General features: G+C 38.4%; 15 protein-coding genes and 3 long non-coding RNA genes across 33 annotated transcripts; 11 read left to right on the top strand and 7 right to left on the bottom strand.

The window, feature by feature from the left end:
• The first annotated feature begins 2,211 nt into the window (after positions 1-2,211).
• Positions 2,212-4,493, top strand: mrps16 (mitochondrial ribosomal protein S16). The gene is made up of 3 exons (XM_055027089.1): positions 2,212-2,552; positions 3,053-3,319; positions 3,996-4,493. Exons 1-3 carry the CDS (start codon positions 2,540-2,542, stop codon positions 4,121-4,123), a joined length of 408 nt encoding a protein of 135 aa, XP_054883064.1. The 5' UTR covers positions 2,212-2,539; the 3' UTR covers positions 4,124-4,493.
• Positions 4,494-10,744: 6,251 nt separating this feature from the next.
• errfi1a (ERBB receptor feedback inhibitor 1a) lies at positions 10,745-17,762 on the bottom strand. Its single transcript, XM_055027372.1, has 4 exons — positions 17,558-17,762; positions 14,152-14,357; positions 13,952-14,028; positions 10,745-13,841 (listed from the first exon to the last, which is right to left on the bottom strand). Exons 2-4 carry the CDS (start codon positions 14,304-14,306, stop codon positions 12,787-12,789), a joined length of 1,287 nt encoding a protein of 428 aa, XP_054883347.1. The 5' UTR covers positions 14,307-14,357; positions 17,558-17,762; the 3' UTR covers positions 10,745-12,786.
• Positions 17,763-52,671: 34,909 nt separating this feature from the next.
• LOC129352488 (taste receptor type 1 member 3) lies at positions 52,672-60,412 on the top strand. Its single transcript, XM_055021513.1, has 8 exons — positions 52,672-52,883; positions 52,988-53,288; positions 54,213-54,569; positions 55,901-56,317; positions 56,419-56,625; positions 56,716-56,836; positions 58,291-58,661; positions 59,116-60,412. The coding sequence occupies exons 1-8, from the start codon at positions 52,678-52,680 to the stop codon at positions 59,716-59,718; spliced, it is 2,583 nt and encodes an 860-aa protein (XP_054877488.1). The 5' UTR covers positions 52,672-52,677; the 3' UTR covers positions 59,719-60,412.
• Positions 60,413-60,988: 576 nt separating this feature from the next.
• On the top strand, positions 60,989-67,770 carry odad1 (outer dynein arm docking complex subunit 1). Of its 3 annotated transcripts, none has more exons than XM_055027579.1 (15): positions 60,989-61,123; positions 61,851-61,932; positions 62,037-62,139; positions 62,242-62,422; positions 62,523-62,651; positions 62,766-62,879; positions 63,008-63,075; positions 63,152-63,330; positions 64,626-64,760; positions 65,665-65,747; positions 65,926-66,094; positions 66,431-66,594; positions 66,668-66,768; positions 66,852-66,942; positions 67,060-67,770. In XM_055027579.1, the coding sequence occupies exons 2-15, from the start codon at positions 61,866-61,868 to the stop codon at positions 67,105-67,107; spliced, it is 1,632 nt and encodes a 543-aa protein (XP_054883554.1). In that variant the 5' UTR covers positions 60,989-61,123; positions 61,851-61,865; the 3' UTR covers positions 67,108-67,770. The 3 variants fall into 3 exon arrangements, with proteins under 3 accessions (XP_054883554.1, XP_054883553.1, XP_054883552.1); XM_055027578.1 differs by having other exon boundaries at positions 60,990-61,123; positions 61,854-61,932; positions 65,923-66,094; XM_055027577.1 differs by having other exon boundaries at positions 60,991-61,123; positions 65,923-66,094.
• A 12,364-nt stretch (positions 67,771-80,134) lies between these two features.
• On the top strand, positions 80,135-82,642 carry si:ch211-222l21.1 (prothymosin alpha-A). Its single transcript, XM_055027666.1, has 5 exons — positions 80,135-80,338; positions 80,900-80,980; positions 81,346-81,409; positions 81,594-81,667; positions 81,762-82,642. Exons 1-5 carry the CDS (start codon positions 80,288-80,290, stop codon positions 81,831-81,833), a joined length of 342 nt encoding a protein of 113 aa, XP_054883641.1. The 5' UTR covers positions 80,135-80,287; the 3' UTR covers positions 81,834-82,642.
• A 1,672-nt stretch (positions 82,643-84,314) lies between these two features.
• slc45a1 (solute carrier family 45 member 1) lies at positions 84,315-94,367 on the bottom strand. Of its 3 annotated transcripts, XM_055027388.1 has the most exons (10): positions 94,119-94,366; positions 93,125-93,565; positions 92,935-93,027; positions 92,020-92,244; positions 89,964-90,850; positions 89,722-89,875; positions 89,464-89,640; positions 89,147-89,352; positions 87,834-88,059; positions 84,315-84,964 (listed from the first exon to the last, which is right to left on the bottom strand). In XM_055027388.1, exons 2-10 carry the CDS (start codon positions 93,543-93,545, stop codon positions 84,936-84,938), a joined length of 2,418 nt encoding a protein of 805 aa, XP_054883363.1. In that variant the 5' UTR covers positions 93,546-93,565; positions 94,119-94,366; the 3' UTR covers positions 84,315-84,935. The 3 variants fall into 3 exon arrangements, with proteins under 3 accessions (XP_054883363.1, XP_054883361.1, XP_054883362.1); XM_055027386.1 differs by having other exon boundaries at positions 84,315-88,059; positions 94,119-94,367; XM_055027387.1 differs by having other exon boundaries at positions 84,315-88,059; positions 93,125-93,532; positions 94,119-94,367.
• Positions 94,368-97,169: 2,802 nt separating this feature from the next.
• On the top strand, positions 97,170-103,401 carry prxl2b (peroxiredoxin like 2B). Its single transcript, XM_055026971.1, has 7 exons — positions 97,170-97,346; positions 97,627-97,831; positions 98,113-98,164; positions 98,565-98,628; positions 98,776-98,851; positions 100,332-100,450; positions 102,945-103,401. Exons 1-7 carry the CDS (start codon positions 97,284-97,286, stop codon positions 102,969-102,971), a joined length of 606 nt encoding a protein of 201 aa, XP_054882946.1. The 5' UTR covers positions 97,170-97,283; the 3' UTR covers positions 102,972-103,401.
• A 961-nt stretch (positions 103,402-104,362) lies between these two features.
• mmel1 (membrane metallo-endopeptidase-like 1) lies at positions 104,363-124,683 on the bottom strand. The gene is made up of 24 exons (XM_055026970.1): positions 124,518-124,683; positions 120,318-120,494; positions 120,028-120,072; positions 119,115-119,174; positions 118,814-118,975; positions 118,654-118,734; positions 118,037-118,132; positions 117,400-117,518; positions 116,554-116,619; positions 116,293-116,427; positions 115,635-115,724; positions 114,842-114,978; positions 114,660-114,753; positions 114,452-114,580; positions 112,305-112,403; positions 112,142-112,225; positions 111,964-112,067; positions 111,590-111,648; positions 110,818-110,937; positions 110,549-110,682; positions 110,384-110,449; positions 110,162-110,257; positions 109,526-109,602; positions 104,363-108,277 (listed from the first exon to the last, which is right to left on the bottom strand). The coding sequence occupies exons 2-24, from the start codon at positions 120,472-120,474 to the stop codon at positions 108,178-108,180; spliced, it is 2,310 nt and encodes a 769-aa protein (XP_054882945.1). The 5' UTR covers positions 120,475-120,494; positions 124,518-124,683; the 3' UTR covers positions 104,363-108,177.
• Positions 124,684-135,629: 10,946 nt separating this feature from the next.
• LOC129358350 (uncharacterized) lies at positions 135,630-136,681 on the top strand. The gene is made up of 3 exons (XR_008605799.1): positions 135,630-135,729; positions 135,809-135,868; positions 136,436-136,681. It is a non-coding gene; the product is annotated as an uncharacterized LOC129358350 (long non-coding RNA).
• A 1,698-nt stretch (positions 136,682-138,379) lies between these two features.
• miip (migration and invasion inhibitory protein) lies at positions 138,380-146,473 on the top strand. 2 transcript variants are annotated; one of them, XM_055027233.1, is made up of 10 exons: positions 138,380-138,453; positions 138,545-138,728; positions 139,310-139,497; positions 140,893-141,001; positions 142,116-142,227; positions 142,323-142,399; positions 142,492-142,618; positions 143,923-144,019; positions 144,677-144,796; positions 146,139-146,473. In XM_055027233.1, exons 2-10 carry the CDS (start codon positions 138,656-138,658, stop codon positions 146,262-146,264), a joined length of 1,029 nt encoding a protein of 342 aa, XP_054883208.1. In that variant the 5' UTR covers positions 138,380-138,453; positions 138,545-138,655; the 3' UTR covers positions 146,265-146,473. The 2 variants fall into 2 exon arrangements, with proteins under 2 accessions (XP_054883208.1, XP_054883207.1); XM_055027232.1 differs by having other exon boundaries at positions 138,391-138,728.
• Positions 146,474-146,640: 167 nt separating this feature from the next.
• Positions 146,641-159,239, top strand: tnfrsf1b (tumor necrosis factor receptor superfamily, member 1B). Of its 2 annotated transcripts, XM_055027231.1 has the most exons (9): positions 146,641-149,637; positions 150,183-150,354; positions 152,548-152,653; positions 155,642-155,767; positions 155,862-156,020; positions 156,153-156,344; positions 156,447-156,536; positions 156,675-156,733; positions 158,492-159,239. In XM_055027231.1, the coding sequence occupies exons 2-9, from the start codon at positions 150,304-150,306 to the stop codon at positions 158,996-158,998; spliced, it is 1,290 nt and encodes a 429-aa protein (XP_054883206.1). In that variant the 5' UTR covers positions 146,641-149,637; positions 150,183-150,303; the 3' UTR covers positions 158,999-159,239. The 2 variants fall into 2 exon arrangements, with proteins under 2 accessions (XP_054883206.1, XP_054883205.1); XM_055027230.1 differs by having other exon boundaries at positions 146,641-150,354.
• Positions 159,240-160,712: 1,473 nt separating this feature from the next.
• On the top strand, positions 160,713-201,604 carry trim62.1 (tripartite motif containing 62, tandem duplicate 1). The gene is made up of 6 exons (XM_055027317.1): positions 160,713-160,793; positions 162,422-162,970; positions 188,338-188,433; positions 191,635-191,891; positions 194,358-194,473; positions 198,248-201,604. Exons 2-6 carry the CDS (start codon positions 162,563-162,565, stop codon positions 198,796-198,798), a joined length of 1,428 nt encoding a protein of 475 aa, XP_054883292.1. The 5' UTR covers positions 160,713-160,793; positions 162,422-162,562; the 3' UTR covers positions 198,799-201,604.
• A 7,580-nt stretch (positions 201,605-209,184) lies between these two features.
• LOC129352987 (uncharacterized) lies at positions 209,185-226,591 on the bottom strand. 7 transcript variants are annotated; one of them, XR_008604967.1, is made up of 3 exons: positions 214,960-215,536; positions 210,388-213,116; positions 209,185-209,510 (listed from the first exon to the last, which is right to left on the bottom strand). XR_008604967.1 is itself a non-coding variant. In XM_055022208.1 (3 exons), exons 2-3 carry the CDS (start codon positions 215,105-215,107, stop codon positions 212,146-212,148), a joined length of 1,119 nt encoding a protein of 372 aa, XP_054878183.1. In that variant the 5' UTR covers positions 215,108-215,245; positions 226,386-226,591; the 3' UTR covers positions 210,313-212,145. The 7 variants fall into 7 exon arrangements, 6 of the variants coding, with proteins under 6 accessions (XP_054878183.1, XP_054878202.1, XP_054878208.1 ...); XM_055022208.1 differs by lacking the exon at positions 209,185-209,510 and adding an exon at positions 226,386-226,591 and having other exon boundaries at positions 210,313-213,116; positions 214,960-215,245; XM_055022227.1 differs by lacking the exon at positions 209,185-209,510 and adding an exon at positions 226,386-226,591 and having other exon boundaries at positions 210,313-213,116; positions 214,960-215,109.
• Positions 219,998-240,890, top strand: znf362a (zinc finger protein 362a). Of its 2 annotated transcripts, none has more exons than XM_055022194.1 (9): positions 219,998-220,222; positions 225,273-225,336; positions 227,804-228,011; positions 228,994-229,119; positions 230,431-230,758; positions 233,117-233,341; positions 234,092-234,170; positions 235,619-235,777; positions 237,771-240,890. In XM_055022194.1, the coding sequence occupies exons 2-9, from the start codon at positions 225,274-225,276 to the stop codon at positions 237,888-237,890; spliced, it is 1,308 nt and encodes a 435-aa protein (XP_054878169.1). In that variant the 5' UTR covers positions 219,998-220,222; position 225,273; the 3' UTR covers positions 237,891-240,890. The 2 variants fall into 2 exon arrangements, with proteins under 2 accessions (XP_054878169.1, XP_054878161.1); XM_055022186.1 differs by having other exon boundaries at positions 227,771-228,011.
• Positions 240,891-241,882: 992 nt separating this feature from the next.
• LOC129353057 (uncharacterized) lies at positions 241,883-244,655 on the bottom strand. The gene is made up of 3 exons (XR_008604974.1): positions 243,461-244,655; positions 242,282-242,345; positions 241,883-242,153 (listed from the first exon to the last, which is right to left on the bottom strand). It is a non-coding gene; the product is annotated as an uncharacterized LOC129353057 (long non-coding RNA).
• Positions 243,014-262,693, top strand: LOC129353024 (alpha-1,3-galactosyltransferase 2-like). Of its 3 annotated transcripts, XM_055022241.1 has the most exons (7): positions 249,928-250,007; positions 250,403-250,471; positions 253,858-253,934; positions 254,263-254,352; positions 259,367-259,462; positions 260,065-260,202; positions 261,534-262,693. In XM_055022241.1, coding segments are annotated over exons 3-7 (1,011 nt in total). In that variant the 5' UTR covers positions 249,928-250,007; positions 250,403-250,471; positions 253,858-253,932; the 3' UTR covers positions 262,219-262,693. The 3 variants fall into 3 exon arrangements, with proteins under 3 accessions (XP_054878219.1, XP_054878216.1, XP_054878225.1); XM_055022244.1 differs by lacking the exons at positions 249,928-250,007; positions 250,403-250,471 and adding an exon at positions 243,014-243,089; XM_055022250.1 differs by lacking the exon at positions 254,263-254,352.
• Positions 262,694-263,067: 374 nt separating this feature from the next.
• Positions 263,068-276,776, bottom strand: si:dkey-264d12.5 (coiled-coil domain-containing protein 30). Its single transcript, XM_055022258.1, has 19 exons — positions 276,747-276,776; positions 275,417-275,590; positions 275,220-275,340; positions 274,699-274,898; positions 273,701-273,796; positions 271,732-271,897; positions 271,054-271,125; positions 270,331-270,446; positions 269,068-269,175; positions 268,609-268,710; positions 268,371-268,472; positions 267,405-267,503; positions 267,198-267,332; positions 266,949-267,061; positions 266,511-266,652; positions 265,485-265,621; positions 265,061-265,178; positions 264,473-264,534; positions 263,068-263,316 (listed from the first exon to the last, which is right to left on the bottom strand). Exons 1-19 carry the CDS (start codon positions 276,759-276,761, stop codon positions 263,109-263,111), a joined length of 2,286 nt encoding a protein of 761 aa, XP_054878233.1. The 5' UTR covers positions 276,762-276,776; the 3' UTR covers positions 263,068-263,108.
• Positions 276,777-280,752: 3,976 nt separating this feature from the next.
• LOC129358368 (uncharacterized) lies at positions 280,753-282,069 on the bottom strand. The gene is made up of 4 exons (XR_008605800.1): positions 281,575-282,069; positions 281,297-281,457; positions 281,074-281,193; positions 280,753-280,981 (listed from the first exon to the last, which is right to left on the bottom strand). It is a non-coding gene; the product is annotated as an uncharacterized LOC129358368 (long non-coding RNA).
• Between the last annotated feature and the right edge of the window lie 4,383 nt (positions 282,070-286,452).

Here is a 286,452-nt window from a genome sequence, read left to right as displayed (position 1 = left end):
TTTCAATTGAAATAAGCACATTCATATAATCTGGTACTATACAGACAAAACTGCTGTCATTTGGTCGATATATATTTTTTAGCACACAACTCTCATTTTGATGGTTCTATTTCCAGCTTAGATGACCAAAAAATATATATATATCTTGCCGGACGAATTTGGCCGGAAATTATTGATGAACAAACAGCATCAAAAAGACCAAGTAGGCCAGCCGAATGGTGAAGTATGAATTCGCTCTGAGGAGATCTTACTAACTCAAGCGGAGGAGAGCTGAAGAGGACAAATGAAGGTACAGTTTGAGGAATAATGGCGCTGCAAAACAACAGCGTGCAGTGTGACTATGAGGCGAGTGTGTCAGGTTTTAACTCATCAGCCCATCAGGAAAATGCCCGGTAGTCCTGTTTGCTAGTACACCCCTGCTCAAGAACCAGGGCTGCAAAACACTGATTCAGACCTCTAGTTCATTTCTAAAAGGATGTAAAAAGTCATCTTTTTATTTCCTATGCAGCTTATATCTAATTAATTCCCCAGCATCTTCTAATCTTCCTGAACAACTTGAACAAATGATGTTTCATGCAGTTTCATCCTCATTCACTCCTAATTTCTACAGCTCAAAGTTAAATTTACCTTCTTGTTTGTCTCCATCAAATAAGTACATTAAAAGCACGAAGCCGCATTGTTCCTTTTGTCTGCTTGAAACGATTCAGAACTCATTTCTGGCCTCGTGCACAAAGAGTCACTCTGGGACATGAGGATATTTTCAGAATTACAAACAAGGGCCCATCTCTTTTGTGTGACCTCTCCTCACAGAAAACCATGTGTTTGTCACACACACTGGAAAACAAGCTTTACACAACAGGAGTGTGAAATCACCATGTTCCAAGACTGGGAGTGGTGGCGGGGTGGTTGGGCTCTCAGCGGACTAAAAGAAAAAAATAATCTGTGCTCTCGGACAACATGAGGCACAAACAAAGGCTCCTGAATTAATGAGCAGACTCAGGTAACTTTGTTCTCATCTCTCCTGGAGTTGGCATTTCAAGCTCAATGTACTGTTCAGCTACAGACACGACAAACTGTTATGTAACAATAAAATGATGTGACTTTATTCGAATGCATTTGTTCCTTAGACGCTATTGTTATTAGAAATATAATTTAAACTAAGCAGTAATTATTCTTAAACGGAAAAACCTTGATGTCTCTAAATGAAGTTATAACAGCAACAATAACATCATTGGTAATTTTGATATTAATAAAATGAGTATATCACATTATTTGTGACAGGATATAGCTAAAAGCTATTGAGTTTACATATATTTGATATTCTAACTATATTTTTTGCTAATTGTAGAAGTTTGTCATCAGTAATATGTTTGGTTTTGTACTTTAAGGACACTGCATTACAAACAAAACACATATAAATTAAGTAAATATTCCTTTTATCACAGAAAAAAAACTATTTCAACACAAAAGAGAAATTATTTTGCATTCTATGCAAAGTATTAACTTGATTTCCAACTGAAATAACCCTTGTTTATAAAATACATCGTTTGGTATACAAATGGGTCAAATTAGATTGATTCAGATTATCAAGCAAAAGATAGAAATTCTTTTTTTGTCAAGATGTTTATGTTATAGACTGGTGCATACATAATCCAAAATGAATTGAAAAATAGTCTATAATATAATTGATTGCTTAAATTTTATTTGCTATATATAAATTTAGCATTAATCTTCTGTAAAATTAGCAAAAACGATGTATCCAGATTTTACAATAGCTTACAAAATTATGTTTGTAACAAATAACTTTCAATTTACCTATTCCTGGGGAAAATCATCAAATGTCCGCCCCATATAGTAAGGTGACCATTTTAATAATATTGTAGTAGGTTTTTGTTATTATAAAAAATCTGTCCTATTTTTTAAATTTTTGTTTCAGTTATTAGAATTTCCACTTCCAAAATTCATAATTCTCCTGTAAATATATATTTATTTTGTTTTTTTTCTTTAACTAAATTTGAAAAAACAACAACAACAACAACAACAACAACATATAAATATCACAGAGAAACGTGAAGTTGGATTTTTCCGCTAGAAAAATGAGCAGCGACGTTACAAAATCTTGAATTTCTACATCAATCTACAAAGTTGTAGCGTTCAGTGGTCAACGGTCCCATGGCGCCATCTGGCGTCCAGCAGCGGGAACAACGACGCTGCTGCGTAACATCCGGCTAAAACATGGCTGCGCCCTGACAAATGTCACACTCTCTCGCTAGACAGAGAACATTTTGGTAATATTCGCAGGCAGATCAACAGTGGAGCGAAACATCGAAAGCAGAAGGCCGTGACGATCATCTGTACGTCATTCTCCGTCCTCAGAGGTTTTCTCGTTTCTTTAGCTTAGCTTCAAAATAGCTTAGCATCGACTGGACCGCGGTTTGGCTATTTACTGTGCTATGAATGACATTTGCACAGTTTAGCGCAGGAAACTACAGTTGTCTCAACATTTAAGCCTGTATTAATTTCTTCAGGGTGTTGCATCATGGTGCATTTATGTGAGTATAACATTTAATTTCCTTTTTTTATCTAGAAGACAGTTATTAAGGTAAATATTGTCTTTATTTTGACCTTTGCTAGTTTTTCATCATTATATTTGCATAATTTTTGATAAAGTGTGTACTACATGTCACCTTACAGCTTTAGTCAGTAAGTTGGTAATCTCCTTATTAAATACATTCCTAAAATAACTCTGGAAATTCATTATTAACATAAGAAACTAACATCCAGTAGGTCAGAAAAAGCTTGTTTTTTATCATCTTGTTGGAGGATATTTGTCATCAGAAGTTGTGCATTATTTAATTTACACTGATCCAAATACATTTTCTACACAAAATGATTTTTAAATAGAATCTAATCTGTAATTTGTTTGTATGAAAGTTAATGTTTATCAGTGGAAGTTCGCCATATGTCACTGATGCAATAAGTTCATTTGAGAAGAAGAAGAAGAAGCATGTTTTCCTCTGATGGTCCTTTTTGTCCTGATGTCCTCATGCAGCGTCCCTCCTTTTGAAGAACTACCACGGCGGCTACGTCGTCATCCGGTTCGCCCTCTCAGGCCACAAACAAGCCAACCGACCCTTTTATCGCATCGTGGCGGCTTACAACAAGAGGTCAAGGGATGGTAAATACATCGAGCAGCTGGGCAGCTTCGACCCGCTTCCTAACATTTACAACGAGAAGCTCGTCAGTTTCAACTTCGACCGGCTCAAGTACTGGATAGGCTGCGGTGCGCACCTGTCCAAACCGGTGGCCAAACTTCTAGGTGTGTGCTCACTTTCTTTGTTGAGTCCAGGAGGACCTTAAATAATTTTTATCAGCACCTGCACCTTAGAAACCTCTGTGAAGTTCTTTACTCTAGTTTCTGCTGTTTGAAGTTTTTTTTTTATTTCTGTAAAATATTTACCTCTCAAATATTTATGTGCATGCAACATTACCTGAAGCACCTTGATAATGTACTTTGATTCAAAGGTTTGTTGAAGGTCAGGGGAGAAACAAAACAAATCAGTTAATAAAACTAACTACTGTATTTTCATGACTAAAAATCATATTTTTCATACTTTGGCTGGTTGTGCAACTTAGAAGTGTTTTTTGTTCCCCCTCATGACACATATTTTTGACGTGTTGAATGTTAATTTATACTGACAGACATGAACCAAGGATGAGGGTTTCTTGGTGTTACGGCAAAGTACAAATGTACTCCATACTTTAGTGATTTTTATTTGTAAAATAAAGTAAAGCAATGCATAATTTTAATTTCGCTACTTTGAGGTTGATTCTAATTTATGACGCACGCCTAAAACACTTTGTGGTTTTATCTGGAACATGAGTAAATCCATAGAAAGTTTAGTAGCCTTAATATTTTTGCAAGGCACTGTGAATGAGCCAGGCCGTACCTGCTTCCAAAGTTTAAAAACAACTTTTCTTTCTTACATCCACAGGGTTGTCTGGGTTTCTTCCCCTCCATCCCATGACGATCACAGAGGCAGAGCGTCGAAGAGCTAAAGCGAAGCTGGCAGAAACAGCAACAGAGGACCCTGAGCAGGAGGAGAAACAGGCTGACGTGTGATCGGATCAATCAGAAGCTGCTGTTACTTTGGAAGAAAACTTACAAATACAAGTTTTTCTCTTTCTTGGTGGACTGCTCAAAGCAACTGATCTAACGTCTTGAAGAACAAACTTTTTCAAAAATGTGAACAACTCATAATGTTGGAAAATCTCAACAACTTTGAGTTGATCGTGGATTGACAAAGGCTGTATCTTATTTTTTTTATTATTAAAAAAATGTGTCATAACTGCAAGGCTATGCATGTTTTTATTAAAAACTTTTTCCCCCTTTTGAAATCCACTCAAAACCCTTTTGTCTCATATTATGTCTTTTTGGTTTGTACTTTGGAGCCCTGTCAAAGAAATAAAAGTGCAAGGAGTTTGTGTATGTATATGGGGGTTGATGGCAAACACAAAAATCATTTTAACTAAATCACTACATTTTTTAAAGAATAAAAACTCCATCCTTCACTATTTTTCTGAGAGTTGAGACAACATTGAACTACATTGAGATCACTGACAGAAGTGGCTGCTGAAGTCAGTTTACAGTCACAGTAAAACGTTAATTCACCTGCTATGAACTTTAAATGTTTACATAAAAGGTTTAACTTAAATTGCTTCTGGCAAAGACTAAATAAATGGGTAGAAGGTAAATTTTGCCTCCTACTGAGCAGAAACCTAATTCATTACAATGTATTCATTTAAAAATGAAGAACAAAGCCAAAACTTGGAAACAACATAAAGAAAATTGAACAGCATGCTTTTATAGCTTGCAGAGCTACTTCAAATAAGACAGTTTAAACTGGGTGTTTTCTTTTTTTAGTTTATTGGTTTTCTCTAAATAAAGTGATATTATTGCAATGTTGAAGATTTTATCTTATAAAGGTAAGAAGTAGTTGTCTATGTGAGCAGGGATAAGACATTAAACAATGTTCCATTATAAAATAAACCAATATCTTTCCTAAAGGACTTTTTACATTCTTCATCGGTGATAAAATGTGTCTTGTTTTATAATTCATAAATTTATGAGGAGGTTTTTAAAGATTGACTTCAGTTAAACCTGATAAGCCTCCTTGAAACTTACTGTTCAACCAACTAAAATTAACCCAACGCTTTACCAGGAACCAGTTCGTCATAAGAGCAGAAGCTACTGATAAACTGGCAGAACTGGGAGTTGATCGGCGACTGTCAGGTTTAGGAATCTCAGTATATTCATAATTTCATGACTTCCTTTAGAACATGTGTGACAAAAGTCCCCTTAAGTCTCCATAATTAAGTTACAGCTTTAATAGTTGAAATAACGGTCATTGTCGAATATTATGACAATAATGACTCAGCTTAGAGAGAAAGCGAGACTTTCTGCTGCGACATTTCAGCAGTGATTTTCTGAACAGCAAACAGGGACGTGGACGACCTCAATCAAAAGACCATCTTCACCTGGTCACAGCTCGTTTCTTTTTGTTAAAATTTATATAATTTGTTACACTAACTGTGATCATGTTCAATAACCTAATAACTGATATGTTGAGTAAAATATTATTTCAATAAAACTCATAAAATCAGTGGCACACAAATCATTTGTTTCTTTCTATCTACAGAGGCCCTGAAATGCCAAAATACAAATTGAGGTTCCTCTCCATTTAGTGACTCATACATACAGATTTGCAGGCATGTTGCTCTCCACACCTTGCGGAGAAATGATAGTACCCAACAAAGTAACCAGAAATCCTGATCTTTTCAGAAAATAGCAAACGTCACATCTGGCTCTGTCTCAGTTGACCTCTTTTCCAATTTGTGACCCTAGTTTGTACTAATGTAGCCATTTCATCCCATCCTCCTTTCGTTTTGTACCCATTTCCTTCGTTCAGCTGCTATATGACATTGATTTTAGTGTAGTCAAGTATTTTCAGGAATGGTGGAGTTAGACGGTTGTAAAATACTCAAACAATTTAATTAAAAAGTTTGGATCCCACGCTTTTCTATTTGGTTCAGATTCTTGTTTTGACCAGTTGACAGATATGTTAGATTATAGACTGTGATGAAAGCACTGTAACTTCTCAATGATCTTTTGCTATTCAACGTTATTTATTGGGTCCTCACAGAGAACTCATAAGAACTCAATACTTTTAAAAGAATGAAAGTGTGAAGGGTTGAAATGGCCAGAACTCAAATGTCAATATGTCCATGATGATGCAGCATTGCAAAAAAAAAAAAATTTCATCTTGCACCTTGTAGATTTTCATCCATGCATTCTTTCATATGTTATCCAATGTGATACCAGCTGGATCCCTGGTGACAACTCTGAAATCTTGAGTCTGCTATCAAAGATGACATTAAAATCAAAGTGGAAGTTTCTGTGGACATTCTAGTCAAATTCTATAGGAAGGATCCCCCTTTAGAAAAATCCAGCAAGCAAAAGAACCTCAACATTTGCATGTAAATGGGATTGGACCCATCTGCCCCCAAGTTGCAGCTGAAATGGAGAGTGAGAAAATGAGCATAATCCCCTCAAGAGTGAATGTGTAACAGAATATATAACTACATGGTCGCAAACAAGCCTAGGTGCTAGAGCACGAGCAGCAGGGGCATGTTAAAAAAAAAAAAATTTTGCACAGATGTACACACATACACATGCATACTAATAAGAGACCCAGAATGGAAGAAGATTGTACACTATTCTCTTTATCGTACACAAAAAACTGTACATGTTGTATATTATCAGAGTGTAAGGAAAGCCTGCGACAGACTGGCGACCTGTCCAGAGTGAACCCCGCCTCTCGACTGGAACATCAGCAACATTTAATTACAGTAAAAAATATGCTTGATAAAAGATTAATACTTTGTGTTGTACTTTTCATACTTAGAATACTTTAAAAATGTTTGTATCTTTTGTGAATCGATAATTTTTTGTTAGTTTTTTTTGCCGCAGGGAAAAAAAAATGTGTTGCCATTTTTGTATTGTGGACTAGGGGTGTACAAAATCACCGCTAGGGTCACAAATGGCCCCCAGTCCACTCTTTGGACACAACTGTATATACTCCAGGCCTGGTGCCCTGAGCAAAGTGGCCTGGGAAAAATTAGTCCAAATGTTAATTTGAGCCTACATGTATAATACATGTGATCCTCACCACTTGTTTAGTCTTATGTTTTACATTATTTGCTTTAAATTGTTCCTCGGAGTACCTTTCTTTAAACCTCCAGCAAAACGAGAATGCGTTGATGTGTTGCGGGATGAATACACGCTAAAAGAATGAAGCTATAAGCAGTTACTGACAGTGACATCAGCTGCCACGGTTCACAACTGAATGAATAGTTTTGAGTTCACTGCAGAAAACCTCAGTTCCAAAACTAGAGAGCCTGCCCCCTTCCTGAACCCGTTGCTGGCAGTCGGTTCAACAAGAGAGGAGCCTGATAAGTAAATCCTTTGCTCCCATTCTTCTTTCAGATAATCTCTAATCCAGAGGTAAGCCTGAAGTCTGTGAGCCCAATGCTCAAATTGAAGGTTATGGAGCTGTTGGGTCTTTAAGATATGACAGGTTTGAGTTTGACAGGTGATCTGAGATCACTTTTGCTGGAGTCTTATAAAGAGTGAGAATGAACAGTTTTTAAATGATGATTTAGATAATTAGACACAGATTTAATCCAATATTCCCTGCTCAATGCTTGAGCCAAGGGACATAATCTGTTCAAAAATATTTCTGGTTTAGTAGCACTGGAGGTGAAGCTACTGCCATCCAGATAAATGTAATGAAAGCATTTTATTAACCTATCCAGTATCCAGTAGAAATGTGTCCTCTTCTTTTGGAAAAGATCTTAAAGGAAAGACCTGCTTTTTGCGCTGAACATGTGTTTTTACTGTTTTAAGATCTGGGGTGGATGTATTTGCATTTATATTTTAAATCCACAAAAAATTTCTCTGGAGTTCCCTAATGGACTTTACTGTCTTCTGTCACTAGATGGCAGAGATGTGTTTTACTGAGACGATTGTGGAAAATGAATACAGGGAGACATTTAGAGTCACTGACAACATTTATTTGATTTTCAGTTGGATTCAATGTAAAGCAGTGATATGAAAGTGCTCCGAGTTTGAAGCAACAATCAGTCGGACTGTGCTCTTGTAAATCTGAACTAAAATAGTTTCTGCTTCCTGATGTCAGAAAAACTATTTTGCAATTTAGCTAGTTACACTCTACCTCAGTTATGTTTATGTTCTTTTTTCTTGTTTTTTTTTTATTTTTTTATTTTTTTTGGGGGGGGGGGTTGTATTGTTTGTTTGTTTACAGACTTATATTTGTTTTTCTTGTTTTTTTATTATTTGTATTTTAAGACCAACCTGTCAGTGGGACTAGATATGGAAATTAACCCCTGGACAATAATCTCACGTTTTTGCATGCAAATTTTCTAAATCATCTATTGTCCTTTAAAAATAAATAAATAAACTAAACTGAAGCAGAAATGTATCCAGGAAAGACCCATTCAAGCCTGACCAGAGTTCTGGTTTATATCAACATTAAATGAGCTTTGTCTCCATCTAGTGTCCAAACACTGCAAACATATTGACTAATTTATTTACCTTCAGTTTATATGTCTTTTTTCATATGGCGCCCTGACTTGAACACATTTTAACCACCATGTTGGTGGTGTTGGGTTAAATATTCAACAATCTGTCTCCCTCCCACTGCAAATGATAAGACAGATACAAGCAAACATAAGAAGTAATCATTTGGATTTCTGAGTTATGCACATGGTAGGTAAGTTAAAAGAAGGAAGACTCTGCTTTCTTCTTTTTGCTGTGGGAATTTATATATATACATATATGTATATATATATATATATATAATTTTTTTTTTTTGCAGTAACTCAGTTGGAAAAGTGAAATGTGTGCTACACATTTATAATAAACAGTTTTAGTCTTAAATTCAATACATTTTAATGGCTTTTAGTTACTTCATCCATATATCCTCTTATATTTGTAGTCAGTTAGAGTCACTTCTATGTCCAGCCATCATTGGGAAAGGAGCGGGTTAAATCCTGGACTGGTCACCTGTTTATGCAGGCAGCACAGAGACACACACTGATTTACACTGTGATTTATTGGCTGTTTTAGTCTGGCTGGATAACCTTTTGTCCATCATCCATTTGGATTCGGAAAGAGCTGAGGGAGAATCCATAGAGAATCCACTTTGCAGAGTCCATCCCAGGGTTTGAATCCAGTCAACTTAGAGCTATGAAGAAACCCTAAATTGGTTTTTCAAAAAATCAGAATGACTAAAAAAAATCAGAAATATTTTATCCAAATGGTCCTTATTGAACACGTTAGCTACGAAGAACTGAATCCAAACATATTCATGTAAAGTTGTGTGAAAGAAAAAAGTGTGGTGCACTCAAAAAATGGATGCCACACACAAACATGGACTGCAGTTGTTGCAATTTTCATGATAAGCCACTCCTGAACTGGAGACAATGTCAGGAGTGTCTTATCTGGGCTGAGCAGAACGAGGGTTGGTGTAAGCCATAAGAATCGAAAAATTATTATAAACGCTGGAAATAAATGAATCTTTGTTCAAGAAATCTATATGTTTTAGATTTTTAACTGAATAAATGAAATTAATTAATTTTAAATCTTTAAAATTGTTAGATCCAACTTAAGGTAATTATCTTTTTTAACACAGAAGCATGCCTTTCTCCAGACAGCCAGCAGAGGGAGTGTAACAATAACTGAATCTGTAACTGGAATCATCATAATAGTTTTCATCCAAAGAACAAGCTCCACAAGTCAAACAATTAGCAAGAACTTTGAGGTCAGAATAAAAATCTTCAGCTCTAAATAAATTCACTCACAGGAATTTAATTACTCTGGAAACAGCTTAGTAAGGAAAGACAGGAAGTTATGACCAATTTTGGAGCATAAAATAAGGAAACAGAAAGAGGACAGAAATAGACTGACATGCTGAATGATGTACTCTTAGAAATATCCCGTTGACGAAGTTATAAAAATATCTGCAAAAAAATAAACCCGACTTAAAAAACCACTTCCTTCTTACTATAAATGATGCCACTTTGTGTATTCAGATGCTTGTCACAAACCTTGCTTGTTTATTTCCAGTTCAGCAGATGTTTAAAACAAGCAATCTGCCTTTCTCTTGCCTGAGTGAAAGAAGTGGAAAGTTTTGTACCTGAGCAGATCTAGCTGCCACCATTTGTTGCAAAAATAAATAAATTAAAAAAAAACACCTAATCTAGAGAATCTCAAGTTATTGTGCCTGTCTGCAAGGTTTAACTGAGTGTAACAAAACAACAGTTGATCTGCAGCTTATTTAGGGGATATTTGACTTTGCTCTACGTGTTTGCCAACTGGACTCAACGGAAGAGTATAAAATAAAAATAATTACTGTTAAAGTGTATATTTAAAAACAACTGTGTGCTAAGTTGGCTGACAGGGAACAGGAGGGCAGTCATGCAAGGAGGAAATTGCTTTTTAACCAGGAAGAGGAAGATTTTACACCTGTCGCTCTTCTTTCTCTGGATGGAAGCCAGTGACAATAAAGCGCAGCATGAGGGCGTGTGGGTGATAAAACAGGCCAAACAGCTGAAAGGAACTGAGTTCACGCTGACAGATTCAAGAAACAAGGCTGAAGCAAGCTCATAAATAAGTCATTTTATTTTGGCTTTCTTTTAAAAGTCTCAGCTATTCATAATAACAAATGGAATTGTTAAATACTGTACAAAGCATACTGAACTCTCTCAGTGCATTTTGTTTCAACCACAGCAGAGAAGTTATTTCTTGATACACTAGTCTTCATTTAGTTTCATTAATTTTCATAAGACATACAAATACCTTAAGATTAAATAGTGTGTGATGTAAACATTTCAAACATTTAGGTCAAAAAGCAACATTGTTGGATGGTGAGGAAGAGGAGCATAGAGGGCGTAGACTTCAATGACCGACTGACCTCAAAGGTTATGTTTCCCAAAAACTGAACACCGTGTTTGATACCGAAGGAGTTACTTCAATACATGTGCTACAATTTTCACAACATCCGGGTACTTGGTGAATAATCTACAACAATAAAACTCTTACGTTCTTCCTGGCTGCCAGCAGCCAAAGTCTTTCAGGCCACACCCACTGCAATCACGTAAAGCGAGGAATGCGTGTGCAGAACAGGAAAGTCGGTGTCAGGCAGGCAGGAGGCTGAATCCTGCACCATCGCTGTATCAACTGGTTGGACTGACATCCCTTATCGCAAATCTGCCTGATTTCAAATCTATTTATGAATATTAGGTCAAAAGTCAGGTCACATATTGAGCTTGGGGCCTAATCTTTAATGTTTTAAAACCGTTTTGGACAATTTAATGGAAACATTGATTGAGTTGAAAAATGTCGTAATACTTTTCTCAGAATGTGACCAAAAGTAACGCTGAGCTCAGTTTGACTTGGAAGCCAGATTTAGAGAATTACGTGTTGAGTGGATTCAAAAGGTCGCAAAAGCTTGTGGGATTGAACAATATAACTAATAATATATTCCTTTCCTTTTTAAACAAACGCTAAAATGAACATGTTCATAAAAATATGTATGTATGCCAGTGGTTTAATACAACACACACTATCAGAAGTGCTAATAAATAGCTTATAACCACACTTTCCAATATGTGTTACATGTGCGACAGCCATTTTGGATATTGGTTTGAGGCATTTCTGTTCCCTTTCTGACTGACTTCTTGGAAAGTCCAACTTTTGAGCACAGACAAGATTTAACTATTGCTTCCTCTGACAGTTTGAGGAAACTTCAGTAAAGATGCGTGAACACGATTACTTACACAGACCTGGACGCAGGCTGGAAATAAATGAATGTGTGCATAAAAAAAAGAAACCGCACACAGTAACAGGTTGTGTTGACAATTCTCTACGTGTTGCAGAAAGTCCACCACTAAACGATTATGAATCACACGCACAAACACAAATACTCTCTCAACAGACAACTTCTCCATATAAGCTGCACCAAAGATTCCTTTGGAAACAAGCATAGCTACCAGAAACAACGTGGGGAAAACACAGAACGAGTTAAACTTGAACTCCATCACGTCAATGTTGGGATAAAACATCACACTGATATCTAGAATCCTTCATTTCATTAAAAAGTTCACTGGCATGGGGTTTAGACTTCATATATTAAGTGTTACATGGTTTACATTTACTGACCTTTTGTTCCTCGTCAGATACAAAAGCAGCATCACAAAAAGTCCCATGTGCATTACAAAGAAAAATAAAATATCCCCACCATTCCAGACACAAAACACTGAGCACACAGGATGCAAGGCCCGCTCGCCCCTCTTGACTGTACCACATCGTCAATGACAACTAAAAAATAAAAAAAAGAACAGTACAGTAATGAATGTCATGAAATAAAATCATATCAAAAATAAGCTCTACAAAGTTGAATGTTGATCACAACCCTTAGTCTGACGAAGCATCTTAGTTGTGATAGCTGTTCAACATTACCAGTAACTGTATACAGTGCACACATACCCTGTGAGTTAAAAAATACGTGGGGGTATTAAGAAAAAAAACTGTAAAAAGCAGCAGTTTGACTGTTAGCGTCTGGTTTCACTATTTTGTCGAGTGTTTTTTTTTTTTTTTCCCTTTGCTGATGTACAGTCCTTCTCCTTCCACTAGAACCTCTCAAACTAAACTAGATCTACTTTCCTCTTGGTGTGGCAGTCACAGGACGAATCTCCAAATGAAGGCCGCTGAGGCAGAATGTAGTAATGCGTGCTGCTGTCGCCTTTCACGATGATGGGATCGGTGCATGTGGAGCCCTCACTGTTCTGTCTATGAAAACTCCGACAGCTAACATACTTGGGGTCTGGTGCAAAGCTCTGAGTTGGGGGCATGACTCCGTTTTGATACGTGGGGAGGCTCTTTGGACTTGGGGTGCGGGAGATGCTTCTGGGAAAATGGTCCCTTGGGGGCAACTTGGGTGGTTTATCATCATCGCTGTAAGCCCCTGAGGAGACCTCTGCTGACCAGCGGCGCGATTCTGTCGTCTTGACCATGCGAGGAGGAATTGGGGGTGGTACCTCTGGTTTGTCTGAGCCATTGGTGTAACGTTTTGGACAGAGGCGCAAAAATGAAGGTTTGTGTAAAGAGCCCGCAGGGCCGGAGTGAGAACGTCGTAGCTTCCTTTGAGCTTTGTCCTGCGGTCGCGGACAGGCCACATGCTCTGGGGGTTCCTGTCGCTGCTGTTCATGCTGCTGTCGCACTTCCTGCTGATGATATGCGTGATGGTTATGGTGCTGGTGTTGGTGCTGGTGTTGGTGCTGGGGTTGGGGTTGGGGTTGGGGTTGGGAGTGCTGCTGGGTATGTGGCCCTAAAGGGCCATCGTAGTAAGCATAGTTTATCTCCCCAACATTTCTGAAGCTCCTTCTGTGGGAGAGTCCACATCGAAAAGGAGACGATTTGGAAGACTGGTCATCATTGGAGACAAGGCGGCAGCTTTCATCTGTACTGGTGAAAGATTCCACCTCATGATCCATAGCCTGCTCAGTGGAGATGTCTGTTTGTGGTGGGATGGGGGGCAGGGGCTTTGAACATCTAACTGGCGTTGCAGGTGGACTGTTCTCATTGACAGAAAGCCTCTGCATGTCATCTGCAGGACTCGGGGTGGATGGCTCCATGGCGTGGGACAGGGACAGATGGGAGGGTTTCTTCTGGGCTGAACTCTTGGGACTGTATTTCTGCTCTGTTGATGAAAACAACAGCACAATAATCACTGCATCGGTGAAACAAGGTCTTAAGAATGGTTACAGCTCCATCTTTCAAAAAAAAAAAATAATAATCCAACACACTTACTCTCGTGGCTTTGAGGCGGCGCTTTCTGCTGACCTCGGTAGTTCGTTTCTATTTGGCTTTCCATTGCAAAGTAGATACTGTAAATTAAAACAATATATTTTAGATTTCAGAACCTCAAATCACACAAGCATAATTTATTTTTCGTTTACGACACTTCAAAAATGAACCTGAACTGCTTCTCATCAACATGTCACACTTACTGGTGTATGGGTTCCTGGTGGCAGCTCCAGGACGGTTTGGATCCAGCCATGCTGTGACAGTAGCTGCCCCGGAGGAAGGGGTTTTCTGTGAGAAGAGAGATCTCCTGGGCAGTCAGGCCCACTGTGGACATGCTCCAGGCACAGTCGGATCGCATCAAAGTGAGGAAACACTCAGATCACCCGGCCGGCTGCCCCTGCTTCTCCGTCTGAAAAAAACACACACAAAAGACAGACTTGAGGAGGATGAAGACTGAAAGCAAAAGAAGACAGAGAGAAAACCCCAACACAAAACGTCAAGCAGTTCATGACTGACGCGATCCTTCACTAGGAAATATTCTCCTCTTTGTTGCTTAACTGGCGCAATTTTAATATTGTTCTGATTTTTTAAAAGAATAAACTTGGAAATTTTTATCTCGGGTGAGATCAAGATACAAATGAAACAGGTTTTATGTCTGATCTGCATGTTTCACAGAGTCTTAGTGCAAACACAGGAGTCAGAGCCAACTTTCAATTTTCTTTTCTGCACCTAACAATGGTTCTAGTTTATTTTAAAGCTCGACTGTGCCACACTCCAGTGCCGCAATCCTGCTCCTCCTGAATAGGAAACTATAAGGGGCTCCTCCTGTTACCGCAGATAGACTGGATGTTGCAAGAACTCCGATGTCAAGTGACCTGAATTCTTGTGTCACGTCAAGTATGTGTCAGGCCTGAGTAAACAATGAATACAATATTCAGAGGGGTGGAAACCTCGCAGCGTATTGATATTTCTGGGGTCAGCCGTGAGCGCTGGGAGCAAAATTTGATCTGGCTTTTGTGTGACACTGAATTTACATTTACATGTGTCACTGTCTAAGCAGAGCTGTGCTTGGAAACTGCTGGGGAGAGTTTGTAGTTTGTTGTAAAAATCTGGCAAGCCGTCACAGATAAATCCCAGATCAAGACATACGTAGACAGTTTTCTTCCATTTTTCACAAGAACAGCAGAACCTCCTGTGCTCCAGATGAACTTTCAGGTTGTATGAGGTCCTGAGCAGAATCTGAGTTGGGACTATCAGAACCAAGCCGAGTTTAAATTTGTTTTGGATGTTGGAGCTTGAGAGGGTTCTTGTTTAAATCATTTTAGATCTGCCAACCAGCAGCGATGCAGGACAATAATGTTGCATTTCTCTACATTTTATTTGTTTGCCTGCGTATTAATTTGAACAGTCAGAGCTTAACTATGGTGACACCTGCTTAACGGGATAATAACTACAAGAAAACCAAATAGTTTACACCTACAACTTGTAGAGAAGTTTTCTATGCCTGGCAGCCATATTGGATTGTTACAATTTTGACTTTAAGGAGGATTCTGGTTGAATTTTCCACAGGAATCGCAAATAGTTTGTCCACAAATAACCATGAATACACAAGAAAGCCAGATAGTTTTCTTGTGTATTCTTGTGTATAATTTGTTTATGTCCCTCCTAACTGCTACAATGAGCATGCAACCTCAACCTGGACAAAAGAAGCAGATATACTTCCTATATAATTATGGTGTTTTCTGCAGTATAACTATGATGCATTAAAACTCAGCTAGAAAAATGACTTGACCAAGTTGACTCGAGTTGGAGAACCAGTAAAATTTGTCAGTTATAGCTGTGCTGCTTACTATTAGCATTTCCAGCTAATAACACTGTAATTCTGTAACACTAAATAAATATGTTCACTAGTAGAAATTGTACCAAACTGATTTTATGGCATGCAAACTGTCTAAAGTGCTACTAAATAGTTAATAGCTGCAACTTTAATCAGATGTAAAAAGCAGATATGGAAGTTGACTCTTTGTTTATTTGTTTAAGGAACAGAGAGGCAACACTACATCCACTGGAGCTCTGAATTGTCAGTTTTGATTGGATTAGTTCTGATCAATGGTGAATAGGTAAAATAGAGAAACATTATAGCTTATTTAAGTTCCGAGTTCATTGAATTTGTGGTTGTGTTTATTTGTATTTGTTTTGATGATGTAAAACAAAGTGAAATTGGCCAAATTCAAACAAAACCAGAACTGGGTGTCTGCCAGAAGAACCCTGGTCCATGCATCTGCATGCAGGTGACCCCAGCTCACAAACACGCAGCAGAAAACGATTTCATTTGCACCATTTATGGCTCTGTTAGCATACTTTCAAGCTGTAAAGACTTTGCCAAGTTTGAAGGTTTTTAGAAGGCTTGTCTTTCCGGAAGCAGTTGCAAGGTTTGCCTGTGCTGCAGGCCTGCGCTGTGATGGCTTCTGGTCTCCTGGGCCATGTATTTATGTGCTGACCTGACAGCTGCTGAGAAACAAAGCTCTAAAACAACAGGAAGCACGAGACAAGCCAAACTGCCCAACAAGGTCTGCAGGAGCCCCAGCCGCCCCGCACCCCAACCCCCCGTCCCTCCTCTTCTCCCACCTCCTCATGTCCTGGGCTGCCGATTCGGTTCGGCGGAGACGGGAAGCAACATGATCCTCGATAATGAAGCCCCTGAGGCTTGCGCTTCCTCTTGCAACAGGTGCAAAGACAGTCCATTCTGGCAGCAAACCACAGGCGCATTTACAGGCAACAGGATTAAACAAATGATGTAGGCCATCCTGTCTCCTCAAGACAAATTCTTTAGGTCAATTAATTCTGACCTTCTGGCCAGACAGTGAGGGCTTTCCATGCTGGTAGAGTTGGACAAACTTCTGCTGAACGGGATAATAATAATAATAATAATAATAATAATAATAATAATAATAATAATAATAATAATAATAATAAATTGACACTGTGGTGCATTGGTTTGTTTCCCTGTGGTTTTAAAAGTTGCAGTCAGAGCTTGAAAGCAGCGGTTCACACCCCGCTCATGACTCCCCTGCAGCAGTTTCCGAGCAACCATACCCGCTCTACCTGTGCTGCAAGCAAACAGCGCGCACACCCCCTCACTTTACCGGATTGAGATAATAATGGTTAAAAGCCCTGGAGCAGCCAGGTGACTCACGCCACAACAGAGGACAGATATTTGGCAAGCACTGTGATGATACACAATGGATGATTTCCTCTTCATCTGTAGGTGGGACGGACAGATGTCAGGAGTTGATATTGCAGCCCCTGCATTTTGAACGCGCAATTTGCGCAAAACTGCTCTGATCATTCACCCGTTTTTCTAATTGCTGTACGTGTTTATGAATCTGCTGAGAATCTCCAGCTCATCTGTCAGAACTGCAATCAGAACTGGATCAGATTATTTATTTTATTAAAAATGTAATGAAAGAAAATAGATGGAAAAGAAAAATAAAGCAGACATTAGTAATAATAATAAAAGATGTGTGATCTGAAGTTGCACCGAGTGTGCCATAAGCAAAAAAAAAAAAAAAAAAAAAAAAAAATGTCAATATCACATTATGGACTCACCTAAATAACTCCTCTGCTCTCCCCCGCTGCCTGGCCCACCAGCAGTCCTGTTGTCCTTATAAATAACGATCCGCTGCTTTTCTCGGGGTTTTGCTTGAATTTGTAAAGACTTCAGATTTCTAATGCATTAAGAACAAGACGCCTGCAAGTTGGCGGCGCTCCGACTACACTGTGACACTTCTAGATCCCTCCAGTGTTGTATTGAGAAATGTTTTATAAGCGCCACACCACACAGACACGCAGGCTCCGCCTCTGTCCTCTCTTAAAGGCGCAGTCCCTCTTTTCAACCAGAATTATCTGGCTACACGTCACTTGCATATTGATTGAAGAATCGCCCTTGAACCTTTAGGTGTGCACTTAGATATTCAGTCAGCGCACAATAAATGAGGCGCAGTCAGTTAGGATGTAATTCCTTGGAAGTGTGCTGTACCTGCATGCAATAAGCAGAGAGACTGTATCTCAAAGCTGTTGCATGCTCAAACTGTGCCTGTTGAAGCTGCTCACCGGAAGGTAGGTTCAAAAACATATCGGATGAAAAACGTCTAACTTGAAAACAGTCTCATTTTAATACAAATGATGAATTCCCTTTGTGCTTGCAAGTCTGATTTCGACTCCAGCGGGAAGAGTTTGAAGTTTTTAAAAGGAAAACATATACATTATCTGCTTGAATTGCTGTTAGTAGTTTGCGCAGAAAAAATGAGCAGGTATAATAATAATAATAATAATAATAATCATAATTACTTCTGCTCTGGTCACAAACAATCACACTAAACCATTGCATCTTAACAGAATACTTTTGAGTCGGTTGCTCCCAGATCTGAGTTTGTGACAAATGATAGCAACAAGGTGTGACTGCAAGAAGTCCCTAATGCAAGTGTGACCCTAAATTCCTCATGCAACGTCTGGGCAGTGCTGATTAGACCTCTCAAACCTTCTTGTGTACAAGCTCCGGCTTGTACACAAGGCTGCAGAGGCAGCAGTACAGGTCCGCTGGCAGACAGTTGTGATAATGGGGATTGCTCCAGGCAAGATAACACAGAATGCAGGCAGAAAGAAACACCTTCATCTGCACAAAACATTTCTGACAGCCTAACTGAGCTAAGCACTTCTTTTTCTCCTTCTCTTTCTGTATTTTCTTTCAGCCAGACCTGTTTTTCACTCGTCAGACATGATGACCTCTGAACACAGCTGAACAGAGAGACTTTAGTCTCATTAATTTAAAATGTGCACAATTATAAATCTCCTGTCTGTCCCACCTAGCATTTCCTGCCACTTAGCCCTGCTAGACCATAAGTGGTGTGGTATTAACTCTGTAATCTAACTGGGCTAAACAAACCCAACACTGACATACGCACTAAGCAAACACAGTGACACAATGGCTACAAACAAGTGGAATCAATAGAGGCAGAAAAGCAGAGGTGTGTTTGTGCAGAAAGAGAAAGAACAGACTGTTTCTCTTCCCAAGTTTGGGAATCCTTTGCAGCTTGCTTCCCCTGCTTCCAAACCCAAAAAGGCTTATCACTGCGTGTTTGGACCTCGCACGGACCAGACGCTCACTAATCCCCTTTTATAATTTCAGCCACATTTTTCGAATTCCTCCGGACAAGTTGTGACCAACGAAGTGAAAAGAGGTGGAACCTGCAGTGTATCTGAGCAGCAGTGACAGGATTCAGTTTGGCTGGTTGGGTCGGAGAAAGATAAAAACATGGATGGTTAATGTAACAAAGCTGTGAGACTGTTTTATATTTTGAATTACTCAATGAATCTCCAAGTGAGCTGGTTTCCATGTGCCGCCAAAAACATAAATAGGCTTCATGTCCAAGCGATCTCTCCTCCCTTCGCTTCCCCCGCCCCCTCCCGGCCTGTGAACCACACTGTGATGTCACTGCTCACAGGAAGTGCCTTTTAAAGGTAGTCATTAGAGGAAAAAAACTAAGTCAGGGAGTGAGATAAGCCAGAGGCAGTCCCGCTGAGAGGTTGAGATGGCAGATCTTGTGTCAGAGAGGATATACCCTTCTCAGAAAAAACATTGTCTGCCTTTTCTTTGGTTTCTTTGCTTCGTGATTCATAATTGGGCTTTGTCAGACGAGCTCTTCTCAAATAAGTAACACCTTTGGCTCATTTCCTGTCAGCTGGTGTGAAAATACAAAGAAAGTGCCCTTCATGGGTCACATTCCAGTGTATGCAAGGCTATGAAACTGTATTTCTGTCTTTAAGCTTATCTCTCTCTCTCTCCCTCACCAGCAACAGAAGAGTGGAGGTCAGTCACACATAGGACACAAAAAAAAAACATAGTATTTTTGTAAATTATTTATTCTCTGTGGAGAGCAGACCATTGATCTTCTCTGCTTGCTGAGGTAATCAGATTACGTGTATATTCAGTCTGCTTCCAAAGTTCACCCTGATATTCACACAACAGCAAAAGGTTTGGTGTTACAGTGAGGTGACGCACTGCACTGTAAATCCTGCTGAAGTTCACTTGATGGAGCAGAAGTGAGGGCAAAAAGCTATTCCCAGATCCTCTGGGAATAGCTTTGAATATTCCCAGATTAATCTGGGAATATTAATCTGGGAATAGATTAAATTAGCATATTTTTAAGCAAATTATGCTGCAGGGTTTTGCACAGTTTGCATTTGTCTGCACACTTATCAATGCCTCACAGTTACGTAACAACAATTATGGTGGTGAAGATTTTTTTCCAGCTAAGCTTGATTGAAGAAGAACGTTTTGTTTCCCCTTTTGTCTGCCTATCTGTCATTTGAATCTTTGCACAAAATGCTTGATGAGTCTCTACAGCAGGGGTGTCAAACACAATGAGTGCTTCTTGAAATTGAACAACATTGAAGATCTTTACATAATGATGTAATTTGCGGATGTAAAAACGGCTTTGATTTTATTGATAAAATGAATTTCAAGCACACAACTGTCCTTCAGAGCGTAGAGAGCTCGTAAAAACCTCCACGGTCTTCCTTATTGCCGCTCTGACAAAGCTCCAAAACAACTTTGCAAGTTGTGTTTTCATTTGAATATTTAAGATATATGTCACAAAAAAGTCTTTCCCCAAATAAGAAGAGAAATAACCTGGAGGATCCTGAACCACACATAGTTCAGAATGGTAAACTGAAGTTATAAGGTTTGGTCATTTAATGTCTTCCTGTTGTAAAGATATTGTTGTAAAGATATTCACACAATCCGTTGAGATGTGCTCCATTTCTACTAAAGAGCAAGGACAAAGTTCCTGGAAATCAAAGCTGCCATCATGATCCAAATTTGGGAAATAAAAACATTTACCTTACATTTTGTGTCCCACAAATAGTATGTAAATATTGCTATGAACAGATAAAAAAACAGATTGATCTACTTGTACATAATTCAGAGATACAACTTCCAAGGTAAATATAAGACCCTGTTTTTTGTTCCATGTTCAAAAGCAAATAACACGCTTTTCAAAATATTAAAATGCACATACTTTTATTCTTTAAGGTGCATGAAAGCTGCACCTTAAAGCTGACATATTAGCCTGACATAACACATTTTGATTTAGGCAGCCTTGTGTAATAAGGAGCACTCAGATATTTTAGAAAAACCGAACAAGCTTCAGAAAGACATGGAAAAACCCAAGACACTACAGGCGAACCCGACTAAAAGGCAGAAACTCAGTTGTCTGACTTACAGCATTGCAAAGGTAGGAGTCGCTTTTTTCAGGATTTACACATCCTGGGCAGAGATCATCTAGCCAGATAGCTACAGAAGGCATCTATGTAAAACATGAAAAACCACCCCTCAACAGAGGAAGAGGCCTCAGGTATCACCTCTCGAACACCTTCAATGTGTATGGAGTCTCACGACTTTCCCCTCCGGGCAATTTCACAACCATTCACATTTTGAAACATGTGACCAAAACACCTCACATGTCAGGAGGTAAACAACGCAGCTGACACAACCAAAGCGGCCCATGCTGTTGGCAGGTAAACGAGTGACAAACACGTCACGTCCTGATGATCCTTGCTGGAGTTCCTGGACTTGCAACATCCAGATAGAAATTAAATTGAATTTTGTTCCAAGTTTGTAAGAGCCTAGAATGAACCAGTTATCTTCTATCCTGTTATTTTCATGCAGACTCATTTAAAATGTGTATATTTTTATTTTGGATTTAAAGGTTTATCTATACATTCTCCTAAAAGAGTGACACAAGAAGTCCTAACTTCTTACTGGTGGGAATGAGCTGGGAATCCAGTTTGTGCAGCTGTGAGCACTAAATTTCAAAATGACACACATTGCACTCCTCAAGCCCCGGATTTTCTTTTTTCAGCCTCTCTTATTCTGGTAGACACACACTTGGCTCCGGTCATGGAAACAAAATATAAAACCCTAGGCAACAGTGTGTCATTTCTCACCACCATATGTAAATAAGGCCGTATTAAAGCACTTCCACATCATAACAATGCCAAACTGCTAAAGTCCCACTGGCTGCTTCAGTCATTAATCACTTCCTGTGTCGACTTCTGGGAAGTCGTGGGATTTTAGAGAAAATCTGATCACGCACAGGTATTTCCTTTTACTGTTTTTCTCTTGAAGAGCTATGTAATCAATAGCAGCAACACAGAGTCACTGTTGCATCACTCCTCAGCATTGTTACGCTGAGCAGTTCAAGTGCAGCCAGGAGTCTGCTGTCAGTAATGGGAGGAGCAAGCCCATCCACCCCCTTACGATGACAGGGTTTGTTTAGTCTCCAGGACTCCAGGATCACTTCAGGCGGAGAGCAGGGGAGTCATTGCTGAGCTCATCCCACGTCTGATCCTGAGTCAGATTGAGTAGAACAGGCTCTAATAATTATAAGTACAGCTTCTAAAAGACTCCCATTAAAAAAGAGAGAAGGAACATACTTCTTTGATTACTTACACCGTCACGCAGAGTCCCTCACGCAGACGCGCTCATAAACGTTGTATTTGTGCCTGGCTTTTTGGATGAAGCTGTGAAAACGACAGCTGCAGAGGGTGTCATGCAGCTTGGGTTTTCTCTCCAGCTGCAAAAGGAGATGGTGAACGTTTCCAAATACTGTATGTTCCCACAACAGTTATTTAAAGTTTAAGCCAGGGTTTAAAATGGTTGAAACAAACCCCAACGTTATCATATTTTAGCTATAAAAAGTTTTGATTAACTGTGGCCCAGATCAATAATTCTTGAGCGTTTTTGAGGGTTTTTATTATTTTAAATTTGTTCCTGTTTTCAATTAGTCTCCAATGTTTCATGCAGGATTAACTGTAGATGTCCCATCATGGGGTTTTTAGATACCTGATGTCAGAGTTTCTGACTAAACTCCAAAATATTTGTTTGTACTTTTTTTTTTGCTATTTCCTCCTTTAGTTTTTAGCTGACCAAAACAACTGCTGGAATTGACATCATCTCCTGATTTGCAGCTGTTTTTGCTTTTTTTTCTAAAACCTTTCAAACTTTAAAGTTGTTCCACATTCACATATTACCTTTTAAAGTTCACAGTGGTTATGGGGGAGGTAACTGCCTCCCATTAGGGAGTTAAAGGCATTTTTTTATTTCAGGCCCCCATTCATTGAGGTCTGAAAAACAATCTGTGTCCAGTTTGTAAAATTAGCAGCAGTCCTTGCAAAACTGCATCAAACTCAGCATGCATGGTCCACTTTAAAACATCAAACAGGTCTTGGACATGTCCCACTGTACAAGCATGACAATAGAAGATGCCTGAATGCTCGACTTCTTGCTGCTGTAGAATTTCTTCAGATAAATCCGACTCCTTCCCCCACGCAACAACAAATGCACACCATGTTTACGATGTTAATCCACTTTTAATTAGAGTCAGATGCTGAAAAGAGGAAGAGGAGGATGAGGAAAAAGGGATGAGTGTGGAAGTACTCGTGTCTGGTTAGTGAATGTTCAAAGCTGCAGCAGCGACGCTGTGCGAGTTTACCAGAAAATGTCTACTCAGTTTTAGTTTGTGGGTTTTAGTCAGGTCATTGGAGAGGTAAATCTGCGGTCAGTGCATCAGTCACACTGGATGACCACGGACCAACTTTTTCATTATACTGCCAGATTAGTCTGGATGGCATTTTAACCATAATAACTAAAACAATCTGTTGATTGTCTTTGTCTGCTATTAAAATTTGTTTGATCTGAAACTTCTGAAAAACAGAAGAACTTTTCAAGACACTGGATTCACTTCCTTGTTTCAATCACTTCAAGATGTTTTAAGATGTTTTCCTTATCTGACAGAGAAACACACACTTTGAAAGAGTTTATTGAGAGACTCGGACTAGCAGTCAATTACACTGATTTATTTTAGACAGAGAAAATGCAGGAGAATCTGTCACAGCTTTGCACACGTGGGTTAAATATGCAATCTGGATGTGGAGGAGTGAATGTCTCCTGCAAGTGGTGAGCAAGGTCTCCAAGCTCTTTTTGACAGAGGAGGAGCCGATGACAACTCCCACTGCTCACTGAGAAGAGCAACAGTAAAATACCCTTTCGTGTCAGTCTAAAAAATGTTCACTAACTGCAGAAAAAGTCTCAAAGTTTGTCATCAGTAGCATTTTGGACAAGTTCCTGAAGAGCTTTGACTGCTAAATATGGTAATGAAAACAGAAAAATCTAGGAAATGGATTTTTACACCCATGTTTATCACATTTACCTGGCTTTAAAAATCATCACCGACTTTGATGTGCTCTCCTCAAAAACCTGTACTATTATTCACTCAAACATTTTTGCTAACCTGACAAATCTGGAGTTTTTTTCTAGCAAGTTTTATGAATGAAAATGAAAGAAAACAGCAACTAGATTACAACCAAAATATATTAAAAGTTTAACCAACTTTCTATTTTTGTTAAGACAACTTCAGCTCCAGCCCTGCTGTGCATCAGAGTTTTCCAACATTTGCAAATATGTTTTCTGAGACTGTATTAGCTGCTGCAGCTTCCTGTGTCATGTGATCTGCTCTGCACTTGAAATGAGGTTAAAACTCAGCACTCATCACCTCTGTATAAACAAGTGTAACTTGAACTCAAAGTTTTTTAAAAATTAATATTATAGAATTATTACTGTAACAAAGAATCGGATTTGGTTATTTTCTAAGTTATTTGCTAGGTTTTGACTGAAAACTGGTTTCGCCACTGAACTTAGCCGTCCTTCGCACCTGAATGACTACAGAAAAATATTTCCAAGTCAGTGACTGTGTTTGATTTCTATTGTCTTATCTTTTATGCATCAGCTGTTAATAAGGAGTCTTTGCGCTGAATTGATCCTGAAGAGGAGAACTAGATTCAATGCTTTGAATGGGAGAGGAAGGAAGATTTTAATGTTTGTAGGTGGGAAACAGAAGAATCCTTGAATCCTCAAGGATTCAAGTGAAAGCTGTTACTCACCAAAACTTTGATCGACCTCCTGAAACTGAAGCCCTATTAACCAAGACGACTTTGAAACATTTTCCTGCTCCGATAGGAAAATGTTGGTAAATGAGGGATGACTCAGTACTTTGGCCCAGCCGTTTTCATATCAGTTTTCTGCTCTTGTTTGATCATAAATGGTCTCAGTAAAATAATACGTTACATATATCCTTCAGTGTAAAGTAAGTATTGTCTTTCAAACACCACACAGGTGTTTCTGGCATTAAGCTGTCAGGTTTTCAAGGTTTCCGGTGTTGCTGGTGTTAGTCTGTGGAGACGAGGAACCAGGCTCCTCTGAAAGTAGCAATCTATTAATCTTAGGTAACATCTGATCAGTGGGAGACGTTTCTTTTTCCCAGATTTCCTGGTTAGGCTTCACTCCTGGGAGGCATTGAGCCTGTGGTGCAACACAGAGCCCACTTCTCCTGTGATAAAGATTTCAGATGTTCTCCACCAAGGAGATCATTATGTTTGCCATCAAAAGGAAAAGAGAGAGTTGATGATGGAGGAGATATAAATCAAAAGCTGCAGGGTCAAGAAGGGATTGCTCTCTTGGCACACGAAGAGGACAGAAAACACATGCGCAAGGACAGATGCAATCCACAGATGAGGTGAAGCCAGTGAGCCGAACAGGTCCTGTTTTCCCATTTTTATGAGTCTCTGAGTGTGCCTGATGACAGACTGACTCACTTTGGGGCAGAGTATGTGCTTTGTCAGAGCTTCTTTTTGTTCCATTCATCAATGGGTTTTAGGGCGCCTGATTAAATCAAGCAGCCGGGTTGATCCGCCCCTGTGCTGCAGGCTCATTAATTCCTCACAGCACCAGTTCTCTGGGTGACTGCTCGCACAAACTTCTTAATTAGCTGCTTCAGGAGAATAGAGCTGAGGTCCAGCGCCTGTTTTCCATCTCCTGCAAACAGGTTGGCTGTGCAGATGCATATGTAAGGGGTAAAATGTGCTGCTCCAGGGGGAGAACCTTGCGTGGGTTGGAATGCACAGGTTCATCCAATTGTAAGGGTGTAATAATGGCCTTGAGGCTGCATGTTGAAAAGCTAGCAGGATGAATAACTAGACTTCCATCTGCACTGTGGTTTAATACCATTTGTTCCTTTAAATGCAAAGTCACAGCATGACCTGATACTAGCAAGCTACACAGTTTGAGAGGCTTTTTATCATCCTCATTAGCAGACAAAGTATTTTTCTACGCGATGCTGTGTTTTGATGTGTGGGTTACAGTTTCCATTCTCACTCTTTCAGGGAATGAGGCGACTGATCCTTTATCTGTACATACAGATAGATGTAAAAATAGATGTAAATACATATACAGTTTGACTGTGTTCACCAGCACAGGGATAATATTTAGCTGTTGTAGCCTCGTAGTGCGGATTTTTTCATAATTATGTACTTCACAGTCAAACATTAGAGGTTGGATAAAATCAGGTCGAGCAAGCAATCACTTCTCAACAGACAGGGATCCAAAGCATAGAACAAGGAGATGATTTCTCCCAGGTTAATGTAATTAAGTTAAATCATGGTCTGTAAGAAAATGTCACAAGATTTCCTGATTAAATAAAGTCTGTTTGTCTCCTGTAATATTTAAAACTTACTTAAAATGATGTATCTTTAGATTATAGCTAAGATGTAGAAAGTAAGGATGCATTCGAGGAACCAGATTCTGGTATGTATATTTAGCACAGAGTGGAAAGAACATTAAACACCAACTTGAATATAAGAACTGTAATTATCCAGGAGCCAGCAGATTATTCTTAACTCAAGGAAAATAATGAGCCACCCCTCCTCTGCTCTCTATTTTTAAATCATGTAACATGTGAAGCTAAGCCATAAGAAATAACAAATACGTTAAAAAGAGGAATCATAAGGAAGTAAACATCTGTCTGTCTTCTGTAACCTTAAGAGACAGTGTCCTCCGTGCAGCGCCGTTGTCCCCGGCAGGAAGTAAATCAGCCAAGGAGCCGCCAGAGACCAAACACAGCGCGGACCTCTGGAGCCTGAAGGCGTGTGGGAGGTGTACGCTAAACTCACGGGCCACAGTCTGCTTGTTACTTCCTGGTCAAGTAAGAAAACAGACACTTTGCTCAACAAACAGATGTGCGCCCTAACTCACACTCACTCATCCGTACTTATTTGGTGGTTTAACTGAAGCATTTTTGTATTTTAACGAACCACCTTTCACAGGACTGAGCTTAAGTTACCGTCTCAGTTGTCACAGATATTTATTTACTCAAGCTTGCAACATTATTTTTGCCTTTTGGAGCCTTTTCAAAGCCAAAAACGTGTCATTTTGCACATATTCACCATATATCACACTTACACGTGGGGTTTTTCCACCTTAAACAGACTTTGTTGAAGAACTTCTATGACACAAGCAGAAATATAGATCTTGCATAGATTTGTATACTTCTTGAGCTTTTCATGTTTTCATGTCACAGCCACACATTCACGCATATTTTTGTTGAGATTTAACTTTGCAGAACAACAGAAATGGAAGAAGAAATTGGAGAAATCAAGTTTCAAGTTTTCCATAAGTAGTGTAGAGGTAAGAAGATGCTCTGGTCAGATTAAACTAATTTTTATATTCATCCACAGTTTTGGGACGTTTACCAACACTGAACCTGGTTCTGAATAACCTGTCTCCAGAGTAAAGTAAAGAGGTGGTAACATGATGCCATGGGCAGACTTCTTTCAGCAGTGACAAAGAGACTATTGAATAAAGTTTAATGTTATGACAGGAGGACAAAATGTGAAAACTGCTCAAAGTTACAAATATTTTTGTGTGAGTTGAAGAGACTTGAACGTCGGCCTGAATTAAAGTCTGACATGTAATTTTCCATGAGGATGGATTTTGAAGCAACACTATCATGGGGTTTAAAAGTTTGCTTTTTAGTTACTAAACAAACAGTGAGGAGGCAAAATAATACACCTGACTTACCTGAACACAAAGATTTAAAGTGCAAAAAAAAATCTTGAGCTCCTGCATCTGCCTCTGGAGAGACATAAATATTTCTGCCTTTTATTTGTGGGCAACAACAGCTGGTCATCTAATTGTCGATTGTATTTTCTTTTACAAGGATAAGCTTGCTTATTTTTACTGGGAAAATACGGTTTTGTTCATTTCACAAATCTGGATAGTCTGACGATTTTCTCCATCTAATTAAATCTTATGCAAAGTTAGAGGTGGAAAGGTTCCTGACACCATAAGCATTGATGAATGATTGTATTTTTCTGTAAGCCATTGAAGCAGATTTTGCATTTGTGATGATTGTGCAATATCACAGGCTCTTATTGTTCCTGTTAGACAATGTGCTGTTGTATGGCGACTGTTTGTATTTATCCCACATAGCTGCAGCTTTTGGAGCTCACAAAGTGTTCCCACCATAAAAACCCTCTAATTAGGTTTATGCTCATTAAAATGCTAAATTCAAGACCGTCTGAAATGCAACAACAACAAAAACAACCCCAAACCAATCCTCAATAAGTCTTTTCAATCCGAGTCTTTTCAGGTTAAGAACCGAGCAACTAATGAGGGCCTACAATGCGCAGAGATTGCTGGATTAATTTGATATCTCAGGATGTTTTTGCATGAAAGGCACTGCAGTGATTTTCAGCTATTTGCAGCTGTGCAAAGTATTTACTGTTTGCACAAGAGAGGGAAGCTAAAATCTTCCCAGCACAGAACTACTGTAGTGGATGCATACCAAACTCAGGCTAGATAAGATTGTGAGTCATTGAAAGAGGTCCAAAACACCCGGCTCTTCCTCGCCTGCACCAATAGCTCCTTTCTGGGATATCTCGACTTGGCCTCCTATCAACACAGGAAGCACCCAGCAAAGAGAGACAAGAACAGCGCCGCTTCCACCAGCTTCTGCCTGTGCTGGGAAAATCACCAACTAGAAAGTGGATTATGCATCTTGAAAATGGAAATAGGTTAAGTTTGTGAGACTCAGCGTTCACACGAAGGCTCAGTATGTCCGTGTGCACATGTGATAGTGGCTGGATGCAGAGGAGCAGGTAAATAATGTCTGAGGACAAAGAGCAGAGCTCCAAGCGGTGGGAGGACTTCATGTAGGAGTGTCAGCATGTTGTTGGCACCCGCGGTGAGAAGAAGCAGATGTGACACGGGATGTGTTTTCTCAGTCTCTACTGCATGTTCCTCAGATCCACAAAGAGCAAAAATAGTTCCACTAACAGCAAAAACCAAAAATGGACAACCTATAGTACCTTGCAACAGTATTAATAAATTTTCTGTCACAATTTGTCATCTCATAACACAAACTAATAAGTTATAAAGTGGAGGAAAAATTATACGTTAAAGTTTTTACATCTAAAAAGTGTTGCAAGCATTCAATTTCTTTTAATCTGATATTCCTTCAGAAGTTTCAGAGGATTATTAGAGGACATTAATGAACCAGTCATCATGAAGACCACTGAATAGCAGACATGTCAGGGATATTAATGAAGAGGTTTAGATTGTAAAGCTATATTCCACATTTCACAGAGCTCTGTTCAATCGATAACCCAAAAAGCAGCAAAACGTAACACACAACAGCACACTCCACCTAATCGGGCCCACAGTAACTCTATAGAGGCTGCAGAGATCAGACGGGTGATCTCTGCAGCCCCACAAGAAAACCAGTCACAAGTCCCATATCTTTACTTTACCAAAAAGTGGCAAAGAAAAACACATCTTAAAGTTTCCCGCCGCTGGAGGAGGGGGCACAGGAAATGTGGCAACTTCCCAACAGAACATTAATTAGTCCTGCACTCCTTTTGCATGTCCTTTTGTGGAAGAATGGTATGCAGCTTGCCACAGGACATAGTGGAAGAAGGTCTGGGCAAATGAGATCAAATCTGAATATTTTGGAATCAATGCAAAATGGTTGTTGTGATAGAGAAACTAACAAAGTGCATTATCCTAAACTAACTCTCCCAGTAACATCATCACGCTTTTGGGATGCTTTTCTTCAGCAGGGAAAAGGAAAATCTAAGGGTTGAAAGTAAAACAGATTAATACTGGAATAAATGTGAGAAACTGGAAAACACTTGAGACTAGGATGGACTGCAGCAGCCCTGAACATGCAGCCAGAACTGCAATCGAGTCAAAGCAGATTCATGTATGGGATCGGCCTAGTCAAAGTTCAGACATGAAAGCCAGCGAGAAGTTTTGGCATCTCTTGAAAATTTCTGTTCACAAACTCTCTAAATCCAATCTGACTTACAATCAGTTTGTCAAGTTATCTTGGAGAGTAGCAAAAAGCAGCCGAGCACTTTTACACGCCACACTTTTCAGATTTAGTTTTGCTACAAAGCAAAACAAAACATTAAAACCAAGTCAATTTTTTTCAATTTATTATTGATTAAATTGTGTTTGTATTACTCAGGAAATCCTGATGCAGTGCCCTGTTGCTTGGTGTTTGTGGTTTTAGCCTGACAACATGTGGGAAGCTTCAAGGGGTGCAAACACTTTAGCACAGAACAGAACCTGCATAAACGTGAGCGCACCATGCTGCTCAGCGGCCTTTCAGTTTGCACGGCTCCATCTGACGTAATGCACATCTCTCATGTGACGCAGCCTTAGTTCAGCAAACAGAGACTGTCATGTTGTTCCAAGGCTGGTGATGTATTAGTAACATTTATGCTTGCAGTTAAAATTATGGTCAGGATTTGAAATGAATCTTTCAGTGACTTCACATTCATTTTCATCCCAAATATTATGGCTGATTCACGGGAGGGAGTTGGACAGGAAGCGAGTGCGAGGGATTTGGAGCTGGATGGGTCAGGGAGTAGTCACAGGAGGGAAGCCGCCCACTCGCGCCGCAGCCTGAGTCATGCGGTTTGGTTGGCACATGGCAGGGAGTCGAGGACATCTCTCTGGGACTCCTCCACAATCTGCTGGCTGACCCCGGATCTGGCCGGAGCCGTCGAGCTGGGAGCGCCCAAAGTTTTGACAGCAGCTCTCACGAATGCAGTCACGGTGACTGTAAGCTCATAGAAAAACATGCAACAGTCTCAATCATAACATACTGTACAACCCTGCAGAGAGAACACTGTGAAACCTCAGCTGTAAGACAAACATCAAGCAGGTTATTGTGAATGTCACTCTTACAACATCAATTACAGTCACGGGAAAAAGACAAAGCTTTGTAGAACCACCTGCAGAACTTGAACTAGTCATTTCTTGTTGCCTCTGTCAGATTTTCCACATTTGGACTAAGCTGGTTAAAAGCGTTGAATCGTTTTTTTGGGTTTTTGAAGTTTTCAAGAATCATTTAAACCAGATTAAGGTCTGACCTTTACTAAGTGTTTTTATTTTCAAGCCTTCGCTGTATGTTTTCATGTGTGTCCTCAGACTCTCAAAAATATGACGCACATTGATGAATTTTTCTCACATATAAATATAAATGTTTTAATTTGGATTACTTGTCCTCTGATATCTCAGAAGAGATTAATATTACTGGATGAAAAACAAGAATTTCTGATCCACCAAAATCACCTAAAAACATGTTTTTACTCTTCCTGTTTCAGAAAAATAAAATTAAAAGTTTCGTCATCACAGTTACTTAACTGAGACAGTAATATGAGGAAAACCTATTGCATCAGTTTTGTATGGCATGTCCTTGTTAATCTTCTTCTCTTAATCTTCCAATCTCAAACTGAAGCAAGGGATTGGATGAAACAACAAAGACCATAAAAAAAACTTCTTCTCACAAGCAAAAAGGAGAAACATTGTCCTTGTGGAGGAAAATCAGTTTCTTAGAGACTTTACAGTTTCTTTGCAGTAACTCAGGCAGGTGTGTTCATCTGTAGCATGTGATGTTGTTTTTAAGCACCTTCTTTTCCTGTTTTCCTCTCTCAGTGTGCCTGTCAGATCAGCCAGTGTACGTTCTGTCTCTCCGTGGGTCGTATTTCCAAGCTGATAAAACCCTCCCATGGAAGCTCAGATAAGAACTGCTGATTACGACGGGTAGAAAAGAGAGTGTGCACACTAAAACCGGCTCAGCGCCCAGGTGATGTGCACACACAACTTCCCTTCTCCATGACACTCATGCTTTAAATGTACATAAGGCTTATATCTAAAATGAATAAAGCTCTGAAGGCATTTGGTACAGTAGATTCCTTTATTTTTCACAGCGAAACAGTTAAACGGTGACAAAATATAAAAATGTTCCTGGAGTGCACCACATAAGCTGGTTACTCAACTGGCAGGAGAAATACTGTGTGTCACTACTGCATCAAATAGCAACCAAGACACTAATGAAACAAATAGGCTAAGGCTCTAAATTGCACATAAAATGAAAATACTGCAGCACTGCCATCGTAAAACCATCATGCATCATCGCTCTGCCGTGCCACAGTCACCAAAAAGCCTGGGAAAAGTTAAACATCTCAGTGCCAGCTCACTCTAGATAAATCACCTCTTAGATGGAAAAACATCACACTCAGCTATAGTGTTTTTTTTTTTTAAATACGAGGCTTGTTGGGATAATACTGCGGCAAGCCCGCGTGTTTACATAACTTGCACATTGTGGTAAACATGGATCAAGTAAAAAAAAGTCTGACAACTTTTAAACTCCCACCACCCACACTGTCTCACAAAGGCAGGATGCGGTTGAAAAACACAACTGGAAACGGGTTGCAGGTCCGTCTTCTCTTCCCACCAGCTCCATTCCGTGCGGCTGACTGGTTCCAGTCTAGCGTTTCGTACACATACAAAACCCACACATTGTTTGTTTTACTGGTTGCCCGGGTGATCGTGGCATCTCTCAATGCTTGACCTGAATAGATGCTATGGGGGCAGAGCCGGGCAAAGCTTAATGTGCCTTACCTCTGGAGATTAGAAGGGATTAGAAATATCGCTGCCTTGTAGAGTAGAAATTTGCTCTGGCAAATAAAGTATGTGGGGTGTTTTTGATCTACTGTGCCAGCTGTGCAAAGACGAGCCGTCGGCTGCGTTAGTCCCATAATTAGGGTCAAAATTAGGGTGAAGGTTGGAGAGGGAACTCTACCAAACCGGATCATCCCGAGTCGGACGGAAAAGGCCCCGGAGCTGAATGCTGTTTGTTCCTGGATCAGCAGGGTGTTTCTTTCCAACTCTGTTAACTATACGACAGGCAGAGGGACACATTACTGCCTTTTGATTGTTTTACAACTTGTTGGCACCAGACGGTCTGCCTCAGGTATGACCTCTGTGTGTGCGCCTAGCACGATTTAAATGGCTCAAAGACAAACTACAGTGGTCTGAAGAGACAGCCAGGTGCTTTATGAGCAAATGTGGAAAGGGCATAAAGCAAAAAGAAAAAAAAAACAGCTTAACAGAAGGCCTTCAAACAAGGATGAATAGAAACGTTCAACAAATTAAAATGTTTGAAAGAGTGGCTCCTGCAGAGGAGTCAACCACCTGTCAGATAATCGTGGAGCAACGCTGAGGGTTTGTCATCTGGGACTGGTTAGACCTGATCTGTCAGATGTATCTCTGTCCTCTTGTTGAGCACAGAGGGTGGAGTTTACCCCTGGCCTGTCGAAACAGAAGGAGTTTAAAAAAGGATTGAACATCTCCCTTTTATTTTTGTCCAAACATCAAAATTAAAAGAGGTGATTTACTTTGAATTCCATAATGACACCTTAAATAATCTCTCTGGTGTGTTGGTTAGTTTCTCTGGAAGTGGTAGTGTTTTCATTCTCAGATGATAAAGGCTTAAAGAACAGTTTGTGAAAAGTGCAATTTGTGGTGTTGTGGTAAACCTTATCCTCACCACCTTCAATGCTTCACTTGGAACCTGCATGCACTCTCTGCAGGAAGAGGGAAAAAAAAGTCAACATGTTGCGCAAAGACTTGGCACTAAGTTTGCAGCGTGTGCCAAATCATTTAAGTAAGTGTTTGCAAAAGGTTTCCTCAATGCCAAAACAGTTATGTTTTACTTAATTAGACATGCAAGCTCAGAGCTATATGTTAAATGTTTCAACTTAAAATGTTTTAGAAATATCAACATGTTTGACAAATTGATCTTGGCCTTTTCTGCAAACGGATTTATTGGCCAACTCAAAACGTCAAACAGGAAAGTCTGGATTTATGACAGCTAAAAAAAAAAAAAAAAAAAAAGAGTTGCTGCGAGGTTAACTTGGTGTTACACAGAATGAAACATACACTGGTCCTGAACCAACACCACCCAAAACATTTCCTCCATCATTTCATCCATCATGATGTTCCGTCTAACCTCTGGACCCAAATGCATGGTTCTGTCTAACCTCTGGACCCGAGTGCATGTGTTTCCATCACCTGTGCGAATCCTGCAGACTGAGTGCGTGTGTCATATGGCCGCAGTTTACAAACAGTCTGTCTCCCGTTACCGGACACTGGAGCTATTCTGGCCTCCTCTTCTGTTGCACGCCATCCGGGTGTCCGGTCTCATTGTGGAAGTCTGCAAGCCAAGGTCAAGAGGTCACATTCCTCCAGCTCTTTGGCATCCTGCCTCAGGGTTCAAGTAGTGTGGAAGGGGGTATGTTTGTGTGTAGTTAGTGTGTGCAATGAGTTGTTTGCTTTTCATGCCACAAACTGCATTCATCTATTGGAACTATTGTTGCTTAGCTTTGCACCAACTGGAAGCAGGTTGCAGTTCAGGCCGAACATGGAAGGATAAGCAAACAATTAAAAGCTGTGGTTGGCTGCAGCTGCAATGAGAATCTGCTGTTTGCTTAGGGGTGATCCTGAAGAATCAGTTGCATTTTCAATCTGGCTGACTTAGTCCCTGTGTGTTTGATACCTGAAGATACCTTTAGAGGAAGAGGCAGTCAATATCTGCAGCGAGAAACTCGTCTTTAACAAGTGCTTAAAAAGTATATTGCAGAGCAAAACTTGCACATTTCTTCACTCCTGTCCTCAAACCTTTGGAACATCCCCTACTTGTTCTAATCTTAAAACTGAGGGGGACGAAAGCTCAGGCGATCTAGAGATAAAACTGTTTCCTGCTCTTATCTTCTTGTTATGTCAGCATCTGCATCATCTAATCTCAGGGCTACAAAGGAAGAAACATACAACAGATTTCAGAAAAATGGGAGTCCAATCTTTTCTCTGCAATCAGGGATGGTTGTACAAGCACATTGTCAGTGTGTAACATCACTCTGATTGCTGCTCACAGATCCGGCTTCTGGTTGGAAAACTCACTGCTTTTTGTGGAAATCTAAGCTGTCAAAGCACAAGTGAGGGTGTGGAGGTGGTGTGGAGCCGTGTTTCAAAAAGCCTGACTTACAAATAACAATTCATCATGCATTTTTGTGATGTGGACCCCAGGAAGAATAGTCTCTGTTATGCTATATCTTTAAATAAACAAAACATAAACAATGAGTTCAATGTTTTTAGTTAGAAATGCTGTAACTAACAACCAACATATGTGGATCAGGTTTTCCTACTCATCTTAGAGGATTTGTAAAGTATCTTTCTGCTTTTCAAATTCAAATAATCGAGTTCATTAAGTCACAAACGCAACAATCTGTCCATCCTGAAGTCTGTCTGTGTAGATTTGTAGCAGGAAATAAACTGAATGAGAATCCTTACGCGCTCTTGGCAAGCTCCAATAAAAGACTCCAACTTTTCCTTTGACGCCTGCTCATGCTTTACTACTCACCTTAAAACATTCTGCCCTACAAAACTGTCATCTGGTTCAGCTGACAAATAGATTTTTGTCTAATCTTATGATCAGCATCTCCGATGAGTCACAGGAAGTCATCTTAAAGTAACAGTGCATTTTCTCAGCTGCTGGTTGTCGGTGGAATCAAATGAAAACATTTACATAAAAACATTTATGCGCTCCCTCTCCTCTTACAGCGACGGCAACAACAAAGTAAAAGATCCCATTTCAAGGTCACTTTAAAAAAATAAATTGTGTTTGCGTTTGCTTTTATGAAGGTGCTCTTGTTGGATGCATGGTTAGTTATTTTAAAATCAGAAACTTGACATATTAAACATGCAGTGTGCATAACCCGGGGAGGAAAAAAGAAAAAAACAATGTTGGTTTTCTGTTGGCAGCTAAACATCATAATGCCAAAGCAAATTGTTCAACGAAGAAAAAAACACATCAAACATCCCCAGGGAAGGTGCTGTTATGGTTTTGGCTTGTTTTGCTGCATCTGGACCTTGAAGGCTTGATATCTCTTGAGTAATGTTTTCAATCTGTTGCACTTGTTCACAGAAAAATGTCAGAAGGATACATGTGACAGTTCTTCACCAGTTGTTTCTTCGACTTCGTAATGTGATGAGTTATCACAAAAATATTTGAATAAAACACAGTTTAGTTGTTTTGTAACCAAATGTAAAAACTTCTTGATTCTCAAGAGGTATTGATACTCTGCATTGAAAATGTAAGTCTAAAGTTAGAAATATGCTTTTTGCTCTTTCTTTGCACATTTTCTGAACAGTCTATAAATTTTACTGAAAATCGCAAGACGTAACTGGCACCCAGAGCCAGTATTTTCCCTGCAGTTCCTGGAGTTCTGTTTCCTGATATTCCAAGAGTCCTGCCGGAAATCCGGCATGAGGCAACATGCCGAGCCCCCCTCTGCAGCCCGGACACGGTCGCAGTGTGTGGATAAGTTCACAGAGGGAACAAGGCCACGGCTGACAGACAGACTGAACCAGCGCCACATTCCAATGGAGTCAACCAACCACTTCACCCTCAACACACGCACCCCACAATACATGCACACATCACCTCAATAGTCTCTTTATCTCCTAATCAAACAGACACTCAGGGCCCTGTGCAGGTACATCAGTTTTAGATTAACCGGTTCACCCTGAACAACATGGCCGTAACTCGTGTGGTTTCACCACAACAGCTTGATGCTTATATGTAAGCGGTGTGTCCTTTTGAATTTTCCGATAAAGTCAGCTCACTCTCCTGCTTCTTCACCTAAGGGAGAGCGAAAAATAAGGGAGACTTCCCACATGCAGATGGAGTTTATGTCTCCATATGCCCTCACATCACAAACAATCAGCAGCTGGGAGAAAATGCAAAATGTGCATCCTTTATTTTGGATGGAAATGTTTCCCATTACAGTGATATCAGAATATTTCATTAGTTTAGATTATCAAGTTGTGCACTTCTTTTCCAGACGTGCACTCATATTTCATCGCAACCACAGAAGAAGATCTTTAATTTTTTTGCCAATTCAATTTAGTATTTAATAAATGTTTCAAAACAGAAAGAGAGTCAATTTACATGAATCCATGTGAAAATGGAAAGCTGATTCCCTCTAGTCAATGTCTTTAAATCCGTTCCTCATTCTGAGCATGCATGTGGCAACACTGGACAGAAAAATCTCCCTCTTCAGCTCACTCTGAAAGAAACTTCTGGTAGAACCAGAGTTAGTGTGAACTGGGATGCACCAGGCCTGACTGGGCGTAGATAAGACTTGAGCCTGCTACAGAAGGTCAAAGTTCATAGAGCTGGACCCCAGAATATTGATGGGAAGTTAAGTGGAAGGAAAATGCTGCAAAAACGTAGAGGGATCAATAGAGATTACGGAAGGTTTAAGATGATTGTGAACTAAAGATTTACAAGGAGTGGAGTGCAGCTGGTGTCAGCCGCCACACAGACTCATCCTGTCTCATTGCTTGTGAATCCTGTCTGTACCAGACACAACCTTAGATCACGAAGGACTAGACCACTGACTGGTCCAGAGCCAGTTAGTTTATTGGTCTACAATAAAGTATTGTTCTATAATGTGTTGAAACTTGATTTTTCTTTACTTTAGTGGCAGCTCTATTCTACCTTACAGCTGTGATCTATAACACCAGATAAAACTTGAGTAGTTTGTTTTTATATCCTTCATATGGCAGAGAAAACACTTATTCGTATAATAAATAAAGCAATTGCCTGAGCATATATAGAGAAATCTGTGGTGAAATTAAATATGTAACGTAAGTTGCTGTCAATCCCCCACTTCTTTCTTTTTCGTCTTTCAGCATCCAGTGCAGGGCTGCTGAGCAGTAAAGGTGTGTAATTACGTCTGCGTGAGTCAGATTCAGGTGTTTTGCAATTGAAGGGCAGCCGAAAGAACACCACCACCCCCTTCTACCAGGTTTGCTCTGTTTATAGATGTGAGACATCTTTACACGCAAGCCTGCTGTCAGTCACACAGGGTGTCAATCATCACACCTCAGCAAGTCAGAGGGCCTGCTGCTGGACCTCCACATCCAGACAGATTTAGACCAGATCTGACTAAACTAGCTGCCAGCACAGGTAGAGTTTGCACTTAGTATAAGTGATGGATAAGAGTCACTGATCAAAGTTAAATTAAGGTCCATAACTTAGAGACAAGGAGCTAAATCTGGGTCTTTAGATAAGATATGCAACTACAGAAGACATTAAAATTTTTCCTGAAGGTATACCTGATATTTTCCCCAGTTTGACCAGAGTCTACCTTTGAATCTGAGCGCCAGCTTGTCATCGGTACAGCTGTTGCAAATGCACGATAATGGTGATGACTGGTATTGTCACTTGCCTGAAGTAATACAATGCAGACTTTCCTGTAAGGTCACCAGAGTGACGCAAACCCAGCATCTCCGGAGTACAAACTGACTCATCTATCCAAATAAAGTACAATACAATTTGCCCTCTGAATGCATTAAGAAACCTTTGCAGCTTTCCAAGCGCCTTTTGTCTAAGAAGAGTAGAAGTAAGCATGATACAACATTTTCCTCAACAGTGCCATGCCTAATATCACAGATTTTCACCTGAGTGCACCTCTGAAAACATTTATGAACGGCCTTTGCATGAGCTCATTTTTGATTATTATTTGTATTACGTGAGAGCAATAATATGTTGGACTAGTACCATCTTTAGATTTTTTTCTGCTTTGTCATGCTGCAGCCAATAAGTTCAAAGCATTTAATTGGGACTTCATGTCATGTGCAGTGGATTTGGGGTTCACAGATTCATTTATTCACATCGTTTTATGTGAAATGTAACTACAAATTGTTCACAGAAAAGTTATCTGAAATATTAGAAGGAAAATGCAACTTGGGAAACTGAAATAGACCGACGCAATTCAAGTTGACGTTATCGTCTGGTGAATCGAGTGGAGATATTTATGTTTCCTGGCACCGAATGGCTGCACCCTAAACAGTGCAGATGAGAAAGACTGTGGACATGAGTCTCTGCAGTATTGCTAACACGGTATCCAATGTGCATATTAAGGTATATTTGGTGTTCATACCACAAAAATAAGCAGTTTTTTTTGTGTTTTTTGAGGGGGCCACACACCAAGAATAAGGTGTTACATCAGAGGAGACTAAAACTGAACTCTTTTGCCTACAAGCAGTGCTATGTGTGGAAAAACCAACATTGCACATCATTCTAAACATACCATCCCCATGGCAACCGTGGGTGGTGGCAGCATCATGCTATGGGAAGATTGTTAAAAGATGTTAAGACTTGAGACTGAGGTGGAGTTTCAGCTTCCAGCAAGAGAAGAAGCCTAAATTTAGATCGACATTGAAATTATTTAACTAACCATATCTGCATTTGTTAGAACTGACTTTGTCTGTGTTTAAGGCATAAAAGCGTGTTTTGTTTTTTTCGTTTCTTTCTTTTGCTTATGCATTTGAATCACTATATATAGCAAGCAGATCCTAACAGGAAATATTTAGTGAATGAAAGGATAAAAATAAATAATTACATATTTATTCCGAGATTGAAGGGTTTTTTTCAGAGGACTGTTTTATTTTGTAAAGATTAAAAAGTCATAAATGTTACAAAAGCCTTTTACCTTTTGGGAATATTTAAATCAGAATGCTATTCTAATATCTCTGTGAAATATTAGCAAACTCTGATCTGAAGGCAAGACTCCCAGGGGGGCAAAATCAGGTGTGGTTTCCCTGTTGAAGGCCCCCGGTGAAGAGAAGCGATGTGTCACAGTTTGATTCATATTTAAGGTATTTTCAATTTCTCCGGCTATCACTCATCCAGTTTCTCTACCTGGAGGCCGCAGGAGAGGTGGAGCCTTTTGATGAGTGATGTGTTACACAACATCATGCCAGGTTGGCAGATAATCACAGGGTCAGCACTGAACACCATGACTGCGCGCGAACCAGCTGACTGCCGTACCGGCGCACAGTAACCGAGTTAGGTAACCAGTTAACCTAACTTGAACCATTTTGAACTGAACAAAAATAACTTGAATTTAACATTGTTACATTTTTAACATCCCATCTCGTATTAGTCCTTTGTATCCTGGCAGTTTAATGAGACCACTTACTGTCATGGCACTTTTTGGGAGTGAAAGGAAATCAGAGCAAATACAGCAAATCTATGCATTCATTTTGCTCTTCAGTCTCTTCCACTGCAGATGAAACAAGCTGACGTTAAAGCTTATGGTGAATCTTTGAATGCACCCAGATAAGTTGTGTTTTTTGGCTTGACACAAGACCGAACCTCAACTTTCAAACTAAAGCAATCAATCCCAGCTGAAGACCTCACCCTGTCTTCTCAGTTTTATGTTTGCAGATGTGATGAACTAAAGGTAAAAAACTGGATTTTTATTAAGTGTAAGACCAGTTTTAAGACAAATAATAGTTGTTTTCTTCATCCTAAGCAGACGGTATACACTGTCTGAACTAAAAGTGTTGGAGAAAGATTTATCCTTTGAGAAAATCTGTATCAACTCGAAGTGGCTGGATTGATCCAAACATATCGGTAAGATTGATGACAAGTCTGTGTCTGTATCTGATCAATACTGGAAAGGCGAGATCAACACTTCAATTTTACATTCCCTCTTGAAATTGTATTTCATTTTTGTATTGTGTTTACCAAACTCTGCCTCAAAGAAGATTTTGTTTTGATTTGCTCTCAAATTATGTTCGTTTATTTAGGAAAAATGCACAGATATTAGTTTTTGTTATTCTATTGTTTCAGTTCGATTATGTTTATGTGTCATTTGTCAGACAACTATAAACTTTGTCCAAACTGAGATTTTAACAAAAAGGAATCCACAGGAACATGTTGACTTATCGAACAACTTAAATAATAAAAGTATGGAGATCGTATTGGTGTTGGAAAGACTGACCATGTTTTTACCTGGTATCAGATGCCGTCATTATTCAGTTTACCTGTCAGGATGCTGATTTCAGGGGTTTTTTAGGTTTTTAGATTTTTTTTTAATGAAGGCCAAAAAATGTTGTGTTGTTGTTATTCAACCCTGCCCATCTTCTGTAGTCGTGCCATACTCTGCATTTTTAGATGATGGATTGAAGAGTAAATGCTTTGGATATTGTTTTGTCGCTGCTTTTAAAATCTCCACAACTTTCTCTCTCTGTTCTCCTTTGTCTTCCTGGTGCCGTTTGTTGTCCAATAAACCCGCAGGGTCTTCACAGAACAGCTGGCTCTACAATGAGTATACATTACACATGTTTACTCTGGTCAGGTGACCTCTGAAAGCAATAGGTTACAATGGATTTTATTTCAGGGCATCAGATTTCTCTAAAGCACATGTGTCAAACTCAAACCAAATCTGGTTTTTATGTGGCCCTTTAGACTCCAGATGACATCAATAAGTTTGTCAAATTTTTCACAAATTCTCAAAATTTACATAAAGTTCTCACAAAGTCAGCATAGCCACACATTTTCTTTTATTTACAGCAGGTTTTCCACAAAATTGACCAAAAATATTGAGTTTAATTGACTGCAGCCTCAGCCTTACTTGATGTCAAGTTATAGTTGGTAACCAACAGGGGAAGTTATAAAAACATCATACGTTAGCACAAATAATTGAAAGATTTCTGATGGGTATTCCTAAATTAGCACCCCAAAATCTGTGATTCTGATTGTAAAAACCACAAAAACAATCAAAATCCTGGAAGAACTGATCAGTGTGAAAAAATGTTCAATATTATTTCACTTTAAGAAACACTTATTGAATGCAGAAACAAACATCTGTTCATTGATGCTTTACCAGCTTAATGGGTTTTATCAATACACCATGGCCCACAATGAAAATGAGTTTGACACTTCGGCGCTAAAGGGTGGAGTGTCAAATCTTCTTTAAAATTCTTTTTCAAAAAGTTTTGAAAACATGCATGGTGTTGTGTGGATCTCTCACATGAAACCTCAACCTGGTGTTTGTGGTTGTCATGTGACAAAATGTGAAATCTTAAAGCCTCTGCTTCCCAGCACTCACATTTTCACTTGATTGTTCCGATGTCGACAGGATTTATCAAGCAGAAACAAAAGCACACACTCACCCACCTATTGAAAAAATGCTTTAAACTCTGTCTCATCATGCGATGAGGGTTGTGAAAGGACTATAACAGGAAGCAGTCGGGTTTACTGAAATGACTGCTGGCGTGCTGACCTGTACGGAGGAGGGACAAACACCCAACGGGTCAGACCCAGGCAGCTGGTATGTTTCTAAAAACAGGCTGCTTGCTTCCCCCCTCTCCCACCGCGGCGCCCCCTTCTCTGTTCTTCAGAGCAGATGCTGATCTCTGTCTGTCTTCAGAAGGAAGCAATTACTGAGTCAGAACGCAAGACACACCTCTTTTTAATAAAACCACATTAATGCATCTGCTGACTGACAGACTCGGTTTGTGACTCATGCCTTGGATGTGAGTGCTGGGTGACAGGGTTCAGCTTGAGACGCGGCAGACTAAATTAGAGGCCTTCCAACAAGCAGAGTCAGGACCGTACTTGAAGCGCCAGACATCTCGAGCTTTCACTCCCCTCCCGTTTATCTCCTCATGATCAGTCTGACTCCCCTCCACTCGAGTGCTGGAGCCTCTAGTTGGTCTTCAGATTTTCTACCAGCTGTTCCTTCTCTCTGCAGCTTTTTTCTTTCATCTGTGTGACCCGTGTCCTCTGTCCCATGTCGGATGCGTCTGTTACATAAGTTTGGCCGGGTAAAATTCCACGCTGCTCCAAATGCGGTGACAACAATTTCTTACTGTTCTGATTCAGCCGCCCACTCATGGGATGTTTTCCCAGCTGCTCACTAAAAGGCTACCTCACTTCAAATGAGGCCTGAACCAAGAGGAAGCTGTACCTTTAAGAGAGCTCAGAAAACACTGTGTTATTGTTGAGAGAGGTTCTGGCTGCTGATCTGGAGCATCTCCTGAAAGTAGTCGCAAGCTGTCAACGCTCTGGCCGCTGCTCTAATAAAAGGAGCACTTTTATTTTTGGAGAAAAAAGCAGACTCTTGGCTGAACATGCGCATACTAAACCTCTGAGGCCGTGCAGGATATGTCAGAAACAATGTTGTTTTTTTATTGTTATTTTCTCTTCAGCGCGCTGACATCTGTTCAGGAGTCAATCCTACTATTTGTCATGTGCTTAAAATATTTAAATACAGTGGTTTTAAGTCTCCATAATGTTTTAAATTGATGAGGGGGTTCTGACAGGAGAACATCTGCTTTTGGAGAGCAGATTTTCTCAAAATTCAGCCACAGAAAGCTAAAAATACAGTTGGTGCAGCTTGAGCCAAACTCATGAATAAGCAAAGAAACAGATAGAAATGTATCAGCAGTTACAAATACCTAAACACATTTAAATGGCAAAAACAGAAATATGAAGCCACGCTGCTTTTTATCTAGATGTGTACGTTAATTTATCTAAAAACATATCAGGTGAGTCTGAACGTAAAGAAATGAAGAGCATTTTATGAAGCTGCGTTTGATGCAACCTGGTTGAGTGTATCTGGTTTAAGGGTCTAAAATAAATTAATCTACTGCACTATTTTCAGTCTTTCGATAATACTTGTGTGATATTTGGTTGTTTCATTCCAGACTTTCATCATCTCACCATCGTGAGATGAAAGTCCACTTATCTATTTACAGTCTCTGGATGCGGTGAAGTAATTCGTGGCTGAATAAATTATAAAATCGGTGCAACTCTCCTGCAAAGTGAGCAGCTCAAAGCGTTCACCATGATGTAAATCTTTGCCTCAATAAAGAATCAATACATATTGATTATGGCCGTGGCGTCTAAGGTCATTCTCAAATTTCCTTATTGAACGCGCCTGAATAAAATGATGGTTTATTAGCAGAACTCAGTTGAACTTTATGAAGCGCTGAGAAGATAAATTTAGCCAGGTCATTGTGAAAGAGGTCTTGCTCTTGTTATCTTCTGTGAAATGAAGACTAAAAGATCTGTAACTTATTATTTGAAAAACTTTATAACAAAAGTAAGAGTCAGAATTTACAAATCCATACACAACTTCAGGTCAATAGGATAAATGTGATTATTCTGACCCACTTTTTCACATTTATGCAAAACTGTTGCTCACAGCTTTTATTGGCTGTGTAGGAAATGTTTCACTTTGCTTGCTGCTGCAGGTTTAGCCCACAGCAATAAGGTAAATCAAGTCATAGATTCTAGATGACTTGTCTGATGAGTCACACGATGAAGAGTGACAGATGAGAGGTTAGCTTTGAGATGTAACGTGACACCACTCAGGGCATGTACACGCTCTAGAAGACACATGCCTCGCTGCACGCACAGTCCAACAAGACAAGCATGAAGTTAGAATAAATATTGTTTTGGTTTTCATTCAAGATCAGATTCACCTAAAAAAAAAAGCTTAACAAAACCTGAGCACAATTTTTATATATAAACTACTAATTTAACAACATGAAAAAGATTTTTACTAAACCAAAATGCTGATAATTGATGTGAGAAGCAGGTAAACTTTGTCTAACAGCCCAACATTTGGTATCAAAATACATTTCATTTGCATTTGAGAGCCTTTAAAAATGAAAATTAATCATTTACTCAGTGGCTGATGCAATACCACAACACTGCCAGTCTATGCAACATATTTGTTTAGACACTTAAATAAGAGTCCTGAAAACTAATGGTTGCCAAAGCGATTTTCAGGATGTCACTGTTGGTGGTGAAACTTCAATGAATTATCTCAATGTAAGCTCCAGAAATAAATCAGAGTTTAAAGAGATTGTTGCAGGCCTAATTTTGGTTCACTTGCACTTAAGTTGCAATAAAATACAAAAATCATGTTAAAATTAGATAAAAAAACATACTTAAAAAATTGACTGCCTTGTCACTTTGCCCCTCTTTGAGCAGTTTAATGCCGTTTGTATTTTCCAAGCAGAAATGTTTGGGATTATAAGACTCGGATGATGTGCCACACTGCCACCACAGGCAGCAGACGGGATTTCACAGCACAACCACATGGCTAGTACTGCAAGAAACATTTGTCTTTATCCTTACCTTTACAACTACGTTAACTATTATGATGATACAATGGCTTCAATCTGAAGTTGGCAAAATGGACTCAGCTCTTTGGCTAAGGAACATTTGCTTATTCTCCCAGGACAGCATTTGTGAGGTCAGACTGATGACCTGGTTTCTCCTATCAGGGTTCTTTGATAATCAGTCAAGTTTTTCCACACCAAACTCAACCGTCCGAGGTTAATGTTGGAGCCGGAAGAAGTCATTCCCAGACTGTTTCCCCACGTCACTGGGATCATGAAATTATCCAAAATGCATGAAGAGCAGCAGCATGAAGAGCCATTTTCAGAATTTCAGTATTTCAATAGCAAACCCACAACATAACACAACCCCCATCAAACTTTACACTTGGCACCAGTGTGAAACCTGGACTTGACCTTCAGATAACCAGACGGTGAAGTGGGATTATTCTCTCCAGAGATTGTAATGGCAGTGTGATTAACACCACCTAGATCCAACACTTTGAATTGTACGTTGTGATGCTTGGATGCAGCTTCTAGCCATTGCTATGAAGGTTTTTATTTACTATTGCTGATCTGATCTGAAGTCCATGTAAAGCTTTGAGGTTTGTAGCGACTGACTGCAGAAATTTGGTAACTTCTGCATACCGATATGTTTGTGGTCTACCACTTTGTGGCTGAGTTGGTTTTCTTTCCAGTTGCTCTTACTTGGTCATAATACATTTTGGTCACCAATAAAAAGGAACTTATGCAAAAATGACGTCTTTATATTCTTCCTAAATTTTTATAAAACTGTGTAGAAGTTGTCTGGCCATAAATCGATCACTTAAAATTGTGTTTCAGCACATTTGGTAACATAATGTAGGATAAAACATCCATAAACTCTTGGTGTTACCACTTATATGATCAGCTTCCAAACTATTACATGGCAGCTTCTTGCAAGTCAAATTTAAATATCCATCCCAGCTTCGTCTATTATTCCGTCATTTAACTTTTTTTGTCAAACCCTTTTTTTGGCATCGTGTTTGTTACTCTTGTGTCTATGAAAGGTTTCCATCTTTATTAAAAATCATTAGATGTAATGTACACCACACTGTGTCATGCGAAGACACTAGGAAGCAGGAAGAAAAAACAGTCAGTGTGATACAATATGTGTCGGTTTCTAATGGGACTCTGAAGCTTAATACTTTGTTTCACTTCAATAGTCGCTGTTCCTTGATTTTGAGCTGCTGTCCTGTGCAGATCTGCTAGGGGTTGTACAACACAAGGTCACACAAACTCGCCCTGAGTTCATTTGTCCTTAAATGTCACCAGCGTTTGCACAGCAGGGACAACACTGTTCATTTGCACAGTGATAAATAACTGAATCAATCACTGAGGTGATGTCAGAGTTCAAGGCCTTTGGTCATTCTTTGACTAGCTCCTCTTGGATTATTTTTCTCTGCAGTTCTTCCATCTGCAAGTTACTTTTCTGTCATAAAAGAATATAATTGTCCAGGAGAGTGCGTACGACTTTTCTCCTGTTTGTCCAGATTATTCATCAGGCTCATGAAGGTTTCACTGCTTCATCCCCACAGGCTGCCCTGAGTCAGTCAAGCTGTGCACCCAAGCCCATTCTGCCCTCACTGGAGGGCGATTTAATAGAGAGAGCAAACACTGTTTCTAAGAATAGGGTTAATTTGTACATGATTTGGGTTCAGTTTTAGTAACAAAGTAATATTGATGGGGAATTGCTCCAACTAGACATAAACATATGTAGAATGGTTTCATAATGGTGAGAAAAAGGCAAATATGTGTGGTTAATTAACTGCACGTAAAATTATATTAACGAGCTACGCTACATTCAACATATCTCTGCACATGTGGATGCATGGACAAGCAGGAGTTGCGACACACTTTGAAGCTGCAGATGCACAAAGGCGCACATGTCAGACATGAAGAAGAACAAGTTTTTCTGCTGAAATGGGGTGAGGATGAATGCTTTATTTAACTCTTCAAAGTGAGGTAAGAATTATCCCTCCAGACTGCAGTTGAAGTTTGTAAACAAAAACTGCTTCAATCCTAATTGTGTCACAATTCCTACATGGAATCTCAGCACTCCGACATTCTCTCCACAAAATCGCTGAGCCGATCGGAGCAGATGCTCCAGTAGCTTCATTTAGTATTTTGCTGCTTGGCGGGCTAAAGAAACTTGCTGGCTGCCTGGATGTCCTCACTCTGCACTGAGTGGCTGGCTAATAATTTGTCAGCCCCTGTGGGGTATGAGGGCAGCATGTCAACAACGGGCCCAGTGTTCCTTGGGCCAGCTATGAAGATTCGAGTGATCCAGCGACTCTCCAGTCGATGCTGGAGGGGTGTGTGTTGGGGGGCTGGGTGAGGAAGGATATGAGGGAGAGTGGGTGGTATTCCTGGGACTGTCTCAGTAAGGAAGTGTTGCTCTTGCTGTGAAGCAACCAACTTAGAGACCAGTAAATTAAAATGGGCACAAAGGTATAAGAGCATGCAAATGTGCACAACTGTCCATTTATCACATGAGAATAGTCGTTTTGATTGTTCCCTCGAAGCAAACCATGCCCGAGCTTTTTCGCCATGATTCATGTTGTGCAACAGTGTTCCCTCCTTTGCAGGTGATGTGGCTTTACCCCTGGAAAACTACAGGAAAACACAGGAAGCAGGATGCCAGGCAAACAGGACAAAACATGCAGTTATTCATTGTTTTTGACAGTTGAATGACACAGTTATATCAGTTCTCATGCAGGGTGACTCCCAAGAACTGTAACCAATGTACCTGCTGCCCACACAGCTGCAGAGGAACAGCTTCCTTACCAGGCCATATTCAACAACACGCTGCTTATCATTTACTCCCCTCAGGCCCACATTATTAATCTGCATGTGCAAATAAAGAGACAGATTAGAGCAGCTCTACTAACAATGCAAAGAGTTTTGATGTTGTGACTCAAGCTGATAAAGTGCACGCATCTGGCATCTAGTGGTCAAACAGGGTAATTGTTTGTAGTTACAGTTTTAATGGACTTTACGTTGCAAAAATGCAAACAGTTGTATTTCCCTTCCAACAAATGATCAGAACAAATTTCCTCCAGCAAAACATCAGTGATAGTTTTTTTTTTTTTTTGCTGGTATGTACAGCACCTTGCAAAAGTATCCATACCCCTTGAACAACCTTTTTTCAAATTACAGCTCTTGGCTTTTTCTCTGATTGATGTTCTCCTCTGGGTCTTCGTTCATGTCTTTGCTCATTTTAATTTGTGCTCTGCATTTTCAAAGAATGGACTGAACAGAGCTGTGTGAGTTGTTCAAACGTTGCAATGGAGCTTAATAATCTGACGCTACTTTAAACTTGTCCACAGTTTTATCCCCGACCTGTCTGCTGTGTTACTTCATCAATATCAATGCTGTTTGTTCACTGAAACTGACTAACAAACCTCCAAAATGGAATGAAAGAAGTGTTAAATCTTTGCTAATAAGGTGGATTCTAAAGGCATTTGATTGAACTGGATATAATTCAGGGGTTGCTATTTGTACACATGCATAATAATTATTTCCAATTCACAATTATATACTTTATTGTGCTGATATGTGGTGCAAAATGTCAATATAACAACCTTGAGCATGCGGTTCAAGCACACAAGATGTGGAAAAGTTGAAGTTGCAGAAATACTGCATTAAATTAACGTTGAAGAAACTCATGGAAAATCTGTTAAACTATTGTGACACACATGATCAATGAGAGTTTACCGTGACTGTACAACACAAAAAGGTACAAGGTGAGGCCATGCTTCAGAGGCAAAGCAGTTCAAGCATAAACAAGATTTTAATCTAAATCCACCATCTGCGCACAACAACAGAGGTTCTGTGCCCACACTAATCGCATACACCAGATCAAGGAAGGAGCATGTGAGCATTTTTCCAAAGTTTCAGCAAATAAAGAGATCCCAACCATTCACTAAGAAGATCAAACTTCAAACATCAGCTCAAGGCACAAGAATGAGGTGTAGGCAGGAAAAACGGAGAGGCGGCACAAGAAGAAAAACACTGGATTTCATCACCAGTCGTCTTACGTCAAGATGACTAACTAGATAGGCAATAGAATACCTCCCTTTATATTCAAGAACAAACCCTTCCTGTAACTGACATGCCTTCAAATCAGGCCAGTTTGTAAGATTACATAAAAAACTGTCATGCCAGCAGAAAGAAGTTATGAATGGAGCCTGCAGGAGTGCGTCTAAAAAGTTTGCAGTTGAGATGCAGAGCTGAAACGTTTCAGGAGCGTTCCTTTCTCTTCTGTTGCCAGTTGTTTCTATTTAGCAATTATCATGTTGTTGAGGAAGATCTCTCAGCGATTACTTTGCATTGTGGGTTTTTTCCACAATTTCCAAATCAAATGAGTGCCGCGCATTCACTTTGTGATTCAGAGGAATTCTATCAGGCATGTGAGGCCGAGAGGAGACCACTCCCGGAGCTGATTATGTTTAGGATTTTGCATAAAAGTGAAGCTACAAAGGATCAATAATGACAACAACCCACTTCTTTCTTAGACTTCAATGCACTTAACATGTTTCCATTTTCCCTTTGTCTTTAAATTTCTTCCTCAGGAAGCGTTGCATATGAATGGTTCTACACAACATCCTCACTTCCTGACTTTCATGCTTTCTTTAGGTTTTACGTTTTAGATCACAATTAAGTACTTAGAGTGTCATCGGAAACAATTATTATTGCCAATCAAATAGATATTTTTGAAGTTTCTGTAAAAATTACATTGTTAGATTGATGTTTTAAGACCAGAGAAGTCCACTTATATCTTTCTTGGCATCTGACATTCTTTATAAAAATGGGAAATAATGCTTCACAGCTCATGTCCTCATTTGTAAAATCAATAAATAATTACAATAATTATTTTTTTTAAAATAATAGACATTATCAAATTAAATTAGTGGGTTCTCATATTATTATAATATAATTCATTAGTAAGCATTACTAGTCTGCTTACCACTGAATTTATATTACAACTTCGGGTAATTAAGGCTTCAAATCAAATGAACTCACTAAAATATAATCAGCAAAAGAAGATTTCGTAGAAAAAATTATATTTTTACTATTTGTAGGTAGGAGAAGTTTACATCAAATGAAGATTGAAGTAAAATTCGGAACTCAATAATAATTGCGATTTAACCTAAGTGTTGAAATAATGGATGTTTTAAATAATTTGGGAAACATTTTTATTACACAAGCTTGTATTTCCACGGTTTTTTCCACTTCTAATCTGGTGTGCAAAATATTTGGTGCACTATTTTAAACAAACAGTTCAAACAGCTTTATGCAACGCTTGAGGATTTAAAGTAAACTATGAAACAGCTGTGTAGTTTTCTTTATTTGAACTCTGTCAGACACCGTGTCTAGTTTAAAACTTAATCAAACACTTATTTGCAAGTTCATATGTCCTCTGTAGGTTTATGCAAATATGTTGGAAGGAAATATCAATGGATGAACACTTCATGCAAAAGAACATGCAAAAACAACACTGTGGTAAATGCAGAAGTTGATACTAAACGTGTCAACATGTAATATAAGATCAAAACAACCTTGTTTTTTTAACATGTAAGTGTTTATTAGAAAATAAATACGTTGGTGGGTGGCAACATGAACAATTTGTGATCAATGTATTATGGTGATAATAACCATTACATGTAAATATTAGCCGACAGCGGATGAATCTTTGTTGTGAAAACAGCCTGGGGTGAGAAGGTTAAAGGAATCTACATCATGAGCGTCTCCTTACAGATAACTACCCCGATGTGTGAACCGCAGGCAAATGACAAGAAAATTCACCAGAAAGATGAGCTTCAACAGCTCACAGAACAGGCAAAGTTCGGGTTCCTCTGTCTTACCTTCATGATATGAAAACTGGTTTTTGTCTAAACTAGCAGTTTAGACGAAAGTTTTTATTGTCCTCCTAGAATTAAATCTCCACCAATTTAATTAAAATTCAAACGAGAATAAAAAGGTTAAAAAAAAAAACAAGTTAAAACAAAAACTGAAAGTAAAGCTTCAGTCTCACTGTCTGTTCAGAGCTGAGAAGTACAAAATGGTATTTTCCAGACATTGTAAAGCTTTTAAAGACACTTTTTTTAGTTTCTTTCTTAGCTCAAAGTGCTTCAAAGTGTGTTGTATCTGCTCCAGCATCACAAACACAACTGGCAGAGCCCGACCCCTGCCAATAGATGTTTGTAAGGAGGGAAAAGACTTTTATCTCGTATTTACATCGGCCCTTCATTTGATCTTTCACTGACAGGCAGATCTATGCAGGCTTAGTATACATGGTGTAATTGCTTTAGCATTTTTAGGGGAGTTTCTACAAAAGTTGTGTGTTGCAGCTTGTAGGAGTGAGTGTATGTTTTGTGTTCTTGGTTGGTTCTGCATTTTTGTACATTTCTGGGTTTTGTAATTTGAGTTACTGTTTCTCAAATTCTTGCGTCTCCATGATTCCAGTGTTTTCCGGTTGTTTACTGCGGTCTCCTTGAATAATCTTCTCAATCAGTCTCCCCTGGTTCTTATCAATCATCAGTTTCCTCTCCTCTGTACTGACTGCACTCCATTTCTTTTCGGATTTGCTTTCTGTCTCCCTACCTCCTGCCAGTGACAGGTCCTCTGCCGAGATACAAATGAATTTTTTTCTCAATATTAGTAAATTAAAAACCTGATGTGTGATGCATCATGTCAACATTTCTTAAATACTGTTGCCAGTGACATCAAAGGAAAAGAAAAGAAACAAATTCACTAGAAATCCTGAAGAAATGCAGAACACAACCCAAAAACCAACAGTAACTGCAGTCACATTCAATAAACTAGAACATGCATGGAACGATGCTCGTCTGTCAGATTTACAGTATCAAGACTTATAAGGAGGTATTAAACATACTTTTCATTAAACACACATTCTTTTTATGAAAACATTTCCATTGGCCGTGATTCTAATCTTCAATTTCATGTTTTCATTTGTTTGAAGCAGAAGATCACAGAAATGAAAACTTTGAGACATTGGTTTGTTTGTAATTAATCCATGTAATGTGTTTCACTCTGTGGATTGAGTTACTAAAATAAATGGACTTTTCAGTAATGCTCTGATTCATTGAATATGACTAAAATTCAGGCAGTCATGTGCTTTTAAACAAAACAATGAATAGTAAATTATTGCACTTGCATAATGTATTACTTGTAAAAGAACTTTACACTGAATTATTCTTTTACCTTTCATATAGTTCTATCTTTACTTTGATCTGACGTTCAAATAATTTTCTGTTTTGAAATATATTCATATGGTTTTCTTTTTCTTCTGTTTGTGTGGCACTCCCTTAACTCCACGTTCAATGGCTTCCTGGGAATTACTGGAGAATTTGCATGTAGCCACATTGCTTGACACGCTGACACATATGTGCTCTGGTTTCCCGTCTGTCGCTGCAGTCTGCAGCTCACCTCCATCATGGCTTCATTCTTGTATTTGCTGTGTGCTCTGTGCTGGACGTTCAGGTCGTGCTGCAGCGGCAGCTCGCCTGAGTGGTTCCAAAACATCACTGCAAACCTCTTCAGCTTCCCTGGAAATGTAACTCTTGGAGGACTTTTTCCAATTAACCAGCAATCGAACAGCAGCGGTCTTATTAGTGAGCCGAACAGCATCAAGTGTGAAAGGTAATGCAGTTATGAGAAATCATTGGGGGTTTTTTAGATTTTCTCTGTTAAATGAGACACAAGCACATGTTTAAACTCAACTTGACTCAGATTGTTTTCCACAGTTTGAATGAAGATGGACTTGGTCTCGCTCTAGTGATGAAATATGCCGTGGATGAAATCAACGGAAAACAGGATCTTCTGCCAGGCGTCAAATTAGGTTACAAAATGTACGACACCTGCAGACACGCCTCAGTCGTTGTGAAGCCCACTCTCTCCTTCCTCACTGAAAAAGCAAGCAAAGATCTTTCTGTAAAGTGTAATTACACCGACTATGAAACCAGCATATCAGCCGTCATCGGTCCATTTACCTCGGAAATGGTATCAGTGATCGGAAAACTTCTGGGTTTCTTTCTGATGCCTCAGGTTTGGAAATAAATTTGTCTTCCTTTAACTGGCTTTATGTTCTTGTTGAGGAAAACAGTATAAAACTTTAAAATATTTGTAATATTTGTATGTCATTAAAAGGATTCATTTGTTCTTTTTTACAAAATAATTGTACAATTCTTTAAATTTCAAAAGTAAAACAACAGAATAAGTCATGGTTCAAAATCAGGAGTTTCCTCTAGCAATACTTGCAAGATGATTAAGTGGCTCTTTGATGTTTGCACATCTAAATATTCTGGTTTATATCAACAAATTTGAAGGAAAAAAACACACCTGAAAACTTTATTAAGCCCACAGCATCTATATTTATATCTTCTACATTAAAACTCTTGTGTATAAACAAAACAGAAATTCCACTTTTGCAACTTGTTCATCTAAAAGTGAAAAAAGAGCTTCATCTTTCCAATGACAAATTTTCCGGTTCTGCTTAGTCCTGTAAGGGTTTCAGTCAGCAGACAAATGGCTGGAAGGGGTGAAGGCATGTATCAATGCATGCATGCATTCACTCGAACTAAAGGGTAATAATCTCAGGTGCAAATGATCTAAAGTGCATCTCTGTGGACTGAGGCTGGAATAACCAGAGAAAACTCTTATTAGATCCATAGTTGATTGAAATTCTTGATTAAAACGTTATGTTGGGACGAATGCTAAGTTTATTTCTGCATGCAAAACGATTTTGTTGCAAACTTATTGTCATGGTTCCATGGATGTTAACATCTGCCAAATTTGAACAAAGACAATTTATTTTGTCTGAAATTATCAAATTTAGAAAAGTATTTTTATTTAAGGTGCACAGTGTAAAATTTTACCATTACTTTTGTTTTAAGGTCACACAAACTACGCTGAATTAAAAGTCGTTTCTTTATTCAAGATTGTTTCATAATGTGACTCTTTTTGCCCCAGATTAGCTACGGTGCCACCAGTGACAAATTCAGCGATAATCTTCTCTACCCGTCATTCTTCCGCACGGTGCCCAGTGACAAATGGCAAGTGGACGCCATGGTTCAGCTTATGTCTGAGTTTAACTGGACCTGGGTCGCTGTGATAGGCACTGAGGAGGAGTATGGACAAAGTGGTGTGCAGCAGTTCTCCAAAGTAGCAGAGAATAAGTCTGTGTGTGTGGCCTATCAGGGCCTGATCCCGGTGTACACTGACCCGGGACCAGCAGTCCAAACCATCATCAACAACATCAAAGCAACAGAGGTCAAAGTGGTGATCGTGTTTGCCCTCCCAGACCAGGCTGCGTTCTTTTTTGAACAGGTCAGTGGAGAAATATGGAGTCCTGAAAGAGTGCCACAATGTAATAAACACAGAAATCTAGGATTTTATAGTTAAGCTGAGAAAAATACATTTAAAATGAATCAATAATTAAGTTGAATTATGTGTTAAAATCAGAAAGTGATCCACTGAATAAACTTTTTAATAATTGCTTTGGAACCAGATGATTGCACACACTGTATAAAAGTCATAACCATTTTTGTGCTGTCTGACATTAAATCTTTCCTGTTTTAGGTTTTCTGTGACTGTCAAAACAATTCAATTTGCTACCTGAGTAATGAGATGGGAAGTTTTCCAATAATTTTTTGTTTCACACAATGAAATAACTCCACCTTTAAATCATTTGATTGAGTCCAGATGATAATGTCTCGACTTAATAAGCTTGCATTGATGTGTTTTACTGCCTCCTTCTTTGGGAACATTGGATAATCAAAAGAAATCAGCTAAGGTATCTGGAAGAGAATGGCCGCCTTCCTCGAGTCTGGTTTATCCTCTGTTACAATTTCCAGATCCCAAATGTTCATATCTTAACACAAATTATATGCAAAATATGAAATGATTCAGCCATCAACAATGCATCAAAACACAGAAAAGAAGATTAAAATGTGGGCACAAACATTCTCCCAAATGGATAATGACCCTTACATTAGTTACAAACAAAATTGCCAGTTTGAAGTGGATAATACAACATCCTGATCTCAGTCCCATAGAAAATTTGTGAGCGCAGCTGAAAGGCTCTGTGTGTGAGCACAAGCTTGACTTAGTGACACCAGTTCTGTCAGAAGAAATGGACCAAACTTTCAGCAAACTGTTGTGAGAAACCTGTTGAAGAGAGTTAACCTGAGTCAAATGTTTTGAAAGGCAATTTTGCCAAATACTGAGACTGGCCAAATGATGTTTCTCTGGCATTCAGCAGATGAAAATTATTTTGGTAACTCTATCTGATCTAAATCAGGAAAGGTTTTTATTGATTTAATGTCATCCATAGTTTTAAAAATGTCTAAAAATCATATTTTACTTTTAGTAAGAATTAATTGTTTCATGGTTACAGTGGTCTATGTAACAATTTAAACAGCCATTGTGGTTTTTAAAATAGACAAATGTCTTATATGTTAACATTCACTTGAGGTCAGGTATTACTAAATATCACTAACCTCTAATGCTGTTGGATAAAACAAATATATCAACTGTTGAAGAAAAATTGTGTAATAATTGTAATAGAACTGAGTTTTGATTTAAAATTTGTCAATTAATTACACATTTTTAACACCTCTGCAGTATCGATTAAATTTATCTTGTCTCATTTATTCCAGGTCATCATGGAAAATTTAACAGGTGTGTGGATCGCCAGCTCAAGCTGGATAATCAATAATCGAGTCATTTCCATTCCCAAGATCAAAGACATTGGCACAATCATTGGCTTTGTTGACAAATTGGATAGTCTGGACTTATTGACCAACTACACAGAAGCACTCCTGAGAAAAATAAGTGAGAGAAGGAAAAATAATGCTGCTATGCAGCCAAAGTCTCATGATCCTGACAATCCATGCCCACAATGTTGGTACCTGTCACCAGCTAACATCACCTTGGTGAATAACTTTGTGGTGAAGAGACTGGGCTTCGCTGTGTATTCTGCCGTCTACAGCGTAGCGCAGGCGCTGCACACGTTGCTTGAGTGTGATTCAGATGGTTGTCAAACGGGACCAGACTCAAAAATATATCCCTGGAAGGTAACATTGGTTAAAAACCCTACAGCTGACTGAGCACTGCTAAAGATTAGCATGTTTTTAACAGAAGAATTACATTGTTTTTTTGTTGTTGTTTTTTGCAGCTGTTGGAGGTCCTGAGGAATACTTCTGTTAACATAAGTGGCACAATTTTAAAGTTCGATGAAAACGGTAACCCAAACGTCGGGTACAACTTGGTGGAGTGGGTCTGGAAGTCCTCAGACATTAATTTCAAAAATGTGGGAAATTATTATCAAAACAAATTGTTCATCAACACGTCTCGCTTTGAATGGCACACTGAGAACTCAACGGTACATTCAGTTACTTCTTTGAAATACTTAAGTCAACTTATATGAAAAAAAAGGTTTTTTTTACTTTTCTTCTCAACATAACTGTTTCAGGTTCCTCTGTCGACCTGCTCAGCGCAGTGTGCCGATGGCCAGGTTCGCAGAGTCAAAGGCTTTCATTCCTGCTGCTATGACTGCATTGACTGTTTGGCTGGCACTTACCAGGCACATAAAGGTAATGTGACCGGCCATGCTTCTGTCATGTAAATGAGTAGATGTACATTTTGAGTGATGGGAAATTGAATATGGACTTGGTCTCGCTTACCAACATTAAGCATGAAGGCTAATAAGCTTCATTAATCTATCAAAAATCTATCTGAAGGTAGATCTATTCTCCAACCCATAATATTAATTCAATAAATGTTCCATTCAGTAAAAGGAAATTCGCCAATTAAAACTGAGTGAAAAGAGTGAGTGAAAAGCTTTCATTGGTTGCACATCCAGAATTAAAAAAGTGTCTTTGAGTCGACAGCTGTGAGTCCTGTTATCAAATCTTAATTTTAATAGGAAAACAAGAGTGAGGAGGAATTTTAAGCATCTGAATCAACTTTGATTTGTCAGCTTCTCATGCCAGAACCAACAAAATCAAGCAGGAAAAAGAGACAGTGGGTCAAATGTGACTGTTCACTTTCTTTTTCCAAGCAACTTGTGTTTTTGCTCCAGGGTTCTTCCACCCTTGATGGCTCGTTTTCTCTTGATGGAATAGATAGTTGTGTTTCTTTTCTTGCTTTGTTTCTGTTGTTTCGGCTCAGTTTATTCAGTGGGGTTGTGGTTCCCCGCCTTGAACGCGGCTTTGAAGCTGGTTTATGATAAAAATTGAAAAGGGGTTCACATATTTACGTGGGGGTGCTGAGCATGGCAGCACTATGGATGAAAGACAACTTCATATAAAAATTAGATGAGTGTCTAAAATGAAGAACAATGGTGTATGACAGAAGGCATCTAGACTTCTCTTGTTTCACCCCTAAATAAAGATACTTCTTCAGTTCTGGACGAAGCTTTCTAAATAGCAATCAGAGTAATCACACATGCCTTGGGTTGTGTACCAAAGTAACTCAGATGGCATCTAGTTTGGGTCGTCAAGCAACAACAATCCAAACACTGAGCTGAATGGAGGGTAGGGTCAATGACTCATGTGTCACAATGGCCCCATGAGTGACCTTAATTAATGTAATTGGTCTGACTACTATATAGAAACCTTTTACTTCCAACCCATGTTTACTGGCGTCTCAGGACTCAGCAAAATTTGGGGAGGGAATCATCATGAGATGCTGGTTGTCCAATCAGAGGACAACTTTGAAAAACTTAGTCATGTCAGATTACACTACCAAAAAAGCATGGATTCTATTTTTTTTTTTTCATATTCCTTTGAGAAAGAGAAACTATCAATGTCAAAAATCTGTTATTGTAGATAAAATCATATTCTTAGACTGAAGGATCAATGTTTGGATTGTTGTTGCTTGATGAACCAAACTAGATGTCATGTGAATTACTTCGGTACAAAATTAGCAGAATTCCTTTACAGGTCAGTCCACCATCAGCAAAAACATTAACTTCTTTCTCTTTTATATAGTCACTATGACCTTCATCCATATTCAGACAATGATCAAGTTCTGTTTCTGTCTCTAGAGGACATCCAGTGCACCAAGTGTCCTGAACGTCAGTGGTCCAATGATCGCAGTACTAACTGCACACCCCCCATTTTTGAAATTTTGGGATGGGACTCCGACGATGCCCTGAAGATTATACTGGCGGTTCTTGTCCTGCTTATATGTCAGGTGTCTGTGGCCGTCATGTTCCTGATCCACCGAGGAACCCCACTGGTGAAGGCCTCAGGGGGAGTCCTGACCTTCCTGGCTCTGCTCAGCTTGATGGGAGGCTGTTTGAGTCTGTTTCTCTTCCTGGGGGAGCCTGGGGACATGGTGTGCCATCTTCAACTACCACTCATCACTATTTTCCAAACTGTAGCTCTCTCCATTATCTTGTCTATCTCACTGCAGGTGAGTACTTTCAGGTGCAATACTGCACCCGAGTGGCAATATCTAGAAACTGCATGAGCACAAGAAACGTGGTTCGCAAATACTGACATTCTTCTCTAGATTGCTGTATTTTGTTTGTTTTAAAAAATAATTAATAAGCCAAATAATAATTCAATATCTTCAGAAAATAACTAAGTAATAAATAGATTAATAATTTTCATACAGAAGATTAGTTGATTGTAATGCTGAAAGAATGATATTTCTACAATCCAGACATTTTATGGATGTTTGTTTAAAATAACATTGCAAGAGAATAACATAGCTAAAATATTTTTGTTTGCTTAATTTGGGAATACATGTCTCCTTACTGCTTTTGCAGTTGTTTCTATTTACCAGATTAAGTCAAGCAGTCACAAAGGGATAAACTTAAGAATGGCACCTTTTAATTATAATTCAAACTCTTCTTTTCAAACAGATATTCCTTGTGACTGAGTTCCCAAAGAAGGTCGCTCCCCACCTGCGTACGCTCCAAGGCCCTGGAAGCTGGCTGTTTGTCCTGATCTGCTGTTCTGTTCAGGCTGGAGTGTGTGGCTGGTTTGTTCAAGAAGAACCCTCTCTTACTGTGTATAAGAGCAATTTGGAGATCAATTTCATGAAGATCTTTTTGCCATGTCCTGTGTCTCCAGATAAACTTGCTGTCATGCAAGGCCTCAATGCTGCCATGGCCCTTGTGTCATTCATGTCCACCTTCATGGCAATTAAACCTCATCATCAATACAATCTTGCCAGGGATATCACCTTCTCCACTCTTATCTATTGTGTGATTTGGGTGATCTTTATCCCAGTCTATACAGGGTTGACAAAAAATATACTCACTGTGTCGAAGACTAAGTCTGTTGCCCATGTTTATTTCACTTTGGCAGGTAACTTAGGGCTGGTGGTTGCTTATTATTTTCCAAAATGCTACTTGCTGTTTAAGAATCCTGATTCCAACACTCCAGAGTACTTCCGTACTTTCTTAGAAGGCTTCCCACCAACACCGCCCCAGGAGGAGCCACAGTCACCACCAGCCAAATAAGCGATCAACCAACCAACCAGCCAGCCAACCATCCAGTCATCCAACCGAACACCCAACCAATCAACCAATCTACCCACCTACCGACTGAACTATATTACCCTGTTTATTTCACCTTAAATGTTGCCTGTGGGTTGAGCTGCAGAGTTCAGCATGTGAGTTACACTTGTGAAAAACTCCTCTTTCCTAAAGTCTAATGATGGAAGAAGTGCATGTGCTGACAATCTGAGTGCAGAGAAAGAAATTGGGTATGATTGTGCAACCAGCATTACAAACTGAGCTCTGCTAAACATTATCAGTGCTAATTTTCACAAAGGCTTCGCTTTTATTAAAGAGTGCCTCCAGAATTGCATGATAGAGAGGATGTAATTGCAGTCCTGACCTCAAACAAATAAGCTGAAAATAGAGATGACCTGAGAAGTTTTTGAAGTGGCCAACCCACAAACTCTGTTGTTCAGCCTACAAATATATTTTTCTTTCATATGTTAAAGGATTATAACAACACATTTCAACATTGTAACATATTTAGTTGAAAGGGATTTTGACATACACAAACTCAATTTTCCTTTCTTTCTGTGCTTTGTTTATAATGTATGAACTATACACATGCTCCTTTTTGTTGTTTTTTGTGCAATAGTTACATTATGTTAGTACTTCAAGATGATTTGGTAAGAAACTGTCCTGTTCAAATAATTTATTAAAACCATTTATGCAGATTCTCTAATAATTGAATTATAATCAAAAATCACTTTCTCCAAAAAAATAAAATAAAAAATAAAATAAAAAATCCTGTGTCCTTATTTCTAAATTTTGTGGATGAAGTTTAGTCTTTGAAATAAAAGCTAAAGGCTAACTGCTCACCACAGTTTTTGGACAAGTTCGCTTTCTTCAATAATATCAATAATAATAACAATAGTATTAGATCCACATAGCATAACAGGCCTGAATATACATCACCTACAAACTGCTCTGAAGAACATAAACTTCGGCCATTTTCATTTTGGAAAATTGTTCCACTTCAGTTTGATTGGATGGAGAAAGTTTAGATTGAGGTGAATCCATAAATGTATTTTATCTTCATCCACCACGAAGGGGAGCTAATCTTACAAAATACCACAAACCACGAACCGTTTGCTGTAATTACAGATTGTGTTCGCCCATTAAAAAGATAAAACATTAAGAAGTCAGTACAACTAATCTAACAAATCAGGAAGTTGACAGACGTTGGTAGCTGCGCCTGACAGTCGCAGCCCAGGGAGAAGTTAGCCCTTGTTGCATAGCAACAACCCGTAAACAGCAACCGTTACCTTGCGTTAACTCGTTAACGGCTGCTGCTTGTCTCAGGGGGAGTTTGTAAGTTTTTGTTGGTTGTTGTTTTTAACTTTACTTACGACCCTCAGCTGTTAAGGTAAGTTTTATTTCGCTTATCTATTGTAACACTCACTGTAACATGATTTTTATATGGTGTACAACAGCTACCATTTGGTGTCTGTTGCTCTTGCGCCGTTAGCACAGCTAACCGCAAATATCGTCGAAAGAGGCTAATGGCTGAACCGTTGTAAGGTTACATGTCAAATGTGAAACAGCTTGGATATTTGGTATGCATTAAAATTAAAATTCTCGTTCTTTTTTTTTATAGTCTTTAATAGGCAGTTCAATCACATTTTAATGCTGCAATGAGCCTAATGCATGGCAAAACAAGTATATTTAGCCAAATGGCTTGTCTAGCTTTCACTAACAGGTTAATGGGCATTTTTCAAAGATATACATTTCCAGTCAGAAGTTCATATGCTCTCATTATTTCCTTATATCATATAATTTGGTCAGTTCACTTTACAGGATAAACCGATTCTACACACAGCTGAAAAGATGAAAAAATATATTGAGTTTGATACAAATAGACTGAAAATTATTCACACAGACACACAAGCTCAATATTATATGCAAACACTCTAAAAAGCTGTTTTCCCTGAGAGATCCCATTTCTCTTGAGTAGCATTATTGCTGCACATCCCTCAGGTAACTTTTTGTTACCTGAAAAGTTTAATCTTAGTTAATTTCAGAGTAAAAAGTTAGTTGTGTTAGTTTTGAATGTTTGCTAGTATTTTTTTTAAAAAGTGTATTTTTTTTAAAAGAAGCTCATCACAACAATGGCCCAGGGAAGAGCTGCCGCAGGTGGACGTTCGGAAACTCTTGAGATGGATGCAGATGAAGTGGGTATGTTATTGTTTGAAATATTGTTATTCAGCAATAAATGCTAGTGCTTTCTGAACATTTATGTCACACAAAATACTAAAATGTTTATCTGATATTTTGTCAAGCAAAATTGGAGATTGCTGAACTTCAAAATCAGTACAGGATCATGAAACAAAGAGACCAGCGGGGCTATGAGATCCAAGCTCGGGAGCAAATCCGCAAGCAAGAGTGAATAAAGAACCGAAACGCATTGAAATCTGATTATCACATCTGTGTCACAATCTGTGGTGAAAAATACCTTTTCAAGTATTTTTTGCTTTCTGTTTCTAGAAAGGAAATTGAGAACCTGCTGAAAGAACGAGAGGAGGTGCTTCGAAATCTTAATGCCCGCAAAAATTTGGCTCGTCAACAGCAGGAGCATGATGCGATCCGGACTCTGGTAGAGCAGAACAAAACACTAGACAGAGAAATGGATAAAGAGAGGGAATGCCAAAAAATGCTGCAGATGGAGGTCTTTTTTCTCTTCTGATTTTTCTATTTATTTTGATTTTAGGACAAACAAAGTCCAAAAATCTAGCAACATTTATGTTACTGGTCTGTACTGTGTATAGATATTGAATATGGAGAGGAGATTGGCAGAGATGAGAAGAATAGGGGGTGGAAATAGCAGTCTTTCCCAAAGTGCAAGGGTACGGAAGGTCAACAAAATTATACGCAACATGGAATCCAATGTGAAGCGAGTAAGTTACAAAAATATAACAAATGAGACTGGTAACGCAAGCTTCCAAAGGTTGCTGTCTGAAGGTTTTTCTTGTCTTTGACTTCTGCAAATATTTCATATACCTTGTGTTCAGGCTTCCACTCAATTCAGTGGTCTGATGACCAAAAACAACCAACTGAAAGAAGAGCTGGGCATTCTTTGTATAGAACGAGAACATTTCCAGAAACTGCGCAATAACTTAGCAAAGGTTAGAGACCATGTAAATTATTTCATGCAAGATTAACAAAAATATATTTATACTTTTATTTATTTTACAGTGTATCTGACAGTATGTTTTTTTTTCCTTCTTTTTCTCTGATATAAAATGTGCTTTAGGAGGTGCAAAAAATCCGTAAGGAGATTGAGGAAATGACGAGGCTGTCCACTGCTGCTTACGACTTCAGGTGAGGTTTAATATTTTAGTTTGGCATGGAGCAAATCAGGGTGAAGTGAAGCTCATTTTTATAATCTGTACTAAAGACAGGAGGCTCTGGCCAGGATGAAAATGCTGAGAGAGAAGGCAACGAAGGACCTCATTCAGTACAATGCTGAGATGAAAGAACTTGAGAGGCTCATTGCAAACGAGTTTAGCCTGAAGAACTTCATAATGACCAAGTGCAATGAGGATTCGTTCGATGACAAAATGGCACCAGGACAATGTAGGACCATGCAATACTCTGTGTATTGCATAAAAGCAAGAAACTTATCTGAAACTACAATGTATTCTATTGGGATTTTATGTAATAGACCAATAGAAAGTACAAAATACAAGTGGAAGAAAACTGGAACATTATTTTTAATGTTTTAAAGTTTGATGTACATTAGTTTTAAGATCCCTAGAGCCAGATCATTACTGAAATACCTTTGGCTGTAGTTAGAACAACAATTCTCTAACAGTTTTCCATATATAAAAAATGGAATTTGTGCCCATTATTTACAACATTCCTGAAGCTCAGTCAGACTGGCCTGGGGGGAATCTTAACAAGATTCAGGTCTGAACTTTGACTGGGCCATTCTACCAATCAGTTATGTCTTGATACTGTAAACCGTCTTGTCTCTTTTTGCATGTATCCAGGTTTGCATGTATCCATGCCAGTCTCTTCTGCAGCCACTTACAGCCTTTATTCCAGGATCGCCTCTGTATTTATCGCAATCAAAATTTTAACTAACTCTGACCACACTGCTGAAGAAAAGCTTCCCCGCAGGACTATGCTGCCTTCAACATGTTTCTTTAAGAAATTGGTGTTTACATGAGGTGACGTGTAGCATTTGTTTTCTGTCAAACATAGTGTTATGTATGTGGGTCAAAGAGTTCAAGAGCTTTGTGTCACCGGTCTGGATCTCCTTCCTCCACTTGTTTGCTGTTTTAACTGGAACTGCAAACTGGACTTCTTACAAAATGCCTAAAGCTTGTGATTGTGTTTTATAACCTAACCCTTTATTAAACCTCATCACAACTTTCCCACAGCCTGTCAGCTGTGTTCCTTGGATTTCAACATTCTGTTTGTTCACCAGTGATCCTCTTAGGGTTTGGCAGACGGTTGTGCTGCGTTTGTTTTGAGGGTACCTGACAGCCATATTTGTTCCACTTTACAATTATGTATTACACTCTGTTGGTCTAACACATAAAATTGCAATAAAATATTATGGCTTTAATTGATCAAAATGTGAATTTGTTCAATGTGTATGAATAATTTTGTATGGTAATGTAAGTTTAAGTTCTTTTTTATGAACCTAGGAAAGTAATTTATTTGTGGTCTCCTGAAATGTTCAAGAAATAGCTGGTAGCTTTAGGTTTAATGTTTCAGTCAAAATCTTTTAATATGCATTTGAGTACCCCATATCACTGTAGGGGTATTTCTATATCCTTATAGAAGTAAAATACTTTTAGACCCTGAGTAAAGGCACATTCTCCATTGATTCTGCTCAGATTTTAATTATTTTTGTTTTTAAGTCCCAGGTGCTAAGGCATTCAGGAGCATGCTCTCAGGAGAACAGACTGCGGAGAACTTGAAGGACACGTTTGAAAAGCTCCAGGCAATAATGGGCGAGGAGCACCTGGACCAGCTGGTCCATAGTTTCATCGAGGGTGAGACTTTTACACTTATCTAATTTTAGAGACAGAACTTCATACAGTCTGTTTCACTGTCGAACAAATGTAAATATTTTTGTATAGTCGTTTGTTTTAGTCTGAGCCACAAGAATAATTTTTCAGTCATGTTTGCAACAGGCTTCCTCACTTAAATAGGCACCACCATGACATATTATCCACTATTTATCTGAGGATGTGAGCAAAGCAGTGCAAAGTCTTGATTTAATTTTTATTTTTTTGGCTTTTCAAATGGTCTTAAGGAATACTAAAGCCTTTCAATGTTTTCTTTGGATTTTGATATTGTTTCAATTTAAGACTGAACTGTTCATATGGAAAGCTCTTGTTATTGCTAAGGCTGTTAATTCTGACTTGCAAATCAGTTCAGACAAAAGTAATGATAAAAGTACATTCCACCACCCTCTATCTATTTTAACTCAACTCAAAAGCAAGCTAATTAGAGAACATCATGTTTAATGATGTATTCTATCATTAAAATACATCAAAATGTTCACTTTTATGGCATTTAATGAACAGAGGAAAAAAATCATACATTTCAGGATTTGATCACCTATTAACCATTCTGAGACAAACTGTAGGTTTCAATCAGATTAATTATTTGGTGCATAATTTAGTTTTTAGCAATTTTCCACATTTTTGAGCTTCCATTGTCAGATATTCTGTCCTGGTCATGCATATAATCTAGAGAGAAGAAGAAATAATAAAACTGCAAAAGTCCTAAGACAACTTTGAAAGCACAGATAACTTTTGATCAAAATTACTTTCATACACTGCAATAACAAATTGTATATGAATGAAAAGTTTAATGCATTTAACACTTCTGGTTTTTATATTTTTTATTAGTGAAATAATCTTATTGATGTATTCCTCTTTTGTTGAGTAGCTAAAGACCGAAACTTGGCCTTTCTCGTATTCGTCAATGAGCAAAACAGGGAGACTGTGAAACTGAAGGATCAGATCAACAAGGTATTTTTTCTGGTTTGCTTTAACATTAAAAACGACATATTTTTCCTTTTTACATATATTTAGTGTAGCCTGCATACTTTTTTCATACACTACAAAGTTGTTGGTAAGAAAACAAGATTACATATAAACTGTCTTGTTTCCTAGAGATTTGTAACAGTAAGTCTGTGTGTCACAGCAGATCAAGGAGGAGATGGAGAAGTTTAACCGGGAAGAACTGGCACAGGAGCAAAAGCTTCGCTCTCAGCTGGAAGACATAAAAGGAAAAATAAAGGAAGCTGAATCTCAAACAGAGACTTATGCAAGCCAAGCTGACGCTATAAGCACAATTCTGAATCAAATCAAAAAAGGTTCAGCAATGTTTTATTTTATTGCTCTTTACATTTATTCTGTGCTTTGCTAAGATTTCTGGTACCACATACCAATACAATGAATTTAAAGCCAATAAAATAAATCAAATTGATAACATAAAATTAACAATGTGTAATTAAAGGTGTATGGTTTTGAATTGCTCTCAAATAGAAATTGATATAAAGACCCATAAAATCTTAGTGAATCCAAGATAAATGTGTCTGTATTGAGTGGAGAAAAAAAAAACAATATAAAACTAAACATGATCATCATGTTATGTAGAGAAATGCAATTATATCAAGGTAATTCTCAAACATGCTCTTTTCATCCTTCAGGGGTGGACAGCATCTTCAAAGAGGTCGGGTGTGACTACGCAGCAGTGGAGGAACGGCTGGGATTCACCTCTGGGATCACAGAGAGCAACATCATAACATACCTGGATCTCATAGAGGAGAAGACCAACGACCTGCTCTCTGTGCAGGCTTTTCTCAAGTTTAAGGTTGTGCCAGTTTTGCAAGTATTATTGTTGTTTGCAGATCCTCAACCTGTAAGACATCGTGTGTTTCGTGCAGGAACTGAAAGACGACTTCGACGCGGCCGATGTGGCCAGAAACTTTCTCGGTCAGAATCCTGACCTCAAGCGAGATGTCAGTGTCCACGCGTCTGCTAGCAGGTCGGCCTTGTTGTTTGCTTTGGAGATACATTTGGGAATATAAGCTCATGATGCTCACGGCTCTGTTTTGTTTTACCCTTCAGTTTGGAGACTGCTTCAGAAGAGCAGCCCATCACTGATGAGGACGACCGGCCACTTTCACACCAGGAGCTTTGCAAGAAAATAATGAGACGGGTTAGTTAAATAAAGCAACAATCTAGCCTGAAATGGCTGCAAATGACTAATATGAAGAGATGTTTTTTGTTTAGTCTTTTTCTGAACTGGTCTTCTTTATATGATTCCTTGATTCAGAAAGCAGAGTGGTCATCAAGGAGTCACACAAGCTACAAAAATCTGTAACAAGCTATAGTGGTCAACAGCACATCCAGGAGGATGGACTCATGCGGTATAAGCAGTGTTCTGTGGAGGACCCTTAATTAATTCATTTCTCTTAAAAAGCTCAAAACTAAAATTTTCATTGTTGATGCTGCTTTTAATCAGACCTGTAGCCATTTTCCAAGAGGCAGCACTGTGCATGCAGCATGAGCCACTCATATTCGAAATATATCTGAAATATCAAACAAGGTTTGTTCAATTATAAACTGACTGCTTATCAGCAGTTTCATTTCTTGATAGTTCTGCTGTGCACACAATCCGAATTCACTGAAGCGATATTTAAAGTTCCCTTTTTTCCAGTTAGACACCTGTATCTGGTCTTTGATTAAAATCAGCAGCAAAAATGTAAAAGAAAATCTAATTTCTGATTAACCATATTCTTTCAGCTTCTGATTTTGTAATCTTAGATTGAAACTTTGATTTTTCAAAAAACATTTGCAATGTTAGAGTGTGAAAATAGTAATTTACAAAGTATGTGATTGTTACATTTTTTGTAGTTGTTGTGGCTAATGTGTGTCATAATTTTTAGCATTGTGTTAGTGTGTTTAACGATAATAATACTGTTTTTATCTTATGGAGAGATTTGTGTTCCAAACAAATTACAAAATATAAAATAACTTATAAAATGATGGCCTCATTGGTGTGTTTTCTATGATTTTGAGAAAGCAGTAGGCACGGTAAAACTATTCTTGATTTATGTAGAATCAACTTTATTATGTTTCAAAAGCAGTTTGGCTCCATCTGGTGGTGGCACAGCAAACAGAAGAAAGAATGTAAGACATTGATATAAACAGAACATTTTCAGAAACTGCTAAATAAAAACAGTTGCTAGAGTCCAATAAAGGGTAGATATAAGCATATTCTGCCAGTGGGAGTCTAATGGTGCAGGTGGTAGTGGAGGGGAACATCCACAAAGAAGGTTCTTGCATAATGGGGTCAAGGTGAGACGTGATATAGTTCATGGAAAGGAACTTCTCTCAGCTAACCAGATGCCCGACCTGCCTGAGTCCTCTCAATATGGACGAACAGAAAAATGTCTAGACATTTCCAGGAAGTTGCAGCTCAAGACACAAGTAGGTCTTCAAAATACACTATATAATGATCCTAACACCAGTTGTTTTAGATAATAAAACATTTTGACGAAGCGCCGATCTAAATCCCATAGAAGATTTGTGAACTGAAGTGAGAAGGTGTGATGGAGCGAGGCAGCCTCCCATCCTGCTGCAGTTGCACCAGTTCTGTCAGGAGGAATGGGCCAAAATCCCAGGAAATGTGGCAGAAACCTGAGCAAAGATAACACAAAATATCTGACTTAAATAATAAATATGAGGTGATATTTTACCAAATGCTAAGAAAACTGATGTAACATCTCAAATTCTCTTTCTTCACCATGACACTGACACTTAGGAAATACAAAATAGTTTTGGTAATCAATCGACTCAGAACAGGGAGCTTTAATCTGATTTGATGTGTGTTTTTATGCAGACTGCAAATATTTGATTCAGAAGTAACTGACATGATGAAGGTTTCCACCTCTGTGGATCTTCACAAAGGACACTTTGTGTGCAGAAACAGCCTGGGCCTTTGTCTCGCAGGGATGTCGACTCCTGTGGGCTCAGATGCATCTGGGCTGGAGCCTCGCGAAGCAGAAACATGTTTTGTGGTCTCACAAATGTTTCCTCCTTCAGATAATTCCTTCCAACTTTCTCCAGACTGGAAACCATCTTTGGCAGACATTCTAAAGATGGTTCTCGTCCCTTGAATCCTGAAATAAAGCTTTCCATTAAGTTACTGGTTTGTTTACTTACACCACAAACAGTTAGCATACAGTCGGTCCTTGTGTCTGCGCAGTCTGTTACCTATTTGCTGTTCTGCCATGCCGGGCAGATTACCATACTATAAGCAGTCAATGTGGTTTGTTTTATCCACAGATTTAAAAAAGAAAATCTCCTCCAGCCACAGCAAATGTCATGTCACCCAAGAGCAAAGATAGCATTCACTACAGCTTCCCATACAACATAAAGCACAGGATGGGCAGCTTATTTTAAGCAGCATATTTTCAGTGCCTCTTTCGTGAAACAATTAACAAAGCGAGGCGCTATTTTTATCTCATAAAGGTCACTCTGATGCCATCATCATTTTTCTCTCTCTTTTTTTTTTTATCCGTGTCAGCTGTGCAAGGATTCAAGGAGAAGAATCACTTGACAAAAGTGTTCTGAAGAAGGCAGAGACATATTTGGGTCAGAGTGTTTTATTTTCCCGAGGTGCCTCCTGTTGGTTAAAGGTTATTTACAGGTACATTTTGACAGCAGCGTTAATTCGGGAAGTGAAACTGCCACTCGGCTTACAGCTTGCCTTTGCGCGGGATAAAACTGTGTGGCTACGAAAACAGATGATCAGATATGAAAGGGTTCTGTGGCGGTGAAGCAGTTGGGTGGTGGGTGATGAGATGGAGGAGGCTGCTTTCTTTGAAATTCAACTCTCACTTAGCTTCCCCCTCGTCTCTCCCTCCCAAAAAATGTCTCTGTGCGCACGGCTCTCTGCATTGCCATAGTAACCTTCCTTTTAATCACACCAGAAACCTCATTTCCTGCTCCTGACAAAGAGACCTCATTGCCTGTAGAGTCTGCTTACAACAGCCTTTTTTTTTTCTTCTTCAAAAGCCCACCTCCTTCTTCTACAGGCTCAACCTATGGGCAGCCTCCCCTTCTTACTATTCATTTCCTTATAAGCACATATTCTCCCTTTTAATATTCTCTTTCTTTTTGGGAGAATCTTTTTTGTTGCTGTCATAATTGATCTTTTTCTTATTTGTTCATGTCAGTTTTGGATGCAAAACTTCACACTTTTATATAAATTTCAGGGGATTTCACAAAGCAGTTCATCATTTTGAAGTCAAAGGAAAAAGCAGAATTAAAAAAAAAAAAAAAACACAAAATACTACCAAGAATGTTTGGTCTAGTTTTTAGAGCAAAGATTTTAGTGCACTAAAATATTTGCTGAATGGAAATAACTTAGAAGTAACTTTTCAGCAAGATATAGGAGCTTGCTTTAAGTAAACAATTATTGAATATTAATATTTAAAAAGTACTATTTCTACTGGCACATTATTTCACTTATACCAAGACATTTTCCATGTTACAAGGGAAATAATCTGCCAGTGGAACTAACACTTTATCATCAATATTAAGGACTTATGTGGAAAAAAAGCTTCTTGCACAAAATGTACTTGTAATTGTAGTTTTGTCTTATTTCAAGTGTGCTAAAATGTTTATTCGAGGAACTAGACCAAAAATACTTGGTGAGATTTTGTATTTTTTGCAGTGGAAGAATCTGGACAAGACAGTAGCAAGAAGATTGCCATTGTTAAAAAAAAAAATTTAAGAAGTTGTTTTTGTTATCTACAAAATATGTTGGAGATTCAGGAAACACATGGAAGACGGAGAAGATGAAAATTAAACTTTGTTCCATTTGTACACATTTCATAAAGGGACACAGTGAAACAAGGTGAGATTAACTTCAAATTCAACTTCCTGGTGTACATGCAAAGCCCTATGTGTATCAAAAAAGCTAATGCCATCTGTGAAACATGGTGGTGGCATAGTCATGCTGTGGAAATGCTTTTATTCACAAAAACAGGCAAGACAGAAAGCATGTGGCTAAATCCAGAGCAATCCTGGAGGAGATGTAGGAATGGCAGAGCTTAACTTTTGCTAAACATACAGCCAGAAGTTTTAGAATGGTCCATTCAAAGTCTAAACTGATATCCAACTGAGAATCTGAGGCAACATTTCAATGTTGCTGCTCAGAGAGCGTCTCCATTAATACTTTTGCAATCTGCTGCAGTTCCAGTCATCTTATTTCCAGGAACACCTCCATAACCAACTGTGCAAGATGCAACATGCAAACACATGCTGAGCTTCCACAAACTGGCAGCTTCACTCCCTTCAGTGGACCACAGCGTCATCCTTTACTTTCAGCTTCCCAGCAGTTCTACTCCGACTGATTTGAACTTTCAGAGCAACTGGCATTCAAGCACAAGTCATTAAGCTCGTTAAGTTCTTCTATGTCTGACCAGGGTTATCTACTTCCTGCTTCAGGCCTTGTTCAGCTCTGGGGGAATGAACAACGGCGCGTCGAGTCGTAAAATGGCTCGTTCCCATTTATCTCTGACGAAACTCTTATCAGGACCCAGAAAAGCTCCCCTTGTCCTCCGTCTCCACTCAGTCCTCATGTCAGCCTGTCTCCCTGTCCTGTTTGTTTATTTGGGATCTTTGCCAGGTATTTCCCCTCTCAGAGAGCCTGAACTCACATTTTGCTCCCTCCCATTAAACTGGGCCACACCTCCCCCCAGCAGAGTCACTCACAATCCCCCCTCTCCTCTCCCTCCCACGAAGGTTGCTAAGCAATCAGCCACCATGAGAGCTGCTGCGTTTGGTAGCCATTTAAATCCTGAACTATGTTTCCAGACGCTGCTGTGAAAGCGAGGGCGTTTCCTTTATCTTTCTTGGATCAGTCCATGTCTGGATTAAAGGAGTCACACTTCACATCCAGACTCCAGAGACAAACAGGCGGTTCTGGTCATTTACAGTCCGGGTCCATCTTTAGGTAGTTCCACTTTGGACCACAGGGTGGCAGCACTGGCCGTTTCTCTGCCACACCGCCTGCAAGACATTTTCACTGCTGTTGCTAAGCAATCCTTACTATCATGCATTACCTGTGAATCAGTTTTCTGTATTTTTTTTTTTACAGATGTTCCTGACACCATCTTGTTTTTGTCATCACCATTTTGAAAATGCCCCAGTTTCCATTCGGAAAGCTGAACACAATTATGTAGAATCTGCTTTTTATGCCAAAATAAAAAGGCCTCTTCGGGTTCATTGCGAATGATTGTGAGTGAGTCCTGCATGTTTCTGTTGGGTGGGTGATTGAAATGCGGTCTGTGGTGGTTAAATATTAGCCATGTGCTGTTTCAGTTGGCTCCATCTCATCATGCAGGAGGCAGGAAATGTGCTCTTGAGTGATTAGGCCTGCAGCCTCTCGGCTCCCACTTTACAAGCAGTCAGAGGGATCTGTGTGCTCTTTGATTTGATACGCCGCGCGGCGTCTTGTTCCGAGATGTTACACTGACCATTTTCCCATTTTAGGCTTCATCCCTGCTGATCTCTTGCTATTTATTTTAATCACCCAACTGTTTTTGTCCTTTTCACGTTCCGAATCCCTGCCCCCCTCCTCAGGTCCCCGCGTGTGTGAGTCCCTCATCTGAGCTTTGGTTGCTGTGCAGATGGCTCTTTGTTGGTTCTTTACAATAGGTCTAAGGTCAGAGTGCCTCCTACCATCCACTCACGAAGACTTCTTCACTCCAGCTGACTCGTGGCTTTATTGTAAAGCTCATTTAAGCAGATATGCTGTAGACTGTCATCGCTGCTCGTGTGAAAAACGGTTGAGTTTCTGCACTGGATTAGGAGGAAGTTGTAAAACCGCAGATGTAGTGAAAAGATAGCCCGGTCATCTCAAGCTCTGAACCTGTTTCAGTTTCTACTTTTTCAAGTGTGAGGTACTTTTCAAGTCCTTGTGGGTTTTTTTGTTTCTTTCTTTCTTTCTTTTTTAATAAAAGCTTGTTTTAATGTGTTAGTGGCAGCAAAGCTTTTTTTTTTACAGTGTCTCTGAAAGCAAACAGACTCAGGAAAATCAGCCAGATCAACTGGAGAAATAGAAATGCAAATCTGCCATCTGCTCTGCAATCCCAAACCACCCCTTCTTCATCATTCAGCATCTAATGTAACATTTACACTTTGCTCAACCTCTGAGATTTATTCAAAGGGCAGCGTGTGGCTTGGTTGTTTAAAATGACAGACAGGGATCCAGCGTGGCAGATTCCAATAAAAAGCATACATTTTGTCATTCAAATCAAGAAAGCAAAAATAAAAAGCACCATAACCTTTGAAAGGTTCTGCCAAATGCGTAGTAATGTTCGCAGAAGCATGTAGCCTTAGCGCCAGCCTGCATTTAGTCTTTGAGGGATTAAGAGTTTTCACATGTGCTAAGTGAAAACTTCTGGGCACCAGGAGGCTGAGACTCTTGGAGGCAGCTTGCAGCAGGAGAGAGCAGGTAGAGTGGAGGAAAGGCGGGAAACCAGAAGGAGGAGGAGCGCTTCTTGCAAAGCTGAAGGAATTACTGGAAATTTCCACTTTCCTCTGGCAAGACAGTTACATGGGTGGAGCTAAGAGGTGAAATAAATAAGGTAGCAGAGCTCAAGTTTAGCTCAAGTCGTGTGCTAAACCTAGTTACTGCTCACACCCTCAGCCTCCAATGCATCAGTGGCTCCATTAAATATTAAATATTTTTATGCTTGGTCTCATTTAATAAAATATCCAATTTATTGAGGTTAAATTTGTGCAGATTTTTCTGGAGATGCTCAGAGTCTGTAATGAATGTAAGCGCTATAACCTCGTGTGTTTGTTGTTAGAAGTCTTGTTGTTGCTTCATACCTGAATACATCAAGCGACCCTTTTCCCATCGGCTTCTTCTGGCAACTCCACACCCCTCAGCTCACTGGGAAATGTAGTCCCTACGGCATAAACTACAGCTTCTCTTTGTTCAATCAGATGTTCGCACTACAACCTCAGAGGGAGCTAATGCCCAGCCTGGTGTTTTCACCAGCAACACTTTTTATAATAAAGCTCAAGAAGCAACATTTCATCTGGTGTACTCTAAAATAAAAAGGAGACAGTTGTTAGTACCTATAAAATGAGTGACTTTGAATTGAGCTGATACCAAATAGCCCTCCATAAGAGAGTGTACAGAGATCAATAGGTAGCTATATTCTGATGTTTCCTCAGAGTAAAGAGCCCTGCAGGGAAATGTCAAAATCAAACAGGATCCAGAGACAAAATGTCTGAATCTTTCAGTAATCCTGTGAACAAACTGCACTGACAGGCATTTTGAATCTGCTACAAATACCTGGTTATATTTTATCTTTCAAATAGCCAAAACCAAAATACGGTGGAAACATTACTTGTACTGAATAAACTGTTGGATCACTGTGATATTTGAAAGTGCATCATTCCACTAACAACAGAAATTAAAATCAATTCTGGGAATTATATGTACATATGCAATTTAACCATTGTCCACTTGGAATTTAGAAAAGCAATGAAATTTGCTAATTATTGTATGCAGAGACAGGACTTGATACTGTTAAAATAGTGAGGTAATAATATCTCTGTAAACACATGTTTAAGACAAAATGTTGTGCAGGAATAATTTTTTTTATCCACTTTAGACAAACCAGTGCAATATATTTTTGCTTCATTTTTGCTACTTTTCATACTAGTAATTTAATTTAAAAATATAGAAAGTCTGCGGTGCAACTAATTATATGTTAGCGCTACTATTGCTACGTGCCAAATGTGCAGCAGTCATATTTTAATTTGAGGTTAATATTGTTTACCTTGAAGCCAAAACCTGATGCAAGAATAACGTCACGCCCAATGTATTTGTGCTCCAGTGTAAAGTAGGAAAATGATCGGGATTAGCTAACTGTAGTGCTTAGCAACTGGGATCATTACTGTTAACAACTTAAGTGGATTAACAACATATTTCTCTGCATTGTATTCTTTCAGACACTGCAGAAATATTCTCACTAGAATATTCTGAAAGTATTCAACGAATCTGATATAGAAACGACCAGAAATGCAAATAAACAATTTTCTTTCATGAAGTCGTGCTGTATTTTGAGGTCAGATATGAGTTGAGATTTATGTTGCAAGTGACCAAAGAAAACTGACAGGACATGCTAGTCACTGTGTTCTTCAAATAACAGCGCTTTAAAAAGAATTGACCAATCAGAGTACTATTGTTACTATTGTGCAGTAACTATGAATTTCTATGTATTGCAAGTTTAAAGCCCTAGAAATAAGTTTACATACAGTTGCACTTTCTATTTGTTTACTTTATAAATGAGAAATTATCAGTTGTGCACAACAATCGCTAAAATAAAATGCAGATGTGCTTTACTTTGTTTTGTTTTGAAGATTGTCGCACCAAGTCAAACTATGTTCCAGCAGCAAATTGGAAAACCAGTGGGATTCTTAAAAGTGTTGCGCTTAGTGGCTTAATTAACCATTGTTAACGATACTATCTAATAATTATGCATTTCTCAGCAGGTTGTGTATTCAAAAACCAAGAGTTTTGCCTGCAAGAGTCACATTGAATTTTGAAAATGGAGGTGATAATTAGTCTTTCTGACTCTGAACTCTTATTTCAGAAAGTGTTTTCAGGTTTTCTTTCTTTAAAGCTGAACATTTTGATGTCTGAGTACAATTGCCTTGCCCCATAAAGCCTGACTTTCAGACTGGAATATTCATCTTAAGGAGGCATTGTAGTTGACTTTTCTGACTTGGAACTCGGAAAATGTGACGTCCAGCAACACATAAGATCATAGGAGGAGTAACATCTCTGCAGGTTCTTTGGTCGATACGGCACACGTAAAGGTCTCTGCTTGCAGTATGTTTCCTTCGTCATCAGTGAAGGGCTTTCTTAATTTTGCTCATTACAGACGAGCGCCGTCACAGACTTTCCTCTTTACTGTATGCATGACTTAAAGTGCCCCATTGTGAAGTTAATATTATCTTGCATGAGCCAGTGAAAGGCAACCAGACCTCGCAGGACACTGCTGTTCAAAACAAAAGAGCTCAGTGTGCCCCTACTACTTCTTCCAATTATCGGAACCCCTCCCCCGCTTAGTTCTGACCTTTGCTCTTTGTTGGGCCCCATTTTGCTCTTCCCCTGAACACCGAAATTCCACAAGTGAGGTCAGGTCTTTGTGCCCAAGAAAATTAAGGTGAAATTAACCTGCTTGTACTTCACATCTTTTCTCCTAAGGCTCCTGAACCCAGCAGGTAGGAGCCCTGTGCACTGAAAAGGTTTTTTCTTGGTTGGCTTCAAATGTCTGCTGCTGCACAATATTCCATATTTTTTTTAAAAATAGAAGTCACTGGGAACACAAAGGAGCTTTTCTTTAAATGACGATTACTTTCTGTGCTCTTACAGCTTTCAGTAGCTTAAATAAAGTTTTTTTTTTTTCCTGGGAGTGGAAAGTGTGGTAAACAGAGTGGCTGGCAGAAATAGAGGGAGGGAGTTAAACTCACCGCATCACATCTCTTTTCCACCTCTTTTACCCTGATATCTGGTGCTTCTCCTACCTGCTGAATGAACAAGGTGCTCACATGTTTATGTTTGTTTTCCTGCAGGTTACTTGGATTTTAGGAAGTCAAATGAAGCATAAAAAAATAGACAGGAAATGATCTCACAAACAACCTCCTTCTCTTTGATTGCTCCTTTTTTCCGTTTGCAGAGAAAGTGAGTAATGCTCTCTGCTAAGTCTGCTGCACTGGCCCACCAACGGGTTTCCAGCAGTGACTGCTGTTCTTGTGATTTTAACACTGAGGATTTATGTGGTGTTTTGACTTTCTGGAGCAGTGATACTTGTGCATATTGTTGATCATGAACATTTTTGTCATTTCAGGTGGTCAAGTTTTTGAGGCCGAGATAATTCATCTCTGTCTTTTTTCGTATTTAATGTGACTTTGAGCTTTTACAAGTTAACCAAAAGCCAAACAAATTTCTCCAGGGAAAAAAATCTAACAGTTTAAAAACTAGGTAACATTTGTTCAGCCTACCTTAGAAAGATTTTCCAAATATATTCGTTTGTGAATGTCTGTGGTCCGCATTCCTTTTCAGGTGACCTCAGAGATTTACTTATAGACTTCAACTCTCTGTTTCCAAAATGTTACTTTTCTTTCTTTCGACCAAAGTCATTCTTTTGTGGTTCACTTTGAAGCTGAAAAACAAAATCCCTCAAATATCTGAAGGTCTGGTTGACCTGTTTAATGATTTCCTCTTTCTTGACAATTTCCATCTAATGCAATCATCCCCAGAGCATGATGCTGCTACCACCGTGTTTCAATGTGAGCATAGAGTTCAAGCTGAAATGTAAAGTTTTGTTTTTCTGTCAGCTATGGCCTGAAATGTCCGGCTGGATCTATTCAGAACATAAAAATCATCCTCCTTTCTTTGTTTTCTTTCTTCCCACCTTTCTACATCCAGAAACATGGAGAAGGCAGCAGATCACTGCCACACACAACCTCTACCAATAAAAAATATGCTACAGCTCTCGTACTTTTCCCAAGTAGTTTCATTGTTCATTGGTGTGTGTTGACATGTGATTGTCTAAAATTATTTTTAGTCTTTCCCTGCCTGATACTTTTGTATTATCACGTTATTTTTGCACTATTTTTGCAACCAAACAACAAACCTGGGCTTCAGCTAAATGATGCAAACGTCAGCAAGATCCTGTTCATACAGCTCAACTTCAGGTTCTTTACATTTTCCATAACTGATGGTAACCCAAGCAGAGTGAAACTTTTAATACGTGCACATTTTTACAACCAGATCATTGCAGGTTTTTATTTCTTATTTTACCCTACAATAAGTTTGTTTTTCAGTTCAACTATAAATAAATGTTATTTATATTAGAAAGATTTTGGAAAATATTTGTCATGCTTTGATTTTTACACTTAGAGAACACCAATATGTTTGAATTAAAATTATTAATAGTGTTAATAGTAGTATTAATAGTGGTTCAACAACCAGAGGAACATATTCAACACATGAAATGCCAACATAAAGAAGAAAAAAAACTGTTGAAAAACCAGCTTTTACTCTGAACCCAGTCTTTTGATCTCTATGGGTAATTATACTCCTCCTAATTATATTCCAGTTGAATGTGGGGTGAATGACAACACAAGGCCTGGAGGCTTCTTCAGAGTCTGTAACGTTTCCAACACAACGAGATTAAAGCTGAAACAGAAAGCATTTGAGTTCTCAAAGCTTTGAAAGTGCAGAGCCAAAAAATGGAAAATAGTGTCAACGTAGCCAGCTTGAATGTGCTCAGGCAAGTCCGGGACATTTTTAGCATCTTTTAAAACAAAAAGTTAAACTGTGTCATAGGTGGAGTGCTCTAAATGTTTTAGACAAAGAACCAGAATGGGTGGAGAATAAATTGTTGCAATGATGACTGAGTGGTAGAAGTTACTTAGTCGAAAATGACAGGCGGTTAAGAGGAACAGTAACAGGAGTGGCAAATGTTCAAGGTAAAATAATTTTGCTGAAGATGACAAAACACTGCCTGTGTTCGTCAAATGCAGCTCACTTCTTCTCTAGTTACAACCACATACTTCAGTTTATTTTCATTAAATAACTAACACAAAGTAGAGCATTATTGTTCAGTGGGAGAAACATGATCTTTGGATTTCACCAATTTTTTTTACCAGTAAATTCTGTAAAGAGTAGCGTGCATGTATTTTCGGCTCAATCTGAATTAAAACTTTATGGAAACACTCATAGGTGGACGTGTTTTAGGTAGATCTTTAGTAGCTTGGCTCATTTAAATATTTGCCAATTTTTTTTTGTAAAATAGTTTGAGCTCAGTCACATTGGGTCTACAGACTGTAGCTGGATATTTAGGGTTGTTATTTGCCAAAAAAAAAAAAATGACACTCCAGGCTCAAGTATTTTAAATCCTCCCAGAGTTTTTTCTTATACCATTTTATTTATCACCACTCACCTTATTACCTTATTAGAGAAAAGTATTCCCACAACATGATGCTGCCAACACCATGTTTTAAAGTGGGGATTGTGTGTTCACAGAGCCAGTGTTTGTTTCCAAACAAAGCATTTTTGTGTGAAAGCCTCAAAGTTCGCTTCTTCTGACAGCATATTCTCCCACATCTTTACCAAGTTCTTTACATGCCTTAAACAGAGCTTATTGTAGCTTATTTCAACAATGGCTCTCTTGTTTTAGTAGTGGACAGCCAATAGGTGTCATGTCAACAGATTTCCCTACCTGAGCAGTAGACCTTTGAAGCTTCTCAAGAGGGAATCAATAATCACCTAGCCTGTCATTTACAATTGATCCCCATTTCTCGGTAGTTTTGCAGTCCTGTGATTCTCTTGGTAGATCAAACCCTCATGTTTGTGTTGATTTACCACATGAAATTCTTAGAGCGTGTTTAAATTCGTGGCTGAATTACTATGCAATAGTCCTTGGTGCAAAATCTTCTTGCCAAATAAGGATACTTGCTTTATGCCTCCTTGCAAATCAGTAGAAAACTACACAATGTTGAAAGATGAAGTAAAGACTGTCCCAAGTAAACTCAAAAATAGGATAGTTCATTAATTATTTCAGCTTGTCTTTTAATTAAAAAAAGAAATCTTACTGACATTCATTGTTTTCCAAGTGACATATATGCAGTAACATGCTTTAACAGTTTGTAAATACAGATAACAGCAATTTATTGTCCAAGTTAATGGACTAAGGAGATGCTAAATAATGTAACACGTTTTTTAGAAACGGATGTTTATACCCCTGGTTGTGCAGAAATTGTGTTGCCCACTAATTTGCAGCGCAGTAAATTAAAGATGTAGAAATTGTGCTAATTGTTTAGGCAGGCGCAATAACCAGGTCTTGCAAAGAGTATAAGCACGCTTAATCTGGTGCACATTTGAAGAGTTAAATATGGAAAGGAGGAGTGGCCGCCTGCTATTTTGTGTGTAATTGGACACCTTACTTCTGCAGAACAGACCGCTTAGACAAAAGATGTTGCCTCTGGCCATATGGTAGGGATACTTGCAACTATGTATTCACTTAAAACAAACATGTAAATGATCATTTTTGTATTATCACCTTTATAACTGTTGATTCCAGTCTATTGTTCGCATTTAAACTGGAAAACACTAACCATTTTTATGTGTTTAGTTAAAGAATAAATAACAGCTCTTTAAAAAGAATTGACCAATCAGCGACGTGATATTCGGAAGGCGGACCTCATAGTTGTAATCGACATGAGACTCAGCCAATCGCTGTCCGCAGCGGTCGACTTCAACCAATCAGGTGGCAGAGCGAGCTGTGGTGTCCAACGAAAGTGGATTTTCAACGAGCCCGAGAGAAAAGCGGAGAAGGGAAGACATCATTTCTCTCTCAGTGTCTTTGGGGCCAAGCACTCGACGGCAACGAGACCGAGGAAAAAAAATCTTTCTCAACAGGATTATATTTATATAAAATAAATCACAAAAACCCACCATGGCCGATACAGCTGTTGATACAACCGCCACCACAGAGGTTACAGCCAAGGTGCGTCTTATTCAGTTTCAATCTCTTCTTTGAAGTGTATTAAAAAAAAAAAAAAAAAGATTTAGCTAACTTTTTTTTAAGCTCGTAACAGTTTTACTGAATCAGCCTGGACAGGTTGTACACAACCCGAGTGTTAAAAAGACTTGATTCAACTCGAGGAACTACTTAACGAACGGTGTATTTCGTAAATTACTGCCTTAAAATTACATTTTTTCGACGTCCATGTTCGACGGAGGTCATTTGTCGTCGATGTTCTGTTATGAGAAGCTGTTGTGTGTGAAGGATTTGGCCCAATAAAGCGTGATGCGGACCGCTTCGAGGAGACAAAGCGGCTGAAACGGTGCAGCTGGTGAAGCGGAGCCGCTGTGGGCGGGAAGCCGAAGCGCGTTCACATTGCGCGGCATGGGGACCGAAACGCTTTCTCTCCAACAGTTACCCACCGAAAGCCATTTCTGTGCTTCAAACTCATTTTTATTATTGCGTCTCGTTGCTGTGGTTGTCGAAAGAAGATTGGGTTTGAGCGAGTGTACTTTGCGTTGACTCGGTGCTCTTATTTTGTAGGAGCTGAAAGAGAAGAAAGAAGCAGAAGCGGCGGAGGAGGAGAAGTCGACCGAGAGCGGGGACGCACCTGCCAATGGCACCGTGAGTCTGAGACACAAACCCCGCCGCGTGGCCTTTTGTCTTCGCGCCCCTCGTCGTGCAGGTGTCGCTGCTCGCCCGGCTCCCCCTCCTGCTCAGCTGCTCCCTCCGCTCCAGGCTTTGTTTGGGTTGTGAAATGGCACAGATGTTAGAGCAAGCAGCCCCCTTTTTTTTTATAGACGTCTCCGTTGGCCTCTCTGGCCTGTGGTTTCTCACAGCTTGGTAGTTAATCCTCTGTGGAGGTAACAAGACCTCCACTCACTTACCCTTGTTTTTTTTAAGTGACCCCAAAGGAGATCACATTTGCTAGGTTGGGATCTGTTTAATTCCCTTTAAAGCAAGTTAAAATTGTTTTGGTTTTTTTGCAGAACGGTGCTGAGCACAGTGACAAAAAGGAAGAAACTACAGAGGAGGAGCAGAAGAATGGAGCTGGTATGTTTCACTTCTTTTTCAAACAAAGATGAATAAATCGGATTTGAAATGCTGACATGTTTCTTCTGATCTCTTTTTGCCCTTGATGCATGAATTCCGATTAGGTGTTCACCCCGAGCAAGTGCTTACCTGGATATAGGTCGTAAAGGGTGTAATTTATGATGTGACACCCCTGTCTTTGCAGAAGATGCGGAGGCGGCGCCCCCTGCTGAGGAAACCGATGCACAGCCGGTGAAGCGTGCAGCTGAAGAGGAGGAGGTGAGTTGTCATGAGGCTGAATTGTAATTGCTTTGAGTAATATGGTGATTTGTGCAGCTTTGCTTATCTCCTAAATCTGTTTTTCTCCTTTCAGGACAAGGCTGAGACAAAAAAGCAGAAGACAGAGGAGAATGGCGACTCAAAAGAAGCAGACGTGGAGGCTTAAGTCTTTACCCTGCTACTTGTTTGCGGCACTGTCCTTCCAGTCTGGTCAACATTGCTTCGTAGAGCTTGTGCTTTCTATGTTTTCGATAGAGATTTTCCTTTTGGTTACTCCCATATTTTCACATTGCACTGGAGTCTTTGAGATGTAGTGGCCCTGCATACTTCTTTTTTATGAAATGTTATTTATTGGTCTTGAAAATGAGCTTTTTTTTCTACTTGTTCAAGTCGGGCCACGCCATAAGATCAGTTTTTTCATTTCCTGACGTTTCACATCAGTCTGTTAGAAGCACAATCTCTATGCTAGTGTTGACCAGGTGATTCATACATACAGGCAGCTGCTCACCCTCAAGGCTCATGTTGACCTCTCAGATACACTTAAAAGGACCAAAGATAAGTTTTAAGCAGGGGATAATAGACAGTTGTTGGCATTATTAGACAAGGTGTCAATTTTTGTGTTAAGCTGCTACTTAATTCCTGCCTGCCCTGTTAACATAACAGATGGTGCAAATGAGTAAAGGGGCTGTCTCTCACACCTCCACTGATTGTGTAACAATTTCCTTTCCTGTGGAGGCAGGAGTTTGCAATGTTAATTAACCCCTCTTAAATCTTACGGCTTTGGTCATTTGTTCTGTATGCATTCCACGCAAGTTTGTACCATTTATACTTTTTTTCTTGCATTTTCAACGAGTTTTATGTTATGGTTGAGTAGCCCACTTCTGTGTAGACCGCCTTTTTCATAACCAGAATGGCATTTGGTTACTTCAGCCACTGCTTTGTATATTCTGATTAAGAAATAAATTTGTCTTTTTACTTGCGTGTCTGTCCTATTTCCAGATCAGTTTTCAGAATTTGTATTTCAGTTTTTAGGAACTGCTGATGTCATTTGACCCACTTTTTTTTTTTCCTTCAACATGGAAAATGGCTGGCTTATAGACAGGAAGCGGCAGGGATAATTTTCCTCTCTTGGTAATGGAACAGAAAGCAAGCGATCAATAGCTTCCTGTTAAACTGCCTCCCCCTGGTGGTGTACGTTAGAACTTCAGCTTCCTGTCAGAACTCGCATCCTCATCGATTTATCTGCTTCAATACAACTGAATCCTTCAGAGACAGACTGAGCCACATATTGGGTTCAGGTGTGTTGGAGATGGGACACTTAAGTTTTTATGGGTACCTTTGAATTGTGCCATCCTTAAACAGTCAAATAATAGAAAAAAAATAGTCCTATTAAAATGTTTAATGGAAAATTAAAATCCGATCAATAAAGTAATTTTAAAATCAGAAATTTGGGACTTTTGAAAAGTGAGATGTTCAGTTCCACCTGGAGGTTTTGTCCTTGAATTGGACCAAAACTCCTTGTCATGGTAATCCTTGTAGAAATCCAGAAGGAGATTTTAAATGAGTTGTTTTTGATCCCATCTTTCTAAAACATCATTGCATAACTGTCAAGAAACCTGTCATGAAAAACTTGTACAAACATGTTTTAGATCAAAAGCCATTTAAATTCGATTAGCTTTAGTAGATTGTCTTGTCTTTTATGTGAAGTTTGTCCTGGAGGTGATTAGTCAAATGATTACTCATTTTAAAAAATCTCAGATTTTGAATAGTTTTCCACCAGTAATCAAACAGATAACTCACTTTAGAGAACACTTCAAACAAACTAATACTGTATGTGAACATGGAAACATGTCCACTTCTCTGGACATTATTTTCTTCATTAAAGTGTTATTTTCCTGTTTTAATGAACTAAAATCTTATTCCATTGTTCATACATATTTAATATGGACTCTAGGCCTTGTGAAATTTCCTGAAAAGTCTTGTGGGTTTTTTATTTACAAGACTTCCCTCCCTAAACTTCCCACTAATGGACTCTGATGTAGCAGTCTGAGCCGTCAGCTGCTGTAGCAATGACCTTTTCTGACATACCCTCCCAATGACTGTGCTGGACAACTGTCAACTCAGCAGTCCTCCCTGTACTGTGTAGGTCATGACCTAATTCTGGATTAAAATCTCTGATATTGATCTTATGTAATATTCTGGTATTTTATTCTGGGTTTTCATTAGGAATAATAATTCATCATAGCAGCCGCTTGAAATATTAGAGTTTTGTTTTGGAAATTAAATTTTGGATAATGCTATGTTTTACAAAGGCAGGTAGAAAAAAAAGGAGCAAATTTTATACAAAAAACTCAGAAATTTTTAGATTAATTTCAAAAATATTTTAGAAGAAAACGTGAAAATTTCTGAGCTTGAAAAGTCAAAAATTTGCAAGAAAAAACTGAAATTTGGAGATTAATCGCAGAAATTCTGTAGAAAAAAAAATCTTTGGAACTCAGAAATGTTCTTGTTTTTCAAGAAGAGAGATTAATCTCATGGAAATTTTAAACCTTTTTTTCAATCTACAATGACATTAATACACCCTCGTAATTAGATTAGGGTATATTAATCTCAATCAGAGAAAAATAACCAACACAGGAGTCAAAAGTGGCAAAAATGATCATTTTAGTTTGAACTGAGCCCTGAATAAAAGTAGCTTTTACATTGATGCTAACATAGAGCAGTAAGGAGGTACCATAGAACACAAAGTGTGTTGCATTTCTTCCTCAAGCAAGCTGCAACAGCGAGATCCAGACAGTTACTGTTTCCTAAGAAACGTTAGCATGGCGGGGATCAGCTCAGTCCAGGAGGCTTCAATAGTAGGCAATTACTGACATTCTGCAGAGGCGCCTGAAGGTTGAGGTGCTCAGTGGAGCCGTCAAAATAAAAGGCTCTACATTGTCATAGTTTCTGCCTTATGGCATGGCACAGCAGATGCGACAACAACTTAAATGTGTTTGCTGATGGAGATGAGTTGTTCTGGATCTAAAGGGGATGAAGAACTTCCAATGAAGACCTCTGCAGACAACCGAGGAATTATTTGTATACAGAAATGATGGGCTGAGCCTACTATTTTAAGCATGCACCCTAACGATGACAAGGAAGGACTCGCTGCTGGCTCTGCAAATCCCCATAGTTGTTTTTTTGTTTGTTTGTTTTTTTAACGCCGTCCATCTCACAGTCCACATGAGTCTTCTCTCTGTTTGCTGTTCCTCTGTTTTGCTTGGTTTCACACCCCAGTTTCAACTTCTCCTCTTCCTGACAATGACAAGAATCACTGTCATTATTACAGTAGAATGGCCGGGAGTACGTTGACGGCTCAGAGAGCCGTAACGTGGCTTAGTGAGGACCCACAACACTGTTCTCTGGGTCTGTTAAAGTACTGCGAGTCATCTGATGACTCCATTCTTAGCTGGAATTGACTCAAAATTTAGTGTGAAGGTCTTAATCGTAGACCTGACTAAGAAAAATGTTTGTATTGCTGCTAAAATGCACAGTGCAAAGCCCTCCTAAACTATGGGAAAATACAACCAAGTATTTGGGCCGTAGAAAGGAAAAATAAAACAACTAGAATAAAGTCGTAAAATTACAAAAAAGAAGTTATAATATGTCATGAATAAACTTGCACAAGAAAAAGAGTCATAATATTTTGAGATAAAGTCATAATAATACAATAATAAAGCCATAATAGTACGACTTTGTAAAGTCGTAAAACTACGGCTTTCTTCTCGTATTATTTCAACTTTATTCTTGTAGTATTATGATTCTATCTTAAACTATTATTACTTTATCCTTGTATGAGATTATTCTTGTAATTTTATGGCTTTATTCTCAAACAAGTGTATTCTATTATGACTTAATTTGTAATTTAATTGTTCATATTCTCCTCGTGTGGCCCTAATACTCCATCGTAGAAATGTGTGGCCAAAAGTTTTAAGACTGACTCAACCTTTACTGCCCCAGTGTTACAAGGAGCCCTGAATATTTACTTTCCTGAAGAAATTATTAAAGTCATCACTTTGTGATTCTATCTGAATCAGAACAGCAAGATTGTTGTTTTTAAAGAAAATTATTGTTTCATATCAAATCTTTTGTTAATACTTAAGGAAATATGTCATAAGTGTTTTGGGTAAAATGAATTACTTGAAAAGATATTGCTGCTGGACAAGCCAAACCCACCGTTTGTGAAAGCACCAGTTCACAGCAAATGTGGTCTCAAGGCACTTTAAAAAAAAATTGCAACCCCAATCTCAAAATTTAAAGCTGCAGTATGTAACTTTTATATAAAAAATGTTTTTTACATATTTGTTAAAACTGTCACTATGTCGTAACAGATTCATCTGCCTTCTCCTTGCTGCAATCTGCACAGCGACAACGGTCACTTAGAACAACCAATCAGAGCCAGGAGGAGGACCTTAGCGCTGTCAATCAGGCTTGACAGTCGCTCACAACCTCCCCTTTTCTTTCCGCTACGCATACAGCTGGGCGTTAATATTCAGGCTAGTTATCATGACCACTGGATAAACAGTTTTCTGCAATTTGATTCCATTAGCACACTGAGCAGCGCGTACATGATTGACAGCGCTCTGATTGGTGATTTGTCACCGGGAAAGCTCAATTTTAACAGAGGGCGATCCTAGCACTAGGAGAAGAACCTTTCTCTCTATGCAGACTATCTGTTTCATACTATACTGTCAAGACATGATGACAGTTTGAACAAATATGTAAAACATATTTTTTTAAACATTACATTCTGTAGCTTTAAGGGTTGCCAACAATGCATATCTTGCTCTGGAATGAATGACAGCAGGCAAATTTGAGTTTCTCATCCAACTTTTCAGTATTGTATTACCACCACTGGAGAGCTCAGTCAGGAATAGCAACGACAAGGCTTGAGTGTTGTCTGAATGAGACGTTATCGTTTTGGACTCTTGCCGGGTTTCAGACGGACAGCACAGCAGTGACGACTGACAAACTAATAGGACAAGGACAGGCTGAGATTCTGCACAATATACCATCTGGACTGCAGGGTTCAGGGCTAAAGTGAAATTCTCAGATAAAGACCCATAAACACTATCAGGGGCATCTGGAAAAAACAAATTCTCTAACGGGGAAAAGGTGAACAGTCACATTTTGGTTTAGAAACAACGCCATAAATCTAGCAGAATGGATAACAGCTTTAAGGCAAACACAGTGAGAAACTGCTGCATGGATCAAAACTCAATGTAAAACATATATTATATCATAACCTTTCGAAACTCCAGTAAACAACAGAAACATCTGACTAAAGGATCAAACAACATTGAAGCAATAAAGTTTGTAGAATTAAAAAAACTTCAGTCAGTCACAAAACCTTTGGCCACCACTTCACTCAGTATTCTGGTGAATATTAAAAAAATTGTTGTCCTAAAAAAGCTCTTAGATTTAAGTGAATTTTAACAGTATGAACAGCCACTGGCAGCACTTTTAGTGAAGAAAATCTTGCTAAAGTGTGATATTAGCACTCTAACTCAGAGAAACAGGCAGGTAGACATTAGTTAGGCCTCGTGACCAAAAAACAAAAAAAAGCTTTGAGAGACCACACTGCCGCAGCTCATGCAGATGTTAGGCAACTGATCAAAGGAAAGAAAAGAGGGAAAAAGCTGTGGTTAGCTTGCACGTAGTGATTCACACTGCGATCCTAAACACCAAAAGAAACAGGCAACAACAAAACGATGCAGTAAGGAATCAGACAAACAGAGCTCAGCTCAGTCACACACATTCACAGAGAACGTCACATTCGTTTGCAGAAAGTTTGGGAAAGAAAGCACGGGCACACACACTGTATGAACACTGGTCATGTTTATGCTTGTTGGAGTTGTGGCCAATGTCTGTCTGTCTGTCTGGCTCTGAGCAGAGCAGTGCGGATTAGCGTAAAATCTGTGAAGCTGTGCTGAAACAGTGTGTGGCAGGATGTGCAGTGTGTCTGTCACTATCATCGCTACGGAGGTAGACGCACTCGCACACCGAGCGACGGTATGGGAGCGCGTGGCGGTCTGTGTGTGTGTGTGTGTGTTTTTAAAGTGAATGAAGAGGCTTTGCTAAATGTGCGCCAGTAACGGCTGGGTCTCGCTTTCGGGGGGCTCACCCTCAGGGGGGGGCAGCTGGTACACCACGCAGAGGGAGGAGTACAGGCAACCCACGAATGACATCAGGCTTGCAAAGTACATCACCCCCTGAGCCCCGCCCACCAGTGAGGTCAGAGGTCCCATCGCCACAGAGACGAGGATCTGCGCCAGGAAATACTGACAGCTGAGCAGAGAGATGTCCACCCCCATCCCGCGTCTGGTCCCTTCTTCTGACGAGCCGCAAAACTGCAAGACAGAATAAAATTTGAATTGAGTTTAATGAACAAAAATAGCGTTATCTTGCCTGTACACGCTACATATAGTTTTTGTCTTTTATTGTGCAATAAAATATAAATCTGACTGACTATAGAGCATTTCAGACTTTAGTTTGCAGCCCACCAGCAGGTGGGCCTTTATCATAAGACATGTATCCATTTTTACCCTGCAGCATCATGTGTGACTAAGAATGATGGTGATTCAGATCCGCAGTGCACTCACACCAGCCCCATTTAGTCTGTTTTAATCTAACTTTAATTTTTGTGCCAAGAAAGTCCAGTTTATTTGGGGAGATGTGAATTCTAACACAGACTAAAAAAAGCAAACTGGTCCACCTAAAAACTTCGGTCTCATTCGGTTGAAATTAATTCTGGTGCGTTTTCGAATGCATGTGTGGATGCTAAGCGCACCAGAGAATGCTCAAAATGTAGGAAGCGCACCACATTGCAGAGCATTCTGGGTAAATACAACCAAAACACGAGTGTCTAACATCCACAGGAGAAATAGATTGTGGTCTTTGCCCAAGATAAAAAGAGAAATCCTTCAAGCACGAAACTCTGATGCCGCTCCATTTTTTCAAAATTTCATAAAGAAGAAAGTTGTGCATTGTAGAAGTTCTTTCTGTTCTTGTCAAAGGTTTACAAACACACCTCTTTGGCATCAATGTCAATTTAATTCTGGATTTCGGTGCATTCGAACTGTCCTTTTCTCAAGGTGGAATAATATTACAACACAAAACTTTGCTATTTTTTAAACAACAGGTGTGGGCACAGCTTTGCCAGAAGTAACATTAACATGCAAGTGTATAGCACAATAAAAGTAATGGACCTTAATCCTATTACAAATATGTGGAATGCATTTAAAATAATCAAAATGAGCTCAATGAAATTTGTCGAAAGTCAACAAATGTAAAAAGAGCCACAAGAAAAAAAATGTAATGTAATATGCAGACGGAGAGAAAAAAACAATGGTTTAAAAATGTCTAATCTAATTTCTAACTAAACAACGCTTCATGTTGCGGCATTTAAAAGCCTTATGCACAACAGAAGACGCTTACCTGAGGGCTCTGGTAGTATTCACACAGCAGAGAGTAAGGCAGCGTACAGAGAGAGGAGAAGAGCACGCCATAGGTGACACAGAGCGAAAGCACCACATAGAGGTTGGTGGATAGCGTTGCGAGGCCTGTGCCCAAACCAAATGCCAAGTAGGCAAAAAAATAAAGAGTGCGTAGGGAGAAACGTTCCTCTAGTTTCTCCAATATGGCTGCACGTTGTAAAAGAGACACAGAAAAACAGCAAAAGTCAGACGTTATTTTTGTATGAATCCCATCAAATTAAGATTCTTCTTGCATGAAAAGTTCAGTTCACTGCTTGCCTGAGTAGAAAGCAGCGCTGAATGCATAGATGCACATGCCCCAGCAGCCCATGCTGACGCCAGCATTGTAACGCTGGTAAGCTTCAGAGTCGTGCGGCGCTTTGGGGTCTCCCTCAAACACAACCTCGCCCATGAAGTCAGTGTAGAAGAGCAGCATTCCTTCAAATGACAACCAGCCTGAAAATAAAAAGAAAAGAAAGACAAAAACATTCATTTATTCAAGAAATTCAAAAGTGATTAATGATGAATGACCCTCACCTAAAAAATGATTAGTGCATAAACTCCTCAGAGAGGGAGGCATTCGGTAGATGGCTATACACAGCAGCTTCATGGACATCTGGGATTCTCCTGTCTCCACATTTTCACTTAGATCGCTCTCGTATCGCACTCCGTTTAGCAAAATATTTGCCACCTGATCCAGAGAAAAGCAAGAACATATAGTTCAGAATTAAAATGCTATTGCAGATGTCAGATAAATAGCCTTCGAAAGAGTTGCCGACCTGTTGGCTGAAAGTCACTGTTCTCCTCCGCCCGTTCTCCAGCCCAACAATCTGCGTCGCCGTGGGCTCCTCCATCAGCGCCAGACTCTGAGGTCTCTTCAGGATCCCAGCAGAGGATCCCCGGTGCAGCCCGGCCCCTGACTGAGACCCGGCTGTTCCCGCAGGAGCGCCTTGAGTTTGTGCATCTCCCTCGGTCTGAGGCCCCTCTGCCTCCTGGGCCTCTTCAGCTTGATGGGGCCCCCCGCCAGCCTCAGGCTGCCCTGCAGGGGGGTTACCCACCTTCTCAGAGGGAGGGGATTCTCCTGTAGGCAGCGGCATGGCAGTGGAGCCTGAAGCCAGGGTTGGAGGCGTTTGCTGGCCTGTGTAGCAGTCTATAAGCACACTGTCTATGTAGGAGGTTCCTAATGAAGAGGCAAACTCGTTGATGCCAGTGAGTGAGCTGTCCCTGCTTATAAAGCTGCCATATTTTGGGGTGAGGGGACTCATGGGCGATATGGGGCTGGTGAGGCCGGCACACAGGCGTGCATTGGCGCTGCAAGAGTGAGCCAAAGGGTCAGAATTACCTTGATGAGACTTGGGAAAGCTGTAGCTGTAAAGTCCGTCCTCGTCCTCCTCGTCCAGCCCCGGACCGGCTCCGGGGGGGACGGGAGGAGACATAGGCAGAGGGAGGCTGGGGCTTTTCAGATGGTTCTTACTGGAGTTTCTGTTTGGTTGGCTCTTTGGTAACGGTCTCTCGGGAATGCTCATCAGAGTCATGGCGGTGGCGAACACCAAAGTGATGCTGGTGAACAGGTATATGACCCTGAGCTGACCCCCCATGGACGTCCCAAACTGCGTCTGGTCCCAGTTGATGCCGCCTACGATGTAGCCAAATCCTCCTCCCAGTCCTGAGCGGGAAAATGAGACACTCCAGTTAAAACAGTAATTATTATTGCTTTTAGCTGCTGTTGTTTGTGTCTTACATGCATTTAACAAACTAAACGAGTTTAGTTTAGCTTTGTTTTGTACAAACAATTTGTGAAATTTTTCACCTACCACGTCTAAATTTGCACCCACCTGGCAGACATCTTGAACTTTACACTTCCTATATCAACTGATAAATTTATAATGGTAAATAATTTATATCCACTCATTGTCTGCTGTACAGAAATGTGGATTTATGTACCATACTTGCACCAGCAGACAGAGATAAGTACTGTAGTGAAAATAATTGTACTTAAAACTAGCCTTACTTTAGAATAATTTACTTCAGTAGAAATAAAAAGCCTTATCATAGAAAGTACTGAGTAATAAAAAGATTTTGTGAAAAATTACTTATGAACTGAGTAACTTGGATCAGAATTTCTGACTTATTTCGTCTCTGTTAAATGTTTTGACAAAACAGCTAAAATTATGCACAAATTCTAGTATTTTTAAAAACTAAAATAAAAACAGTGTACAAATGAATAATGTATTTACAAATCAACAAAGTAAGGTAAAAACCCCCCACACTTTTCAGATCTCAATTGTTTTGTAACATTAAGCTTTTTAAATCAATCAATACTATTATTATTTTTCTTAACATGTTTGAATTCACTTCAATTTGGTTTATTTATGCAACACCATTTCATAAATAAAAAAAAAATTATTCTGACTGAAACCAGTATTAGTACTAAAGATTGTGGTGATGGAAAGGAGACCTTTTTCTGTTTTTCAGTTAATCTTAACGTAACCAGAATGAAAAACTGGTGGAGATTAAAAATGTTTTTTACAAAATGTCCTGGGCCTGAGAGCGGTAGAACAAAATGTACAAAGATCTGGCCAGCTTTACCACTCGCTATGGAGAAGATTATACATAATTCTTGATGCTATTTTTTGTCAAACTTTAAGTAAAACCAGAAAAGTTATTTCTCCTTTCACACCAGAAGCAAACGAGTTAGAACAACTTTAAATCAGAGCATAAATGATTGTGCCTTTAACTTTACTTTACAAAACATTACATTTAAGGTAGAAAGACACTTATTGTTCTGCTTAAGTCAACATATACCACAGCAGCAAAATAAATGTTCTTTATTACCTGCTAGTAATGCATGAATGTTGAGCCCCCTGTCCTGATCCTCCGGGCTGCACACATCCATCATGTAGGCGTGGCTCGGGTTGTCGGCCGAGTCGGCGCTGAAATCCATCAGGACCACGCCACACACCGTCAGGATGATTCCCCACTTGTGATTTGATGCCGTGTCGGCCAGGACTCCTCCGATGTCTCGTCCGTTCAGAACCAGGGTCAAACCCATTAAAGCCCCTGAATAGAAGAAAAGCAGAAAAAATACAACATTTTTTACATTTTTAGGAACAAACTGGTGTATGATATTTAAAGTCAGGTTGGTATGAGGTAACATAAAATATATTTATTTTAAGACATTAAATCTAATGTGTACTCCTCCTGTAGTTAAAATAATCTGGCACAATGAATATTAAAGATAATGATTTGCATACCATTTATTTCTCATAAACTGTCTGGAGACATGTTGTCAGTAGTTCATAGAATAAAAGAACAATGTTCATTTTACTCATTTACCTATAAAAGTAAAATTAGAGGAACTGATTATTTTAGTGGTTTCTTAATTTTTTTCCAGAGTTGTATATCTGACCCCTCTGTCATGGCTGACCAGCAGTGTGCAGCAACAGGTGGTGTACTTTTACTCTAAACTCCATAAATCTGGAAAAAAATATAGACTGGCAATGACACAGAAACTACTTTGTCTTTATAGAAATGTATGTATGTGAGTTTTTTTTTGTTGCTTTTTTTTTGCATTTTCTGCAAAAGAATTGCCTAAAAGTTTAGATAAATCTCTAGACTGTGGTAGATTTTTATGATTTTTTTTTTAATGCTTTGTTTTTGACCTTTCCTGTCTTTTCTTCATCTTGTTAGCTCTGTGACAACATCCAATGTAAAGCAGGATCACTGTATTGTTCTTTGAGCATGTCTCACCTACAGCCAGAGCAAATATAAAAGGTCTCCTTCTTCCAAACCGGGACGTGCAACGATCACTCCATGCACCTATAAGAGGCTGAACAAGGAATCCTTCAAGACAAACACAAAAAAAAACAAGATTTTTAGTCTATTTTGAAAGTGAAAAACCTGTTAAGGTGGATCACTTACGTCCCTGTGATGCACTCACCAAGAATGGGACTAATGAACCACACCAGGCTGTAGAACTGATCCGGGAGGCCCATTTGCAGGAGAACAGGGGTCACATAGGCCGTTTCCATGGCGTAGCTGAACTCAATCCCGAACAGGATGCAGCCATTGAAGAGCAGCTCCTGGAAGGTGCGTCTGGGGGGAAGCTCGCTGAGGTCCAGCTGGTCCAGGGGACAAGGCGTGTTGGGCGGGGGAGGCGGTGAGGGTCGTATCAGCTTCCTACGCTTCGGCTGTCTTTGGAAGTTGTTGGCTCTGTGACTGAGGTGCCGCGTGGTGGACGTCGGGAAGCTGGCCGTCTTGGGCAGCGAGGTCCTCCAGAGGCCTTCCTGAGCTGAGAATGACCTCCCTCCTGGACTGGCCAAGAGAGGGTCTGTGGGGGTCCCCATGCCTGGAGATGACATGTCTCTCAAGCTGGAGTGCACTGCAGCATGAGGACACCATAACATGCAACAGCAAGATGAAACCGAGACGTGATTAGCTTGTGTTTTGCTTTAAACCTTCATCTGAGGGGTCAGCCTTGGATCAGAGTGTGTTTGGGTGCTGCTGGTGCTTCCAGCTACAGCTGCTGAGAGGACACTGCGGTGATCAGCGGGCGCACTGCATCCAGTGCGCATGTTGTGCGCAGAGCCCATGTGCTCTCGGCTGATACAGCAGTGTGCTCTGCGGCAGTGCTCTCATGACGCCTGTTTCCATTTTCATTTTTCATGCAGGAGGACAAAGTCTTACACAATGGAGCCAAAGCAGAGACTGTTAGGCGGATAATGCATCACCATCGCTCGCAATTCAACGAATATGTAAAAATATGCGGATTGTTGGTATCCACGTCGCCATAGATCGGTTGTCTGCTCGCGAAATCTTCGCAAATGATGCTCAGCATTTCCCTCGACTTGGCATTTAAAGGTCTTAAAGGTGAACACGACCGTGTGTAAGAGGATTTTTTTTAAAGGCGTGCAGAGATGAAAGATGATAATTACCTTCGAGGGTCGGCTCGTCATTTATTGCGGCACACTGTGTAGGTAAACAGTGGAGCCATTATGGTGTGCAAAGAGACGTTGTGTTAATTACAGGAGTCATGATTATTATCATTATTTTTTGCTTTGTTTTCCTTTGATGCGTCTTCCCCCCGCTCTCCCTCTCTCCTGCGTCCCTTCTCCTCCTTCCCCCTCTTCCTTTCTCCCCATTCGCCTCCTTTCCCGGTCTCGCCTGTGACGTCATGCCCCTCCCTGCAACATCAGCAGCACAAATGCATCTGGCCGTCCACGCAGAGTGCGTCCTTCTGCGTGATTACTACGCCCCAGCATCCGTTTATGACATCTATAATAAATCTATCTATTTGCATATTTTACCTGTTTAGGGTGGAAAACCCATTTTATGATTTTTTTTTTCAATTATTGATGCAGGAATACTTTTTAGAATGTCAATTTATATGAAATAAATATAAAAAGCATTTTCTATTTGGTAATTTTCTCTTTTCCAGTTGATCAGAGGTTTTAGGGAATTCTAATTTGATTTCTTTTAGGAACTAGATGAAGACTCATTTATTTTGTCAGTCATATCTTTAACTTGATAAGGGAAAAACTATTTAAAGCTCAATGTTGGAGGAGTCAATAAGTTTCCATAACAGTGACACCAGAGAACTTCTTACATTTCCCCCTCGCCAGTCATAATATAAAAAATGTCCAGAGCCGCAAAATCTATCCAGCTCTTAAACAATCCCAGAGCATCAGTTTTCAATTGATTAACTGAGTAATTATTATTATTATTAACTTGGTTTGTGGTGATGGTGATGAATCAGAGCTTCATTCCTGTTCTTTGACACAAATGTCAAAAAAATCAATATGGTCTTCTATACAATATTCTGTATTTATAGAAAATACTGAAATAAAAACTTTGCAGCCCAAGGCCACAAAAAAAAGCACAATGCACCAATGTATCATCAATCATTTTCTATATTGACAAATTATTTGCAGACATTAGGTGGGGTAAGGTAAGGTCATTTTATTTACATAGCGCATTTTCAGCAACAAGAGAATTCAAAGTGCTTTACAAGAATTAAGCAGAAATGCAAATAAAATAACAAACCAATTTAAAGAGCAAAAGAAGAAAGAAAATTTGAAAATGTAATGATGTAATATTAGGTGAAAATGTATTATTACCTTTATTTGTTCTAAAACAGAACTGCTCAGTTGTCCAGGAATATTAGGAGCCACTGTGGCTATGAAAAACGTTTTTTCTGCCCTACCATCACAAAAACAAGCATTTGAAGTTTGATCAACAATACTGCTAATGTCTTTAACTTGAATTTTGTTCGATGCTCACATACATTTGTCACCACTTTGAAAGATTTTTATAAAGTCTGCCTGTTAAGCAGAAACATTTACAGAATAAGCAGAAATAACTTAAGGCAGGGGTGCTGTGGTGGCGCAGGGGTTAAGCACAATCCTCACATGGAGGATTTAGTCGCAGGTTTGATTCCTGGCCTGTGACCTTTGCTTCATGTCCTCCCCTTTCTCTCATCACCCACTTTCCTGTCAATTCACAATCAAATAAAGGCCACTAAAGCCAATAGAACCTTTAAAAAAGAAACAACTAAAAACGTTTTGTGGCAAAAACACAAAACTGAAATTCACACTACACAATTGTCTTCTGCATGTTCCTCTCCATATTGACTTAAAATATATGGCTGCAAGGTCTTGTGTGATTAATTGTGACTTTTTGTCAAAGACAGCAGCAGGAAGTTTTGGTGCACGTAGATAAAGCAGCACATATTCTCATTGTGGTTTTGTTCTCATTGTTTTTAGCTCATGATTTATGTGAGGGTCTGTCCTCAATTTGAAACTTTGGACACACAAATCTATTCCTGTGTTCCTTCTGTCATGCTACTGCAGATTGTTCCGCTTGAAAAGGTTTGTTTTATTACACACATCAAAAAATAGCAACAAAAACAGAAACATGTTTAGCTGTTCCAGAAGAAATTCGGGGCCACTTCTTATAGCCAGCTCATTATGTCTAATTTAGTTTTAGTGTGATTATCTGAGCAAGAGGTCAACCACCTTCATGTTGAAGAAGTCAATAAGGCGAGTCATTACATGAAACTTGGACCAGACGTGTTAATTGATTTTTTCTTTTAAAAAATAAAATTAAAGCTTTTTACTGTAAAACTTTGATTCAAAAGCAAAATGCTGTGTAAGTGTGAGATGGAATAATGAAATCTGAATCTGAAATGAATCAGACGTTTTATTGTTCTGTCTAATATTTGATTATGAAACTGTGAATATGAAGCAGAATGTTTTCCTTTTCATCTGCAGTAAAAAGTTATTGGTGTTCAAGTTAAGAGTCTTGCAGCATAAAAAGAAAGTCAATCATTATTTCATAATCATAATAATTGTATCATTATAATTATTGTTGCTTTAGGTTTTATTTTGAAGTACATCACATGTATCACAGGTGTTATCTTGTTTATGCTTTGAATAGATACAAAAAAAGAAAAAAAACTGCAAAACAAAATGGCAGCAATATTTAGAGGTGATCTTTTCCCTTCATCTTTGATGATCAAACATGAATAGCTACCAAGCAACTTAAAGCAGGACAAACATGTAAAGAGGTAATAAAATGTACATCTTATTTAACTCGAGCATGTAACAAAGGCCAGGCAGTAAAAACCCATCACCTTTGAGCCCACCTGTAGTAAAACTTATGCAATCTATGTTGTGAAAAGGTCATTTTTAAAAATATATATTTGCTCAAGAGTTAAAGTTTAAACTACAACCTATAAATTGTGAATTGACAGGAAAGTGGGTGAGTCATGAATAAAATCTGTACTGATGCGTATCTTGAGTAACATAAAACAACCCTGTAAAGACAGAAAGCATTTCATTTCATTGTAAAGAAATCATGTAACGAAGTCTGTCGTCATCAAGCCCCGCCTTCGGATAGTTCACCACGCGTTCTGATTGGTTGAACGTTCAGAATCGGTTGAGCTTCATTGGACGCTAAGATTTAGTGGGCGTTTCAGGAAGAAGGTGTTTGGTAACTGCTGTGAGAGTGCAGTGGGCGTAGGAAGTGTTTACGGCAACACTGGTGTCCACTTCTCGTGGAATTTCTACTGAACCGGTTCTGTTGTAAAGACCCGAGGAAAAATGGCTAAAGTCGATCTGGCTAAAGTGGGAAAGAACTTATTGAAGAGCGCTGACAGTGGGGAGGTGAGCTCTGTGTAAATCCTGTCTGTCTGTTCAGATGTTGTTGGTTTTCTATTAATTATGTAACTTTTGCTGCTGCTATGTTAACTGTTTCCTTGAATTTAACACTTAAAGGAGATGAAACACTCGTAGGTTTTGCATAAGGAGAATTTGCTGTGACACAATGACGTGTTTAAATCACTGGTTTAACTGAGAACTGAATCCATCAACCAGTTTACCAAATTCTCTCACCTGCTTCCCATTCATTTCATTGTGGGGTTTGGTTTCCCTCCCTGTGTTTCAGAAAGTGGAGCTCCAGGCTCTGTGGCAGAACCAGCCTGTGGTTGTGTTCTTTCTGCGCAGGTTCGGCTGCCAGGTGTGCCGATGGATGGCGTCAGAGATCAGCAAGCTGGAGCCTGACCTCAGGGCCAACGGGGTCTCCCTGGTGGGAGTGGGACCAGAGGAGCTCGGGCTCCAGGAGTTCAAGGAAGGAGGGTTTTTTAAAGGCTGTAAGCACCACTTATTCACATCACGCTAATATGGCCCCAAATGGTCAAATTAAAACTGCATGTGAGATCAAATGTGGCCACATTTAAGCCGAGGTTAGAGCTACTCACATCATTTCCAGGCTGAAGCTGTCATTGTAACCTTAATGCACTCTTTTGTAACACAGAAATCCCCATGGGCAGGTCACGGGGGCAAACAGGCATTTTTATTGACTTCATTGTTTTCTACAGCCACTCCTGTTGCATAAATAGTATGAAACATCATTTGTCACCTTCTATTTCAGCCATTTATGTGGATGAAGAAAAGAAGTGTTACAAGGATTTGGGATTCAAACGGTGAGCGCATAAAGTCTGTGTTTAGATAAATGAAAATACTGTTTTTATTTCTAAACCTGTGACACTAACTGCAGAATAATCAGGTTGAATTTCTTAGACTCTATCTTAAACTCTGCAAATGATTTAATTACAACTTTAAACGTCAGTGTACTCTGTGTAGATTTTATGTGTACATTTTCAATACAATATGATGTAGCAGCTCACATATGAGGATAATTGATTTGTTGTTTTTTTTCCATAAGTAAAAAGTTAAATATTAATTTGTATGTGTCTGTATCAAGTTAACACTTTATTAAACCACTTGAACCTGTGATTGAAGTGCAGGTCTCTTGAACTACAGTTAGATTCTGCAATTTGTGATTGACTCGAGTAAAGAGTTTGTGTCTGTTTACTTTTCCAGGTACACAGCTTTAAGCGTGCTTCCTGCTGCTTTAGGGAAGAAAGTGAGAGATATATCTTCAAAGGTACGTCTATTCATAAAGAAAAAAGGAAAATAAAAAAATCAGTTATCTGCTATTCTTGAGTGCTCATGTTGTTCATATTATAGTCATTAGATATAAGACAGTGTGCAGTTATTTAAACTTTTTCTGACCATGTTTTGCTTCCTCCAGGCCAGCGCTGTAGGAATCCAGGGAAACTTCTCAGGAGATCTGCTGCAGAGTGGTGGCTTGATCATTGTGACAAAAGGTATAATCTTCATGTATATGTGAAAATAGAGCACAGATTTCACTCAAAAGGTCTGATGATCATCCCACAGGTTGACACTAACACAGGAGAAATTTACCCTGTGATTTAAACTCGGTTTGGCAAAACTTTGAAAATGCACGTTTGCTGTCTGACCTCTAGAGGGCAGTAGTGTATCATACTTTTTAATCAGTAGAACCACTATTCTCTATCCATTAGTGCTCAGTAGGAAGACTACCTTCATTTCTTGTTCCTGAATCATTGTTACATCTTGCTCAGTTTTGAAGGAACTCATTTATGATTCCACACAAAGTGCTGATGTTTGTTGAAATCACAGATACAAATAAATAACATCACCTACTTGTAAAAATGGTGAACAAAGTCCCTTTAAACAAGAGAAACATATAATTTTGCTGTTGATTCAGGTGATCTGCATGATCAGGATAAACACCAGGGGCCAAAAATAGACGACTGCTGCGCCGCTCCTCTTGGTTAATTTACTGATACTCTCTCTCACGGAGCTGCAGGGCGGCTTGCCCCGACGGAAAGGAGTTTAAATCGCAGATCATTTTGTCCTGTGCAGCTGCACAATTTTGTCTTTGTTCCACCAAAGCTCCCTTATGGAAACAGTCCAGCTTCTCACTAAATGATGGGATTCTGCCAGTATGTATGTTATAACAGAACATAAAAACATACAGGAATAAAGCAGTCGATGTGTCATAAAATATAACAAATGCATTAAGGGTGTAGCACCTGAAACATTTTACATTTGTTGAGAGACAGAACAGCACTAGAGTTACTAAAAGCATCACAAATCAAGACTGTAAGATACCATTTTGTAGGAAAATCTTTGGACTTGCCTTCTATTACAGGTTTTGTAAGGTTTGGCATCATTACTATCCCATTTTAAGACCATAACTGAAATTATCAATTTCAAGACTTAAGAACTGGCTTATGATGAAACAGAACAAGATTTTTTTAAATGCTGTAATTGTAGCTTTAAATACATTGTTGCTGTTGTTTTTCTTTAAATAATTTTATTGCGTTGATGTTAACTTTTAATTTAAATCAACAATTAAATATCCTTCTATAACTGCCATAGTAATGACTATAAAAACTGTGATGCAGGCATTAGATGGTCTTGATCTATGGGTCTTGTGTCTGTTCCTATTGAACAAGCAATAAAATGAATAGACATAAATAAATTATAAAGTATTAATTTGTTGGCTCATTTATTTCTTAGAAAAGCAAAATCGAAGTTTCTTTTTCTGCTAGTTTTAGGTATCTTGGATGATGATTTCTTTGTGTTTGTTGCTGTGACTATATATGCTCATATTATTTCTCCCACATACTCAACATAAAATCTGTGCTTCTTAATATTTTAATAATCTAAAAGCTGCACAATCTGTTCTAACAATAAAGCTAGGAAGCTATTTAATGGACATTGACTTCTGTTTTTTTTTTTTTTTTTTTTGCTGTTAAGGTGGAGAAAAGGTATTGCTCCACTTCATCCAGGATTCACCGGGAGACTTTGTACCTCTGGACGACATCTCCACGGCTCTCGGTATCTCAGCCACAGTAAAAGCCGGGCAGAAGCCAGTGGTGAGGCCTCTTCATTTGCTAAACCAATATAGTGTGACTACACGGTAAAAAAGAAAAGGGGGGGAAAGCGTGTGACTCTCTTACGTCAACAGATACTGATGCAGCTGAGATGTCTCTTCGCAGGCAATTTCACACCTGTTAGTTGATCCTAGTGGTCTGTCAGGATCTGGAAAGCTTTTACACTGAAGTGATGAACTCTGTTCTTAAAAACACAAGAGAAGGTCTCACCAGAGGAGCAGAACAACATGAAAACTAAACTCATAAAATAAATGTTTTTGTCTAAAGACTCTTTTTGAGGCATCAGGAGCTGTATTATAGAGCTAAATGATAACTGGTTTAGTTGATTATATTTATGGTGAACAACTGGAATATTCTGTTACATTCATTACATTAATGAACACACACATTAAATGTGTGTGTGGCATAGCAACATGCTGGTGGTCACAGTTGGGTAGTAACTAGTTACATTTACTCAGTTACATTAACTTGAGTAACTTTCTTCTTAATTGCTTTTCAGAGTATTTTTACTGGGCTGCAATTTTTACTTTTACTTGGTTAATTTTATTATGGAGTATTTCTACTCTTACTTCAGTAAGGTTTTGGGATTTTCTCCCCACTGAACGAGAAACAAACATGTTTTAACCAACAATTCACCACATACAGACACACCCCTGCAGTTTTCATTAAAGTTTCATAAGTTTTTTAATAATAGAAACTGATGTGGAAAAAAAAAAGTTTTTATTTTTATTATTTATGACAATTCATTACTAATATGAATAATTGTCATTTTCCTTTCTTACCTTTATATTTTGTTTCATCTGATTGTGTAATTTCTAAATATTAAATGATTCATAATTTGATCAGTTTCTCAGTACTTGAATAGACTTTTTACCAAATACTGTTTTACTTGAGTAATTTCATGGATGGCTACTTTTTACTTGTGTAAAAATTTGTAGAAGTAATGCTACTCTTACTTGAGTACAATTTATTCTCACCTCTGGTGGGAATTTGACTGACACATCTTGCAGCATCTGAATTGATATTTACTCCATCAGAAATGCAGACTTTATCGTCCTCTTTTGAGTGATGTTCCTGTGTGTTGAACTTGTATAGCATAGAAATTATTATAAATTTGTCTTGGGAGAATTTGGACTTATTTGTAAATATATATATATTACTTTAAAACATCAGATCACTTTGTTTGCTTATAAAAAATTTGATTTGGGGAGTTCTTAGTTACTGGTCAGCAAATTTCGGACTCTACAATAATGCTTTTATGATTAACTTTCATTGTATATCTTATCTTTATAAAATAAATATAATTATAATGTCCACAACTGAATGGCTCAAAAGCAAACTAAAGGAAGGTTTTGGAGTGGCCTAGTCAAAGTTTGGACTTGAATCTTGTCGAGATGCTGCATCACGGTCGTCACCTGTGAAAAAAGTCTGCAAAGCGAAATTGGTTTTGGATCCTCCTAAGTTATCACACGGCTACAATGAGAGATGCAGTTTACATTTTATACTTAAATCGTTTTTTTCATCAATACATGAAATCATCAAAAAAGAAAAAAACACATCAAAAACTGATGTTTTTCAGTTCATCTTTGTGTTAAATTTCATTTGATGAGTAGAAATGTGACAAAAAAGCAGAAACAGAAATCTGTAACTGGGGTGCAAATGTATGTTCATCTGACCGCAGTTACAAAACCACAAGCGTCTGGATCTTGTAGTTCACAGAATGATCCACGTTATCAATTGTGTGTCTGTGATGTCAACGTCTAATGTGCCATGAAGTAGAAATTATATCTGAAAAGCATCTTCTGTGTTTTGTTGTAATTGCTCTGGATCACTGAGCTAACTCCTCAAGTCCAGAGCTTTATGGAGATTGTCCTGTGATCATTGGATATTTTGATATGTCAAATAAATTCACCACGTTTACTTCAGCCATTTTGCTTCCTGGCTCCGCTGCCTGTTTCCAACAAAAGCCCCCATGTCGGAGCTGTTGCAGCGTACCCTCATGACCTGTCTGACGACTAACAGATGTCACTGGGAACTGAATAGACCTTGTTTCCTCTCAGGGGTCATAATGTGTCTGGAACCAGAGCAAGTCACAAGCTAAAACTGTTTTGAGTTTGGAAGGAGATTCAGACTCAGTTAAAGATGCTGCCTTTGCTCAGCATGTACCTTCCTCTCACCTTTAGAAACACTGAAAATAAGAGGTTTAATTTCTTCCTTTGGAAAATAAAATGTTATAATATTGAGAAGCTAGGTTATACTCACTCAGTTTTCTCATTTCTAATTGGTTAATAAACATATACTTTTTTACATGTATTTGACTGACACAAAACAAACTAGTGGGTCTTGACTACTGACAAAACATTAACGTTTGTGTGTAAAACACGTTGTCTTCAAAATTATTTTGGCAAAGAAAAAGGGTAAGGGTTGTAAATGTAAAGCTCATTATTCGTCTGCTTTTTTGTGACCCCTCTTGTAGTGCAATGATGACGTTTGTACACGATGAAGCAGCAGCAGCAGCAGTGAGCTTCACCTGAAAGCCTGAGTCACCAACATACAGGAAGAGGAACGATAACACTGATAATACTGCAGTAACTCCAACGTCTTTTGTGAAAGCTCAATCAACATGCAGCTAATGCTTTACCTGTATGTTTATGGTGCATAGAAACTCTTTTTGATTATGTATGTGACTCAGAAGAAACTAATACTACACTAATTATGATTTATTGTGACTTTATACACCTTAAAACAGTTTATGAAGGACGTTTTATTTTGTATGTCTGATAGTGATTCCACTTGGAAGTCTCTCTTTGGCTTCAGTTTTTTAGTTTGGATCACAAGGCATCTAACCAAACTACTTTCTTACATTTGTTTTAACTGTAAAGAATAATTTTTGCAATCAATAATAAATCATTCGACAGAAAGTCTTACATTTTTATGATGTTTGTGTCTCCCTTAAATAATTCGACATCATTCTTGGAGGTTTCATTTGTTCAGCTCATGTCAGTTTGCTTATTCTCCACCAATTCACAACAAATGTCTCTCCTTTGCAGTTCTGCCGGATTCTCATCTCCCCTCAGTGTTCAGTCTGGATTTCTCCCATTGAACTCGATTTCTTTGTTTTGAAATGTGGTTTGACGGTGGCGGTGGAAGAAGCGAACGAAGCCATTCAGTCCGCGTTGGTCATACTTCCAGATATTGAGCACTTGAAGTCAGTTTAAGATATTTTGTTTTGTAACGTTTTCAGAGATTAGATGCTGTTTCTGTGCAAACCACAACTTTCTTTTAATTATTGCTCAAATATTTTGTTTCATCAAACACCGATACCTTTTTCAACAAGGTTGTTGGAGATTTTTGAGATCATGTATTTTGACTGACATATAGAGAGTAAAGAACGTTGCCTCATGTAGAACACAATTAGCATTTGCTAGCTGCCTGCTGCTTCCTCATTGTTGTTTTCAGGCTCGTGGCAAACTGGTATGAAAACATCCATTTTCTTTAATGTTGCTGTTATCCCACATTTTCTTCAGTTATTGATTATTGATGAGTGCCTTGACTATTTTATGGATTATGCAGCTGAATTCTTCTTGTTCTCTTCTCCTTACTGTTGCCTTTACAAAATGAGATTATTTTTATTGACACTGTCCAAACTACAACTTTGGACACAAAGAAACATTCTTCTAGAAAAGATGAATTATGCAGGATGTAGCTCATATCAAATGTGAGGAAAGTTTTTAAATTGCAGGTAATTATTGCTAATTACAGTGTTTGGAAGTGAATCCAGAGCCACCAATGAATCAAGCACAGAAAAGATTGAAATCTGTTTTGTCTTTCTTTCTTAATTCTGGTATTTGTTCATTAAAATGAATGTATAAAGACCAGACGTATCAAGCAGACTCGTGATATTGCACCAGTGGAGACAGTCACTTTAATAGCAATAATTACAGATCTGAGTCACAAAAATAGCCGTCTAGATAATTACATAGCAGCAGGAACATTCATAGAAACATTTTTTCATCTGAAGTCTTGCAAAGCAACAATTTTACTTGATAAATATTTCTTTAGATAAATAATCGTCTTTGAAGGGTGTACAGATGAAACAGATTAACACAGTATGTAGAAAATAAAGGCATTTGTACTTGATTTCAATGCAACATTTTCACCATTTAAGTAAATTTAAAACTTAAAACTATTTTACCTGATTTGGCTCAGGCATTCACAATCAACAATGACACATTTTCTTTATATAAACTCTGTGTTCAGTTAAGAACATTTGCACTGCTTTTAAGGAAAAATATACAAGAATCGAACTCGTTGATCCTCTGCCAGCAATCCAAAGCTGCATCACAACTTCAAATGTAGCCTCCATCCATAACAAGCTTCTCCTTTTAAAGAAACTGCTTGACAGTTTGGAAAATATTTGTAAGTTTAGTTAATCAGAAGGTTGCTTTTTACTCTTGAAGCTGGTGCTGGTTGATGGTTAGCATAGCCTAGAACAAAGAGCCAGCCTTTCTAAAGATTAATGTGTTCAGTTGCACCTGTACAAACTCCAGACAGGAAGGAGTTTCTTTACTCATGGATCACAAAAATAAAGGGTCAAACAAACTCTCCAACATGGAGAGCGCAACCTACATCTTCTTTCATTGAAATTAACATCGACTGGACATAGTCTAAAAAGTCACACCGAAAATATACTTTATATACTTTGCTTCCCTGGGGTTTAAATATATTGAAGTATATTTCTTTAGCTGCTAGTTTGTAGGCGTATTAGAATGCAAGTTTATCTTGATTTTACACCAAATGAGGAGGATAAGAGAAAAATAAACTCTCTGAAGCAGTCCTATCACAAATTACCACGATAGCAGTTGTATGAATTTTATGCCATCAAAATATATTTTCTGTCCTACCATCATAAACGCAACCATATGGAATTTGCTAAACACTATGGGGACTTCAATTTAAAAGCGGGACTTTACTCACGTGAGGCTAAGATGCTGATGCCCAAAGTAAAGTATGGTGGAGGATCTGTGATGCTGTGGGCCTATTTTTCTTCTACAGAGTAGAAGAAAAATAGAATAATGTCTCATGGATTCTACAATATTTAAAAGAAATGACCAAAACTAAAATTTTTTATATTTTACAAAATACATTTTTTCACAAACTAATTAAATGTTGTTATATTAGAGTTTTTTTTTGTTTTTTTGCTCTTTCTTAGTGGAAGGTTATGCAACCAGAATAAATGTAAATTCAAGGGAAGGATTTTTACACAATGTGGACAATAACTGTGGAAGTTGCTGTATTTTTTTGGTATTTTGAAAATCTAACAAACAAATGGTTGATAAAACATCTGGATTATTCCCCTTTACGCAGCATCATCAGTAAACCCATTGAAGTTTTGGTGGCAAGATTTGGGAAAAAACAAAACTTTCTTTGAAGATCGACACATTTCTCTCTAGTTGCACCAACCAGCATCAGATCAGATATGAATGTTTTGAGTAAACATCCATCCATTTTTAATATTCATTTAAAATATAATTATATTTTAAGTGGATAATATTTCCCAAATTTCAAACATTAACTTGGCAGGTGCATCTCAGTACATTAGAATATCACTGAAACGTTAATTGTAGCAATTAAATTCAAACTTTGGACAAACTTACACTATTTTAAAAGACCAATAAAATATTTAACACAATTATTTTATGTTATGGCTTAAAAAATAAAGGGGAAGACACAGACCGCCTTCACATCCAAGGCTGTCACATTCACACATAGTAGTGTAAAGTTTAGTGGAAGGAAAACAGGATTTAAAAAAGATGCAAAGTAACACGGATAAGCACAATCTTTAAGGTTTGTGAATTTTTTTTTCTTTATTAACATTTTCAGGCATTGCATTATCCTGGATGAGTTCTCTCTGGGTATTTTAGATGCTAAGTAGTCTAAATGGTTTCTGTATTTTACTTTCAGGAGATAGACTGCGCACGCGTGCCTCTGTCTCTGCTAAGTGGGTACAGTCGATGGATTAGTTGTAATAAACATCAAATTTAACACAAACCCTTGAAATATGCCATTCTCTGAGCAATTAAAATTTATAAAGGTTCCACTTTATGAACTTAATTACTAAAATAAAGTACCTTTACGATGATAAACTGATTTACTGAGATGCATCTGATACTCAGCTGTACACACATCAGCTTTTACGAGGACCTCTGTGTTCCCTTCCCGCTCATGCGTGTCACAACAGTATTTGCCAGGAGGTGAAGACTAAGAGACGGACTATAAATTGTCAGCGTTCACATTCAATAATGCAGCCTCTGTCGAGACCTAACAGTCATGTTCAGTTTACCAAGGCATCCTAAATTTAACACCAATAGCAAATAGCCTAACCAGCTGTCTATTGTCTGCGTTTCAAAGTTCTGCTCAGCCAGCATCTGAAATATGATGTTGGTTCGGGTTTGATTCTCCAGTCATTACCTGTTAATAAGGGTAGAAAATAACAGTCCTGGTCCTGGCCGGCCTCCTTAATGGCAACAATCCTCAGAGTCGCTGCCTGTGGCGGCAGCAGACCCTCATTTAGGCACACTTCTGCTTTCCTTTCATCTTACAGAGCTGATCAGCGCGAGATCAGAAGGCAAAAGACTTCAACACCAGGAGTTTCCGATTCCTTTCATGTAAGCGGCCGAACACCGAGGCTAAAACTCCTGTGATCCTGTTTCCTCTCGGGAGAGAAGCTTCCCTACAAATCAACTGGGATTCTGTAGCAGATATTATACAAGTTAGATGATCTGGCAGCTGAACAGAAGTTTTAATTGTTCAGCCAAGTGTGAATGAATAAAACATATAAGTGGGAGGTGTCCACCCTCAAGCATCTGGACTTACTTTGATTTAAAGTCCAAACTGGGAGAACCTCTCACTTATAATCTACGACTTTTAGGGGTACTGAACAAGCTTTGAAGCTGCAGGCTGCAAGCGTCTTCCAAAAAAAGTGAAATGTGGTTTCTTGCTGATTTTTGCAGTAAATTTCGGCAAACAATTGTCTGCAGAAACGGAGAAACAGTTAGTGTAAAAATATGTAAAGCTGCAGCTCTGTATTGATGCTAATTTAAAACTTAAAGCTGCAAAGATTTAACAGTCTTAAAGTCTTTAGATGATTTGTTTTCACGTTACAGTGACCAAAACCCTCCGAGTGTGTTTAATTCACTGCAGCTTTACTTTAGCAAAGCTCCCTTCATTTATTTCATACCCTTTAAAAAAAGAGATTTATTCTGTTTTTTTTTTTTTTTTTGTGAATGTCCTAAGAATCAATCCATCAGACCAAACAAAGCCAACTTTGTGCTGAGATGTTTCCAGATAAATCAAAAAGATGTATATAAAATATACTTTTTAATGGTTTGTTCATCAAAAGCTTTAGGCTTTAACCCTCTCAGGAGGGTTTATGTTTTTAAATGTAGATTTTTCATTCATCTACCCACTTGGTTTTATTAGTAGGGCACAAGAAAAAGAACAGGTGACCTCCGTTAGCAACAGACGACTCTTCCTGCTTGAGGGAGACTCAGGTAAGTAGGAAACAAGGGTGTAGTCCAGGATATCTTACAGGTTTTTTACATCTACACGTCTGAATCTAAGTTTGAGTCATCGCTCTGCATCAGATAAATTCTGAATCATTTGTTTCTTTTGATTTAAGTTGCCGAAGGTAAAGAGCTTTGGGATTTCTACCAGACGCGGCATTTCTGCTCAGGGTTCATGGGGCTGCCTGTCGGGCACTGGAAGGCTTCCGAGAAGGCCTCGAAGTTCTGGAGAGATCCGAGCACTCTGAGGACGAGAGGAACAAATATATGAAGAATGAACAGAAACATCAGATGGGTCCAAAAAAGATCTTTTACCATACAAATTAGCTTGTAAATAAAACAATTTGTGATGTAAATTAACCAGTGATTGAGCTCTTTGAGCTTTACCAAAGTGTTCAGACTCTTGCAGCCTCTGCTCAGTTTATGTCACAACTTCAACATATTTTATTTAGATTTTATGTGCATAAAGTGGATGAAAAAAAAATATTTTAAAATGTTTTGTAATGAAAACATCTGAAATGTGTGGAGTGCATTTTTTCATCCTTTTGAATCAACATGTTGCAGATCACTAAAATGCTTGCGTTTCTGAAAATGTGCTTTTAAATCTCCCCACAGATATTCAATTAGATATAAATCCGGACTTTGACTAGGCCATTTTAACAAATCAATATGTTTTCATTCAAACCTTTCCACTGGCTGGATGGCACACCTCCTCCCCAGTCTCAAGTCTTTGACAGCCTCTAACATTTTCCACTCTGACCAGTTCAACCACAGCTTAATGCTGCCATCACCATGTTTTACTGAGGAGATTGTGTTTTCAGATTGCAACAATTGTCACTTCTCATGAATCTCTTTAAATAATCGCTATCTGTTTCTTCTCATTTGTAATCTGTACTAACTTTTACTTGCTGGATTTGTAACGTTGCGAAATACATTATTCTCAACAATACAGCAGTTAATAAACTATTTCTAATCTCATCTAATCTAACGACTTTTTGAACAATTATGGTGACTTTTTGAAGAGCCCAAAATGTCGGTGTTGTTTCAGTCTTCTACCCCATACTGTTTTTCACATTGTAATTAAATTTTTGAGTTTTAATTATCACTTCTTTATGGAGGACAAGTTTGTGCAGTTTGCAACTACTAGTTATTCTATTCACAGATTTTCAGATCTTCTGTTCCAAAGTCGTTATTGGACTTTTTGACTCCTTCTCTGATTACTGTTCTCCTCCCTTTCACAACTTTGGACTGAAAAGATTTCTTAGATATTCAGAGCTACAAAAATTATAACCTAAATATGTTTTATAGTTCTCTGAACTCTTCTCCCTGATCCTGTTTGTTGGCTCATTTTCTCTAACAAACCTCTGATTAATTCACAGATCAGCTAGTTGCACTTGAAAGTGAAGTGAAGCTAATTAAAGTGCGTTTTTGTAACATGATAACGCATAAAAAGGCTCAATCTGTATAAATAAATACCCAGTGTTGATGTTACCTGTATTCTAACGGACTGTGTGAGTCCGTCTTAATGGACTGGCTGGCGTACTCAGGCCGATAGGCACCGCACCACACCTAGAAAAATAGAGCCGCATTAGCAGAGAGTTTATTGTGCAGACATGTACAGCTCCTATTTCTTAAATAATTTTGAATATGTTTTGAATTAATTGCCTATATTTTATCATTTTTGACTGAAATAAGGCTCGTATGTCCTATTATCCCAGACAGATCCGTTTCTTCTAGGGCTGGACAATATGGCTGAAAACCCTTTTCACCATGTAAACATTTCATATCAGCTCATATTGATTATTATTGATTTCTGTTTAAAAACCGCCATGTTGTTTGTGGAACCTGAAACTGCTGCTGCGCAGCTACTCCACAGGTTGTTGCTAGGCAACACAGCGAGTTGCTAGGTAACCAAAGAGTTAGTCGAGTCCAGCGACCTTTCTGTTAGAGGTTGAGCAGCGAAAGACTTTCCTTTGTCTAAATCTCCCAGAATGCTGTGCGCTTATACTGAATGTAACATATTGACACGGATGACGCGTCTGTCACGATAGTTATTGTTATTGATTTATTGTCCAATCCTAATTTCTGTTATATTCTTTGTTTTGTCTCATGTTTCCTCGTCACTTACTTGAGCGAAGTTTAGAAAAAAAAGTTGTTTATGATCCATGTCTAGACCAGGCAGTCGAGGTTCTTCGCCTTCTGTTTCCACCCACTTTAGATAAGCCTGTAAACACACACCTTCACTTAGAAAACCCATTGCAGGTCAGCAGGCGGCTAATTATGAGATATGTGGGGCTACTTGTTGAAGTTCAAGCAGTCGCATGTGCTTTTTTAGGTGGCTGACATGTACCTTATAGGCTTGACGAACACCTCCATTGTCTGCGATGTTCTCCCCCAAAGTACTGATTCCACTAACCTGCAATCAGCCAGACAAACATAAACACCCTCTGGTGGTTACATAATGCGTGATATTACTGTCAAAACAGAGACACTCTGCCAAAAACAGGAGGCTTACGTTTTGTCCACCTGCCAGGTTCCAGATGAAGTTGCCGTATTGTTGCACCATGCACTGTGACTGCTCCTTAAAGTGCTCAGCAGAGTAATTGCTCCACCAGTTCAGCATGTTGCCATCTTTGTCAAAATTACGCCCTGAAAATAAGACGTCAGTCATGGGTAAGCAAACGTGATGCGTGTAAACATGAGAGGCAGCACTGAAATAAAATCAGAGCACCGTTGTTTTTAATCATCAGTTTATCAGGGGCAAATTATTACTACTACTCTCACCGTTGTCGTCAAATCCATGAGTGATCTCATGTCCGATAACCATTCCTATTCCCCCAAAATTAAGAGCTTGATGCTGATGTTTACTGAAGAAAGGCGGCTGCAGGATTCCTGCTGGAAACACTGGGCACAGAAAAAAGCAAAGGATGAATGCTCAGTGAAAACTGACTGAGGGCTTTGAACACCTCTTAAGCTTTTCCACATTTGTTTTTGTTGCAAACACAATCTTCAAGTATTTTTATGGTGCAACCTTTTCAGAGATACATGGAAATAAAGCTGCAGGTGCTTTTAGGACGGGTCTTTCTACGAGCTTCGCATAACAAGAGCTTGTTCTTCTCTTCAAAATACTGCATGATAACATTGGATTGAGAGAATCCAGTTAAAGGTTTTTGCAAAGATTCTCCATAGGATGTGCAGCTCTGGAAGAAATTAAGAGACCACTTAAAGTGATCAGTTTCTCTGATTTTACATTTTATAGGAATACGTTTGAGTAAAATGAACAATATTTTATGAACTATTCAGAGCATGTCTCTGAAATTTCAAGCAAACATTTAGTATTTGTTTATTTACATCCATGTTTTTCTTCCCTCTTCACAGTCCTGCATCGCTTTTGTGTTGGTTTGTCACATAAAATTCCCCCAAAACACTTAAAATGTTGCAGGTGAAAAGCTGCAAAATGTGGAAAAGTTCTCGATGTATGAATGTTGTTTCAAAGCGCAGTGGAAGCCTTGCATCTCTACAGAAGTAGCCCCTGTTATCGCAGTGAACCGCTCACCTATCTGGTTTCTGTTTGGCGAGTAAAATGCATTCACCACAGCAGCACCGATGATCCACCTGAGGAGAGATGTGAAGAGGATTCTTTTTCAAAAATGCATTTTGTGCATTTTCTCTTGAAAATAAAGATATTATTCTGTGAAACCACTAAAGGAAGCTGACCAAAACGACTCCTTTTAATGCTCAGTTCAGTCACACTGACTATAAAACCATCAGCAGCATATTCTTTCAACTAAGTGCATCCTTTTTATTATGCATGCAACAGAGACGCCAAGGTTTGCATTGTCTGTATGCTTAGGATGTTCTAAAAGTACGAAAGCATCGCAGTGACCATCAGCCCAACATTTTGGGGTTTTTGAGGAATCTTCCACTTACAGATCAGGATCCACCGGCTCTCTGAGCTTCTTCAGACTCTTCTGTGCTTCAGATTTAAGGTTCTCCAGGATGTTCTCGAAGTAGTGTTCCTCACTGTAGTTTAGCTAAAAAAAGAAATGAGGGATAAGTAAATATTTCAGACAGAATAGACTGTCAATCAGCGTCAGGTTCTGCTTACATGAGCGTACTCCTCATCCAACTTCTGGTTGCTTTCCTGCAGAATATGGTCTGGATAGCCAATATGCTCCTTTATAGCCATTGCCTGCACAGATTCAGAGCAGCTAGTGTGGTTTTCTGAAGCATTTTTAAAAATTCACCCCATCTGTCTCCTCATTTCGTACCTTTTCTCTTGCTTTTTCTTTGGATGGTGCGTCCATCCAGCTCAGCTCCTCCAGGGTTTCCACATAAGCCGTCTGGATCTTACTGATGAGGTCACTGACCTGTGGAAACAAGAAATGAAAACATAAAACAAATTGCATTCATTGTTGCACATAGGAATACTGAATTCATTTAAAAGCATAGATTAGTGTTTCTATAATCAGCTTAGTATAAATGGTTCATGCCTTGGTTTGATGAATACAATTTTAGCGCCACACTTGTCCAGCAAACACTTGATTTTGACATATTTAAAACTCTATTATCTTTTAATTTATTTTCTTATTGGTTTATCAGTGGAATTTAACAGATAATTTGTGAGAGTTCAGTGTATTGTATTTCATCCACAACAGTTGGGCTGAAAAATCAGGGAAAATTATCAGGTGTAAGTGGAGCAAAACTCAAAACTTCTCATAGAATATTTTGATCTTTATTTGTTTCAACTTCTTATTTTATTACTAAAACAAGTGATAAAGATAGTGAGACTTTCCAGAAAAAGCAAGGAGATGTCCAATTAAAATACAATTTCATTTACAATGCACTGTACATGTAATTTCAACATGATAAAAGCATTCACCAATGTAAAAACAGTAAAAACTCAAGATTAAGCAGAGAGCTGCACATTCATCTTCCACACATTCTCACATTTTGGTAGCAGGCAGGCAGAGTATCTAAACACATTCTGTTCAGTTCATAAAATATAAAAAAATGAAACTAAAAATTGCATTTGTTTTGGAGGAAAATCTGCCCATAAATGCTGAACATTCTGACTGCTGCAGGTTAGATACTCACAAACCACAGGTACTCCATGCAACCCTTCTTCACTAAACACAAGCTATTAGTCACAAATATGTCATTTAAATTCATTTTCATAAAACCAGAAGACGGGAAACAATTCAAGTCAGTTGGATAAATTAAACAGAAATGAATTTAACACTTTTAAATAAACTGGAAATGCTGGGGATGCAGATGAAGTGCAAGCATTTTAAATCCTCTACTTTGTACATTTACTGAATCTCAAAGAATACATCCAGTCCATTAAAAGGGTTGGATACCTGCCCTTTTCACATTTCAGCATCTGCGCACATGCATTTATTTTAATTATCTGGGTTCATCCTTCGCAAGGAGTGGACATAAAAATGGCCCAGATTCATCATTTGCACATAAAAACAGACTGCAGCCAAAGTTATGATCATAGCATCGATAAATACTAAAAAGAAGAAACCCAATTTCACCAAATACTAAACTGGTAATTACTGCGGTGCCCTCCTTTGTGATTTAGGATGCAGATAATGAGACAATTAAAAAGGCTGTTTGTAAAGCTGAGGAGTACATCATGTATAAAACGGAGGGAGTGGTCAGACTATGAATGCAGCTCCAAGCATCCTGTCTCACACAGAGTCTTGTTACAGTTGTGTTGATGATAAATGTGAGAATCTGGCTGCGATGAATTGTCTTCAGTACATTTGTATTTTTAATTTGAACTTTATAATATGAGACAAAGGGAAAAGGTTGTGGATGGTTGTGAAGAGTCAAACCATCGAACTTTAAGGAACCCTTCAAACAAGTCAAATACCTCACAAAGGTTTTGGTAATTATTTGACATGATTAACTCTTGTGCACTGAAATAACTCATTAGAAACGTATCCACATGTTGCTAAAGAGCAAATGGATTGCAGCAAGTTAAAGTAAGACACTGAGCCTCTCTCATGTCTCAGGTTATCCTGAATCATCTCATCTCTAGTTATGCTGCTGTCAGCTCAGACATGCATGTTGGTTCTCTGGCCTCCAGCTGCCTTTACATATGGTTTTGTGTGTGCATGGTTGTTTAACAGAAACTTACAAAGCTCCTGCTTATCAAAGATTATGGGTTTTCTTTCTTTGTCTTTGTTACTTTTTGTTTCATTCTTGATCTCTCCAAGAATATTATTGAAATGTACTTCATTCAGATTGAATATGCGGTGCTCCCACAATCACTGAATTGTAAATTATTTAAACTCAAGCCGACTGAATGATTGCAAGCTTATTTCTTTTTTACCCTTTGAGTTTATTTCAGGGCTGCAGCAATGACACAAACTGCTGCAGCTGCAGATGGGAAGCCTGACAGACTCACCATTCGCTTACTTTCTCCTGCAAACGTTTCGCGCACGTACAGCGCGCCGACCGCGTTCTCCATGCTGCTCTGGACGTAACGGACGCATTCCCTCCAGGAAGCATCCTCCACAGTGGTCCCGTATAAAGCCTGATCAAACATGCACACTGTCAGCTTACATTGGAGCGGGCTCGTGTTGTCTGGCAGAGTGACGGTCGGCTGTTTGGACCTTTCTGTAGCGGGCCCTGGCATCTTTGAAGCGGCGGCTCAAGCTATTGACTCTGTCTGTGATGAGCTGCCATGTGAGGTAGTTCTGCATAGTCCTGCAACATGAACAAAAGATTTAACTGTGTTTGGTTTGGTTGCAATGTCTCTTGATTATCTCCCCTTTGGGTTTTTCTGTGGACTAACTGAATGCTGTATCTGGAGAGGACGTCGTTCATCTTTTCCAGGTAGGGAGAGCTGTACACCACAACCTCTTCATCCAGCTGGATGTCAATGGAAACTGTCGACAGGACGCCTTTTATGAACCGTGTCCAGTTAAAACCCTGAAAAGAAAAAATGAACACCTGTTCACAGTGTTTTTACTCAAATTCAACAAATAAATGATTGTATATTTCTCTAGTGCTGGCCTTACAGTAAAACAAATAACCTCCAGATATCCAGTTAATATTCCTGCATGAAGTGTGAATAAATTTCAGAAATAGAGAGAAAATAAGAGCTTTCTGCATTTCCAGTGGTGATTCTTCACTGTGCAAGAAACTACAATTCAGCCAAGATTTGATTCCTCTTCATCAGTCAAACAACAAAAGCACGACACAAGCACCCAGTGCCTAAAAATGTTTGGAGTCTGGGTGCAATTATAAGAGGTTAAACTGTGTGAAAGTTAATAGTTTTGTTCGTCCTCACCGAGGATTACCAAATTTGTCTCTGTTTTCTAATTGTTTACTTTCTTTAATGTCAGACGTGTACATGCACTTCTGTAGAGTTTAGTAAAGGTGATACTTAGTCTTTTAAACTGCTTGGTGCGTAGTGCAAAGAACTTGAGAGGTACACCAGTTCTTCCTGTTGGAAAACTCAAAGCTCAAAACAATTGTGATCTGTGTCTTTTTTATAGTGCATGAAACATGAAACATTAAAGTGATGAATGGACAGACATTAGACAGGCGCAGCAAGCAGCAGACCAAAGAGAAATGCGACTCACGTTAAAGCTATACGTGCTCTGCAGCTCTGCGAGAGTCATTTTGTTGTACAGAACTGTAACATCCTGGCGCTCCTCTGCTGGTGATGTTGCCTGTCCAGAAACGGGAAGAAAACTGTAAAAAATCTCTTCATGTTTACATTTTGATTCATTCTCACCTTACTTTTGTTTGTTGAAGTTTCTTATTTCTAAGAAGAATCACATCTAACTAGAATAGGATGGCTAAAGCTTGCAGTTTTAAACATGGTGGACCTGAACTGAACTGAGAAAAGCAGAATTAACAGCACTGGATCAGCTCCTACACTACTTCAATTTTCAACTGAATAGAAAATTAATGTAGCTTTACAAACATTTCTTTTGTTTATAGTTCAATACATACTTCAGCTTCCATAAAGCTTTTTAAAATATTGTCCTCTGCTTTGGCTATTTCCATTTGGAGTCTCATAATGTGGTTAACTTTCTTATCCTGACATCAGATTATCATTGTTCATGGTTGTATCTGCTAATTTCTCACTGAAGGACGCTGAGGGAGGGTCGCATGTACCACAGCCTGAAAAACTGTTTCCAAACAAAATAATAGTTGGAAGTTTCCTTTTTCAGAGGCTCGATGTTAGTTTTCTTCTTCTCCGTGTTACTTTGGTGAATCAACATCTTCACTCACATTAGCGATGTCCGTCTCCAGCCTCAGGACCTGCATCATTTCCTCCCAGACTCTTTCGTCATCCTGAGTCAAGTTTTTGTCTTCTCGGGCTATTTTCGCAATAGACACCATGAAATGTAGGTAGGCTTCTCGAACCTGCGACAGAAACCTAGAAGTTATCGGTTTGTTTTTAACGCTTCAGTGTGAACTGCATGTTGTTCACAAAAACCCAAACTTTTGTTCATTTTTAAGTGTTTTTGGAAGATTTTAGCAAAATGTCACCTTTTTGTAGTTTCCGTCATTGAAATAATAGTCTCTAGATGGCATTCCAAGTCCTGGCTGATCGATCTAAAGAAAAACACAAGAACAAATAATATCTATTATAGAATAGGACTAGGAGCTATGAGGACATTTTTTCAGTCCAAATTTTAAAGCTGCTGCTAAAGGAAACGAGGTGAAAGATTTTAATTATTAGTGTATAAACCTTCCAAATGAATAGTAAATTGGTTTTGGAAACATTCCTTGCATCCTCCAGGAGTCGAACAATTAATCAGAATGAATTAAAGTGTTAATTTGCTTTATCAAACAACAGTGATTAAATTCAATAACTCCATGCCCTTCGACTTTCATGTTTCTGTGAGCCGGCTGTGGTTTTCCAGAAAGAAGCCACAGTTTGAGTTATTTACTATTTCATTCAAATGTGTTTAAACCCTCCATCTTTTCTTCTTTCCTCATTGTGTCTGGATTTATCTGTTTCACTGCAAATTCTGTAAAACAGGTGATTGTGTAGTTTGTGTTGATCCACTGCCTTTTGACGCTCCTCTCTATAAATATACACTGTCACACAGTTCTGTTTTTCAAAATTATTTTTTTTCACTTGTCCAACCCATTAATTAAGATTTTTTTAATAAACAAATATCTATTATATAGACCAAATTTAGAGAAAAGAAAGAATTTGTGGATTTTGTTGCATCGTTTTGTGCATATTTTACTTAAATCCTAAGAGTAAAAGGTTCAACAAAACAACATCTTCTTATAAAGTGCTTTGTTGTTTACATTGGATCAATTCCAAAGGGAAAAAAACTCAGCCTTAATAGTTGCTTTTAGTTGTTAATGCTATTGTCTTACATAAATGATGTGGCGCTGAGAGTCCCGGTCGTCCGTCCACACATACAGGTCCAGCACCACCTTCTTGTGGAAACGAGCCGTAAGCATCGCCAGCGTGTCCTCGAGGCTCCAAGCTTCCCCTGAAGTAAAAACCAGAATAAAAAGTTTCAAACCACGTGGGCAGCTGTGAGGAAATGATCATATTAAGGCGGCAGAAACCTAGCTGCCTCCGCTGCAAATTAACGGGGCTTTCTGAGTAAATCCTTGTGCGCAGATGCAGCTATGCATGCCTAATTCTGTTTGAGCCACCATCCATGATTACATTTAATTAAAGTGGAAAGAGCCTGGAGCACGAGGATGAGCAGCACATCCTATTTAAAGCCTGCTTCAGAGTCCTGATTGAGGACTTGCTCCTCTGCCCACGCACCACCCTCCAGAAACCCACACCTGACTGCTCGTCGGAAAAAAACATCCTCGACGGGCCTCTTGATCCCACCAACAAAGCATGTGCTCAGCAGTCCGCTGGGCGCAAATACAGCAAGCTGAGCTCTGACTGAATGCATGTATGTGAGGAGTGATAATGTGTGGATGTGCTGCACAGATGCCAGCTGGTGTAGGAAACATCAGTCAGAGTGTTTAGGGGAGACATTTCTGTCACCTGTTGTGGTGTTCCAGTCCTCTGACGCCACAGGCCAGTCTCCAATGCTGTCGATGAGCTTCAGGAGGGGCTGTGAGTCCCGCTGCTCTATGAGGCCTGCACAGGACAGCAGTCAGATGTTTAAGATCTGACAGGAAAAAGCTCAAGAGAAGCATTTCATTCTGAGAAATGTCATTGTGTGCAGGCGCCAGTTTGGCAGCACCAGACACGTTCACTAATGACAGGCAGAGTTCAGTGTTCACCTTTTGTTTGACTTTAAGTAGAGATGCCCCAATCAGGACGTTTTTTGCATGTGAATGGAGTTGTGTAAAAACAGGCATTTGCTGATACAAAGTCCACTAAAATCAATGCAAAACGTGCCCTGCCCTTCTCAGATATTTTCTCTTTCTGCTGTTTCATGGTTTCAAACAAAACTTTAAAATCAGACATACATACTGTGTATTTACATACTATGTATGCATTTTTTACATAAAAATTAAAGTAAATGTAACTAGCTTCTTTGAATAAGACCCTTTTGAATTACAATTCTTCAATCAAAGCTGAATTTATCCTGCAGAATGCTGCTGATCTTAACAGCATCTAAGTTTCCTCTGAACTCCTTTTAAAGAAAATCTTACTCTCATTCATGCAGGAGCTGTAAAGGATTTTAGCCTTCTTGATGGCGTCTCTGTCCTGCTCACTCTCTGTCTCAAGAACACCTGCAACAACAAAACCTGCGTTATCGAAGCTCTCCAAATGCTGCGGCCCACTTCGCACCAAAGGTTAAGCCCCTCTGACCTTTGAGGACAATCTCCAGCTTGTCCCTCAGAATGTCAAAGACACTGTGGCGGGAACTCGTCTCCGGTATGACATGCCGTTCCAGCCAACCCCCACAGGCGTACTGGTAGAAATTATCACAAGGCTTCACAGAGTCATCGATGTTCTGCAAGAGCCGAGCAGCTGCACAGAGAGAAAAGCAAGAGTGGCAAAAAGAGACAGAAGTAAGGACGCACACATGTCTCTGCATGTGGTTTTCACAGGGGATAAGAGATTTTCAAAATAAAATTAGCGGTCAGGGTGAAGAGGGCTCTCATCTCACCTGCAGTGACACAGTCTGGAGTCGTGCACACATTGTTGAGGTCGGAGCAAAACATCTGGCCTGGGAAACAAACAGTGTCAGCAGTTATGAAAGAGTGGAGCGGACTCTTTGTTACACCCCAGCTGAGACAGAGAAGATGCTGTTGTGTAACAGCTGATGCTTGGAAGACGAGCTCTGCAGCCAAGAAAGCTCTCCCAGCCAGTGGCGTGCGCTGACATTTTGAGGGACAGGTGCTCAAGTGCAAAAAGGCACCTTGTCTTAACCTCACTGCCAATTTGCACACATGCAACAAGAAAATATTTCAAGCAATCTGTCGTTTTAAAAAACAGATTGTCCAAATAAAACAGATGAGAACAATTTGTTATTTTGACCATTTCTCATTTTCCGCAAAAAAATACTAAATTTTCAGTAGTTAATGGATAAAAGAACAATGTTCATTTCACTCAAACATATCCCTATAAAAAATCTACTCTGAGAAATTGAACATTTTAAGTGGTCTTATAATTCTTTCTGGAGCTGTATCTACATAGTTAGACACCTATTTAAAAACACCTACAAAGGAGTTCAGGAACATGAAAGAAAAAAATCTACTCAAAACCAGGATGCATTTTCAAAAATACTTATCATTAATAAATTAGCAAAATCACAACAGATTAATTGATTGATCAGGCAAAATTACAAAAATGTGGGGCACTGGTAACATAGATTTTTAAATTCAGAAATTGCAACTTGTGCCACACATAATGCACTGTAAAAATGTTTTGTTTTGTTTTTTTATTTCAAAAGGGCTTTTTTTTTCTGCGGGAAAAAGTGCAGGTGCTCTAGCACCACCTAGTGTCCAGCTCTGTATGTGCCTGCTTTCAAGCGATATGAAAACGTCTGTTCAAGGTTTAATTTCCAACATTAGACTCACCTTCACCTGTTGAACTCCTGGACACACTCGGCCTGTTTGATTGTTCTGAGGAGGGATGAAAGCAACATTATTCTCAGCATTGAATTGTTCAGATTTTCAACAGTTAAAGACAATATTTCTACATCAAACATCTACTGATGCCAGGATAATTATTATTGTTCTTTGCTGTAGAAACTAGTTTCAGTCCTCTCTGTAGTTATACTACCCTTTTCATAAAAACAAGACATAAACTGGTTGATTATTACTTCTTCATCTGGACATTTCCAGTGTGATCGTGAGAGAGCTTTTACCTTTCACAGCTGATGTGTAGAGGACGACCAGCCCTGCCAAGGCACAGCTCACCAGCAGCAGCAGAACCAACAGACTGATTTCTGCAACAGTCCAGCGGCGCTTCACAGCTTTACTTGATTTCTCCATGATATCCATTTGGCTTTCCGATTTGCCCATATTCCTCCAAACTGCCGGCTCTGGCGGGAGAGACACCGTGAAAGTGTGGGATGATCCACGCACAGAGCTACAGCTATGCATGTGTTTGCATGCGTGTCTGAGCGTGTGCGTGTGTAGGCAGCGATCCATCGGTAAACTGTGCCAGCTGACCTGGAGCGAGTGAGCTTCAGCTGCACACAACTGAACACCTACAACAACTTCAAGAGTTCACCCTGTTGCACAAACACAGACTGATGCTCCTTTCTAGAGAGATCCAGATTATTTCTGCCTCACTCATTGCTGGTTTTGAGCCTGATGCATGCACAATTAGTGGAGGCTGTAAAAGTGTCAGCTCTCCTCATCTCTGCCAAACTTTGTGAAAGCATCAGAGAGAATCAAGTCCATCGAGTGTCTGTATCAAATCCTACCCAGTAGGAGTAGCTGAAAATTTATGTAATAAAACTATTTAAAAGAAAAAGTGACATAAGCTGCATTCAAATCCGGTTTAGCAAAACAAACGGATGTGACACAACAACTCAAAAGTGAATAGACATGATTATGAAACTGAACCTCCACACTTACATACACTTATTATGTTAAGTGTGTGTAACTGTTTTTATAATAAATGCTTATTTTAATGATGTGGACCAAAGGAGGAGTAGCCATTGTTATGGTTCTGGCAATTGGGGATCCAAATGAACAAACCTCTGGCTCAAAGCAACCATAAGATAAAAGGTCACAACATGGACTCTGCACCAAGAAGTGAAATGAGCACATGAAAAAATAAAAACATCCTGTCATTTGCATCCAGAAACGTTTTTCTAGCATTTATTTTCATTTCCTCTCAAAGGAGATGAAAACCCTGGTCTGTGTTTGGCTCATATCCATCAACTTCTCAATAACAAAGCTGAAGTTGGGATGTTTAATAACTTCAGAGCTCCTGGATCAACTTTTTGAAATCTTCAGGCTTCAGTGTTCTTAGTAATTACTACAAGTGCAGCAGCTGATTTAGAAACTTCTGGTTTTGTCGCTTGGCATGTGCTTCTGTTTCTGAGAGCCGACTGATTGTCTTCTGAATGTGGCATTCATGCTGGAAACACCTTGGCACAAAGAAAATGGGAGCTTACGTTCTCTGACCATTTTGAAAGTATTTGGCCCCAATTTGACACTCAAACAGAAGCATAAACAGATAAAACCGTAATTCTGCTTCAAGCAAGCTAATTTCTGTGCATAATAATTACATATGTTTGAGCACAGTATTGCAAATGAGCGCTTGTGCAAAGGACAAAACAACAATCACCAGTCGCTGAGTGTTTCTCTTTATCTATTCACTCAGCAGCACCTGTTTCCTCCATAACCAGCAGTGTTGCCCTATCATTAGGTCTGCCAGTGGACAGGCGGTAAATCAGAGGTTCACACTGCTGCGCCCCATTAGTCCCTGCTGATGAATACTCATGGGCACAGAAATGGCATTACACAGCAGCATCGAGTCTGTCGAGGAGCCGCCGCCATCCTCAGACTGGATCAGTTTGAATGAGGGCCACAGTCCTGCTGCACCACATTAAAGCTGAAAACAACGTGAACTTGCAGTGTTTGTTGCAACTATTTATTTACATTAATAAACATACTCAAGACGCTTCTGAGACATCATCCAAACTCGATTGATTTGTCTTTATAAGCCAATAAATTTAAATATGATATTCAGAAAGTCAAAACTAGTTATGGCACTCCATAACCCGTCTGAAGCAGAGGTCAGGCATCTCCAAATTTTGCCAGTCAGAGATTAAAACTCACAAAACACTCATTAAAAAGACTCCACACAGCTCAGAGATGTTACTGGTCTAAACAAAGTTAATCTGTTCATCCTCGAAATTCAGCATGTAAAACACAAACAGTAAACAGCCTTAAAAAAAACAATTTGAATGACAACTTTGTGTGTTTAATTTTCTATTTCAGCTGCCTACAGAGTGACCCTGAAGCTTAGGAAAGCCAGACAGATACACATATATGAATCCAAACTCAAACTTTTCTGAAAATTACAGCAAAATTATATTCACAACATAATTTGTACTTTTGTGAATTATAAGTTCACAAAGTGTGCTGGACTTTGTGAAATCCCAACTGACTTTCAAAGTCCCTTAATCAGTAACAGAATGGCACAACGTCAGACCTACCAACACATGGATGTTCAACATTAAGTAGGCTCATGACAACTGCAGAGAAATCTCTTCACAACATAAATATTTATTTTCTGATTGCAGCCTTGCACTCCACAAATGTGGAGAATTAAAGGAGTCTGGAGGAAAACCACTAGAGGTCTTGTTTGCAGTTTACTAAGGGTCAGCAAACATTGCATGGCAATCTGAATACACAATCTCCACTGTGAAACATGGTGGTGGCTGTGTCATGCTCTGTGGAGGTTTTTCTTGAGGTAGGACAATGAAATTACTTGAAAGTTGTGGGGAGATATGGAAGTAAATGCTGGAAGAAAACCTACTGGAGGCTAAAAAAGAGCAGAAGTTTACCTTACAACCCTAAAGTCTTACAACGGCCCAGTCAAAGTCTAGACCTGGATTCAATCGAGATCAATGGCAAAAACTGACTCCTGACTGAGCTTCTGTAAGCTGTGAGGAAGATTTATTAAAACATGCAGAAAGCTGGTAGAGACATAAAAAAACGAAGATGGAATTAAAATACAGGATAGATCTACAACAAACAAAAAAACACACAAAAACACCAGACTTTGTTTTTTAAATTTCAATCCAGTGAGTACTTTATCATTAACTTCTCAATTATGAACCACCTAGTTTAGAAGTTTACTGCAGTTGAAGGTGTGTGAATATCATAAAACAGAATGTTCCCAAACAATCCAAACATTTTTCATTGCAAAATCCTAAGAATAAGTTTAAAATGCTCTAAGAGTTAGTTGTCAGTATAAAATATCATTAGGATTTAATGTTTGAGCCAAATGAATTAAATCAGAAAATGATTCATTAACTCTGGACTCTTCACTTTCTGATCATGAGTCTGATTTGTTACTTGTGTTTTTCAGAAATTTCCTGATTGTGTAAAATTATCACAACGTCACACAATGTCGGCGCTCGGTTCAGACATCTAAACCCGTTTAAGCTGAGTTGTAGGGGCTGATGGTGAGGATAATCCACCAAACACCGTCAGGATCGTCAAATCATCAATGTTTTTGTGTTTCTGTCAGGAGGATTTTGGAGCGGAAGAGCGATACTATTAGTCACAAAAGAGCTGACATTTTCATTCTGTCCACCTTTGTTTCACTAGACAAAAAGGCTTGTTGGGAATATCCTACACAGGAGAGGGTGGAACAAAATGTTAAAATGCAAAAACCGCAACTGATACTACAGAGTAAAGAGTATACTTTAGATGCTCAGTTGATTGATTGAAAAAGATGCTTCTTCATTTTTAAATGTAATAAGGGTGAAACATTAAATAAGAAACTGTTAAACAAACCACATTTTATTGCACTCATGCAATCCTGCACAACAACATTTTTCTCATGCAGAAAGTGTTGTCAAAAACAAAACATATTAAACCTGAATGTGCATTTTCAGGAGTTACAGCATTCTGTGGAAAAAGAGCAGAAATGGACGACATGTCCAAGCAACAAGGTGTTGGGGTGCAAATCTAACAGGTTTGAGATTAACAGGGTCAGAAATGAGATCATTTCCCTGTTAGTTAGATTAATCTGTGCTAAACGTTTCACACAGGGACCGGTGGCTGGTACCGTTTCCCCATAAAACAAACAAAAAACAGGATTAACTCAGGTCAGGCTGTTCCAGCAATCTACAAACTCCTTCTTATTCACCAATCACAAGCTGCTTGTAAACACAAAGCCCTGACATCTCTGTCTTACACTTTGACACGAAGTAGAATAGATGTGAAAACACCTTAAAATAGAAATCCAATTAAAGTTTTTATCATTATTTCTTTTTAGACTGCTGCGATTCTGACATGAGTGTGATCCCTGAAGGTAGCAACTTTAACCTCTCTCACTTTGGGAGGCGACAGGTATTCTGGACCAACAGTCTTACCTCTGTAGGTTGGTTGGAAGAGGTTCCTGAGCCGTTTCCCCCCACAGCGCGCTAATATCTCAAACACCCCTGCTGAGGATTCACTCAGAGCTGGTGTGTGGAGAAATGAGACTGTGCTGCCGGCTGAAGGAGACGCTATCCAGTTCAGTGCTGCTGCTGCTGCCGCTGCTGCTGCTGCCGCTGCTGCCGCCGCCGCTGCTGCTCAAGGAAGAAGTGAGGCAGCATATAGGCAGGGAGGGAGGGAGAGAGAAAGATGGGAGGTGAAAGGACTGGATTGGTTGTGATTACATGACTGTGATAAGGACAAACATAAAGGAGGTGCACGTTAGGCAGTTATGATATGCGAGGGGTCAACTGGATGCTGTGAGCGTCAGTTCCTCTTCTTGCTGTGGAGTGTCTGCAGCTGCAGAGCAGAAAGAGAGCAGAAAAATCTTCCAGAGAAAAGACAAACATAAACTGAACACAGAGGGGCGAGAGCGTTTTATATTGTGTGGCGTTCTCATCCAGCTGTAACGCTGGTCTTCGAGGAGATCAGGTCTAAACTCTGGCCTTGACTTATTGATTCAAAAGCCCCATTTTAAGGCTGATTAACCAAGCTAATTAGATGCCAACGTAGAAAAACTGACAGATGCTTTATACATGGTTGCTCCCTGAGGTGCTTTAAAGACCAGAGACTGGGAGAAATTGATCTTGATCAAACGGAACATGCAGCAGAGAGGGAATCTCTCTCAGATGTTCGAAGTGAAGAAGCTGCAGTCATTTAACAAAACTGATGGACTGGAACCCATCTGGGAGTCAGGATTTGCCGCTGAGTTCATAATTTATTCATAGATTCCCCGAAGCAGAGAGAATGCTTCCTGTCATGTATTTATTGTGTCTTCAGTGGCGTTTAATTATTTCAACATTTCAACTTGAATTCGCAGAAAGGGCGACATACAGACAGGAGTTCATGTTTTCAGAAATAGGAATTGTATTAAACTATGAAGAAAATTACTTTTGCATAATTCACAGAGTGTACAGATATGACCTTTAACCTCATTTAACAGCTTTCATCACATTAGCTTTAATAAGTCTTTTGAGCATCTGTTTTGTGTGATAAAATAGTCACTTTGTTTATAAAGGACTTTAAAACACCTGCACAAAGTGCTGCACACAGCTTCAAGTTACAAATATACAAACACAATGCATAACAAAATGTATTTATTTTGTATGTTTTTATTGTTACGATTATTATTATTTTATTTTTCATTCATTTCCTTATTTTAATTTCTATTGTGTGCTATGCTGCACTGGGACAAACAGCACAGATCCCCCAAAGGGCTCAATAAAGTATTATCTTTTATTTTCTTAAAATAGTAAATAATACAGAACCAAATAAACAAAACTAGGTCAAACTAAATCCCACTGGAGATAAAGGCCAAAAAACAACACTATCAAGCAGAAAGCTGCTTGAGATTTTTGCTCTCTAGTAAATAATGTGATCGGAAAATAAATAATGCAATAGATCTGTGGTATTATCCCATGCCTTCTTCTGATTGGTTGACCAGCACCTCTTGAGTGTTTTGTGTTTTGTGTTTATGATGTAAAGCACTTTGAAATGCCTTGTAGCTGAAATGTGCTATACAAATAAAATTTGATTGATTGATTGATTGATTGATGAATCTTTCCCCTAAAATTTGTAGATTTCCATAAACGAGCCAATCTGGACCTCAATAAGTCCAGATTTTTCACTGAATCTGCTCAATAGATTTACTCCCTTAGACAAATGTATTCAGCATTTTAAACTAGTTTAATTTAGAACTGCAACTTTAAAGGCTAATTAGTGTTTAATCATGTTCATATAAAGCAACTTGGGTATTCACAAAGCAGCTATTTTATCTTAAAAACTGTGTTATAACATGGTCTTCACCCAAGACCATTTTCATTTCACAAAGTATCACATTTCAACACTTACCAGCGTTGACTTAAATGCCAGAGTCACATCTTTATGTCATTTCCTGGAGTGTCGAGGTAAGAAAAGGTCACAAAAGGTCAAGACAGAAACATGTAATCAAGCATAAAAATTGGTTAAGTCATCTCTGTCTTCTCCCTCCTGAACTATGAAGTCATCCCACAGACACTGAGGTAATGAAAACACAGCATCTGCTTATTGTTGTATTACCTACCTAAATTGCTCTCAAATTAATTCTGGGGGGCTTTGAAACCATTATTTATTGAATATGTTATTTATTTTGTTTGCTTTTAAATATAAAAATTTCAAATGAAACTTTTTCCATCTTTTCAGTTTTTTACAGCAATAAATCCACCGTTTGTTAGTCCAGTCCTCAGTATTAAAGCTTTAACTTAAATACAAATAAATTTAGTTGCTCTTGTTCCCTCTTCTCCTTTTTGCCGTCTTGTTTTTTGCTTCCAGCTTTATAATGTTGTCCTCTGCACCATTTTGTCCTGATCTTTCTCTAACTTCCAACATGTTGCTTTGCTGCCATCCAATCCTTCATGTGCTGCAGTTTCCCATCTAGATATTACTTGAGAGCAGCCAATATACTCCATTTTAAAGGAGTCTAATTACCTTTAAGTAGAGAACCTCGACTTCAATTGTCAGAGATTTATTTGCTGTTGGGCCGTCTCTGTTCACACAGGCTATTAATGATTATGGGACTGTCTCGGTGATTAGTGGATTCGAAAAACAGGCTTGAAAGCTTTTTAATTAGGCTACTGTTGATGAATGCTACTGTATGTATTTGATGGAGAAGGCTGTGCGACTTTGCTAAAAGCAGGAGGCAGAAAACATGAATGTCAGCTCAGAAAATGTCAGAGTAGAAAGAGAAAGGTCTGGAAGTTGTTAATGAAGGATCAAAGATTATGAGTTAGCCCAGAAAAAGAGTCATTAAAATTATACCAAGATATGAAATGAGGCTAAAAGGACCAAAATCTGACTGTGGTTATGAGAAATTTTCACTACCAAAGTACAATTTTCACCTACACAATTATGCTAGATGTGTATAAAAGCTGTGCATAGTATAGACATAAAGACAGTATATTTACACCACAACCTTGTTTTTCAAAATTAATCAATTAAATTATCACTCTTGTGGTAAAAATGCTAAATTATTTAATTTTACAGTTTTATTTTAGCTGTTCCTTTAATTATGAACATCAGAACTGAAATAGCCTTTGTGTCACATCAAGACAAAGTTCAGATTATTTTTCAAAATTTCTCAGACTCTCTAATGAAATTGAAACATAAAGCTTAGATTGAAAAACAAGCTTCTTTTTTAGTATTATTTGCTTTTTAACATTGAAGTAAAGCTACACAAACACAAGAAAAACACTTAGTGCCAACTATGATAACTATGTTATAACCAGTTGTTATAAAAATGCTGTAAATGTCAAACATGAGATTAAATTGGGCCTCTGTCTCTTTAAGAAGCTTCTACTCTTTCCAACATTCCGCCTTCAGCCCATCAGCACAATTAGGCACCTCAAAATGGCTGCCATGGGAAATCCAGAGATTTTTCAAATATACATGAAAGAATCAGATGTTTTTGACGATGGAATAACCTTATAACATAACATAAACTTAAAAAAGTAGATTTTACATAATACCACCCCTTTAACAGAGGTAGGACGAGTATCCTAAAATTATACTCAAGTAAGAGTAGAGCTACTTCAGCATATTTTTACTCAGGTAAAAGTAAAAAGTAGCTATTCATGAAATTATGCAGGTAAGAGTAAAAGAGTATTTGGGACAAAATCAAATGATCAATCATTTCATATTTAAAAATTATAATATAAAATTAAGGTGACGTTTTGGTATTTTAAAGACAAAAATGACAAAATCAGATAAAAGAAGATTTCTTCAAATCAGTTTCTTTAACTTTTGAAACATTAACAAAACTGCAGGTGTGTTTCTGAGTCCAATGAATTTTTTGGTTGAAACATCCTGAAGTTTTACTCATGTAAGAGTAAAAATACTTCAAAATAAAATTACTCAAGTAAAAATAAAAAGTACAGTGTAGTAAAAACACTGAAGTAAATATAATTGAGTGAACGTACTACCCAACTCCTCCCTTTAATAAACAAAACCAGCCTTTTCTCAGTGTGTTATTGACTTAGATAAACTCTTCTTTGATGATCTGAAAGATCTAAATATGCCATGAAAAGGTTTTAGCAGCTAGAACAGAAAAAGAGAGTTTGTAATATTCAGCAGAGCCTTGAGGTTTCTTCCTTCTGAACTGGGTGAGAGGCATTTTCACCTGGATGCTGAGTAATATTGCTGTTTGTGTTAACATGATTTCTTTTTTATTTATAGAGGACATCTGAAGTTGAAGTCAGCAACAATGGAAAAACATCTAAACCCATATGCTTGGACCCCAGAGAGATATGTAAACTGTAGGTCCATTACCTCCCTGCATACATAGGAGTTTATTTCACAGTACCAGTTTGCTATTTCCAGGTTCACCTGTGACACTGCAGCGTTGGGTTTGATGCTTAGGAACGATGAAGCTGCTTAGGGAAATCTCAACGCCACTGGGTTCATGAAACTAAAACCAACCAGGATTTGAACTTTCTGCAGGACCAAAGAGGCTCACTGTACCCTGGTGATGAAAAGAAGTTCAAAAACACAACTTTTCTTCTATTTAAGGGGAAAAACTATGTTGATCCTGTTTCATTTTGCTATATGAGCCAATTTAGCATTATTAATAACTAATAATCAGCTCTTCATACCCTATATGCTCCATTTGAACAGAATCTGCTCCTCATATTCAGGGAATGTTTACCTCGTAATTCATTATTTTACAAAAATAAGATGTATATTTTAATATAAAATTAAATTATATAGTTTTTTTGGTTCAAAATAAGTTTTTGGGTTTTTTTTATATATTGTGACAACTCACACCTAGTTAAACTGCGTTTTTGAGGATTCAGCTTAACAATGTCATGCTGTTCCCTCACATTCAATGACATGCTCTTCTGCTTGCTGAACTGCCAAAGACCACAAAGCTGACCAAACAATGACTTTGCTCTTTTATTCACCCAACCTAAATCCAACTGGGCACTTGTGGGCTCTTCTCAAACGTGGGATTTACAGTTTGGGAAGACAATGCACCTGTATGGGCCGTATTCAAGAGGCTGCGGCTGCTGCTTCAGCAAAACCTGACAGTGAGCCTGCGACAACCACTGAAAGGAAAAGTGACAATATTTGCCACTAAATATCAAGCAATTCAAATTCTGTTGCAGAAAAAAAAAGAGAAAAGTTAGGAAAACGACGTACGTAAAAGCGTGCATAGCACTATTAAAATACACAAGCCTTTATCAGAAAACTGAAGTAAACAATATTGTTTTATATCCAGATTTAAAGGAGGCAACAATCTCTGTACATCTCAGGTTTCTAGAGTTGCAACAAGGTAAACATTAAAATGGATACATTTTAAACATAATTAATTAGTGTCACAACAAAAAAAATGAAATCAGAATATACTTTTTCCTTTTAATCTTGCAGGTATTTTCTAATTTGAATTGTTAATTTCCTATTCTCTAAAATAGCTCGATTAACTTAGCTTCACTGATGTTTTGGGTAAAGTGGGAGAGGGGGAGAGAGAATAAAAATAAATAAATAAATAAATAAATAAAAAAGAGCATATGCCAGAACAAAGAATAAAAAAATATAAAATAACTAAAAAAATAACTAAAAAAAAAATAAGTACAAATAAAAAATGATCAAATAAAGTAAACAGATTGGTAATAAAACAACTAATCACTAAAAATGATAACTTATCTCTTCTCTAAATTAAGTTGTATGTATTAAATAGAAATGGCTCGTGAATAGAGCCTTGAGGAACCTCACATGATATTTTTTTCTGTTCAGATCTATAATAAACACAAATTTGTCAAATGAAGTTTTTCCAGTCAACATAATGACCCACTATCCCAGCACTGAACCACAGGTTGAACCACACAGTCCCAGAAGCCGATTGGTTCGTTCTGTAAAATTCCTCCATTGCTCTATGTCTTATTTAGTTCAGTTTTCCAGTGACATCAAGAGGCTCAGCATTTGGAGGAAGCAGCACCAGTGATTCCGATTAAGCGCAGGTGGCTGCTGAGGCCGTCCGTCTGTGTGACATGACAGTGTTAGTTGTTTTTACACACTTTATGTCAACATGGTGGCGTTTAGTGAGATTCATTGTTCTCCCTCAGCCTGAAACAAAGGCACTGATTAACTGGTGTGTTCCTTCTCAGCTGATTCACTGCTTGTGTGTAACAGGCCTCAGAGCAGGCACAAAGGCTATTAAGCACCCTGCCGGCATAATAGCCTCCCACCCCCCAAAAATGAGGTCCAGGCTAACATCGGCGAGCCTCATGCAAGGAATCCTTCCTGGTGTCCGTCTTCACGTTGGAAATCAGCTTGTGTTAGATAAACGAGCAACATGTTGAAATACAGCTGACCAGAGCGTGACCAGGACCTCCACTCTGCAGACATAACACAAGCATGGCAGTGCTTGATTCCTGTGGGGATGAATTATTTGAAAAAGACACGCAAACAGCCAGTTTGAAAAGAAAGAATAAATCACTTCAGAGACTGTGGGGATGAAAACCATTTAGAGTTTATTAGTGTCCTTTTTTGTCTCTGTTTGCTTGGAGTGAGATGAAATAAATACATTGACAATCTTAGCGTCACTTGATGTTTTATTTTCAAAGCCTGCTATTGATTTCAGCATCCAAGACACAATATTGGCAAATATTTGTGTTGTTAAACAGAGAAAAGACCCTCCACTTGTAGAAGTCCTTAAAATAAATAAATACATCTTTTATTGCAGTGCCATAATTTCAAATCTAAAATCCAAATTTTAATTAAATTACATTTATTTTTTGGTGTCTGGGTATTTTTATAATGTGGACGGTTGTCAACACAGATGCTTAAAAATGGAAATTTAACAAAAAAAGCTTGACAATAATAATAATGATAATAATAATAATAATAATAATAATACATTCATGCATTTACTAATGAGTATATTGTTGATTACATAAGTGGAAAAACTCCAATACAGTCAATTTCAAGAGAAACTTTAAAATTGTGATTTAAAAACACATCTTTATGATATATAAATCAGTTTTTCTTCCTGTACGTATAGCAGGTGTGCCGAACTCCAGTCCTTTAGAGAAACCTTTAGATGCTTCCCTTCACCAAGACAGAAAGTCAGAATATCAAGCTAATGAGAGGATTCAACCCTTTGATTGTGATTAAGCAGGAATGTCTCTAAAAGTTGCTTGGTGTATTGATTAAGTAAAAGAATTTAGTCCTTCAAATTGATCGTGGATAACATGAGACGATAATTAAACAGCCTCGCCAATTCGTATGTTTAATGCTCCACTGTTTATAAGGACTCAGCCTCGTGTACAGCTACAGTGACAATGATAAGAAGTTCAATCATCCCAAACTTTACAATGATCAGTTTTTCATTGAAAGCTGGAATGACAGCCGCGCCACTCCACACCGGGGTCTTTCACTCTCCTCCTGTCCTTCAGGTGGTGGCAGCTATAGGACGCCGCTGTGGCGGGTCTAATCCTCCTTATCTTAATGACTTCCAGCGCTATCGCCAAAACTGCAGGAACAATCGACCTTCTCCCTCTTTTATCAGCAAAAGACACTTCCCTCTCCTGTCCTGTCACCCACCCCCTCATGTCAGATCCCTTTCCCTTGCCTTTCGCCCTCTGATTATCTTCATGTACTCAGTCAAAATCTTGGTATTATTTATGTAGAGTCCCCTGCTTCCAGGAAACCTTGTGAGGATACGGTGCTGTTGGCACACTTTTAAAGAGAGAAAACCACACACACACCAAATATATAGCCTAAATATATGCTTTACTTTGTCTCCTCATTGATAACAATCAGTCAGTAATGGGGGAGTTTGAGCAGAGATAGCCGGAATAAAAGGACCAAAAGTTTATATGAAGTTTTCTTCTCTGAAGGCCGCACACAGAGAGAGTTGGACCAACAAACCCCCTGGACAGCTGACAAGAAAAGAGCAGACGTTCTGTTTTAACCAGCACACATTGAAGTCAAGTCAAACTACTGAAACCCAGAGACCTTTACCAACATAAATAAACAACACACTTTTGTGTGTTGTTTATTTACAACACACAAAAGTGTGTTGTAAATACACAAAAGTGTGTTGTAAATAAACACACTTTTGTGTTTGCAAAGGCAAAGCAAAGTTTGTGCTTTGCCTTTGTGTCACCTAGAAGAAGAATAATCTCAAAGTTTTTATTTTCCTACTTCAAAGTTGAATTGTGATTTTGTGCTTTTTGGAAAACAGGAATTTCACAAATACATCTTAATATTTGATCTATTTGGAATAATAGACATTATTAAGTGACTTCTGCAACATATTTATTATTATTTTCACACTTTATATTACACATTGTCTCTAGAGCTGTGCATTTTAAATGTACATAGCTATATATTGAGAAATATTCTAAACGATATGTGTTAGTTGTTATTTCTTGTATGTTTATTTAATTATTTAAAATTTTATTGTGTGCTTTGCTGGGACAAACAAACTCTCCCCACCAATAGGGGATCAATAAAGTATTATCAGCAACCAGTGTTATTATTATATGTCATTTTTAAATGGCTTTATCTTTATGGGCATTTGGGAAAACATTAATGAGATCAACACTTCACTTTTGCATTTCAGGAGCTCAGGATCGCTGTGACAGAGGATGATACATAAAGCAAACAGAAGAGTGAGCCTTTTAAAAGATTTCCATCAAGCAATGCGTCATATAGAATATTATTTGGTTTTCTTGGCCTCATTTCATTGCTCAAAAGCTAACCTGAAGTGAGGTTTTTGTTTCAGAATCACCTCTTTGATTGTTAGACTTTAAAAGTGAAAATGAGAATTTTATTGAACTGCTTTCATCTTCACAAGGCTGTCATGCAATGAGATTCACTGGAGCTTTCTAAGCTTGTTTTATTTCATCCTACTTACATACAGGTTTTCTCATTAGTGCCTGTTTATTGACCAAACTATTTCCAATCTAACACAGATCTTGTCGATACAGAGGCCATTTTTATGTATTGTAAGCTCATTTCTAGCAAATATCTGATGCAGACTTTGAATAACTGTTTGTCATATCTGTTTGTAGTCGGGCTATGCCTTTTGATGTTGGTTTTTGTTACACTTTTCTAAAATATCCTCAATGATCATGGCGGTGCCTCTCTCATATAATGTCCTTTTTTGTATTTTCTTGCTTCCCTGCTGAATTATTCTCCTGGTTTTACCCTCATCAGCTCAGAGTGATAATAAACTGGAACCAAAATCCTCCTCTGTATTCTTTGAGATTGTGAGCAGCTCCTCTCCATATGCTTCAGGACAGGTCTACAGCCTGTTTTCGCTAAATTGACCATCAGTCAACACCTCGCTCTGCCTGCTTTCCTGTCACTTCGACTCTCACTCTCTAGCAATTGTGACCTCCAGGACTTGACTACACGCCACTCCAGGTTTGCACATCTTATGTCCTGTGAGGTCAGCCTGATTGGCGATTGCAGCTGTCTTCTGACCACTCACTATTTATTTTCTGTAATTTTTTTAATTTGCCATGAACAAGTAAAAAAAATAAATAAATAAAATAAAAAAATAAATAAATAAATAAAAAACACAGTTTTATCTCCTCATAACAATTATTCCTGACCTGATTACCTCTATCTGAAGTACAATTGTTTTCCATATTCATCCTGGCTCTACTAAATCGTAAATATTTTGAAACTATAAAATATTTCATTAGTTGGATGAAAATAGTCAGACGTATAATTTGGATAGCTTTCTTCTCGAGCATGGAGGCAAGTTTTGTGTTTCTTTCTTAGACTGATAACATCTTAGCATTTCTTATTAATCCTGGATTAATTCATGTAGCTTTTAGAAAGTCACTTCAACTAAGCCTTTTATCTTCAAGTGATGACAATATGCTTCACAATTATACAAAATAAGATTTAAACTGCACAGAAATGAACAGTGGCCCTGACAACAGTTCAGATAATCTTTTCCTTCTAGACATAAAGAATAATATAAGTATTGATAGTGATAGTAATTTTTCCATTTTACACCATTGCATAGTAAACTGGTATTTCTTGAGCACAAAATGAGTAACTCAATGTTTTTGTTGTTGATGTGTCTGTTATCTGTGCTTAATGAACAATAAAGCGACCTGGTGTAATTGCTTGGAGCCCAACAGTGGGGGTGTAATTAGAGAGGCAGAGAGGAGAGTATGGCTTCCCGGCTGGCACCGTTTAATGATAATGGGGAGCAACGCCACAATACAGTGGTCAGCTAATCATAGCAGACCGGTCAGGACAGATCTGCGTGCGTCCAAGTCGTGACCAGAATGCGGAGCAGCAGCTCGACGTCTCTGTTCTACACCATTCACTCTGCGGGGGATCAGGCCTCAGATTATGGCTGCAACACAGCATCACCCACATCACTGTCATTAGAGCCGTCATGGATGGACGGGTTTTGTTGTAAATAAATAAAAGCCACCCACAATATGGGATACCACTGTCAACAGTTCAACAAGCACTCCCTGTCCTGTAAGAGTGATGAAACATAACGTGTTGGTCCACCAACGCTGCAAATATTACAGAGTGGAAGAGCTTTAGTGTAAGCATGGTACACTTTACTCACTTCATTTTCTCCAGCCACTCTCCATTAACTGTACGTTATTTACATCCATTGATGTTGTTTTCTGCCTTTTTCTTTTTGATGAAAGTAACTGTATCCCTTTCCTAGATGGAAGTGTAACCCCGTGTTAAAAACACAAGTAAAAGATTTACTTGATTTAATGTCTTCTTTTACGAGATTAAAAAGTATGAATAGATTTCATGTCTTGTTCTACAATAAGATTTAAAAAGTAATAAAGTTAAAAAGTAAGTTAATATATATGTTCATAAATATAGATAAAAAGTGGTAAAATTCTTCAAAAACTGTAAAATATGCCTTTAGTGATTGCTTTTAGTGACGGATAAAACAACCAATAGCTGGCACAGTCTGATGTCACATCAGCCAATAAGGTTAATTGTCCCGCCCCTTCAACTTGCGCGCTGAGATTTTGCTCAGGTTGCGTCAGATACGCTTGAGAACTCAGAGTTAACGGTTACACCTTTTAATAACCTGGAAGTTTTGTCAAATTCGATGAAGAATCTTGGAAATTGGTAAGAAAAACAATGTTAAAATAATTTAGCGAAAAATATAATTCAAAATTGTGAATCTGTTTTTTAAATTAAATCTCAGAAAGCGTTCCTTGTGAGTGTCTGAAGCCCGGAAAAATCCTTGTGTAGCGATGGAGCATCGGTGAGTGATCGCACGCGCTCGGCAGTTGGCTCCGTAAATTCGCTGAAAATTGGCTAAAATACCAAGTAACTGATCAAATTTAATAAAAAAATTTAATTGTATTGTAAGATTTTGGATTATAATTGTGTATGTTGTATTTTTTTTGATGTAATTGCACTTATTTCTCTATTAGAACATGTTCTAATATTTCAACAGGGATAATTCACGGTTCATGGTGCTGTAATGTGCTTCTCTGTTAACATTATTTAGAAACTTTCTGTTTTTAGAAGTTTAGAGCTAATGTGAGCTTCTAATCCACATTCTGATGTTATAGATAATATAATATAGTGTTATAGATGTGCTTCATTGGCACCTTAAGATTGAAATATATATATATATACTAACCAAGAATATAAACTCCGATAACTGGAATATTGTTGTACAACATGGAAAAACTTGAGAAATGATGAAAGAGCTCTTTGAATTGTAGCATAAGCTTTATGGATATTGTATTTTAAGATGCTTTACTTTGGCCTTGGTCCAGGTCAGTCTTTTTTCTTTTGGTTATGGTGCATTTTTGGCCTGCAGTGCCCAGAAACCCCAAGATCATCCTCTCCAGAACTTGGATGGCGAGCCCCAGCCCAGAGGACCGAGTGAACCAGTAGATGGTGACCCTGTGAGACTTTGAATGACCATTTGACAGACACATTGAAACGACTAAACAAACAATAAATGAACATTTGACAGACACAACAAAAAGACTGGGTTATTTTTTTTTCAAGCGCACAATTTCTGTTTATTTGTTAATGTGGATCCACAATGTTCTCTATATTAAATTCTACTCTTTCTTATTGAAATTGTGTGCTCTCCTCTGTTGTCACTCACATCTAGGCTCCCGTGAATTTAGAATCTTCTGATCAGGCACAACTTTCTTTATACCTATGCAGTGTTTGTATTAGTCATTGAAGTAAATTAACTTACCTGTCATCTACTGTTATCAAAGGTATTTTAGTAATCTGTCTTGTGGGTTACAAAAGCACTGCCTAAATTCAAGTACTTCACTCTTTTTTTATTTTTTCTCCAAAGAGTTTTTACGGCACTAGTGGCTTGTAGACAGACAGGAAGGAGGGTGGAAGACATGCGGCAAAGGTTGCCTGGACCCGGAGTCGAACCTGCAATATCCGCGTTGAAGACTTAGGCCTCCAAATGTGGGGCGTGCTAACCCCTGCGCCACCACAGCACACCCCAAGTATGTCACTCCTGAACAAGATGTTTTAGTTTTGAACTAAAACATATATTTAGGTATTCGTGTATGCACATGAATTCAAATTTATATAAAACTATGACACATAGAAAATGAAAAACCAAAGTAGTGGATACACAATGAAACTGAACATTTCTCAGTTTGCATCAATGGAAACTATAGATGAGTGTGTGAATGAACTCTTTCTCCTGACTTGTGACATCCCTGTTGGGAGAAAGAAAAAAGTATCACCTGAAGTGGATTATTAGTGGTTTTCTAAGAATGTTATTGTGAAACTGTTCGCTGCCTGATGGGACGCAGAGTCATTGCTGGATTTTGTCTTTCTGCAAATCTGCTTACAGTAAATCTCTAAAAATGAACAGCAGACCAATTTTTTTTATCACGATCAACAAAAATTTTAAACATAATAGGTGAGGGATAGAATGAACTCTAAATGCTTGCATGCCAGAAGATTTGTTGATATTATTATTAAATAGACCACTGGCCCTTCTGGTTTTATCATTGAGCCCTCTCATCCCTTTATTATGGTTTTCTTGGGAGTATATTGAGGCTTCTTCCTTTGAAGGTTTATCTCTTGCCTTTTTCAGATACTCTTTGAATTCCAGCATTTTTGTTATCTTGTTTAGTTTTTGGTTGCCAGTGATTTGATTTGCTATATAAAACAAACTGGTCCACCTATTGAACTAATTTAAGTTGGCAAGACATCACTTGCATTTTTCATTATTGAAAAGAGACCTTCTTATTTCATGTTTTTTAAGTACTTAAATTTTCTCACACTTGATTTTAAATCTAAAAATGAATATGTATACGTATCTGGTTTCAGCTGTATCTATAAATCTAGTTTTTAGTGAATGTTTACAGCTTTGAATAATACATTAATGCACTGTTCTTAGATCAATTTGTATGTAATGGAAAACTGTTCTTTTAAACAGACATTTGGAATTATTATTTAAGTTCTGACATAAATTAATTACCTTAATGTGTAAAATCATAACAGTGTTTTGGGATTTATGTCTAATGTCACTAGAAAGTTATTCAAATAAGCAAAATAAATTCCTGATAAGTATTTTGTGAACCTAACTCCAGTCCATTGATCATAGTTTGAATATGTTGGCGCCCTCTGTTGTTCGCCAACTCCTAGTGCAGTTTCACCGAAATGTGCGCCTGTCACTTTAAAAAAAAAAAAAAAAAGCTTTTTGGCGGTTACGAAGATTTTGTGTCTCAGCCAATCAAATTGCTGTTGTCAAAGCGTTACTATTGACGTAGTGGTGGAGTCTGCGCGTTCAAAACACAACAACGTTGTACACCCGTAGTTGATTTTATACTTTACAAATAATTAAAGGTAATTGTGATTTGCAGATTTCTTTTTCTAGAAAATGTCAACAGATTTAACAGACGTTCTTCGAGAGCGTAACAAATATTTGTTGGAGCAGCTCAGGGAGCAAAGAGAGAAACTCGAGCGGGTGAGCGGCTGCAGCTTGAGCCGCAAGAGGGGGAGAGAGGCCGAGGAAGAAGAGAAGGAGGAGAGGAGGCAATCCGAAGTTATGGTAACTCTAACGGAGGGACATCGAGGTCCTGCAAGGGCAGCCCTGGCCAAACCTTCAGTCAGATTTGCTGGTAAATATCCCGTTAATATGGACCTATTGACGCTGACTGTTAACTAAAGTTGGAATTCAAAGTTGCAGCCATAATTTGCTTTCCTTATTCTAAATCATTTGTATTAGCTGAACACAGAATTACCTTTTATGAAAGATGGAAACAAACAGGCGTGTGGAGACTGATTTCCTAAAGATCTGCATGCTTATGTAGCTGCTCTGGAGGCTTAGAGATTATAACGCGAAAGGCAAAATCACTAAGTTAATGTAATTTAGTGAAACTCACACATTCATGACAAACAATTGAAAAGGTGAAGAAAAGGTGCAAAAGCAGGTGGATAACTGAAGCACTTAGATGATTGTGAAACAGAGCTCATTGTAGCGTACTATTGAGTGATGTTTCAGTCAACTCTTTGAATTGGGATTCAAATATTTAAAATATTTGGATATCATCATTTAACAAAATGCTTACAGTTATTGGTCTGTTTTCTTGTTGTTCCAAGTGTTGTCCTGTGACATTTGTGTTGCTAAAGTAGACAAGTCAGCTGGCATGTTGATGATGATTAAATATTCCTAAAGTTTAACTTGATGTCTTTTTTTCAGATACTCAAAAGACTCACAAAGACTCCCCCTGGAAGTTCTCCAGTTCTTTAGGGACCCCCAAACACAGTTTACCTGCTGAACCTACAATACTGTCAGGCAGCCACCAAAACTCTCAGGACTATTCCACTCTATCAGACCCCGGGTCACTGAGAATGCAGTTTTCCCAAGTTAGGCCCAATAAAGTTGAGGTAAGCAAATAAACAGCAGTTCTTCCTAAGTCCCAGTTGCTGCCTCACAATAGATAAATTGTTGCCATGTCCAACATACGTCTCATTATTATATGTACTGAGTGATCTAATCATGTCTAGATATCACAATATAATGAAGTACAAGTAATTTTTTTTAATTTGTTGTTTAAAAGTTGTACTTTTTTTTCTCAGGAAAGAAAAACAATAAAATATTATATCTGCTAATATGTACATTATGTACAATTTATTGATTTTTTTAAATGATATGTTGTTTATTATTAGTTGTGTTTTTTTAGCTACTGTGGTCACTGGATTATAAAATGTCTCATACAAAGCACAAACACTGTTGTATCCATTTACTTTGATGCATCAGTGTTCCTGTAAATATCAGCTGTGAGCAACACATCACTTGTTTTTCTGCAGTGCTGTTTTATGAGCTAAATCATCTGTGCACTAATGCTTAGTCACACATTGTTTTTATTTTCCTCTGTGTAATACAGTCAAACTCAGAGATACTTAAAAACATCATAAATGAAATGAAATATGATCACAAACTATTACAAATGAAGAACCGTGTCATCGTTTCACTTCTCTCCACATAATTTATTATTAGTTTCTTTAAGGTGGCATGTTTGTTTCTTAGTAAATTTAGCAACTAGCACAAAATATAAGATTTGAAGAAAAAAACATAAAAAATTTTAAATTTTTTAATGCCAAAAATGAAACTTCTTTTTATTGCAGTCTTTAAGCTTCCTTCAATAGATTATTTACTGTTACTGTAGAATTTACTGATCTGACTGTTCTGAATGGTATTTTAATGTTTCAGACTGTTGAGTAAACTGCTAGGAGATGACTTATATTGCTACATACAAATAAAGAGTTTCAAATTTGACCACCACCCACCAGTTTACAGTAAACTAATGATTATTACTTGGTATTTTTTCATCCACAGAGTTTTGTATACTTATTTTGATTTTTTTATCTGTCATTTAAAAAATGGAAGTCATTGTTGATAAATCTCACTGGAATTCCCAACTTGGAAAGTTTACTTTTTTTTAATTCAGATTTCACAGTCATTTCTTGGAATTTCCAGTCTCATTATTGCTATTGAAAATAGTTTCTGTAAATTGACTGATACTTGCATTTGCTGCTGCAGTAAAAACCTTTTGATATTCATTGAAAAAAAGATCCTATAAGTATTCATAAATATGTCATTTTACGTGTTCAGTATATTGAAAAAATACAAATTATTTTGTTTTGATTAGCTGCTGAGTAAATACCCACCTACTAATGTCCTGTACTTCACTGAAAAAGGAAATAAAATGTTGAGTAACAAACCCACTATTTTGAAAGATGATGATGCCAAGCAATCAGCCATGTGTTTTCTTTTTACAGACGGAGATAAAAAGTCAAGTCAAGATTTTTCAGCCAGAAGAATCTGAAAGCAAACCTGCGTCAGACAGACGTCATGTGCAGCCTTTGCTTGGATATGATTGGATAGCAGGTGCGCGCCTCATTTATTCAGTTGACATGAACACAACACGTTGTTGAAGTCTTTATTTTTCACTTGTTTATTTGCTATTTGCTTCCAAAGAGCCACTGTCTTGTGTGATAGGTGTGCAATATTTCTGAATTTCTTTAAATGTTATCCTTTGTGTAATTTCCTATAAACTGGCTTCATTTGATTTATCTCAGAAGGTAAACTTGGATCTGGGAACGACCTCACATCTGAGTTCAATCTAGTCTGGTTTCTTCAGTTTCACTGAACATGTTGCAACATGTTCACAAATAGAGGTTGTACAGTACCACGTGTTCCTCTGGTTTAAAGAGTTCCAAGTGAAGACAAACTCTTGCGACATTCCTTATGTTTTAAAAACATGACAGCCGTACTGAATCTTTATTCTCTGCTTTTGTCGGATGAAATTCAAACTTTTACATTTTCATTTTTCCAGATGAATCTTTGAAATTCCAGCTTCTGAGTACAAATACAGTGCACCATAATTCTGAAGTTTATACCTGACACTCGTGGCTTTTGAGCCACTTCTCTCTGATTTATTTATACTCCTAAACTGTGTTTCAGTTTGGGAGGTTTGATATGTCCAAAACGTCCTAAACTGAAAGAGATTAACTAGTGTTTTGTCTATGACAAACCCACTATTTTGTCAAGAAATCATTTATTTTGATCTTCTGACCTTTTCGAAAACACTTTCTTTTATTTCTTTTGGATTTTTTTTTTAATTGAATGTGACAAAGCAACCATGTGATTCCCAAGCTGCTTTCAGCTGAAGTCATTGCTTAAATTGGAAAGATGATGCATTTCTCAGGTCCTGTTTTAGGTCTTTGTAGGATTTTTTTCTCCTGTTTGTGAAAGAGATTACTTCTAGATCTTTTCCACCCTCTGTAGATAGTTTTATGCTTTATATTTCTCTAGTTGTTTCCTACTTGTTTTATATTCCTAAATTGTAAAACACATACAATACGCGGCCATGGTTTGGTAAAAATGCTGGACTGAAAATGAAACCGTGGCTCTTTGGAAATCAGATGAGAGAAAAATATTAAGGGTTGATCAGAGACATTCCTGAGTAGATGACTGACGGCGGTCTTCTTTTTCTCATAAGGGGTTCTGGATACCGAGAACTCCTTGTTAGAACACTCTGATGAGTTCTTCAATGATCTCTGCATGTTTCGATCGGCCAATAAAGACGAGTGTGTTCACTCTGGGGCAGCAAAGTGAGTCTCCTCACCGCATTGCTCATGTTAGACTTTTCAAAGGATCTTTGTTGAACAGCAGCTTCTTCATTTGACACTTTCTTGGCTTATTTTAGGTCTTTAGACAGAAGCCATCTTTCCCGAACACTCCTGATAGATGACAGCGAAGAAGGAAACACAGACACTCATCAGTGTAAGATGTATTATTTATTAGATTGGACTCATTGTTTTGATTATCTCAATTTGTCCAAATCTTCCCCCTCTTTGTGTTTTCCTTTTCTTTAGGTACATTCTCCTACCGGATCAACAGCAGGTTGTTTCCTGTCCCAATTCACTTTCAGGAATGCTGCCCAGTGTGCAAAAGACACAAATCTTCCTACCCTCACACTGCAGCTGAACCGGCTCTGATCAGGTACTGAGGGTTTGACCCTTGACCCTTTTATGCAGGAATGATAATGTCATGCGCTTACGCCTTGTTGTTTTATTCTGTGAACTACTGACAGCATGTAATTGAAATTCCAAGCAAAGATTTAGTATTTATTTGCAGAAATTGAGAAACGGTCAAAATAATAAAAAAGATGCATTGCTTTCAGATCTCAAATAATGCAAAGAAAACAAGTTCATGTTCATTTAGAAACAACAAGAAACACTAATGTTTTGACTGAGGAAGAGTTCAGGAATCAATATTTGGTGAAATAACCAGGAGGTTTTCAGTGGGGCTCAGTGCAGTGGACTCTTAATTTTTTCCGGAGTTGTATGTGTGACTAACAAATTAATGACACATTACATTGGGCATCAGGTGTTCCTGTCATCTACTACATGTCAGTCTAACAAAATATAAAGAAACAAACTCCAGCAAACAATTGAATTAATTTGTAAAATAAATATTCTCTTTATAAATAATGAAAATGATGTCCGGTGAAGTGTTTTCTAAAGCAATTTAGTACCTGGATAAGTAAAATGATTAATCAAATTGTCCTTCCAACATAAAATAAGTTCTTCAAAATCAGAAAAATCCTTCTTTTTTTTTTAGCTTTTAATCAATATTACTGGTAATACATAGGTGTGTGTTAGACTGTAGAAGAAAATTGAGATTTTTTTTTTTGTGCTGTGTGATCTAAGAAATTACTTAGAGAGCTTACAATGACTGATCAGCAGGTGGCAGCTTATGGGGGCGGCAAACCGGAGTGCAATGAAATGTCTTATTTGTACCAGTAGCACCCACCGAAAATGAAATTGTAGCTCTCTTTTGTGACAGCTCTGCATACAAGGGTTGATTCTGAAACCGCCCACTGACAGCCAAACATTTGGTGCTTGCTGGAAAACATTTTCAGATGTTTGAAATATTCAGTTGCCTGGAAAGAAAACCAGACTCGGTGTAATTTTTTCATTTTTCATTGCGTTTTTTTAGACCGTTCTGCTTCAAAAACCATGTTGGCATTTCCCTAAACTGTATATGTTGTTGAAAAATTTACGGTTTTAGTAAAGTTGAGGTCTGAACAATTGTACAATTAACATTTAATTTTAGCTTAAATAGTCTTGCCTTACATTTTATTTTGCTTACAAAGTTTTGATAATACAGATTGGTTATCAATCTGTACAATTTTGTATTGTATGGATATGATATGAATCCAAAATTTGTGTGCTTTTCAGTGTATGCATGTCTGTCGCCTGAAGATAGATCTTTACTTGTATTCTGTTGCTTGTTTTTTAAAGGGTTAGCCTTCCTCGTGCCAACATCCTGCCATCTTACAAGTACAAAGCTCATCGTCGAAGCAGCTTCGATCCTTCAGACAGTTTGGGATTACCTTCAGTGAGTTGGAAACAAATAATGCTGCTTCTGTCTGAGTCTGTCCTTTTTGTTTCATTCTCAATGGAGCCTTCATTTGTAGTTTTCTTCAGTTTCTTCTCTGCATCTGTCTCAAAAGTGACAAAAATGTTGCTTTAATCATTCAGACTTTGAGCTTTTTACATTCCTTAGATATCAAGACTGCGTGTGTGAATTAATTGTAATTTACATGGCAAATTCAGATTTAATAATTGAAAATAAGTATTACAATATCTAGCACACTTCTTGCGTTGAAAAAAAATTATTTTTGGTGGGTGGCGTGTTGCATAGTATTAGAGAAGGCGACCGATACAGAGGCTATATCTTAGAAAGTGTCTAGGTTTTCCTCTTTGCTAATTATTGTTAGTAAGCACTTCTAATGTCACATAAAATACTATTTTTTAAACTGTATAAAATGCTTCTGTGTTCCTGCAGTGGTTAGCTGAATAGCACTAGCTTATTGCTTTATTCAAGGATGACCAATTGTTTCCTGTTCTCAACATAAAAGATGTCTCATAAACCTTTAGATGATCATCCAGCTTCTGCTGAGGATGCAAAAAAGATCACTTTAAGTAAAGTAAAGAGGCCATTTGAATGTGCTTCCTTGGTCCTGCTGCCATTAATCTCCTTTGCTTTGTGCAGCATTGCCTCTCAGGATGGTCTAATAGAGGTCAGAACATCCTGCCTCCGGCCAGAAGCCTTGACCTGCGGAGCAGCATTAAGACGAAGAATGCTAGTAGCCCCCTGAGCCAGCAACTGGAGGTAAGACTGAGAAACCTGCTATTGTATTCAGGCAACAGAAAAACACCAGCTTATCAGTTTGCTTGTGATTAACTTCTGTCAGACCTCCAGTAACTGTAGAGTCTGAGCAGCATTCAAGCTTATTGGGAAAAATAAACTCATCTTTTATTTCAGTAGCTTGATTGCACACTATGATTTGTCATTAGAGTACATCTATTCAGTGGGAAAGGAAGTATAATGTTGAGGAATAATTAATGTAAATCACCAGGAGCAGATTTACATATGTTTGTCAACAACCTTTTCAAAGTGAATATATCAGAAGGATCTGTTTAATTTATTCTGTTTTTCTTGAACTTCTTGGAACTTTTAAACTAATAAATAATCCATGGCTTCCCGTTCCACTGGGATATAAATACACTATGACACAGAGGCCCATTTCTTTTGGCCACTGCCCACCAGGCTATTTATCTTGGCATCTCACACAGTGAGCTGCATGTTAAGGGAAGTGAAAATTTAGTATCTGGAACTCGGCAAATATTAGCTTCTTTAGTCACCTTAACAACCAACAGACGCTTTGCTTTATAAAGTATGAAAACAGTTACTTCTCTCCTACCATCACAAATGTAAACGTTTGGAGCTTTATTACCTGCAGTGCACAATTATCAGGAATGCTGCCCAGTGAGGCTGGTTTTTCTTTAACAGTGGATGTCATGTGTTGGGCATGGAGGAGGGCCTGTAATGCTGTGGCTCTACTTCTCTGAGCTCATTGCTATGTTGCAGGACATCTTGAACTCTAAGATACCAGACAGAAAACAGAAAAACCTACAACGAAGAAATTAGTGGTGCAGTAATTTATCAGCCAGTCGATTTTCTTAATTTTGGGAGATCAGTGATCGGCCGATACTTCAAGCCGATCGTATCCCCTGATATAACCTACAGCAACAAATGTCTAAAAATCCACCACTGTCCTCTTTTGTTTCCTCCTGTGAGAGAGGTTTAACTGGTTGACCGGCCCACCAGTTAACATTGTCATCCCACTGTTACCAACTCAGCATCTTTCTTGCTATATTTAGCAACATTTCAGACAAAAAATTAAATTGGTGTCAGCAAAAACTGGAATCAGCAGGTCGGGCTTTTTAAAGATTGATAATCAGCGATCGACCAGAAAACTGCAATCAGTGCATCTCTGATAGAAATATTTCATCAGACAAAACCTATGTAGACACTTCTGATGTGGCTCAAAGCAAAACATAAATGGCATTTTCTTCCACTTTTGAGTCATGCAATGTGAAAGGCTTTTAATTTATATCCATAGTCATCGGGGTGCAAACGTGTCTCACACAATTTTTTCCCTTTTTTCCAGAAATTATCTTCATCTAGAGGAAGTGAAAACCTTGAGACCCCTGCTGTGTGTCGCTTGGCAAATTTCAACTTTCAACATTTCTCTCCAAAAAGAAACCCAAGAGCCTCTTTTTTCCCCGTGGGCTGATGAGTCATTTCTGGATTTTCAAGGGATCAAAATCTGAGAAGCAAAACTGGCTACATTTACATTTCTAGTGCAACATCGTCTGTCTCTGCCAGACGTCCTTCATGTACTTTGTTTTTGTTCTTTTTCAAACAGGGCACTGAACTAAAGTGCATCAGGTGTTGTAAATGTACTGGAACATAAGTTAGCTCTAAACTTTGAGACTTAAATCATTTTGCCTCACAGTTCCCTTTTTCTTTGTTCATGTGCATTAAAGCTTGAGCACATGTGACCTCCGCTAATGTGGAAGTGAAGCAAGAGTTGCAACACAATGGAGACCTGCAGCATTTAACACCAGTTTTAGAACAACATAAGGAACGTTGAGCATATGTCTGAGCTGTGTTTTGCAAAACTAAGGAAATCACATTGACTCACTTCCAGCCTTTGTTTGTTGCCCTCTCCAACTGTCTTGGCTGCTGTGTCTTTGCAAACTTCTGCTTTTAACTTCCTTACTGTGGAACGAGGAGCCCTGAAGCTCAGCAGGGTCTATGTGTATAATACAGGAGCTGCCCTTCACAGGAAACCACAACCACCTATACTTACTAACACTTACATGCATTTGAGGTCCCACCTTGCACGCTGTAGGTTTGTGTCTAAAAGGCCAAGGTTGTTGAACGTGTTTGCCATTATGGATTGATTCACAGCATGTTCTTTGAACGCGCTGTTTCTGACTTTAAGTGACGGGGTTTTTGCTTTTTAAATCCTTGCAGCCAAACTGTATCACTGGTGGGCTGAACTTCTGAGAAACAAAAGGGGAAAATGTTCAGAAAGACTCCAGAGAAATTGACTAGAATCTCATCAGTGCTAGTTGAGAGCTCCGCTGTGCTGCTGCTACTGCTGATGAAAAGGCATTTTACTCCTTCAGGAAATCTTCACCTGCTTCCACATGAGCAGGACCTGAACGTAGTTTCTGAATAATAAATCTTCTCTGCAATCATCTTCCCTCATTATGTATAATGTAACAGAAACAAAATCACATTTTGATATTTAAGATTTTTACCGCTGCAGCCTAATAAGATAGAAAACAAAAGCTGCATTTTTATCCCTGAGTAACATGAGGTTTGAGTGTGTCATTTAAAAACTATCACACCCTGGAGTTAAGAATTACTCATGCGTTGCAACTAAATCAGTGCACTAATATGTGAAGACCATATTAAGACAAAGTTTTTGCTTCTTCGGGTCATATTTTGAGCCTCGGTGTTGGTAAAAGTGACTTAAAGTAAACAAAATAACTCACATTGGCAAAAAAGGGCTGCTTCTGTTTTACTTCACAGTCAGAAAACATCTGAACATGTGGGAGGGGAAAGTTTATTCTGAAATGTCAGCATCACAGGAACAAGCCGCTAGTCACAGGGGCAAGAAGTTACTGGGCACGACATGTGCTCAAACCCGCTCTGTGGCTGCACACATTTTAAACTGGAAAGTAGTGGTGATGTTCAGTTGAACCTTAAACCTTTTCACTTTTTCTCAACTCACAGCCACAAAGTTCAGCGTAATTTATCAGGACTTGAGGTCTGTGTTCACAATCAGTGAACGCTCTGAAAATGACTCGATTCTTCTTGACTTTTTCACCGTTGCAGCTTTTACATGTGACCAAACTCGTATCGTTTAATACCTCAGTGGATTGTTTTCTGCTACATCGTTAAAAATAATAGTAATTTCAGAAATTTTAATCGATATCAACCTACACAAATCCGTCCACTGCGACTATTGTTAACCGTTTACGTCCAGTCATGACCTGGTGAACCGGTCTGTCAGTCAAACCTTTCTAAAGGTAGAGCGGAAGAGGACGGTGGTGGATTATCAGTTTTGCTAAGGTCGATAAAATCATTGGATAAGATCGGCTTCACATATTGGTCGATCACCGATCTCCCAAAATGAAGGAAATCAGCGCCAACAAATTGATGTTTAGAGATTTAAGAGGCCAAAACGTATTTATTCTCCCAGATATCAAGCTAAACTGTGAACAGACCTCAAACTTCACAAACTCAAACGTAATCTAAATGTAGAACTTGCTACCATTTTCATCTGTAGATAGATTTTTTTTAACCTATTCTCTACAAAAACAGCAAAAGCTCAGTCAGACTACATAGAACATCAATTTTCAAGTTTTACCATAAATTCCTATTTAGGTCTGATCTTTGACTGGGTCATCCTAAAACATCAATATGGTTTTTCTTTACCTTCCATTGTGTGTACCAAATATTTGTCATGCTGGAAAGGTGCATAGCATCTCTGCCTTTGTTCCATTATTGATCTGTATTTAACTCCATTCATATTCCCCAGTTTCTCTGTGGGGATGATGCATTTAGGGTGAAGTATTTTCTGACACAAATAGCATTTTTGCTTGCAGGCAAAAAAGTTCAAATCTGATCTCATTTCTTCAGAGCAACGTCCTGCACATGTTGTGTCCCTTACATGTCCTGTGGACTCATCATGGCTTTTCTCACATCATTCCATAAAGGCAACATTTTTAAAGTTCATGACTAAGACATATCGTGACAGCAGATTTTCACACCTTTGCTGTGAATCTCTGCGGCTCCTATGGAGTTACCTTGAACTTCCTGGCTGTTTCTGCGATAAGTTCTCTACTTATCCAGTCTGTAAGTTTACGGTTTGGCTTTGCAGTTGTGATATAATCTTTCCATTTTATAAACAAAGAGGTAACAGGGTTAAAACCAAATGCAAGCCACATTTCCAAATTTTTATTTGAAAAACAATAAAATAAAATCCATAGTTTCTGTCCTTATTCATAATTACGATCTGATTCATGTCAATCATGTCTATTATCCAACAAAATATCCAGAGATTTCCAATTTTATTGTAACAAAGGCCCAACACTGTTGTTTGAGAGCCATTATATATACACTGCTCAAAAAAATAAAGGGAACATTCAAATAACACATCCTAGATCTGAATGAATGAAATAAATATAAAAATAATTTCCACCTGTTGTCTATTCCATTTGCACAACAGCAGGTGATATTGATTGTCAATCAGTGTTGCTTTCTGAGTGGACAGTTTGATTTCACAGAAGTTTGATTTACTTGGAGTTATACTGTATTGTTTGAGTGTTCCCTTTATTTTATTTTTTTGAGCAGTATATAAAAAAAAAAAAAAATTCTTAATAGAGTTAATTATCCAGGAGTGATATAAATGTTTTTATGTATTTAGTTTTTCATTTAATTTTGTACATTTATTTATTTGCTGGGTTTCACGTTTATGTCTTGATTGCAGAAAATAACTGTATGCCTCAGTGTGACCTGATGACCTGAACATGATTCACGGGGGAATGGCTGACATTTCTCAAGAGGGGGCGCTACTTTTGCATAGAAAAGTATGCAAAATGATCAGCCACTTCCAACATTGAAATCCAAATAATTCATGATTTCTTCAGGCTCAGGAATCTAGTGACACTCAGTGCAGTGTATGTTTTCCTCTTCCCAATACAAAAGCCAGTATTAACTTGTCTCTGCTTGTGGAGACAAGTTAATACTCGCTAATTACTTTGACTTTATTCCCTGAAGCTGAACTTTGGACTTTTATTGATGTCTTCACACGGTTAGTGAACAATTAGCTATTGAGATATTTATCAATGCAGTCTGTTCGAGCCAAACATTTTTAAAAAAAGGTTTTTCTGATCAGAATCACATTCAGAAGCCTTCATTTCCAGGAAAATTAATCAGATGCTGCAGTTTTTCTGTAACGAGCTGCAGATTGCTGAGAGGACCATTTACTTCAAGGTGCAACGCGTTTTAACCCGACCAGACTTAGAAACACACACACATACAGTTGCCACTGTACTCTCACTAACCTCATTATAGTTATTCGCATCAGTTCAGTGAATGTGGGTTAGTCTCTCTGCTCATTTCCTCCCTCCAGATTCATCTCAGTGCAAGGAAATGCCTCAGGTTTGAGTTCAGATGACCCGCCCTCATGAGCAGCACACACACGCTGCCTGCTGCAAGTTCAGCTCCGCTCTGTAAGTCACTCTGGAAAAGCTATGAAGGACATACTGGTGCTGCTGCTTCTGCTGACTCTCCGAGCTGTCAAGGTGAGCTCCTTCAAGCTTTATAATGAGGGGATAAATACAGGCTGTGCTGCCACAAGTTAGGAGCAAAAGAAAAGTTGGGTCAGTGTCATTGGAGGTCATTCCAGAGTCAAAATAAAAACTCGGATGTCTATGTTACACGTGTTTCTATAATTTAACCTAATCAATTGTCATAAAGATTTAATTTTGTCATTTTCTAAGTGTGACAAATTATTCTGGGAATATATAAGCAGTAACTAGTGAGTATTTAGTTTCGGTTACTTGGAATGATGCTGTTTCAGACGTCTAAAATAAAGCTGTTACTTTGTTTTAGTTTTTGTTGGTATGCAGCCATGAGGAACTAACTGGATGTTCTCTCGGATGAGCTATCAGTGTTTATTTATGCAAATGATGTTTCTCGTCAGTCCGTGGTCAAACAGCACAATTCCCTGTACTTACCAAAGAAAACCCGGGGCTTGTAGACTGACGCCTCTTGTTTCCTGTAATACCAGAAACTGCTGCTGCTGCTGTCAGCATAATTGTGTCTTTTGCTTGTCATCAGCGCTGTGGTGAGAGAGCTCTGTGTCAGGTGTGTGAAGAGTTACTGTGCCGTGCTCCCTCTCTCCTCGCCAAATAACGTTTCAGCTTATGCATCCGTGCAATTCCTGCAGAGCCTCCCCACAGGAAGGAATGCAGAGGTCAATGCCCCTCAGAAATTGAGACAATAGCTCCTTTTTTCTTCTCAGTTCGCAGCTCAGGCTTCACTGAAAAAGGTGGGCGCAGGCGTGGGCGCGCTGGTGCATCACGCTTCTATATTTAAAATAACAAACCCACTCGGGGACCACTCAATCCATTCCCCTAATTAGCAAATGATCAAATTCAGGCTGTTTTGACCAAGCAGTTGGCCAGGGTTTACCATGTCCTGATAAAGAATATACAGCTTCTTAAAATGAATTTTGGGGGTTTCTGTGATGCACCACAAGTATAGTTTTGTGTGGTATCTTGAATACCACACAAAGTAAGGTATTCAGTATAAATATCTTGAATGTGTAGGCGCTCAACCCCCTTTCCTTTGAACCCTATAAATAAGAAACGGTGCAGCCTATTGCATTCATAAGGCATATAATTAGCAAACAGGAAAGTCTTAGAATAAATATAGCTCTTATTCAAGAGCTATAGACTCTTGGTTATTCTGGAGGTGTTGCTCAAGCCCAAGTGCAGGAATCGGTTGGCAGGAAACTATTAGATGTGTCATCTGGCCTTTATAAAAGTGGCAGAACACAAAAAGAAAGTAATAATGGAAAAAATACATTACAGTTACTGTAGGAGAGACAGCAAGAATATATATGGAAGAATATACTCTGGACAGATGAGATGAAAGCAGGTTTTTGGCCCGTATGCAGAATGCTCTGCGCAGAGAAATGAATGCGGCACAGCGACCGAAAAATCCAATCAGGGGAAATATGAAAGGGATGGAGAAGCTGATCAGTTTTTATAGATGGAGCTGGATGCAGGGAAAATCTCAAAAGTAAACATATTAGAAGCTTCAAAAGACCCAAGGTTCATTTTACATCTTTTCTACAGCCAGAACTACCATGCAAGGGCTTAGTGGTGGTAGTGTCATGCTGTGGGGACACATTTTTGTTCTGCAAGAACATGAAAGCTGCTCAGAGCTGATGAGAAGAATAAAGGAGCAAAAGACATGGCAATTCTGGGAAAACAGCAGAAGCTGCAAAAGACGTTAGCTAAATGCTAACGATCAACAGGCAGAGCTACAAATGTATGGTTTAAATCACAGCATATTCTTATGTAAGAAAGGCCTAGTCAAAGTACAAAGCTAAATCCAATTGAAAGTCTGCGGCAGACATGCTTATTTACTAACAATCTGAGTGAGCCAAGAATTTTTTTTCAAAGGACTTACACAGGAGGGCCGAATACAAATGCACCTCACGTTTGATTTAGTGAGATTTCTATAGCAAGTTGTTTTTTAAAAATATGTAATATTTTTCATCCACTTCACAAATATGAACTGGTATGTGTCAGGCTATCGAAAAAGAACACTGAAATCAGTGCATTTAATTGAAAAAAATGAGATTTGAATTCTTCTAAGCATTCCAAGTCTGCTTCAAAGTGAACAAATGTTCTAAAATATATAAAGAGTTTATTTGTTTTATCTTTAAATAATAAGTTCCACATTTTTCTGTTTTCTTTCCACAGGTTCGCTCGATCCCCTATCAGCCTGACTCCAACGGAAATTGCCGCAACCTGACAACAGAGTACTTGCACGATGGTATTAACTTGTGCTGCAAGAAATGCCCCCCTGGTGAGCACTTCACTTTTCACACAAAACAATATACAGACGCAATCTGTGAAGTTCAGACACCTCACCTACCTGTTAAAAAAAGCTAAGTGCAACAGGCTGCGTGATGATGCACCTCTTGAAACCCAGTGGTGAAGGTTTGGGCGTGGAGGTGTGAGAGAAAATTTTAAAAACAAAAAAAGAAATGCACCCACTGAATTTCAGAAGAAGACCTACTAAGTAAAAGTGCTAAGTTGAAGTTTTAAGCATATCTGGTCAAATGTTCTAATTTTGTATAAAGTATATTGTATAATATACCAGCCTAGAAGCACCACATTATCTGCAGAAGTGACATTTTCAAAAATCAAACAAATAAAACAAGATAAAAATGTGTTTTTTTCAGACAGAAATATTTATTTTTTCTGTTAACTTTACAATTGTAAGAAAATTATTCACTGTCTAATATTAAAATTCTATTTTCAGTGTTTAGTGGTATTAAAAATCCTGCATTGTGGGTTTAAAGTAGCACAACATTTATATGCATTATTGCAGAACAATATGAAACAGAAAGGTTTCATATTGTTATGAAAAACTACAACTCAGATGGAAACGACTTCATCACTTAGTTTATTGCCTGTAAATCTGAATTAAAGTCCTGTTGAAAAAAGGAGGAATCTTTGAAATTTGGATGCTGGAGTGAAATTTCTTCTTCTATAAAGTAGTTTTTTTTGAGTGAACTGGTTCTCTTGGTCATTTTTACCAGCAGATCGGAGTTTTTTTTAATGAGTTAATTGCAATTAATGATGAGTCACAGAACAGTGTTCTCTGTTTATTGTAGTTTCTTTCTCTTCTCAAAAGAAACTAACATGCACAGTGATAATCTCACAGTTTCCACATCTGTTGGTTTTGAGAGCATTCAGCTTCAGAGCTGGAAGCATGAACACGAACAGCAGCTGTAAAATTATCATCTTTATTGGAAATGGGGAGCCGTTTCATCTAAATGCATCTTTATCGTGAGGAAACGCAGAAAACCGATGTTACTTTCCAGGGGATTTTTGATTCCTTTCTTTTTTACAAACTCTTGCAACCCAGAAATGAATGGCTTGTGAACAGCACAGCCTTTGATCTCTCTGGGAAATGGCTTGTAGGTATGTAAATTAGAAATTCAACAAAGATTGTTCGCAGTTGAGCTATCTGTGAGATCACAGCCGCACACTTCACTTCCTTCCACACTTTTGAAGGGTATCCACACGCTGAAAGTTTTTTTTTTTCCTCTTTATTTTTGAATTAACTTGTTCTTCAGAGTATTCGCCTGAAGGAGCAGCAGCAGAGTTTGTGTGAAGTTTATCTTTGCTGACGACAACACGGCGCTGTTAACAACGTTTTGGGCTGTGAGGAAGAGGAATGCAGTTTGACTCGGAGGCTTTTGCAACCACCGTTCCTGTTCAAGCTCTAACTCGATCCGTTGTTTCTTTTAATCTTATCTTTGCACCTCAGAGTGAGCCTCACATCCTTGTTCATTGTTCAGTGAGTTCGACAAACACGCAGCTTTTCCTGGACCGTTTTAGCTGATGTCTTATCTTCTTGTTTTGGTAAATCAAGGCTCTGCCCACATTCACATGACGAATGACTCACATTTTAAGCTTCTAATCGTTGTGGTGATTTAAAACGCAGACTTTCACATTTACAATATTGTGACAAGAATCTTTAATGTTGCAACATTTATTTTCGTGCAGCGTTGCTAAGATTCTGCCTTTATTACTGGAGAATCAGGCTGCTACGAAGACTCTTATCTGGCTCATCCCAATGGATTTCTGTGGAGTAAAGTCCAACTGAAGTAATTTTTAATCCATCTGATAAAACTAAAGTTGTGAAATAGAGGCAATTGGTCCTTGATATAAAAAGTATTGATGGCATCAATAGCCGGGATCTTTTCTAAAGAGAAGTCTTCTCGTCTTCAGTCTTCTAAAAGTTTCTTAACGTAAGGTTTTAGTGAGTGACTGAGGACTGAAATCTGCTAAACATAGAACCAAAGCAGCACAGCAGCAAAATGAAAAAATTACCTCGTTCACAAGTTCTAGGAAGAGATAATGAGCAGCATTTATAACAAGCTCCAAGAGATATAGTGAATCAAAATTAAAGAAGAATTAAAAAAAGGAGGAAAGTCTGAGTTGAAACAAACTTAGCTCTATAAATGAGCTCAGCTGCCTGTTCAGTTTAGAATGACACAAATTTATCCTTTATTCAGCATCATAACTTTTGGTCTGTTCTTTTCTACAGACATCCACACAATCATAAAAAAGCAGAACAGTTTTGTTTTAAGATAGACTCCAGGAGCAGAATGTCGAGTGAAAAAGAGCAATCCCCAGTACTGAACCCTGGGGAACTCCAGCAGTCGATGGCAGTAAAATTAAGGTGTCACTGAGGCTGACTCTAAATCCAGGCTACAAACGAGGTCACGGTTGTCTTCTTTTAAAATAATACCTTATTTCTCTGAAAATGCTCCATCAAACATCCAAATATCTTTCCATACAAGCAATGCTAAGCTATAATTTTCTGTTTAAATCTGTTGGTAGTTATTTCTAAGGTTTATCCAACATCTCTGGTAACTAAAGTTCTCTTTGCTTTTTGTGCTGTTAAGCCCATCTCTTAACTTCTCTTTAATTATTGTTTTACAAAGTCAGACTCTTTCAATAGTTTTTAATTATGTTTTTACTTTCAAGATGATGGTTTACAACATAATTTCGAAGTGATAAAATGAATGGATTGGGCAGTATTAATCCTACTGTATAGTATGTTTGATAATCTCATTTGTTGTTTTGTTTGCTTAAGCCTCCATAACGAAGTGCATCTTTTCCACATCAAGTTTCTGACACTGCTTTCTTTCTATTTATTGGAGCCAAATTCAGACTCAACCTGCTGACTTTGTTCAATCATGCAGAATTTCAGACAATTAAACAGAATATATGCTGTTTAATTGTATGTTCAGTAACTAAATGAATGTTTTCACAGGGCAAAGACTGAGGCAAGAGTGCTCTAGAAACTCCGACTCAGAGTGTGAACCATGTGGATCAGACCAGTACATCGAGACATGGAACTACACCCCAAACTGCTTGTCCTGCAGCAAGTGCAAAGACAGTCAGTAGATGTGTTGTGAATCTGATTCATTCATTCGTTCCATAGTTTTTACTTCCTACTAATGGTTTGTTTACTCTCTCTCATGCGGAACCAGAAAAAGGTCTTGTGAATCACCAGAGCTGCTCCGCAACTAGAAACGCCAAGTGTGTTTGCAAACCTGGGATGTTCTGTGAGATGGGGTTTGATAACCCATTCTGCACAGACTGCAGGCAGTATAGAGTTTGCAAAGCTGGATTTAGAGTTTCTGTGCCAGGTAAATTTAATCTCTTAAAAAACACAGTTTAATCATCCATAGATTTAATAAATAATTATGCAGAAGCAGGTAACTATTTTTATTTTCTATCAGATGCACTCATCTTGTGAAATGTTTGTGTGTTCATATCAGGCACGCTGAACTCTGATGTGAAGTGTGAGAAATGCCCCACAAATCCCTGTCCGCTTCGTACAACAGTACAAACGGTAACGACTACAGTTACAGTAAACGCCACAACGTCACGAGGCCCACAGCAGACGATGCGGCCTCACCTAACTATGGGATTCAAAGGCCCTAAACCAGAACAACCCATCAGCGAAATGGGTACAAGTTTCATAAGCTCACTGTAATGCCTGATCGGTTTTTCGGTTTGCCTGTGTCTCATGTCTGATCTCGACTTGCTTCTGTGTCCCACTTTCTGCTTAGTTGCGGTCATTGCTGGTGCCTCTGGATTCCTTTTGTTTCTTATCATCGTCTTCCTCCTGCTGATACTTTGCAAACGAAAGAAAACTAGAGGTAACATCACCCATACTGGTCTTGATAATAGACGATAGACCTTTAAATTACTGAATAAAAATAGTCACTATTATTTATTTCTTTAACCACACTTGAGCATATGCCTCATTGAATGTCCTTTCTTTCTTGTTTTCCCAGATTCTGGATACTTATCACCTAAAGTAGATGCAAATGGAAACTGTGAGGCAGCAGAACAGGTGAGTTTTGTCTCTGAACATTCCCTGCATGCCTTTCTTTCAATACTGCAACCTGCGGCTCTTTGGACCTTCCACAATGGCTCTTAATAACTTTGTCTGAGGATGATGAAAAAACAACTAATACTTTTTGATATAGATATAAAACAAATGCAGCTTTTTGCAGTTTTGCAGCTTTTTCTTTGAATAATGTAAATGAATTTCCACAACAGAATCAGACTAAAAGCATCGATTCTTATTTCTAATTATCTTGTCATTAAGTTGAAAACATGTGCTTTTCTATTCTAGTATCCTGTGTAAAAATTACATTCATCTCTTTTCTGTATTTTAAAGCCTATGAATAAAAATAAAATGGTGGTTCTTTAAAGATAATAAATTTCCTTTGGTATATGGGTCTGCAAACATTTACCATAACTCATGGTAAAACTAATTTAGAGCCACAAATGGTACATTTTTACATTTTTGATATAAATCTACTTGAGGAAAATTTTTATTTTAAAGAACCACAATTTTATTTTTATTTTTGTAAGTTATAAAATACAAAAAAACAAAACCTGTAAAAAAAATAAATGGCAAAAGAAAAACATTGTTTTCATGACAAGATAATTAGACATAAGAATGTTGTTGATAGTTTTAGTGTCATTCTGTTGCAAAAATTCAATTAAATTATACAGAGAAAAAACTGTAAGACTGCTAAAAGCTGCATTGATTTTCATATTTATATTTAAAAGTATTATTTCTTTTTTTCATCTTTGGACCATTGTCAAAGATCAAAAGGTCATGTCAATTACATGACCTTTTGATAAATTGACTCTTTTGACAGCCACAGGTCTTACATGATGTAAAACTTGAGGCTCTAAATGAGTTTTATTTAGCAGGACTGAAGGTAAAAATGGGTCTTTGAATGGGAAAGGTTGCAGACCCCTGAAATCTGTTGTGATTCAATCATTTTATTTTTCCATCAAATGTTTACAAAACGTTTGGTTCTTGTTAGTAATATTTTGGTTATATAACATTTTTATGTTATCTAAGCTATTTAAATAACATAAAAATACAGTTTTTTGACCTCCTGGAATTGTTTTTTCCAACTAACTCGAACTAAACAAGTTGAATAGAAATAATTTAAGGATTGTTTTGAAGTTTTGGAAACTTTCCTGCAGTTGTCCAACAGTGAGCTTTAGAAACTGGTTTTAAGATCCTGCTGTCCGTGTGTGTGTGTGTGTGTGTGTGTGTGTGTGTGTGTGTGTGTGTGTGTGTGTGTGTGTGTGTGTGTGTGTGTGTGTGTGTGTGTGTGTGTGGTGACTAAACACTCTTAGTTCCTCCTTCACCTTGCGGTCAGTGGCTTACATAAATGAGACTATGTGTCACATAATATTTATAACCAAGGGACTTAGGATTCATTGTTTCTTAATTAAATGTTTCCTAGACAATCTGATGAACTTAACGTTTTCATTTCTTAAGAATCCAACATGTGATTATTTGGCTTTTTTCACCACTGAGTAAATGACTGAATTGGATGAATTATTCAAGTATGAGGTTTTATTACTGTAAGACTTTTTAGACATATTTATTATAATGGAAAAGATGTGAAAGAAGAATAATTGTTTTTGGGGTTTTGTGCTCAACCTGTAGCAGATAGAAAAGCTAGACTTCATGTATGTTTTTAATCTAACCTAAAAATCAAATTAGCCGCCAGTTAGCTGCAGGCGTCACGGTTGTGACGATATAAAAACATTGACTCTTGATTTGTTTCGTCACTAGAAATTTTCTCAGATGATTTCATCCGAACTTACCTCACCGGAGCAAATGTGTCTGCTGGAGAAAGGGGAAGTCACCAGTGACCACAGTGTGAGCAGCAGTGATACCGAAACTTCAACCAGGGCGGATGATTTCAGCAGCCATGAGTACCCCAAGCCTCTACAACCAACTTTAGGTTTTGACAATCCAGCGTCTCTCCTGTCGGAGCCCATGACCTTACAGTCCGTCCCCTTCACTCCTCAACGCAGCATCAGCACACAGAGCTCCTCTCAGCCCACCAGCCCGCAGATCGTCAGCCCCGTAACGAACAGTCCCCACGTCAACGTCAACATCACTTTGCATATAGGAAATGGTTCCTGTGGGACGCCGTCTTTTCAGCCGGGAGACTTTAACCAAGTGGAGCATCAACTTCCCTTTGGACAGGAAGAGGAGTCCGTCAGCGCTCCTCAGCAAGAGGCAGGCAAACTGTCGTTTATGTCAGTCGAGGAGAGTCCCAGCTATTGCACATGAAAACCTCTGTCCCTTCTGAACATTGTTTTTAACATTACTGTAAAAGGCTTTGACTGAAAGAATGTGCAGCAAAAACCCAGTGCTTTGTTTTGTCTTCAGCTGTTACTTTATGGGTATGTGTATATATTGTTTGTTGTTGTACATAAATGTTCAAAATATAGATTTATTTAACTTTTTTTTTCTTTTTTACATATGTTTCTGGTTTGTACAGTGGACATAAAATAAAAGGGCATTCAAGTGAGCTTTCAGAGTTTTTACGTATTTCTCATCTATCATATTTGAAATGTATTTATTTATTTATGACCCGGCATAAAAGAATGAAACCAGAATGAAGAGTTTGTGATGAAACATAGTTGAAATCTTTCCAGCTCTTTATATTTTTCTGTATTTTAGGCTAGAAGATGCCAAACTGAAAACAGAGCAGAAGAAATAACATTTATGCTGATTCTCTCTTTATTCCTTGTAAAACTCAGCATGAAGATTAGCGAGTTAATGTTCAGATTTACAGTAATTTTAAAATTAATGCCCCATCCAATCTCACCAAGCTTCAACTTCACTGATGCAAAGAAGTAGCAATACTTTACAGTCTCTAGATGTGCAAATACAAGTTGAAACATAGCATTTGAAATATAGCATTTATAAATATATATTTTTCTGCCTCTTGAGAATTATGCACATTTGTGTTGATTTTATTAATTCCAATAAAATATATTGAAGTTTGTGGTTGTAACATGAAGCAATGTGAAAAATTGCAAAGGGTATGAATAATTTTGCCAAGTGCAATACTTTGAATAGATTTTCACACATATATAGCTTAATATATGTAAAGAATGTCTGAATATCATCACACCTAAATTCATGAATTTTAGAACAATTATATTTCAGTCTAATTTTCAATAGCATATTTTGTAAAAAAAAAAAAAAATAATAATATTTGAACTTAATATAGTATTCTTTTCTTAAAACATAAATTATCTTACAAATTACAAATTGAAAACGATTAAATAAATTAATGTAGCTGTAATGATTTATTTAGATATTAAAGTAGCTAAAATAATAGGACATATTTAAAGTGCTGTGCGTATTAACCAATCAAATACTTATAAATCACATCATTCTTTTTTTTAACTTAATTCTTAATTTAGTTGTATTTTTGTGTGAAATTTATTTCCTATAAAAATACTTCAAATCGACTCTAATTCTAATTCTAATTCTAATAATTGCCAGCCATATTTAAAGCGTCTTAACTGAACTGATTTCTACGGACACCGCTGACACCTGCTGATGGAAGACGAGCACTGCAGCCACTGACCGAGTATTCCTCATTCGATTCATGAAAACGCTTTAAGGGAGCTGTGACAGTCTCTTTACTTATGTCGACTGAAATGTAATTCAGACCATTTCATGAGCTGTTTCGCTTTTTCTTTATGTGCTTCGCTGTTGCTTCTCATAAAGGTAAAACTTGCTAACAGCGGGTGAACAGGAGAAAGGAAGTGTGGGTCACTTCATTTTAGAAATCGGGGGTCAACGGCTAAATTTTAACCGCTTTATCATAGAGTCTAAATGATTTTTGAGTCCTTTAAAATGACGGTGGCCATCTGAATATCTCGGGATGTTTTATTGTAGCTTGAATGGCGGTGATAATGGAAACATAGTGATGTTTATTCCCCTCCGGACACCCCTCTCTGTGTGCGGCAGTTGGTTTCGTCTGTTGCCGTTGTGTGTCGGTGTTCTTCCTGAAAAGACACTCGCATTGAAGCCGCTGATGTCGCCGCAGAGAGGTCGGCAGGTTAAGGTTCGTTCCCTCCGCTTTTATTCATTTTTGTAGTTGAAAACGTCACATTGAGATAATTTCCCACCGTTTATGTTTAAGTAATATTATTTACAGTTAATGAGCAGGTTAAATTAATTAATGCTTTGCCTTTTATTGTGTCATTCATCCTCCTGTTGTGGCTTTTTTTTTTTGTCCCTTGTCTGCTGTGTTTACAAATCCAGCTAGGTGTCGAGTCAAGCTAGTTAGACTTTTACAGCATGTGTCAAACTAGTTTTTAAATGATGGTCAGAATGGAAGAGCCTGCTCCAGGCTGCTTAAAACTCCTGATCTGGGGGAAAATCAAATGGAAGCCGGGAAGAAGGTCGACAGCAACAGAGGACAGGACTGCAGGTGTTTGCCTGTTGGTCGCCTGGGAGGCTGTTTGTGGAGGTTGGGGAGAAGAGGGACGTGGGGAAATACCCGAATCTGGAAAGGCATTTCATTGGATGCATTTCCAGGTGTTGACGCAGGTAAAGGGAGAAGCTGTCAAAGTGAAACCAACTGCGGTTTTATGATATAACCCTCGCTAGATGGTATCCATCTGGATAATGAGCTATAAATGATGCTGCAACATTTACAGTAACAATTGTCAATCAGAAAAGCTTCTTTAAACTATTGGTGTGTTTGAATTCAGCTCTTTCAACCACCTGCCTCCACCAATCAGCTAATTGGTGATTGCAGTCAACCTGTGTGCAAAAACATCCCTTTTCCAATCGGTCAAGTTCATTTGTACAGCAAAAACATAAACATCATCTTGGGAATACCTGGGAAAACCAATAACGGATATTATATTTTTGTCAATGAACATCAAATATGTGTATTTTGGTTCAAAAGCAATTATAAAAAAATAAGGAAAATAAAACATTACTGAAGGAGCAGCAGCATAAGTCGTTCTCTGATTTGAGTTCAAATGAAGGAAGCTTGATAAAATACTAAACAATCCTGGACAGAATCCTGTTGAAGGCTGCAGAAGACTTTAAAATAAGGTGGATGCTCACATGCCAGCAGGACAGTGACTTAAAACATACATTCACAACTACAGTAACATCAATACTTTGGCTTCAAAGTATATCCGTGTGTTAGATTGGTCTAGTTAAAGTCTGTAGCAAGGCTCGAAAATTTATGTTCACAGATGCTCTGCCAAAATGGCTGAGATGGAGATATTTTACAAAGAAAAATGGACAAAATGTTTTAAATGGTCTGATGGCTGCATATACTTTTTAAAATTTGACAGTGAATATACTAATTTGACTCAGGAGAACAGAAACGCATTCTGCAGTTCTCTCTAAAATATTGTTAAAACCATCATGTCATCACTACATGTGGTTGTGATATGAAAAAGTTCAAAGGTTAGGAATACTTGTCAAAGCATCAAGAATGTAAATGAGGTATTGACTCTGAGAAGCTGGAAGATTTTTAGTTTTTAGTTTTATAGTTAATGTTAGACTAATTGCTGTTGGTTCAACTCGTACTTAATGTTTAATGAGTTCTTACTAAAGTCCATTTGGTTAATGTGTTACTACTAAATATTACTGTTTTTGAACACAAGACCAATTTGGCCTCAGATTAAAGATTTGATGCATCATTTTCTCTTTTCCTCTCTCTGATAGTGTCACAAACATCCATTTTGAGAACGCCAGTAGATCTTCTCAGTCCGCTCTCGCATGGCCGTGAACCATCCGCTCTCAGATTAAACCCAGTGCGCTTCGCTTCAGAACTTCGTCCTTTTAGATGCCACTCAGCCTTTGCAAATGGCTTGCTGTCTGAAGGACGAGCTCCTCTGTTCCATCTGCCTCAGCATCTACCAGGACCCCGTCAGCTTCGGTTGCGAGCATTACTTCTGCAGGAAGTGCATCACCGAGCACTGGAGCAGGCAGGAGCCACACGGGACGCGGGACTGCCCCGAGTGCCGCCGGACCTTTGCCGATCCGCTGCTGTCGCCGAGCCTCAAGCTGTCCAACATTGTGGAGCGCTACTCGGCCTTCCCTCTCGACGCGATCCTGAATGCGCAGAGGAGCTCCTACCCCTGCAAGGACCACGAGAAGGTCAAGCTCTTCTGCCTGACGGACAAAAGCCTGGTGTGCTTCTTCTGCGACGAGCCGGCGCTTCACGAGCAGCACCAGGTGACCACCATTGACGAGGCGTTCGAGGAGATTCAGGTCAGCGGGCACAAACACACTTCAGCTGATTATTTATAGTGATAACTTTGTTTTGTTTCCAAGTAGGGCTGAAATAATTAGTCAGATTATTGAAATAATTGCCAACTAAGTTAGTAATCGATTGGAGTATCAAGGCTCAATAAAATATATTTAGCCCAAAAGAACAAGTAGTGAGAGGAGTAATTAAGCCAAAAGTGGCCAAATACATGTATAAATTTTGCATTTAAGATGTAAAAAGAACATTGTCTATAAATATGTTCAATTTTAACTTCACCTAGTTCAATTTAAAAAAAATAGTCAAGACTTTAGCCCCACACTTTATTGATAAGTGAGTAGATAGGGCTGAGCTTTTCACATGTTGATAAAAGTATTTTTTAACTGCAGATGCATCTTTTGTTATCTTGTTATCTTAGTTATTAAGCGTTCACTGAATGGAATCCTGTTCCTGAATTTTAGGCAATCAAATGTTTATTTTCTTGTTCTTTTAGCAGTAATTGCACATTTTAATGTAGCTCTAGTATCGTATAAAAATATCTTAAATAAAAAATCAGCAAAATGTGCCGTTTTTTATCTGATTAATCAGTATAGTAATCAAGAACTGAAATAATTGTGAATTACATTTTTATAGTGAACTACTAAGATTATTTTACACATTAGTTTGTCCAATTTTGCTTTTATTTGCAAAACCCTAGACGATTGACCTTTGTGTTTTGAACTCATTGTTTCTACAGTAAAAATGCACCATCGTTTATGGTATGTTCACTGCAGCTGTGGGAACCTATTCCAGGAAGCGGGGTTGTTTTCTGGGGCCAAACTTCTCAACTGTTTCCACTGTGGCGATAAATCAGGGTACCAAGGCTGGAATCTAGAAAACGGCTACGATAAGGGGGAAGCACTTCTGGTAATCCTCTTGAATCACAAGTATAGAGGGTGCAGAATGGGTTTCACTGTTTGAATATTTTCTGGTTTCAAATTCAGTCATCTCCCAGTTTAAACTCTAAAGTTTTCACTTCCTGTTGGCTTCAAGTTACATAACATGAGTTGGTATTTTCTTTGCAAACAGATTTTAAATTCTGTTGGGAAAAAAAATCTGTTGAAAATCTGTCTTGTTTTGTGTAGATTTTAAATAAAATCAGCTAACCTTAAATATTAATCATATTTAATGATTATATCAGATCACTTACATGAATCCTGGACTTTGCCATTTAGCATCTAGGAAGTTACAAAGCATAAACAATCTTATCTAAGTTAATTTTTAAGGGATTTAAGGTGGTAAATACTGTGGGGAGAAAAAAAGGGGCTTTAATTTAAGCAAGCATTGAGTTATAATCCTTTGCTTTGCCTTTGCTCTAATAGCAAGTATTAATAGACTGGAATTAAATTCTCACTGCATTTTAATTTATAAAGAAAGAATAAACGGAAATGCAAGAAATACTCATTAATTTCTTAAAGGCAATAACTATTCCTACTGCAGACGAAAAATATGGATTGCTACAATTTGAGGGTTAAAAATAGTGATTTTTACTTTATTTTAATACATTAGAAAAATTCAGAATAAACACTCAGTAAGTCTTAATACACTCTTAAAGTAAAGCTACTTCATTCTTACAATATTCTTTTTTATTTTGCTTTTCAAAGCAAAATAAAAAAGCTTATGTAGAATAAGCTGACAATAGCTGGTTAATTAGTCAGGCAATCTGCTTCTGAGTGACTCAGATTTTACCAAATTGGAAATATTTCTGATATATTACTTTTATTTCTTGATTAATTTCTTATGATTGAGAGGACATCATGTCGTTTTTCATTCAGCATTACTCATCACTGCATATAGATGCAAATAAAATATCTTACAAAGGATTTTAAAGTGAAACTGTGTATTAAGAAACCAACTTTTTAATTAACTGTATAAATATAAAACTTTTTTTTATCATAGTACATCTAAATAATACATAAATCTAATGAGGAAATGTACCAAGAATATACAATATCGTGGTCATTGTTGCACATCGGCTCGTTTCCTTTCCCCTCTTCATTTCCTGCCTCGTCTGCTCCAATAGTCTTTAAAAATTAAAAGAAATTTGGTTTGTTTCAGTTCAGAAACACCACATTAAATTTGAATGTGCTGGCGGATTTAAAGTGTTTGTGAAGTAAAAGGAGTGAAAAGCCTTGGCTCCTCAGTGATTCATTCTCTTCACATCCAGGATCACTGACAGTCGCTGGCAGCGGCTGTGAGGATATGAAGCTCCTCTAAAAAGCTCAAATGTGTTGTATGTTTGCATGCTGGGTCGAGTTTTTTCCACATATGCAAGAATGGTTCTGTGTTTTTTTTTTTGTTTGTTTTTTTTCCTCTCCCCTCTGTATTGGAACAATTCCTGTCCTGCTGAGCCAAAATCCAATAACTGTGAAACAAAGCTCCTAATCCGGTTCCTATGGTGCTTTAGTATGCATAGAAATACATTCCAGCTCCCCTCCCATCGCAGCAGTGCTTCCAAATTTTCATGCTTCATGTTACCTATAGAGCAGAAGTTTACACACAAACTTCAGGGGTGTGACTCTCAATTTTAGTGTTTGCCTTTTGTGTTTGTTTATTTTTTCCTGGATGAAATGAAACAACAAACCGTTTTAGTGATTTTTAAACAAGACTTTCTCCTATTCACATTGAGTCAAAAATGAGAACAGGCTCAAATGTGAACATCAGCCTTTCTAATGTTTGGTTGAACTTCCTGTAGCAAGTTGTACTTATAACAAGTACATTATTTATCAATGATTTCAAGGTTCTGGTATAATTCAGTCCACTCCTCTAGTCAGAATCAGAAGAGTTGGACTTGATTAAATTCATCCGTTTCTGGGGACGGATGCGGCTTTTCAGCATATTCCAGGAATTTTAAATAGGATTTAGTTTGGGGCTTTAGTAAGACTATTCCAGGAGCCTGATATGTCCTGATTTATCCGTTCCAAAACCCATTTTCATTTGTTTCTTGTCATTGTTCTGTTGGAACACCAAATTGTGTCCCATGTTAAACTATGTAACCAAACTGTAGGCTTTGGATTAAAGGAAACTGTTAAAACAGAGAAAAGGCTGGATTTATTCAGCCATGACACCCTGCAGTACGGTTGGAGTTCTTGACAAACCTCAGTACACAATATCAAGTAGGGATGAGCATTTATGATGAAAGAAGTTGTATATCAAGAAAGATTTCTTATTAAGATTGACTATTATGTCCCGAAGAGTTTAAATACATTCAGAAATATAATAAAATACAGACACACTGTGCAACTGTTGTCCTGAAGTCCCCAGTTTTTTAAAGAGCATTCTTTGTGAGGCTATGATTGTTGTGGCATGCAAAGTCTGCTAAAATGTTGCAAATATCTTTTTATGTCAGTTTTATTATTATAGTAAAACTCACAAATAATGTAGCGAAAAGATTTAAAGTCTGAATCGCCTACCCTTAATATGAATTACAAAGCGCTGAGCACAAGGTGAAGGGAATATTTAACCAAGAGAAATGCCTCTAAATTATTTGATTTTCTTAAAATTGGGAGAAACCTATTTGAGTTTGGACACTTAAATCTTCCACCAGGACATTGATTTCAATTAAATTACCATTATTCTGGATGCATAGCAAATTTCTCAGTCTTTATGTATATTTCTTTGTAGATTGTAGAAAACTCATTAAATGTAGTTGGGTCAGGCGGATCCAACTCACACGGTCAACATTGCTGCTTCATCGGTGCTCAGACTGCATCTCTGAGATTGCTGCAGCCTTTGACTATTCATGATGCAGACTCATCTAAAAATACTTCCTCGACATGGAGAGGTTCGTTCTGCTCTGGCGCTCCGGATCAGAGATCAGACTATGACTGAATTATGAACTCTGTCCGATGGGGGAGCTGAATTGCTGAATAATAGTCGTCATGTCATTTAGAGGTCTACCAGGCTGACGAGGGGGGATTACGTTTCCCAGCTGGCCTGGGATCACCCCTGAGGAGCAGTGGAGGTTGGAGGAGGTTGGAGGCCTGGTTGTCTCTGCGTGGTTCCTGGGAACCGGTGAATTAGAGCGTGGTGCATTCACTGATCCGAAAGGTTTGGGAAATAACCAATGAAGTGAAAATCATCCGACTTCCATCATTGGCCAATTTATTTATCTCCAGTATAATTTCACTTTTTGTATTTTACACAGATCCGATCTCGTGAAATGATTTTTAACAGTTTGTCACCTTGCTAAAAAATGTCCCATGTCATTTATTTGCCAAAATTATTATTTTTTTTTTCCAGAAATCTTTTGGCAAAAAAAGAAGTCATAATTTTTTTTTTTTTTAAGGTTATTGTATTTGGAAAGTGATGAGTTTTAAACTTTTTCAGTTATTTTTGACTACCTTTATACCCATTAATGGAACAGATGAAGTAGAGGAAGGAGTCTTAAATACAACTTTCAGCATAAGAAACCTAAAAGTTACTGTCTTTAAGTAGTACAAAAAAATCCACGCAAGACTTAAAGCAGCTCCAATTCTTCTTGAATTACCCTGAAAAATGAAGATTTCTGGATTTTCCAACCCAAGTCTTTTCATTTTCAGAGATGAAGTAAGAAAACATTACTTAAATTATAACCCACATTTTCCTTCAACACGAGACGCAATATATTTGTTCAATAGCGCATGGTTTTTCTTACGCTGTGGAAAACCAGAGACAAAAATCCCTCTTATGTTAATTCATATTTAACTAAGATTTAGCTACAAAGTCAAATGTAGTTTGAAAGTTAAATGAGTTTACAGATGTAAACTACAGATGAGTCCTCAGTCTTAATTTAAATCGCTGAAACATTCTAGAAATAGTTGATAAAGCAGCCAACAATTATTCTGTATTCTTTTACAGAATAAAACTTTGATGAATTTAATAGACTAGCCCCAATTCATGTTGGCTGGGGGAAAAAACATTTGCTTGTAATTCAGGACTGGACAATAAATCAGTAACAATAGATCTCGAGATAGACATGATCAATATCACTAGATGTCTATGTTCTAGGAGATGCATCAGGAAGGAAAGGCTTTAGCTGTTCAGCTAAGATGGTGGCATCAACTCACTCACTCTGTGGTTTCCTAGCAACAACCTGTTGAGTAACCGGCGCAGCAGCAGCTTCAGGTTTTTCTACGGAGCCTCATAACTGCCTAAAAATGAAACACAACGGCGCAAAATGAAGGCTGGATAAAACAGGAGGTCATGCCACCAATTTGGTAGTATTTCAGATATTTAAGACGAAGAACTGATCAATAATTATCTATTGACTGATATGAAATACTTGTCATAAGTTTTTAATTCATACCGTCCAGCTCTCCTTGTAGTATGATCTGTTTACACATTTTTTTGAGAGTTAACTGAAGGATTTAAACACTCTAACAAGTAAACAAATTAGTAAGTCAGAAACATAACCTCCGCTGGGGAAAAATGAAGCTCCAGCTCTTCCTTAATGCGTAAATATGAGCAGGTTCTGTGAATATCAGTGCAGTCATCTTCAGTTTTATACGAGCTTCCATACGATAGACTTGAAAGGTCAAAACTGTGAAATCCTTGAACAGAAGTAATTAGGCCCAACACAAGATGCTGCTCTCCTCTTGGACAGCAGCTTCTCCCGCGGCTTGGACTTCTTTTCAAGGCGGCGTTTTGGCATTTTTGTATTCTGGCAAGAGCTCTGGATGCTTACCCAGCTCCACAATGCTGAAAGAGCATGAGCGCTCAGGCTCTGTCGGAAACAGCCCTGACCCCTGATAAGCTTGGCATCTTCTCAACTTCGTTTGGATGGTTTGTTATGTAACGTCTGATTCTTAATCGACAAACGAGCATCAGACAGAAGCAGCTCACTGTGGGTGTGTTTCTTCTGCATTTGATCCGTAATACGATGTGTGTGTATAGTGGCTATGCCTACATAATTTTCTTTCTTTTCTGTTTTCAGTAAGCAGACGAGAGCTTTGTGTCAAATAAAAACGAATGTGTGTGAGCTCTGCCTGCAGGCTCAAACTTCACTTAACATGAGGCTTAACAGTGCTTAGCTAAATGCCAAAACAATATGATGAGGATGTGCTAAAGAGCAGCAGCGATCAGGTCTCTTTGCAGCATTAATGTGGCCAGAGGGGCATATGCCAAACCAGCTTGGTGGCCTGTTATGAAATAAACCTTAAGAGCTTCTGCAGTGTGGGAAAGTTCACTGATGAGCAAAATAGGATTTGATAGGTAGAGAGCCAGAACTTTGCCCCTATTTGTTGAGCTGTTTTGTATTCAAGTCTAGTTCGGCTGTGTCTCCTTCTCCTCCCTATGCTTTCTGAATTTCCCTTTGTTTGGAAGACAAAAACTTGCCTTTGAAATGTTTTCAGTAAAAAAAAAAAAAAAAAGACATATTGGTAACTTAAATCATTTTAAGGGGAGTCTGAATGAACCAAAAAGAAAAGAGCACACCCAGGTTTTCTGATATTGCACCAAAACAATTGTATTGTTCATCTTTCCAGCAGGATATCATTTACTGTTGTTCATCGTCTCACTTCATTACCTGTTTTATTTTTTCTGCCGCCAGTTTATATGCTCCATTTTTCTGCAGAGGTGATTCATAGTCAATCAGGTTTTGCTGCTGCTTCCTGTTAGTGACAGCAGTCAGCAGTTTCATTGGGAACACTACGCTGCTGCTCATGAAGGAATCAATTCGACAAATCTAATGTGCCTTCTTGTTTTGCATATAAAGAACTGGCTGGGAGATATAATAGATGGTTATGCTGTTGGGGGGGAAGAACCATCAAACTTCTACTCTTCAGTTCATTAACTGAATACATGACCACAGCTGTCACAATAACATATTTCACAATAAATATTCCAGAAAATTATTGCGATAAACAATAATGTTGTTTTTGAGACTATTTTCAAATAATTTAGTGATAATGGCATGATAGTGCAAGTTCACCCTCTTAAAGATCAATAAACACTCCACACTGGAACTGGAAGGCATTTTAAATATCCCAAATGTTAAATCAGCTGTGTAAAGATATGTTATACTTTACTCAACAGCAAACAGAGGAAAATATTTTCTTATTGTCAAAAGTGGAAAAACAAAGTTTGATGAAACACCAGAAACAGACGTATTCCTCAAAGCTCGCTCATTAGAGACATAAGACTGCATTGACTTACTTGTTTATATTTCTAACACTGATCCAGGTCAGAGTGAAAGAGCAGAATGGTGCCGACATGCACTTGATTACCAACAGCATCCTTTAAACAGCTCTCTAATGTGCTCACATTCTTTTAACAGATACAATTTAATTTCCACATCTGGAGTAAACAAAGTCTTCAATATGCTGACATATTGATTAACAATCTGAATGAACTTCACTGTTATTTTTGCAGAATTGGTTGCTCTCGTGCCAAATAGTTCTGCATAAGAACCGTTTTATTATGAAACTCTTAAAATGCCGACTTGATGAGGCTTTCTCGTCCTTCAGTTATGTCACCCATCTGTTACGTCAGGTTGTCTCCGCCGTTTCCCTGTGTTGACGGGTTTTTGGCTGACCAGCAGCACGGGTTTTTGGTGTGTGTGTGTGGAGGATGTAATCCCCTAAGCCTTCCATGTCACTATGTTGACCTCAGGCCGTAAGCCTCGTCATGTTGAGAGCTTTACCTCCTGCTGATTTGCCCGTAAGTGCCGACGAGGCTGACGCTTTAAACCACGAACTCACGCCACCACTGATTGTGACATGGTGTTGTGCGCACACCTGGCCGTTCGGCACATAATTGCCTGCTTGCACGTGAAGGATGTTACAGATGGATCGAGGAGGATTTGTCTCCTGTTTGGATCATTGCACAGAGATTTCCCTTGGAGCTAATGTATTCTGATTGGGATCAAATTTAATCTGGAAATCATCTGGGATGGCATGGAATATCATTTTTATGTAGAGTACCAAAACAAAAAATGCACCTCCAACTAGAATCGGATCCAATTTTGCTGCTATTAAATCAGTCTGAAATAATAAACTGATGGAACATATTACTAGAATTGTTTGTATTTTAATGTTTAATTTAATGGACTCTACTAGATGTTTAACCTTTATTTTGGCAATAAATTACTAAAAATATCGATAAACTCCCTAACGCAGTTTTTTTAATGTTACATAATTGGTTTGCCACTTGAAATATTGTTTAATGATTGTTAAAAATAGACCAAAAAGTACAGACGTTGTGATGTAGCTGGATTAGAAGGTGTTGGCTTTCCACCATAACGGTCAGTCAGCTCTGCTTCTGCACTTTTTTCCATGGTGTGCCCTGTCACCTCTGCCAAACTTCTTTTTTTTTTTTTCCTCTCATCTGAAGTTTTGGTTTTTGCATCTTTTTGATATCATTAAGTGTTCCTTAAATAATAACCTTTAATGAACAAAAGAAAACTTTTAATGCTGTTTTTTTTCCCCATGTGTATATATGGGGTATTTTAATGTCATTTGAGAAATTAAAACGTGTAACAATGTTGGATATCATGTGTGTTTAATAGGACAGATGCATCACTGAAAAAAGCAACTTTACCATTAAATAAACACAAGTAACCAGTAATATATTGAGCAAATTTGTTTCTAGCCTTAAATAATTGCCATGTCACATAAAAAGAGTTTTATTAAAAAGCCCCATAAGGAGTTTTCACACTAACTTTCGGGGTTGTTTTTTTTGAGCGATAAAGTCCTTGTCAGTTTCCTTCTTTGGTATGCTCTGCCACTTTCCCACATTTTTATGACCTCCTTTTAATGAGACTTTATGCGAGGGTTAATATCTATTACATTTTCTTCAGTATAAAAACATCATTGGAATATTACACATCTTTTTACTGCTTGTAATTTTACTCTATTTCACGCGTCCTCTACTAGATTTCTAACCTAACACCACATGCAGAACAGAATAGCTTTTTAAGTAATCATATTGTGGAACAGTCGTTTTTTTTTTTTTTTTTATTGATTAGATATGTGAGGATGAAGGTCTAATATGGCGTGCAAAGAAGGTTTTAGCCTTGCAGCGAATAGATCTGAGGGTTTATTGCCCAATCAGACATTTCTGCATTTAACACAGCACCATGTGATTTCATGTTTGGGTCACAGAGGAAGAATCTTTTCTCATTTGTGGATCACTGTATCACAGCATGACACTCTGACGGTAGTTATTTAGAAATTTTTGAGGTGTATCATGGAAACTGCTGTAAAGGTTACTGGGTTTGGAGAAAACAAGGCTCTTTTTTTTTTTTTAACCAAACAGCTGTGGCCTAAAGTTGACAGTGAGATCCTGCAAAGGACATAAGGGAAGCCACAGCATCCTCTGAGCTTTGATTGAGATGATGGGGACTGTCAGTGAGCTGTGTGCGTCCTCCGTGTTGCAGGGCTGGACAGTCTCTTCCCTGCCGTCAGCTCACCCTCGGGATGCATTTCCGCTCTACCTAGCAGCAGTAAAGGAGCAGATAACGGAGGAAATGGGCTGCAGCCTGCTGTTATCCATGCATATTTGCGGATTCGACTTCCATACTGCACTATAGGTGCTTGGAGAATGGATTGACTGTTCAGTCATGCTGATTTTTAGTTTGGGTAAAGTCCAGACTGCAGCTGACATGTCAGTCAATGTTGTTTTTCTTATCGGATAGCAAACAGGAGGTTAATGTTAAAAACGCTAAAGCAGTGGTTTTCATCTGCCTCTCTACTTGTTAGTGATTTGAAAATGGAGGTTGAAGTTTTCAGCCGCTGAAGTCTTCACCTGGTGGAATAAAAAAAAAAAACATGCTGTCATTCACTCTCCGCCTGACCTTGAGCTCTCCCTGCGCCTGCCATCACCACACATGGCAGTGCTGTTGCAGTAATGAGTCAGGCCATTTCAAGGGCACCCATGGCTGCCATTCCCTGTGGCTATCCTTAGTCTGCTCCTCTTTCTTTCAGCTGATGCTTTGCTTTCTATAACTTCCTGTGAAAAGATACCTCTTTTTAAAAGTCTGTGGATAAATGTTATTTGTAAAGCAGCAAGACTTCAGCTCCCACCCAACCAATCCCAAAACAAATGAGCTTTTTCCAGATTGGCAGTGTGTCAGCGTTGCATGTCAGAGAGGCTTTTTCCATCCACAACGTGAAGCCATTGGGAAAGGCAGATCAGTCACGTTTCATTAGAAGACTCCTGGCAGAATATTCCCTTCCAGAAAGAAGCTGCGGCTTGTACCGCACTTATTACTGATAACGCTGATGATGCTTGAGGCGGGAGAGAACCAGGCAGCTTGTTTACTTCAGCCCACACTGTTGATAAATTAGCAGATAAACAGCTGCACCGATTGGAGGAAAGACGGAGCTGATGCCACATCCGTTGCATCGAGCACTTGGTCTTGTTTGTATGATTACTCGGCTTGCACTTTACTTAAGTGAGCCAGATGTCTGTGCATCTGTTGTGCATTGCATTTATTTGTGTTCAGTCTGTAAAGGGGAATGGATATCGCAATTCATCTTGTTTCATGTCAAATGAACATTTAAATGCAGGACGGAAAAGATGACAGTAAAAGCTACTGACATAATATAAATCCCTGAATTGGGTTGCATGATATTGGAAAATATTGCGATGATGCCATCAGGTGGGACATGCGTGTATTTTCTTCTTTCCTCTTGCTCATCTGTGCTTCCATCACTGTGTGACCTTTAGGATTTTGGACAAAGCCATTTTCTTTTTTACCCATGTGAGCATTTTCTGCTGCGAGACTCATTACAACTGGCAAAATATTTCTTAGCATGAAAAATGCACATTTATAACACCTGGAATATATTAATGATTGTGCTCCAAGTAGTTAGTTTGTTATGAATATTTCACAAACTGATGTTATATTGAGTTTGACATTTGCAATATATTGTGCAATCTCACCCCTGAACTTTGATTGTGAAAATTGTGTTTAACACATCTGATATCAAATGATCAATGACTGTGAATAGATGATATTCTGCAAAATAGGTAAGAATGATTGATATTTTTAATCCTTCAATATATTAGTTTTATTTCCCTAAAGACAAATGGAAAGTTAGACGGCTATGGCAAGACTGAATTTTTTTTTTTTTTTTTGTTGTTGTTTGGGGAATTGCAGGTTTTTTGACAGATGCATGTTTTGATTCTCATAGAACTTTAAGGAATTACAGGACTTATTAACAATTGTTGCACTACTAAAATGTGTATATTGTATAAACCCATTGCAAATGAAGCAGAATACCAAGTAATGCATCTGTGCTGGTTTTTACACACAATACTGCAAGTCAACTTACTAGGATGAGACTAAATTAATGTTATGTTAAAAAAAAGGCAGAAGGCAACAATATTAAATAAAGCAAACATGCAAGGTGAAATTGAATCTTGTCATTTGAAGTCTTGTGACTTTCTTTTGACTCATATTGGTTCAAAATAGTGAAAATATTTCATGGTTGTAGCGATTTGCTGATGAAACTCCTGTCCTGATGAATCATTGTAGCTCAAGCTGCGATTTAAATGGAACATGGGTTCCTGGATCACATTATTTGTTGGCATTAAATTTTCAGGCTTGAGAAATCTTCTAGCATGTCGGGATGTAAAGGATGCCCTGTGGATTTGTATTAACTTAATGCAGACTCATGGTCCTCATCTGAGGCAAATGATGTTGCAGAGTGATATTTTTGTTTTTGTTTGTTTTGACGTTTGGGTGGATGTGAGCTGGTGCTCCCTCCCTCTGCAGCCAGGAGCCTCTGAGCCCTGGGTTGATTAGCTGGGGAATTAAGACAGATTACAGGCCATTGTTCTCAGGAGGTCTGGGCTAGGCTGGACGGGCTGTAATCTCTTGTAATTCCTAGTGTTCGTGATTTGCTGTTGATTTAATTAGACTAGCTGCTGATAGTAGACCTCGTTTTAAGCTCCCAATCTGTCATATGCATGTCTCTGATCTACAGGGTCACTGGGAGAAAGTCTTGAATCCTGGAGATTTTCACCTGTCAAAATGCAACCAGTTTGTTTACCAACAAACCTGCAGTTCATGCAAAAGACTGTAAAGTCGTACATACTGATCATTCAAATCCCAATGGGAAAATGTACGGCTTTACTTTCAGAACACATTTTATCTTTGTCTTGGTTAATATTTATTTCTGGGTATATTTTGGGGTTTTTTCTGGTATCTGAGAAAAAGAGATTGTTGAAGGAAAATAAAATTGAAAGAAATTTTACTCAACAGAAATAGTTTTGGCCTTGTATTCATTCAGTGATGTGCAGAAGGTCTGTTGCTCCGTTTCTGTTCTCGCACACGGGAAACTTTAGTGCAGCTGATGAAAAATGTGGTATTCCCACAGCACCAAGTTTCCAGTTAGACCATTCCCTCTTGGAAATCTTGTTTTGAGTTTTGTTTAGTGGGATTAGGTAAATTATGCAAAAATTAAACTGTTTTTGTTAACATCAGATTACCAAGATTGTAAAAACAAAAGGCAGCTTTTGTTAATCTCTGCTGAACTGAAAACACTCGGTAACATTCCCACAACTCGGAGCCATCCTCAGTTTTCAGCTCCAGGTTGGAAAGCAGATTTGTTTTTACTGCTTGGTCATCAAAAAACTACTTTTTTTCTGCATTTATTATACAATACTTCTGATCAAAAGTTGACCGCTACGAATTCACAGGCTTTGGAGACCACAACCTCAAATAGTTGGGCCTCTAAAGACACTAAAAGTTACTGTATATTCAGTTTTGACATACAATAAAAAAGAATACACAAATAAAATATAAAAAGGTAACTAAAAACCAAAAGAACTGTGACTAGATTATGTTTGTTGGTTATTTTTCATTGTTTAATCCATGAGAGCATTAGCAAATGTCAGTAGATGTAAAAATATTGTCAAATGCAATCATTGGCAGCACTTTATGTAACAGGGACTGCAGAGTAACCTGTTTGATAATGGGGTTAGCTTTTTTTAGGTCTTTGTTTATCAGTTTGGGGCTCAGACTCTTTGTATTGGCCACAAAATGTGGAGTAAATTCTCTTTACTATCATATTTATCATTATTATTGTGATTAAAACTTTGTTCCATTTAGGTAGCCCAAATATAATGTATGTACGTTATGGTCTTTTCACAGATTGAGTAAAACTAGCTCATAAAGGTAGAGATTCAACATATTTAGTTGAAAAGCTGTGCTGGTTGAATCTGCTGATTTCTGTTTGTTGGGCCAACATCTAAAAAAAAGAAGAATACATGTGCATTATTAGAAATCTTCAGGGATCTACAAACTTGCCGAGTTGACTGGAAACCAGAATTAAAATGGATCCAGCAGAACTGGCTTGGTCTGTAATGTCACAGAGGGACGTGACAAAAGGCACAGGTTGTAAATATTTATGTAAAGTCAGAGGACTGAGTGGAAAAGAAACAGACATGCGCTTTATTTGGCCGGATGGAGCTGGCGACGAGCTGCAGCCTGCAGCGAGCCGCACAGCAGATACAACGGGCTCCAGCTGCTAAGATGAAATGAAGGCAAATAAACCAGTTATCTGTGTTGTTCGGGGTCTGGTTGGCCTGCAATAACATCATGTTTTTACACGGGGATGTTTTTTCCTTGGGCTCACATTATATGACTGTACATTGACGACATGAAGTCTTTGCTAATCCTCAAGCTTTTTCTTTTCTTCAGGTTGATCTCAGTGAAGTTGGTTGCAATTAAAATGAGTTAATTAAAAGTTATTAAATACTGTCACACATTGTGGTAAGAAAAAAGGACTTGTTGTCTGAGTTGTGATTGGTCCTTATCCAGGAAAAGGTAAGATTGGAAAAACACTGATCCACCCAGATTTCTGTGTTTATGGTTGTTATTGATTGATTGGGAATTCTTTAAAGCCGCCAGATTATCTTGGCATGTCATCTCGTAACTGTTAAACAAACTCGGAGTTTGAAATTATCCAGAGTTTCTCCAGTCTAAACAGGTCAGGCACATTTATAATCAATTTTGTTTGAGAACTTAAATAAAGAACTTAAATATCTACCCAAGTTTTCTAAAGACTGACTTGATTTTTAACATTTTTTATACGATATGGCTGAAAAACATATTGTGATACAAGTGTTTCAGTTTATAATTTGATAATTGTTACTTTTTTGTTTTAAATATTGGAAATACTACCAAACAGGTGGTGTGATCTTTCCTGTTTTATCCAGAGTTTTCACACCAGCAGGTATTAAGCAAGGTGGCGAAACCTGAAACTGCTGCTGTGCCAGTTACTCAACAGATTGTTGTTAGGTAACCAAAGAGTGAGTTAGTTCATGCCACTGACCTTGTTTAGCTGCCCATGTAAGGTAGGGCAGCTAAAGTCTGTCCTACAACTCCCAGAATGCTGTGCGGTTCTGGTTTGCTATCAATGTTACATTTAGATGTCTTAAGGTGATTGAAGCAAATCAAAATTAAATATATATATTTTAATTTTTTAGATTAAAAAGTATATGTATATATATATTTTTTTAAATCTAAAATTCAATCATAAATTTAACCAACTTCAAAGTGTTTAACTTGCTACATATTTGCAGAAACTCTGATACTCTGAATAGTCTCCATCAGACTATTTAAAAGTTTTCTTAACTTTTCCCTCAAAAGAAACTGATTGTCATTTTTCTATATCTTATTTATAATCTTAAACTGAATTACCAGTTTATTCATGGTCAACCAAACTAAACATGGCAGTACAACAGACATTCATCTGCACCTAAAAATTAATCATCTAACTTAATCATCATAAAAAAAAAAACTTGGTATTTTATTCTATGTTGCATGCCTTTGTGTTTTGTGTTTATGATGTAAAGCACTTTGAAATGCCTTGTAGCTGAAATGTGCTATACAAATAAAATTTGATTGATTGATTGATCTCATGCAGTTTTCTCAGCTTGGAAAAAAATAAGAAACTACAACCAATGTGCTGCCTCTGTCTTACTGACGATCTACAATTAGACTTTAGACAATTATTGAGGTCTACAAAAAGGTCAGACAAAGATTATTTTTGTAATCGCTAAAGATTTTTCCCTATGACACTTTTATTTTTTAATAAGTTGTAACTGGTAGTATTGCCTTTTCTTTCCAGCTGAGCCTAATTAATGTGTTTTGAAGGGCAAGTTTGTTTACAGAGGCTTCATAATCCATTTTCTGCTTTTTGTTTATTGAGAATAATTAAAGGATAATTAAAATGTCTTAGAATGTGTTATGGTGCTTTTGTCATTATGTCTGTGGGAATGGTCTCAAAATGCCATTAATCAGTCATTTCTGGGACAATTTAGCTACATTTGTTATCAAGATAGATCTATTGTTGTATAGTATTTAACACGTTTAAATTTTTTTCTTTTTTCATGCATAATATTTGCTATTTGATCATGTTGAGTCCAGTTAAGGATTTTCAGTATCTTTTGTGAATCTATCACCACAGTAATTTATGCTGGGAGCCTTACCTGCAGTGGTTTATGTTTCCGGATAAGAAAGCTCTGCCTCTCAACCAGTCAATCCCCTGAGAAAAAGGAAGAAAAACGAAGAAAAGTGAAGAAGTCTCCTCTGTCTCAGTTACGGTTGTTTGACTTTCACTTCATGAGAAAAATCACTGCAGAATGATTCAAATATTGACCAGAACAGGGACGACTTATTCTAAAGTTTGATCCTGCCAAGGATCAAACCAAAGGCAATTTCTTTTCCTTAACCACAAAAAGTTTTCCACCCCTTATTGATAATGTTTGTTTTTCCTCTCTTTGTCTCAGTTGGATGTTCCAGATTGTCAAGAAAACATTTTTATACAAAGATAACCTGGGTAAATGTAAAAAACAAGTTTGACCAATTTATTTAAAGGGAAGAAAAATCTGTAAAAAAGTAAAACTCTTGCTCCCTCTTTAGATCAAACCAGAAATCACAAACATTATGGAAGTTGTTTCTGTCAGTGGTGGGGAAAAAACAAAACTGTTGCATGGTTTAGGAAGTTATTACTTAAAACCAAACCATATACGATTGATCATAGTTAAATCAGGATTTAAATGTGGGAGTTACAGTCGTGTCAGTTTGAATATTCTGATATCAACATTTATCTGAAAAACATTTAACAGAGACATGAAAGCCAAACAAAAATCTATAAGGGGTTAAATACTTCTTCACAGCTGCAAGATTCTCTCTCAATGTATCTATAACAAATGACAGAATATGGGCTCAGAGATGGTTTTAGTGGTTTGGCAAGAATGATGCACCAAGTGTTCATGTGCATTTCCTGAAACGATTCGTCAACCATAAGACATTAATCTCCCAGGCTGCAAATTATTTTATCAAACTCCTTAAACCTTACCTTTCACCTTGTTTCCTGAGAAAGGAAACAAGGTTTCCTCTTCCTCTAAGGTTAGAGGAAGAATAAAATATTCCCCAGTTTTAAAGCTTTGCTTCCTATAAAGCCTTAAGCTCCGTTTTATGCCTCATTGATCGGGAGCACATGCTGCTTATTAACGTAATGAAAGAGGTCTACACAAAGAGAAATCCATTTGTGCTGCAATGGCATCGCATTCATATTGGAAGCTTAAGCTTGCAATTGGCTGCTTGTTTTTGACCGCTTACTTTTTTCAGTTATAATTAATCCTCTGATTCCAGCTATAACCAGTTTAGATAAACACCCACTGTGCTGATAGCCAAGTGTTTCATTACTTAGTGTAATTTTAAGACAGATCTGCTTATCTTTGTGTGAATCGATGGGAGAATTTTATTATTATTATTATGTAGCATTCTATGGACTTAATTACTTGTATCAACAATAAATCGGAAAATTGTATTCACCACCAACTGATATCTGAAATATGAGAAAACAACAACTTAGATGGTTAGATGTTTCTATCAGTTCATTTGCTTAAAATGTAAATAGTTTATTTTATAGTATAGTGTATTGTTTTATTGTGTGTGCCCTCTATTTTTAACGTTTCATCTCTTTTCTCTTGTTTTCCTGTACATTATGATTAACCCTGTGTATAATTGATTCTATACAAAAAAAACCTGCCTAAAGAGACTGACTAAAAACTTACTGAAAACCACCTTTTTATTTTAAATGACCAACAATTTACCAATGTTGTTCTGTTGTGTGATGATGTAGTTTATAGGTTTGGATTATAAAGTTTAATCTAGTAGTAAAACACTAATTATGGGCTGCAGTTGGTTTAATTTTCTGCAGCTAACCTTAGTTTGTTTTAGATATCGGTGCGCTCCAGTCCACAGAGGATGAGGCTTTTTAATGAGTTGCCTGTTGAGGTGATGTATAACCCTCTCTGAGATCAGCCCTTCACTCCTGACAGGGCTGACTGATGGCTTGTTAGAAACGAACTGGAACTGGTTGCTACACTCTGAATATTTCTGAAATTTTATAATAAGCTTGTAACAAATTGAAATGTCCACCTGTCAGTTGCTCTACTTCAGCTGTTAAAAATATATGCACATCTTGGGAACTTATTCTGGAAAAGCAATGTAGAAACGGCTCAGCAAGCCTGGAGGCTGAAGGTGAAGCACAGGGAGTGAGGGTCGAGCAGCCGGCTCGCTCTTATCAGAAAACGCCTCAGATTTCCTCTCCACAACCAACAACAGTCCCTCTGTTCCTCTTTAATGGCTCTTCATTCTCCGTCTTGATTATCCAACACTCCGTTTGTCTTAAACCAGTCACACATCACCCCACTTTGCTCCACTCTGGCGTCTGATACTTGACTCAACCTGCTGTGCCGACTCTGTAGACCTTGGTCAGCAGTTCAGATGTTATAAATCTAGTGTAAATATAGCTCAACTGATTTGCAGTTTTTATTTTAGTTGCTCGCGGTTTGCATACAGCGTGTGCTTTCTCCCTTCAGGAAGTGGAGCAGCAGCCTCTGGACATTTATCATTTACATGACGTGCTCCATATTCAGAGGACTTGTGAAGGCCGCCAGCGTTAGGCCTTCCAATCAACTTGCAGCTTTTTACAAATCTTCTCAGTGGTGTTTTGCCACTGAGCGTGTTGGCTTTATAATCTGTAAACTTAGCTCTTCACTGCAATATTTTAACTGTTTTCTGCTCTAATCTTTACAACCCTGAAAGTGTCCTAAATTTAATTAAATCAACTTTTTCTTTTAGCTTTATATAACATTATGATGTCATTCCCTCATCAAAATCAATCCTGGAGTGTTGCTTTGAATCTTTCATGCATGTTTGAGAAAATTCTTGAATCTCCTGCGGCAACCGTTCAGGTTGCCTAAACGCTTGTTCTCTCTCTCCAGCCGAGCTTTCTCCTCATAAAATCCCCTTCCTCCCACTCAGCTCCTGCAGACTAGCGGCAGCAGCTATTAACAAACACCTGGTGGAACTGCAAGTCTGATGAGCTCTGTGTGAACTACTGAGACGCTCCTAAGAACAGTTGTAAACTGTATATTACAAATATTATTGCGACGTCTTGGAAAGAGCAGTAGCTTCTTAAAGAGACAGGACCATTGTAAGTCATCAAACTCTGAAGTCATATTTTTTGCCTTGTAGTATTTTCACAACTGAAAATAACATAGGTACCTGACTGTGCATAGAATGGCTCTATGTGGCTGGAAAATACACAATACAGCCCTTTAAATACCTTTATTTGGTTTGTCGTTATTTTCATCCAACTATTTCATCTAACTATTGGTGAGTAGTCATCACTTTTAACTCCAGGGGAGGTCTGATCATTCAGCTCAGGGACAGAAAACCTCTATGGTATCTCCACAAAAACGGTTTTGGCTGCAGATACTTTGGGTTCTTTTGGTTTTGATATAAACTCTTTGAAATTTGCTTTTTTTTTTTCCCATTCTTTTTACAATTTATTTATGTTTTAACTCAGGATCATTATCAGCAGGGATACTTGCTCCAAATTTCAATACTCAAACCATTATGCTGAATTATTTCACAATTTTTCTGCATTTCTAAACATCAATTTAAAAAAACTTGGGATGTTTGGTGCGTTTTTTTTATGTGTATATATATATCTGCAGATTGTCGGTTCAACAAAACAATGTGTTCCATTTTGAACGTCTTTCGTTTTTAAACACGTTCATCTAAACTGTGTCATAACGATTGATGCGTGTTATTTGACATTTCTCGGACGTGTTGTGTTCCAGTGGCCACAGACAGAACAACCATTAATAGCTTTCCACAGAACATGAACGTTTTTGAATTGAACTGTTACCTGGGCGCCATGCCACGGATCAGAGCCGCTGGTGTAGACAGTCTAGAGAAATAGGGACCCATTTTTGACTCCTGTCATTTGCTGCTGGTGTGAGTTTCCCTTTTTATGCACAGTCTGAAACTGTAATTATGCTGTGTGAAAATCTTGTGTAACCTTTCATGTTCATATTGCGCTTACAGGTTATTGTTGTTTCAAAGAAATTTTGCAGAAACAGAGAGAGATGTTGTGCAATGTAATTCTTTTAGGCTCTTAGAAAATGGAATCAACTTTCACCGCTACAGCTTCAGGCTTTATGAAGGATATTTTTTAGCTTAGTGTCAAATTTTGTTTTTTTTATGCTTTGTTTTTGTGGTGGAGGGATCCCAAAGTAACTGGATTTTTTAAAAATTGTCTGAAAATAAAATGCAGTTTTATTTCAGAAACAGTATTTTCTTTTGCTGAACAGCTTACTGTTCAGCTGTGGCTCAGCGTTGTTTTTATTTTGCTTGAAAGGAATGGCCACAACTGAGGTGCGATATCAAATATCCTCGTCAAGAAGATTAAAATATTGTCATATTGTAAATGGGGCTGAAACGATTAATCGGGTTAATGAAGATGAATCGATTATTCAAATAATTGTCAACTAATTTGGTATTTTATTATATATTTATATATTTTAATAGTTAAATAAAAAGTCAGTTCCAATTACCTGATTGATCTTTGTGAAAATAATAGACTATTTACATAATCACTAGTTAGAATCCTAATTTTAATGAATGTTCTTTGCATTCAACTAGACCTGGCTGTTCAAAAATGTTACCGTGGTTATTAAATTTGTATGGAGTATTTTTTAATTAATATACAGTTGAGATTTAGGTTGACTCCTACTTTAGGGTTTTTTTTATATCCAATGCATCTTTTCCAAATATTTCCACCTTGTCGTCATTCGTGTCTCAGGTTTAGCAGCCGTGTTCGATGTGCTCTGGTACCAGTCTGCCTGTTTTGTTGGGACAGATGTTAAAAGGGAACAGTGTAACTTTCCTCCAGACCTCTGAGCGCGGCCTGCTTAGTCAGCTCAGCTGTCACCGGCCGGCTGTGATGGCTGAGCTCAGGCTGCGTGGACACAATGGTTCCCCCCCGGAGAGACTGCAGGCTCTGCTGATGCTAGAAGAAGTGACGCCATGGAATGTAAAGCACAGCTTGAACTTATTCCTTTCACCAGAAACACAAGAGCTTAGAGTCTGACACTGCATTATTTCTGTTGCCCTGATTTTAGTATTTTTCTAACTCTTTATTTTGGATGATGCAGAGAGGTGTTGATGAAAAGGTTCAGTCTGGTTTATTGTCTAAATAACCTCTGATTGCATACTTACTCTAGCTAAAAAACGCCCAAATTTCTTTCTTTGGAATCAGCAGCTGATTTTCGGTATTTAAAGATGTACATCTTTTTTTTGACCCAATCTGGAGAAGAGGGCATGCTAGTGGTGAGTTCAAGGGTCAAAAAGCTGTGGGGAGTAGAAAGTTTTGACTCACCTTAACTTTGTTTGCACAGTTTGACCTGTTTTTTTTTTTGCCAATAACATAAATCATGCTGCACTTGCATCCAACCAGTATAAAACCCAAAACTAGGCTTGATCCCTACTGCTCATACTTTAACGCTTTGACACCACTGCAGAACAGAGCAACCACAACTACATATTATTGTCGTACTATTGTGATGATGATTAGAAAAAAAAACAACGTAACTTTTATGATTAAAAAACATTTTTATTACTACTTTTTGGGGTAACTATATGGCGGTGGCTTAATGGCACAGCATTCATATCACTGCAAGCACAATATTGCTTTTAAAAACATTTCCATTTGAAATGGTCTTTGGTGCGCCACTTATTTAAAAAAGTGCAATTAACTGCAGTTAATAATACATGTCCGTATTTTTAAATTTACGGACACTTATGGACACCCCAATGGAACGGACAGCAGAGAAAATATCAAAAATAACATTTCACATTAAACTATAAGTTGCTTTTTTATTTGCCATCAATAGCTTAAATTTTTCATGATAATAAATCAATATTCTTAGAACTTTTTCTAAGAATATTGGAAAAAATATAATTCCCACCACTACTGGGTAGGTGATGCTTTTGAATGACATGCAAATCATGTCTTTGCATTCGCACCCTAGTTTAACACATTGAGATAAACTATTTAGCTAAACAATATCACTGATTAAAATGACTCAAAAATAATAATCACTGCTGAATTTTCAGCTGTTATGGGTTAATCTTTTACTCTTCTTGCTAATAAAAGAATGCCAGGCTTCAGGTAACATACACAGCTTATATACATGTGAAAGTTTGTTAGCATTGCGAGGTTTGTTGCTAATTCTTTGACTGCAGTCTGTCCTCAGGCTTCACTTAGTGCGGCGTTGAGCGATGTGAAAGGTCCTTGAACTGTGCAGACAGGAACACACGCGAGCTTGTCACTTTTCATCGGGTCATCGTCGAGACAGCCAGCCACTGAGATAAGAAAAGTGGCTGCGTGTTTTTTAAACTGCTCAACATTTAGTACTTTGTTTCCCTCTTTTTACATCAGTTGTTTTCTGCTAATATTTTACTTTTGCCAAATTGTATTTGATGAAGATTATTCATTTTAGCTTCAAGTCATGACAACTTTTGGGAGTTTACTCAATATCTTACTAATTTAGTATGACTAAATAGTTTGCACCCACTCAAGTAATATCTTTATTTCTCTTGGCACTTTTTTTTTTTTTTTTAACAACCAAACTGATTATTTTTTGTGAAAACTAAAGACTTTTTCTTGCATTCATTAAGTACTCCCTGGGAGTGACCTCAAGTCCCTTAAGTTTGGAAGATCGGTAATTGGCTGATAGTTGAGTGAAGCCGATTTCATCAGTCCTAAAAATCAGTCACTGCCTCTATTGCTGTGCTGTGAGAGATTTGACTGACAGACAAACCAACAGATTATGTCTGCATGTTCACCCTGCTGTTGCCAAATCAGCAACTTTCTCGCTGCATTTTGCAACATTTCAGACAAACTATTGGTATCACACAAAATTGAAATCGGTAGTTCATGCTAAAAAATTGATCATTCAGAAAACTATAATTGGTGTGACCTTAAAAATTACAAGTATGAATTCGAACTAAACCTTTTGCTTAAACGCTTATTTGATGGTATTTTCTTTATGTAAAATATGTCCTAGAGACGACTCATAGCGCAATAATAAAGGTTTTCTTGCTGTTATTTGCAGCTCTTTTATTTACCTTTGTATCTGCAACAGAATTGCAACCTGACAGCAATGGATGTTGTCAAATTGATTTAATGATGCCCCATTAAATCGCTGTGATTTCTGCTGGTTATTTCTGTTGTTACCTACCAATGAAGAGACATGAAAGATTCCCCAATCAGTAGAGGACGGATTTGTTCTGTATTACTGGTCCAGTAAGTGGATCTACAGTGAGGTTTTATTACTTCTGTTTGCTTTTAATGATGCAGGCTGTGGCACATGTAGTTTTATTTAGCTCTGAGCGGAGGCTGGTGGATGTAATAAAGCTCAGAGCTGCCTTGTGCGGTTTTATTAAGGAACCTGTGGAGGGGAAGAGGGGGACGCTGCTATTTTATTCATGTCTTCTATGTATATCTACCTTGGAGCAGCTGACATGACAGGAGGCTGAGAGGAGGAAGGAAATGACAGAAGGATGAAATGAGTTTTAGATTTATAATCCTTCAGACGTGACCCCCATTTCCTGCAGCTTGACGTCCTGAGGAAATGTCATGTCAGAGCCGTGTTGGTCAGATTGGATGGACAGGAGGGAGACGTACACACACACACTGACTCTGCTATGAGTGTTTGCTTATACTTGTTACCTTGCCTGTGTTTTTCATTTTTATGTTATATACACTAATTGTTTCCGTTTCATCACCTCTCCTAGCCATACATCCCATCTCTCTGCATTTTCAAGATATTTTCTTGTGTATTCTGACTAAAAGTCGCTTTTTACTTTGCCAGAAATGTCATTCCAGTAAAATCTCCATATGAAGGATGCGTTTTGCTTCCAGGAAGATTACAGGATTATGTAATTGTGTGTTATACATGAGGTTTAGTGCCTTAGAAGGGATAATGGCATCACCAAGGTTGAATTTTATTCCTTATAAAAGCTTCATTTGCCTTTTTAAATCCAGACACACACCACCATTAAAAGTTTATTTTTAAGTGCTATCTTTCATTAGCATAATGGAGAGAAATGTTCAAACTGTACCTCTAATATTGGAGAGGACTAAAATAGAGTTGAGCATTTGTCATGTTTGTCTTGTACCATAATTTCTTAAGTTCAAAGTAATAATTATAAAAAAAGAGTCTATCGTAGGGCTAGACGATATGGCTGAAACTTATATTTACAATCTAAGTATTTATTGATTATTGATTATTGGAGTGAGTTGGTTGATTCAACCTCTCACAGCGATCTAGCTTAGAGGTTGTTAAGCTATCGCCTTTCCTACATCTCCCAGAATGCTGTGCGGTTCTGGATCGCTGTTCTGGGAATATTCTTTTCTGATAATAAAGAATGTTCTTTGTTATAAGTATCACAAGTATTAGTTGTTAATATTAATTAATGTCTATTGCGATATATATTTTATTGGTTTATTATCCAGCCCTATATTTTCTGTATTGTTCATTTTTAACTTTTGTTTCTTTCCTCTGTTTTATCAATACATTTACAAATACAATCAAATATAGTAAATACATAATCTTAGAGATGCAAATAACCCTAAATAAGTGCATTATAAATGGAAATGTTTTTCAAGAGCAGCATTTGCATTTGTGGGATACCTTTATCGTTAACCACAAGATATTGTGATGAAATAGTAAATCTATAGCTCGTCAACAAGGACGACGAGCAACAAGACCTCAGTTGTTGCTCTGAGGTCTTGTTGCCTCAGTTGAGGTTAAAGTTGCCCTTCTCTGATCAGTCTGTCAGTCAGGAGTGGAGCAGCATGTTTTCTCTGCCAGTCTGTCACTCCCGCTCTACCTCAGCAGCCGGCGAACGGCTGCAGACAAATGTGCAGCGATGAGACGGAGAGCCCACTGAGCCTGCCGCACTCCTGTCATTAACATGGAGAGTCACGCTCCTTCCTCTCTGCACCAACAGACGGTTTCCTCGTTTCTGTTCTGAAAGAAACCTGGATTCATTTCCACAAATCTACAGCTACACCTTTTTAAATGTTGCAGGGATTTCATCAAAAATCTTATTTTGATGCTTCTTCCAATAGAGATCTTGCATTTACTCCAGTTTTCAACTGGATTGTTGTTTGTTTTTGTGCTTCTGTTCAGAAGTGACTCTCGGGTCAAATCTCATTTCACTTTATGACCCTCACCTTATAGTGGCAAGAATGGCATCCAAATCAATCCTCTGCCTCCAACCACCCAGTTATACCAGCGCTCCAAACAGAGCAACACAAATTCAATTTACAAACTCATCAAAACGATACAGAAGAGAAAATATCTTCCATGTCTTTGATTTTCACATAGCAAAGCGACCCAAATTCTATCTTAACTTATTTTTTGCATCCAACTTTGTCACGTTAAGTTTTGTCCACCTAAATCAAATTAAATGATCAACACAAATTGGTTTATAATGGATTTGTAAAAAGTTAAATGTGTTTTTTTAGGTTCTGCTCAATTATCCCGTTGTTTATTAGCGGCAGTGCATGTAGGCCTCAGTCCGTAGACATTTTGTGGTTTAGTCTGATAAACTCTTTAATCTCGGCACCTGTTTCTTGCCTCAGGCAGACTTGGAGGTGGAGTTCACTGAAGCTTTTGCCTACTGACTTGGGATGAGACCCAGTTTTCTCTGACACAGCCTGAAATCTCCAGAGATTTCATATTCTCTTTCATATCTCACTCTCCATCTGGCTTATCTGTTTGGGAGTTGAGGATTAAATCTCTGCCGCCTCATATCCGATCAAACGGAGCTGTAACAAGTAATATAATTTTATCGTAACACAACAGGATTCAGGAGAAAATGTATTCCCTCTATTATTTCAGAGTAGCTATAATATTTCAGCTCAAAGTAAAAGTTGGGTGCTTTAAAATTGCCACAGAACATGTTTGGGATCTGCTGCTCTGACACATTTCTGTTCATGTATCGATGATTTGTTTGTTTGTGCTGCAGAGGGAGATGAAGGAGCAGCTGGCGTCGCTGCAGGACAGCGAGAAGGGGCACTCCGAGGCCCTCCATCTCCTGCGGAGACAACTCACAGAGACCAAGGTACTGTAAGCTTTTCCCTTTGAACACAAATGTCATTTCTCACACAGAGACTTCAACTGTTGAGATCACTGACACTTTCTGTGCAGTGTGTAAACTCAGCAGCTCCAAATTAATGACATCTGATGGTCCAGAAAAGCTTTATAACCTATTCATCGTCAATATGGGGTATTTTTGTGTTTTCATTAAAAATGCCATTGATTTTGGACTTTTAGGTTTATTTTCTTTCAGATCTTATGTCATATTGAGATGTTCAGAAATGCTTGTTATGTTTAAAGTTAATGTTTTATGTAGTTATTGATACATTTCTTGCCCATATTGGTTTTGTTGGGTCAAGTGAGTCAAATCTGTTAACTATAATTAGAAGTCTTTGAGCCTTACTGGATCCAAACAAACAATTACCTGAACGCACCCTTTCAAAATAAGAGAATCCAGCTCAGGTCAAGCTCTGCTCCAAAATCCAGTTTTTAATCTGCTCATTTGTAGGAAATGGATCGTTTATTAAGTAGGTGTGGTATGTTTGGTTACTGATTATCTCACTTCCACAAAGCTTTGGGTTGCCAGGTGATTTCTAACACATCCTGGTTTGAGTAGCTTTCTAATCTCGAGTCGTTGTGTTAATAAGTTAATATTTGCTCACCACCTCACACATCTTTACACTCAGCATCCTCTCCTGTCACAACAAACCATTCAGTTGGATTCACTGGAGGCTCATGTCTGATTTCCGAGAGGACCTTAGAGTTTTAATTTCCCCAGATATTTTTGTTAAAGCCTCTGCATGATGTTTCTGCATCGCTCGTCTTCTTGCCCTGGTCTTTTCTGTTTTATCGACTTTCTCCTTCCGCCTTATATAGGTCGTTTAGCTCACTGGAAATGAGCTGATCTCATTAGCTTTTCATCCATTTGCACAGAGTGCTGTTCCTGGAAGTGGGCCACACTGACAGCATTGATCTTTGATGCATTTAGGTAGCTGACAATGAAATGACTTTCGGCTTTTGCTCTTCATTTAGTTCAGAGTTGAAGGGACGAGTTCTCGCGCCAGAAGCAATTCAAACTTTACACCTGCTGTCCTCCTGCTCTTCTTTAAGTCTGTGATTTTAGCTGCAAATTGTTACCTTTACTTCACAACTCTTTTGCCGTGTTGTGCTGTAAATTGAGATTTTCTGTAACCTCGCCAGGGGCTTGCTGGGTGAAAAATACTCAGCCTGACGTCTCTGAAGGCTGCAGCCACCCACTCAGTGCCATCACAGCCCGCTGGGCCAAAACAACAAACATGTCGGTGTGACTGATAACTGCTCCGCCGCAGTCATCCTCCCCTTTCTACACACTATCAGTTAAACTCTTAACTAGGTAGGAAATCTCTGGCTCACCGAGGGATCGTCGTTCTAACGAACTCACACAGGAAGTGAGAGATTACCTGTCTGCACTAGCCAGCAGGATCACGTCTGCTGCTTGGAAGGAGGAAATTGTGGGTGTGAGGAATTAAAAGTTCAGAAATACTACTGCTGTTTTTAAAAAGGTTTGAGTAGAAGTTGTAAAATATAAGAATTTGACTGTTGAGATGTGGTTATATGTAGGCAAGTCACGATATAAATGTTGTCATTTTGAGACCATTTTCCACTGATGTTGTGATGGTGTAAAAATGCAAGTGTACCGTCTCAAAAATTAATATTTAACACTGGAAATGGAAGTTATTTTAATAATCCAAATAAACAAATAAAATGGATTATGAGTCTCTGCCCTTCAAAATATAGACTATACTCTATTGATCCCCCATGGGGAATTGATTAGTTGTCAATCAACTAATCAGCCATGGTCTTAAATATTAATAATAGAAATATAACAATAAGATATAAAGTTTAAAATGTATATAAATGCTTACCTAAGAGTAATGTAATAATATATTAATCTTACTGCCAGTTGGGACTTCTGTGGGGTAAAAAAGTGTAAACTTGCCATTGTGTCAAATGTTTGCAGCATTTTTCTGTTTTTTTCACATCTCCTGTGTGATAAAGCAAACAGTCTTGCTGTCCACCGTCTTGCTGTCCACCATCTTGCTGTCCACCGTCTTGCTGTCCACCGTCTTGCTGTCCACCGTCTTGCTGTCCACCGTCTTGCTGTCCACCATCTTGCTGTCCACCGTCTTGCTGTCCACCGTCTTGCACCTTTTTGTAGTTTGTCAGTGATTGTGAACAGTCAGTAAGACGGAGACAGCCCTTTTTTTTTTTTTTTTCCAGTGTGGGAAAACTGTATTAATGATTACATTTTTAGATGCAGATGTATTTTTTAGTTGCTTCTGTTTTACAACAAATGCAACATACCGTCTCTCACAGGTAAAGTGGTTCACTTCAGTTTTCTTGTGTCGCAACAAGCTCAGAATTTCACATGATCAAATTTTATTGGTCGCCTGACTGGAGGAGCGCAGTGACTGTCGCCTCATTGGACAGGTTCCATAGGAAGCGAATGGAGTGGGGGGGATGTGTGCTGAGCCCTGAAAAGAAAAGGGAAGGAGCTTTTCGTCCTCCAGTCTCTTTGGTTGAAAAAAATCTGATAAATCTGATGGAAACAAGCAAGCATTCGGCTCATTTTAATTTGTTATGGGATTATTGGATTTATTCTTTGTAGCGACAGACCTACCTGCATGTATGCAGCTTTGTTTGTTTTTAATCAGGCCTTCTGTTCTATGCAAACACTCATTTCTTTAAATGCACATCCTATTTTTAAAGAAACATTTCTCTTCTCTGGATTCTTCTCTGTTACTTGAACCTGCTGAGATTTTTAATGGCTTTATCTCCTCTGTCTTCCCACCTGTCCTCCCACTCAGGTTCTCTTTTGTGACTTTTATTTTTTGTTTCTTTTCTCCTGCTTCTGTTCAGTCGTCTGAAATACTCCTTATATTCAGGTTACATGGTTGTGTACACGTATTACTCCTGAGAGCTTCACAAAATCAATACATCTACATGCTGAATCAATGAATTACTGTTTATGTGATATTAACAGAGTTTAGAGTGCTGTGCAAACCCTTGATTTATTGATTTTTGTGTAATTAAAGTTCAGCCATTGTGACCTCAACCCTACAAACAAGCTAACAGCAGTCAGGAAATCTGCGCTGAAGCACTTTGACCTGCATTTATTCATTCACCATTTTACATGGGTTCAGCTTTTTATAACCAGGAAATTTTCTTCTTTTTTTGTTCTTTTCAGTCTTCAGCCAAGAGTCTTCGTGCCACCATCGGCGATGCGTTCGAGCGGCTTCACCGCTTCCTCCGAGAGCGCCAGAAGAGCATGCTGGAGGAGCTGGAGATGGACACGGCCCGCAAGCTGGCCGACATCGAGCAGAAGATCCAGTGCTACAGCCAGCAGCTGCGCGACGTCAAGGAGGGCATCCAGATCCTGCAGGAGCGCCTCAGCGAGACGGGCCGCCACGACTTCCTGGAGGGCGTGGCCATCACATCCGAGAGGTAGGCGTGATCTGCTCAGAGCCTCAAGAATAAATGTGTTTCTCAAACTGTGGTCCCTGGAGCATTTCTTTGCTGTCATGTGAGCTCAAAGTGCAACGCTACAATTAGCTTTGCAAAGGATTGTGTTAATAAAAGCTTAAGATATTGGTGGGAAGAAAACAACAGCAGGATTCTATAATTGGAGGAAGCAAAGTCATACATGCTGAGAGTTTTGAAGTAAAGTTCAGTAGCGATTCGATTCTTTTGAAATGAGAACTGTTCTGTTTTTTACAACTTTGCTTGCTTATAATGCTTTGCTCACACACAGCAGCTATCATTTTCATTTCATTAAAATGATTAAATGAATTAAACACAATAAGTAAAATTGATAGAAACCGGTGGATAATTTTATATTTAATGGTGCAGAAAAGGATTTTTGTTCGTCACAGCAACTAATATCTATTTTTATTTTTATTTTGCTTCTAAATTACAAATAGCCCTGAAATGTTATTCATGCACATATAAATGTGTCAAATGTGTGGGCAGGTGGTGCAAAGGCTGCTGACCGGTTGGAGAAAGTAGAGATTTGAGCCACAGCTCCAGATGTTCCCTGAACAGATGGAGCTTTGGGGTCGAATTAAACCAGCTGTAATGTCTAATCAGGAGGTGGATGATGACGAGTTATTGGAACAGTTTGATATCTTTGATATTTTAAAGCATAAAATAGTGTAAGAGTGTTCCCCACTCTGTAATAATACAGAAAAGTATGGATTATGTTAATTGTATTTCTATTCTATTGTGTAAATATTGTCAGTCTGTTGTAATATTTGCCTGAAATTCTCAAACATTTGTATTTGTAACATAAAAATGCACCCTGAACGTCTTTGAATTCGAGTAACGTGAAGAGTTGTAAGTCAAATCTGTAATTTCAGGACGGCGATCAGAGTTAGGAAATCTCAAAATAAGCTTTTACTGTGCAGCGCCTCCATCTGTGTTTCTCATCTGCATTGCTGAGATAGAAAGTGACGACATGTTTGACTTTCAAGATGCTTCTTACGGTTCTGTCTGACGTCCAGCTGAGCCGATAAAATGAAGTTCCCTGTGTGCCAACGGAGAGCGCTGACTCCGTGTGGGGTTCATTCATTTCTCAGAAAAGTAAAATGGAAAGACGTCAGATATTCATTCCCGATTGGGGAAAATTCTCGGCATAAATGACAAATACAAAAATACTACAAGAACCAGAACATCAGAGGATAACAGTTCTGAGTGTGATTTGTTTTTGTTTTTTTTATATTCCAGTTCTGGAAATGTATGAAAAAAAATAAATAAAAATTGTGGTTTGGAAAAAAGCTTGAATTTCCAGATATTCTCTTCTTACATTATCTAAAAGATACAAAGCAGAATTTCTGGAAAACAAATATGCTTTTTACAATTCAGTTTGAGTTTAACACATCAGAATTTGATTTTCCTTCATCATTTATTTATTTTAGGAGTTGACTGAAATTTTATTATTCTTTTTGCTCTTTAGAACATTTTAATTCTGTGTTAGAAATTTATTACTTGCTTCAAAGTGTGATTTTCAAGGATCTGTGTTCAGCTTCTGTTCAGCTTTTACAGTTTTTGTTTTGTTTCGGGGTATTTTTAGTGTTATTTGAGGTGCTTATAAGTTTATCTAGAAGACAAAGTGCCTTTTGGAACCAGCTTCAATAATTAGTTTCATTATTTGTGAAAGAAAAAAACCAACAAACCCAAATAAAGTAATAAAATACAGCTTAAAACAGTCCCTGAAGCTGAGTTTGGAACAGTGTTGAGCTTTAAAGTGGAAATATTGTAGGAACAATGCATCTGTTAAAATGTAAGCCTTAAAATGAACACGGGTATGTTTAGGTTGGAGATTGCGTCATTGTGTGGATACAGCAGGACTGTTGACCTTTACTCGTGTTGTTTGCTTTCGCTGTTTAAACTGGTTTCAATTCTCCAGGTTATTCGAAGCAGTTTTGAGGTTTTGCTGCTTTTTGGCTCCATGCTCATAGATTAGACCGTTTCTATTTCTGTCGCTCTGCAAGACAACACCAGCTCTGGCAAGAGGATTAATGCAGAACAGGACTGCTGCAGGTTAAGATGCACATTTTGGTAAGGGAGAAGCCGGCGTGGGCGGTGTTATTAATTATTTACAGCCTGTTTCTTAGGCTGTCTCACCGTCCCAGGTGAACAGAAAAGTGTCAGCATGGAGACTAGCTTACTCTCCTTCACATGAAGGTTCATAATCATTTTTTTTTTTTGCAAAGCGTGACCCCGTGCCCGTTCTGCCAGATTCATCCTTTCAGCTCGTGATTAATGATGCTGTTTACCAGCGAATGGAAGATTTCAAAAAGCATAAATAAAAGGAAATTCATCAAGCATTGAAAGGTGGAGTTGCACAACACGAGTGGATATTAAATTACAAATGACGACGTCGGCTCAGACTGTTGTTGATCTGTGTTTCAGGGTTAAAGGGAAGATACATGAGACCAATCTGACTTATGAAGACTTCCCAACGTCAAAGTACATGGGGCCCCTACAGTACACAATCTGGAAATCGCTCTTCCAAGACATTTCACCAGGTAAGGAAAACGACAGCCGTCAAGCTTTAAGGTCGTCTAACCGTTTGCTGCTCCGTTAGACAAACAGATCAATATTATATCCTTCAATAAATATGTGGAAAATTGCTCTGATTTAAATGTTTAGCTGTTTGTTTGCAGCTTTATTGGGGTTGCGCACGTGTTGGCGAGCCCATTTTGTTTGATAAGCTTTGAGATTAAACAAACAAGATGCTGCTTGTTAATAAATTATGAGCTTCATGTTGCATCTAATCATCCTTGAGCAACCAAGATGGACCATCTGCTACTGAGGAAAATTACCTTTAGTTTTATGTTTTTATTGTTAGTATTATAAAAAATGGGATTTATTGAAATATTTTCTCAATATTTCTGTATTCTGCACACAAAATATGAAAAATGTATATTTCTTTGTAACTATAGAGGTGGCTGCACTCAGAATCGGCCAGTTTAAGGTCAAAACTTGTTGGAAGTTTTTACTTTTACCAGCAATGAGGGGAAATTTGCCTGCTGGCGAAGCAGCAGCTGTGATTTTTACTAGAAAAGTTTTACAAAGACCGATATATAGAGAAAACTGTACAGGAGGACAGCCAAGATTCTTGTGGTCGTATAAATAGCAATATATAAAAAAAAATGCAAAGTGGAAACATCTTTTCCCAGAATGTGATGCATTCTTCTTTCTTTTTTTTGCTCGTGTTTCTGGTCCACTGAGACTTTCAGCTAACAAGTTAACTTTTAATTAAAGCTGCTATTTCCAGAAATATATATATATATCCAGTGTACAATAATGACTTAAAAACATTTGCTATTGTCTGATGCAGCCACATTTTATTTTTCAGGTTATAATTCTGTAAACTATTTGGAGCAGAAAAACAACACTGCACACATGTTGTGGTAATAAGATAATGGATACCATGTGGCTTGGGGCTGCAGATGAAGACAGATTTTGCCTTTTGCCTTTCAGCTCAACAAGCCGCAGCTCACATCCAAATGAAAAATTGAAGGGCTTCAGCGGCAGATCGGCGCTCTAAATGCCTCACCCTTAGCCCAGACCCGTTTCTAATTGAAAAGCTACAGCGAGAGCTGCGGCGGGAGAGGATTTAAATAAATTTGCAGAGTGAAATAAAATCGTGAAGTCAAAATGCGCTAGACTTCAATTATTCCATTCAAAAAAGAGCGGAGTGCTTTGATAAAATCAAAATGTGTTTTGCACATCCTCCGGCTGCTTCTACGGTGAGAAATTGTGATGCATTTTGGTGTTTGAAGATCCTGAGCGGAGCAGGACTTCTTGCAGCCGTCTCTCACTCACAACACATAACTCAGCAAACACACTGAGGATTTTATAATGTTGTTTTGCTCTCTCAATCAGTTCTCAGCCCGCGGGGAGGCCAGACAGTTTCTTGGCCTCACTTGACTGGCTGCTAAATGAAACAATTGGTTGCGATCCATCAGCAGCAGTTGCCAGAGCGTCAACAAAGACATTCCTCCCATCGGCCCTGAAATTCAATGCTCGGAAAGCAGGAGTTGACCCGGAGCTGGTTTTAAACCCCACTTATGTTTAGCAGGACACTTCGAATCTCCTCTGTTTCTACATTTGACCCAAGCAGGCGCTCAGGCTATGAATCTTTAATGAGGTGATTGCAACAAACACTTGAGTTGTCATTGACCAGTGGACAAGCTGTCCTGTCCGCTGGCAGTCCGCCACAAAATTCACCTCCATCTATCCTTGCCGATGTAATTGCAGAAGAATAAAGAAAAAAAAGTATGATTCATGTAAGGAAGTGAAATAACCACATTTGTATAATGATGAGCCTAAAAGTTGAACTCCTGTAACGTAGTGATATGGCATCATTGAATTGAGACGTTTTAGATAAACATAATTCAGGTTATTTTCATTTTTCTTCATTTAATTCACTCAATAAATATGAATAGTTTCTGAAACAACTAAATTATATCATGAATTAAAAGGAACTGAAGAAGTATTAACATAAACGTGCATGTAGTGACAGTTTTAATAAAAATGTAAAAATATTTTTATAAATTTTTCATACTGCAGCTTCAAGAAGTAGAGAAAAACAAATTAAATCTACAAACAAACATTGTCTCCTTCATTTGGCTCAGACACAGAGAAAAAATAATGCAACAGCTAATTGTCAGTTGTTTATTTTTTAGCTTTTGATACTTTTGTCTTTTAGTTTTCATATTTGCTGGAACGATAATTGTCCATTTGGGACATGAATCTGAAGATAAAAGGTTAAAAAAAATAAATGTTTTTATCTCAAATACTTAATATAATCATTAAAAAATGCCTACATTGACCTGGCTGCTAGCTTCCTGCGTGCGCTAGCTGTGCCGTCATCATTCTTTAGCTTTGGGTTGTTTTTTGCATTCAATCGAAGATTTAAATCTTAAAATCTTAAACAATATTTTGAGTCCATTCACTAAACATTTGTCCTCTTGTACTTGATTTTCACATGAACTTTGTGAATCTTTGTGGTGAAAATGTTTGTCATACTTTGTGGTGAAAATGTTTGTCATACTTATTTTACTCTGAACTGAACCGTTCTATACATGTGGAGTTTTTGGAACACGTTTTGTGATTTGTGAAAGCTTTTGCTTTAATTGAAGAAGCCAGTTGAATCTTGTGATGCCTCGTATGTTAAGCTGGATGTATTGTCACAGCCCCGGCGGAGCTCTGAGCTGCTCTACATCTGGGAAGCCATGCTTGCAAGAAGCTCCACTGGGTGCAAACCCTCCTAAAACGCGCAGCTGCAGAGAATCAAACATCCTATGGAGCTGTGAACTGAAACTGCTCCTCCTTTCTCTGTAATTACCGGCTCTGTGTGGTGTTTACACTCTCGCCGTGGGTTGATGTCGCTGAGACTGAGCTGTCCTGCAGGACAATTTTCTTTGAAGACCAGTGGTTAAACATAAAACAGATGCGTGGTGTGCCCAAGTCTGGAACACCAAACTTGAGCATAAGAAAATTGTCTTCATCTTTAAATTGTTTTTATTAAATTAAGTTTTGCATGGAGATTTATTCATTGAAAAGGAGCTGAAACTGTGTGAGATCTAACAAACCGTCACCCTATCAGCATTTTAAAAACTCTGAACCTTGTCTGCCTGGAATTCATCACAGTAACAAATCACCACCAAGTCACTACAATACTTTATATTGGGAAACATTGCAGTGATTTTTTTTAGCCTCACTTTCCTCCACATGTGTTTTCATCACAAGAGTTTAGCTGCACCAGTAGTTAAATGTTAAACCTTAGTTAAATTAAAACTTAAATGTTCTCCGTTTTCAGCTCAGAAAAGCAGAATAACTTGGTCCGCTTTCTTCGTACTTCAGTTTGTTTGCTGAGAAGGTCCGGTTCGATTGGGGAGGCGTCAATGCACAAGCAAACTTCGAAATGGACCAAAATAAGCGAACACTGGTTCTCCTAAAAAACTAGGTCTTGGTTTGGCTGAAGTGAACTCTGGTGTGATTTGAATGCATATGTGAATTCAAACGGAACGGCGATTGCTCCTAAAGCAGGAATCGGACTAAAGTGCAGGGCATTCTGGGTAAATGCAACCAAAAATGTAAGAGTCTAACGCTCGGGGTGTTTAGCCAAAGACAAAAGAGATAGTCGTAAAAAAATTCTATTTTAAAAGTCAATTTTAAAATATTTAGCCATGCTTTGAAAATCAATGGAAAGGCTGATTTTCATTTCTGTTGACCGCTTTTTTTCTGTCTCTAAAATCTGATATGTAACCTATAATCTCTCTTACCAACAGTGCCAGGAGCCCTGACCCTTGACCCCATCACAGCCCACCAAAGACTGATCCTCTCAGACGACTCCACCATCGTGGCCTACGGGAATCTCCACCCGCAGCCTCTGCAGGACTCCCCGAGGCGCTTCGACGTGGAGGTCTCCGTCCTGGGCGCCGAGGGCTTCATGTCGGGCGTCCACTACTGGGAGGTGATGGTGTCAGAGAAGACTCAGTGGATGATCGGCGTGGCCAACGAGACGGTGAGCCGCAAGGGCAGCATCCAGATCCAGCCCAGCCGCGGCTTCTACTGCATTGTGATGCACGACGGCAACCAGTACAGCGCCTGCACCGAGCCCTGGACGCGCCTCAACGTCAAGAGCAAGCTGGAAAAGGTGGGGGTGTTCCTGGACTACCCGAAAGGCCTGCTCATCTTCTACAACGCAGACGACATGTCCTGGCTGTACACATACCGGGAGAAATTCACCTCCAAGCTGTTCCCTTATTTCAGCCCCGGCCAGAGCCACGCCAACGGCAAGAACGTGCAGCCGCTGCGCATCAACACCGTGCGGCTCTAAGGGGAAACGTGGCTGGTTGCAGATGACCAAACAGATGATTAAATCATAGATGACAGAAATGTTTAAAAATGTATATTGGGGGTGTTAAAGTTTTGTTTTTAGTTCTGTCAAGAATCATGCTTTCCAAAATGTTTATTTTTTAAGAACCTTAAAGTCGTCGTTTGCACTTGGACCTCATTGAGCATCCTGTTAGGAACAAAGATGACACTAAGTGGAGAAACGCCGGTTCTCCTGGGCTTTGACAGAGACGAAGAACATTCCTCTTAGAGTAACAGTCTGACTCACACTCTCAGGCGACTCGCTCGCACTATAAACTCACGCCTGTCAGGCTCCATGTCGCCTGTTTGTTTCCAAACAAGAGCAGCAGCGAAGAACAGCCGCTTGTCTTCTTCTACACTGCTGGCTTCCTGTGCTGGATGTGATTGACAGCACTCCTGTTTGTCTCTTTTCTGTTTTTCAGACGGTGACTCACTCGTGTCAAGTGTTCTGGTATCTTGGAGTCGTTGCTGTTTTTTTTAATATATAAGTTAATTTGTGGAGTTTGGCTTCAGAAGAACTTTAAATAAGAGAGAATCACTTTTGTTTTGGATTTTTATGTTTCTTCCTGCGGTCACTCCGTGTGTGTGTGTGTGTGTGTGTGTGTGTGTGTGTGTGTGTGTGTGTGTGTGTGTGTGTGTGTGTGTGTGTGTGTGTGTGTGTGTGTGTGTGTGTGTGTGTGTGTGTGTGTGTGTGTCCTGTCTGTTTTATTTCTAAACACTTAAAAGCAGAAGATCACTACTTGCAGTGTCTTGCAAAAGTATTCACACTTCTTGAATTTGTACCTCATTACCACCATGAGTTCAATATATTTGATGTGATTGATCAACACCAGGTGGGTTTGAGTTTTAGTGAAGGAGTGGCATGCATTTGTAGACGGCCCCCTTTTTTTTTTTTTTTGCAAAACGGGTCAAGCTCAGACTAGATGGAGAACTGGATGAAATTTTAACATAGATTCTCCACTAGATTTAAGTCTGAACTTTGACTATGCCATTCTAACACAGGTATCCATTTTAATCTAAACCATTATTCTTTAGCTCAGGTTACAAAACAAAAGTAGAACCTTTCCCCTCAATTCAGCCCAATCCAGCTTCCCTGTTGATGAAATACCCAGCATGAAGCTGCCTCTACCATCTTTCTTATTGGGGGTTGCGTGTTTTCAGTGATGTTTGGTTGGTTTATTTTGGGGTTTTTTTTTTTCATATGTTGGTCAAAAAGTTGCTCTTTCTGATTTTCTTCTCGTCAGTCTTCCATAAAAGCCACATTTGAGGAGAATATGTGACGGATTCTTCCACCTGAGCTGTGAATCTCGAAGGTCCTCCAGAGTCGCCTTATTGTGTCATTTCTGAGGGGGAAATAGTTGCCCTGGTTTTATTTGTAAACTGTTTAAGAGGGGTAAAAACAAATGCTTCCTCCACTTCTTTTGTGTGTAAAAACCATAGAAACTATCGCTCTACTTGTACATCATAATTATACACAGATCTCTCATTTTCTCATCAGAACACAAAATGTTGGCTGTAACTTCATGAAACTTGGCTGCATCAGGGGTGTGAATACTTTTCCAATGCATTGTGCTCAGTAGGTAATTTTAAAAGGCAGGACATTGCTTAGGCAAATGCTGCTATTGGTGAAGCAAGGACCTTCTAGTTTGTATATAAAGTAAAAAGGAAGAAGTCTCCAGTGGAGTTGTTCATATTTAAGTTGCTGTCCTGTTCCTGAGATGTCCACATGTTTCTTGTCTCATCTTGTCTTAATATTAAAGGAATATTAAATTAAGTATATATTGATTCTTGTTGTTGAGGGAGGTGTGAGGAGAGAACCAGTGTCCTCTTCTATTAATTCACCTCGTTTGTTAGATGAATGTTTGGAGAAGAGGCGGTGGGCAGGTGAGTTATGTGCTGGTGTTGCATGATGACAAAAATCACAGATCATTCCTTTTGAGGCTCAGTCATGTTCATTTCTGTCCCATGTGCCTCAAGTGCTCTTGTTTCATCGTTAGTCACACAAGGGTCCTGCTGTCTGGGGTCGCAAATCCAACTTCGGTTGTCGCTAATGAAGCTGAATGTCCATTGCAATGGAAAAAAAAGTGGTAAGAATTGCAAAATTCTTCAAGATCATGTTGATCTCAACCAACAAATAATGGAGCAAAAGCAGCAGCCTTCCTTTGCTACTGTATTTTTTATGTTTGTGCGCGTGTCGTCTTTGTCAGCTTATAAAGTGGAAATTGGGGCAGTGCCCACACTTCGATAGGAAATGATTCTGGTATGTGCCGTAGGATGTGAATCGAGCTGCGAGTCGGCGGCTGTTTTAACATGCACAGATCTGCAGGAATCTGACGATCCTTAAATTATGAGTCATTTTGCAGAGCAACACCTGGATCTGCTTGTTACCCACGAAAAGCCTCCTGTTGGGTTTATTTTAAGGTTTTATGCTGAAGTTCCAGACACTATGGAGAGCTTTCTGATGTTTTGGTCCAACGTGGATCTTAACATGCAGGATTAAAGAGATTTTGGCTCCAGATTGTTTTGCTGCATTCAGTGGAAATATTACAACTGATAGGAGTTGTGTTGGGTCGCTGTTGAGTCTATTGGTAAAAATATATATATTATGCTCATAACTATGACACTTTATATGGATATAATGACTGTGTCTTTTGATGATGGCCTCTTCGCACCTGTTGTGTTAAAAAAAAGAAACACCCCAGCGGGCTTTTGCTACTGGAGGATTGTGGGAAATGTTTTAATGTACAATAAACCACTATAAAACCTCACAGTGTGTTCAAGTTTGTCTTGAAATGAATATTCTTGCTGCAGGGCAATGCTTTTCTCTGGACAGGGATGAGGTGAAGACAAACTCCTTTTTCACGGTGATGCTTGCTGTGCCTCAGGATAAAAACAACAAATCTGAGTAAATCTCACAATCAGGTGATTAAAAATAGGTCAAACAACTCATCACAGAAAATACATTTTGCATTTTTGTAGCAATTTTATCTCTTTAAAATATTAAATGTTGACATTTTCACAAATATTTGGATTTGTGGTAATTCATAAAGAATAATTAATAGTAACTGAACCACTTGATGTTGTGTAGAATTAACTTTTCCTGTTTCTAAACTTTTTTTTTAATTCAGTTTGTTTTTTTATTCCCAAAAGCACAAACACTGACTGTCGCAGCTACACAAGCACAACCCTTCTTTTTACATTTTAAAACATGGTCAAGATTCTGAGATTATATCACAAATTTAAAAAAATCATATAAATTATACAATAGTTCCATAAGCAAGTCAGTATTAATGAATATTAAATGTTAAATGAAATTTTGATCGAGTACTGAGTCTGTTTTAAAATAATTACAACAGAATTAAATTATTAAAAAGAACAGTGGGCAAACACTGGCATAGCAAAACTCAACCAAACAAAACGCATGGATCTGTTGAGCTTGTGAAAACATATTGTTGGTTACAGTAGCATAAGACAAAGGCTAATATTTCACGCGCTTAGCTTAGCTTAGCAAACTGTTAGCATAACATATTGGCTTAAAAAAATAGTTGTCTAATTTTTAGTGGCGTTATGCTAACCCTCTGCAACTTAAAGTGAAGATTATTGAGTCATCATAGACGACACATTTCCAGCTTGTGTGCAGTGGACGAGCTTTTTTTTTTCTTCTTATTTCACAACATGAGCTTGTGAAATATTTGTAGCCAAGTAGCTAATTTCCAGGGGTGAGAATTAGCTAATTGGCTATTATCTCATGTATGTGCGTGTAAATGTTAACTTGTAGAAATATTAATGGCGGTTGTAAAAAAAAAATAAAAACCCAGGAGCATTTTTGTAATAAATGGACAAGACGTGTGGACTCGGCTGGCGGAAGTAGTAATGGCTGCTAACGGACAGACAATGAAAACAGTGCCATGGTTCACTTTTGTTTATTGTTGTTATAACAACCACATAACAATTTCCTACCAAGATGGCTGTCAGTTACAAAGTTCCCGAAAGAGACTTTACAGTTTACATAACTATTTTCATTCTGATTCCCTCAAAACATCAAAATGATCTGTTTCAATAACTTTAAAGACAACAAAGGCAAAAATAATAATAAAAAAACCACTTTATTCTACTATGCTGTATGTTAAATGGTATTGTCAGTAATACTTTAATTAGAAAAATGTATCGTCCACAGTATCCATTTTAATGCGATAAATGGTAAAGGTGAGAGTTCTGGTGGCCTCGCAGATTTTAAAGTTTTCTGTAAATATAAGACAATTTTTGTAAACTGAGAAGCCAAAATGAAACCTCTGAGAAGCAGATGAGTCCCCAGAGAAACACAGGAATGCTTTGCCTCTGCTTGTTAACACTTGATCCCTCCCTGTCAGAACTTCATGGCACATATTTCAGTGGATCGGTGCCAAACTTCCAGCTGGGAGGCGGGAAGCTGTGCAATCTTTTTCATCGCTCTTCCTCGTGGTTTTGGCAACTGCGCAGGGCTCGGGGCGTGCAACATGCGGAATGAAAGAGACGTCTCCCGGAGTTCGGTGTTTTTCTCGCTGCGAGTGAGCCACAGCCACCAACAAGTCCCCCTTCGTTTGCCATCTGTGACGCATCCAAGTGCACGGTTGTTGAACTGCAAAATAAATGGTTTGATGTTTCAAAAATCGTGACAAAACGTTGATGCCTGAGTCACGCACCGTGTCGAAGTACTTTAGAAAAGTGGGCAGCCATGCCTTTTTGCTTCATTACTTCACACTTGAAAGCAGTTGAATCTTGTTGCATCATGATTGCAGCCACTTCTCAACAAAGAGCACACAGTTTGAGACAACAGCCATATTCATCATGCTGCCTTTGGATGTGGGTCCATCTCTCAGCTCAGCGCTGTGATTTTTATCAGAGGACAGAACGCCTGTCCTGTCATGGACATGTTGTGGGGACAACGTGTCCATTAAACAGCCACTGAAGTCTCCTGAGAGAGATTTGAGTCCTGTGTGCTGTGGCTCTCCTGAGGCAGGAGTGTGAGGTTTCTCATCTTGCCAGCAATCTGGGCATGAAAAGCAGAAATGAAGCCTCCATTTTAATTCTGGTTCACAACAAGACGTTCAGCACTGATGCTGGTGGCATGAACAAATTCATCATCGGCGTTATTGAATGTTCTGGGATTACTTGCAGTGCTCGGTGACATAGGACTGGAGGCCTGTTATCAAGCTCTAAATGTGAAACAAGGAGACAAAAGATGCCCTCATTTGCTGCGTTTCCATTACAGATGTGCAAAAAAATCTGTCAATATTCCACTAATGTAAAAAAAAACAATTTTGCAATTGCAGTATTGTGTGTTTTCCAGGAACTTAGTGTTATTTATAACATAATCAAGTAACTATATTGCCTTCAGTTTTTATAAAAATTCTGTGTATATTAAACATGACTTTAAAAAAATACTGTATTTTTCGGACTATAAGCCGCCACTTTTTTCCCGCGCTTTGAACCATGTGACCTGTAGCCCTTTGTGGTTTTTCTGTGGATTTTTCTTCAACCACCAGGGGGCGCTTTAGCAGGAAGTGAATCATTGGAAGTCAAAATTGGAAATCAAAGAAGAAAATTTTCATGTAGAACAAGCACATGCTAGCAGCAGGCGCGACGGAGAAATGTTTTCAAACTCATAGCCCCTCATCATGGAAACAACACGAAGACGTTCATGTGATGCAGAAACTCCCCTTTCTGCTCATCATCACAACACTCTTCGTTTTTACCATCTTACTGAGAAGTAGCTCCTAATAACCTGAGCAGATGTGCAATTCCACCAGGTGTTTGCTAACTGCTCCTGGCTAGTCTGAAGGAGCCGAGTGGAGGCGTCATGGGGGCCACTCAGTGAGGCGGAAACTTGGAAGCTTTTAACATTTTGTAAATATTGAACCTTTAAAAGAGAAACATAATTAAAATCACGCTTGAATAAGTTTGATCACACCATAAGTCAGTAGAAAAACATGCTGTGCCATCATTCCTATAAATTCCTGTCTGGTTGTTGATCCCAGGCCCTGTGTGATGTGAAAAAGCTTTTCATTGCAATTTTTCAAAATACTCTAATTTCAATATGGCTGAAAAACCACTTAATCCTAGTCAAACACTTTTTATCAAAAAACATAAGTTTTTTTAAATTGTCATGTCTCTATTATGCAAATGTGTTTTTTATTTAAGTCCACAGATGGACATTGACGTCTCCCCACTGTCTCCCAGGATGTTTCAGAGCTGATTTTCAACATTTGTTTGTTTTTAAAGATGTTAATGGCGTTATGTGACAAACTCTTTGCCCAGTCAGGGCTTTTCGTTCTGCTGACCAACATCTTTTGGAAGTCCCCAGGTTAAAGTCCAGACCGTGGGGTGACCGTTCATTTGATGGAGGTGGTCCAAAACTCTGGAATTCATTACCGTTTTAACTCGTCACTGATCTATTTTTGTTTCAACCAAAACCACATTCGTTTAGACCAATGTTGTCACCGTGTTTTTATTCGTCTGTTTAATTCGGCATGAACGGAAAACAGTTTAGTTCAGTAAATGTTTTAAAGTGACATACAAATTGAATGTTTTTACCTGACTTAAATTAGTCTGCAATCATTTAAGAGGTCTCCACAGGCTCTTACGTGACTGTGCATATTTTTGAGCTACAGCTTAGGAAGAATGAACAGAGAGGGGGAGTGGACTTGGATTCAATCCCAGGACCTTCTTGCTGTGAGCAGCTGAACCATCTCAGAGCCAAATATAATTCTCAGTGTTTCACTCCCAGTGTAAAAAAAAACAGAACTGAATCTCAGATGATTTGAAGAAGCTATTTGTGTTAATGTCTGCTTCTCTTTCAAATAAAATAAATCTGAGGATGACTTTACAATTAGTCAACAACCTGATTGCTCACAATTCTTTCCCTTCATTCCTCTGACAATCAACAGGAGGTTCGGGTCCTTTTCTGGGATAGGGCGCCATCTGGTGGTGAGTTGTATCCTCAACTCAGAGCAGGCCAAGTTACTTTTGATCTGCATTTTCTCATTAGTGGGTTGACAGGACCAAGCTGAGGAACTTGGTTAATGCATTGGATCAGATTTTTGTGTTACTTCTGAATTATGATGTGATACAACTTTTTAATAACATAAGAGAAATTATTCCTTGATTAGTTCTCACTCAGTTTTAATGTTAATCTAAAACATAAACTTGTGTTGAGACACTCCTGAAAAGTGAAGATAAAGGAAATTGCAGGTTGAGTGTTTCCTAGTTTGTGTCCTCAGAACACACCACCCAGCAGGTTTTACATGTTTCCCTACTTTAATATTTCTAATCTAAAATGATGCGTGGCTAACAAGCTGCTGCAGACCTGAGGGAGTTATTAATTCATTATTGAGTGGGCCAAGAGTGTATACAGACAGAAAACGTGCAGGACCGCATTCCTGCACGTATTGTGAAAAACTGAATTGAAGCACAAAAGGGAAATAAAGTGGATTATCCTTTTGGTTCTGTTTTCATGTTGAGTCTGTTTGTTTTGCATCTGCTTACTGAAATTTCATACTATTATGTCTTTTTTTTTTTCCTCAATTTCCAACTCTTTAGTTAGCCTGAGTGCTGCACCGACATGTCTGATTTGGTGCGGGCGTAAAAGGCAGGATCGGAACGTTTTTCTTGAAATGAGAGGCTAAAACTCACAGCAACAAAACTCAAACCTGCGGACAGACATTTGAATCAAGTGGATTGAGTAAGGTTAACCTTTACGGGGAGGTCAGAGGTTGTAGAAGGGTTAATGTTGGTAAACACAATATTGAACTAAGACACAAAGGATGCTGGGAACAAAGATACCGCCTTGTCTGGGCTGGAAAAATCTGCTGCTGCTTGCAGACACGGTGTCTTGTTTGCTTAACTAATCCACACTTAAGATTTCACCTTTTCAAAAGGATCAAATACTTCTTGACCTTTATTGTGTTTCATGTTGTAATTTGGACACAAGAAATGAAAAAACAATCAGCAAGGAATATACAGTAATGAAAAATTAGAAAATTCAATTATTTGTCCTTTAATGTCTAGAAAGAAAAATCTTACAATTATTATTAAGCCACATACTTACCCTGTTATTCCATTAAATAAGCAACGGCATTAAAATCACACATGGATAAGTTTGTTCATGTGAAAAGTGATTAAAAAACATTTCATGCCATCATCCTCTCAACTACTTCCTGTCATCTTCTTCATGGTTAGCGCCATCGGCAACATCCGCTTGTTGATCATGTGATTTGTATTTCCATTGCAGTTTTGCGAAATACACTAATTCCAAACACTTCATCTTTGCAGCAAAACATTTTATTGAAAAGCATTTCTTTTAAAAATTGGTATGTTTTTATGAAGCAAATTTAATTTCAAAATATAAAATTATATGGGAAATGGAAAAGTAGCTTTTCTTACCAGCTTCAGCCAGAATCTTTACGCGACATTTTCCTTTTATTTACCTCAACCGTTTGGACTGGTTGAGGTAAAAAGCAGCATGAAGAATGATGCATCTCAGGTTGCTCACCTTAAGGTCCAGGATGACCACTCAGTTTTGAGGCGTTCACACGCCGACTACTGGCAGGTACAGGGTCAGCTGGCAATCAGCGGATTGGAATGGTGCCACTTTGTTACAGACACTAACAACAATAACTGTTTGGTCGGTGTGGCGTGATGAGGCTTTCATTGATCAAATGAAATCTAAACTGGACTTATTTTACTTCAACACCTTCATTGATGTGTTCATGTCAATTCACTAAGAATTATAAAATGTGTAACTAACCCTTTTGTTCCTTTGCATTTCAAATATCCAATCACTGTAAATAGTTGTTACTCATGAAACGTGCAAATGTCTTTGAAAGGCAGTTGGATAATTTACAAAAATTTGTTTTCTTAACTGCAGTTGTTTTGAAACTTATGTTTTAATTTTTTTTTCCTTGAGGTTGTCTTAAGTATTTTTTTAAATCAATGTATGGTGTACAATTATAAAATATGAAATAGTTATGGATTTTTTTGTTTTTACTAGATATTGTAAATTGTACTTGATTTGTTTTCCTTGCAATTCAACTTAATACAAAAAGAAAGTCAAGTGTGCTGCTAAAGTGTGTTTTAATTGAATATTTTTTGCAAAAGTCTAGACATTTAACTTTTTACATTTTACAACAATTAACATACATAAATAATTTAGTCTGCAACACAAAATGGGCCTTGATAATTTGCCAAAACACAACAGTTGTGCCAGATTTGATTGACAGTTCCTATTAAAGTGAGAGGCACCGGGAATCCCAGATGTGGTAGCACTTTACTCTAGCGATTGCTCGCTCTACAATGATCCGCAGCCGAGCAATGGTCTGGTCTCCTCTGTCTCTTCCTTGCTGAACTGACCAGGATGCCTAAATGGTGGAATGATGAGTTTGGCTCCAACTTCATGAAGGAGGTCTTGAATGAGGAAGTCTTTATCTGCCATGACTTCAGAGAACGTTTCAGACTGTAAGGTGAGGGATGATGGCGTTTCCAGAGCAACTTCTGTGCAGTCCAAGATGACACGACATTTGGAGAAAACTGCAGAAATTTCTGAGGCATACTGGCTTTTACCTTCTCACGACTAATCCACAGGTTGATGGAAGAGAACACAATGAAGAGGTAGTTGGCCCAGGTGATGGTCACTCAGCTGACAGTAGCTATGCTGACTTCAAACATGTCAGCAATGAGCTGCTCCTTCATGCCCACTGCTACCCTGAATGAGTACATCAGGAACTCATCAATCAGAGGCAGGCAGCGGGCAGGGCTGGCTGCAGCACATGCTTCCTCTCCAAGTTTCTGTGCTCTGGTCCAGAACACCAGGCATGATGCAGAGGGTGCAATGGACTCCCAGAAGATCCGGAACACACATTCAGATGGAAATTTGGTGTAGAACTGGATCTGGTCATCAGAGGCACAGTAGCGGCTAAAAAGTCTGGCAGACAAATCCACTTTCTGAAGTCTGGCTTCCAACTCCTTAATATTTTCCAGAGCTTCATCAAGTGCACCTGTAAAACCACAAAGTAAAATAGCAAAACATACGGTTAGCAATAAGTTTTAATTATATATTTGAAACATTACTTCTGTGAAGATCAATACATGTTGTGAGTCAGAGCATGTATGTATACAGCCATTGACTTAATCTCTCCACAAAATACATAACCACATAATCTCATAATTTCATCATTATGTGATCATAATAATAATAATATTATTATAGCAACAGTTAGCCTATATTTTACTGAATTTATCTTACATGGAAAATATATACAATGTACTTTTACTTGCGGGTGGATGTGCCGTGTAGTCCGCAGTAGCATCTTCAGCCTGGCTAGCTTTCTGAGAGGACAAACTGCCGTTTCTTCGCCCTCTAGAAAGCAGACTCTCTCATTGCCAGTGCAGTGAAGTTATTCCAGGAAAACAGGGAAGCAACAGCTCCACTTTTAAGACGGCTGGTGGTGGATCCGCTAACAAAATCCTCCGGTGCGAAGTGGCGGCTACATACGAAAATGCTCCCCGTCTTTATGCAAAAGTCCGGACCTTCATCTCTTCGGATCGCCTGGATCCACTGCCTCCGTTGGTCCGGGTCCGTCGGGAACGCATGATATGACAGATAAGGCTGTTTTCTCGCCCCACATGAACAACCAGGGACTGAACACAAACAACTGCAATGAGACTGAGCCATTTTCCTAACCTATTAATGCTAACGCTATAGCCACCGGAAGTTGTCCAACCCCACATCCGCCCCGGCCCCGCGCATGCGCACTGCCGCCCCGGCCCCGCGCATGAAGAGCTGACATATAAGGTTCAACTCAACCACTTATATGTCAGCTCTTCAGAGAAACGAGCTGCTAGCAGCGATGCTAATTAACGGTCATTCGTTACAAAACTTAACGGTCGTGTTCCTGTCGCTCCCCGTGATTAAACTCAGAATTACGATCATCTGTACTGAGCAGCTGTCTGATAGCAGACGGTGTTTCCGTAAACAAGTTTGACTAAATATTGTATTATAACCGAAAAGAGAGATATAACTGTAACAGCTTCCCCTTTATGCCCGTCCCGTCATACACACAGAGGAGGCCAGTTGGTTGAATTTTCTGTAATAACTGTAATAAATGGTCAACACAAATTAGTACAGTGAGCTCCACTACTGGTCCATCAGCTCTCCGCATACACAGTAGAGCGCTCAACAGACTGCGTCACAAACAATCATTACAATCTGGCTTAACAACATATTTTTCTAACAAATGATCGTATAGTGATATTTGATTATTAATACTTCTTTAAAATTAATTTAACACAATCTGGTCTATTTCCTATAAATAAAGAAAAAAATAGACAGACAACAATCAAATTTAACTAATAAACTAATTAAGTAACTTCTAACTGAAACAGGGAACAAACAAACTGACAAGCTGGTAAATACAGCAAACCGACAATACACAGACAAACCGACAACTCAACTGAAGAAAAACTGACAAACATAACTGACAAAATAATTTACTAATAAATAATATAATATAATTACCTGTAATAAATGGTCAACACAAATTAGTACAGTGAGCTCCACTACTGGTCTATCAGCTCTCCGCATACTGCAATAAAACTCCACGTCAGTCTTTGAGCACACCTACTATGACTATTCAGAAAGAACTGGATTTGGTGACTTACCACAGTAGAGCGCTCAACAGACTGCGTGGAATTTACGGTTTAGCTTTGTATTTATAGGCAACCAGTAGGGGGCGCCAAAAACCATTCATCACATGATAATTACAAAACATATTTTAGCAAGAATTTCACCTTAATACCCGTTACATAACCTCCCCAGTCAGCCTCCCAGGAATGAGGTGTATAGAGTTGTAGAAGATTTTAATTCTGCTATGGCTGAAATAAATAGCAACTTACAAAAGCCTGTGGCAAGTCATTGCATATAAAGACATGTTTAGGCATCATATTTCTTCTTTCCACATGATATTTTTCCAACTTTGCACCTGATTGTTCTTGTTGAGGGAGAGCAATTTGAATTAAAAAAACACATTTCTGCTTATGTAAAACAGCTTCTTCACCACCTCCAGCAGATGAACAGAATATTAAAGTTTTAAGTTTCAGAAGAATCTGAAACAGGAACTGAATTATGCTTCTTTCTTCAGGATGACAAGTTTAGCTTTAACCCCAAGTTGCTTATTGGGCTATGAATGGGTTAATTTGGTCAGCAAGACACCTGAGTAAAGTTGGCCCCCTCTCCTTCAAATTAAATAAAATTAGTGTCAAATTTTTGATAACCGGTTGACTATGTCTGGTCAAAATAAAATTCCCATAAATATGTTGTCAATCAATTGTACTATAGTTGTGTTGCAAAAATTTCCCTTTGTGTCATTAATTTTTAAGATAAAAAAAATGCAAAAAACATCTCTATAGGTCACCAGAGATTGACCTCTGCCCTGATCCCCCTCATTAACAAAAAAAAAAAAAAACTTGACTTGAAATATTTGTGCAGCTAAAACATTTGTAGTCTCGTTGCACAAAATTTTCTCAGTTTTGTTTTTTGGTTGGTTCTTGGTAATCTGTGGAAACATTTATTATTATTTTCTCAATGATAGCAATAAAACCAATTTTGTTTAATTTGAAGAAGGTGGGGGCAGGGGGCAACCGGATTTTATTTAAGGGTATCAGAGTAAAGGAGCAGAATACAAATGCATGCAACACTTATAAGATTTTTCTTGGTGAAAACTTCTTTTTTTAATTCACTTCATACATTTACAGAATTTTATGCAGGTCTTTCCTTTAACATCCCACTCAAATATCATTGAGGCAAAATGTAAAACGACCAACATGGATTATTTTCAAGGCATGGAGACAGTCTGATGACTCCATAATAGCAGTAAAAACTCCATCTGTTTGCCCTCTAGTCCCTTGGTTTTCATTACATATATCTTTATGTCAGGCAGCATCAGCAGACTTTATGTTACAAATTGCAAGATGCTGTTTTCCCCTGGATCAATCTCACATAAACTGGTTTTGTGCAGAGACAAATGTCTGAGGAAACCGATGCCCAGAGGAGTTTAAAAAGTACTTTGTGTCGCTCTGCAAGCACGCCTCGACCTGCCTCCTCAGCACCTCTGTGCACTCAACAACTACTATCCCCAACATGTGAAAAGCTGCCTGGGAAGGTGTGTTTACTCTCCTGTCAGAGCAGCGTCAACAGGTAAAACGGCCGTCTGCACACTGGAACCACTCTTCCTGGTTCTGCTGCAAACAGTCATCAGCTGAAGTCTGGCTTTGTTTCTTAAACCTGTGAGACTCTGAGAGAGGCTGCTGTGTCTCTGTTGGCCACAGACAAAAGTAAAGACTTGATGCATCCATTCAGCAGAGAGTCTATAGTCCTGATGAGGAAAGTGTTCACGCTGAGGTAGAAAGGAAGTGTGAACATGCAAAGCACGCTAACAACGGCTATTACGGTATTCTCCTCCAGGCTTGGAAAACCCCACTGTTTCCATCTGCTCAGGCGGGTTTGATTTGAATCTAAGCGCTGCCCTCTGACTAGATCCAGGGAAACGTGTTTCTGAGTCCACTCCTGTCTTCCCATCTTTTCAGACAAGCAGTCACGGGACATGAGGGGAAAGTCTCCACCAACACACTGTGGGGTAAACATTTCTGGATGAAGTGGCTTGAAGGTTGCAGGCGCTGCTTCATCCTCGTATCGTTGTGTTCTCTGCGGTTCTGCAGAGGTTTGGTTTCTCCTCGGCAGACCCGTGCTGATGGTCAGCAGCAGCCCGAGGAGAACCATGAAGGCCACACTCCAGTAGGGATCCATGGCTCTGTGCATGGGACTGAAGACGTTAGGAAGACATCTGATGAGAGAGTTGGTTTTGTCCAGACAAGCAGCCGTCCACCCTTCCTCCAGCTTCCAGTGCCATCGAACACTGAACGCCACAGCGATCCACACTGATAGGCAGCAGAAGAACCCCACCACCTGTGGCAAGCTTTCGCCTTCATCCGAGACGCCACCGTCCTCCTCCTTCTCCTCCTCATCCTCATCCTCCTCATCCTCATAACTGAAAATTCTCCAGGAATCAGCCGCAGCACGCGGCCCTGGCAACCTGATCAGGGTCTCCATTGCGATCAGAAACGTGGTGAAGAGCAGCACGGCTCTGTAGGTGTGGCTGAGGAAGAGCAGGAACCGCAGGGCAATGACGTCACCTGGTGGGTTCAGCTCAGCCAGCCAGAACTTCAAGATGCAAAGGAAACTCAGGAACGCTGTGGGAACACAAGGCAGAGAGTCAGCAGAAGCTCAACTACCAGCAAAAACACAGATTCTTGGTTTTAACAATGCATCAACTCTAATGGGAACATTTCATATTGCAGTAAGCTTTGAGAAAAGTAAAGAAATCCTCACAGTGATGGAAGACTGTTAGTTTATCTGAAGGAAGCTGCAGTATGAAACCTTTATAAAAAGAAATATATGCTCTTTACTTATAGTGACATTTGCTGAATATCGATGACGTTCAAGTCGAATGAATGCGACCTGGCCGTACAGACACATTAAAAAATATCTGATACATTCCAGATTTATGACCACATATCTAAGTGGTTTAGCTCACATTTGTAAAACTACAACCTGTGTTGTTTTGTACCACATAAGGGCAAAAAAAATCTAATTTGGTTTCTTCACGCTGCAGTTTTTATCGTTTCGGTTCTTCGTGAATCTCGGTTCTTCGGCAGGTATAATGTCATGTAGTAATTCTGAGTGTTTGCAAAATTTGAGCTGTAATCATCAAAACTAACCCCCACCCAGCCTTTAAATGCTTTCCACATGATAACGCCGACCAAAGAGGAGTGGGTAGAGGACATCTCCTTGGTGCACACCACAACATTGATAAATGTTGAGTCGGGTCAATCTGAGCGCAGAACCTCAGCTGGCTTTGTTGCACATTCAGTAAGAGTGCTGGTACCAGCTGCACACAGCTTCACGTCTGTAAGCTACATTAAATTCACATCTTTAGGTGGCAGAAAGAACCAAGTGAAAGCAGCGAAAATGATCAGTGAAGCAGCGCTGACCCTGGACAGGCAGGAACATTCAGATAAGAAGCTTCTGCTTCTCTGGCCAAGAACCTAATCAGTGCATGAGGTGCAGACAGATAGAAGCAAGGCATGTGCATTACATATTCAAATTCAAGACGTACAAGATAGTACTTCAAGTAAGGAGGTCAGAATTTAAATGTGTGCCGTTTCTCAAATCCTTTGGATCAAGCCCCTGTTTTGCTAAAAACCTAGATACACACATCATGTTGATCCATCTCCTTCCAGACAGGACAAAAACCACAAAGTAATTTCCTCTGACTGAAAAATTTAGGCACTTTATTAGATTTAGCATTTCTGAAACATCATTTTTGTCTAGTGTGAACATCTGTAACTGTGAAACTGGCTGAATTTTACATTAGTGTGAAAAAGTCAAGTTGATAACACTTGGAATATATTAGGCACCAGTTATTGCACTCCAGACAACCCTGGGAGGTATAAATATGGTATTTGATATTTCAATGGCCACATACCTGCCAATCATTGTGCAGTTTTGACATAAAGTTTAAACAAATGATACAAGGTTTTTATGGAGCATAGTAACATTTATATGGTCAAATGTATACCTTAGATGTATAAAGTTAAATGTCGCTTAATATGAATTTCACTAAAGCTCACAAAATGCTAACTGAATACGCCTCAGCTTCAGTGTATTCTTAGATTTAGATTTTTCAGGTGAAGCTTAAATTTGTTTTAAGGAAGATTTAAACAACGTCACTTTGAGTAAGTTTATCTCATGGACAGATCACAACTTTCGTCACTTTCTCACTTCCACATCTGAACTCTACTGGCATCACCTCAGCAAAATGAAAGCTGGAACCACTGGAGGTCAGCAAAACGCCGACCTTCAGGGCATCAGGGCTGCAAATCTAAAACAGAATGAGGGAGCAGTTTGCTGATAGTGGTGTTAATTTTTTAGCTTGTTTACTGGGGCTTTGGGAGCGCTTCATGGACAAAAATAAACTGCAAACATGTTGAATTAGAGGTGCAGGTTAAATGATGCACCTGACTCTGTCCTTACCTGTGACCAGGAAGTCCGTGAAAATCAAGAGGGAGCAGCAGCAGAAGCTGACAGGACTGTGGGACGCAGCCAGAGACGGCAGGACGAGAAAACTGCAGACCAGTTTACACGCAGACAACAGCACCGCTCCTTCCAACACAGCATCCATGGCTGCAAGGGAACAACAAACATGGACCAACAGGTTCTTCTCTCTGCCCCAGGGAGGAGGAGCTCAGGAATGTCAGGAACGCTGCAGGTAATGATCCAGCTACACAGCAGGAATATCTTCTGTGAGATTTTGCTAAAACTAATTTAAAAAAAAAAAGTCTTGTCAGTGAGTGCTCCCAGAGTTTTGGACCAATATTTGCTTGCGTCCATTGGTAATGAACCCTGGACCAGACAGAGGTCAGGGACGAGTTCAGCTGAGTCAACAAGAATGATACAAATAATTCAGATAAACCAAACCACAAAATTTCACAATCACACTGGTTCAAACTGGAGGATAAATATTTCTATCATCTTCAAGAGATTAAAAATGTCTTACTGAAGCAAATGAATCTCGAGAGAGAAAGAGAACAGCTGCTATGGGGTTATTAGTTCTTACCTGCTCTCACAAGAGCCTGACGAGCGGCATGTCAAAATAAGCTTCAAATGCTTCATCCGCTTTCCTCACCTCCCCCTTTTGCTCCACCCTCCCGGGGATAACGAACCCTCCCTAACCCCCGCTGCCACCGCCCCGGCCCTTCCTGCACCTGGCCTCTGGAGGTGACAGCGCTGGTGCGTTTCTGGAGGGTGTGGCAGTCTTTGTGCAAGCTACAAAACCAGTGGAACAACTAGCGCGCCTTGCTGCAAACAAATGCAACGTGTTTGTTTAAGTGTGCGTGTTTAAAGGGAGACCTGCTGATGTAGGCCAAGGGCGTGAAAACAACTTCTCTGCATCCAGTTTGCTCAGGTTAAATGTTTAATACACACCGTGCAGGACTCCATACAAAGCCAGGTCAAATGGTGCATTTTAATGATGTGCTGCCATCTATGCATGAATTATAAATTACTTTATAAGGCAAAGGTGTCCTGTGGCAATTTTTACAAGGAGGATGGGATCTGCAACCTTAGTAGTGAAAAGAACCACTTGTCCATCAGTTCAGCTGAAAAACTTGTTGCTTATAATTTTAGATAAATATCTATAAAAGAAAATATGTTCTTGTGTTTAAAGAACCATAACTTTCAGATTTTTAAACAAAGAAAGCCAGAACATTTTTGCAATAAGAACTATTAGTTCAGTCATGTCATGAAAGGGTGAGGCATTCTGGCGAAACAGACACATTGACTCAAGTCAGAGAACAAATTTAGATTTGGATAGGGAGACAGCTTGTAACAGACTTTGTTTCGAGTTTGCAGAAAACTGAAGGTCAAGGCAGCTCAGCAGGTCACTGCTCCTTTACCTCGATACAGAGTGACCAAATTGCCTCCTTTTGAAGCTACTGCTGTAGATTGTTCTGAACCTGTTCATGTGGGGGATGAAAATTGGCAAACTCAAGGAAGGAAAACAATGATCACATGAACTTGTGTTTCTCACTGCTCTAATCAGGCCGACCTGGAGATTTATCTCTGCCTACACATTATAAATTCAATATTTACTCCGGCGTTGTATTGGTTTCAAGACCTTTTATATTTTATATTTACTGTATTTCGACCAATCGCGTCATTTCCTCCGACGTGCGTAATTTTTCTTGGTTCGCTTCATAGCGAAGGATAATTCCAGTGATCAGTATTGTCGAGTTGTCATTTCCTCATCTGTCCAAACTTCTTTCTGACTTCTTGGATCCAAATTACCTTCACTGAAATGCAACCATCCTGTTCATGTCAACGTGACCTGGAGCGCTTCATAACCCGTTTCCTGGCTAAAGCTGCACAAGCAGCATAATCATTCTACAAAGACTCAGACATTTAAAGTCATAAATGTATGTTTATATACAAAATAGATTGTAGGCCCGGGATTAGTGATACCATGAAGGTTTCAGTTTCTTTGTGAAACGCAAACTGAATGACAAAAGAGTTTTCAATTGAAAGAATTAACATTTTTCTTGGAGTTGAACAATCGACTCAAAACCTCCAAGTCATCAAAAAGCAAACTAGACATCTAAACAATAATTTATTTTATATTTAATGGATGTAAAAATGAGTTGCTATGCAGTTCCACCAGATACATTATTCAGCTGATGCATATAGAAATAAACTCTTTTATATTGGAAACAATCTGCAATGATACATTCTTTAAAGTAATCCTTTCAGCAAAATTTTGTTATAAAGTTAATTTATTTGTACTTCATTTCTTCTACATGAACAAAGTCTTCACTGCAGAAAGTGAACAAGGGAATAAATCATATAAATCCCATAATTTCTAAGAAGATTCACTTGAATATTGCTCAATCTGCTTTCATCAAGGCCATATTAATATCTAGAACTATAACTCTGTCATTGTTATGAAGCCGAGGAAACGACCCATGTTGGTCAAGGCCATAATAGTTATTATGAAAATGTCATTTTCACTGATATTTATGACACTGTGTGCCACAGATGAACTTGCATTTGACCACCTTGAGTGAAGACACCACAATTATTCAGTGGAACTTGAAGTTGTGTTATTTATTACACAATGGTTCTTGATATATTTTTTATCAATAACTCTTAAAAACTTGGATTAAAATGATAAAGAAACAGCGAATAATTTTTAGGTAGATTTTGAGGTGTTTCTCCTGCAATTAATTTCCATGAAGAATAACACTAAAGGTATCAATGATATGTTTTATGACGTGTTTTTATTGTTATTAGGTTGGAGTATGAGTTTTCTTTACGTCATTTTCCATCACATAGAAAAAATGTCAATCCTTTTTGTACAAAACTTTGTTTATCTTCACTTTAATCTGTAAAAGAAGAAATAAAATGGTGGTGCATTTAAAATTTCCCACCATATTTTTTTTATCTAAACCTAAAAGTGTCTTCTTTTTTTTGGACTGTTTTATCAGCTTGTTATGGATAAATGATCCACTGCAGTCTCTTTCATCTGCTCACATACACAGTGCTGCACGCTCACAGAAGCACAACATGTGAGACTGGTGATTAAGTCAGATACGGTGCAGAATGAGGCGATAAAAGCAGAACTCAGTCTTTGCTTCACCTGGTTGCATCCCTACAGTGAGCAGAGTGGAGCCCAGCGCTGGACGCTGAACGTCACTCTGTGTCTGTTGTGTGACATTTGATCGTTTTCGGCATTAAAGCCTGTTTCATATTTAACCAAACGTCATTATTTCTCGAGGTGATGACACTGAGGGGTTTTGGTCGGGTCCCTGAACTGGTAAACAGACCTGGGTGCATGACAACAAGCTCTAGCCTTCATTTGAGAGTGATTTGATGTAAGACGAGTGAGACATGCAGCAAAGGTTGATGGGCCAGAAAATGGGCCCATCAAGGACTAAAGTCTGCGTACGGGTCGCGGCTCTTCCTCTACAGCGCCATACAAGTTGTCTCTTTTGCAAGAAGTCAGGTAACGGCTGCAGCTGTAAAGTGCTGATAGTTAATTGATTTGGGTCAGGGGGATTCGTTTGGAGGCGTGAGACTGAAACTGACCAGTAGGAAGCCAGTCAGTTTTAGCAGTGCACAAAGGACTCTGTTATGCTTCCCCCCTTATCTCCAACTTCATTTAAATGTATTTGTTTCCTGCGGTTCCCAGTTTTCATTTCATGCCAGTTTCAGTTTTGCATTTTCCATGAATGTAAATTCAGGCACTGAGCACTGACAATAACAGGTGAACGATTTATTTCGTTATTTGAGTTTGCTGTTATGGCCCAACTGGAATCTTGACTGAAATCTGTGCTAATGATTAGGGTGATGGGAAGGAGGCCATCCAACTTCACAGACCAGGAACTTATTGCCAAAAATTAACCGTAAAAATTGTCAGTGGAAACATGAAAACAAAAATAACAAAAAAAAAATGGTCTGCAATTATAAAAAAGATTATGTGATGTTGACAAAGTGGTATCTCATAGTCAATTAATTATTGAGAATGGGATAAACCATTTTATTTTTAAATGAAATGTAAAGAAACAAATATTATTTTAGAAAGTTGATTGTTTTAATATCTTTGGAAAGAAGCTTGTCCCATTTTCCACCAGTAATGACTTGAAATTCCAGCAAAACTCGATGATATAAAATCTAGAAACAAAAGCTCTTCTAAGGATTTTGGACTTTTTGGGGGGTAAATATTTTAAGAGACATTTTCTACATCATATTTTCTAAAATCTAGTGCAATATTATTAAATTAGATTTTAAAATTGGATTTTTAAACATTTCCTACATTTTATTTATTACTTTTTGATTTATGATAAATATTTATTGCTTGATCGATTTGTTGTTGTTATTATTATTGACTTTTCTTTTTGAAAAACAAGTTTCTTACATTCTGTTTTGTTTTTGTTTTTTTATGTCACATTTCACTACAATAGGTCACCATACATTTCCAATGTTGGGATTTATAATCCCAAACCAAAACAAAGCTCCAGTGCAATGTACAGATTTATGAAGCAGCTTTTACTTGTTTTATTGTACAGCCCAATAAGAGTTGTACAATAAAACAAATGGAAAGCTAAAACAATAGCAGCCCATCATTCATGTGATGATCCTGTGGCTTTCAGCGTGGCAGCAGTGCCCTCTCCTGCTGAGCTAAGCACAGAGCACATTAGCATCCTGTCATGCTGCTGCAGCTCGCAGGATTACTCATATTTAATGCACATTATCTCCGACAGACACGCAGCAATGATAGTACGCAGCAATATAAGAAGCGCGTCCTTTTTTAGTCCCCAACTCCAAATAATCTGACTGTGATGCCCCCTTGCGAGGTTTATATTAAACATGGGGTGAGGAGAAGTGAGAGACGTTCATATTATAATTCATTATTCCCACAATGGTCTCCCGACAGGAAGGTCTTGTAAAAAAAGTCGAACCCCCCCCCTTATATTCGTGCGCTCATTTTTACAATAGCGCCGCGGCGCCGACGCGCACATCTGCGGCATCTGCACGGATCGGGTGAAAATTACGAGCCAGAAAATGGGTTAAAAATCCGCCTGAACGGGTTTTTCTCTGTGCACTGTGAGCAGCCTCTCGCCTGTAGCACCCAGAAGTGAACAGCAGGCGACCCGGAAGGCTTGAAGTCTGGCTGAAAGCAGGCAGAAAAAGGGGAGTCCTGCTCCGTTATAAATTTCTGTTTCTTCTCCTCTCGCTGGCGCAGGTATGTTGGTCTCCCCGTGCAAATTATCCGCCTCTTTATGCTGTTTTCCTCTCGCTCAGAGACGCCGCGCTGCACCGCCGCTTCCCTTAAAAGTCGTGCAGAACTTGGAATAATGAAATAAGCCTTCGCGATGCTTAAATGTTAATAGATGACGTCTTAAGCTGCCGTGCAAATAGCAGCCCTCCTGATGATCGGATTTATGGCTCAGCTCGGCGCTGTGGCAGAGCCACGCTGATGGCTGTAGGAAGTGTCTGCGTGCTGTTTTTTTCCCCCTCGCCAAGCCGGGCTATTCAAACCTGCAAATCAAAGTAAACAATCATCCCTGAGATTTATGCAAATTTGCCGCATGCATTCGCGTCGCAGTGGCCTTTAATGACACCCGGAGGGTTTTCTGCTTGTTATAGTCCTTTCTGCAGAATATGGCGTCCGCTGGTTATAAAAATAAGACAGGGCTGCCATTTTTGTTTTCCTTTTGTCTGATTTTTTTAATAAACTGTCTGAGAATGTGGGAGAGGCGGCGGACAGACCGAGGCGCTGCAGGTTTGCTGCTCTGTAGGGGGAAACTCGCACTTGGAGCTGGTTTATTTAAAATCTGGGAAAAATCAAAATCTGGAAATCAGCTCCCCTCTGTGTCTTTCTAAGCAATAACTGGCTTAAGTTGCTCCTAACTTTTGTTTTTTTTTATCACCATTAAAAAAAATAATAATAAAAACCTGACTGTAGGCTATTTCTCAAGAACCCAGAATATGAAGCTTTCACAGCAGCTGCAGTGGATACAAATCAGCGTTGAAATACTACTTTATTTTACTATAATAAATACATGTAGGAGTTTTTGCAACGTTTTTGCTGTCCGCTCCGGTTTAATAAGAACGCTTTTGAGGTAAACAATCAATCAAAATAGGTAGATCTATCTCCTTGCATTTATGTTTTATTTATGTTTTGTTGATGGACAAATCCTACACTTTAGTCCAGATACATAACATGTAGAACAGACTGGTGTCACTTGTAGGACATAATTGGTTGCTGAGTCTCATTCAGTGTTACTTTAGACTCTTTGCAGCATCACAGACCAGTTGCTATGATGTTTAGACCAAATTAGCTATTTTTGTCCTTGTGCCCTTATCCTGACTGATACCTTTGTTTGATAAGCTGAATTTGGTACCCTCTCTGTAAATGATGACATCAGGTAAAACACAGGGATGAGCAAATGTTTAGGAAATCCTACTAGAACAATTGAAGTTTATTTTGATGATGATCGGATTCTGGACTGAAAACGGGAACTGAAATGTGTTTCAACAAAGCATTCATGTAACACTTGTACAAACCAGGTTATTGCTGCTTTTTAATTTCTACTAACTGATGTGGAATTAGAAAACATTTGTACCCAGGTTCATTTATTTACATCACAAAACCTGCCGTTTCTATAGAGATGTCATGACGTTTTATAACCACTGCACTTGAGATACCTCTCAATTTTTCTATAACAACATACACTACTGTATTTTAAAGGTTTATTTTAAATACATATGTGGCACTTCTCATATGTATTAAACTAATCAGTCAATATTATTGATATTGTTGCACATTTCAATCAGAAAATTAAGGTGCAGATTTATTTTTACCCATATAGAGTCCAATTGAGACAGCATAGAGGATGCTCATATTGAATTTATTATAGCTGAGTACTTAGTCACCACTGAACAGATGTGAAAATGTGGCTGTACGGTTAACATAATTTACTGATTATTAAGTTCTGTTACTCAGGTGGTAAATAGGCTAATTTAATCTAACCGTTTCTGAAAACAGTTGAAAATATGCAACAGAACGAGTTGCATATATTCAAAATATGTAATTCTAATACAAACATTTTTTAATTGATGGAGTTTAGAGAAACTGTGTTTCCTTTGCAACCCAAACACTTTAATGTTGGATCTTCAGACTCTTCTGTTTCAACTAAATTACATAAAATGTAAAACACATTTGTTCTTTTTAATCACAAAAAACTGCAAAGATTATATTGTTTCCTAAATAATCATTGTACATTTAGCAATATTGTTGAGAAACATAGAAATAAATAGAAACATTTGCAGTTTAAACCTCCCATGATCCTTTGCTTCAGAGGTTTTGCTTTGTGATTGGTTTATTGATTGTTTTCCATTTTGGTACTTTACTTTTTAATACTGGTGCTTCTGAGGGCATTGCTTCAGTATTTGCAGTTCACACTTTAATTACATCTTTTGGATTTTAACACAATTTATGGAGCTCATATTATGAGGAGATCTGTGGCTGAACAGTTGTGAGTTCGATTCCAGCTCAGAGGAAAATTAAAAATATATATATGTTTGTGCATGTATGTTCAAGTATTCATATCCCTTAAAGTTTTCCACCTATTTTCATGTTACAATCTTGAAGAGATTTTCTATAGATGGCCAACGCAAAATGGTTCACAATAGTGAAATGGATGGAAAATTAAAATTAGTTTTTAAAAGTATTTAAGTATCACAATTCTAGTTCAAGCTCAGTCAAATTGGATTTGGAGAATCTGTGAACACTCTTAAGTTTTTTGTGCAAATTCTTCTGTTCGATTAAGCTCTTTCCTTTGACTGGTCCATTCCAACACAAATAAGCTTTTGATCTAAACCCAATACCTTGCATCTCTACTTGGGTGATTAAAGGGGCAATATTATGTAAAATTGACTTTTTTTGAGCTTTACATCGTGTTATAATTTTATTTCTTCATCCTAAACTTGCCTGGAGTGTTGCTTTGATTCTTCCATGCATGTTTGAGAAACATTTCAATCTTCATGGCAACCATTCAGTTGTGCAAAACGCCTCGTTGGACTTAGCCCCGCCTTCTAGATCCAGCTCCTCCTTGGAGCTGCAGTTTCCATGCCTCACAGAGCAACCCTCTCCCACTCAGCTCCTTCAGACTAGCCGGCAGCAATTAGCAAACACCTGGTGGAACTGAGCGACTGCTGAGCTCATTAGACAAGCTGCTTCTCTGTGAAAGGCCGGTAAAAACATTATTAAAGGCTAAATAGAAAAGAGATGTGATGACTTCCTGAAGGTGTTGGCAAGAGCAAGAGTGTCTTAAAGAGACAGAGGCCCAATTTCAAGGCGTTAATTTCAAGTCAGTTCTTTTAAAGTCATGTTTGACAACTGAATGTAACATAATTACTTGAACAGCCTGATGTATATGAAGATTAAGTCACATGGAGGTGGACTCTGTTTACAAATTGTTGACTTCTGTAGGAACATGGTTGTATTTGGTTTTATTTAAGAGTGCTAAAGTAAAGGGGGTTAATATGCAGATTTTAGAATATGCAGATTTTAGAATATGCAGATTTTTTTTCACATGTAAAAAAGTAGATTTTACTTCCATATGAGATAATTATTACTATCTGTTGATCTAGCGTATCAACAGATAGTTGATACGCTAGATATCCTCACAAAAGTCAGCAAAGTTTGTGGTTGTAATGTGAAAGAAAGGGAAAAGAGTTAAGGGGATATGAGCACTGTGATCATTAATGATTTCAGATGGTGGCACAATTATGTGGCATGTCTGAGAATAAGACAGAAAATATCAGAAATGGTAAAGATTAAGTCTTTGATAGCCTGGATTGGATGCTGTTTGGCATTTTTAAATAGTAAGACAAACTGATGAAGAACTTAAACTTCTGATGAACTGAACATAAAAAATGAAAACATGTATGTCACGTGAAGCTCATTTCCAGAATTACAAATAATGGTTGTCGAACAAAGGCAAACAAAAAGAAAATTATTCAGGACAGCCTAAATCACTAAGCACAACAAACAGAGATGGCAATTTTCTATTTGACTAAAACCTCACTACAATCTTGTTGGAGCTCAAAAAGCAACGCAAAGATGCATAAAAGCAGAAAAACTCCCCTGAGGCAGAAAGCCCCCATCGTTATAGAAATTTTCTGGGAGGTGCATTGTGCGGCCGTACCTCTAGATGTATCGGTTTTGTTTCTCTTGGCTTGCAGATGTGGGCTGTGTTATGCTTCTGCTTAGCCAAACAGACTTAGGAATGGCTCTGTGTGCCAAAGCATGCAAGGCAAAATGTTTTAAAAAGATCTTCAAGAGGGTCGGAAAAGAGAGGCTATGGAAAGAAAGGCATTCAGAGCAAGACTTGAACTGTATGTGTTTCGCTTTGCCTTTAAAAAAGAACGATTACCAGCCGTCTGGTTAAATCTGATTAATGTAACAGAAGCCTTATCAATCATTGTGCTTCTCACTTCTCAGAGCTAAATTGTAGGTATTTTACAACTATTTCCATGAAGGTTTGGAAAGAAAAAAGGGTTTGCACTTAGGAATAAATGCTGCATGTTATCGAATTAGACATTCCTTATTTACAAGTTTCTGCAGCTTCTTATTCTTGAGATACTTTAGAAAACACTCCACCAAATTTGAGGTTTTCTCCTCACCCTTAACCAGTCAGGGCCCCTAGTTTGAAGGAGGAGACAGAAAGCGGCAGATTAGCATCTACGTCAAACTAGTAGGCTCTGTTATTTTCTGATAACTGTTGCACAACTAACAGTTGAAATCACATGGCAGTCTATCTCAAAGTCTGCATGCTCATCCTGCAAAAGTGTCTGAGAAGCCTCAGAGAAAGCAGCGAGTTTAATTTAGATTTACAAATCCTGCAGAATTAACTCATCCTGCTGGCTCATGAACATCCTCCCTGCTAGCAATATAATATGTTGGGCTGAAAATAGTGCAAGGATGCAAAGCTGGGTCAAACAGGAGCCTCTGTCCACAATACTCTTGGAAATACTCTATCACAAGACTGATTATTGCACCAAACAGTCCGCTGTTGTTTAGTTGTAGGGCCACCGACGTGGCTTTTAACCACATTAACAGCAGAAACGCACAGAAGTGTACGGGTCACAGAGCAGAAGAAAAATCTGAACAAACAGGAGTCATCAAAAAATACACACTGTGACAAGAGTTGGTTCAATATTTGCAAATTTCCTGCTGTTTCGTATGCCTGACATTGTCCTTTTTATAATGTGTGCATTTCTTTCAGGATGGCTGAACCGCGCTTTAACAATCCCTACTTTTGGCCTCCTCCTCCTTCTATGCCTGGCCAGGTGAGAACCACCTTTCACAACTAAAATTTCTTAAAGTTAGTCTTTTAGACTTCAATAAAAACATACAGTCCTGTATGACTATGCTATTATTTAAAAAAAATAGGTTTTCTGATCCTAAGCTCTGATAAAGAAGGAATATTGTAAATATTTATTTGTTTGAGCTGTCGACAGATCATTTTGACCAAAATGTAATTAAATAGCACACTGGGAAGCCTGATATCTATTCTCCTGGTTTTTACCAATGAATAAACTTATAAGCTGGATTTCAGTTTAAAACTACTGGCTCCTCTGAGTCCAAAAGTCTGAAAATATATATTTATTCTAATTGAAAGATTAATTAGTAAACACAAAACATCTTTGAGCTAAAACTCCCAAGAGTCAGCAGTTTTCCAACACAAATACAGGTACATTCAATAATTTAAAATCTTATTAAAAGTTAATTTATTCTACTAACTCAGGTCACTAAAGGAAACACATTTATGATGATTTTCCACTTACAGCACCTGAAAACACAACATGAGATTAGAATAGCAATTTTAATACGAAAATATGTGTTAGTGAGACGTTAAGGTTGTTAATTTCAAAAGTCAATTTTAATCTTACATTTATTGAATATGACTGTACAGGTAAGCAGTATTCATAATAAAAAAAAGAATAAACCAGCTTAAAATGATTGAAAATATGAAAGTAATGTCCCCTAAAGACAGTTAGTTTAGCTTTTCTGTTTGTTTTTGAGCTTTGTTAAGCTGAACAAGCTAGTAGCTGTGTTAGCTGCATTAGCTAGCCAGCAGCAGTTGGCCGTTTAGCTAACTGTCAGTTGTGATAGCCTCTTCAACTCAGTTAGCTCAACTGACCAGGTGTAGGTTTGGTGGCAGAAAATATGTCAAAAGCCTGACTACGTCATTAGTAATTAGTTAAAAAGTTTCTTTATTTGACCATCAGAAACAGCTGACTGGCAGCTGGCAGCAGCAAGCAAGAGAAGATTAGCATAACTGCATGCTACAACTGTCTCCCAACATAAAGAGAGTTTAAAGGAATAGTTTACATACCTGGAGCAGGGGGATTTCCTCTGGAAAAGCACAGAACTATAAAGTCTTTTAATGCCAACTGACAGCTTATTGAAAGAATTGAAAGGTTTAGCCATATCTTGGCAGATTTAGGTTTTATACAAACTGTCTAATTCACTCCACAGTCCACTCAACTATGTGATGTAAAGTTATCTGGAGTTCACTCATTGAGGTCCGCAAAGTCGGTCAGGACCCCACTGATAAACACCTGTGTGGTCTTCAGAACCTCTTAGAACAATTTAACTCAAGTAGCTCATAATAATTTAATACTTATTTATTTTTCTGTATTTTTTAACTTTCCGTACACATGTCCAAAAAGAAAAAAAACGCAATGGTGAAAAAAGAAACACAAGACAAACAAGTACAGCAATAGATAATATTTTAATACCAGTCAATGGTAAGAGCTTCAAGTGAAAAAAGTGTAAGTCAAAGTACAAGCTTATTTACCTTCACTTGTTTTACACAAGGCGTGATCGAAATCAAAGCAGCAGAATCTTTAAAATGACAAAATCTTAATAAAAGTCTTAAAACCACAAGAGAAAAACTGGAGGAAAGTATTTTCTTTCATGTTTCACATTTTCATTGCGTCAGTAAATGCAAAGCAGTTGATAATGATTGTCTCAATCCTGCCTCACTTGTAGACAGAAAGCACTTTTACTTTTGTAAAGTGTGAATATTTAACATGAAATAACATGGAAGCCAGTCGGTCTCAAACTTTTGATTAATTAGTTTTAGATCAAATTTCAATGAGTTCCCTGGACTACTGCTCCTTTTTTTTACATTTTAAACCTCAGCTTATCTGATATTCACCCGCACAAAAGCCAATACTTGATAAGAAGAGTGTTTGCATTTTATTTTTTAATGTCATTTAATCCCCAGATTTCATTCCAAAACCACATCTAAGCATTTTTCACTGCCCTAAATGAAGAAACCAGTGACTTGAAACAGCAGTTTAATTGGATCATTTGTCTTCTGCAATAACATAATTAAAGTTCGTCTTACAAAGGAGATAGATTAGACTTTAGGTGAAAAATTAGAAACATTGAAATGTATTTCTCAAAATCTTTGACGCATCAATTCAACAAAACCACAAAAGTAAGAAGAAAAAACAGGCACTTTTATATCCCCTGTGTTCTGGAAGTCTTTAAAAGTACATAAATATCTAATTCAATTTCAAAAGTAGCTATTTATTTGTAAAAAGAAGTTTCAAACGCAAATAAAACCTCAACAGGTTCCTTCAAAGTCTCAAAGCTTTGGCTGCAATGTCTGGTGTCAACCAATAGAGGGCACCATTGCCCTGAGAAGTGTCACTGATTGAACTGATGATGGCTGTTCTTCTGTCACTAATGGTGGTTTCTGGCTGTCAGCTGGATAACCTAGTCTTGATCAATAAAATCAAGGAGCAGCTGATGGCGGAGAAGATCCGGCCGCCACACCTGCCCGCCGTTTCGGCCGCCTCCCAGCAGCCTCTGATGTCTCCGTCGGGCCAGGCCGAAGGCAGCCAGCACGGGATGTCCAAAGCTCAGCAGGGGTCCGGGCTGCACAGTCCGAGCCCATCGCAGCCTGACATCGCCCTGCATGCCCGCCCTGCCTCCAGCTCTGTTACAGGTACTGCAACTATGTCCACACATGCAATTAGTCTAAATAATTCTTCAAAAACTAACCCATAAAAAGATTTGATCAGATTAATCACCCTCTGTGATTAATGATAATTAATCAGTTTACTTAACTTTTTTACTTGACATGCAAATATGCAAGTTTTCAAAACATTTTCTTACTTTTCCAGGTTTTTATATTTTATATAAGTAAGATTTAAAAGAAATCTTTTTGTTTTAAACTTTCATTTGGTAATAATTTTGTTTTTCATCATAATTTTATTTTACCTTATTGCAACTTCTTGTTTGTCTAATTTCTTCAGTTTAATTAGTTTTTAAAGTGTTTACTAGTTTTTATTAGTTAAATATTGATTCGTTTTTTTCATACTTTGTTTAATTTTTAGATGGAGAATTCAAAAAGGTCAAAGTATTGTGTTTATGTACACACCGATTGGGTAATGAATACTGACCGGAAAATACAATAAAGAAAATAAATGGTACAGTTTTCTCCCAACTTCTGCTGCCGTCATTTTGCAGACTAGCATAATTTTAACTCAACTGAAAACAAAAAATAACCATATAAGAAATTAGTCAAGTAAAAAAGTATTTGGTAAAAAGTCTACTCAAGTTCTAACTGATCAAAATATCAATCATTTTAAAATGACATAATCAGAGGGTCCAAAACATAAAGTTAAGTGGAAATTTTGGTATTTTAAGGATGAAAATGAGAATAATTTGTATGAGTAACAAAAAATTAAAAAAAGTACTAAACTTTAACAAAAACTGCAGGTGTGTCTTCGCCTGGTTAATTTTTGGTTAAAACATGAAAATAAAGAAATTATCCTCAATAGTAGCAATACTTCATGATAAAATGACTCTAGTACAGGGCAGAAAAATAACTATTTGAAAAAGGTTTCTTAAGTAAATGGAATTGAATAAAAGTAACCAGTTACTATCTAACTCTGATTCAGACTTATATTTTTCTTCTTAATTAGGTCGTATCCTTGGAGATGTGAACTTGAATTTGGACGACAAGGCGGCTCTGAAAGCCCGGGGTCTGTGGGAGGACTGGCACCTGCGTCAGCTCATAGACCATCCGTCCAGAACAAACCACGTCTCAGGTGAGCGAACACGTCCCAGCTGTCCGATAACTGAGACAAACCTGTCCTCTGTGGGTTCGCTTCACCTGCCTCAGAGGACTTTTATTTCCTTCGTTCTCCTTAAAGGCTGATTTGAAATAAAGAGGAAGTGTTCATTCGTTAATTAGCTGTAGATTAATTAATGACACTAGAGGAGCCTCAGAAATCTGGAGGGAAGATATAAAAATAAAAAAAGAAATTCTTTAAAAAAACATTAATTATTCATTTGTTATACATTTAATATGTTTTTATTTTTTATTATTATTAAATATTAATTTAAATAACTTATGGAATGTGGAGACAGAAGATACAAAACGCTGTAAAACGTTTGAGCTGCATTTAGTTGTGTCTACTATCTTTTACTCTTGCAAAGTAATTTAATGAGTTTTAGATTTTGAACCCAAAATGTGAGTTTGAAAAAGATAAACTTACAGTAGTAAGTTGTTGTGTTAACTTTTATTAATTCTGTCAAACCTCCAAGAGTTGGATAACCTACAGTTTTTATGTTAGCACTTAAAAAACTGAAAAAAGAAAAAGGACAGGAGTGGGAAATATCTCCCAGAATGCTTAGCGGCTTGTTTTTGTCTCCTGAGTAGGAAGTGCGTTACATCGATCTGAGTCTATTTGTTATTAAGGCAAATGTTTGTTTTTTTTTAAACCTTCAGGATAATGTCCCGTTTACACTAAATGTTTTTAAGCTGAATTTATTGTGATGTAAAATAAAATTCATCATCAGATCAGAAATTTTGTTCATGCAATTTGAAACAAGAATTTATATAAGCATTTCTTTTAATTTGATGTTGTGAGTGAAAATAATAGAGAAATGTGGCTCTTTAAGTAGGTAAGGGCTGATTTTTTTCTTTCACATTGTATTTAGTACACAGAATATTCACTGAACTGCAAAAACCGCACAGCATTCTGGGGGATGTAGGCAAAGGAAATACCTGGTTACCTATTAACACCCTATTAAGTAAGTTGTGGTTACTGATGAGTAACCTGATGAGTAACTTGCAGCAGTTTAAGGTTTTGCCACATATCTGCTTAAAAGTATAAAAAACAACAAAGTGAACTGAAAACTGGATAAAATAGGAAAGGTCATGCCACCACTATTTCAAATATTTAAAACAAAAACTAATCAATAATAATCAATATCAAGTAATATGAAATACTTACATCGGGATACATTTTCCAGCCCTAATAGCAGCTATAATGTAGCTTTTATTGAAACTGAAATAGCAAAATGTTTTCAATAATGTTCAGTAACGTTCTCATCTCCACTGTTGTTCCTGTCAGGTGTGGCTCTGGCGTCCAGAACCGGGAACCTCAGCACTTCGGAGATCATAACCCCAACAACACCCACCTCAAGCAGCCACAGCCGGCTGGGTGGAGCCCCCGCCCCTCACCTCATCTCAGGGCTAGCCGGCAGCCACGGGATGGAGCCCGGGAAGACCAACGGGGGCTTTGTGGGCCTCCTCGGCCCGCCGCCGAAGCAGGAACGAGGGCGCAAGAAGATCAAGGCCGAGAACGGCTCGTCGCTTTTGGTGGTCCCGTACCCGATCCTGGCCTCGGGCAACGACCAGTCCTGTGTCACCATCACCGCTAAAGAGGGTAAAACCTACAGGTGAGAAAACACTGGTGTATTCTGTTTGGAACTGGTCAATAAATCAGTTCCAATACATATCATGATCATTATCAATAGATGATAGAATATTCAATATGTAGACTACTCACTGGACTCTGGTCCAGAACCACACAGCATTCTGGGAGACGTAGGCAGGGGACGGGCTCAAACTTTCACGGCCAGATAAGTAAGATTGGTAGAACCGACCAGCTAATTCACTCTTTGGTTACCTAGCAACCCACTCACTCTTTGGTTACCTAGCAACCCACTCACTCTTTGGTCGCCTAGCAACCCACTCACTCTTTGGTTGCCTAGCAACAACCAATTGCCGCAGCAGCAGTTTAACAAGGGTTAAGCGTGTTGAGGTTTCACCAATGTGCCTCATAACTGCTTAAAACTAAAAAACAACAATGTGGAGAGAAAACTGGATAAAACAGGAACGGTCACAGCACCAGTTTGGACGTATTTCAGATATTTAAAGCAAAAGAAAAACCTGATATGCAACGCTAATATGGTGAACAGCACAAGAAATGTAGAAATGAAAATCAATAGAACAAATAAAATATTTAGAGAAAAATATAATTGTTGGGATATTTCCACCATAAAGCACACAAATACTCATAGAATATCAATGCAATGAATGCGACTTCAGTGATTAAATGAACCGATCCAGATTTTATTAAACTTTATCGTGCAGCTCAGTTTGACATCAACAAGCTATTTACCCTGAAGAACAAATAAAACCAGACTGCAGGGTTTATCGGTTTGTTATTGCAGATTCGTTTTAGTGACGAGACTTAGAAAATGAAGAGGAAACTGTTCAGGTTTTTCTTGCTGCAAAGCAGAAACAGGAAGAGGCTGAATGTGCTGAGCAGTAAAGCACAGGAGCACAGCTTTACTGCTTTCATATTTCAGTGGTTTCACGTTCTTCAGAGATATTTTTACACATCATTCGTAGTTTAACATGTCAGGAATGACGGTAGTGACGATAATCTAAATCTGTGACCGTTGGAAATGGTCCTCGATGAAGAAAACCAAAACAAGGGACTCACCACTGACCTAAATGGTGAGTCCATTTAGGTCAGTTCTCTGAAAGTACAGAGAACGTTTCAATTTAAAAAATGTAAACTGAAACAATGAGAGCGCACAGAAATGTAACAGCTAACAGTGTAATCTACCTTACAACAATGTCTAATCTCTGCGTTAGACATTTTGTCTGGGTTTTGTGTTGAAAGAACAGCTTGTATCAGTTAAACTCATATTAACTCATTTTGAATTGATTTGACCCCCAGACTGTTATTTTTTATTTGTTTCTTTGGGTTCATGTTGAAAACTCAAAGTTCTGTTTCTAAGATAATTAGAACGTTGCATTGGAAATATGTAACGAAAGGTCGTTTTTAATTTCAGGGTATTGAAAGTAGGTCGACATCATTGGTCAGGACTCCTGTTGTCATGATGCTCAGATGTTGTGGGTTTTGGTTTGTGGTTTTGTTTTGGGTCATTTCTTGTTCAATGTTTTGCATCTGTTTTTGTAAGTTTTTCTCTTCTTGAATAGTGTGTTTAGCTTATTCTAATTTACATTTCTTTTTTTTTCATATTCTGTCAGTTTCTTTTGCTCCTTGCTCATTGGGTTTGGTCTTGCCACGTCATAGTTTATTTTTCAGCCCTGACTTTTAGTTTTTTCTCTTTGGATTATTCCTGCCGGGTTCTTTCATCAGTTTTCTTAGTCATCATTAATGTAATTCATGCTGCTTGGGTTTGCTGTTAATTTTGGGTCTAGTAAGAGTTGGTATGTTTGTTTTCTTACAGTTTCTTCGTGGATATTCTGTTCTGTTTTTCTGTTTCTTGATTATGAAGCTATTTGTTTTTTCCTCTACACTTAAAAAACAAAAAACCAGGAAACTGGAATGTGACCGAAGCTGCATCAAACTCTTAATATGTGAATTTCCTTCCGGGATCAAAAAAGTATATTCATTCATTAAATCACTTTCCTCTCTGAATGTCCATATTCTTTCGTATCTGATATTCTTTGGGGTATTTTATTAGCAATAAGTCATAATGATCAAAATGAAGAGAAACAGACTCTTGAAACACATTGTACTGGTTTTTCTCTATTGACTTGAATTTCAGAATTTATTTATTAAATAAATATATTTTGAGATGTACGTCTATGTTTTCCAAATACTATTAAATAAATACTTACTATCTTAATGTAAATTCATCACTAACTGCTTAATATTCAAATTTTATTGTCCCACTTTTTGAATTTAAAATCTGGATCATATATAAGTTTTATCAATGATTTATTGATTTCTGTGTTTTCTTCCTGATGCATGTCTCCTGTTTTCCTGTTTCCAGGTGTAAAGTTTGTCCCCTGACCTTCTTTTCCAAGTCCGACATGCAAATTCACTCCAAAACGCACACAGAGGCGAAGGCCCACAAGTGCCCTCACTGCACCAAGACGTTTGCCAACGCCTCGTACCTGGCCCAGCATCTGCGCATCCACCTGGGCCTCAAGCCGTACCGCTGCTCCTACTGTGAAAGATGCTTCCGCCAGCTGTCCCACCTGCAGCAGCACACCAGGTCTGACCTCTGACACGAGGCTAGGGCTGCACAAAATAGCAAAGTAGAACGATTCCTGCTTTTAGCCGCTTTGCATCGTTCAAAGGAATGCAAGTGCTAGTGAACAACACTCAGCAGCTATAACGTAGCTTCCTCTGATAATATAAGTAGTCCTGGACTCGTTTTCTTTCCACCAGCTTTTCTTTTGAGCGACCTGGTTAAAATAAACATTGCTTTACGTGCTGTAACTCGCATGCCTCTAGGGAGCGGCTGCAGAGCACCAGTACAAATCTAGAACTCGACTGGAACTGGAACGACTGAAACCAAGGTTTAGTTTTTTTACCTCAATAATCCCGATCAAACTTAAGATCCAGGGAAACCCCTTTAGTTTATAAATTATGGACTACTTATTGTTGCTAAACAGGGGGAACCAGTATGTAGTTTCATATTTTTACCTTTTTGTCTTTCTTTTGATTTAGTTTTATTGTTTGTACTTCTAATTCATGTAAAGCACTTTGAACTGAAGAAGTTTATAAGGTAATAATTTTAGAGGGGTTGTAGTTATTTTGAATATACTGAGTTGGTGTTGATGCAACGTTCAAGAGCCAAAAAGTCATTTCAGATGTACAAAGGCTTAGGGTTATGTCGTTTTGCATTTTTCCAAAATTAAAATATAAAAAAGCCTTTTCTGGGTTGCCTCATCAATTCATATTTTATTTAGGTTGCTTTTATCTTCCTGTTTCACCTGTTTTTCTGTCTTTTGTGTTTCAGAATCCACACAGGTGACCGACCGTATAAATGCCTCCACCCAGGATGTGAGAAAGCTTTTACGCAACTCTCTAATTTGCAGGTAAACATGAGCCATTTTCAGACTCTCTGCCACATTACAACAACCAAAGTTAATTGTTTAGAAAATGACATGTAATGTGATCTTTGTGACCTTTTTGTTTTACTAAAGAACACAAAGAAGCCTCCTGAAACATCAGAAACATCTTCCGAACCACATTTTTTAAAAACATTTTTATTATATATAGATATATTATTAAGTATTGCTGGCAAAAGACTTCAGCTCCAATTTGAACTCAAAGTAAAGATTTTTATGCCGTTGGTCAGGAATTGTACACCTAACAAACCGGTGCCTTACAAAGAGAGTAAAAGCTCTCAGTGGCAGTTCTGATCCACCTATAATTCACCACAGTGACAAATTACAAAAAGTGTCATTTGAAATGCCAAAATTATGGCAGAATTTAGATGTTTAGAAAAAAGTACCCTGTAATTTATACTCCCATTCTGACCAACATCTTTCACCCAACAACTATGTCACTGTAACAACCAACTTTAAATCAAAGAAACTTAAATTGGTTGCATCTGTCTCAGTTTTTTTCAACGTAAGATTTTACAACAGTCAAAATAATTTTTCAGGAACACAGACTGGAAGTCTAGAAGTTCATTTCCCCCCAACTTCATATGGCTCATATCTGAAAATACACTGAAAGATACATGCCAAACTTTTAACTTTCCTCCCATAAAGTCACTTTTTTTTGTTGTGGTTCACTGTGATGATTAAAAGTAAAATCTCTCTTCAACTTTAACTTTAAACTGAAGCTTTGGGCCCGAAACCGACTAGTATGTGGAATTATTTGGAACAAAGATGATATACATGCTTTTAAAAACTCTGATATGTATGTTTAATCAGTATGAATGTGCTTGTATTTTTATGTGTGATATTCTTCTGTTTTCTGTTGTATTATGTCCTGTTTTCTGAAGCAGGTTGTTGTTGAAAATGAGATTTTGTTTTCAACTTACTCAGTTACATTAAAGTAAATTGTGGAGAAAGTATCTCCACAAGCTGATGACTAAAAAGAAAGTCAGGAATCTGTATCCTGGGGCTCTTTAAGTTCCTACAGTGGCTCAGTGGGGGGAAAAATGACCAGAAATCATTAAAATAAATGCTTTTTAAAAAGTCTAATCTTAGCAGTTTTTCCATGCATCTTTATGCAATATCTGAATGACACAAATGGTACAAGAAATGTGTTTTTGTTCGTTCAAAATTTAAAATACCAACAAGTTGTTTTCACTTCCAAACAACTTGTTGTCTTGCAGCTTTTTTAACATTTTATCAGATTGTATGTAGCTGAACAGAGGTCAAAACGGCTCTCGTGGTTATAATAATTGCTTACTAATAAACGGGGAAGTTAATTTTATGATAGATTTGTTGAACAAGCTGACTCATAAAACCCTTCTGTCTCCAGCTTGTCCTTAAGCACAAAGACTAACCTGAGACTTCATTTCTTAAAGTCTCACCAGAGGCAGCACAACAAGGACAAGCCCTTCAAATGCTCCAACTGTTTCCGTGCCTACTCAGACTCGGCCTCGCTGCAGATCCACCTCTCTGCACACGCCATCAAGAACGCCAAGGCCTACTGCTGCAGCATGTGCGGCCGGGCGTACACCTCAGTGAGTTCACAGAAACCTCTCTGTCCGTTTTACATGCAGGAGAAGCTGTGAGGGACTGTAAAGCACCGGGGAGTTCCCTTTAAAAAACTGTATGCAAACTCATAGAAGTTTGCATACAAAGAAGAGAACACAAGTTTTCAAGATTTAAGTTTGCAGAACTCAATAACTTGATCAGGAAGTTGTAATGATATAACTGCACATGTCTGTGCTGCAAAACCTCATTAGTTCTCCTTATTTGCAAACTCAAAATCTTGTAGTTTACATAAAATTAACTGAGCAACTTTGTGCAATTTTACTTAAGTTAACATAATAAATCTGAGTGTTTTCAGTACTTAAATGACACCCAATGCTTAATTTTTTAATTGGAAACTAAACATAAAAAAGAAAACACTTTCATGTATACAAATGTAAATTCCAAAAAAATAACTGATATGAGGTGCACTGCTCATGATGGTGAACTGACTGCATACATGAAGCTTTGGAGTTGCCATAAACATCTTAAAACAAATTTTTTTAAGACAAATAAAAATGGTTTATGTAGTTGCTGCTGCTGGTGGCACAATGCATTCTGGGATACCCTGCTGGCCAATGAAATACTTAACTTTTTGCCATTTACTCAACTTTAGTAGATGAACTTATCAAGCATTTTATGTTCAGTGGCTGACGGACCGTTCGGCTCCAAACAGATTCAGGAATCATTTGGCGAAGAGGTTCTGGTCTGACGAGTTTTTTTCTTCTTCTCTTTGTTGTTTATCGCACGGATTTTGTTCTTGCCATTGAGCTGGCTTCTCAGGACTTGCCTTATTCGTTGGAGGTATTTAGCTGTGGCTCCTTTCCTTGTGACCTCATCGAGGTTGCCATTTGCTTGTGGTATACCTAGGTACTTGTAGCTGTCCTCTATGTCTGCTATTGTTCCTTGTGGGAGTGAGACTCCTTCTGTGCGGATCACCTTCCCCCTCTTTGTGATCAGCCGACCACACTTCTCTAGTCCGAATGACATCCAATGTCCGTGCTGTAGATCCTGGTGGTGTGGATCAGTGAGTCGATGTCTCGCTCACTCTTGGCATACAGCTTGATGTCATCCATGTAGAGAAGGTGACTGATGTTGGCCCCATTTTTGAGTCGGTATCCGTAGCCAGTCTTGTTGATAATTTGGCTGAGGGGGTTCAGGCCTATGCAGAACAGTAGCGGGGACAGAGCATCTCCTTGGTATATGCCACATTTGATGGACACTTGTGCAAGTGGTTTGCAGTTGGCTCTATATATATATAAAAAAAAAATATTCCCTTCTCACCCACCGCGGGTGGTTCTTATCCTCTGAGCTCGGGTCCTCTACCAGAGGCCTGGGAGCTTGAGGGTTCTGCGCAGTATCTTGGCTGTGCCAAGGACTGCACATTTCTGGACTGAGATGTCTGATGTTGTTCCTGGGATCTGTTGTAGCCACTGCTCCAGTTTGGGGGTTACTGCCCCGAGGGCCCCGATGACCACAGGCACCACTGTGGTCTTCACCTTCCAGGCCCTCTCCAGTTCTTCCCTGAGGCCCTGGTATTTCTCCAGTTTCTCGTGCTCCTTTTTCCTGATGTTGCAATCACTTGGTATTGCTACATCTACCACAACGGCTTTCCTCTGTTGTTTATCCACTACGACAATGTCTGGTTGGTTAGCCATTACCATTCTGTCTGTCTGGATCTGGAAGTCCCACAGGATCTTAGCTCTGGCTATATATATATATATATATATATATATATATATATATATATATATATATATATATATATTCATTTAATGCTTCATGTTTTGAAACAGTGCACAATAACTTAGAAATGTATTTGGTATGTTGCATTTAAAACCTGTGTATCATATTTGGAGCTTCGGGTATTTTGGTGCTTTTTGTGATATTTTTTATAAAGTAATCTAAGTTCAGCCACAATAAAAAGCAGCTCTAAAACCACTGTGTTTTTCAGTGTACATTTAGTTTTCTTCTTCTCTCCAGGAGACGTACCTCATGAAGCACATGCCGAAACACGCGATGGTGGAGCACGTCATGTCCCATCATTCCCCTCAGAATAGGACAGGTTCTCCCAATATTCCCATTCGGATCTCCCTCATCTGAGCTCCACTGCCGTCGTCGTTCCTCCCACCACAGACTCCTACTGCCTGACGGACCGCTCGGCTCCAAATGGAGGCAGGAATCATTTGGCGAAGAGGTTCTCGTCTGACGAGTTTCTCCTTCTTCTCTTTGTTGCTAAAGAGGAAGTATTAACGGGATCATCCAAAGATGATTTCAGCACTTTCAGGCCTGACACTGACGGGCCAGATATTTGTTTGTTTTTTTTTGTTTTTTTTTTTTTATGGGACTTAAACAAGTATTGCTCCAGGCAGCTACATAGAGAATCTTTTTAAGTTTTGTGTTATACATATAACGTTGTTTTTTATAAACCGCTTTAATTAGCTCCCCTTATGTCATATATTATTAGTCTTCCATTATCTACAGATGCAGGCAATATTGCTGACAACCCTGGTGTGTAAAAAACGTCTAATTTACCGCATTTACTCAGTAAAATCTGTATTTATACAGACTTTTAATACGGATTTTACCGTTTTCATACGGTACATTCCTTGCAACCACAGCTGTCGGTATTTTACTGTAAACTATAAACTTTTTTTACAGTCTGGTTTGTAAAATGGCTTAGTTTTATTTTTTATTACACTGCCACAGTTTAACTTAAAATGAACGGAAAATCCAATAATTAAACGAGTATAAAAAAATTAATTTATGTTATGAAGTCATAAAATTATATCAAAAGTGATTTTTTTTTTTTTTTTTACCTCTTTGCAATAATATATGAGGCTTTTATTTTAGGAAGGTGGTGATATTAAAAATGATCTAAACTGAAACATAAGATGCTTTTTCAGTAAATCCAAACTTGAAAAATAGATTTATTATCACGTTACAATTTTCTGGCTTCTTTGGACGTGCAGCTCTGGAAAAAAATTAAGGCACCACTTAAAATGATCAGTTTCTCTGATTTTACTTTTTGTAGGAATATGTTTCAGTCAAACATATTCTTTTCTTGTTCTTTTGTTCTATGAACTACTGACAACATGTCTGAAATTCAAAGCACAAATTTAGGATTTATTTGCAGAAAATGAGAAGTGGTCAAAATAACAAAAGGTGCTTTCTGACCTCAAATAATGCAAAGAAAACAAGTTGACGTTCATTTAGGAACATTAATACGATTGATTTAACTCAGGAAGAGTTCAGAAAACAATGTCTGGTGGAATAACCAGGAGGTTTTCAATGGGGTTCAGTGCTGTGGGCTCTTAGTTTTTGTTCCAGACCTGTAAATCTGATTTTATGCCAGAGAAAAGCCTCATCAGACCTACCATCACAAACACTACTGGGACTTTAACTGGAAATATCTGCTTTGGTCAGATGAAAGTAAAATTAAGCCTGAAACAAAGGAAAAACATTTGTAAATTTGCCTCATTCCCAAAGTTAAGCATAGTGGTGGATCTGTGATCATGTAGGGAAGAACTTGGAGTCTGCAGGATCCAGATGTCATAAATGGAAAACGAGATTATTTTCCTGATTGGTAAATGTTCTCCAATTAAGGGTTGGATTTGTATTACATTTTCAAAACAGAAAGATTAATTTAAAGGTTATTTTACACGTCTCTTAGGTGGATTGTCAACATATTTGTCTGTAAGTTAACATAAAAGTGTAGGTTTGTGTATTCATGCGTGTTTTTAACACTAAGGCATTTGATGTGTCAGCAGCTTCAGTTCCAGTGATTTCTTCGCCTTCTTGCCAAACTTAGAATCAGACGGAGAGGTTTGGCGAAACTTCACCGACAGTCACCTGAAGAAAATCTAGGTTGAGGGAACTGTTGAGTTTTTCACATCACTGCAAAATGGACCAGAAAAAGCTGAAGTATTCAGAGGGTGAAGGCAAAACTCCTCAATCTGTTTCCCTTTGACAAAAATAGGGGTTATTTTTTTTTGGTTGTTTTGAGAAATAGATGTTATTCACTTAAAGAAGTCACGTTATTTAGCCTTTTTAGTTGGCGTTCTCTTCATGATATCCTTGTCCTCTCTTGATGAAGATACTACAAAAAGTTATCCAAAAAAAAAAACAAATTGGATTTTATTTGTGGATCATATTTCGGCAGCAAGGCATTTGAAAGTGCTTTACGTAATAAAAACACAAAAATCAACTGAAACATCAAATTTTTCCAGGTGCCATCATTACTCATCAGATATGTTTGGGAGCAAAAGGCAACTCTAAACAGGTGGGTGTTTAGATTTAAAGTTACTCTGGGTTTCAGCTGTTTTGCAGTTTTTTGGAAGTTCATTCCAGATTTGTGGTGCATAGAAGCTGGATTTGGTTCTGCAGAGCAGACCAGAACCAGAAGACCTGAGAGATCTGGAAGGTTGATACTACAGCACAGTACTGTACTGTGTGTGACAAGTCGACATGAAGTTACTTCAATTTTTCTGCCTTTTCTTTGTACTTGTCTTAACTGTGAAAGGCCTGTGTGACACGGCTGCTCATCTTTTTCTTTATTCCAGGATCATTTCAAACACCATGCATCAGAAATATAACTTTGATTAAACAAGTTCAAGGAACAAAACCCTTATTAATCCATTTTAAATTATTACATTTCATTTTCTCAGACCCAAAGTCTTGTTCTCTGAACTCATGTTATGACCAAGAATTATGACCAAGAATCTGAGACATAAGATAAATAAAGAGATCACAAACATGTTTTCCTCTCCACAAGTTAGTTTTTTTGTTTAATTAGTGACTAATGTGGAAACAAAATGAACATAAAAGAACCCATGGATGTATTTAATATACAAGTTAAACATCATTACGAGGATCTTAGTCAATTTACAGCTGCAGTCTGAGGTGGGCACATCAAACATGACGTTTTCCATGTACTTATAAAAGTATACTTTATTTTACAAGTGTTTAAGGCCTTAACTTTGTGTACAACAGCTGAGTTAATTTGTAACCTACTTAACATTCATCTTTTATGTCGGAGCATGAGAAATTCTGTAAATAAACTACTAACTGTCAAAGCGATTGTAATAAAAGTGTTTTTATTGATGATATCTTATTCTGTTGTCAGATACAAACAGACGTTTATTTACACTCAGGAAGTGTTTTGATTGCACAACAAAGAACTTCTGAAAATTTTAGACACAATTCTTGAAATCTGTGTTAAAATTATACATGGAGGACAAAATAAATGTGCACGCGCATTAATATTTGGTTATGTTTCATAGCCGTCACAAAGTTGCTGCTGTTTTTCTTGTTGAACACTCTGTGACAGAGTTGGAAGAACTTGTTAAAATTGATTCGTTTTCCTTTTCAGTCCAAAAATATTCAGCAAGTTTGAAGTCAGATCCAGTCTAGAAGCTTAATATCATCCTGCTTTATTTGGGCCAAAATCAATTTGGAGATTTGGGTTTGGGGCAAGTATTCAGTGAAACGCTCAAACTGTGTCAGAGTTTCAGATTTCTAACTGGCTGTTTTCTGATGTGGGGAAATTGTTTGGGATGTTAAAACCAGGAACTAGTTAAAAATGAACTTATTGTAAATCTACATAAAAAGAACAATGAAGAGTGAACTGATGGCTTTTGGAGAAATGTTTTCAGCTGGACAAAGAATGAGATGCTTTGTTTAAAACAAACCCCTAATGACCAGCTGTAAGGCATGGTCTGACTTGCTGCCTATGCTACAGAGGCAATGCGCTAACTTCACTTTGAATCAACACCTGGACGGTTGGAACTTGGTAACAACAGAATAAGGAACCCAAATGCACATTAAAACTCTTTATGGATGGAATAAATCTGATTTTCCCTCAAGCTTATTGAAAAATATATAGAGCTTGTCTAAAACGCAGGTTCAAACAACCAATTTTAATGAGCTACTTCAGTAAGAGGAGTGGTCAAACCACCAGCCACACATAAGACTGGCCTTTTTAATGCTGGTTAATTAGAAAACGTAGGTGGGGATTTAAATGTATATATTTGAGTTATTTAAAACCTGAACAAATTAGAAAAATGAGTCAAGATTTAAATTAGATCTTGTATTCAAAATAATTGTTTTCAAATTCATTAACTGTCCGATCATTCCACCTCAGGAAAAGAAAAGATCAAAAAATCCTGAAAAAATGTAAAGTTCATACAACATTCATGTTGACAGGGATCAAAACCTTCCAGTAATCAACCTAAGCCTTCTCCTCCCAGTCCAGGTCAACCAGTGACATCTTACCGCTTCTTTTTTCATCAGACATCTGCTCAGAAGGGAGAAGGTATCAGAATCGGACCCACCCGTGGTATTGGGTTACCGGTGTCCCTCACCTTTCTGTTAAATAGATGGGGGATAACGTTTCAGTCTCCTAATCCCTTAACCATCACCCTCGAAACACTTTTATGCAAGTCAAGTGGAAGCAGTAAGAATTGGTTCCTGAAGTAGAAAACCAACAGATTTACCTTCATAAGTGGAGTGTTACAGCTTGATGATGGATGATGAAGATTATAGTCTGGAAATCTACTTCTACAGAAAGAGAACCAAGAAACCATAGCTTTGATCACCATATTGATATCTAACAGAAACATCATCACTTAAACTAAACAGTCCTAGTTTTTATTAGCTGAGAGGTGAGTGACTGTACATTTGCTTCTGCTTACATCTGTTAGTCTTGTCGAACTGTGATTAGACGAGAAAGGCTCGTCCAGCTTGAATTTGACCTCGGTCATTTTGAAGGCGCTCTGAGATCCTCCTCACGGTTCAAATTGAATCGTTCTCTTAGAAACCGTGAGAAGCATCACATCAGACAAAATACATGCCCTGCTAAAATGACTTGAATTCAGTTGATCTCATCGGCACTTTGGTGAAAACATACCCTTTTCAACAAAATGCCACTTTTCTGTTCTCTGAACTGAAGAACGATTTCAACCAAATAGCACAATTTCACAAAAAAAAAAAAAAAAACAACAAAATAAATAAAAGAAACAAAGCCAACACATGAGCAACAGAGGTCTAATAATAAAAATGTATTCCATAGATCAGTGGTCCGCAACCTGTTTATTACCGTGGATATGTAAAATATATTCAAAATAGTCTTGGCCCTTTCATCGCAGCCTGTGGGGTTTTTCCCTGTCAGCTTGTTCAATGTGACCGGGAGCCAATCAGAAAGCGCGGTGACGTAAGCGCTGAGGGGAATTCCGAACGGTTGGCCTGGCTACTGAGAGTCCGGCGGCCATCGGAGGTTATGTGTGGAAATGTTCGTCACTATCGGTAAAAGTCACTGTTACACATGTTTATTCAGTTAAATGTTAACTATGAACGTACAGAACTCGCCTCCAAATCATACAGCAAATAGAGCGGCGGCTGCCGCCATGTTTTATCCGACGACTTTTCTTTTTGTTTCGTCTTTTATCGCTTCAAATGATCCACAAACTATCACTGCTGCTCCTACGTCCTGTCTGATTGTTCTGAATTCACTGTGGTATGTTGATGGTTTCACTGGGGGGGAATGGCCGACAATCTTTAAATCGTGTGAACTAAAACTCACAGTCGCTATGGGAACGTTTACACATCCCTTCAAAATAAGATACAGATAAGATACAGATGCAAAAAACAAAAACAAACATTTTACTCTAACTCACGATAAGGACCAATGGGAGGCCTGAGCTTGTTTCTCCCATCTGGGAGCGATGAGAGACAAAGCCTGATGCACAGGCTGCCTGGTGTCTACGTGGAGAATGTTGATTGTTCTGTAGCGGGTATCCCGCCACTCCCCCTGGAATCACTTGGCTCCTCTGCATCGCTCGAAAACATCCTTGTAGGTGCATCAACTCACCCATGCAACACACAAGACACAGGAGACACCACCAACATCAACCGGCAACCACACTGCCCTGCTCTGCCCGAACACTCAGGAGGGAGAAGGGAGGAGGCTCCGCCTTTATTACTTAGCGTAACCTTCCGCTTAACAAAATAGTGCCAACATAAACACAGTAGTGGCAAACATCATAGTCAACACCCCCACTTGATGGTGCCACACATTCTAACCACAACGCTATTTTCCAAACATGTAAGAACAAAATTTTTCAATTTTGCCTTTTGTGGCAGACTTTGTGAACACATCTGCAACCATGTTTTCTGTTGGACAATAAACCAAAATAACTTTTCCATGTGAAACATTTGACCTTATGAAGTGGTATTTATTGTCCACGTGCTTGCTCCTCTGGCGATACACAGGGTTCTTTGCAAGGCGTATTGACCCTTGGTTATCTTCAAACACCTTTGCTGTGGTCCATGTCCCGTAGTAGTTGGGATAGGTAGAGCGCTTCTTGGATGGTAGCTGCCAATGCTACATACTCAGCCTCACATGTCGACAGTGAAACTGTTTGCTGTTTCTTTGTTTTCCATGAAACAATATCTCCACTTGGACTTAGGCTGAAGCAATAGCCTGTAGTGCTCTTCCTGTCAAGAACATCGTTGGCCCAATCGGCATCAGAGTATCCTATCAACTCTAATTTAGTGTTACACTTGTTATAACACAATTCATAGTCCTTAGTCCCTTGTAAGTACCTGTACACATGTTTCAAAGCTGTCAGGTGTTTTTCTCTGGGATCAGACATATGTTGTGACAGTCTGCTCACAATCCAGCTTATATCAGGTCTAGTACAGGTCATGATGTAGATGAGGCTGCCCAGCATTTCCCTGTATTTTCTCTGATCAGTTTGTTCTCCTTCTGGAACTAGATCACATTTGATTTCACTAGGTGTGGCTCTGGGTTTACACTCTGCCATACCAAACCTTTCCAGTATCTTCTCAATGTATCTGGACTGGTTCATTTTGATGAGACCTTCTTTTTGTGTGAAATCAATCCCGATGAAATGTGCGAGATTGCCAAGATCTTTCATTTTAAACATACTTTTCAGTTTATCTTTGATCTCTTTTAGACACATCTCATTGCTTGCAGCCACAACTATATTATCAACCCACACTAACAAAATCACTTTTCCTCTGTCAGAAAAATTTGTGTAGATACAATGGTCAGCTTGACTCTGTACAAACTTATTCGACATCAAGAACTCATGAAGCATCATATTCCAGTTCCTCCCAGATTGTTTGAGTCCATAGATAGATTTGTTCAACTTACACACAAGTTTTTCACCACTCTCTGATTTAACCTGGAAACCTTCAGGTTGGTCCATGTATATTTCATGGTCAATGGGTGCATGTAAGTATGCGGCCTTAACGTCCATCTGGTTCAGTGTAAGGTCATGTTGTGCAGCTAGTTGCATCAACACACGCAGTGACGTCACTTTTGCAGTTGGAGAAAATGTCTCTGAATAGTCAAGTCCTTCTACCTGGCTGTATCCCTTTGCTACATACCTAGCTTTATATGTCTCATTTCCTTTATCATCCTCCTTGAGAGCATATACCCACCTTCCCCCACTGTCGGTCTACCCTCTGGTAATGGTACAAGTGAGAAGGTGTTGTTCTCTTTAAATGAGATCATCTCATCTTTCATTGCCTTTTTCCACATTTCAGATTTTGGTGATGTTAAAGCCTCTCTATAGGTCTGTGGTAGCCCAACTGTAGCTCTGTAACAATAGTCAATGGACAAGTCAATGTTCTGCACTGCACATTCATAGTCCTCCAAGTATTTAGGTTTCTTTCTGACTCTACCTGTGGTACGTGGAGTCTGTGAGTCAGTAGTTGGACCTGTGTCCATTTTTGAGTCTTTCTCAATGTCTGTGACTGCCTATCCTGTTTCTTCATTCAGTGGTTGACTAGCTTGACTAGGTGTAACCACCCACTCTACGTAGTGTTCCTCTGGCTGGTCCCAGTCAGTCTGTGTCTGCCTCTCAGTCGTCCTCTTTTCTATGAAATGGATCAGTCTGTGTTTCTGAACCTTGTTTGTCTCTGGAAAATAAACCAAATAAGCAGGCGAATGACAATCAAAACCGACAAAAATTTCTGTTTTGCCCTTAGAATCAAGTTTCTTTCTGTTTTGTTCATACACCATACATTTGGAACCAAACTTTTTCATTTTTGACAGATCTGGCCTCTTTCATGTAAAAGGAAATAAGGTGTTTCCCCTGTTCTCTTACAGTAACACCTGTTCCTTATGACTGTAGCTGTCCTGGCTGCGTAAGGCCAAAGCTCTTTGGGTAAACCTGACTCAATCAGCATGCATCGGAGCATCTCAAATAATGTGCGCCAATTTCTCTCTGCGGTCCCATTTTGATGGGGAGAGTAAGGTGCTGACCTCTCATGCTTTATAGCATTGTTCCTCAACAAAGACTGGTACTCCTCTGACACAAACGTTCCTTCTTCACCAGTGGTACTATGCTTGTCCTCAGCATTAACAGTTCGTTGTCCTGTGTCTGTAACGGCGGCCATCTTGTTGCTGTTTTGCGAATTGTTCCCTCTGCGCTTTTTCTTCTTTGTTCCAGCAGTCTTTTGCCTTATGCCCTATTTTCTCACAAATAAAGCATTCACCGTTGAAATACTTCTTCTCTTTAATCTTAGGTTTAGACGCCTTGTAATCTGCAGCCATTACTTCGTCTGTTCGGGGCCTGTTACGGTAGCGCAGTGAGCATTCAAAGCTCCTCAGCCTCGCCTTGAACCCGTTGAAACTCAGCGTTTCCCTTGTCTGAGTGACATGCACCGAAAATGGGTTGTAATCATCCGTGAGATCTTTTAACACCATCGCCGTCAGGAGTGCATCACTTAGAGTCTCTTTAGCTCTGTTTAATGCGGCCACTATCTTTTCAACACGGCCGAGATAGTCTGCTAAAGCTTCCCCGTCAGCCATTAGCACATTGGTTAGCTCCGTGTGACAATTCGCGGTTTTTCTTCTGACTCAAAATGGCGTCTCAATATTTCTAGGCTTTTCTTGCCGTCATCTGGCGCTTCATAGAGGATTAGCATTAGCGTCTTGTCGTCCAAACAACCACACAGTTCGGCATACGCTAGTTCGTTTTTCCTACCGATCTCCGTAGCGTCTTGTACTTCAGCTCCCGTTGTGAGCTCCATTCCCAGGATAGCATCTTTTAGACCGATGGTTTTTAAGTATGCTAAAAACCTTGCTTCCCAGATGTGGTAGCGGCTTCGTCTCCGTCAATCTCTGCAAGCCCCTTCCGCGTACTGCCATACTCGGAACTTGCCTGGGCCCATAACCTGTTGATTGTTCTGTAGCAGGTATCCCGCCACTCCCCCTGGAATCACTTGGCTCCTCTGCACCGCTCGAAAACATCCTTGTAGGTGCATCAACTCACCCATGCAACACACAAAACACAGGAGACACCACCAACATCAACCGGCAACCACACTGCCCTGCTCTGCCCGAACACTCGGGAGGGAGAAGGGAGGAGGCTCCGCCTTTGTTACTTAGCGTAACCTTCCGCTTAACAAAATAGTGCCAACATAAACACAGTAGTGGCAAACATCATATTCAACAGAGAAGAAGTTTGAAGCTAGGTTGCCTCATTAACATCCGGTCACCACGTCATCACTTTCCGGTCCAGGATAAATCCATCCTCCTGTTGCTCTGGGCCTTTTACCTTTGCAAAGAAACTTTCCAAAGAATTTGATCTGTTTCTGACTCGCAGCACAACGTAACCGAGAGAATCCGGTTAAAGGATTTTCAAAATAAAAAATCCTCCGGACTCAAATAATATATAAAACGGAAATATTTAATTATTTCTTGCGGTCCGCGGCCCGATATCGGTCCGCGGCCCGGGGGTTGGGGACCACTGCAGTAAATGAGTAATTGACCAGGTTTGTGTGGTGGGACCGGTGTGGTTCAATAGAACTATTTTTAAGACAAAATTGTAATAATTTATCCCCAAAAAGTTTTCAAGGCACACAGGCCGCTACATATGAGGCTTGAGACAATCTCACTAATTTCAATAATTTTATTTATTACATCAGTCATGCTAATCAATAATACATTAAGTTAAAACCACTCACATTAAATAACAGTGACGGCTCAAGTCAAGGGTGGCAGTGCAGTTCAGGGTAGTGACCTAAATAAAAACACCAAAACTAAAGAAAATTGTGCAACAAATCAAGAGTACCACCACCCGGAAAGTCCACCACCAACACCACGAACTGGCCTTTCCTGTCAAGATAAAAGACATTCAAATTACATGAGTCATTTCATAATTGTCGTTTAGTCAACAATCAATCAGCAGCAATTGTCAATTAAGATCCGTCCTGGGATGCCACGCCACAGACGCCACTCAAGAGCGGCAGCAGAGTCCGTCCAAGCTGGTCGCCAGTCCGAACCAGCCAAGCTGGACAAGGGGCAGGACTCAGGTTCACGCTGACCACGACGGCTGGCAGAAAGCCAGCAACCAGAGCGACAGATGGACTGCCGACGGACAACCAAAATAACAGCGGACCATCAACCAGGAACCACAGGGCAACAGGCAAACGGCCGGCCAAGGACAAACAGCAGCGTCTATAGCAAACATAAGTGTTAAACATCAAATCTAAAAGCATGCAGGTAATGAGCTTTTCACTTACCACAAGCTCTATGTGTAGTGCCTCTGGCTGGGAGGAGGATCAGGCAATTTACACAGGCCACCTAGGTGTACAGTTAAAGCTAAGCGAAGGCTAGGCTAACAAACAGCAAGTATAGGAGAATCCTCTTACCAGAAGAAGGAGCGATCAACGTGCATCAGTCAAGCACACCTTAGTGTCAGACTGGCGCTGCACAGCAACAGAGGTCTAAACCGGAAACACATGTTGACCAGAGGGCCCCTTATATACAAACAGCGCCACCACCAATTAAATGCCAGCACTTGTGTGGTGCGTTCAAAACCTCCAGGGCATACTGCCACATTCGTTTAGTCACCAATCTTTCATAAATATAGATTTTTTACCACATAGTATGTGCAAAAAAGATATAATAATACAGGCAACTGTGTGGACAGCACAATTCTACGTAATTCTTTCTTCAGATGTCCTAAATTGTCATTTTGACTTCTTAAATTGTCATGACGGATGTGTCCCTTAAATGACGGATCCAGTGTCGTAATTTGAGATTTCTTGAAAGGAATTTTGACTGTAATTGAAGACATCTTGAATTATTATTCTTACTAGTCAGAATGTAAATTTAAATGACCATTCCAGATAGTCAGTGTAGTTGTGTCCAGTCAAGATGCATTTCTATTTTTCTAGAATGGAATTACGGACAGTGAGAGGAAACCGAATTTATGCTGAAACGGCTTGCCATACTCCATTATCATCCACGTTTATTTCCTTAAACATTGGCCGCTGTTACTTTACGGTTGTTGGGGAAAACGCTGAGCAAACTCTTTTATTCCTGAGCATGCGGGACTCTTTCTGGTCGTCTGCAGTTTACTCTGGAGATCACATGCAAGTCAGCATAACTGCCTAACCGCCTCAATTATTGTGTAATCGGATTGGAAAATATCCAATCCGATTAGACAATATACCGGGATTGGGTCATTCGGGCTGCAGTGTGAACTGGCCTAAAGTCACTCAAGCTAACCATCCTGAAGTGGCAACGTTATGGATTTAAGGGAAAACATCGGTGACATTTTATTTGAAGGTCTGCATAATGACCCTGGCATAAACATGAAGGAGCCTTCAAGACAGATCAGGAAATAATGACACTTTCAGCGCAACATTGGCACTTTTAATGGGTTTTTAATGCAAATTTTAGTCCGGCTTTGACCGAACAGTCATAAACATGTTCATAACCAGATGTCAGTTTTATGCAGATTCTTTCAAACAAAGTGTCGCCAAAACATCCATCTTTTTCTCATTATTCTCACATTCCACAATTATAATCTAATCTGGGTAATCTAACAGTTTTACATCTTCCTGTTCATTGTTTACAAGTCAAATAGTTGATGTCAATAATAATAATAATAATAATTCCGTATAAGAATTTTATGATGAAGTTTGATTAGAGACATTTCGCTTTCATTAAGTTCCTGATGGATGTGAAACACCCAGTGGAGCAGAAGCGACGATCCTCCTGACTCACCTGGTTGACCAAAGAGAAAACCTGCTCCCTTCACGTTGAAATGGAAAAACGCGTTTCTGAGGAACGAACCACGAAAATCCATCGTTTCTGTTCCCTCCCTGCCCAACAACAAAACAAAGTCAAATGACTTTCTGACAGCCTGCAGGGTGTTGGTCATTATCTGATGCTTTCAGGTGCGGTGATACTTTAGGAATTTTTAAAATCTTTTTTAAGGCTACAGTGTTTTATAAATAGCCTAGAACAAATATTGAACTAGTACATTTACATTCATTATTATTATTATACATTTTGATATAACACACTATATATATATATATATATATATATATATATATATATCAATATTATTATAATGTGATATATTCTATATCAAATTACTGTATAATAATAATACATTCATAATTTTATTATTATTATCATTGTCATTATTTTTGAAAATAAAGAAAACAATGCATATTAATCAACATGAATTGCGTAAATGGGGCGCTGGCTGTGTGAAGCCAACCCCCTTTTCAAAGTAAAGGCCTTCTTGAAAAGGGAGTGACATGCAAATTACTATATTGTACAGACAACCTTGTGCAAACACATACGGTGGAGCCATATGCGCCGCGGGGTTTAACACAAAAGACACCTCCAGGTAGGCTAAATATTTATTACAATGTTGTGTAGGACTGAATCTTGGAGTTTATTTTCTATTATTATTATTATAATCTGTCCATCTTCTGTCTAAACTTTAGCGCAAAATTAAAAGTTATTAATCAGAAAAATCGATCAATAGGAAACAAACTTGTGTGTGTCATTTTGTCCCTGTCAGAAAAAGTTTCAGTCAAGACGTGCAGAAACGACGCGTCGCAAAATCCCCGACTGATTTTTCTTTATTTACATTTTGGTCAGACTCTGACGATGTTCACTGGGTTTCAAATACATTTCACAGGAATCTGGAAATTGTGGAATACCGAATAAATCTTTGCAGTTTTATTAAGAATAAATGAGTCAAAATCTGCATTTTGACTCATTTATTGTTTGAAAAATGGAGCCGCAGCCTGCAGGGTGTTGACGCGAAGACTGCATAGTATGCAGTCTTCTCGTCTGATTCCCAGTTTGATTCAAGTCTGAACATGACTTGTTTTTGACATACAGCGATGCCTGAATCCGGATTATATAGCAGATGGTTTTTAATGTTTATTCCCACTTTCTGCCCACCAAAAGCAGGAAAGATACAGGCGCACTTACATAGACTGGCTTAGATGAAGATAATGAAAATATAAGTAGCAAGAAAAGACACTAAATAGAAAAGCCGACAGTGACACATTTAAAGGGAATTTGGGTGATTTTCCACGCAATTATGGCAAGAGCCTTTAATTCTGCAGGCAAAATCTACTGTTTCTATTTAGAACAGCAGTGGATGTTTACATTTTGTATGCAGAATTCAAATAACTTGCCATACTTCTCTGCAAAATCATTAATCTATTTGTTTTTCTTTTGAAGATAATGTTACAAAAGCTACTCAATCAGAAAAAAAAACTATTTTGAAGATGATTGATGTTTTTTTCTCTGGTTGAGCAGTTATTGCAACATCCTCATAAAAAAAAAGATCAAGCAACAATGACTAGCCTATTTATACTTCTCTGATTTTGCAGAGAAGTATGGAAAGTTATTTTAATTTTGCACACAAAATTAAAATATGTTGCTTTTATTTTGGAAATGTTGGTTTGTCCAGCCTTTTGAGTATTTGTTAACTACATCTTGCAATTTACAACATTGAAAGGTGCTTTTATAAACTGACTATCTGCTGTGCAAGTGTGCCAAAGTGACAAGCTTTACACAGTCAGACCAAAGATATTCAAAGTGTGCAGAACATCTTCACATTAATTTCCATATTATTGTAGACCTCTGTACAGAGCAATTCCTTTTTGGACAGATGCTACACATGCATTAATTCCTCACGTCTTTGCAGCTTTTGTTATTATTTCTCATGATTTTGATTTGAAGGATGGCAGCTTGGTGCCAGACTGTTTCAGCGATATGAAGCATGTTTTACTGTTCCACCTTTCACAACCAAGTTCAAAACCAGCCATGGTTTCAGCAGGACTAAAAATGGTGCTCTATATGTCGTTTGTGGTTTGTTGAAGATCTACACGCTTTCAGATCAGACACGATCTTTACTCTTCGCTCAGACCGGTACCGTTTTAAAACGACAACTTCATCTATGCTCAGCTCTATAGGGGAAGCTGTGAAAAACGAACCATTTCATTTTTCATCTTGTTTGTGATTCAACCCTGCTCATGGAAATAGATATCACAAATTAAATACAATCGAATATTTTAAACTATTTATTAACAAGTCTTCCTATATGAATTGACACAACTGTTAACCTTACTAGAAAAACTGAAAGCTATTTTTAGAAGAAAGCCCCCATTTCTTTTTTTTTACCCAACGATTTACGGATGGATAAGTGATAGCATCATGCAGTGGGATGAAATCAGAACTAAATTTAGCTGGAACTAACGAAACTTCAAACTGACGTTCATTGAGGCTCTGCAGGAAGCAACTTCAGCTATCTTGCAGCATTGCTACAAAGTTCTGTAAAAATGACAGCTCTGTTATCAAGATCGTTAGTTATATTGAACTAAAGATCTTGTTCAGACATGGAAGGAAAAAGATTCATGCATTTTTGATGAAACTAAACGGCTTAGCACCTCGTGGTTTGTACTAACGTCTCATCCTGTTGGTTTTATATGTTTCCTTGAATTCCTAAATAGACTTATTGGCCTTATTTCCCCAAATACTTATTTCTTACACTTGTCCCCACCATGGGGCTGCATCATCCAAATCTTCATTCCTTTACCGCACTGAGACATTATCTTACTGTTAATTCTTCTAATTTAAAGTTTGAGGAGTTCTGTCCAATCTCAGGTATTTTGACAATCAATGCAACCATGCATAAAGTACATAAATGTGATGCATGAATTTGAATAATTCTGTCATTATTATATACTGAAGAGGACACAGGAAAAAATAAAAAAGACTATTTGCATCAGGTTATTTGCACATCCAAAGTCAAACGTGAGCCGCATTTAGCTTTGACTGCTGTCTTCTACTATTTTAGTCAGACATCGCAAATAAGCGAGTGGAGCGAGTTTTAGATTTTGAATCTAAATGTGAGTTTGTGGAAGATAAACTTACAGTATTAAGTTGTGTTGACATTTTATTCATTTTGTGAAACCCCCAAGAGTTTGATAAACTAGAGTTTTTATGTTAAAATTTAAAAAAACAAAGAAGAAAAAGACAGGAGCGGAAACTATTTCCCAGAATGCTTAGAGTTTGGTAAACTCACAATGAAAACATTTAGTCTCTTGTAAATCAACTTCTTGAACGTTAATTTCCGAGTTAAAAACAAGACAATTTTCTTGTTGATTTAAATGACATTTTCAAGGTGGACTTTAATTTTCAAGTTAAACCACCTTCAGATGTTTTACACTGCACAATTTCTGCAGTATTCATTTCAATGAGCATTTTGTCTTTCAATGTCGGGTTGCTTAGAAAAGAACCCGAAGTAAAACATTTGGTTAAATCTACAATCTATAGTTAGTTCGGTTGCGTCACTGCATTACCCATGATGCACTTCTCCTTCTGAAGTTTTCCTAGAACCTTTCTATCTTTCCATGAATTGAGTTGTCCTTTTTTAATTAAATCCTTTTAAAGACAACCATGCAAAGCACTGACTCAACCACCCAAACCACTCAATGTAAACATTGTCTTGTTTCACAACAGCTACGATTTCTTCCACTGTTTTTTTTCTTCTTGTTGTGCAACCTGAAAATATCCTAACAGCTTAAATGGGATTTTCCCTCTTTTAAACGTATAAATCGGAAACTTTAATTGATAAAAATGTGTTGGTATTATTATTCATTATTAATATTAAATTAATCATATTTGTGAATCCAGGATAAATGTCTTAGTTACCTTTTTTGTTAGAAATATTGAATGAACTTCAGCCCTCACAGAATATTTCTCTTCCAGTATTTTGGTGCCATAATCCACGGTTGCCATCACCTTCAGCCTTTTTCCTTTGGTGAAGTCAGCAAACAACCAACAATGTGGGTATATGTCTCTCTGTCATTATCTACCTTAAAATATATGACCAAAGTTTACTGATACCAGTTAAAGTGCCACTGCAACACAATCAGACAATCAAATCCAGACGATAGACTCCCAGTTAAGAGCCATGATTTAACCACCTATCCTAACTTAACCAGCTGAGTTTCTGCAGCATTTTGTCTTTTTCCCTTAAACAGATGGATTTTAAAAATTAAAAAAGTAATTTGTTACATCAACAGACGTGTGCAAACTTTTTATAGCCACTGTTTATTTCTTTTTTGGGGGTTTTGACACTGTCTGGGGCTTTGACGTCTTTTCTCGCCACAGGGGCCTTGAGAGGTCAAAGACAATTTTGAAATTCCTGTTTTTTTTCTCGATTGCAACGTCCATCATGTTCTTTGCACCTACATCAGTTCGGTGAGTTATTAAATAATTAAAATGGTGTTAAGAGACCTGTTGGAACATGTTCTCATCTTAACCTGTCTTTAAGTTATCTTGTGTTATGTGTTCATGTTTACTGATTTTACTTTGTAAGGTACAGCTTTATGTTCTATATCCTGTCATTCTGTTTATGTGCATGTTGTACTGTTGTTGTCCACTGGGGCAGTGAGAGCGAGATTTTTATATATATGTAGCACTGTTCTAAAAAGAATTAGACGAAGAAAAGTTTTCTCTGTGCCTGACCGTTCCACAAATAAAAGAACACAGCTATCTAAGAAAAGAAGTGTGGTTCATTGTGATGATGAGTGCAGATCAAGAAAACACAAACGCAGCAGGTTATGGGCCCAGACACCGCACGGGAAGACCATGGGACAGACTAGTTTTCAACGGAGACGAAAACAACTACTAGCTTTGGGAGGTAAAGTTCCTAGCTTACTTAAGAACGCTGGGCTTAAAAGACACCATCCTTTCTACCGCGGACCCGGACGAAGAGAAAAACGCGGAATGTTACGCGGAACTAATCCAGGTCCTCGATGATAAGAGCCTGTCGTTGGTGATGAGAGATGCCGCCGACGATGGAAGGAAAGCTCTGCAGATATTGCGCGGCCATTACGCCAGCCAGGTAAGCCCAGGATCATCACCCTTTACACAGAGCTCACGTCCCTATCAAAAGAACCCGGCGAAACTGTGACAGACTATGTTTTACGTGCTGAAAAAACAATAACGTCTGAGAAATGCAAAAGAAGTCATTAGTGACGGACTATAATAATAGCAATGATTCTGAAGGGTCTCCCGGAATCATACAAGCCTTTTGTTGTTCACAAACACAGAGCAGTGAAGACTTGACGTTCACTCAGTTTAAGAGCAGACTTCGAAGCTATGAAGAAACAGAAAAGTTTGAAAGCAAAGCGAAGTCAGGTAATGTAATGAAAGTGGACATGAGACAGTAAACTGCTACAACTGTGGCCAGCGCGGGCACATGGCGAGAGACTGCCGCCAAAAGACCGCGCCAAAATGGTGCAGCTACCACAGAAGTACATGCAAAAGAAGATCAAAACGGAAGGATGATGCCAAGCAGACTTCAGACATGCAGGACAGCCATGAGGAGGACCAGACCATGGTATTCAAAGTCAGCCAGAATCTTCTACCTGACATCAAGCTTAATGGAATAATGGTGGACTGTGGAGCCACATCACACATCATCACTGATGAAGAGTTGTTCATAAGAACTGACAAGACTTTTGATCTGGGTAGACACTACATGGAACTGGCCGATGGAAAGAAGATGAACAACGTTGCACTGAAGCGTGGCGATGCACAGATTGAACTGTTGAACTCAAAAGGGAGGTATGTTAAAGTTACTCTGAAAAATGCTTTACTCATCCCATCCTACCCACAGAGCATATTTTCTGTGATGTCAGCTACAGCTCATGGAGCCAGTGTAACATTCACAGATGGGAAGAATGTACTGATGAGTAGAGATGGTATTGTATTCCCTATTGAGGCACATGAGAAACTGTATTACCTAAGGATGAAAAGCAATAATGAAGGATGCATTGAGGAAAACTTAAAAGACATGATGAATAGAGATAAAGTGAAGCTAGCTTGTGATTTGAAGACATGGCATGAAATATTGGGACACTGTAACATGGATGATGTTATGAAATTACAAAATGTGGTAGAGGGAATGAAAGTCACTGACAACAGTAAAATGGAGTGTAACATCTGTACTGAAGGAAAATTTATCAACAGCAGAAACAAGGAGTCAGATGTTAAAACGAGCAAGCCACTAGAGTTGGTTCACACTGACCTATCAGGACCTATTGATCCTATAGGTTTAGAAGGACACAGGTATACTATTTCCTTTACTGATGACTTCTCAGGATCCATTGCAGTCTATTTTCTGAAAAACAAAAGTGACGTGACTAAAGCAACAAAGCAGTTTCTGGCAGACTGTGCACCCTATGGTAATGTTAAATGCTTTAGGTCAGACAATGGTACCGAATACACATGTAATGATTTTCAAACGCTACTCAGAGATAAAGGCATTAGACATGAAACGTCGTCGCCGTACTCCCCACACCAAAACGGAAAAGCAGAGAGGCAGTGGAGAACGCTCTTTGAAATGGGAAGGTGTATGTTGTCAGAAAAGGGCTTACCTAAAGAACTGTGGCCATATGCTATTCAGTGTGCTGCACACATTCGCAACAGATGTTATAGTAACAGAACCAAAAACACCCCATATTTCTTGATGACGGGAAGAAAGCCCAATCTTTCGAACATGTGGGTATTTGGATCAGAGTGGTACGCGTACAACAACCACCACAAGAAACTAGACTCAAGAAGTGAAAAGGGACTGTTTTTAGGGTACAGCAAAAACAGCCCAGCTTATTTGGTGTACCACCCACAGGTGAGAAAAGTTTCCAGACACAGGCTAGTGAAGTTCATAAAAGAAAATGGTGTTGACCAACAGACACAGACAGATGCCTGGGATCTAGGAATCCAGAACCACAGATACCTCATGCAGACAGATAGACATGAGGTAACACCCTTAACCCAAAATGTCACCCCAAGTGAACAAGAGGACTTTAGTCTTCAGGAAACTCAAAATGCAGAGTTTTCAGACTATCTCACTGGGTCTGAAATTGTTAGTGATCAAACTCAAACAAAGCGAAGCAATCGTTATCCAGAAAGAGAGAAAAGACTCCCAAAATACCTGAAAGACTACCAATTAGATCCTAAAACAAGAGATGCAACACAAATAACTGTTGATCATTGTTATAGGGCCGTTTTTGGTATACCTCAAACATTCAGCGAGGCTCAGAAGTCACCACAGTCAGAAAAGTGGAGACTGGCAATGAGGGACGAAATTGACTCGCTTAAAGAAAACGAAACATTTGAACTGAGCATCCTACCAGAGGGTAGAAACACTGTTGGAGGGAAGTGGGTATATTCACGCAAAGAAAATGAAGGAAAAGAGATTTTCAAAGCTCGGTATGTAGCAAAAGGCTACAGCCAAACAGAAGGTATAGACTACCATGAAACTTTTGCTCCAACAGCTAACATAACATCAGTCGTGCATTGAGGCAGATAGCAGTTCAGAACAACCTTAAAGTACATCAGATGGATGTCAAAACAGCTTATCTGCATGCACCAATTGAGGAAGAAATTTACTTGGAACAGCCTGAGGGGTTTGAACAGCAAACAGAAACAGGACAGAAATGTGTGTATAAATTAAAGAAATCCCTGTATGGATTAAAACAATCAGGGAGAAATTGGTACAAACTCTTAAATGATCATCTTGAACAAAACAACTTTGAAAGGAACCCAGTTGATCATTGTGTGTACAGAAAACAAACAGAGAATGACACGGTTATCGTGCTCATCTGGGTGGATGACTTGATCATTGCTGCTAGCAGCATTGAAGTTTTGGACAGTTTCAAAGAAACTATGAAATTAAAGTTTAGCATGAAGGATTTAGGCAAAATATCACAGTTTCTAGGCATACATTTTGAACAAAAAGAGGATGAAATAAAAATGAGCCAAAAGAAGTACATCCTAAAAATGTTGGAAAAATATGGAATGTTGGACTGCAAACCAAGATCCACCCCATGCGAACCAAGACTTGATCACAAGAAAAATCATGAGTCTGAGGAAACGAAAGTAATGAATCCTACAAACTATCGTGAGATAGTAGGTAGTCTGATTTATGCCATGACTTGTACCAGACCAGACATCAGTTGGATCGTGAGCAAACTTTCACAGACATTAGCTAAACCTATGACAGAGGATTTAGTGAATGCTAAACATGTTCTAAGATATCTAAAAGGTACTTGTGACTATGAACTAAGTTTCAAGAAAAACAATGACAACTTGAACCTTATAGCCTACAGTGACTCTGACTGGGGATCCTCAGTAGAGGACAGGCGCAGCACCACAGGTTATTGTTTCAGTTTAACGCCACAGGGTCCAGCCATTTCCTGGAAGTCCAAGAAACAACCAACTGTGGCTCTTTCCACATGTGAGGCTGAGTACATTGGGTTAACAGCTACTACACAAGAAAGTCTATACTTGAGTCAACTCTTAAATGGTATGGATAACAAGAAATACAACTGTACAACACTTCATGGTGATAACCAAGGGGCCATTGCATTGTGTAAGAACCCTGTGAATAGACAGCGATCCAAACACATTGATGTGAAGTATCATTTTATACGCAATGCACTGAGAGAAGGCAAAATCAATGTGAGGTACTGTCCATCTGAAAAGATGTTTGCTGACATCTTAACCAAACCTGCATCAAAAGCAAAACTGCTGAAATTTAAAGAATGGTTTTTTGGAAACCAAATATTTGAAGGTAAAGAAGATGAGAACAAGGGGGGGTGTTGGAACATGTTCTCATCTTAACCTGTCTTTAAGTTATCTTGTGTTATGTGTTCATGTTTACTGATTTTACTTTGTAAGGTACAGCTTTATGTTCTATATCCTGTCATTCTGTTTATGTGCATGTTGTACTGTTGTTGTCCACTGGGGCAGTGAGAGCGAGTTTATATATATGTAGCACTGTTCTAAAAAGAATTAGACGAAGAAAAGTTTTCTCTGTGCCTGACTGTTCCACAAATAAAAGAACACAGCTATCTAAGAAAAGAAGTGTGGTTCATTGTGATGATGAGTGCAGATCAAGAAAACACAAACGCAACAAGACCTGACTAATATGTCAGGTCTGTACTGGAAACTAACAATATTACTCGTGAAGGTCAAACGTTTCATTGAGACCATTTTGTTTTGCATCACATAATAAAGGTAAAACTAAAATCCTAGACTAGATTTTCACCAATCAAGCCACAGAGATTAGATTCAGACTCAGTGAAAACTAAGAACTCCCATCTTTTTCTGCCTATAAGCACATCAGCTAACAACATGTAATCTCACACATTGCATCAGTATTAGTTCAAAATTAAAAGAAAAAACGCATTTTCTCTGATTTCAGATTCTTGATTGGATTCATTCCGATGGACAAATGCACTTTGGAAAGAGCAGAAATGTTGACTTCAGGTAACAGTGCAGACGCAAGCCTCGATCTTTGGTAAGACATCTAAACCTCAAGTTCTGCACATGACAGATTTCATGAAACAAGCATTTCTCAACTGCAATTTCCAACCACTAAGTTCCAACCACACAGATTGTTGTTGCTGCAATCTACACATAAATGGCCTACTCATTCAATTTCTTAAGTTTTACAGTTAGTAGGCCATTTGTGTGTAGAATACCAATTAAAGAAGCTAAATTAACAACTAGGCATATAACATTACATACATTTGTTGAGAACACCATCGTTTTTGAAAGATATTTGGCCTTTTTGTAGATATTTAATTTAACTGCTCAAGTGGCAGTGAAAACCAAAACATTATCTTCAGAAAACACATCTCAACACTTTATGAGCTTATCATAAGTTATCTAACGACGATCGAACAGTTGCTCCACTGTACAGACTAAAAATGAGAAACATTCAAAACAATTGCATCCAACCAAATTCAACCCCACACCCGATAGCAAAAGACGAGAAGCAGTTTGCAAAGAGCCCTAAATGTCCCTACAGGACCCATGAACTTCAGCTACCTTTACATATGTTTTTTTTTTGGGTTTGTTTTGTTTTTGTATAAACTTCAAGATCCTCCATCGTTTCAGGTCTCGGAATGATGTGCAAACATGCACTTCCTGGAAGGCTCCCATCATCTGGGAGGGAATGTTTAATCCCAGTCACTACGACCAGATACACAGAAACGAAGGATCTTCTGTCGCCTTGACTGTGTTTGCAGTCGGCAGGTTGGTTTTCAAATGAGTCGTCATCATGATGTCAGACAAGGCGGAACAAAACATAATGTAGAGATTTTATATCAGTCAACATTGACAATTATTGATTGGAATTAATTTTTTGTTCTAAATATTTGAAATACTTCCACACTGGCAACTAAAGAGCCAGTGAGTTCAGGGCTTCCCAAAGAGCATTAAACTCTGGCTGGGGATGGACTTTGGAAACCCACAGAAAATGCTACAAAATAATAATAAAACCAATAATTACCACATTTATTCATACGACGCTGCCTCTTGCTAATTTTAGATGAAACTTTTAGTTGTCAGACATGACTTTCATACCAGATGCGACAAATGTTTGTCACAATCCTCTTTTGATTATATGTAAAGATGTAATATTTTATATTTATCACATCGAATGTAATTTTATTCCCCCAGTTCTTCTGTGCTTTGCGGCAGTGTTTTCCACAGCTGGACAGTTCCGTTGGTCTTTTTTCTGTCGGTAGCTTTTCCATCAGAAAATTAAACAACACGTAAAGCAATTATTTCAGATTATGTTTTATTTAGAAACTGATTGAATAACAAAAACCAAAAATCATGATGAAAAATTAAAGATTTCAAATTGTATGGGATTTATTTGCAGTTTTGTTTCATTGTTGTCCCCCACCCTGGAAAAATACTGCACTCAGTTGATTGATGCTACCAAACAACATGTCATGAGAAGTGGGTTGCCTGAAACCTTTTATCCCACAAAGCTTTATTGTTCTGGATCAGAGTGAATACTCAAGTCTGAACAAGCACCGATCCGCTCCAGTGAAATTCCCAAGTGCTTTTTTTCCCCTGGCAAATAAACCATGCTATGTCCTGACAAAAATATGCTCAAAATATTTCTGATGCATTAAATTTCTCTTTCTCATATCCGGTTTAACTTCACAGTCTGGTTCCTGCATTTGTCCTGTTTGGGACCAGTGGATATTCTTGCATTTTAATTGACTTGCTGTGAACTTTCTGGATTGTCTGTCTGTTTAAATAAGTCACTGAAGTAGCAGGTCTAAACACGTGCAGGTGTGAAACGATGCGACTTTGAAGAAAAACAGACAGAACTAAAAATACAGTATAACGTTTACAAACATGCAAACAAACAAAATACTAAATTAAATTTAATCACCAGGCTCCTAAACATATTAATAATGAATTCGTACCAACACATTTTTTGCACACATTGGTTTAAATGGCCACTGGTTTTATGGCAATATTATGTACTGATTGCCTGGTCCTAATGTTACATCACATTCTGGTTTCCACCACAGGAAAACAAGAGGCTGACATCTTTGTTTCTGCAGGTACCTGGATGCCTACCTGGAGGCTTTCCTGACCTCATCAGAGCAACACTTCATGTCGGGTTTGCCCGTGTCGTACTACGTGTTTACGGACACGCCTGAGAAAGTGCCAAACATCAAGCTTGCCCCCAACCGGCGCCTGACAGTAGTCAAAGTGGAGAGACAGGCGCGGTGGCAGGACATCTCCATGATGAGGATGAAGGCGATATCAGACGTCATCGAGTCGGATATCCGCCACCACGCCACGCACGTCTTCTGCTTTGACGTCGATCAAGTGTTCACTGGCAGATTTGGCCCCGAAGCTCTGGGAGACTCAGTGGCTCTGCTTCACGCCCACTACTATCACCTCCCCAAGAGGCTGCTCACCTACGACCGCAACCCAAAATCCAAGGCGTTCATGAAAACTGGGGACTTCTACTACCACGCTGCCGTCTTCGGAGGCTCCTGGAGGAGCGTGAAGGCGCTGACGGAGGCCTGCGACCGCAGCATCAAGGCGGACAAAGAGAACGGAGTGGAGGCCTTGTGGCACGACGAGAGTCATTTGAACAAGTACTTCTGGCTTCACAAGCCCAGCAGGATTCTCTCTCCAGAGTTCTGCTGGGACACCAGGATCGGCTACAGGAGAGACATTGAGGTGTATCGGCTGCTGTGGGCACCCAAAGACTACGCTAACCTCAGGACGTCATAGATGACTCTGATTCATTTCACTTTCAAACTCAGAAATATTAAATAGTAAATCTCACTGAGATCAAAGACCTCTACTGACATTCGCAGTTTTTTTTTCCTCATCTGTTAGACTGAAATTGTTTCTGCTTTTACTACAATTTTTTTAGTTTGCAAGATTAGGGATTAAAAATTTTTTTAGTAAAACTCTTGATAGGTTATGGAGGATCATGTGACAATGGATTTTTTAAAAACTATTCAATTTCATGGAATATTTAATGTTTTATTATTGTGATTATTTGTTGGAAGTTAAATTGTTTTGTACTGCAGCTCAACTCAGGTAGCTGAACTTTTGCACTGAAACCTCAAAACATGTACTGAAGTCAGCATCACACTTTTGTCTTTATGGAACTTTTGAACTTTATCAATTTTCTGTCTAAGATTAAATTACATGAATTCAAATATAATATTTGCAGTGAATAAAATATGGCACAATTTTATCTTTTCTTTGCTGTTTTTGAAAAAGCATACATATAGAAGTGCAGGAAGTGCTCAAAGAAAAAGAAATAAAAAGAGGTCACAACCTCTTGTTGAGGTTGTGAAAGAAAAAAAGGTAAGTGAACTAAAAAGTGGACTATTCAGTTTTTTTTTTCCTTTTTTTTTGCTTGTGGTTTCAGCAAAAAATCAAACAAAAAAAGACCACAGAGGAATTTTTTCTTTTCCTGCTGTCACATAGTTAATCAATATCAGATGGCAGCGTTAAGTTTTTCAGCTCAGTTCTTCTTTCTTGTTAAAGATTAACCAAAAATAAAGTCCAAATAATTTCCTCATGACAGCTCCTCACACAGGACAAATAAATTAAAAGGCAAACACAATAGCTTCAGCGCAGTTTTATCATATTTTAGATAGAAAAGCTCAGGGAGCTGTGTTTTCAGAAGTAACGAGACCAGAATCTGGATTTGACTTGTCTGAGAGAGTCTGGAGTGAAGTCAGGTTGAGGTAGCCGAGCTCTGTGGTTCGATTTGAGGGCACAGAGGCATCAGGGGAGAGAGTCACATCTGGCTGCTTGGTGTCACACTCTGGAGGAGTATCCGAAAGGTCTTGAATCTCAGACAGCATCTTCCTGTGAAAACAAAAAGCACACAAACATATTTATTTTAAGCCCAGTCCACACTATGTGATGTTTTTGCCCCGATTTCCCCTTTAAGATAATCGTAACTGATCATCCTGTGATGTGTTACGACTGATCAGGTCCAGTCGGGACCGCTCTCATCTGAAATCGGACATATTCAGCATGTTTGATTGCCTTGGCCGATTATCGCAGCCTGTGGGGTTTTTCCTTCCCTGACTGGTAGTGAGAACGCAGCTTGTTGAACGTGACAGGCAGCCAATCAGAAAGCACGGATTCCCCTCCGGAGAGGAACCCCACACAGCTAACGTGGCGCAACCCAGAGTCCAGCGGACATCAGAGATATGTGGAAACAACATTAATATTTATTCAACATTTTGTGCAAAGAATATCCACAGAAATGACAAAGAGAGGAGTTGGAGTGAAATTGTTAACGCAGTTGATTCCAGTAATTTTTCAGCTGTTTATTGTTAAAGTGACATAAATGGGTTGTAAAGATAAGGTTATCCATTCAGTCAGGGCTAACAGGATGTAATTGTCACTCGTAAAACATTAATGATTAATGTCTGGTTTTAAAATTAGTTATCTGGACTTGTAGCCATTATTTTGTGCATATTGTTCTCAATGTAATTGTAAACATCAAAACAGCAAATAATGTTGACCGATGAAGCTTAAAGAAACGACGGAACAGAAAATAAACACACAAATGGTATAGACAAAAAAAAAAAAAACATAACTTTTATATCTATATATATAAAAAGAAAAAAAAAGATGCTTTTATCCAATGCTTTTACTTTTTGTTTCATCTTTTATGTTTAAAATAAGCTCACAAATTGTCGCTATTGCTTCTACGTTGTCGGCCATGTTTGTTTACTCTAAATTCCTGTGTGTTATAGTGGGCTTTCCCTGTGTGTTCAGTCTGGAATCTGGATGTTGGTGAGAAATCGGTGTGTGGTGTGTTGCTCTTGCCGTGTGGCTGGCTGGCTGAACACCACACGCTGCACGAACGGGCCGATCAAATGCGTTACACCTACGATTTTGGTTGGATACTGTGTGGGCTCAGGTTTTGAAAATCGGCCGATAATTTTAATATCGTGCAGTGTGAACTGGACTTTACCAATCAGACATTTGGACTTGGAGTCAGGCTCACCTTGCTGTCTGAACCGAGACAGGCGAAAGTTTCTGTGGGATAGTTGACATTTTCTGAAGTTCCTAAGAAGTCAAACCAAAACATTGGATTTGTTATTATTTATTCATTTGGATAACAAATTAATTTGTGACACTATGGATAAATATTTTATGGCTTTATGTTTCTGTTTCATAACGGTCAGCAAACAAAACATCGTCTAGCACTGATGGCTGTCGAGAACATCTCTGATCAGAACAACACAGAAGCAAAAGCTCAAAGAAAACAAATCTTCATGCTGCGCAAAACAGCAACACAGCTTCAAAAGTCGATGAAAGGAAAACAATTGGTTAAAATTCAAAAGTTCGTTTATTCCTTATTTAGTCTTATGTATTGGATAATTAATAAAATATTAGATATGATTCACTTTTTATAACTACATTAGACTTACTATAAAATAAAACAACTTTTTACTCTGGAAAATTCAGATTCGTTTAGATAATTCCTATAAAAACTGATTAGCTTTTGTAGCTTTCACTGAACAGAATCATTCTCAGGATTTCTGACAAGAATTTTCCCCCCCAAAAAAAGATTTTTAACAGTGACATTTACCTCAGCAAAATGCATAAACTGCATGTTCTGCAACTTGCGTTCCAGGGAGGAAATCTGGCTGGACATTTGCAGCACTTTGTTCCCCAGGTTCTTGTTCTCTGTCTCTAAAAACTGAACCCTGGAGATGGAAACCAGCACACATCAGAACGAGACGTCTGGGCCGGAAGAATCCGTCACCAAGAACAAATGGCAGCGTACATTTAAAATCTTCAGGTAAATGTGATGCATTTCCTAATCACAACTTTAGAAGCTACATAATTTCTTTAATTATTATTTTTTTATACCACTAAAAACCAAAGCCAGAAAGTGCATGTGTGTTACTGTTACATCTTATGACTTTGAGCATTATCTAGCTCTGCTGTAGGAAATTTCCTCTAATCACAACTTAAAATATAATATTCCTTTTTGGTGAATGATTCCGCACCTGTTTTTAGACACACAGGCTGTTAATTTGATGTTTTTCATGTTGTCATCCTCCTCACTGAGCTGCTTTAACAGTTTCCTCCTCTCGCTAAGCAGCCGCTCGTTTTCCACTCTTATGCACTCGACGACTTCTTTCTCCTGGAACAAAAACGACAACGTTAAAAGTTAACTTCTTTGTCTTTACAAGAGCTACATAATTTATGACTCAGATAATCCAGCCTGACAGAAAGGTGAGTCATTAATGCACAACTGCCTTCAAAACGAGGTTATTTCTCACTGGAAATAACTTGTCTAAGTCTAATGTGACTTACACATCACATTAGGGTTGGTAAATTTTTAAGAAAGACAAAAGCAGCTGAGAACAGAAAAAAAAAAAAAACTTTTATCCTCACAAAGGTACTGTGCTCCAGTTTACCGGATGTTTATGAAAAGTCCTTTTAGAAAAAACAGGGTTAAAAATACTAAATCAGGGGTGTTCAAACTGTGGGCCGGGGGCCATTTATGCTCCCTAGCCTGATTTTGTGCGGCCCGCTGGCTAACATTCAAAAGCAATACAGAATCAGCCTGTCGTCACAAGTGGCTGATGCAGATGGAAACTTTGTATTTAATTATCACAGACAAATTGAAATCATCTTAAAATCTTTAAATAACCACATTATTTGTAATATTTTCAAGGACAAGATCCATCCGGTTCCAAAGACGGAGTTTGACTTGCTAACTGATTCACTTTTTTATTGTTTTTTTTAATTGGGTGCCTGATAAATATTTCTTCCAAAAGGGCAAAACTCCGAAGAGTTTTAGCTCTACAAAACACTTTACAACAAAATGACATCTAATTTATTTGTTTAATTCAACTTTTTCATTACAGAGGAGGTGAAAAAGTCACTGTACGAGTTTTTATTACAAATATTATTCCTTTGGGCCTGTGGGTGTTAAAAAAGGTTTAGACATTCTTGTTTCAAATAATTAGACCAAGAATCCTTCATTCATGCATGTTTTGTAAACAGCGACATATCTGCAGACTCACCTTTTTCAATGAGTGGTAGCACAAGGACAACTCTCTCTCCAAATTGTTTATCTTCTTGTCCCGCCACACGGTTTCTTCATCCAGTTTCTGTTTGGCTCGGGACAGTTTTTCCAGTAATCTTGCCTTCATGTTGTGGTATTTACTAGACACAGTTGATGGACACAACAGACAGGTGTGACGCAAAAACAGATGCGCTCTAATCATACAAACTTTTAGAAATGCCTAAGAAGTTAATTTGAAATGAATTTCACGCAAATAGGGCTTCACTGACGCAGTAACTCCATCCAAAATGTTTGTTTACATTTTAACAGTAGATTGGACAGTAATTGAGTCAAAGAAGCTGATTACAAATTTCAGTTTTTTGTGGCATAATTAAAAACAACTTCCTGAAAAAAGCAGGTTATATTTCTAAACAAAGCATTAATAAAGGCGTGTTACCTTCGCTCCTCATCAATACAGTTAAGTGCTTTACAGATCTGCTCCTTATAAGACTCACGCTCTTCTTCATCAAACATCGGAGCCTGCCTCCCTTTGGGACATTCAGAACTCTCCTTCGGTGCAGAACATGAACAAACACAGAAAGAGAAACTGTCTGTGTTTTTCCTGAATGCTCAGTTCGGTCACTTGTTGCCTGTCGTGAAAAATAAAACGGACTAAAAACTGATCTGGCCGGGCGACACGGGTTACCTCGAGTGTGGAGCTGTCCTGTGAGGGAAACTCTTCTGTCCTACCGGATTGCTCCAGCTGTGAGCAGATGTCTCTAACAGTTAAAAAGTCGTTAATGTTGCTTTGGTAATTCTGTAAAACCTGAAGACACTCGTCCTGCAAGAACAAGAAGCTATATTTGAGTACATACCACATTATATTTGTTTCTACATTTGCCTGGTCACTCACTTCCGGCTGCTTCTCCACGAGGCAGTTTGATTGAAAACTGAGGTTATCTTGCTCATCATTGCAGGTTTCATTGACCGGAGTTTCGTCTGTTGTCATGAACTGAAAAAAAAAAACCCATAAAAAAAATCTAGTCATGTGACAACAGTTTTGGACTTCCACTCAAAAATATGTACAGTGTTTTTAATAAATAAAGATGGCAACAGAGCAACACAAAGAGCTGCAAAAAAGTATTTCCCCCCTCCAGATTTATTCTCTTTTATGTATTTCTTTAGATTAGATATATAGAGGGAAAAAAGATATTTAAACCAAACAAAAATAGTAACTGTCCATCTTGTCAATTAGCAATAAGCGTTGATTTAAGACATTTATTTAAATTATAACCTGCTTTTTCATTTTATTGTAGTGTTTCTTTATTCCAACAAATAAATGTATTCTCTGAACATAGGATAGTGCTTTCTGTTAAAAGTTTGAAGAAATAAATCACAGCTGCATTTGGAGACACTTTGGGAAAAGTATTTGCTAAGATGGTTGGAGTTTGTGTGCACCATTATATTTGATGTTAGTACTTTTTCTCTTGTGGTGCATCTTTTTTGCTTCAGCCAAGCATTGTTATTAATTAAGACAGTAAAAAAATAAATAAATCTCAGTTTTTGATTGGCTCAGCCTGTTGTTGATGGTCAATAAATCAACAGGCCAATTTTGGGCGAAAACACTTCAACATCGTCGAATTAAAACAATTCCAATGCATTCTTCAAATCCTGACTAGCCGTTATTGATGCTAGGAGTGCTAATGCCAGTTAGAAGATTGTTCAGTTTGACATCAGATTTTGCTTGATGCTATAAAACATCAGACAAAAAGTAAAAATAGAAGAAATCTGCAAGAGGAAAAGACTTTTTCCAATGAACTGTACAAGCTGAAAGGCAGAAATAGGCCTTAAAACTAACGGCGTTTCTTCCTGGACATACATTGGTTAAATCACTAGCTTGGCCTAACGGAAGCGTGTAAGAACCCTGGAGGTTCCTTACGGCCAACTCCAACTGCTTCACTACCTCCTGCAGAGATTCAACCTACGACAACAACATCACACAGATCAGCAGCGGCAAAACAATGCCTGGTAGTTTGCATGGGAGTATGCAAAATATTTTTGTATATGAAGAAGCAGATTCAAATGTCTGTCTTTCGCTTGTGACTTTTTCTACTTACACCTCCCTCCTTTGTATCCATGGCTTGTTGTGTCAGTGCAGGTAAGTATTCTTGCAAAATTATGTGTGATTTATCGCCCGTCGTCAGTTCGGCTCCTTGCATCTGCACGAAAAACCACAGCAAATTGCTTTCAGTTCATTAGGTGAATATTTTGAGTAATTTCAATAACAGTACAGGTGGTTTCTAAGGAGATGCACCAGATTGTTTCAAAAGAAAACACCTCAAATTAACTTTTTTGTTGTTTGTTTCCAAGTATCACGCCAATATTTTCTTATCCAAGTAGCATTCAGTCTTATCACCTTGTAGTTAGTCTTTAAGATGACAACATCACATAAAAGTTCACATTTACAAACTGCTCTTGCAAAGTCACGGGCCTGAAATGTGTCGCGTAACAGCTGAACCCAACTCCTGCTGGGGGTCAGCTAAGAAATGAAGAGATGCTCAAATGAAGAGACTTACTTTGTCGTCTTCTTTGTTCTGGTCACCTTGTACCTCCATCGTCAATAATCGCTGCTGCTCCTGCAGGGCTGATCCCAAACGCTCAACGTCCTCCTGCTGAGACGCCATCTAAAACCAAGATTCAGTACCGCTCAGATGCAACTCATTCGCACTTTTTCAGCTAATAACAACTTGCAGTATTTTTTTTTAAATGAAAACATTCAAATGTGTCGTTTGATTTGGTTGTTAGGAACCAACAGATTTTCACATTGAGTTGTAACATTTTAAAAGTCAGTTGTAAACACACCTTTTTTTTGTGAAGATTATGCTATTAGATATTTTGAAAATGTACACAGAAAAAAAAGAAAAAAGAACAAAACAGGACAAACTTATACAGCACAGATGCAGAAAACAAAAAACAGGAGGGATGTACAGAAATTACAGCAATTATTTGAGAAAAGTAACTAATTTATATATAAACTGAAAGATATGCTTCATTCGGCTTCACATTACAAGTCTTTAAATTTCGACATATTCAAGAACACATTCCCACCTTTTTTTAAAAGCACAGAGTTTCCCATTCAGACAGTATCCCAATCTTTCTAGTACAATGACTTCAGAGAATAAGCTCAAAATTTAGAGAATACATTCTAATATTTAATTCAGAAATCCGATTTTGGTAGCTTCAGCTCTAAATAGAGTCCAGCAATCATCACTGCAATGCTGTTTGGTTGTAAACTTTGGATATAAAATTATGTTTTGACTGAGATGATGAAGTTCACAGACGATGGAGGTCATGATTGACATGATGAAGAAACAAGAGTCAGAAAAATCAGAGTTGATCGTTTTCAGCTGAATTTCTAAAAGCTGCTTGTGACTTAATTTGTGTTTCTTTAATTCTCAACAGCTGGTGTTTACAAACCTTGTGTGAATAAATGCTATGAAATAGCAGTTTATAAATTAAGATTCAAGGATGAAAATTCATCTCCATGCTAAAGTTCATTCACAAAAAAGTATATTCTTTAAAACAGAATTAATGAATTAAACCAGGATGTTTTTTAATGATGATGAGCAACACTGTGATTTACTATTTCCCTGCACTACAAGCCTCTTACAGACAGAAACCAAACATTTACTGATATGTCTATAAATAGAAAACCAGAGTGGTTTTCTGTTTCTTCACTCTGCAGTTCTTCTCTTTTGTCTTCCAACTGTAATCTCTGACAAACATGACACCAATCTGGTTTGGATGGTTCATATCTTCCCTTCATCAAAGTTTCTTACCGTCTTCTCCAGAGACTTTTTCTCTGCATCCAGTGAGCGGACTCTGTTTCTCAAGGCTCTGATCTCAAGGTCCAGACGGTCATTAAGCTCTTTGGCCTTCCGCAGCTCAACCATTTCTTGATATAAAATACGACATTTTAAGTTATTGAGTCGTTTGGTTATTGGTTAAAAATATTCACAAATTATGTTGCTTTATTTTTAGTGAAGAAGTACTTGGTTTTCATAATGTCCCATATATTCAGACAACCATTTAAATAAAAGACAGATTCATATCAATGCAGTAGAAAATCAAAAAGGTAAATTTTTCTCAGTTTCGTTATGAAAAATCTGAGACGTATAGAATTTAGTTCAGACTTTTAAGCCATTATGTCTGCTGATTTTGTCACAATCCTGAGTAGTTTGGGTTTTAGTTTTCTGTTTGTATTTTGATAAATTCCCTGTGGTTTGTTTATATTCATATATGTATGGATATAAGAGTAATTCAAGAGTAATGGGGAGATTTATAAGATAAGAAATTCCACCGTTGGTAATAAATTAGGGAGTTAAGTAATCTGCTAACCTGCTAGGAAATTCTGGAGCAAATTATGCTTCCTTCAGATCACTGATCTGATTAAGCTGCTCAGTTTTTGTACATGTTGGGTGTGGTTTTTATTTTAGTTAATGTTTAACTTTGTGCAACTAACACTGTTAAGCAATCAACCAGAACCAGGAACGATGGCTTACCATATTCTTTTAGTTTTCCTACTTCTTTCCTGAGATGCTTCACCTCCTCCTGTGCTGCCTGCAGCTCGGGCTCTGAAACACAGGAAGTAGAAATATTACATTTACAGGGTTCTTCTTAAAACAGTGGCTGGCAAAACGAGCCGTGAAAACAATCTGTTTCAATTCATTGCCTTAGGGTCAGCTATGAGAAATCTTAAGATTTTCTCTGTTCTTTTTTTTCCACAGCTTTTCAGGACATGGAAGTTTCATTTCAGACAATAATCTAATTAAATAGAAAACGGTAGTTTTCAGAAAACAAAGCTACTCAAACCAACCTGGGATTTTGTGAAATCATAATTTCTTCCAAGTTTAATCATAGATTAACACAGATTTTGGGACACCTAATGTCATCTAAAAGAATAAAAAACTATCTAAAGAAATTCTAGTAAAAAAGTTTTTGCCTGGGAAGGGGAAAAAGGGAATAAAAAAATATATATATATATATATATATATATATATATATATATATATATGCAGAGAGAGAGAGAGAAAGAAAGCAAGAGAGAGATAGTTATTTGTCTAACATTAAAATTGATTTGATTGGAAACATTTGGGTGATGTTACAAAAAAAAAAAAACACAAGTAATTTGTAAAAGCCCATTTTTACCATTCTGTAAGTGACTGACCACTATGTTTTACCATATGTTTTCTGGGTAAAGTGAGCAGACTCCAGTTCATCTTTCAAATGCCGGATCTCGTTGTGGGCCATGGCAAGCCTGCGGGAACCTTCTTCCACATCCCGCTCCAGTCGGGAACACTCCTTCTCCAAACGTCTTGGTTCACCGGCCAACGGTGTCTCCCCACCCTGGATGGGGATGAAGACACATGCTTCCAAAATGGACAAATCTGAAGCAATTTAAATGTTGGTTGATAACAAAGGAAGACTTGAGTAAAAATATCTAGAACAAAGAGCTGAGATAGAGACAACACCTTGAGATACGGTCTGGGTGGTGTTGAAACTTGAACTTCTGTCATGCAAAGTCTTGGTATGCAAGATTAGTATCACTGGAAAAGACAAAACAAAGAGTGATATTAGGGAATCCAAAAGACTGGCATGCAGAAGTGTGCCACAAAGTCAGTGTCATCATCATCAAAATGATGCAAAAGCAGTTTCATAGTTTGTTAGTGCATGCAGAATACACTGCTGCTTAGCATGACAGTGATAAGCAGCAGTAAACAAGATCAATGAAGATATTTTACAGATCTTCTCAGTCGCTTTAGTGCATTTCTCGAATCATTCTCAACATTTGCAAAACAGTAAACACATTTCTAAAAACAGTTTGTACAAACAGAACACCATGGATTTCCTGCAAAAACCGAAGTCTTTCTCAAAATCCTAGGCCCATTTCTCTAAATTAAATATCTGTGTCAGTGAACACGTTAATGCCTCAATAAAGACTTTCATCGAGTTCAAATAAGACAGTCAAACTGATTAGTAATGTTGTCAGTACTAGAGTACTCCAGAGGGATGTTCTGTTGGAAACTATGGCTAAAGTTTTCATGACAAAACTGGACAAGACTCACATTGTTCTGTAATTTGTTGACAGACCATGTCAACATCGTCACTGATACAGAAAGGAAAACAGAACGACAGAACACAGAGGGAAAAAAAACGTAGAAATGGCACCATGAGGAGATCATCCTCTAGGACTTATAGGTCAGTATTCACATACTTTCTATCTCCATGTTGAAAAAACAAGCCATTGTCCAATGACGCTGGACTGACAGGAAAATGGCAGATGCCCTCAGTCTCTTCTGTTTTGCCTCCCACCTTCTTCCTCTTCTCTCTGGCTGTTGAGCCCGTCCAGTCCCTTGACTTTTCATCATCAGAAACGTAACATTGTCTTGTGCTCCAGCTATACAGTATAATCTATATCCTCAACAGCTGATGGTTCATGAGACGTAACTTTGAGCTACTTCAGAAAAACTGGTTGATCTTTGGTTGAGCTGATGCATCACACACTTTGAGAACGTCAGGATTCACCTGGGAGCAATGTACCAACTCAGGACAGACTGAGAAAGAAAAGTCTTATAAAAATGTTTAGAAATATGCTCAACATATTTAGCTAACAAGACATAAACAACAGAAAAGGTAGGGAAAATTAGAGAAATGTTCATAATCACTTTCATGGATATATCAAAGCACTTTCAGCTGGTTGGAAGAAATGAGAAACTGCTTTTCTTGATGTGCATGAGAGACTCAATAATGTGACGTTTGGACAAGTAGCTTTCAGAATTTACAGTTCTGTTCTGAGAAATGCACCAAAGTAACTGAGGAAAACTGTAATATTGGACAAATGTTCTGAGAAAAAGTTCTCCAAACCAACCGAGCTCTATGTGAAAAACACTCATCAAATCCTGGGACTAGCTTTAGTGAGCTATTAGTTTTCAACATTGAGCTGACTTGGTTTGAATAGTTTTGTTTCATATTTATAAATGAAATCAGAATTTGAAAACTTTATTTTGTATTTACAAGTTTCCTTCTGTGATATTTTTTCTCGCATTTTTAAAGGGAACACAGAAGCAAAAACAGAAGAAGTCTGGCTAAACATGTTTTCTTAGTACTGCACACAGAAAATGGCAGGTGTATAGAAGCTTGTATACATACAGGTACAAAGGTGTGTTTGCTCTGCAAAGTCTTATGGAATCCAAATATTTTCTTCCAGGAGCTTTGTAAAGGTCGTGGGGACCTCTTGTGGGTGGGCTGCTAAATTACAATTAATACCAGAAATTAGTGATATAATAATAAAGAAAAAAGAAAAACATATAAACTTACCCAATGCAACCTATTGTTCAATCAATAAAATGCAAGTGCTTTAATTGGGTTAACAGTTTAAGATTAATTATGCAAACAAAATGTTCAGTCTACTACGGATTAAGTAAAATAATTACTAAGCAAATACAGCTAAATAATTTATCAATCGTAAAATTGAGAAAACAAGAGAATGTAATAAATATGTATTGCAAAGAGGAAAAAATTTAGAAATATTACAATTCAAAATGTTTAACATTTTACTTCCTTGTAAGAAAAACAAATGGGAACTGAAGAAATCTTTGATTTATAAAACTTTAAAGAATCAACAATAACCAAAACATGGGCTTAGATCATATTAAAAATGCAACAAAACCAAACAAAATTAAGCTTCAAGAACAATATGTGTTCTAAAGATGAATACCATAGTCAACATGTCTAATTCAACATTTAGTTTAGGTTTTTACATGAAAGAGTCACAAAAATTGTTCTCAGGTGACCTGAATCGTCATAGTCAAAAGATTTTGTCTATGACTAATTAATACTTTCAAAAAGCAATTAAAGCATCTTAAAATTGGTTCAAAAACACTCCTGCAGAAACTTTAGAATCAGTGTGATGTGAACTAACTTTTTGGTCTTAATCAGCATCACAGACAAATGTTTATAATGGTCAGGTTGCAGACCAGTGCAGCAGAATTTAATAAGAGTCTCAGCACTGGACAAGAGATAAAAACACATTCTACTCCAATAAATCTCACTTTTTTACCTTGACATTTGTTTTTATCTGTGAAGACTTTAAAAATTACATCCACACACCACGAAAATAATAGTTTTGGTACTACTGTTTCACCAACCGCACATATGACGGGGTTCAGTGGTTCTGCGTGGGTCCTCAGTCGACTCTCCAGGTCTCCATCACCAGGATCCTGATTCATCTCGAGCAGGGAAGCTCTCTCCACCAGGAGATATGCCACCTGCTCACTGGGGGAGCTGTGAATCAGCTCAGTGAGACCCTGCTGGTACAACATTCCAGCAACTTCGTTTACCTGGGAATCTGGAAGAAAGGAGTAGGAGAGGTGGATGTAATTTAACTCATAATCATTACATTTCTGGCGTTGAAAGTGTTTTGGTGATGTGGAGTTACATGAAGTCAGATACTAATAGCAGAGACAACACATGTAGCATCAATAAAGTGCTACATTTAATTGATAAAGAACAGAAAAGAGATAAGGAATGAGAAAGTGGCTCATCCCTATGTAATATTATACTGCAGTCAGAAATAAGCCCTGAAAATGGGCTTATTTCTGAGGTTTTGTCAACTGTCTAGAATTACTGAAACTGAAACTTTTACACAATGTGCAAGTAAAAGTCCTACCTTGCAGCGACACGAGGTGCACCAGCTGCTTTCTGAGTTGCTCGTTCTCATCTTGTATCTCCTGAGCCAAAACGTCTTTCTGCTCTGTGAAGATTTTGATCTGCTCCAAGGACTTGCGTACCTTGCAGACAAAAAGATTGCTTTGCTCATCATTACAATCCCAGACAGCGCTGATGAACTCAGCAGTGATAATCTACCTCTGCCATCTCTGCTAAATGTTGCAACTGTTTGGCTCCCAGATCTTTAGTCACACTGTCCAGACAGCTTCGGGTGTGAAGGAAGGTTCGCCACAGAAAAGCCAGCTGAGCCTCTTTGGAGGCCTCAGGTGCAAAACCTTCCTCAGTCAGCCATGTCATGATCTGCTCCAGCTCCTGGAAGAAGAAGAAGCACAGACAGGATTATGTGAAGCAATATACAGCACTTTTATGCCTGTAAAGCTAGTGTTGTTTTTAGCCTCTTGAAATTAATTAGAATCCACAAAGGAAATAAACATCTTCCAATACTTTCAATCGAATACAATGATAAAAGCACCATTCAGTTTTTATACTTCACTAATCTGGAACACGCTTCTAGAAAACTGCAAAACTGATTATCAGAGTTTTTTTTTTAAATCAAGGCTAAATCCATTTTGATTAGAGATGCCTTTGATTAATAATAACTTCAACATCATAAAATGCACTTTATGATGTTCACTTTATGATTTACACCATTGTTTATCCTTTCATTTTGTCATTGCAATGTGATTTTATTGTTTTCTTTTTCCTTCTCGTCATGTAAAGCATTTTAGAAAATATGATGTTACAGGGTCTTGCGTTGTCAATCTTCTTTATGTTTTCGGGCACAAATTTTTTAATTTCTCAAGCCTTCTGGGGGTTATTTTTAAAATATAAAAACAAAATTCCCTTTGCGCTAACAGCAGAAACGTGATAAATAATTGGATAGATGGATATAACTTTTAGACAATGTGACAGTCAATGAAATGCAAAAGAAAAATGATAACTTCTCCAGACATCCTATAAATATTACACCAAATCATTTTGCAGCCAAGACGCATAATTGGGTAAATAACTATTTAACGTGCTGAATCTAAACTACAACAATACGCATGTTTAAAGTTCTTAATGTGTTCATTAAAGGCTGAAACATACATCTGTTGTTTATAACCAGACTATGACATAAACACAGCATGTACAAATAATTAGATAATTTCACTATAATGAAGAAGTTTGTGTTTTTCTAAATGGATGTAGATGATTGTTGTTTCTATAAATGGAGTTGTATTGACAGCCCTGTTAAGGTCTGCAGTGAGAACTGCGTCGCTGTTTACTTTTGCAGCTGAGATTGTCTGCAAAGCTCAGCTTCGGATCCATCGGAAACCAGAAAGTAGCGGTGATTTCACACCGGGTGAAGTGTCTCGTTTCTGCGGAGGATAGAAACTTTCGAGCTTTCAGAAGAGCTGCTGCGTCTTCGAGGTTTGACGCTTCGGCTCTTCCAGCTATTAGGAAAAAACAAATGTATGTTCACTACCTCTGCTTGAGCCATCAGTCCTGAATGAAGAAACAACTTGGAGTGGTGATGTGTGTAAACATAGACGCCCTTTTCTTGGAATAGTCCCAAAAAAAAAAAAAACGCCCAAGTTACTACAAGATGCTAACAGCGACGATAAACTATGAGAAGTTGTTTTCTCGACGAGATGCGTTCAACGTACTCCCAAACGTAGGATTTAGTAGCCAGAACCCTGAAAGTGCCATGAGATGACAAGAAAACTTGAAATGTGAACTAAAATGCAGCATGGCATGAGGTGAACATGTAAAGTATATATAATCACGTTCTGTGGTAGCAATGACAGCAAGAGAGCAATATTAAGTTTGAACCGCAGTGATTTGTCCGGTGGTCCCTGAAGGCGTCACAGGGTACCAAACTGTTCGGTACGTCACGTTGTTCTGGTGACGTGTTGATCAGTTCTCCTTCCACAACTTAACTAAAAACAAAACAAGAATCCAAAAGGATGGGAATGCTGAACATATTTTAAAAACTCTCTTCAGAACTGAGTTTAATTACATCAAGAGACTGTCTTTTTTTTTATTATTTCCACATTCTTCCATGCAAAAAGACTCAGTTATATGGAAGCTCATGAATAAATATAAATGTCCAGGTCCAACTGTCAATAAAGCAGAGTTATAAAAGACACAACTAAAGCTCGTCCATTCCACAGTCCCCCATTTAAAAATCTGATCAGGCTTGATCCAAAAAGGCTTGGCTCAAAGGAATCTTCATGTCCAATTCCCACATTTAAAGACAAACTACAAGGAATTTCTGCTTTGTTCATTTTTATTTTGACTGTGATAACATCCCAGTAAAGAAATCAAAATGGTCACATAATTCCCAGGAATGGAAGGGAATCAAGATGGATGGATAGATAAATGATGGGAACCAGGATGGATGGAGGGAACCAGGATGGAACAATAAAGGGAAGGGGCAGGGAAGGATGGCTGGATGGAGTTCGTTTGGGTCAGAAAGCAGCTTCTTATCAGGATGGTATAGTCAAATCCTCATTTTCTTCTCTCAGATCGGCCCAGCAGGAGAAGCTCACTGCATCCATCGGCTCAGTGCGACTGAAACTCAACAGGTGAGGCCGCTTCCATGTTCATCAGAAATTAAAGTTTATTGATCTTTGTGTTCTCACATCAGTATGCCATAGCCACTGTTAGTTGACAATGGGATTAAAACAATTCGGTTTGTGGGAATAAATTCAGGGACAATTCATCGTCCAACAAAATTTACGTTGACTGTCACAATAAGTTTTGCTGGATGACAAATTGTCCCAAGAAGTTATTGCCATAAACGATAAAACGGTAATGAGACCATCTTCAATTAATACATGGCTAAAGCATAATGATGCAAGAACACATTCTCAAAGATTAATAAACTCTAAAACCTCAACTGAGAAGAAAGAAGCTGCTGAGTGGAAGACCGAAGGGAAGAAGTCCTCTTCTTTCTCAAACTTTAAATTCTAATGAACATTTAACACTGGAACTGGAAGACATTTACAATATCCTAATAAACAGAATCTACAAAATAAAAGAAATTATGAAGTCCATGATCTCAATTAAACCTTTTATTAAAAGAACAATTTTGTTTACAAAACACCAGATTGAAGACTTTATTCATCCGGTTTTTGGTAGAAACAGAGAAACAAATCAAGCAAAAGGAAATTGAAGGCAGGAAGGTGACAACAGGACAGGACCAGGTTCTAGGTCAAAGCCTTTAAATGAAATCACCACTTTTCAAAAACTCATTTTTAAAACATTACTTAAATAAACAGCAAAATAAAACAAGAGTTAGTTTCAAGTCAATAAGGAAGCATCACCTGGAAAACCTCCTGAGCCGCTGATGTAAGAGCAGCTTAAAAAATGTCAAGTTACAGAAGGCCAGATGTCCAGGATCAGGCATCAAAACTCAAAAATAACAGTATGTGAAGCAAACAGGAAACTGATGGGACAGCACAATTGATTCACAACTCCTCAGTCAGTTCAATGTGTTTACTATAAACATTTTATATTTTAAAAGGGGTAAAAATCCCCATTTAAAATAACCTACAGCTTGGTGAGAGGTGGGAGGAATAAAGCCTGGTGGCCCCACCAGGCTGATAAAGAGAAACTGAGTTCTGTCTGTATCTCTGGTGGTAAGCAGGAACCCTATTTATATAGTCATCTCTAAATAGAAACACTGTATTTATATTTCTAAGCAATTTTTGGACTGCTCTTGGTCCAATCCCTCACCCAGGAGCCGTTTGCTCCAGCAGACCTGTCCCAAATAAATGCATGAAGCCTCCGGCAGCCCTAGGATCACTGGGACACTCAAACCCCTCCACCACGATAAGGTGGCAGCCCACGGAGGGGAAAAAACAAAGCCAGAAACAGTTCCATTCTCTGACCTGAACTGATCTGGAGAGAGGCCAGAAGGTGGCGCTCTCGTGTTTCTAACTAAACAAGTTCAGTTAAAAACTAAGCTTTTTGTTTTCTCGGTTATTTTTCTTTCCATAGGAGCTACACCTGGTCTCCTATTCTGATTAGCTGGGGTTGCTTCCTGGAAAAGGGCATTGGCTGACATGATGCTGCCATCACCTCACCGTTCTCCCTCTCCTTTTCATTTCCATGAACACGGAAAGTTCTCTACATCAGCTGACCCGTTGTTGTGTCTCTGCTCCGTCTTCCCTAAATCTCTTTTCAGTCATGGCAGATTGCTGCTGGTACTGAGCCCGGTTCTGGTTCTGTTGAAGATTTCTTCCTGCTAGAGAAGAGTTCTTCTTCTCCACTGCTGCTACATGCATGCTCTGTATTAGGGACTGCTGTAAAGTCAACAACTCAACACAAGCAATTTGCTGTGCCCCTGCTGGTCAGAGGGAGTGAATGCTGTGAGTAATGATTCCATACAATCTGTTGAGTTTAATTTGGTAAACTTTTTAAACTGCTTTATAATTAAGTGAACTGAATGGATTGATAACTTGGATCAATAGTAATCTGACAAAATTGAAATGACTTTTCATGAAGTGCTTTGACAACAACATTGTTATGAATTAACATTTTAAGCTTTTAACGTTTTGCATCTACTTTTGGGGTTTTGAACGTTTTGCATCTACTTTTGGGGTTTTGAACGTTTTGCATCTACTTTTGGGGTTTTGAACGTTTTGTATTGGTTTTTGGTTTTTTATATTGTTTATTGGTGGGGTTCAGTTGTTAGTGTGAACGTTCAATTTTATATATTGCCAATTCACAACAAATGTCATCTCAATGCACTTCGAAGTAATTTTAAGTTCAATCACATGTATTCCAATTGCTAGTACTATAAGCTCAGTTGATTATTAAAGTAGTTTAAAAAGTTTGTACCAAATTAAACTCAACAGATTGTATGGAATCATTACTCACAGCATTCACTCCCTCTGACCAGCAGGGGGCAACAGCAAATCGCTTGTGTTGAGTTGTTGACTTTACAGCAGTCCCTAATACAGAGCATGCATGTAGCAGCAGTGGAGAAGAAGAACTCTTCTCTAGCAGGAAGAAATCTTCAACAGAACCAGAACCGGGCTCAGTACCAGCAGCAATCTGTCATATCTGACAAGAGATTAAGGGAAGACAGAGCAGAGACACAACAACGGGTCAGCTGATGTAGAGAACTTTCCGTGTTCATGGAAATGAAAAGGAGAGGGAGAACAGTGAGGTGATGGCAGCATCATGTCAACCAATGCCCTTTTCCAGGAAGCAACCCCAGCTAATCAGAATAGGAGACCAGGTGTAGCTCCTATGGAAAGAAAAATAACTGAGAAAACAAAAGCAGGTGAAATAAATAATGTAGTAGAAACAGAAAATGCCAAACCAGCATAAATACAGACAGATCACAATAAACCAGTCTAAGTCTTCCCATAAAAAAAATGCCATAACCATGGTAACACTAAAATTATGCACAAACACATTTTCAAAAATAAATGTACATTAAATTCTAACATTTAATACTGAACTTTGAAGACATTTTACATGTAAAATAAATATAACAAAAAGAATTATGAACTCTCTAAACAGAATTCTTAATAAAAAAAAATGGCTAAATGAGCCCAAAGTACCAGACTGAAGACTTATCCAGTTTTTGGTAGAAAGAAAACAAAAACAAAAGATAAACTGAAGTCCTTTTGATAAGTGTTCAAGTTCAGCTACTTCTTCTGTCTGCGGATTGGGAAAAAAAACAAAGATGATCCAGGTGGATTCCTGAAGGACAAAAAGGACAGGTGCAGGTCAAACACCTCAGAATAAAATGGTCACTTTTCAAAAACACGTGAACTTTAATAACAGCAAAATACCAGCAGCATTTTTTGAGGAAGACTGCTGAGCCCGATGGCAGGGTCACAAAGGTCATCCATCAGTGGGGTGGCATTTAGGTTCTTTTCCATTGTTGTTGGGGCAATGATCCAGGATGGTTCCTGAAGGACAACAACAGGATGGGTTCAGGTTTAACTCTTTAGCAACTCAATGAATAGTCACTTTTCAAAAACTCACACTTGTAAATATCAAACAGCAAAATACCTGCAGTATTTCTTGAGGAAGACTACTGAGACTGTTAGGGTAATTAGTGTCATCCATCAGCAAGGGGTGGGAGGAGGAGATGATGGCCTTTTCTATCGGATGATGGGGATCCGATGAAGGGCAAAATCCAAGACGAAAAACAAGATGATCCAGCAGAAGTCCTAAAGGACAGCAGAACAGAAAGACAACAAGACAGGTGCAAGTTTAAGGTCAAACAAGTTCTCTGAAATTATCACTTTTCAAATACTCAGAAGACCTCTCCAATAACAGCAAAATACCTGCAGCATTTCTTAAGACATCTGAGCCCGATAGCAGGAGCACTGAGATCATCCATGAGCGATGACAGCGAAGGTCTTTTCCATCGGCCATTGTTGGGAGCAGTTGGAGAGTGGGTGGGTCCCTTGAGGACTTTTCTCCCCCATGAGTCGCTGGAGATTTTGTTGTCACTGGAGTAGTTTTCACTTCTCCAGTGTCGGGAGAGTTTGTTTTCACACAAACCCGACCGAAGGGTAACTGACCCCTTACCCGTCGGGAGGGTTCGTTTTCGCACAAACCCAACCGAAGGGTAACTGACCCCTTACCCGTCGGGAGGGTTCGTTTTCGCACAAACCCGCCGAAAGGTAACTGACCCCTTACCCGTCGGGAGGGTTCGTTTTCGCACAAACCCGACCGAAGGGTAACTGACCCCTTACCCGTCGGGAGGGTTCGTTTTCGCACAAACCCGACCGAAAGGTAACTGACCCCTTACCCGTCGGGAGGGTTCGTTTTCGCACAAACCCGACCGAAAGGTAACTGACCCTTACCCGTCGGGAGGGTTCGTTTTCGCACAAACCCGACCGAAAGGTAACTGACCCCTTACCCGTCGGGAGGGTTCGTTTTCGCACAAACCCGACCGAAAGGTAACTGACCCCTTACCCGTCGGGAGGGTTCGTTTTCGCACAAACCCGACCAAAAGGTAACTGACCCTTTACCCGTCGGGAGGGTTCATTTTCGCACAAACCCGACCAAAAGGTAACTGACCCCTTACCCGTCGGAAGAGTTCGTTTTCACACAAACCCGACCGAACTGTAAATGAGAAAACACTGAACACACAACCTTTTGTTACCAAGGGTAATTCCTTTTGTAATTATGATCAAAAGTCCTGCATTTCACATAGCCTACCTTGTTTTTCACGAGTGGAGTATTGTGCATGGAACAGATCGACCCCTTCGTTGTACTCGTTTGTAATTAAATTCCTCAAATTCATCCGATGACTTCATAGCCTTCAGGATTGGCTACTGGAAGTACCAAAGCACCTTTCTTGGCTTTGTATTCATACTCCAACCTTTCACAGTCCGAGGCCATCTGGTGTCTTCAGCCAAACTTTTGATTGGCTTCCGTATCTTCCTGGTCCATATACCATAGCTTCCCGGTCCATATACCATAGCTTCCCAGTCCATATACCATAGCTTCCCAGTCCATATACCATGTCCATATACCATAGCTTCCTGGTCCACATACCTTAGGTTCTTGGTCCACACACCATGTGTTGTTGAGAAGGCCTTAAATTCTCAACCATGACCACAAAACTCTCATTCACCACTATACTAAGGATGCATGTGGTGACGGGAGAGAAAAAACAACAAAAAAAACTTCCCTTTAACAGGAAGACTTCACCAAAAAGAAAAACTTCCCATTAAGAGGAAGATTTACCAAAAAAAAAAATTTAAACTGCAGTTAACATTGATTAAAAGTTATTTAAGCTGAAGCAGATACTCATTCAGCATACATCTTCAGTAAGAGTGGATAGGAAAAACTTCCCTTTAACAGAAAGACTTTCCAAAATAAGGTAAATTCTGCCCATTTAAATTGGTTGAACGTTAAGCTAAAGCAATGATTCGTGTAGAGGGTCCCATCTAGTGACAGTGGAGAGGAAAAACTTCCCTTTAACAGAAAGACTTTCCAAAAGAAATCAACACTGCACCAATTTAAATTTGTAAAATTATACAAGTAAGCTTAGGCAATGCCTCATAATGAACATGCATGTTGTGACAGTAGAAAGAAAAAGCTTCCCTTTAACAGGAAGACTTCCCACCCCCCAAAAAAAGAAAAAAAAAAAAAAAAAAAAAAAAGTTATTAAACATTGGCTGAAAGTTATAAAAGCTTAAACAATGCCTCATATTGAGGATGCATGTGGTGACAGTGGAGAGGAAAACCTTCCCTTTAACAGGAGGACTTTCCAAAAATAAAACCTTCCCTTTAACAGGAGGACTTCAGAAACATTAACACTGCACCAATTACATAAATTCATTCTAAATAAGCATAAACAATACCTGCTACTGAGGATCCACGTGGTAACATGAATGGGAAAACTTCCCCATAACAGGAAGAATTTAAAAAACAAAGACTTCCCTTTAACAGGAAGAATTCCCAAAATAAGGTTAACACTAGAACAGTTATTTAAATTTGTTAATAGTTAAGCTGAAACAATGACTTGTACTGAATATCCAATTGGTGACAGTGGAGAGAAAAGACTTCCCTTTACCAGTAAGATTTCCAAAAAGAAAGACTTGACTTTAACAGGAAGACTTTTCCAAAATAATAATAAATAACGGTAATAATAAAACACTGCACCAATTATTTAAATTCATTAGAAGTAAAGTAAGCTTAAGCAATGCTTCCTCTCCAGTGGTGACTGGAGAGGAAAAGCTTCCCTTTAACTGAAAGACTTTCCCAAATGAGGCCAACACTACAGCATTTATTTAAATTGGTTAACAGTTAAGTAAGCCAAATCAATGCCTCATATTTAGGATGCATATAGTGACAGTGGAGAGGATAAACTTCCCTTTAACAGGAAGAACCCTCCAGCAGAACCAGGAGTTGGCTCTGTATGAAAGGCCATCTGCCACTACCCCCAGGGGATTTGAAAGGACAGAATGAAGAGAGACAGAAAAAGAAAAAGAGCTGCTCCAGGGGTGTTTCTATAGGAGAAAAGGGAGTTAGTTGTAGTAGAAGCTCCTTTGGTGGCTTTATCTGTGAAATAAAAAAAAAGTTATTTGCAGCAAAAGGTCCACCAGTTGCTTAGTCTAGGAGGGAAAATTGGTTAAAAACAAATTTAAACACTGAAGGACAGGTCCAAGTCGATCCTCTCCAGAAGGAAAACATGGAGCTGAAAACCTGTAAATAGGAAATGGTGGGTTACAGTGTGAACATTACCTGTAACCTCTGGCCTGCAGCTCCAGGAGATCTCCTCGTTGTCCGTTGTCGTTCAGAAGAAATGAAGTTGACGAAATTGAACACGGCCACGCGTTGTTTCGGCGCAAAAACTAATCGGTTTTCACGTTTAAATTGAACGTAAATTGAATTTGTTTGAATGATTGAATTATGAAAGTATGGACCCTAAATTTTAAGTAGATACAAAAAATAAAAAAAATTATGTATGTTGAAATGTAAAGACCTCATCTTCACTCAAAAACTATATTTGGTATTCATTGGAAATGATACAACTATACTACTGGGAACATAGCCACAGTATATAAGTACTAATAAGTAGGTATGTTATCAAGACTTATAATAGAGATATTTGAAAAGCCTGAGCTGAATCCCTTCCTACACCCTCTAAACTGTATTTGCCAAGTCTTTGGCAGCCAACATATCACAACTGAAAGAAGGATTTAAAACAGCAGAATCCTTCTTGATTCATTGACTCTCAGCAGAGAATCAAACCAAAACCAGCACGCCAAGAGGCCTAGCGTTGGCCTTCAACAGCGTTAGCATCAGCAGCATAGCAAAACCCGCAACAGCTCCTACCCTGAGATGTCTTCTGGACCCGCCATTGGAACAGTTCTTGACAGATTTAACAAACCTTTGACGGGTTGGGCGGATCCGCCAGGCACCTTGTAGCGATTCCTCAGCTTGACGGAAGCGATCCTCAGCTTGATTGAAGGGAATCCTCAGCTTGATTGTAGTACATCCATTATCGATCAACTGCAAACGATCCTCAGCTTGATTGTAGTACATCCATAATCGATCAACTGCCAACGATCCTCAGCTTGATTGTAGTCCATCGATCAACTGCCAACGATCCTCAGCTTGATTGTAGTCCATCCGTCATCGATCCACTGCTCGCTCCAGACGCCATCATATCTCCTCAGGTGTTTCAGGGACGCCACCAGCCAAACCAACCGCCGCTGAGAGGCCACGGTCGGGTCTCTACTGCTGCTGGTCTGTTTGGGCACAAAAAAATGGCTTCACTAAAGTCTTCGGTGGAAAAAGACAAAGACTTAGAATAAGGTTTCCGAAAAATAACTTACCGAATGACCAACGCAGCGACCTCAAAGTTGGCGCTCCAGCAGCGGACCAGCCTCCACTGCGGCCTCCTCGTAGGTCAAACCAGGCTAGCCGCGTCTTTTTTAAACGCTCACGTTGAAGCTGCGTCATAGTTCTATCCATCTTGGCGCATGCGCATCACGCTCATTAATAACAAAAATGGCGCCATTCGCCATTGTTGCCAGATGTGAAATTTTCCAGTCAAAAAGCAGTGTAGAACTAAACCTGCAAAACTTTCCCAACTGCAAAGAAACAGTACAAATCTAAACCGCTAATGAAACTCATGTTTCAAGCACTATATGTTTTATTCATAATCTACACCTTATATAGTTAGAATAATTTAGAGAAACAGTAAAATTTTACATTTATTTTTCATAATTTAGGACTGAATTGTTATGTTTTTAAGTTTTCAAAATGTATTTTTTTCTAAGAACTAATACATTTTTAGAAAAATTTAGAGAAACCCTAAAACTACATGAGGGATTATGTTTTCAAAGCTTAATACCAAACTGCTGCTTCAGTATATCCTTACTCTTATGGAGAATGTCAAATGATAATAAATAACTTATGTAATAATTATTTAAGTGTGCCATTAAGTTATTAAAAATCTTGACTGTCCAAAGATCTGTCTTTTGATGTGTCTTTAAATAATATAAGTTTACTCATAAATTGCTTATTTAAAAATGTACAATAAAGTTTTGTGAAATAAATTTTTCTTTAACTTTGATTTATTTGTTGTTTTGTTTTGTTTTGTTTTTTCCAAATATAAGTCAACAGATCTTAATTAAACGTACAGCTTGGATTTAATTTAAATGTAAGCTATAAACTCTTTGTCGTTTTGATATTTC

This window comes from Poeciliopsis prolifica, unplaced genomic scaffold (genome assembly GCF_027474105.1).
Source record: "Poeciliopsis prolifica strain line A6 unplaced genomic scaffold, Auburn_PproV2 SCAFFOLD003, whole genome shotgun sequence".
In the NCBI taxonomy this organism is placed as follows: domain Eukaryota; kingdom Metazoa; phylum Chordata; class Actinopteri; order Cyprinodontiformes; family Poeciliidae; genus Poeciliopsis; species Poeciliopsis prolifica.
The sequence above is the reverse complement of the archived record's forward strand: the minus strand, read 5'-3'. Positions and strand labels throughout refer to the sequence as shown.

Coding starts and splice junctions, on each gene's coding strand:
- mrps16 (XM_055027089.1), top strand. Junction 3,320..3,995: donor ACCGGTGGCCAAACTTCTAG/GTGTGTGCTCAC, acceptor TTACATCCACAG/GGTTGTCTGGGTTTCTTCCC.
- errfi1a (XM_055027372.1), bottom strand. CDS start 14,306: ATGCGATCCGACTGTGCCTGGAGCATGTCCACAGTGGGCCTGACTGCC. Junction 14,029..14,151: donor CACCAGGAACCCATACACCA/GTAAGTGTGACA, acceptor TTTAATTTACAG/TATCTACTTTGCAATGGAAA. Junction 13,842..13,951: donor GCCGCCTCAAAGCCACGAGA/GTAAGTGTGTTG, acceptor TTTCATCAACAG/AGCAGAAATACAGTCCCAAG.
- LOC129352488 (XM_055021513.1), top strand. CDS start 52,678: ATGGCTTCATTCTTGTATTTGCTGTGTGCTCTGTGCTGGACGTTCAGG. Junction 53,289..54,212: donor GTTTCTTTCTGATGCCTCAG/GTTTGGAAATAA, acceptor TTTTTGCCCCAG/ATTAGCTACGGTGCCACCAG. Junction 56,318..56,418: donor CAAAAATATATCCCTGGAAG/GTAACATTGGTT, acceptor TGTTTTTTGCAG/CTGTTGGAGGTCCTGAGGAA.
- odad1 (XM_055027578.1), top strand. CDS start 61,866: ATGGCCCAGGGAAGAGCTGCCGCAGGTGGACGTTCGGAAACTCTTGAG. Junction 62,880..63,007: donor TGCGCAATAACTTAGCAAAG/GTTAGAGACCAT, acceptor AATGTGCTTTAG/GAGGTGCAAAAAATCCGTAA. Junction 63,331..64,625: donor CAAAATGGCACCAGGACAAT/GTAGGACCATGC, acceptor TTTGTTTTTAAG/TCCCAGGTGCTAAGGCATTC.
- si:ch211-222l21.1 (XM_055027666.1), top strand. CDS start 80,288: ATGGCCGATACAGCTGTTGATACAACCGCCACCACAGAGGTTACAGCC. Junction 80,981..81,345: donor ACGCACCTGCCAATGGCACC/GTGAGTCTGAGA, acceptor GTTTTTTTGCAG/AACGGTGCTGAGCACAGTGA. Junction 81,668..81,761: donor GTGCAGCTGAAGAGGAGGAG/GTGAGTTGTCAT, acceptor TTCTCCTTTCAG/GACAAGGCTGAGACAAAAAA.
- slc45a1 (XM_055027386.1), bottom strand. CDS start 93,545: ATGTCATCTCCAGGCATGGGGACCCCCACAGACCCTCTCTTGGCCAGT. Junction 89,876..89,963: donor CAGTGACTTTCAGCCAACAG/GTCGGCAACTCT, acceptor TCTCTGGATCAG/GTGGCAAATATTTTGCTAAA. Junction 88,060..89,146: donor AATACTACCAGAGCCCTCAG/GTAAGCGTCTTC, acceptor TCTGTCTTGCAG/TTTTGCGGCTCGTCAGAAGA.
- prxl2b (XM_055026971.1), top strand. CDS start 97,284: ATGGCTAAAGTCGATCTGGCTAAAGTGGGAAAGAACTTATTGAAGAGC. Junction 98,165..98,564: donor AAGGATTTGGGATTCAAACG/GTGAGCGCATAA, acceptor TTACTTTTCCAG/GTACACAGCTTTAAGCGTGC. Junction 98,629..98,775: donor TGAGAGATATATCTTCAAAG/GTACGTCTATTC, acceptor TGCTTCCTCCAG/GCCAGCGCTGTAGGAATCCA.
- mmel1 (XM_055026970.1), bottom strand. CDS start 120,474: ATGGGCAAATCGGAAAGCCAAATGGATATCATGGAGAAATCAAGTAAA. Junction 117,519..118,036: donor GGACTGGAACACCACAACAG/GTGACAGAAATG, acceptor TTTTTACTTCAG/GGGAAGCTTGGAGCCTCGAG. Junction 114,979..115,634: donor AGAGCACGTATAGCTTTAAC/GTGAGTCGCATT, acceptor TTTTCTTTTCAG/GGTTTTAACTGGACACGGTT.
- miip (XM_055027232.1), top strand. CDS start 138,488: ATGTCAACAGATTTAACAGACGTTCTTCGAGAGCGTAACAAATATTTG. Junction 142,400..142,491: donor AAACACAGACACTCATCAGT/GTAAGATGTATT, acceptor CCTTTTCTTTAG/GTACATTCTCCTACCGGATC. Junction 144,797..146,138: donor CCCTGAGCCAGCAACTGGAG/GTAAGACTGAGA, acceptor CCTTTTTTCCAG/AAATTATCTTCATCTAGAGG.
- tnfrsf1b (XM_055027231.1), top strand. CDS start 150,304: ATGAAGGACATACTGGTGCTGCTGCTTCTGCTGACTCTCCGAGCTGTC. Junction 150,355..152,547: donor TGACTCTCCGAGCTGTCAAG/GTGAGCTCCTTC, acceptor TTCTTTCCACAG/GTTCGCTCGATCCCCTATCA. Junction 155,768..155,861: donor CTGCAGCAAGTGCAAAGACA/GTCAGTAGATGT, acceptor ATGCGGAACCAG/AAAAAGGTCTTGTGAATCAC.
- trim62.1 (XM_055027317.1), top strand. CDS start 162,563: ATGGCTTGCTGTCTGAAGGACGAGCTCCTCTGTTCCATCTGCCTCAGC. Junction 188,434..191,634: donor GACAACTCACAGAGACCAAG/GTACTGTAAGCT, acceptor TGTTCTTTTCAG/TCTTCAGCCAAGAGTCTTCG. Junction 194,474..198,247: donor CTTCCAAGACATTTCACCAG/GTAAGGAAAACG, acceptor TCTTACCAACAG/TGCCAGGAGCCCTGACCCTT.
- LOC129352987 (XM_055022208.1), bottom strand. CDS start 215,107: ATGGATGCTGTGTTGGAAGGAGCGGTGCTGTTGTCTGCGTGTAAACTG. Junction 213,117..214,959: donor CACGGACTTCCTGGTCACAG/GTAAGGACAGAG, acceptor GTGTTCCCACAG/CGTTCCTGAGTTTCCTTTGC.
- znf362a (XM_055022186.1), top strand. CDS start 225,274: ATGGCTGAACCGCGCTTTAACAATCCCTACTTTTGGCCTCCTCCTCCT. Junction 230,759..233,116: donor AAAGAGGGTAAAACCTACAG/GTGAGAAAACAC, acceptor TCCTGTTTCCAG/GTGTAAAGTTTGTCCCCTGA. Junction 235,778..237,770: donor GCGGCCGGGCGTACACCTCA/GTGAGTTCACAG, acceptor TCTTCTCTCCAG/GAGACGTACCTCATGAAGCA.
- LOC129353024 (XM_055022244.1), top strand. Junction 254,353..259,366: donor TTTGCACCTACATCAGTTCG/GTGAGTTATTAA, acceptor CTCTGATTTCAG/ATTCTTGATTGGATTCATTC. Junction 260,203..261,533: donor ACTGTGTTTGCAGTCGGCAG/GTTGGTTTTCAA, acceptor TTGTTTCTGCAG/GTACCTGGATGCCTACCTGG.
- si:dkey-264d12.5 (XM_055022258.1), bottom strand. Junction 275,341..275,416: donor ATTTAGCAGAGATGGCAGAG/GTAGATTATCAC, acceptor TTTGTCTGCAAG/GTACGCAAGTCCTTGGAGCA. Junction 270,447..271,053: donor AGGAAAACTAAAAGAATATG/GTAAGCCATCGT, acceptor TTTTATATCAAG/AAATGGTTGAGCTGCGGAAG.